This window comes from Acanthopagrus latus, chromosome 9 (genome assembly GCF_904848185.1).
Source record: "Acanthopagrus latus isolate v.2019 chromosome 9, fAcaLat1.1, whole genome shotgun sequence".
In the NCBI taxonomy this organism is placed as follows: domain Eukaryota; kingdom Metazoa; phylum Chordata; class Actinopteri; order Spariformes; family Sparidae; genus Acanthopagrus; species Acanthopagrus latus.
The window spans coordinates 17,438,919-17,726,058 of NC_051047.1; the positions used below are offsets into that span (position 1 = coordinate 17,438,919).

Below are 287,140 nucleotides of genomic sequence, written 5' to 3' on the forward strand. Positions count from 1 at the left end.
GGGTACTGACACTGGAACGATCTGATAACGACGCCTGAGTCATTTAATCGTCTGTTTTTACAGACAGGTTTGCATGTTAGCTAACGTGTGTCTGTAGGAGAGTGTTAGTATGACGCCATTATCGAGCTGTGTAATGTTTACTTGTTAATACTAGCATTGTTACAGCCAATTATCTGAGTGCAGCACAGTTAGCTAACAGACTCCAGGTGCTGTGTTTTATAATGTCTCAGTATGTTAGTATGTCAGCATCTAGAAGGTCATTTTGAGGAGCTAAAGTAGTTCATACACACAATATGCAGCCTCATTGTAGCCTGCACAGAATATATTCTGTGTGTTTGTCTCTTTGCTGGTTTAATGTTTTATTTAAATCACTGCACTGAGTTCTTGGGACTTAATACATTTGGTTTACAACATTTAAAATCACTTGTGCAAAGCTACAATATAAGAGTAGTGTCTATTTTACATTGTTTAAAAATGCATATTGCAGTGGGAATAAAAGAGTTTGTGTAAGTCATCTTTCTGGCCATATATGCTGTCTCTGTACTGTGTTGTGAAGGGCCCTACAGTCCTGAAGGGTCCTCAGTGATGTAAACTGCTTTTCTTTCTACTGCACGACTGTAAAGGAGGAATGGAAGCAAATTCAAAACTCAGTTTCTGTAATCATGACGTTATTGAAATAAATGACTTTGGACCATATTTTAAGCAGATAACTTAGTGAATCTCTTTAGAGTTTTTAAGGCATTTTATCCTTTTTGATCTACCTGCTGACTAATGGCTTGTTCTTAATTCTCACCAATAGATGTCAGCACACCGTCAGCAATCAGCCTCAGCCACAAGCCTTGAACCAGCTGCCTCTGCAACATCATGTCCACTTTTTAGTGAGTTGAAGTTTTGACTTGGAGTGTGGAAAACTACTTTTCAATAACATATACATTTAACAAACACTGTTAAAATAAAATAAATAAAAATCATGTTAGTGGCCTCAGTTAACTTAGTCTAACTGAAGCTCTCTAGTGTAACATTTAGAATATTATTTTTATGATCACGTTATCTGTGGATCACTCTGCTGATGTATAATTTGGTTTATTAAATGTCAAACAATAACCAAAAAAACCCTCCCCTTTAGACAATCCTTGACAACCAAAGCAACATCAGATTAATTGTTTTGATCAAGCAGCTGCCAAATATCCAAAGATATTCAGATTATTATCTCAAAGAAACAAAATCTTGATTCTGGAACTGGACAATATTTTGCACTATGAAGAGGATCATATGACAATATTTAGAGCATCATCAGCTGCCTCTCAGTTTTCAATTCAAGTCAGTTTTATTAATATAGCACTAATTAAAAACAAAAGTTATCTCATGACACTTTTCAATTGGAGGTCAAGGCCACACTAATAAACTAATTTACAAAACTACTACAAAAACTGATAAATATTTCATTTTCTTTTAGCGGATATTTTACAAGGTAAAACCCAATGAAATAAAATTCTAGTGAAACTTAACTCTACTGTAGACGTTGGTTTGATTAAACTTCGTTATCAACAGAGATCACTGAACCTACTTGACACACATAAAGGAGCCAGAGATTCGTTTCCCTTACGGCACAATATTTATTCAACAATATACAGATTAATTTTTCTCTACATCTCAGACTGATCTTCAGTGTTTTTATATCTATCTTGCTTTCACCTTTGTACATTTTTTTTATTTACAAGATTTAAAATAAGTCTTTCTCTCCATTTATACAACATCAACAGTACAGTGTTATCACATGGTCCAGCAGCTTCCCTCGAAGCATCTAGGTGAGATTTATCATTTATAATCTGTATTTCATACACCAACTTTGACGTCTTTGAGCCACAGAGCAGCAAAGGGCTCAAACATGCACCGATAGTCCAGGTGTTGGCTTTCTCTCTGTGAGGGCAGTGGGATGACGAATGGATGGTCCTCTTTATTTTACCCACAATGAGAGAGGTCCTTTCGCCCTGCAGCACCACAACAGGGTGTATGTACAGAAATCACTGAATGGGGGAGACACTGTTGAGGACTTGCACCTTTTTAAAAAAAAAAACAAAAACAGCTTAAATGCATCTGCTCCGTGCCGCCCGACATGGACCAATGAAAGCCGGTACACCAAAAACAAAAAAGGGGAAAAAATGTTGCATAGAATCAATTCTGACTTCAAGAACAGAAATTTTGGTGCTGCCTTTTTTAAAAATGTGGCTTTTTGAATAAACTCCTGAGACCTTCCAGACCCCGTTACTCTTTTTTTTTTTTTTTGGTTTTGAAAAGAAAATATAATAAATAGCTGTACCCTTAGACTTTAACAAAAATAGCATTGTGTTGGATGTGACATCACATAGAAGTACTACTTTAAAGAGACTATAACCCTGCATTGAGTGTATACACATCTGCACATCTATATATATCATTTCAATAACTATCTTGAGGAGCGAGGTGGATGGATTAAAGTGCATCATACTGTATGAAAACAAAAGCCCACAGTTATCACATGCAGGACAGGAAATGAACTTCGTCCACCAGCAACAGTGGCTGACCGAGTACAACCAGACATTTTACTTTTTAAAAAGGTGTCATTTGTAGAATATGGCCAGAATTTAAAGGTTACTCCAAACACGCAGGCAGTGTATAACCAGAGTACCTGACAACCGCTGCTCCTTTCTAGCAATCCTTGGCTGTAACTAGCTACCATTAGGAGTTTGACTGGACTGGACTGTCTGGATCTGGACTTTGGATCAAAGGGGGAGTGACCACGGGTGCCAGGGCTCAGCTGATGTGACACTGAACACAGCTGGACACCAAACTGGGACTTAACACAACCTCCAAGAAAGACGGCGGTACAGAGGCAATTTACAGCAGCTCTAATAAGAAGACATTAGCAGTGTGTAAAAATGGTGTGTAGAGCCAGAAAATGATCACATCTCACTGTATTTATTGAGAATTTATTTTGACCTAAATTTTCATTTATTTTTGTTTATTCTGAATTTGAATGTCTTACAATGAGTTAATGAGGATCTTAAAATCCTTGAAGGAAGAAATTCAGAAGGTATACTGGACTGAAAATAGGTGTAAAAATATTTCCTTTTTTGACATTTCATGAGTTCATTTCAATACTTATTAGACTAAGTAGAAAACTCACCACTTTTACATCTCGCATCTGAAAGTGCAAGGGTAATTTTTAAACAATGTTAAACACTACAATTCTGACCATATCTTACAAATTTGTCCTTTAAATAAGACATTTTTTGAAATGTATGTGGACATTTTTTGAATTCTTAGCTTATCATTTGGCCAACACTGGATGGCAGATACAAATCTGAGCCCCAGTCAAGCTTTATCACCTGCGGGTGTTCATTTCCCACCCTGATCACATGCAAATAACACCAGACACTGAGGGATATTTGTCTATCGGTTACTCTATGTCAACATACAGTACCAACATGGCTGCTGCTGGTAACCTTGGTCAGGGGCACTCATATTAATGACATGAACACGTCACCAGTTTTAAAACGGCAAAGAAGGTGCCACTCAACTCACAGCAAAATACAGCAAATGGGGAGAAACACGGCTCCGGGGAGCCACACAGCAGCACGAGGGGGGTGACAGCAAACAGACCAGGTGAGAGTGTGAACTGTAGCTCACTCCTCTCTTCTTCCACAGTCCAGTCCAGCAGGAGGAAGAGGAGGAGGACATGTTTAAGGCTAAAGTGCACACAGGACTCACTCAGGACCAGGAGCAGCAGCTGTGGAGGTTTGAGCTGTGGAATTTTTCACTGCAGACTGAACTGACTTTTATATACATTTATCATTCATCCTCGTTTCGAAACAAGCACGTGAACAAAGACGTGGAAAATGCAATACAACAGCTGACATCTACAGTACACAGACGCATAAATATACTGCTTTTACACGTGAACAGCAAAGCTTAGTGATGATTGTGAGAGTACAGTGTGTCGCGCACACACACCTGTGACAAGTGAAAAGAGGTCATGGCAGAAAAAAAAAGGTGAAGCTGCATCTAAGGGCACGTTGAGCCATACGTCCAAACATCCCTTTATTTGTCCCTTAGCTTTAAAATAAGTAAGACCAATAAACAGAAAAAAAGAGGCATTTTAAACTTAAGACAAAATAATTTCCTTAAGGAGAGGATGTGTATTGGCACATCTGGCGAAGACAAAGGACGAAGACTTGGGGTTTGGCTCGCTGGCTGTTTCACGCATCTGAAACAGCAGTGCTGCGCAGGGCACTAAAAACATGCAGACAAGCACGCCATGTTCAAATCACTCAGCCTGGGCAGGGAGCACTACAGAAGGCTACAGCTAGCACTGTGCGCAGATGCAGGCATTTAACAGCAGAGAAGATCCAACTCCATGCACGTGAGGATTAAAAAAAAATTGCACTTCAAAAATCATTACATGAAAAAAGAAAGAAAGATAAGCAGGACATTTTCTATGGAATTAAAATAATCAGGTTAATCCCAAATGTGGCTGTTTTTGATATATGATTGAAAACCTGAAGACAGTCGTGTTCTCATTTTGCAGCTAGGTTTTTGAACTGAAATGCTGAGGCCGAGATATTCAGTCACAAACACACACAGGCTTTTTTTTTTTTCTGTGCGTGTTCTCTCTTTGAATCCCCCAAACTGATCATTGAGCACTCCAGTTTGAAACCCAATGGGGTGTTTAGATCTTGGGTCTGATTGGGAGACAGGTGTCTGAGTGGCAGGTGAACACACAATGAGGTAGAACAAAATGTTTCATGAGCGTCCAATCAGAGCACAAAACACAAGACGATCGTCATGGTGACCGCTGATGCGCAGTGACAGGTACAAGCCTCCAGAGGGCAGTAATTCACCGGCTCAGACAGGACACCACAAAAACCAACACCAACAAGAAGTGCTTTCAGATGGAAGGACCCATTAAATGGTTTGAACCATGAGAATAATCCAATATAAAATACAGTTGTTGCCTTTTAGCTTCAGACCTGCGCCGTCTACTATGTGTTCATCGAGTTCTACCACAAGATTCAGATGAATTCATTCCTCTTGTAGCTGCACATTAGCATTTTCTTTAGATTTGTCCAGTTTAAAAGCTCGGGGGGGGCAAGACGAGAACCCTCGCCACATTCCAGTTTGGTTTAACAACAATCAAGTCAGATTTTACACATCAAAACTAAAGAATCACTGATTTTCTGCCAAATCTTTCCCAAACAAGTGAAAAGAAAAAAACAAAAACAAATGCTACCTTCTTTGGACTTTGATTTAAAAACATTTAAAGAAATTTCATTCATAAAACCATTTATGCCCAATTAAAAAACAGCAATCAACAAGGAAGATAATCAGCAAGAACGATTGCACGTGAGCCCGGAACTGACAGGGAAGGAATAAAGAGACCCCTCTGTTCTCCACATGAGCGACGGTGAGTGTTATTGCTGATTTTTTTCTTTTTTTTTTTTTTGACTGATTCAGTCAGGAACTCAAGAAATCTTAACTGTCCCATATCTCCCTACAGCTAGCGTGGCATCCTTACGAGTTTTCTCCCGACGTTTACTCGCTCAGATGGGAGGATGCAGTGACATGCTGGACTCGACCGCAGTGTCGTCATTGTTTTCTACTCTTCTCTTTGTTGCATTTTCAGCGACGCTAAACTCGCAAACGTCGACTGCAGGTAGGTCACGATTGTAAGTTTAATGGATGTTAAAAGGGTGAAGACACAACTCCTAATATCTGAAGATGTTTTCCTGAACAAACGAACACACACAGTCACACACACCAACATAGATAGGTAGACAGAAGTTGTCATAGAAGGGCTGTTGCAGAGAAAACCTGCATGAGGAGGATGTTGTGTCTTATGAACATGTATTCTGTGTGTGCATGTGTGTGTGTCTACCATGCCCTGCACTGCACATTAGACCTGTGATATGATCTGCATGTTGAAGCTGGGGGAGCGGGACTGCTTGGTGAGAGGAGCTCCAGGAGATAGGAGGTCCTGAGCATCCTCTGGCCTGATGAGGTGCTCCTCCTTCAGGCTGATGGTGGACTGTCGGTGGGTGCCGCCTGCCGGGAGCCCCCCTTCTTTGTCTGAGCCTCCCGCCGCCTTCTCTCGCAGGTTGCTGCCGTTCAGGTTGAAACTCATGCAGTCAAAGGACTTGCTGGAGGAGGTGCTGCCAGTCCGCACCAGAGCCGGCCCCGCGGGGAAGCTCAGGTGCTTCTTGATGGGGCTCAGCTGGATGGCATCCAAGTTGATGCTGGCTGGGGGCGACTGCTGCCTCTGGTGGTGCCTCCTCATGGGGACCTGGTGGTCCGCTGACAAATCCGCCTCCTTCTCCCGCTCCTTTTCTTTGTCGCGAGACAGCCGGGCTGTGATGGCCTTCTTGATGCTGCTGCTGCTGCTGTTCAGACTGCCGCCCCTCTGCCCTACGCCGCCGCCTGTCTTGGTGCCGCTGGGCTGGCTGCTGTTGGACGCCCCAGAGGAGAAACCCTCGTCAGGGTCGTTGACGTTGAAGGAATCTTCCCCGCCGCTCATGCCATCAGCGTCTGAAGAGGAACACACACGAACATACAAAGAAAGAGAGCATGATAGACAAAGAGAAAAGTTAGCATGGTCAGACAACAATGGAGGTTCTGTTGAACATGCTGATAGAGCAAAACTTTTAACCCTAACACTGAAAGTCTGGTGGAGAAAATTTGGACATGCAGCAGCTGTAAACAACTTCCAAAATACTACTAAGCTGATGACCATTCATAGTAAAGTACCAAAATTCAAATGTCAGATTTCAATCTAGACAAAATATCACTATAATCAAGACAAAGGGCCTCTTGTTAACAGTGATTTGAGCAAGTCTGCGACAAACTGAGCATCAAGATTTAAAATGTTCAGAGTATTTATAAAAAATGCTGCTTCATTAGCTCAATCATTATGCACCAAGAGGTACAATTCAATAGAGTACTCAGTGACCTTGTGTTGTGACGTAACTCAGATCGACTAAAACCTGACCAGCTGCTTGTTTCGGAAAAGCTTGATAACCGGCCTGATCAGAGAGCAGAGCTTGTTTCCCAATGTATTTCTTATATTACATTTCTATTAAACATCAGCAATCAATCATTGGTGATAATTTGGTATTTGGTATGAAAGGAAGAATCAAAACAATAAAACATGTAATAATCCATCTTAGACCTCTCTGTTTGAAAGCTGAAAAGGAAGAAAGATGATAAATTGAGTCAGAATAAAAAGAAGCATGTTATTGACATATAGTATGAAGGGTAAAGCCCGTTAGAGAGAAGAGACAGAGGATCAGCCGTCTGTCTCCGTCATGCATCGTTGGGACAAGCAAAACCGGACGACAGGGAACCGCAGGCAGCACCAGAAAAAGAAATGGTAGGAACCGAGAAGAAAAAGGGGGTCTGGACTGACATGCACATAACATGAGGAGGAGACACATGCTCTGCTGCCCCATCCCTCGTTTCTCCCGCAGCGCTGGCTCACACAGGCCACGTGGTCGGCCCCGGCCAAAGCGAGCCTGCCAATCTGTGGAGCGCACTGAGGCGAGTCCGTACACCTCACCGGATCAATGGTACTCCAGTTAGAGCTGACAGCCGGCAAGGCTAAATGGGCCGGTCTGCGAGCCATCACAAGCCAAACCAATCCTGAAGGAAGAGCTTAGAGTTCCTCAAAGTGTTACTAACATGGGTGTTCTTGCATGTTTGAGCCGTTTGACTAAAATTGGCTTTTTAATTGGTTAAATACATTTATATGTGTCCTATTGGCTTCAAGTCATTTCAGTGTTTCAGAAATAAAGCCATACAATTGTATTATTTAATAAAAACATTGACAGTTATCAAGTGTATATAGTTTATTATCATTATTATATTATGTTACAATCACTGTTACTGTTATTTTCCCTGTGTGATGTATTTAGTATTAATGTAGCTGGCTCAAGCAAGGTTTGTGTTCTGTTTATTTTCACTGTCAAATAAAATTTATGGAAATCAATGGCTTCCGAAAAGGAAGTGAATAATCACAAATGTGTGATAAACGATGGATAGTGGTTGTGTTGCAGACTGAATGCAACTTGTAGGTAACTGGCTCAAACATGCAAACCCACCAGTGTGGTAATTTACCAATATCGCTGCACTGCAGCTTCAAACTTAAGGGCGTATGTTCAGGTTTCTTTCTGCTACAGAATGTCCACTAATTATTCAAAAGACACTGAGCGCTCTTCTTTACAATATTCACAGTTCTTTCTTAATTAGGTGGTAAATTTCTGTCTGACCAAACAATGACTTGTTTTTTGTTTTTCCGACAGCTGCAACAGTTAAATGAAAGTTCATGGGAAGAAGACGGGATGGTACTCATGTCAGAAGACCTGAGCGATATATCAAAACATGTAGCAACCACACATGGAAATGGACACACATTCAACAAGACAAAATGGGCCTTGCAGTGGAATAGCCTTTGCTGTTGCTTGATTTTTTTTACCTTGACAACATTCAGCCTGCTCACTTGGCCTTGTCATTTGAAATGTTAAGTGCTCCACGTTCTCATGTTTTAGCAGAAGCTTGCCGTAGCGTGTGCATGCAAGATGAAGGGCTCGTTCCCACTCACTGAGCTGAGGAAAAAGAAATGTAACATGGCAGAACGCAAAGTAAAGCTGCTGCTCAAGAAGACAAAATGAAAGGCCGCTTCCTGCAGAATGGCGGCAGCAGATGGGTGCTGCTGGCCCGAGTGACCCTAAACCTGCGGTACTGTCAGACACCGTGAGGGGCAGAGAGGAAACAAGATGTCGGGTACTCTGTGCCAGTTTTCTTAACGCTGATGTATTTTTCCTGTTAAAACTACAGAAAAAATAAATCTAATAAATTATGAGACATCAGAGTAAAAGGTCAAGCTGCAGGCTGGGCACTGAACATGCTCAGTGAGTGACAAGGACAGCAGTCTGAAGTACGTTGGAGGCATGATGAGGAAAAAGAGAGGATATGACATGATGACATGGCCCATGCAAAAAATGGCCACTAGCCGCACTTCCTTCAAACCCAGAATAGGCGACTCGTCCGCTCTCGAATGAGATAGCAGAGGTCTGGTAGCTGGCTGAGGGTTTTATAGACTGGATGAGTTAGTATACTCTGGGGAAGTGAAGAGGCAGCCAAAAATGGGAACGGCAGAGTTAACCCTCTCAGGCTGAGTAGGGGCAGGAGGAGGAGGAGAAGGAAGAAGGTTGGGAGGATGCAGATCGAAGGGGCACCTCCTCCTGAGACCCTCTCTGCTCTGAGCGTCCGCCCCTGTCCCCTACCCTCAAATGTGATGGGGGGAATGATGCTGCTGCTGCTGCTGCTGTGGTGGCTGTGAGGCCGCCTTCCTCTCTCCTCATTGGCTGCGGGGTCCCAAGGAGTGTGGTGGTGGTGGTTCTGGGCGAGGCTAGGAGGATTGACGATGAGGCTCAACTCTGCACCGGTTGAGTAGTCAAAACAATCTGGGAGTCAACAACACAGACGGGGAAATGTGTTTCAACCGAATCGGGCCTCATCGATCATGGGCACAGCAGGCCTGACAGCTGTCTGTTCACTCATTAGTAGATTATAGTATATAGAAAAGAAACGCAATGATTTAAAAAAAAAAAAAAAAAAAGAGCTACCCCCATTTATTGATCATCTGTTAATCAAATGGAGTCTACAGGCACCATTTTGTCAATGGTTTCTCTCAAGACCACAAATTTTAAACTTACTGGTGATAAAGAGCACAGCACACACTTATAGACAAGACAGGCAAAAAAGAAAAGACAAAAAGAGCAGCGAGTGACACAAGCACTGCAACACAGAGACTATATGACCAAACCTACATAGAGTAACTGACATGAATAAAACACCATTTGGACGATGCTAATGGTGTGACTAGTTTATTCAGGAACACGTTTTTCTTCTCGCTGCTAAGGACAAACAGGAAAGTCTCACCAAGTAGCTCCTTCTTGTGGAGTTTCCACACTGATCGAGAAAAAAAGTCACAGCTCGTAAGTTTGCAGCTTAACAGGAACGAAGATAATTAAAAAAGAAGCAAGGTAATGGATCTACTGCACTGCTGACACATCTACTGAGATCTCACTCCTCTGTGCGCTGCAGCTGTTCCTGTTTGCAGGGCTGCCGCAGCTTTCTTACCCTCTCTCTTCCAGCGGTGGCGTCGTATGGAGGCGGTGGTGATGGCCGAGATGGAGATGCGGCTAATGGTGGGTGTCACCTCCACCTGGAGCACCTTGCGCCCCTGCGGCTCGTCGGGCGCGTTGTCTGGCAGCGAGTTCTTCATGGCGTTTCCCAGCTGGAGTTGACACACAGAGGCAACCAGGGATGTTTTACATGAGAATTCAAGCCTCACATGAGACTGATTTGGCCATCACCAAAAGCATGATGGTCTCAATGTTTTTATGTGATTTAATTTGAACTGTATTTATCAGTCTTACCAGCAGAGGCTGAGAGTAAAGCTCCAGCTGGGCTCTGTACAGAATGTCCTCCAGGGCTTCCCGTCCCATCTCCCATTCTCCGTTGTATCTACACAGAACAACACAAAACACACGCACACCGGTGTTTAACAACGTCAAATTGTGAGGTCATTTGAGTAAACAGGAGTGTCTGATGAGATGCCTTGATGTCTGAGTCACATCCTCCTGAACTATTATTAGCTATTTAGTAACGCCTGCAGCTACAGTGAAGGAGGGAGGGAGAGGGTGGACACAGAGTCATGAGTGATTAAACCTCGCTGTCACTCACCGTCAGTTTAACCTGTGTTCTAAAATCAAAAATACATATTTTCCCTCATTACTGTAGCGTTATTCACCCATCTAGATTGTTTTGCCAAGTTGTCTCTTTCCAGATATCAGGATCTGCTTCCTCAAGATAATCCACAGACCTTGCTGTGAACAGTTTGATGTAGGGACTACTATTGTGGCCTCTGCTGAGCTGGAATGTCAGCCATTAGGAAATCTGTCTATTGTGGAAAAAAAATAGCATTCGAAAATTTGTTGGAGAAAACTATGCAAATAGACCTAAAATAAGTCATCACCAAATCAAGACTTATTATCATAAAATACTGAAAAAAAATAATTATCAGTTAGACCATAACTGTATAGCCAGGTGTGACCAGAAATAAGAACTGATAAATGACAGATATGTTCAGAACACAATTATTTCAAGCTCCAGTGTCTTTGGTATTGATAAACAAATTACAACATATTAAAATAGCTTTTAAGAGAACTTTTGAAAGCATTAGCTCTCAACACACTGCATGCTGTGCAGACTGCGCAACCTCTATTGTTGTAGTGATTTAGGGGACGGCTTCCAAAACGCACCTGGAGAGGACGAGAACTGAACACGCCAGCTGAACAGAAACAAAGAATGTAAGTGCTGGTGTAGGTACATTTTTGGGTTTATCACCTGGCTCTTAACTAAAGATGAGGGACGTATTTGCATAAGATGATGCCGGAACCATGTATTCAATAAGGAGAGATTAAAGGAACAGCAGGAATGAATAAAAACATTAAAAACAAAGAAGAGGAAGACTATCTGCAAGGCGAACTCACTTTGATCCGGTCCAGCGACAAATGCGTGGGGTTCCCTTTAGACTCGAGATGAAAAGACTAGAATGAATGGGCAGGTAAAAACAGACTCTCTGATGTTGTGACGGCTGGAAAACCGGTTCAGGAGACATTTCAAATGAAAAATAGGCATGTGTCTATTGGTTCCCTGCATGTATCTCCCTCCCTCTCTCTCTCTCTCTCCTTATGTGGCATTACAGTGCTGTAGCATTAGCGGACATATTAACCTAAATCCCAGAGTGTCCTCGACGGGTGCCAAGGTCCCTCTGCATGTGTGGATTCATGTTTATCTGCCCTACACGTGTGTCTGCTCAGGCCAAGGGTGAATGTGAGAGCTGCCACTGAGGTGACCTATGGCAGGGATTACCAAAAAGGCTATTATTTTTTTATGCACACACGCACGCACGCACACACACACACACACACACACACACACACACACACAGAGTCTGGGTTATTATCCAGAGGCATCGACTGCTCCAGCCTCCTGATTGCTGCTGTGCACCCTCACGGGAGCGATGAGGCAAGATGCATACTCATTCTGTCCTCGCTGCCCCGTCTTTAACGGTGGTGATTTCCAGTCAGTATCAGGGGATCCATCTTGGAGGACAGGCTATCATCGAGGAGACATAATCAGCTTTGTAACGACTGTCCTCATAGGGGATGAAATCACCTGCTCCCACAATGCACTGCCGATGTAATCAGTCTGTACAGTGGGGAGCGTCTGTCCTTCGCAGAGAGCTAGTATATGCTGTTAGGAGATTTTTTGCAGTAGATCACAGCAAACTGGAAGACAGACTTCCCTCATTAGTGGTGTCCCGCAGAGGCACGACAACAACAATGAAAAACATTGTGTTGTGCAGCTTATAAAGGAACTCGGGACATGATGATATCTGTTAAGGTCAGGAGCAAACATGAGATTATCATCCCCCTAATTACCTGAAAACTATTACTCAGTGTCCTCAAAGATCTTCCAATAAAGAGTGAATCAATGCACTTAAAGTGGCTTTAATCATATCTTTTAGTGATAATGTGCAAGGGGTTTCTTATCTTGATTAACCTACAGAGTTATATAATCACCAGAATTTACTGCGCCACTTGGCTTCAAAGAGCTTTATAGAGAGAGTTTCAGCTCATTGTTTAGCAACTTTGCTCTCTGCTGTCTCTCACGGCTAATGATAGCTTTTTTATTTATTTATTTTTTTGGCAGCAGCATGTGGCTGTTTCCAGAGACAACACTCAAAAACCCCACTGCTCAGCACCAAATGTTAGACAATGTTAGAAACTGGCTGATGTACATAAATGGAGTGGCGCTTGTCAGACCACGCCCACTGAAGGGGAGAACAACTGGCAAAATTATATGCAGCCAAGTGACTGTAGTTGGCTAAAACATTAGCTTCCAGTATGTCTCCAGGAGGGGAAAATGCCAGTCTATTGTAGGACTGTCACCTCACCTTAACTTGCTTTTCTTAGAGAAACTGAAGGAGCAGAAGTAAAATAATATAAAAAATAAAAATAAAAATAAAAAACCACAGAGGGCACCATGTCACCAAAGTAACAGACAACTGCTACCCTTTACTAGCCATCATTGACTGTGGCTAGCTACTGTTAGCAAATTAGTTTATGGCTCAGCTGTAGACCGGAATTTTGGATTACAGAGGAAGTCACCAGTAGTGACAGGAACCAGCTAGACTGTATTTGGAAGTGACAAAGGAGCACTTTACACTATGCAAAGTCAATGGAGAGCATCTACAGTGGAGCATTTAGCAGCTGAACGGATAAAAAAGGGAAAAGAAAAAAAAAATAGTGAACATTAAACTTATAGATGCCAAGGGGCCAAAAACTATTTTGCAGATACATACATAGCATGATAGACAGCAGTCAGCATCTGCACCATGAACTCGGGGTCGAGCAGCACGCGGTTGCATGGTTCCCTCCAAAGCTTCTGCTGCTGCCGGGGGAAGCCACAAACACACAACCTGCGGAGTGAACACACACACATGAACAGGCACATAAGTAAGGTAAGGTCATACAACATCAGGCAACAACAAAGAGAGGTGGTTCAGGAGGGAAAACCTAGACAAAAGGTTTTGAGATGTTCTACTGATAAACTGCTGGAGGAAACAACACAGATCAGATGAGAAGAACTAAAGGGAACATCAGTCACTTCCTGAGTCAAACGCTCAAACAGGACGCACATCAGAGTGCAAAGGGAGCAAAATTTTAAACACTGGTGGAGGTCAGGCGAGGCTAGACAGCAGGTCCTCGGGGTCTACACAGCGAGGCCGAACTCAAAGAACGGAAAATTGTTCTCGTGCTCTGAAGTCTTCACAGTCACCGTTTGCCGTCTGTCTAGACCGAGCAGGCTTCGGGCATTGTCTGCTCACTCACAGTAGGGAAGTCTTAATATCCTGATTCATCTGCACGCTGCAGTGGAACAATCACCTGGGCGGCAGCTGCTCCACTACAGGGCCTCACGTTGTGAATTCCACACATTGATCCGGTCTCCTGACTCCAGGGCATGTCCGTGTTTCCAAGACAGGTGCCCAGCAGTGATGCTTTTATTCGGCCAATCACGGAAAACTGAGCCCTAATGAAATCGTATTTATCAAATCCTCCCACGGCAGGGGCAGTCAGTATCGAGGTTAGCGTATGGCTACAGGGTAGAGGAGGCGATGTAATGCCAGATTCAGGAGTAATGGAGAAAGAAGAGGAGAGGGTGGCTGCTAATTGGGTACAGAAAGGACAAAACTGAGGGTCAAGATACAGACACAAATGCTTTACACGTGTGTTTCCCTCACCGTGAGCTCATTCTGCAGACTGACTGATAGGATGACAGGGGCATGTAGACCACAGCAGAGTTGTAGCAGAGCATGAGGAAACACAGCACTTCAAACCTGCAAAGAAAAACAACAGGGTCTAATTAACTCAATTAAAGAAAAATATCATGAAAAACACTATGGATTAAATATCAGTTTTAATCAGATAATACACAACAACTCTATTTCTGTTGAACAGTCTACATAATTGTCTATTGCAGAAATGTCACAGAAAGCTGCTCAGGCAATTCATATTAACTCTCAGCTGTAAAATAGCCTGCCGTGCAAACTGCTTGCCTAAGCATCTTTGTTCATTGTTAGTTACTGTATTGTATGTATATGCACAGCTGAACACACTGCAGCCTTAAAGTCTCAACAAACACCATGTAAGCAGTGGGACAAATGCAGAATGTGTGAGACTTATTTTAGTTTGTACATTTGTGTGACCTTTGGCACTAATTCATCAGAACTATGTAACTGGGGAACACTGCAGGCCTAAAGCTGGAGTTATGCTTCTTCAGACACCAGGGTAACTCAGATATCTTTTGTGCTACCCTGGTGTTGTGTTTTCTCCACTCTTAAAATCAACTGAGTCACTTAAATCCTACAAACTGATATTCAATAAGAAAATTTCAGAACAGAAACAGAAACAACAGAAATCTAATGAAATCTATACAAAGAAACACAATAGTAATCAGGACTGGAAATGACATCAGTATTATTTCTTACATATCGTACCAATTTATGATTTAACTGACAATTGCAAACGTGGGGCTTTTTAAAAATCCCTAACAGGCCATTTCTGTTTCTGTCTACATCTGTTGTGATTTATGAGTTCCAGCCTCTTTTTCACTGGACGCAGCAGTGTAACCGTCAGCGATTTGCACCGAGCTGACAAGAATCTACCTGCTGTAGAAAAACTGGAACAACAAATGTGTTTAAAGTTGTAAAGCCAGAATAATTATTAGATTTGAGTCGAAGTAATTTGTCAGCATCTCTTCGACAGGCTGCGGATACACGGGAGTGAATTGTTTGTGGGGTTTTGCTCAAGGTACAGTTATAGAATCATATATTACACTGGTGACAACACTTTCCACTTGAAATGATCAGATTATATCTGTACAAAACTTTTTTGCATCTCTATTTTCAGCATGTGTTTTGGAGCTTGTGTTTGTGTGTTGACTGACAACTAGGAGGAGGAACTCGGGGTTAAGGGCCATAATTGACTCTGTGCGCAGGAGGAGGTGAACGGTCTGGCTGTATATCATGAGCGGGAATGAGCCGGCACCTCTCAGGAGCTTTGGGCTTTCTTCTCATAAACACCATCTCGGGCCGAGCCACGCAAATGGATTTCCAGATAAGCTATGAGGCCGGGCCCCGCTGAAATCCATTGAGTATATTTACGGCTGCGTTCATCACTGCTGAGGGCAGCGCTGCTGAGAGCAACACGGAGGGCGACCAGTCTCATCTGGGCTGCCCTTACATTATCAGTACCGATAGTTGTGATCGTCACATGTGTCACTGCAAATAAACGCAAGCGCAAAGTGCGACTCTGCAGCATTCAGACCATTTTCTGGCAGGATTCCAGCACGCTTCATTACTATGCTAAGATTATCATTCATCCACAGCAGCAGGGAGAATATAAGAGCCAAAAAAGCTTTTAGGCCTGCTGAGTCTGGCTGGAGGAGGCTGAAGGGGTTATGCTCCTCTGATCATCTTAAAAGGTCTTAACAGGGAAGGATGAGATGTGAAATAAAGGAAAACTATTTTGTCGTGAAAAAATTTAAAACAAGAAAGAATGACATTCATCGGGCCAAAGTTGGCTTCAGTGTGGTGATGCCTACTGTGTTTACTGAAGCCGAACATCCTACAGCCCTGCCATTTCTCTGTACCCAGACAACAATAAGGTTTCATTCCCTCTGCTAGACTCACAGTGTCTCTAAAATGCTGCAGTCTAATCTCTTTTGTGACTTTTGTGCTGTGTCTCATATGAGTCCATCTCTGTTAACAGCTGGTGGAGTCAGACTGGTACCTGTTCTGAGCTGTGAAGGTCTCTCTCTGAGGATGGAGGCCGCTGTACACCACTCTGATCAGGTCATGTTGACAGAGCGCTCCTTCTGTCAGGGCCATGGATCCCAGGCTAGAAGGCTGCACACACACACAGAAGAAACAGTTATTATTAAACATCTTTCCCACCATGTTGGATTAAGATGACTTGAAAATATCTCCAGGCAAGCTCTTGCAGGCAGGTTTGTGAGCTTGGTTTTCACAAGTCATTAAGACAACTTTGCCCTAATAAGCAATCCTTCACCAGTTTCCTTTTTTTAAACTAAGAAACTAAGATTACCACATTACCAGTTGCTGTTCTTGAGCTGTGATGTGAAAAACGGCCAGGGCCCTTAAAGCTGTTTTTGTAAAATGCATCATTATTATGATATAACTTGATTAGGATTAGGTCCACCAAAATGCAATCAGTTCTTCCTTAAGTCCAAGTGGATGTTTGAAGAAATAACCTGTGTTACTGAGTTAACTCGTTCAAAAGAATGAGGCATATGGACAACTTAAGGTCTCAAATGAGGTACTCTTCGATATCGGAATCACTTTCAGGTTAGTGGTACATTACTTTTCAAACATAAATACCACTGCCCTCGTTAAATAAAAGGAAGTGTATTCTTCAGTCACTTCACCTTCCTTATAGTGAAAGTGACAGCTGCACAAATCCTAGCACTTCGTTTCTTTGCTTTAAACCCACCACTTTCCGCCTCTGCTAGTCTTTTCTAATTTGTGATCTTATTATCCTTATTAGCAACAGGTATATAGAGTACATTTTACTGGTCTCTTTTGTCCTGTATTCACCAATCCATAACAAAATGGACATGTTCCTAGCAGACATGGCATTAGCAATTCATTTTAGATCTCCTCCTTCATTGTTTTCTATTTTCAAATGGCACATGTAATGACTGGAGAAGTGAGCCAGTGTAAGATTATTATCTAAATTTACTTCCAACTAAGAATATATCACAAGGCCATTTCATTCTGATGGTGTGCAGAGCAAAAGTCACCCCTAAATTGAATTGATATTCTGACCTAAGTATCTTGGGCCAGTGTGAGCAGTGGCGGAGAAGGGGAGGGCGGATTAATTCAAAAAGAGAGACTGGAGTGTATGCTAATACTGGAGGCCCGGGGATAAGGCCATGTGATGCACAGAGCCATACTACAGCCTACAAAGCTTGGCGTGATTCATTCACTCACTCACACACACACACACACACAAGCCCCCCCACCGCACCTCCATGCTTCTTCACTCTCTCAGCAGGAGGAAAGAGCTTCTCAAGCTTGTAATTACAGAGATAAAATGCCCTCAGCACACGCCACACACTGTAGTCTCATCAACACTGAGACACACACACACGCACACACACACACACACACACACACAAGCACCCACTGAGGCCTGTCATAGTGTATGACGACATACTGTACATGCTTTGCGCTTTAAAAAAAATGCCAACAGCCAACAGCTTCTGTCTGCCCTCAGTAAATGGTCCTACATCAACTGCGAAACACCTTTCTAATGAATTCCAGCTCTCACAATAGTCAATAGTAGTGTTTTAGCAGTCAGGTCAGAAGCTGTGGGGATGTAAAAGCACGACAGAGAGAGTGACTAAAAAAGAGAACACGTGGAATGGAAAGCAAAGAGTCACCTCATTTTAAAGGGGCTCTGTGTAACTGCTGTGCTGTGCTGGAAGCCAGTTGTTTGTTTATGTTACTCACAGTCTGTTTCTAAACCAACCTTAACTACAGCTGCTCTCTGTTAACAGAGTGGAGAGAGGCACTGAGACGAGGCACTCGGGAACATGCATACAATCGCATCCTTCGGACTTAAATTGTCTCACTCCTAGCTGCAACAAATGATTACTTTGTTGATCAATTAATATGCCGATCTTTTCATGATCAACCTTTACATGTATAACACGTATAAAAATGCTCATTAAATTTTCCTGAAGCCCAAAGTGACATCATCAAATTACTTACTTTTTTCAACCAACAGTCCAAAACAGCACACAGACTCTTCATTTACTATCATAAATGATAAAGAAGCATCTTAAGCAAATCCTCACATTAAGGAATCTTGAACCAGCTTTGTCACAGCTCTACTCATCAAAAAGGGAGGCACAATAAATTGGACAATCCTTCCTCCGAGAAGTTCATAGTGTAGCTTATTGCATAGATGGATGAGCTCTGGACGTGCGGTTAATGAAAATGGACACTGAGGAGGTGTCATCTTCCAGAGAGCCACTTAAATAAGTCTCTGTGATGCTCCAGCAGTCAGTGGGAGGGAAGCAAAGACAGAGAGAAGGAAACAGAAGCCGCAAAATGATTAAAAAGAAGGGGTGATGAAATGAGAAAGGCGGGAGGAATGAGAGTAAATGGTAATAGTGTGGCAAAAAACATTGCTTGATAGGACAGACAGGAGCCCCACCTCATGATATATCGATGGTTTGGACAGAGATGGGATAGTGAAGGAGAGGAGCCTGCTGTTGCCGTCTTTGTCCACGATCTCCTGCAAAACCAAACACAGAGAGGAAAAGATAGAAAAGCCGCGTCATTAAATAAATTCAGGTCTTTAGCTGCATAACTTAGCCCAGTTCATCCCCTCAGCATTTAGCAGCATACGGTTAACAAGTGCTGCACAACCCACTGTACCGCACGCTGTTGAGCTGGTGTCGGACCATTCTGCTGGTAGTTGTTACTGACTCTGACAGATTAAATGTCACTGCCAGCAGCACAGTCACCACTCAATTCCAATTTCACACTGCGATATAGAACACAGAGATTAATGCGTCCCTGAATATGATGCTATTTCTAAAAGTAACGCCTGATTATCTGCAGTCACAATTGCAAACAAAAATGATAATAACATTTAATCACAGACACACAGGTATTTTTTAATAACAGAAAACCTGTAAACCAATTATGCGGTATGTTTATTTACTCTGCATACAGTAGCAACCATTAATAACCAGACTTGGGGGACTTGAGTCACATAACTTGACTCGAGTTGGAAACAAGCTGCATATTTGATGACATCAGATTTTCACTGATAAAAGAAGACTCAACTTGAAACTGACTTGGCAGTCATGACTTCAAATTACTTGATTTGTAAAAACTTATCCATTAATTTTCTAGAGAAGGTCACTGGGCAAACGACTATGGCAGACACTTTGATGCTGTTTGGAACTAGCGTGAGGAACAAAGTGTCAATATAACTGACACACCAGTGACAATTTAAAGGCTTTAGAATCCTGAGCCAAGTGGGGGTGATCATCAGAATTTAATCTGACTTGACTTCACCACAATCATTTGGGATTATTTTTTGAAGATTAAGAATGCGTGACTTACTCCTGCCTCTGTTAACTGATTGGGAGACCTAGAGTGTATAATGTTCCTCAGTGTTATCTGATATGAAACCTTTGGTAGATTTGGAGTTTTCATTAAGGAACGTTAGCCATTGTTCCGTTTTCCTCACATGAGCTCAACAAAGAACAAATACCAGTTTATTCATCCACCCGTCCAAGCTCCCATAATCTTCGTTTTGGAATGTGGTACCAAAAAGGCTTTATCTCTTTTATTTCCCGTTCTCCCTCAGTGTACTGTTGGTTCAGGCCTGGTCCTGCCCTTCACTGGCTTGCTGTATATCTCTGAATATCTGATGGGCCTGCTGAGAGCAAAGCTGTTTATCAGAGCTCAGTCGCCAGGGACCGTAGGCGAGAGGTCTATGAGCATGTACAGAGTGTGTGTGTGTAGTGGTATAGACTCGGAGGAATAAATTATGTATGGATATACCCTTAGTTTTGCCAGCTGACATGGAGCTCTTTCTATTGATGTCTCTAGCTCTTAGCCCATTTCCCTAAGGGTGTTTCCTGGTGATGCAATCTATCCTGGGTCTATCCATTACCCAGGGTTTTCCCTGTAGATCCTCTTTAATGTCAACAGACTTAAAGCATCACAAATGTATTAGCTCCTAAACCTCACCAATGGTTTGCTTATTATTGTTTTAGTCATAACAACATTAACACAAACTGTGGACACAAGAGACCTTCATAGCTAACTATACAACTATACTGCCACACCATCCTGGTGGGTCAATTATCACATCACTGTATGTGTTTTTAGAGTTGAGTTCAACTGCAGGGATTCACACACTGTGGTGGTGACAACAATGGTGTGATTCTCTGTCATTTACTCGACAATGTCTTCATGCTGGCTTTGTTTGTTTTTTTGTTGTTGTTATTTTTACACTAAACAAAACAATGGTGGCATAACACCACCCCACTGTGTGGTTTTAGAAAGCATGGCAGCACTCCTCCAGCAAAAGAGGCATCCAGTGTGACGTTTTACATAGGCTTCAGGCAGCGCTTCCTAAACAAAGGCATAACATGGCAATACCAATCATTCACCTTCCCTGTTATATAGAGTTTGATCTCATTATAGTGGCATAATGCCACTCCACTGTGGGATTTTGGATAGCATGCCAACAAACCAAAAGAGCAGTCTTGTGTGACGTTTTACACACACACTTCGGGCAGGGCTTTCTAAATAAAGTCAAAGAAAAATCTCCTGAGGCTATGTTGCACACATAACATGTCATGATAACGTCACACCCAGCCATCGATTTGGCTCCGTTACTACCTTTGCTGTCGGCTCAGAAGCAGAAAAACAATACATGTTTAGATAGACTATGTCCCACTACAAACACAACAGCAGACACCCACCAGGTTATAGATGCCCAGGAGGAGGGCCTCGATGCACCCATTGCTCTGGCGATCCCTGCTGGCTGTGATGCGCAGGTATACCCACACCAGCTCAGGCAGGAACTGCAAGGTGAAACGGCGCAGGCGGTCTTCAGAGCTCCGGTACAGCTCAAACAGTTGGTGGCACACGGGCTCCAGTAGCTGGATTGGAAGAAATGTATAAAAGTAGAAGTTAATAAGAACAGGTCTAAGAACCTTATGGAAATAAAACAATATGACTTTGGTTGATTTATATTGAAAACTTATTTGACCAACAGCTGTCTAGTTGATCATTTCCATCCGAGACACTTTAAAATCGAAATAATTTAAGTAAAACCATAAATTAAAAATATAATGTCTTAAATACATTTCTTAAGAAATTTGACTTATTCCTAAATGCATCAAGTTATTATTAACGTGTGACTGTGGTGACATAAAATCTAAAAATAAGTACAGAAACCACACTCCTCTTTCTCAACAGCCATCAGAGATACATTGAAACAGTGTACCTACTACACGGCTCTTATTTCAAAACATGAATGAATGTCCGCCTCACTGTAGCACTGTGGGATGGACAGATGGAGGGAAAGTTTGTCTGCTGGTCAATAGTGGGAGGTGTGTGAAGGCAGAGGGGATAAATCACTACAATGGATGTCTGGTCAGATGTCGTCTCAGGGGAGCCAGCTGAGCCGATGTGTTTATACTGTCCAGAGGTCAGTGAAGTGAGTGCCCACGCAGCACTACTGCGTAAGTATGCATGTGTGTTGGGATGTGACTGACCATGAAATAAGCAACGATTCATTAATGAACTTGGCAAGGTGTTTGATTCTCCATGTCATCAGCAAAAACACCCAAACAGTAGAGCACAGTTTGCAGCCTCTCTAACACATATACATGCACACAGACACACACATACTCACACTCTCTCTCTCCTGGATCGCTTGTCTGATCATTAATGGGATTGTGCAGCCAAACTGACAACACTAATGGAATTTAGATCCATGGTTGCTTGACACCTAAGTTCCGCCATGAAAGAGTGAAGGGGAAAAGAGAATTGGAGGCACCGACTGTATCATTGGAGTGAAATTAAAGTCCCGTCTCATTGAGTGCCTCCGGCCTTTGCTCGAAAATTGTGTCATTAGGTCTTTTAAAGAGAAAATACTGGTTTTAACCTCACTCTTACAGGAAACACCTGTGCACTAAAGAACAAAGAGGTGCTTCAGTACAGTTAATAATAAACCAAGTCGGTGTGCATAGTGTATCTGTGTTTGCATCTTTGACTGTGCAGTGGGGGCAGCAGATGTTCTAGTCTGTGTGTGTGTGTGTGTGTGTGTGTGTGTGTGTGTGTGTGTATGTCTATATAAAGAACACTGTGTGCCATCTCACAGGTAGTCTGGCAGGCGCTGCCACTGTGACCGTCCATCACACTCTCCCAGAGTACAGTGTGCTCGTGTTTTACTGTGCACGTCGCTTGCAGACACAGCTGTGTGTCGGTTTCTTGCTCACTACCAACTGAGTCTACAGCATGAGTCACAGGCAACACATTTCCCCCAGCTAAAAATTGCCATACTTGGGACTAACAGTGCATGTATGCCCTCTGTGTATCACCTCATTGTTGGGGTCTTGGATGACTCTGTAGAGTGCTGGCACCAGGGACTTCTTCAGATGAAGGCTGCCGGCGTAGCTGGGGATGTGGGTTTCTGGTAAGGACTGGAGCAAGGAGAAAGAAGGGTTAGCTGAGCAACTGCACACAATTTTCAAGACTAGGCATGACACAGTATATTGTTTATAAATCTAAGCCCCTGGTGTTTTCCCTTGCATAGTTTGATGAGTTTAATTCTGCTTGTACAAACTGCGATTGCTTAGATATCTTCATCATTTTGTTGCTTTTGCTGCACCTTGAGATCTGCTTCCATTAAGCTTTTTATTCATACACTGAAGCAGGTCCACTGTTTGATTTATCTTACTGTATTCTAGCTAATTCCTAATCCTCTACTCTGATTTGTTTCACTCAACAGGGAGTAAACACAGATGTTGACACTTTCTAATCATTAATATTTTGCCTCATTACTAACAGCGGCAAGATCACGCCATTTTTTTGAGTCTGTAAAATTCAAGTCAAGTTATCATTAGTCAATAAGACTATAAATTACTCCAGACACCAGAGAGTGATGGTATGCGACAGACTAAGAAAATAACCTGAGGTGAAATTCTTCAAATGGTTGAGACAGTGCGTCTTCTTCAGATGACAGAGGGCAGAGACATCCTCTCAGCACGGCCTCAGTTTGGTCATTTTTTGAGGACAGAACATGATGTGCCTGGTCCGCACCACGCACACAGTGAGTCATACCAATCCATTTCCCTCCCTATTCATCATACTCCCTCTCTTTTCTCTTTCACAATTTGGTGCTCTCTTCCTTCATGCCCTCCGTCTTACTGGTCTACACGCTAATTCCTTATTTTTGGCTTGCCTTCCATTTGCACTCCCTAGATGTCAAACTGATTTTTTTTTTTTAAATACTGAAGCAACACATGTCAGACTCAGCAGGCTCAGCTTCATCAGTAAGCTGTGTGTTGTCATGTAAGCTAGAGTAATTGTCGGTATTTGTAATAAGCCTATTAATAAAAACACCATTATACTTTGAGAGGAAACCACAAGCACATGACATACAATTACTCTTTTAGCAAATATGTTTTTCAGTGTTCTTTATTTTACACAACGTAGGTTTCACATGTCTTCAGACAAAACTGTCTGTCTCACTCATATGAATGTCAGTGGACAGCTAATTCTAATATTAGCAAGCTGCTGGTAATAACAGGTAGATGAAAGTAGAAGTAGTAGTGCAGCTGACCTTCAATCTATATCAGATTTGACTAATGAGTCAACAGCAGGAAAACTATTGTTATCTTTTCACTGTGTTAGAGTTTCAACAATGTGTGAGCGAAGTCGACCACACTGACTATTTTCTTGAACCCTTTCGTCAGCTTTTAGAACTTGAGAGAATATATATGGAATTATTAAGACAGTTGACAGAATGTGCAAACTAAATGCCATTACTGCAGGCTTTTAGATCATAGATTCAATCAAAAGTATCTGTTCTGTGAGTTCAGTTTGAACTGGAAAAAGTTAGCGGACCCTGAATCATAACTATCCTGCTGGCGTTCACTGAATTCAGTAGAACTTAAAAAGGAATGAAATGTTGGAGAACTGACATGCGATAACTTGCACGCTCCACGCTCTCTTTCATCACAAGTGTTACACCCACAGTGTGTGGTTTTTTTCAGGAAGAAATCCTGCCAAGATGACCTCCAGGAGAACATTTCAGAAACATGAGTCATGATGGAGGGGCGGAGAGGAGTGGAATGCCTTTACCTTGAATTCTGAGAGCCATTCTTCGACAACACCGCGCTCTGAACCCAGCATCTTCCTCAGAGACCCCCCCCTCGGCTGCCTGGTGGACAGGGAAACATAGAGGACAGAGGGAAGAGGGGAAATACAGAGAGTGAGAGAAAGGGAGATGGGATAGTGAGAGAGGAGGAGAAACAAACTGTCTGTTATAGGAAGTGAACAACAGCGAGTGCTTGCAGTGACACGATGAAGGGTGACACCACTGTCTTTTTACATTTGAGCCATGCCAAGAACATGTGCTTCATTTCACTGTCAAGCATTTTCCTGAAAAATAAAAAGATAAAGAGATAAAGACATTTTTGGCAATGAAACATGGATGGGATGGATGTATATGAAGAAGTGGATATGAAAGCTGCCCAGGTGTGTTAAACCTTATTTTGGGGCAAAGTCACAGACTATTTTAAGCATTTATTTTCATTATTATAATTGTTTTTTGTTTTTGTTTTTTTGAATCAGATTGGACTGGCAATTCTATACATGCAGTTTTTATGTCCAGTTGACAATTGAAAGTGAAGCTCTGGCTCTCACCCCATTCATTAGGAAAGTGGCCTGGTCTTGTTAGTCTGAAAAATAACTGCCAGGGGGCGTTGCCAGGAGATGGCTGCCCTATGGCAAGACACCACAGCTTTCCTCTGGCAGAGGTGGCTATCTCCCAATTTAGTCTTCCCTCAGTTCAATGGGATAAAGTAATTGAACTGGTGGCTCTGTAAGGCTTTCCAAATATCAGCAAATCAAATGGATCAAATTCTGACTCATTAAGCGTGGGTTTGCAACAACATGAAATCTTCATGGTATGAGGACCATCTAAAAAAATATCAGTTTCACAGTATCAAGATATACAGTATTACGCAAGTATTATCATCACTTACAATAACCTTAAATACTATTTTAAAAAATGCTTTATATAATTTCACAAAATATGATGTCCTAACAGACAGGGAACTTGAACTAATGGCTACCCTGGCCCCCACAACTAACGGAAGTACTGCTCTATTGTTCAATATCTGTAAGAAATACGGAAAACATACAGAAATATGGATGAAATGAGAGTGTAGTATGGTCAGAACAGTCGGTCCATGCGTGTGTGCGTATCTACATGTCATGAGCCTTTTTGGCCAGTGGTATTATAATGAAATGGCTGCCATGTCCAATTGGTTTCAGAGCCAGGTGCGGTTCCTTTGGGCTTGTATCAAATAGGCAGCCATTTTGAAAATAAAGGAATGAACTTAATGCACCAATAAGATGAATGCCAACCACTTAAAATAATGCAATTAAGAAGAAAATAAAGGAAATGTAATGTTCACTGAGATGGATTACCTTGCCAGTTAAAATAAATACAAACCATTAATTTTTTTAAGGTCACTTATTTTGACATTATCTGATAGGGCAGCTGTAGAGCCCAACAGGAAAGCAGGGACAAAGAGAGGACGAGGGAGAAATCAAACCCCGACCACTGCTGAGGACTGAAGACATTCCACCAGGTGAAACACTAGGGTACCCCAACACAATCCATTTCTAATGAACTATGGTTTTAAAATGCCAGCATGGTCCCTGAATGACTCCAAGTGTGGAAGTTATGATGCTGGCCACACTGTTACATAAGCAGCCACCTCAGTGACCTTACCTGTCACCTTGGATAAGGGATGACATGGATTTAAACTACAGTGGGTGGCCATATGGGCTTTCCCTTGACAATTCAAATGTTATGTGGCTGAAGCCCAATTCTGTTTTAGTGCATACTTATGAAACCGGATGAAACGAACATGAAACCTCGCAGGGCAGTTAGATCTGTGTGATCTAACAAGCGATGACACAGGCCTTCAAGCAAAAACCCAATAAAATTCTGACTTGAGATAAAAAAAAAATGACCGCTCAAAGATTTTTACTTACTTTCCAATGACAGAAAGCTAGAGATCTGAAATTCCCGAATGTTACACATTTGATTCATAATACATCAAGTGAGATGAGAGATGAGATAACAAAGGACAGTTAGTCTTGAGTTCCTTCAAACACAATCTGATTGCAGGCTTTAGACACGCTGTTATCTCTGCTCTTGTTCTTTGTATCCAGCAGCTAAAATTAACTTCAGCAAACCCAAAATAAAAAGCCATTTCTCCTTCAGACTTCACACCATGGAAAATATTAATTATCCCATAAAACGGCGTGCCGTGAAGGAGACACAAGTGTGTAAAGTGAGTTGACTGCCTATATATAGCACTTTTCTACCTTAACAGACAAAGCTATATTACGTTTATGATTCTATCTCTCATTCACACACACACACACACACACACACACACTTGCTCAAGGACACTTGGACACATGGACACAGACCGGAGGAGACAGGGATCGACTGCCAAATGTGCGATTAATGGACGACCTGCCAAAGCCGCCAAATGAGAACATTCAGATTCCAGTGATAGTTTGGATGCAGACTGGAGGTGAGAGACACAGAGTGCCAAATAAAATAGCTTTTCCTAAATGCCCAAATTCTTTGACAGCCTATACTTAAGACTGTCATGACTAAACCAGCATTGCTAGTCTTAAAGAGAACCAAGGACACATAATACAACAAACAACAACCTGCTCTCTGGAATTCAATTTTTGTATCTTTTAAATGCGGACGACAGCTTTGAGTAAGATACATAACATACATGTACTTGGCAACATAATATAGATCCAACAGGTAATTTTAAATTTTGACACCAAGACATATATGTTTACTGCAAATGTATATCAGTTACCAGTCTCCTTAATTACTAATAATCATCATCTGTATCAGAACTAAAAAATGTATCTCAGTTGATCCCTGTACCAAATCCTTTCCGAAAAATCCCTCACAATCCCCTCAATAACAAACGTAAATGTGCCGACCGAGTCACACTGGAGCCATCCTGACAATATGAGCTGACAGTAAACAGAATATGCATCCTCAGCATGCTCCTCGTTTTAACTTGTTTGCGTGAGGAAATATTTTACACTGTGTCATTATCAGTGACCTTGTCTTTTCAAGGTTGCGGTAAAAACCCTGTAAAAGTGTGTTTGGTTTCTTGCTTCTGTCACCTGTGTTCAGGTGCAATAGCCCTAAGAAGCAAAGGTGTTTAGAAAAAAGCTGTTGTGGTTTCTAGTTGATGGGATTAGGGATTAGGACTAACTCAATATATTCTCATTTCAAAGTGGGATGATCCCATTTAACATTTCAGGCAACAGCCTCTGCTGACTGACTGTAAGGTGTTCTTCTGCAGCCAACACACTGATTCTGTAATGTAATTTGCATGCTTCAAGACGACAACCTCAGATTTTTATTAATACTGTGGATGTGATGGTGATGTTCAATTTTTGATACAGATCACATACATACCGATACACCAGTATGTCATGCAGGTTAATCATGGTAACACATATTATTCGGGATGTGAATGATTAGTAGACAGGTTAATTAAGCTTTGCTACCCTCACTAGTGACACTTATTATTACCATTTAATGTTTAATATTTTAAAAGGCTAGCTCTACCAACTTTACACCAAAAAACTTTTCTACCAAACAAGTATGTTTACAGGTAGTGGGGAGTGCTACCATATATGTGAAAAAAGAAGGTGTAAAGCCTTTTGTGGCTCCAGAGGAAGCTGTATGTGATCTGATAAACAGTTTTACTTATTATAGACAGTTTAAAAACAAATGATTACAATGATCTATGTCATCAGATTTTACATGCCTTTGTGCTATATTTAAGAAGTGATTACATTTAAGATCTGACCAGTTCACTCCTCTCCCTGCCCTGTGCACAAAACTGTGCTCCCACAGCATGTGACATGTGACAGAGGCGTGTTGTAAATAAAGTCATCGCAGCTGTATCTGGGTCAGTGTCCCTGCTTAACTTTCTGACACGTGCAAGTTAACAGAACAGAATATACTCAGGGATTACACGGACAGTTCAGGCAGCTAAAGAGTTGCAACGTAATAAAAATGTTTAGACTGAAGTGTAAAAAGCTTTGTAGAGAAAACATTTGGAAAATGCCTGCATAGATTTTGCCAGATTTAGCAACCCCTGCTTCTAAGATGCTCACATGTTTTTGCAAGTCCCAAACAGAGTGGAACTGTGCGCAGTCTTAATGCTCACCCCCAAAGTAAGCCATAATGTTGACACACCCCTGTTTAATCCCATTTGGTACACCCAAATCATTACAGGCCAGAAAATTTGCACAAGCTCTAACGCCTCTTTGGATTTACATTTCTCATTCTCTATGTTTTGCATAGTTTTTCTATGGAAGAGAAAGTAAACCCCTACTTTTTCTGGAAAAGAGGCTGGTAATTAATGATGCAAATTACACATAAATGCTGCAATTTAAACTATTCAAGTGTCTTCACATGCACTAAATAGACAAATCTCCTGCAAACACTGTTCATACCTAAACTGCTTTAACAGGAGCATTGATTTAAAGAGGTAAAACTGGCTGTTTTGACTATTGATTTCAAATTTTTAGGAGCCATATTTGAGCATCGATCAAGTTTCAATTCTTAACTGTCAATACAAAATCTATATTTTCACCCTAGTAAACAGGCTTGAAGTTTCAACTTGCAGCTGAAAGCAAGCTTTCTGGAGTCTTACTCCAGTCTCCTAAAATCAAATAATACTGACTGTAAAAGCAACACATTCACTTCATTCAGAGGCACAATTTTACCTTGGACTACCCTATAAAAGGTTAAAGGGACTGTAGTATTTCGCACTCAGGGGTAACCGTCTTAAACAAATCCAACATAAAACGATGGGTGGCTCTCTGAATGCTGCAGATAAGCCTGAAAATGTTACAAAACAGGCTTTAGAGGAGTGAGATATCTGATTTGCTGCCGGGCTGGCGGAGACAGAGATCATGTTCAACACTCGGAGCAGATGACGATCTGAATGAGTCAAATCTCTTTTGTGCGAGCACGCTCCTTAAATCTGACTGTGTGAATTGAAAGGCCCCATTTAGTCAGCTTGTTCAGCTCTTCATGAAAGGCTGACTCATTCATTTACTCCGGCTTGTCAAACTGTCAAAGATTCACTGAAGTGCAGTTCTCCATCGGCAGGGCAGGCTCATCAGTTACCATGGGAACTGTAGTCAAGTGACTATCAGGCAATGGCAAATATTCACAGATGAGAAATGTCCATTTTACTAAAGACGACTCTGATGTTCCGTTGTTCTCATGAGGTTTGCAAAACAGGAGGCTGCTTTAAGTGGCACGTAACCGATGACGTGAGACACTACTACAATAAAAAAAACATGAAAATACAGCTTAATGTGTTGTTCCTGTTATCTTCTATGAGTCAGCAGTACCATGAAGCCAGAAGCAGGAGCTATTTTTTATTTTTCATTGTATTAAGAAGACTCATTAAAGGGAAAACATAAAACCAGAGTAAAAGACATGTGCTTAAAGCTGCACTATGTAGTTTTGGAGACGAAATTCGAACTCAGAATTTGACATTCACAAATATCAATGAGGTAATAATACAAACTCAGAAATATTCATTTTTTTCCATAACTGAACAAGCAGTTCTCAGAGGAAAATAAGGGCCCCAGAACACTGTTTGAAGCTAGGAAGGTGGCAGGGTCTGCCTAATATAAACAAAGTAAAATGATATGAACCTGTGCTGTCATCCAGCTTGTTTTTTCAGTTGTAAAAACAAAAACAACGTAGTATCACTAAACTATCCAGTGTTCTGTTATGTTATTCCAATCTGTACTAATATGGAGAACACTAATTAAGACTATATCTTTCCTGGAGTTCAGTGTGAGTTCAGTGTTGATAAAACACCTCAAAATAAAAAGTTTGTAGCATCAAGACAGAAAATGAATTAAAGAGATTGTAGATTGAGGTGATCATGAGCATCAATACATTTTTAAGATATAAGGTATGAATTTAGCTGAGAGGAATGTTAAGTTTCCTGTTCTTACCTCAGTGTCCCAGAACTCAGATCTCCACTAGGAGAGGCAAATGTTTCTCCACAGTGTCACACATTTGTCAATCACTGAGGGTCACCTGCAACAACAAGGAAAAACAAGAGATCCATCAATCAGATTATCATAGGAACAATTGTTGGTGGGACAAATTAAGGTATTTAATGACATCTCCTTTAGTCCGCAGACAATGTGATTTTTGTTTTCTGATACAAAAAAATCTATAGAAATTAATTAATAAACAGAATAAGCACTAGATGCACAGATTTAGTAAACTGCAAAAAGAAAAACTTAATTAAACTTAATTTAAAAGGCGTTTCTTTTCAGACTGGATTAAAAAGATCAGTGACTTGAAAAAAGGAATCAGAAATACACTTTGAACAGTGCTTTAAAGAATAGTTTTGAATCTTTGAATCTCAATTTGAGAAACGGAACATACACATACATAATAATCAGGCAAGACAATGCACAAAGCATCTCACAACATGGAGACCTGGAACAACAGAGTTTGAACATAAAAGAACATTACAGTAAACATTACAGGCAGAGAAGCCTTACAGTACTGTGTGCATTTTGTTTAAAAACTATGCATTTATTCAAAAAACACTGTGTTTAGAAGGTTATTTTGAGGCAAGGCAAAAGGAGTCAACTTTCAAGTTTCCTATTGTTGCATAGCAACAGTCAGCTGACCAACTTGTTTTCCTCGCTTGCTAAAAATGCATCTTAAATATCCATGCTCATAGTATTTTCTGTATTTTGGCAGGATGAATTAAGGCCTCGGTGACACGCAGGAAGACGCTGGAGAGAGTTTGCTCTGCACTGCTGCATGTCCCTGCGAAACAGACGGTGCCACATCGCTGAGCACTCCGTCTGATGTCAAGCATCTCCAATCCAGCCTTGTGTTTATCTGAAGGACTCTTACATTAGCGATAGCTAAGAGTCAACGAAATTACCAAGTCCAATCTGTCTAGGATGATGTGTAGCCTCTCTATCTATTGAAAGTCGTAAAGTAGGTATTCATTTTCCTCCCAACAGATAAAGTGTACTCATTCTGCATGACTCATCAAAGCTCAGGGTAAGAGTGGCTGTAAGTTATGTGAACACAGCAAAGGGAGGGAGCAAAGAATGATTAATACAACACAAACTGAATCTGAATTATAAATACAGATTTGACAGGACAGTCACAAGTACCCCAAAAATGTGATCAACCTAATCTAACTGATTTATCTCCCTCCTTTTATATGTTATTATTACTTTTGTCAAACAGTAAAAGCTAGCATTGGGCTCATGGTATACCATTTGTATTAGGGATGTCAAGATTTTTATCCTGAATCGAAAATCAATCAAAATGATTTTTAAATTTTGATCATCGAATTAAAGACAGGCAGTATCAGCGATCCTGTGTGCGCAACTTGCCTGCATACGCCAAGCATCCAAAGTAATAAAACTATTCAAAAATGACACGTGCATGAAGCCACAGAACTGACTGGAACCTGAGGCAACAGGTTCAGATATGTTTCAGAGATCCTTCAATGATTGGCCTAGTAAGACGGTTTACCCAGACAAGTTTAAGAAACCTAAACTTGTGAATTTAAAAAGGAGACATGCTCATATCCAGGTTCATAATTCTATCCTGGGTTGCTACATATTTGCTCATAAAAATGCATCTTTATTCTCCCTCCATCTGAAATGCTGTGTTTTAGCCCCCGTCTCTTTTAGGCCCCAATTCCTGAATACTCAGTCTGCTCTAATTGGCCAGCTTGCACATGCCTGAGCCAGCACTGCGAACAACAACAGAGCAGCTGTGCTGAATCAACTCTTACATCCCAAACTAGCTGCAAGGTATATATTATGCAAACATGTGACATGGCAAATTAGTGTGATTTCACAAAATTAAAGGCAGGACTACTGACGACGCGTTTCAGGATCAGTTGTTTGGGTTTTTTTGTACGAGAGAGGAGCTTCTGTTTGTGTGGACTTGTACTATTCACATGAATAGAGAAACAGGAGATACCTACATCCATAAAGTCTCTCTGAGGACATTTCAGAGATACCAGGCAGCTGAAAAACATCATTTGAACTGTCTGAATCATTGGTGCCTCAAATTGTACAGTAACAATTTCAGCCTTAGCCAAGACGTTTTTTTTTTCTTAAAGCTTCAGATACAGGAAGATAAGATATGAGTTTCCTCCTACATACAATTGAAGGCCAAAAGCCACAGTCTCAATACAAAATGCTCAATCTCAGGTTTTGTAAAGCAGAAATGATATCTCGGTCCTCCCTTCTGGTTACATCAAGGCATAATCGTCTGGAACCGTACTTGAGCACTACAGTCTAACACCCCACACTACACCATCTCATCGCAGTGTTTGCACTTCTACTTACAAATGCGACCTCCAGCCAGGCGTCACTGTTAGCTAAATATGTCACAAACCTAATGAGGCCTGGCGAATGACAATAAGCAAACTTTCCTTCAAGGGCCGCTCTTCCTCTATGCGGGACCTGCTCATTGTCCTGTGGTGGGACCCACGAGAGAACAGGAGAGTGCCAACCCATCCTGTTTACGGCACTTCAAACCCCTAATCACAATGACATTGCTAAACACACTGCTTAACAGTGCCCAAGGTTGAAACGAAGCCAACAAGTGTGCTGTGTATCTCATTTCAAGACAGGGGGTTTAACATGCAGTATGATCCGGTGTGAAAAACTGTCACAAAAATTAAAGCTCACAGTAATCCCTTATCATCAAAACAATTAAGTTGTTAGCATCAACACCTCAACATAAACCATCATGAATATAAGATGTACTGCAGGTCTGCCCTATATGACTGCATTGATTTGAGCTAGGTAGACCTAATAAACTGGCAGCTGAGTGTATTTGTAGAATGCAACTCTACAAAAAAACATTTGACTTTACATAAAATATTATAGTATTTTTTGTATTTTTTGTCCCATTTACACCTTTGATTGAGCAAAGGACAGGGAAAGCAGAACAAGTCTAAGAGTCTAAACCACGCAATAAAGTGAAATATCAACTAATGACTGCACCAAATAAAAGGTGCAAGAGCTGTAAACACCAACACTCCCCTGGTGCTCTGAGCTCCAAGCCCAGACTAGATCCATTTAGGGATGGGGCCAATCCAATCCAGTATAGGTATCAGGTGGAAATTTACGATCAAACCTGTGGAGACTTCCAATCCATGAGCCATGTCTGTGCTTTAACGTCATCTGCTGAAATAACTCCACAAATGATTCCTGCCGGCTAGTCTGCTAGCTGGCTGCAAACTGTGGGATGGATTTCCTGAACGGAGGCGTGGCTCAATGAGACACAGAGATATGAGACACATCCCTGTTCAGGAAATCCATTCCACAGTTTGCAGCCAGCTAGCAGGCTAGCATTGAGCAGCACTGTGGCGAGCCAACATGTCCACTGTGTGGAAATATTTCACACCGGAAACACCGCAAAGCAGGACAGGAAAATGCAATGTTTGCAAGCCGTTATTCAGAGAGGCGGAAGCTCCCTCACGACGTACAACGCCACTAATGCAATTAAACATTTAAAAAAGCACCACATGAAGGAGCGCAAGGAATTTTTAGCTGGGGGCAGAAAGACGAAAGGAACCACGTCTGGAGTGAAGAAGTTGCTCAACTTCATCGTACTCGATGACCAACCGTTATTAATGGCGGAAAATACAGGATTTCGCAGCCTGACAGCCTGACAGCCCACGGTATAGTTTACCATCCAGGAGATACTTATTAGAGACAGAGCTGCCTGAACTATACAACCGAGTGTCAACCAAGTTATTTGAGAAGGAGTTCCAGCCCTGAGCTTTACTACCGATATTTAGACTTCAGATGTCTGCCCAATGTCATATTTGCCAGTAGAGAGGAGTAATGATAATAATAATAATACCATTGAAGCAAACAGAGCTCTGGTATTGGAAAAGTATCAGTATCGGCAGATAGAGTAAATTTAGTATTTTAAACTACATAGCATCAAAACAAAACCAAAAAATCCCACATACAAACAAGCACAATAGCTAGTCCATAGAAGTAGCTGTATAATCAAATGTAAACAATATTGATGCTGCAATCATTTTTAGCACGACAGCCAAGACTAATATTGTTGGATGTGGAACAAATACGAAATATTAACCCTTGCCACCACTGCTATGAAACAATTACAGAGGAAACACTGCATACGGGCTAAAGGAGTGGCACATTCACACCGCCCCTGATTAATACATAACTGAGAGAGAGGCCATTGTGCAGCCCAGTCGGGCAGATATTGAGCGCTTCGTCTTGTTCAAACTGCACTTGTGAGGGAGGGGAAGTAACTACTCACCATTCACACTCAGATTATTTACATGTTAGAGCCTGGAACCTCAGCAGTCTCGTGACCTAACAAGTACAGTATTTACTAGCTAAGCTGGCTAATAAAAAAACCTTTCATACTAGTCATATCCAAAACAGTAACATAAGTTTTACATTTGGAACACTGGGGCACGTGTGTGTGTGTGTGTGTGTGTGTGTGTGTGTGTGTGTGTGTGATGATTCTACTCTGAGAGAATTCAGACCTAGTATCAACATCCGTCCTGAATGATTCAATCACAAGTGGACAGCTCTAAGTCCTTCAGTTCACTCCATGTGTCGCAAGTGACCGATTGTGATTGGATCTCACTTCCCCCCTCTACATATACAAACAAACAGACACATATATCACTGGTACAAACAGATACCAAGAAAGAAATCTTGATGTACAACACTTGCCAAATTACAAAGTTGACAAATTTGTTGTACACATCATTTTACCGTGTTTATAAAGATTCTCCTAATTTGACAGCTCACAAAATCAAGCATTAAGCAAAATAAGCAAGAGTCTGAGCAGTTTCTCCTCAGGCAACTGGGAAGTTGCTTTATTGGTTTACTTTGATATGCGTGCCATCAAGAAAATATTGTCTTACATCATTAGTTTAGTGTAAACTGTGAAAAAGCTGAAACAGTTTGTTTGAAAAGCTGCTAAATGTTGGCAGGTAAGACAACCTTTAAATACGGAAGCAGACAGGCTGGTATACTGGTTCAGTGTCAAACTGACACCTTTTACAAGGAAAGATACGTCTTAATGCATTGGATTTAATGCTGGATTTACAAGAAGTGTACAGGCATGAATAATTTAGAATTTGAATTTGCTTTAGCTTCTTCAAAGTTTGTCAAGTTTGAACAACTCTTGAAATCACACAATTTTATAAAGGGAGTCTGGGGATTTTGCAGTGAGTAGTTCAACGCTTAATTGAAACAGTGTGTGGTCACAAACATGTGCATCACCGGGTCTGAACAGGGCTTCTCACTAACATAACATATTAGTCTGTCCTATCCTCTCTTCTGCAAGCTGCCAGGACACACAGGACTAACAACAGCTGCAGCATGCTAATCGACATGCTGCGCACCTCTATAAACAAACACTACATGCATGCTAATCAAGTTAGTTCTAAGACTGACAGCGACCAATGCTCAGCCCATGCTGATGTCTGTGTACTATATGCACTGTATGTTTGCCTTACTGTCAGTGTGAGCAAACCTCTTTAGCTGGGGCTCAACAAGTATTGTGACACATTAGCAATAATAAATAACACCACATACCCAGAATATATGCTTTGCAGCTGGAGTACTAAGGGGAAGGCTCCCTCAAGCACTTAACGAGACAAATCATTCATTGCAGACAGATGAATCATACGGGTATCCATGACTAAGTGACTCATTAAACCAGTGTAAACAAGCACAAGGTTACAGCCCTGCGAAATACAGACAACCACACATAGCTACTGCTGTACCCAGGATGGAAGATACGAAGTGTAGCCTCGCTTGTGTTACCACAGATAAACTAATCATCGCTGAACTTGTAGTAGTCAACGCAATTATATGGGTAAGATGTTACAAGGGGTTTTTCCAATGAGTGTTGCTGGCGCTGCTATGTGATGAAAAGGAAACTCACACTCACTTCATTTCCCAACAAAGTAAACTGCGAGTGCATCAGAAACTTACCGTCTTTCCCCACATGCATCGACTCATTTCCAATCTGCAAGCGAGTCTTCATGACATTCATCAATGCAGGAACATTTGGAAGACAAATAAGTATGATGTGGCACTGCTAAAACAAATGCAAATGCTGCAGTAGCATCATTTGTCAAGGGTGTGATGACAGGGTATAATACTTCTAAAAGATGGTTGTGCAATCCTGCCTAAAGTTTATCTCATTCGTACTACAGCTCAGGCTTTGCATTTATGTTTTGTTTGTTTAGGTTTAAATAAAATTCCACAGAACTTCTAATCATATCTGATATATGCATAAAATTATTTAAATTACTGGACTGATAAAGTTGTATGCTTTCTCACAATAAAAGCTCTTAGAAAACAGCAAGCAAGTTGCTTCCCTTTTCTTACTGGGACTAAGGTTGCCATAGCATCAACATTTTCCCACCAAACTTATAACCTTGTGACAGGACCAGTAATACCTGGTTCTGATGCTCATTATCTGTAGAGCTCTGTATTAAAAAGGGGCAGCATGTAAGAATTTCAGTTGAAAGCATTCAAAACTTAGGTAAAATCATCAACCGGGTGTAAATAAGTGAATATCATTTCAATGTCCGTTCACTGTGCTGCAGAGATATCTACTTAAGTAAGCACGCTAACCAGCTAGCCCCTCCTGGTTCAAAGCTCCTCTGCCAGTGGTGTAAACACTAGTGCTCCCAGCCTTTCTCTAGCTGCACAGTTAACTGAGCTAACTAGCTAATGGCAGCTACAGTTCGCAGCTACAATAAGCAGCAATTAGCTGTTAATCTGGTCATATGTTGCCCCTCATTGAGTAAGAATTATACAGGTAACACATTCTAACATATTGTACCTTTAAGTCACTGCTGATGCAAACTGAACATTTGCTACTCCTTCATCTGTCAAAATCATTTAACTGGCAAACATTAGCTGACTTATTGTAGGAGAAGCTAGTCACAGGAAATGCATTGTGTTCGGTGAGTTAATCTAAAATGCTTCTGCAGAGCTAAACAACATATTGTTGACAGCAAGTCAGTTTGAAATATGTCATTGACGGGTGACAGGTTGTACACTTCCAACTTTTCAGTGAGGTAACCAACTTTACACATTAACGTTACCACTTTCCCTGTTAGCATTGGAATTTAATCATAAATATTGCCAAAAAGGCGCTTTTGCTTTTCTCTTTGACAACAAACCCTCCAACATCATCTTGTCGGACAACTATCCCCACTCAGGTCATTTTACAAGTGAAATGGTCCACCAGCTATTCTGCCCTCCAACTCTGCTAATGATTTATTGAAATTTGTAATTGTAACATATGTCACCTGCATAAGTTCAAAAAAGTCTGAAGTTACTCAGTAAGTTAAAGAAGCACAACAATGTTGGGGGCAGTCAGTGTATGCCTGATCACAGCAAAGCAAAGCAAACCTGTTAAAGATAATAAATATAATCAAATTGAAGTAAAGAGCGCATGTGAAATACAGAGATAAAATCCAAAATGAATGCTCTTTGTGTAAGAAAGGTGGCTCTCTCAACCTGCAACAACAAATAAAAGAAAACAAAAAACACCTTACCAAAGAGAGACTGCAAATATATTGCTTATTTTGGTTTGCATCCGTCTGTCTCAACTCCTCTTCTCTGTTCTAAATGAGCGTGCCAGGTTTCAACAGTCAAACACTGTGGGGATTTTTCAAGGTCAGCCTAGCTCAGTCAGCCATGAATTATTGAACTTGAGCAAGCTCTGTGCCTGTTCTGACGCCGTCCTTCTTCCCTCAAGTTTGCTCACTGTGACACAATGTGTCATGTGACATGACAAACAAAATATCCAACAATGATGGCGTGACCGTTAATTTATCCCTGTTGGGAAATATTCTTTGCCTTTAACCCTTCAACAGGAAGGTCACAGGGTCAAATGAACAACAGGAGGGATTCAGTGCCCTGCTCTCAGATACTTAAGCAGAGTGAATGCATTCCATGCAATTAGACTGTTCTAATAAAATATCAGTTCAGACTGATCACATTCACAAGAATCTGGGGCAGGTTCAGGTTCAAAGCACACATGCATGAAATTTTGTTTCCTCTCTGCCAAAACTACTTATTTAACACATTTGATTCAGCACAATCACAAGGGCATTCTATTCATCCTCTTCAGTGTGTTTCAGTTTGCAGGTTGCCATTCTTTATGAAACATACAACAGACACACACACACACACACACACACACACACACACACACACACACACGCTCTTTGTCCAGACACTTTCCCTAGGTAGAGGGATTAACTCTAATACCTGACCACAGTGAACCAGTCAGCTGTAATCTCAATCCCCGTGCCTCTCTCAATCGTAACGAGAACCAGCTACTTACAGGGGAGTGGGCTGTCTGCACAGGAATAGAACTATGAGTTTATTAATAGCAAATACAGTGCTAGAAAATTACCCAGATTGCCTGGTTTTCTGTAAAAGATGATGGCCATATATAGTAATAAAGATAGGAAGGCAAACAGGTGCACAGCGTCAGCGAGACTCCAAACGACATATACAAGGACTTTTGGCGAGTAAAGGTCACAAACAGGCAGGCAGTGACTACAGTCAATATGTTCCTGTGCGGATCAATGGTGCTGCCCCAGGACACGTGGCCATAGACACAAAAAAGGGTATTAAAAACACATACTACAGGCAATGATAGTGAAAGACAGAAAGTGAGATATGTACACAGAATAGAGGAGAAAAAGACAGAGTGAAAGATCGGCCACTCTTTCTCCCTCATCCTCTCCTCATCTCTCATAGGCCAGGCTAGGGGAACTGAGGCGTACGCACATCCTGGGCTAAAATTAGCTCTGCTGCAGCTGCAGGGCCAGACGTGTTGGGATGGGCCCATGTTGCAACTGAGTACACACACACACTCACACACACACACACACACCCCCACACACCCCCACCCCCACCCACACACACACACACACACGGTTCCACCAATTAGAAAGGGTGAGCCACAACACACAACAGCACAGGTGAACACCAACAGCATCCTGCCTCCTTCCTCTCTGCTCCTGAAACTGTGGCATACAAATGCTTTCGATGCAAATATTCACCACATACACAATAAACACACACACACACACATTGAGGCCCTCCACAGTGCCCTACAATAACCTCACATATTAGCACTAGGATCAATGAGGAACATCTTGACTACAACCAAACCAATGGCATTGAGTTTGTGATCGTATCCAGAATGACTGACTAAGGGTTTTTGTATACCATACCCTATCATTTTCAGAAAAGTAACAAGCACTTGTCAACAACCCCAATGTCAAGAAAGTTGAGACGCTGTAGAGCAGAATGTGATAGTTAGCTATTCCTTTTTGACCTATTCTTAATTGAAAAACATCACAGAGAAAATACATTTAATGATTTATCTCATCAACTTACATACATACTGTTCATATGTGTTCATTCTACATTTGCAACATTTTGCGACAGAAGGAACAAAAGACTGGGAATGCTGTTGAGTGCTCAAAAAACACCTGCAGTAAACACGCTAATTGGTAACAGGTTACAGTCACATGATTGGTAGGTTTGGGCATTTTTATTTCCATCACTGTATAAACAACTGCTCTCAGTGGAAAGTAAGGTCCCCAGTACACTGTTTGAAGCTAGAGAGGGTGGCGGGGTCCGCCACATACAAACATTATGAAATTGTGTTGACAGACGAAAGGTCAGTTCCTTTATTCAGTTTATTCAGTCATGACAAGAATGTTTTTGATTTAAATATCTTCCCCAAACTACATAGTGCACCTTTAAGTGAAATATCAACACAATGAATTTTTTATATCAATAATGAGGCTTTAATGACTCAGTATCTAAGCAAGATGCATTGAGAATTTTGATGAGCAGTGTGTGGAGGAAGCTCGTTGTTCATTATGTAGCCAATCGAACAAGCACTGAATGACAATGCAACAACCAGGTGAACTTTGTACAAAACAACCGCATAAGTTGCCCTACATTAAATAGAAGAAGTTGGATTTAAATGAGGGAGGTAATACCAGTGTTTATCTCTCTCTTCCTTTTTCCCCACAGAGCATCTGTGATGGACAGTAAAAATTTGACATTAGCCATTTGGCTCTACTCGGTTTGACTTGTTACCGGTTGGTCACAGTCATGAGTCATGAGGCGGACTGGCCGCAGCTTGGCCGTACTCCGGAGCAGCGGCTCAACCCTGCCCAATAAAACTGGCAATAGAAAAGCAAATCAGTGCGGCACGGTTTGACTCTGCACGGCCAAAAGCGATGGTAGAAAAACAGCATAACATTGATTATAATGCACCACAAGCTACATCTTCAAAGAATAACACAGACGTTAACTAACACGCACCAATCTTCACAAGCAGGGCTGTTGTTCTATATTGCCTTAGACTGTAACAGTGTAAAACAAGAGCCCTGAGGTGGAGGGGTTGTTTTTTTTATGAAAGCCTGAGCAGTCACAAGTTCACTGCCAGTTCAGACTACAGACACATGACCGCTAATTCCACAGTATTTAGCACGGCTGCCGATATTGTGTGCATGGTGTATGGGGGAGCAGTGTTTAACTTTACTCCAGAGAAATGGAGGAAAGCGCGGCGCTGCCATGTAAGCTCCTAAGCAGTCTTCAAACAATGGGCCACCTTGAGCCTTCGTGACATGCCAAGAGCACTGCATAGCCCACTGGCCTGAGACCACAGCCTGCATGACCAAAGGATAAACAAGGGGGGAAAACTTAGGAGAGCGGGCACATTGCCACGCTTCCATCTCAGATGCTGGGGGGCCTGCAAAACTGCTAAATACTGAGAGAACCAAGCCAGAGAGAGCTTAGCCTCTCAACTTCCTCACACCCCAGAGACCCCTAATAGTTGTTAAATCAAATTGTTTCCTACAGTATGAAAAACAACAAAAATGTTGGCTACATTTTGGCTCCATGTTTCCCACTGCAACAGACTTAACAAACTATCGAGCTGGACAATAACAAATATCTGTTCACAACTCAAGCCAATTTAAAAAGCATTAGACGTCAAGCACTGGCCCTCGCTCGCCAATGAAACAGTCCTTCCATATGTTTTTAGGACACCTCAGAAATGTAATTACGCAATGCAAACCATCCCTTATGGGATTCTGACTGTGTATTTGTCTATATTTGATCTGTTACGTTGGACAATATTTGAAATCCTTCATCCCCGTAGATCCAAAGAATGCTTAGTAACTTGGCCTCACTGAATATGTGGGGACACGTTTGTTAACAGGTGCCTTTCACTCCAGTAAACATCCCTCACAGCTTGCTTCGGTAAAAGCCCCCACTTTCCTTCCAAGTCCTTTCCATCATATCGCAGCAACAAATAACTGGCAATAATTCAAAGGCTCCTGGAATCAACCGGGCTTTGGCGGCGGTTCAACTTCAGACAGGCGCTGAGTCGTGACCAGCAAGCTGAGCAGAGAGCGGATCAACGGGAAGGTAAAGTCCAGCAGAGAACAGTGGCTCTAAGAGGATGACGACCTATTATCTTAGCTCAAACAGACCATCTATACTGCCATACTAATGATACAGTGTCTTCCCTCCAAATACACATACAGTCTGACACCCAGTACAACAATACAAGTTTAGGTGCAGTTCAGTCTCATGTCAACAGCAGGATATACAATGCCTATTTGTGCAACAGTGGACAGTGTGTGGAAATGAGCCTATCTGGTCAAACCACTCACTATAGCAGGAAACTTTCTTGTGAAATAGATGTATTGGTATTAGACCTTTTCAGCATATTTGTATGTGGTTATTTCTAAATTATAATGATTAAAAAAATATACCTGTCTTACATCAAAAGGCTTCCACAGGACCTAAATCTACTTCTTCATCACAGTCCTTCAATAGAGTTTGCTCCCACTGTGCAAACCTGTGTGATATTCAACTAGCATCACCACGTAGACCTCTGGGCTACTACTACAGAGCAGCAGGTTTGGTCATTCATAAGTCAAAAGTGTCAAACATTCACAGGTTACAACTTCTCATTTAAGGATTTGGTGCTTTTCTATAACTGTGTATCGAATACTTCATGCTTTGGTACTGGTGGTCGGAAACAGGGCTGGTTACAAACACATTTATTTGGTTAAGCATAACGTTTGGTTTTTGCACTATGTGCATTATGTCTACTGTGGGAAAATTCAGTTACTACAACACTGACAAAAATGTTACCTTTAGTGAAAAAGAAAAAATATGTCTTGTTGATGACCAATGTGTACAGTTGTGACAGTTCTGTATAACCGTGATGAAATAGTTAATATACTAATAAGATGTGTGTTCATTCTATGTGATGCAATAAAGTATGTGTGTCTTAACAAATTGTGAGTCAAAGTGATTCCGTCCTATAAGTGCCATTTTAAGAGTTTTTTAAACCTAATTTACTTTGGCCATGATGAACAGGACATAAAATCTTTACATCGTCCCATGCCTAATTCTACTTCATTCAGTGTGTCCCTGTAAGGAAGCTAATGTCTTGTGAAGAAACAAAAGCAGCAGGATCGCAGAAATAGCACACAGTGTTTTGCTGTCCTGCTTTTGAAATTTATTATTGGAATATACTGGGACTGTTCTTTTATCATCCTGGCTCTACTGTCTTGCACATTAAGTCCTTAAAGATAATAATGCGTTACTCTTTCTGCACTATGGAGGGAAACAGCTACTACTCTCGATTCCAAATTTGCCCTCAAGTCCTAGAAGGCTAATTTGGAATGGAGAGTTGTAGTATTTTCCCCACATCATGATATGTTCACTTCAGTAGATTGCCATACAATGTGAATTTAAGCATTTTAAAAAAATAGACAAATAGTGGCTGTTAGTATGTATTAATATCCATCTTTTTTCTAAATTCAGTGTGCCCAACATAGAATTGTGCATTAGAGGTTAACTAAAACTAGTTGATAACAGAGGGCTGCAAACATAAGCACTCACTGAAATTATCTGAAGGAGGTGAGCATCTGTACACTGAAATCAATCAGTCATACTGTGCAACAGAGCAATGTCAAAGCCTTCAGCACGTCCATGTGAACCAGTCGCCACGGCTCGGGGATTTTATAGTTAATCTAAACAAAACAAAAGATTCATACATGTCCAGCAAACCAGTGCTCTGACGATGGCGGCTGAGTTCAGCACCATGGACCACTTTACAAACATAATCTGAGATTGTTTGAAAATCTTACACAGCAAACACATGTGATCCTCTGTCGCATGATAACAAAGGCCAAACCACATAAACAAAAGCGAGTTACAGGTCTAACACAGAACGTTCCTCCTAAATCTGCTAAAATTTGGGCTCTAGTTTAATACTAATATTACATGAGTTGTTGTATCTATGTTTTAAATGGCTAAAGCTAAAATTTGTTGCACACTCTCTGTAAAGGTGAATCACAGTGCAGCTACTAAATCCTATTCCCAGTTCAAAAACTTAACTACAACCGCAGTGATTTATCAATTAATACGCTTATCAATGAAACTATTTCATAACAGGTGAATTGTTCCATCCAACACTCAAAATTTTGTGGTTTTGGCTTCTCGAATGTAAGGGGTTGATGCTTTTATTAGTCAGCTGACATAAATTATACATAAACAAATTTTCTGATTCACGTCAGAATGCGGGAAGTGTAACAGCTCCCCCCCACTTTTTTTTTTTTTTTAAATATACTGACAGATAGACTTCTGCATATTACCTGGTTTTGAAAGCACTGTTATCTGAGGCCCTCAACCCAAATGTCTTCTTGAAATCTCCTGACATGCACTGCAATTTCAAGGATTGCCAGTATGATATTAAAGTCATTAGCTTGGGCAATATACCCTGTGATTCTCAACCCATATTGCAATCAGTTTTGAAAGCACTGATTCATTTACAAAACAGGGGAGTACACACATTATGCTGCTCCACCTCTTCAGAGCTCTCAGAGGAACAGTGTGAACTCGTGTTTGGCTGACGGAGAGACAAGGCTCTGAGTGCGGGGGAGGGCAGGGTGGGGGGTTCGTACTGTACATCATGGAGACAGCCAACACACAGACAGACCTCATACCTGGCAGTGCAGTGAGTCAGCAGCACTGCCACAGCTCTCTCTGCATGACAACCACATATCCAGCTGATTCTCAGGGCTGATAATTATGGCTGTGCTGGTGTTGATTTATATACACACCACTAACAAATGGCAACAAACAAAAAGGAAATATAATACACTGAGGAAAGCTGGGTGTCCAAACTGGAAGAAGAGGAAGGGGAAGGGGGCTGGCTGGCTGGCTGTGAGATCACTCTGGCTTTATGTGAGCAAGTACAGTGGAAAATAGTCCCCACTGCTAATCCATGGCAGACTAATTACAGCTTTGATCCCCTAGGCGTGTGCATCACTATAGGTGGGAGGGTGGCAACACACTCTGGGGCTCAATACAGTCATGGTTAGATTTATTTTGGTTAGGAGCCGTCTCAATAAGCTCACATCTGCCGCGAGTGCCCCATAACCGAAGTATACGGTTCGATAAGTGAATTCACCAACTCCACAATAAGATCTGATCCATTTTACGGCCTCCTGCTCATCTACAGCAGGGTCTGGACGAGATGCCATTTGTTACACTGAGCAACAGAAGAAACTCAACTCCGGGAGACACAGATTAAGTGGGTAAATGGAATTTCTGTCTAAAATAGGCCGCAGCTCTTATGATAGCCCAGTCCCAAAACACACAGTGGCAGAGATAGAGCGAGGAAGGAGAGAGGCGAGAGGAGGATGATGATTTGAGGATGAGCAGCAGATGGCATGGAATTATCTGGATCTTCAGCTCTCCATCTTTGCTTATGATGGCATCATTTGAGGGATGGTTTAGTTATCATGGCCAATATCTCTCAAAGCAGCATTCATGTAATTTACAGATATCAGTGTCTAAAATGTCAAAATATCAACTAGGAAGCAACTTGGCAGACATTAACTGGCTTGGCAGAGCACAGAGGAATGAATCAGTGATGCTGCTGGTAACTTTGAGCACTAAACTCCTGGTATAGTGTTCTGTTGAAGCAGTAGGACCTCTATTCGGGCAAACAGTTTAAGTACATGCACTGTGCTTGAAAACAGCAAACAAGATGAAATGTTACTGGATGAAAGGTTAAGGCACCATCAGGTCCAATGCTCTTAAACTGCCTATACACTGTGCACCTTTGTTTACTGAAGCGAATGTGAACTTACACCTCAGTTATTTGCTCATAAGCAACATGACTGAGCCATGTGTGTGTGGTGAGGATGTAAAGGTCCACTGTGTAGGACTTAGCACCAAACACCTTCCCTAGTGTCAGTATTTGTTTTGTTCATTCTCAGCTACTGTAGAAACATGTGGGGCTTTTCCTTACACGTGCCAGCTCGGCAAATCAGCCCAGCGTGGCAGGAATTTACATGTCCCTTACAACACGGCTAACCACTTGAAAGCATGTTTCAAACTAATGCCCTTGTCTTGATTAGTGGCCAATGGAGCGGTTGCTTTTCCTCCCCACGGTATCATCAAAGAATATTGGCGAAACAATTATCTGCTTATTAAGTGTTAAACATGCTTAATTTCCTATGGCTTTGGTTAGTTATTCAAAAGATTTTATTGTGAAACAGCAAAATCAAGAAAGTCGGGGTTTTCACCAGCAGTCTTTTAAGGGGGCAATAAGTAGGATTTTTTGTTCAAAACGTTTGTACAGCCCCAGACTCCAGTCAGCTAATGGAATCGCTAGCTGCACTGCTAACTAAGCTAACTAGCTAACGGCAGCTACATAACTACATGTTGCACCCTGAAAGTGGACATGATACAAAACTAAACTAAACCAGGGAGAGACGGGTCTTATCGGCTGGCTGTGGTTGCGAAAGTCACTGCGGACCACTTGGAGGACGCGGGCGGGGGCACTTGGGCCTACTCTGGAGAGAGTCTATCTCAGGGTGAGTATCAATTCAACTCTGGTTACACTGGTAATAGTTTGACTCGCCACGGACCCAAGTGCCAGTGGTAAAGCCCCAATGGCGGTGCAAAAAGGCAGACCCGTTCCCTCTGTAGCTGTAGATGGCTCATTGTAAGGTAACAAAAACATGACAATTCTTAGTCTCAAGCGATTATAAATTATTATAAAATATTTATGAATCTTTTGTTCAATTTCCACCAATTTTATCTTCCATTACTCCTCCTAAATCTTTACACGGGGGACCTTTAAATCACCACAGTCCTGCTGCAAACTCACAGACGTTTGAGCGAGAAAATTAAACATGCAAGCCACTAAGTGACCACTCAGGGAGCAAAGGTTACTCTGACACTTTAACTGGACCACTCTACATGACAGTGATTCACTCTACAGCAGTACCTTTCAGCAGATCATTAGCTTTACTGAGGAGTCAGAATCAGACCCATCCAATGACTTTATATATATCCAAACATATATATATCCCAACACTCACTAGATGAGGGTTAGTGCATCATCACAAAGTTGCATATCAAGCCCACTTCCGCCAATAATTTTCAAAGTAAAACAATGTCTGACAAAACAAGCTGCAGCGTTTCGGTGGAGTTCAACTCGAAATGCCACAATGAATTACATGAATTATATATTATACAAATGTCAGGAAGACACGCACTAAACGTCAGACCTTCTCACTGGTTCAGCCTCAAACTATGGACTAGCGGCTCGCTGTCGTGTGACCGGTGTGTCTCTATGCAGCTCTGTTAGCCCGCTGAGTTAACTGCTGCTAGCTAACGTCTCTTAGAACGTTGCCACGACAGCTTGAACCTGTGCGTCGACGTTAGCTACCTTTAGCTCGGATGGCATGCTGTTAGCGTGCCTGCCTCCGGGTCGGCAGCTGGTGGACACCCTCGTCCCTTTTATTTCTCACCAGTCGTGACCAGGCCGAACTGCTGGCTGCCGGCCGGAGCGTCTGCTCCTCTGTGGTCCTTACTAAAGGACGGTTAACCACTTGGGCAGCCCGCTAACGCTGAAGCCTCCTCATCCACATCAACAGAGATGATGATCCTCCAAGTCAGCAGCAGTGGCAGCAGCAGCAGCAGCCCGTCACTGCGACTAACTACCTACAACACTCTGACTGTTTCACCAGCTGCCAGGTGATAAAAATACTCACCCCGACTCGAGCAGGTTGTGGCAATGTCACGCGGTGGCCGTGCAGGGGAAGTAGGGGTGGTGTTAGCCCAGAGCGGTCACCCAGGTCGAGTATCTTTCCTCCCGATGCTCCCTCTCTAAGCGAGCAGTACCTCCGTATGATCTCCCCACACTGCAATGGTGCTGCTCAACCACAGCGGGACACGATTGGCCAGACTGAGCGGAACTCAGCGCGCGTTGGCAAGCAGAGAGCCCGAGACGACCGGCAGGGGGCGCAACGGTGCGTTCACAGACTGTCGGAGAACTCAGAACTAGGCTGCGAACGCACCCCTACATTCGCATAAATTCCCCCTAAGTATTAAAGAAACTTGAACCACCGCCGATTCCACTGCGTATAGATAGGGTGTGTGAGTTTACAGAGGTGAAATGCCCTCCAAGCAAAGCAGATTGATTGGGAGATGTAATTTTATTTGCTTTTATTCGACAACAAGCATACAGTTTGTATGCTTTCATGTGTACTTTTGTACGTGTATGTTATGTATTGTTGTACATCTAACAATAGGTGCATTCAACTATGTGGATAATATGGTTGACAGTGTGGTTATTTATTCCAAACATATATAAAAAATAGCAATAATAACAATAGCAATATTTTTTCTTTTCGTTTTGTTTTGTTTCGTTTCGTTTCGTCGGAGCTGTTCTTCTCCAGTGTCTAAAAATATTACTCATGTTCATGCTAACCATCCATGTTTTACTTTACTTAATTCTGTGCCACTTCACAGCACCCTTGAATAAAGGCGTATACATCGTAGCTATCAACTCAGTAATAGGAACAAACATTGGGCTGCCAGGTTGTGAAAAATCCTTTTGGCGGGTGTTCAGTTTTTGTAATCTGGATTAATCAGTCAGTGTCCAATAAACCATCACATTTGTAGTCGTGAATGTTGTCAGTCAAATGTGTGCAGTTCTGCTGTTTGTGTCTTTAAATTGTCCACGTCCTTCTTATCAGAGCTGACGCCCTTTTGCTTTCGCTTTTACGTTGAGGACTGCAGCCTGAAGGTTGTGCAGTTTTATTGAGAAAAAAAACCGAAAACAAGAAGAATTTGGGTACTACGCCACTCCTATCGTCTTCAAGGGGGGTGACCGGTACCTATATTTCGTGTGCGCCACGAAATGGAACTTCCATGAGGGGTGCTTCCTCGGAGTTAAAGTCGTGCGTCATCTTTCCTGGTTGTAGTTCCTCTTTGGCCGTGCCTCTCTTTTGTGACACTTCGACATAAGGTAGGTTCTTTCATTGATCCTGTGGGTTACAGCTGCATTCATTGTTGTGTTTTTAATGATTACGAACATGTCCGATCCTGTTTGCCCTCCAGCTATCACTCCTCCTCGACCAAACTCCATGGCTCTCCGAGACCAGCAACAGCTTCAGGCCATTAATCAGATAGCAGATTCCCTCAGCAGCTGTGAACGCAGAACGCTGTTCTACTTGTGTGACAGCCTGGACCCAGACAACAGTGAAGCTCGTATGAAGGAGATGCTGATAACTAAAGTCATGCGGCACGACGCAGGTCACCTGTTGCTGCGAGAGCTCATGCTGAGACTGGGGCGGTTTGATATCCTGAGGAAGGTCTGTAAAACCAGCAGGGACGAGGTGGAGAGGAATCTGACCTTCAGGCAGGTTCTGCCAAGGTTCAGGTAAGAAGTCAAAATGGTCAGAAATGATTTAACAGATCCAAGTTAACATAATCATGGCTCCTAAGTAATAATGTTTATTTATTTATTTATTTTTTTGCTTACTTTTCTCAATGTAGAGTCTTGATGTCTAATATAAGTGAAGATATGGTGGATGAAGATCTGAACAATGTGAAATTCTTGTTGAGCAGCAGAATACCTCGTGAGAAGATAGACAAAGCAAAGGTGAAACACATGGAAAGATTGTAAAAGTGTTGTCTTCATTTACTGGATGTGTCATCCTTGCATGTGGGAGGGGGAGTTTTGGTGTGATATCACATGTATTTTTGCATGTTAAACTTTCCTTCCCGGGGGCGGGGGGGAGAGACAAATGACCCTAACTTCCTCTCATCTCTTCCCTCGCAGAGTTTCCTGGATGTGATTATTGAACTCGAGAAGCTGGATGAAGTTTCACCCGACAACGTTGACATCGTGGAGGAATGTTTGGTTGGCATTGGCAGGCTCGACCTCGCCAAAAAAGTCACTGCGTACAAAACGCCAGGTGAGACTCTTTTCACCTTCTAGATACTGAATTTGACTAAATTACCATGAAGAATATCTTTACTATTTATGAATGACATATGTTTTAAAGTGCGACCATTAACATTTTCTTTAGACAAAGCCCGGAATTGGGAAGTGAAAATGAAAGAAGGAATTTTTTTTGTGCTGTGCCAAAGAAATACTAAGTGACATGCGAGACCACACGTTATACTTAGCTCCCAAATGAAGGAAAAGAAAGTGAAAAGTTTTTTGTGCAGAGGCAGAACAGAAACTCAGCCCACCTATAGAATACAACCCTTTGTTCTCATTGACCATCCACTGTCCACATACAGTACTGACAATACGGTATATTTCAACACAGTGTTACAACAGACATTGTTTTCTCCATCCCAGATTGTGAGACTAAAACTTAGTTCATTCCCTTTCACGGTCTCATTTAACTCAATAAATTGACAAACCCTATCAGGTTCAGTGATGTCAGAATAACATGCAGCATATGCTAAAAGCTGCATCCTTTTCCAAATCATAATTCCATTTAACTTTCAAGTGGCAACAGGCGATTCTTGTGTGTTATTGTTGTTGGCGCCGCTGTTGCAAAGACAACCAGATCGTTTCTGTTTTCCTCAGAGTCGCAAAGGACAAAAGCACAGGACAAAACCTGAGTTTGTTCAGTCATTCAGTAGATTCAATAGAAATGGATCTCCAGTTAACCTTACTTTTTCCCAGGTGACTGCGTGCTTAGTGCAAACAAACCGGTGTAATGCTAGTGAGGTTTATGGGGAACTACTGTAAACACACATGGTTTCATTGTTCTCTAGCCATTACACTGTGCAAAAAGCATTTATGTCATAATCATACGTTGATGCAGAAATCTTGTCTATTGCCTGTTTAAACAACCACCAAATCAGCACTGGGGAAGCTGTTTTGAAAGAAGCAAACCAACTTACTTACAACTTACTTCACACTGGAAGGAGTTGAATAACAGCCAGGCTGCCCTCAGGGGAAATTTAGTTTGGTTAGCTCAAATTACCTTTAAAAAAAGAAAAGTAAAAAGGTCAGATTATAAACCACATAACCCCCCGCCGCCAAAAAACACCTGTCTGTTCATGGTAAAGTTTAAGCAGTGTCAGTTTTGAATTGCAATAGACACAGTGATAAAATGAGAATAAAGAAATCAATCCTGTACCTTCCTTCATAGCGCAAAATTCTAAGTAGTTTCAGGAGTTAACCGCACAAATAATGGCCAAAAAATAATCAATGCACTTGAATCTTGTACTTGGACTTGCTTGTGCTCAGGACAAAAACTTGTCTCCAATCTCTTGTTCACCACACAAGAACATACAGAGTGTTTAGATTCACTCTCAAGCAAGCATTTAAAAATGTTTAAATGATCTTGTATGACTTATATTTACTTGTATCTTTGCCTGCGTGCACTTTTCACAGTTGTGACATCTGAACAACATCCGCCTCAACAGCAAAGGTTCAGAGCTCCTGTGAGTATGAGTGTAAAAAGTTAACATTTACTGAATCAGTCCACTCTCTCGTATAACTAACACTTTTAAAAAACATCTTCCCCTTAGCTTTCCTTCTCTGCTTCAAATACCTCCCATCATTTCCAGCCAATAAGACGAGAACAGTCCCGTCACAGCGGTAAGACAACAAGTTAACCTCACACGTCTTTGCCAGGGATACATTGAGCAAACATTATTTCATAGAGCATTTGGAAAGTCCCAAACCTTCTCGTTGTCTTTCGCTTTGATTTAATTTTTGTTGTTTTTGCTCTTCATCAGCGACAGGAAACATACCAGCGTGTGTATACAGAGAGCAGAGCTGTCAGGTAACATCTTCACTCACTGCTGGTGCGGTTTTCTTTCTGTATATTTGAGCTGAGTTGATTAATAAAGTGCATCCGTGATAAGTGCTTTGCTTGTCCCTTTGCATTACAGAGTCAACTAGATTGTTACAGATTTAACACCAATCCCAGAGGAGTTTGTGTCATCATAGACTGCGTGGGTAATGACGGAGGTGAGACACAAAACAATTTTGTACCTACAGTCCAGTGGTGGCAAAAATAATCACATCTTTTACCTAAAGGACAAGTACACCCACAAATGAAAATTCAGTCATTAGTTTCCTAGTCGAAAATTTCTGGAGCTTCACAGCAACACAGCGATACAGCATTCTCCTAAACCACTGAAGTAGATGGGGATTTGTTTTATAATGTCTAAATAAAATGGCTCCACACAGCTTGTCTGGCATAATACAAGTCTCTAGAGGTGCAGAGATCCCAAATTGATTTGTAAAGACATTATTTACAACCTTTTTAAAGCTGAAATCTTCACTTTAGCTGCTAAGCTGAAAGCATTAGTGCGCACTCCATCTGAAGTGGGCGCATCAAGTCAACTCGCTGACAAGGGTGTACATTGCGTCTTTCTATGTCAATTTGGGATCTTGGGGCTTCTAGAGACTTGGATTACATGGGACAGGCTGCATGGAGCCATTTTATGTTGTTTTTTTTTACATTATAAAACAAGTACCCAGCTGCTTCAGTTAATGAGAATGCTGCAACACAGTTTTACTGTGAAGCTCCAGAAAAGTTTTGTAGACTACCAAACTACCTGACTCTCCAACAGCATGCGGTTGAGTAGACAAGGCTGAATTTCCATTTTTGGGTGAACTTATCCTTTAAATACCAATGTCAGTTGAACAATACTTCTTATTCAGCATCAGAAATGGCCCTTGATTTGTATATGATGTAATTCATAATGGATTGTTTGTACAGATCCTTCAGTGTATGAGCCACTTTTGACTTTAGCTTGTTTTGACTACTACTAAAAAATAAGGCAGTTTATTAAGGTGGTTTCCAGCCTCGGGGTTCAGTCCCCAATAAACTGTCACAAGATGAAGTCATGACATAATTATTGAGGAAACAAGTCAAATATATCTTTCATTTTTCATACTGTTTTATAATGAAACCATAAGAGGCGTTTTAGGAAAGTCCTGAACTATTCCCTACAATGTGCTTTTATATGTTTTTTTGAAAACTGTCAACCTGAAAATGACTAGTTACTTTAGCCAGTGTTGTAAAAATTACCAAAAGTCATGCTTGTGTAAAAGTACATAAAGCTTGTTGAGATAAAACTTAGGTAAAAGTGAAAGTCACATATACAAACAGCACTTGAGTAAACATCTTACAGTATGTGATATCTTGATAACATAAATGTATCAAAAGAACAAAATACTCCAGTAAAGTAAAGTACCTAAAAGTTTCACCTAAGTACAGTGTTTGTCCGTCACTGACTATAGCTGTATGAACAGTTATTGAGGAATAATCGATAAAATATCGGCAAATAGAAAAAAACAAGTTAAGGATAGGTACCTTGAATACTGGTATTTGCTTTTGGAGTAGAGTACATGTAGCAAATGTAGTTACATGTGTCACTGAAAGGTAATATTTGATTAGAGTCTTGTAGTGTTTTTCATTCGACTTTTAATCATCTTAATTTCAGAGTGAAACTTAAACTCTTGTTCTTTTCTCCTTATTCACTCAGATGTGTTGGAACAGACATTCAGGGCACTCCACTTCAACGTGCTCCTCCACAAGTGGCTGAGTATTGAGGAGACCCTCTCTACTCTCAGAGGGATAATCAGACAGAGGGAGAACTTTGAAGGTGACGGCTTTGTCTGTTGCATCATTAGCCGTGGTACGACGAATCACCTGCTGGGTACCAACTCTGACAGCGCAGGTCTGCCTCTGGACAGTGTCAGACGTCTCTTCACCGCTGATGCGTGCCCCATGTTGGCCGGCAAGCCCAAACTCTTCTTCATCCAGAGGTACAGTGTCCCCGAGCCTCAGCCCTCTGCCAGGGTGGAGCACCGGGATGAGGATCTGGAGACGGACGGATGTGATGTGCTGCCTAGAAGAGACATCATCCCCACAGACGCGGATGTGTTCTGGAGCCACTGCTGGACAAAACAACGCCTACTGGAGCAAGGACACCATCGCTCCGTTTACGTGAAGGCGCTGACAGATGCCTTACAGAAAGGCCAAAGAAGGTACAGATATTTAAAGGGCAACTCCACCATTTTTACACTTTAAAGTGTGTTTACAGGTCTTGATGATTCTACTGCATATGTGGAAAAGTAGTATAAAGCCTTTTGTGGCTCCAGATTGAAGACACATGTAATCTGATAAATTATCTCTGGTGATGTCACTCAGCGGCTAGGTTGGATTGTGGCTTACATAGTCAGCAGGTTTTGAATAGGAAGCCTGCCCTATGTGGAAGTAAAAGTGCACTTCTTTTCAAATCCAAGTGCACTACATTACCCATAAGGCACTCTCATGTGTCAAACTGGTGGAGTTACCAGATTCAGCTTGTGTTTAGCATCAGACACTTTCCATACAGAAGGAGCTATAGACTAAACTTCTGTTTGTGTTCTGACAGGAAAACACACCTTCTTGATGTTCACACTGAAGTGAACAGGGCCATCTTTGAGCACAACGAGAGGAATCCTGGAGAAATATACAACATCGATCTGAAGCATACTCTGCGGAAAGATCTGTACTTAAAATAGAGAGTTTATCATCTGCTCACTAAACTCTCCATACTGTCAGCCACATGTTATCATTGTATATGTTTTGCCATAGAAGAACCTTTTTTTTTTTGCCTTGTATACACTGACACCTGCTGGTTGTGTAAACTCAAAACACTTTTTTGCAGATGAAGAATTTAACTATTATTTACTGTTTGAAATTCTTTTTCAATGTTTGTCACATATTTGGCTCACAAATGTACACACACAAATGTAATCATAACAATATGACCTGCACTTCACAATGCAAACAACAGCAGACAGCCACACACACACACACACACACACACACACACACACACACACACACACACACACACACACACACACACAGTCAGAGCCTTGCAGTCAAAACAATATCAGTTCCTGCAAGACAAAACACATTTAGAGTTATCTAAAGGGCAGCACGGAGTCAAATCATGTTTAGATTATGCTCACCTTACTGTACATATATGTATGTAACTGTACATATATATAACGTTTTTTGTTTTTTTGATGTATAAATGTGAATGGCCTTGTCTTGCCTAGCGCAGTGCAGCTAAAACAGGTATGTAGAGACAGTATTTTTATGTTTTAATTATTTAAATCATTTTATATTGAAGTCAACACTACATTTGATCTATCTGTCTATCTGATCCATCTGTTGGTCTTTACACTTTTAATTTTCCCATGTATCAATCACTTTTTCATTAGCCGCATCTCGAGTGCCTTGTCTCAGTGCCTCTCTCTGCTCTGCTAACAGAGAGTAACAGTAGCTAACATTAGTTTAGAGTTGGAGTCTGCTAACATTAACTGTGGACTGACTTCAGGCACAACACAGAAGATTTAATATTAATGAATATCTGTCAGTTCACTATATATGAAGAGAGAATATGCACTATTAGCTTATATTACATATATATAATATATAAAGGCTACCCAAGTAATTACATGTTTAAGTGTAATTTTAATGTAGCTAAGCTATTTCTCAGTTGCAGCTCAACAATATAGTCAAACAATTTTGTTTTTCAAAATAGAAAGAACACATTCCTGGTAGGAATCCAGCGTATGTCTACTTTTATACCTTTTTATATATGATCTTTCTTACATTTTCACTTGAATTGTATCTTTTGTATTGTGTTTCTTGTGTTTGCTGCATTGCAATAAAGTTAAAGAGCATGATTAAAAACAAATGACCAATATGTTGATGTGGGACACATGGTGTCCAGTGCCAGCATGGTGTGAGTTCAGGAGTCAGGAGGACATGGACTCGTCCCAGCCTCCAGGACAGGAGCTGCTCCAGTTTGTGCTTTACTTTTTGCAGCCCTCCTCCATCCCATCTCCACTTTCTCCTCTCTTTGTGTTGAGTAGTGCAGCAGACCACTTTTAGATGTACTGTCAGCCAAGACCCCAACAAAGTGAATGAATACCTAAAATATCCACAATCTTGCATGACAGTGACCCATCCTCACACACACTTCACCTGACATTGTCCTTCAGTTTATGCACTTGAACTTAATTTATTCAAAAAGATCTGTGCTTACAGTCGAGAGTTTATCACCATCACTTTCACTAAACTCGATGCTGTCAGCCACATACATTAACGCTCACAATTGTGTTTTGCTCTCACTGTAGCATTTTCCACTAAGTGCACCAGTGTTCACTTAGTTTTTATTGAAGTAAATCCATTTCATGGATTGTCCCTGACTGTGTGGACGTGTAGGTTAATACAGGATTATAATATTGCTGCCCCATCAATAGGGCAGGAGTACATCTGACTGTAATTACATCTATGTATTCTGTTAAGTTAATATATTGCTTTGATATACCTGATCTTACGGTGTGTATGACAGTTTAAGCCTTATTCTTTCAGTCGACCTCCTGCAGTGTCAGATGGACTTGGAAGCAAATAAAACATGAATATATTTCACCATACTTCAAAGTGGTAACAACATTAATGATAGTCGCATTATGTCCCTGTAAAGTCAGGGGACGAGGGGAGGAACATAGCCAAATGAAAACTGGGAGCACTGATGAACTGATGGCTCTTACCCCGCTCACCTACCTACCTACATTCATGCAGAAGTCTTCTTTACTTGAAATTTGAGGACCTAATCACTATTTATTTCATGTCAAGCACTTGGACATTAAATAATGTATTAATATGTCTGTTTTTGATTTCCTTTAAAGGTGAAAGTGCATGTAAAGAACTTTTCTAAAAGAATGTCCATAAGCTTGCCTTATAGTGACCCATTCTCTCACACACACTCGATCTGATCTGTAATCAGACAAGTAGATAATTTTTCACTCTGCCCCACACCAAAGTCACCAAAGCCAGTGTCCCCTGCCTGCAGCCCAGCCTGAGCTGCAGGCAGCTCTGTGGCTCTGACGGCAGGAGGCAGGCGAGCTTTATGAGGCTGTCAGCGCGCACGCACGCACACACACGCGAGCAGTCGGCCTCGTGGGCGCGCGCGGCCGGGGCTCGCTGTTGCTATGATGCAATGGCGACTGCGCCGTGGGAAGCGAGCGAGGAGTTGAATGAGTTCCCTCCACAGTTGGAGTGAAGCAGCCGCCGACAGCCAGGACACCGAGACAGCGGCTCGGAGACAGCGGCAGCAGCGCGTCCTTCCTCACTACATGGCCGCACGCAGCCAGGTGTGTCTGCTAGCCTCGCAGCTAGCCGTGTCATGACGGCTGTCGGAGACGTTTCTCACACATCTGTACGACGTCGCAGCGAGACGAGAGGAGGAGAAGAAGCACCAACACCCTGTTCGCCCTCCTTAGCCGACACCAAGTGAGGGGGGCTGCTTTTTGTGTTGCATTTTCACGTCTCCGGTCGTGTTGTCCTCCTCACCTGCGACTCAGTTGGACCTTATTCGCGCTCCGGTGCTGGACCACCATGGCTGAGAGAACCTCCACCGGGTTGCTAACGATGATGTTGGAGCCCACGCCGGCTGTCGCTATGACCCTGCCGGCGGAGGTCCGGGAGAAGCTGGCGGAGCTGGAGCTGGAGCTCTCCGAAGGTAAGTTCACACGTAATAAACGCGCCGTGAGGCCGAAAGCATGCTGTCAATTCCCCGGGCGAAGGGGGATTTAAAGATTGTTACTGACATCTTTCAGAAACCACCGCCCTTTTATCTGCGTGGCTTCATGTTTGAGAAGCATCCCCCCCTCCCCAAAAAAGCCCCCCCAGTCATTCCCCAAACTGAACTTCTGCTGTAGTTTCCTCCTCATGGCTGTAACTGCTGCACCACAGGGGAGCTGCTGAACTGAACCAACTGGTTAACGTAGTGTTTCACTTCTAACGAGCACGACCTTTGATTAACCCCGACGTTGGACATCACAAGTCCAAACTCCTCATAACCATATTTGATCCGATGGCTGTCTGCCTCGGTGGTAACAGCTGAGCAGAGCTGAGATGAGCTGAGCTGACACACCCATGCTGCTGTTATGTGGCTCCTGTTTTTTTTCCAGAGGGTCTGTCCCTTTTAAACAAATACCAATCTCATCTCGTCTGACCAGAAGCCAGCTCCGTAGTGGTCTCTGACTCTGAATCATAAAATCACGAAAGGTCATCAGGAAAGTTGAGACAGTGAAAAACATTCATACATTGCCAGCCACAGGCAACATGGCTTTTTATTTTAAGAGGAAGTATCTTGCATGGATGAAAGTTTTATTTTCCAAGAATGTGACATGATGTCTTTGTAGTATTTTTCAGTAGGTAGTTATAGCTGTTGAGGGACTTGTTTTATTCAGTTTTTGTATTCTGTAGGTCTTGAAAACATCTGAAATATGAAAAATAGTCCAAGTCCGAAAGATCGTTTATAGGGGCATTATGTAGTTTTGGAGAAGGAATTTTAACTATTCATGAATTAATAACACAGTAACTGAATGAAAGAGTTATTCTCATCGGGAAATAAAGTCTCCAGGACACTGTTTGAAACTAGACAGGTGGCAGGGTCCGCCACAAAGTGAAAACAATGTGAAACAACTTTCTTTGTTAAAGGCCAGTTCGTTTCATTAGTTTGTCAAGGCATAAAAAAAATCAGTCAGTGAATGAAGTTATTTATCTTCTAATTAAAATAGATTCCCCAAAACTACATAGAGTTCATTTTAAAAATGGAATTCTTAGGTTTTAATTTGAACACTAAGCATTTAATTTTATGTTTATGTTTATTATATCTACCTGCTGACAGAGATACTAAGGCACATGTACCTGTACAAAGTCCTGTACAAAACGAAAGCAGTGTTCACCGATATGATTTATTAATAGGAAATACTAGATGTAACATTTATGTAGGTGATTGTACTAATTCAGCTCAACAGATTTTAGCCTCTCTGGAGCCCTGTGTAAAAACAAAACAAGAAACTGCACTTTTTTTAACCTGTCAACTGAAACCTGCATGATTTGTCCTTTTCCCTTCATACTTAGTGCTGAAAGGGCTCGATGTCTAACTGTGGTCCCTCAGCAGCACTGTATAGCCAGATTAAATAAAGCTGAGCTCATCCTGCTGTTTGCTTGAAATCCTTAAATGCAGAGTTTTTCAGTGCACTGTAAATAAGAGGCTGCTTGTTTTCTCAAAGCTTTTCTTTTTTTTTTCTTTTTCTATCTCAGTTCAATGACACTCATTGTTTGACTGTGCTCCTTCCCTTCGAGCGGTTCTCACGTGGACAAAATTAGCTGAGCTGTGGTAAAGTCACAGTAATTAATGACCCACATTAAGTCTGATTAGATGTGGGATTTGACCCCAGGGTGTGACCCTGTTTCTTGCTAGCTCTGGAGAAACTCTGCAAGACAATAACTGTAGTCCTAGAACTTGGAGTAACACAAAACCCACTGACCCGTAGTCAGATTGAAAGTCTTTGCTGTCTCCATGTAAGCTGCAGCACAAGCCCCACACCAAAGTTGGGGAATAGACCAAAGGTGTACGCTTTGATAAGCACATTAGCTGCCACTGAGGCCTCTAATGGGATAGACATGTTTTCAGGAGCGGCTACCAAATTAATCTATATCTGTCCAGTTTCCTCTTCCTGCTCTCCACATGTCACATCCTGCCATGTTGGAGCTCTGATAGCAGAATCTCCCTGACCATGTCGCCTTCTGCTTCTCTCCGTGGCTTTTCTTCCACTCACGCGGTCTGTTGTCTCCCTTTTGCCACCTCTCTCCATGACTCCACACCTCCATGTTTCCTCTGTTTTCCCCCGATCAACGACGACAATGTGATTCTGTTGTTTGGTTGAGAGAAATCAGCCTCTATTTACCCTCTCAAATGCTATTCCTGTACGCTGCTGTGAACTCTTCAACTCACGATGATGCCCTTCGGTTGCCTCCCCATTGCATCCTGTCTCAGGATAGAATAGACGACTCTTTTTATTGGAAGGAGATGAGAGGCTGAGAAAAACCTGCAGGTTTTTCTACCCTTCTCAATGAGCTGTTCTCATAGGGATTTAAAATCAGGCACGTCTCACTGAGAGACATGGCGCTGGTTTTTAGCATGCACAAGTATGCCAGTAGGTGTGTGTGAGTGTGCAGGAACACTGTATTATTCATGTACTAGAATAGATGTGTCATGTATGTTTTCTTAAGCAGGTTAGCCGCCACAGCCATTGGAATAACATGAATTTAAGACAATCCAGCAGCTCAGCACAATAATATTCCAGCGTCAGCAGCCAAGGTCTGCTGATGTGTGAAATAAACAATCTGTGCACTCATATTGTGGTCATAACAAATCGGGTGTCCTCCAGAGATGCATTTATTTTCAATTTATCTCGCTCTGTTTTTATTTCTTCAGGAACATCTGTGGTGAAATGTTTTGATTACTTTACTATGTGGTCTGACCGTGCTGTACAGACCCGTGTCACCTTGAATGTGCAGTTGCTCTTTTTGTTTACAACTTGTCACAGTGCTGTTCTGTAATTTAATGTGTCACTTTGCTGTGTAGACCTGGAGCCTGTCTAATGAAGCAGGATTACTAAATAATCTGGATACCTTCACTAAATGTGTAAAGTAAAGAGCTTTTTCAGGTTTTAAGGCTAAGAAAATTTTGCTTTAAATATGTAGCATTTAGTTGAGAAAACCATCTTTAGGAATTATTTATTTAAGGAATCGTGCAACATATATGTGAACTATGCCTTATTTAGTTTGGACTAGGATTAAACAAACACGATCCATTTAACTGGTGCATGTGAGAGAGGCTGGTAGTTGAATTCTGTTCACCCCATGCTGCCAGTCTTTGTTCAAACCTGAGCTATCCAGCTGCTGGTTGCAGCAACATATTGACTGTACTGGACACGAGATTGATATTAATCCTCTCATATCACTCTTGGCAAGAAAGCAAATTATTGTATTTCCCCACATTTCAATAGCAATGGTCTGCTTCATCATGACTTTGTGAGTCTGACAAAACAACCCACCAACTGTTGTCAGAGGTGTGTTCATTCTTCAAACAGCGTCCACCTTTTTGTTGATCTTTCCAGGTTGAATGACATGTTTCCTAGAGTCAATGTGCAATAGTGTGCAGCTGGCCTTGAGGTACGTTTATTCTCCTTCGGTCATCATGTTAGAGGTGTTACCCAATCAGAAGTGGAGTGTAAATAAACCCAACTGTATTAAAAAGGTAGATGAGTGCACTTGTAACACAGCAGGGTGTTCAATGTGCAGAAGTTTAGGTTAAATAAACGTTTTACTATGTTTTGTAGTGGCTGATCATGCCTCAGATCCTGAATGAAATGATGCCAAATGCTGATTGATGCGTGGAAGTCTTCTTATTTAGACTCTCTCTTAGACATATTTAATAAGCAAAACTGTCCTTAATTAAATTGTGTGTTTGTGGTGGACTCTGCCACTCGCTGGAAAAAGCTGATTGAGAAAATGTGTTTTTAGCACCTTTTTTTTTAATCAGTTCAGTCTGGCTACTAGCTTGGTACTTCTGCTTTGAAAGACCATAATGCTACTAGACAGACATTACCGCCCCCCCAACTCTACACATCAGTTATTGTGGAGGGTGCGAGGTATTTCTCAGCTGACCTGGATGCAGATGAGCGGCCAAAAGATGGGCCATAAAGGAGGGCAAGAAGACGGATGATCCCCATTATCTCCTGCAGGGAGGAAAGGGGGAGAGACGTGTCTGCTGAGTAATTCATAGGCTCACTCTATCATTCCCTGGTTTTCTTCCCTCCTCCTTTGTTTGCCCTGTAAACCCTCTGATTACAAAGTCATTTTTAGTCCAGTGCTGGTGTTTGCTGGGAAACTGCCAAACCGCTGGCTGGTCATTCATTGCGCTTGTTTTGCCTGCTCCCATTCAGCAAACATTTACAGAGGAGCTTTGCAGGCTTTTTGGTAGTTTAAATGGTGCTGGACTTATTTCTGGTTATTTGGAAATGGTTATAGATTTTGTAGAAGTTACTAGGTGTTTGAAGGATATCCAGTGGCAAATGTGTATCATTCAAAACATTATTTATCATAGGTCATTTTGTCTGGTCAGACACTGTTTTTACTTGTTCCATCTCTTATCTGTATCCGCATGTCTGCTGCTGCAATGACCCAATTCCCCCATGGAGATCATTACAGCCCCTCCTTATCTAATCGCATAGATAAGGTGAGGCTTTATTCACTGTATACCCGTGGGTAAAGAGGCCATCAGGCAGACTGCTGTCAAGTGGTAACATTAGTAATGACACGGTGATTATTAAACTTACAAATGGCTGTCAACCTCTGGCATTGATGGAGGGCTGATGGATTAAAGTACAGTGGGGTGTATTGTATTGTTGTTAATAGACCACAGTGACTCAGAATCCAAATTTTTCAAGGTTCATATGAGCCTCCAAAGTTATCACGTCAGAAATCTTTGAAAACATCTAAAATGAAGCTATCAAGTGTATGTGGAGATACCAGCAGCATGACCACAAATGGATGCATATCACAGTTTATGCACATCTTATACAGTGCATCACCACACCTGATCACAGATCAGGTAATTTAATTAAAAACCCTATCACTAAGACTTGTGAGAGAAAGCAGTGAGATAATTGTTTTATTCACTGTTGCAGCCATACCATACTTGAAAGCAATAGTTAGAATTTTCTAATACAAGGTAATATCTCTGGGTTTCACATTGATTGTGCTTCAGAGTTGATCCACACTTATGGCCCGAGGCTGCAAGCTTTGATCATTTCTGTAAGTTAGGAAAACTTACACCCACAGTCTCTTTCTTTTTAATTCTTGAATCTGTTACAGTTTAAATCCCTCACTGTTACGTCAGAGTCCTTTATCACTTGTTTTATAACTCAATATACAGATAATATTGGACTGGAATTTTTCCCATTTGTCAGGACATTCAATTGTCCCAGGATATTTTAACTTGCACCAATTTCCAAAATTATATTTTATACTGTCATGACACCCACTTTACAGCCCAATCCACCAAACATATGGGCCTTGAAGAAATAAAAGGTAACATTTCTGCATTCAAATGTTAAGACCATTTGTCTGCACCAGTCAGTCACAAAAGAACTGTGGGTCATGCCATTAATGTAAATACCACGTCACACCTGCCACTGACCAAAACATCATTGCTGAACCAAGTCAAGGACGAGATGATCAATTGTTGGTCGCCTGTCGCTATAACTACTGGGAGAGGGTCAGAGAGTGAGGAAGGAAGTCGGCAAACTATCAAGACAACATGAATAAAGCTTAATTACCTCATTTATGAACAATTCTGTCTGTCGCATAGATATATTTTCATCACAAATGACCCCATGTTGATCTTTTGTTTTGATGGAGAGACCCCGAGCAGCTGAAAATAATCTGTGCATTTAAAACACTTTTTGTAAGGTATGATTTTCATCAGATGAAGCACCCTACAATCATGTGTTATATAGGCCTATTATACAATTAACATCCTAGGCTTGCATACTAGGTGGGGTTAGTGGATACTTTAGTGGCCAGCAGTTTCATAAAACCTCTTTTTGGAAAGTATGAGTGTACAGGAAACCCCAGTGAGTCGGCCCACAGAGTTAGTTAAGGAAAGACCACTTTGTCCTGACTCACCCCTCTCTGTGGTCACTCACTCCCCCCACCAACTCATGAGGGAAGAACGTCCACTGGCTTCACCCAGCGAGTTCAGCCTATTGTTCTGCAAAACCAAACATCTGACGAATGTAGGATCACATTCTCCATTAAGAGCTTTGAGAACATGTAGGATTTAGGGCGATTACTGCAGGACCTTTGTACATGGCTGCTGGTTAGCTCCGTAATAGGATCCACAAGAGAAGAATGTAGAGCCTTGGAGCGAGCTAGCTGGCTGCTGTAGCTGCTGCAAAGTCCAGTTTGGAGATAAAGAGGCAGCTATGCTGTGCCCCTGCCATAGTGGAGGATAGAACGCAGAGGGTCATAAATATTTCAAGGGTGTGCCTCAGAGCAGAGTAGAGCTTCAGATTCTTTCGCTGCTCTCATATGCTTCAGCCTGTATATGCGAGTGTGTGCTGGTTTGGTCCATTTACTCTTTGCCTGTGTCTCTGGGTGGATCGTTAAGGTGCTCCTTTCTATTTATTAAGTATAAACCACAGAGCTGTGTTCCAATTTAGTCCAAAAATGATCCACTATTGTATATTCTGTCTGTTAGTTTTCATTACATTACCCTTCAACATCCTGTCTTTGTCTTTATAGGATCCATGAATATTTAATAGATTGCACCGCAGGAATGTAACGTGTAGAAATATGTCTGTTCCATCCATGTTGGTTCAAGTGTGACTCAAATATTTCCACCGGTATTATCTTTATCAATTGCTCATTTTAAACCATTAACTAATTAATAACGTAGTCTGTAAAATGAATGAAAGCCCAAAGGTATTCACACAACAGTTGTCTGAAATGGAACAATAAATATTTGCAGCTGTGTTTTTATTCAATATGTGACTTTAAATCCACTAACCAGTTTATTAACCTATCATTTTTATCTTGAGTAACATTTTTATAGCGTGAAATGAGCACTAACACTAATGATTATTTCGCAGCTACTTTGTCTGTCTCTGTGGAAATATTGCGAGGAAGGATTTTAAAGTTTGTTCTGAAACGCAAGATACAAAAAAGTTCTTCCCTCCTCTCCCTGCATGAATACTAAAAATACAACGTTTCATTCCCTTTCAACTGATTCAGCCATGAAGTTTCACTGACTCACTGGTGCTATTTCAGCAGTGTTTTATCGCATATAGTGCTTTATTGCTACGGTTCCAAGTGATGGCACAAATCGCTGAACAATTTGATTTTGCTGCCACACTCCTACAGTCCACAGCTTGTGACAGACAGAAGCATTTTCCAACATACTGTTGAAGAAGGAGCGAAAGATGAAAGTGCCAGTGAATGAATATCTTACATCAGTATTGGCTTGATTAACATGTAGCACATTTCATTACTCTGGTCAGACATGGAGTCTTATTAAGTGTCCAAGACAGTTAGCTGTCCACTTCATTTACTGTGGAAAACCATCTGTTACCCTTAATTTGCTCCCATATTATCGTGATATCAGAGAGATGCAATGCTTTTAAGACAGCGACCACATAAAATGTATAGAAGCTACCAACCTTAAAGTAGCCAATCAGTGTATTTGAAAAACAAAGGAAGAAGAATGTAGTATTGACAGTTAAAGAATAGGTGTTATTTAAATTATTTTTAAGCCAAAATCTTAACTGTAGCTGCTAAGATAAAAGTGTTGGTGCACACCCATCTGAAGTGGAATGATGAACTTGACTGTGAGCCGAGGTTGTAGATAACAGCTTTTCAAATCAATTAGTAATATCAGAGCTTCTGGAGTCTTGGATTATGCCAGACGAACTGCATGACGCCATTTCATGTGTTATTTGTGGACTTTTCACAAGTCCTCAGAATGCTGCGATGCTTTTTTGCTGTGAAGCTCCAGAAATGTTTGGAGTAAACTAGGAAACTTCACCTGACTTTCCATTCACATTGGGGTGAGAAGATAATGACTACAATTTTATTTTTGGCTGAACTTATCCTTTAAATCTTCTTAATCTTAACTAGAGGGCTGTGGAGTCTTTTTATATTGAGAGCTTTTGGCAGCTAAACTGGCTCCTGCTGTATAAACTGTACTCTCTGCATGTTCCTGTTGTCTTAAGTCTCCTGCAACTCAGTTCCTTTAACCATTTGGATCTGAGTGACTGCATGGAGGAAGGAAATTAGTTTTTTTTCAAGCCCACCAGAAACTTGGCCCCTCGCTAACACGACGTCAGAAAGATGGTGCCAGCCTCCAGCCGGGCCACCATCCTGTCCATGCTGCCACAGAGACACCACTGAGCTCTGTGGTTGGTCAGTTTGGACACACTGAACGAGGGACCGTTTTTAAAAAGGTGCAAGCTCGATTTATTTGCATAACTTAATAAATCCCCCTCAGGTTCCAGGTGACACTGCATGTGTCCTTGCTGCGAGAGAGATGGCACGTGCAGCTGAGAGTAGGGCAGTGCAGTGGGCACCGGCACCAGAGAGATCTGCTGACCAAACAAGCCACATGCCCCACTTCAAGGACATGCTGCTCTGTGCACCACATTCTTTTGCCCTGCAAGGCTTTTGTTTCTGGTGTAAATTCCTTGCTGTCCATTCACTTACCTGTGTGTGTGTGTGTGTGTGTATATGTGTGTGTGTGTCTTTGATCCCTCGCCTTCTCTGTGCCCATCTGGTGGAGACTGGCCTAGCATGAGAGTTGGATGGCAGCAAAGCACCACCACGCCCTGGCTTACACCACAGCTCAATCTGGCCCCTCTCTCTCTCTGGCCCAATCATACGTACACTGAATTGTCTCCAAAAGATAAGGAATTGGCTATAAGAGCATATTTTCTATTATTCATGTTTCTTGCATAAGTGCAGTTTGTTCACATTTGTACTGCAGTGTTTTTCGAAGTATGAAGTGAGAGGCTTGCAGAGAATAAATGGAGGGTGCAGCGCTGAGGTCACTGAGCTGCGCAGGGAGCCTTGATATTCTTGTTTTTCACTCAAAGCCCAAGGTAAAAAATGTGTTAATGGTCCTTCATTACATCTTTTTTCTCAGTTTTTCCTGTTTTATATTTAATTTTCTGCTGTTCCATTAAATACATTCACTCTGTAGCATATATAGAGAACAGTGCCTTGACACTCACTAGTGACACGCCACCATTCGTACTCAGCCATCATCCTTTTGAACACTGGGATTGTTCCGCACATACATACTTGAGTGTTTATAACACAACCTATTGAATCATTAAACTGCTCTAGATGCTTTTCACTTCCTCTGCTCAAGCGAGCCCTTAACGGTTCAAACCTGTCAGCTTGATTATAAAGGCTGCAAATGTGAAAGCACCACAGAAACATCTGATTGTCTGACAAATCATCTGCTCTGTTTTGCCAAAGAGTGTTGATTATTGTGCTGCTCGGAATCCGAGGTGAATAAGCTGCCAGTGAATGGAGTCAGCTGTGTTTAATTGAAATAAATGATGAAAGGTGGTGTAATGATGTGCTGGTCAGTGCCATGAACACCTATTAGCTTATCTTGACCTTCTCCGGCCGGAAGCTGGCAGAGGTCGGCTTGTACAGCATGACAGGACCGTGCGGAGTGGATGAACTTCAGCTCTAATCAGCAGCTGGCCAACATGCAGCGCCTAATGAAAGTATGGAGGAAGCTAAGGCTGCAGCTAATGATCGTTTTCATTGTAGATTAGTCTGTTGATTATTTGTCCAATTAATCAATCAGTTGTTTTGTCTATAAAATTACGGAAAATGGTTGATTAGTGTTTCCCAAAGCCCAATAAGACATCCATAAATGTTTTGTTTGTCCACAACCAAAAGATATTCAGCTAACAGTCATTGAAGAGTAAAAAAAACTGAAAATATGCTTATTTAAAGGGTAACGCCACCAATTTTACACATTTGAATGTGTTTACAGGTCTGTTTTGACTATAGTTACATATGTAACAACGATTGTATAAAGCCTTTGTCTGGTTCGATAGGAAGTTGCATGTAATCTGATAAATTACCTCCAGTGATGTCACTCAGTGGCTAAATTGCATTATGGGTAATGTAGGTTCCAGGTTTTGGAAAGCAGCGCATGAACTCATTATGGACAGTTTACAAACAACTGATGAAAATCGAGAGATACCACCTTTTTTATTTCACACATTCTTCCTTTTCAAAAGCCCGGCACCTACATTACCCACAGTTTAACTCGGCCAGTGAGTGACATCATGCAAGGCAATCTATGAGATTAGATGCAGCTTCCTATATGTAGGCTTTTGACTACTTTTTCCACAAAAGCAGCAGTTCTCCCCAAGACTTATAAACACATTTTGATGTGTAAACCTTGGGGAGTTACCCTTTAAGAGGCTTGAATAAAACATTTTTGACCATTTCTTATATTACCAACATACTCAAACCTAGAAATTGATGATCAAAATAGTTTGCAATTACAAACAATGGATTAATTGTTGCAGCTGTAAAGGAAGCACCTCACCAACATGGTTCACAGTACTGAAACAACTAACGTAGTGCTGCTGCTTTACTTCTTTTCCTGCCAGGAAATGTACGGTAGTTTCTTTGTTGCTAAGAGCGATGTCCAATTACTTTGCTTGACTATAGTGTAATATCACAAGAAAAACTATGGACCTTTATTTTTATGTTGAAGTTGATGTGAGTTTTTTTTTGTTGTTCACTCAATGTGTAGGCCTACTCAGGTGTGATGTGCAGATCAAAGACAAACAGGGCTCTTTGTAGCAGCAGCAGGCTGCATTGTGAGCCGTCCTGGTGGAAAACAAACAGACAGAAAATGTCTGGAATGTGCCGTGACCTATCAACTTAACCATGAGGAGAGGGTTCTCCAAATCCCCACCACTGCTGGAGGGCACGACTGCACACAACAAACATGCACATAGCGTAGCAGGTTGTCCCTGCCTTTTAGAAGAACAATGCCAAGTTGCCCCCCTGAAGCTTTACCCCTTATTCCCAGTAGAATATGGGAGGGAAGGAATGAAATACTGCTCAGCAAGTTTTTATTTTCATTGTGGGGCTAAAGCCCACTTTTCTTTTAAGAGTGAAACTCATACCAGAAAATGTGTCTTCAGCCTGTGTGCTCTGAGCAAGCAGACAGTTTTAGGTGAGCTCCTCTGCTGTCGCTCTCCAGAGATTTGTTTCCAGTCTTTTCTTAAACATTACCTGTACAGCCAGAAAGAAAAGAGGTGAGGGCAAGTCAGGGCTGTGCTAAAGCTCCTGAGGCATAACCGACAAGCTGCGTGTCAATTCTCTTTCAACATTTAACAATTACTTGCTGAGCAAATGTCTGTGAGACAACAAGTTGTACATCTTCTAAACATGCAGGTTTCTTGTTATGAGGCTGTTTGTTTTCCAAGTCAGTGCCTGGTTCTGCATTTAAGAGCTAGTGTGCATACTTAGGTGAAAGAAGTAATATTGTACTCCTTTCAACCAGGCAGAGTCAGAAGCACACAGTTAGCATATGACAGAAAAACTTAGTGGCAAAAATAGTGGCAGTGAAAAGAGTACATTTTGGTTTATCATACTTTATCATACATTTTTGTATCGCATCACCTTTTGTACTTTGAGTACATTACATAGCCTGTATCTTACTTTTACTTGAGTAAAGAAGTCGAATCAGTACTTCTAATTTTAACACTTTTTTTTACACTATCTGTACTTCTGCTTGAGTAAAGGCTTGAATAAAGTGTGTACTTTCCCACTCCTGTATAATAGTAATTCCAGGTTGTTTAAACTAATTTGAAACAGAAAATATAGGCCAACCTTAAAATTATTACCCAAACTGTCTGCAAAGGCCTTGTTTAACTTTGACCTAACTTGCTTGAGTTGTGCCTGAGCAGTTCTTCTTTGCAATGAGAGGAACTTAAACTTACTTTTTAGCTTGAAATAAAAGAAGGTCTAATATCTGCTTACCTTGTTTACATTCCGTCTCAGCTACTCACATGAGACCTAAGAGATAAAGATGCCTTTCCAGTATAAAACAATGGAAGAAATCCTTCCTACTGCTGTGTTGAACATCTCCTGGTAGACTACACATCTGAGAGGGAGTGCGAGAGATGAAGAGCTGTGTGTGAACTGCCTGTCTGAGTGCATGTACGATAAAGTGTGATTGAACATAACTGAATATCAACTACTGTTGTTGAAAAGGACCTCAGCCATGAAATCACAACAAGATACAAGACTTATATAATTAATAAATATGACATTTTTGACCATTTTGTCTCCTTTCTGACGATTTGCATTCAGGTTATAGAGAGAGATTCTTTATCAAAGCCCAGTTACAGAACTTAATTTTATTCCACCAGCTTGACGTCTTTCCCCCATATCTCTATTCTGCTGCGAAAAGATAACTAAACATGTTTTTATTCTGTAACTCTGATCCTCTTTCAGTGGTCTTTTTATAGGCAGGTAGGACTTACTATCTAAGGCAATCTCCATTCCTGAGTAATGATGTATGAATGTGGTCTCTAACACTGTATATGTTCAAAGTCTAAAGTAATCACTGTGATGTTTTTTCTGGCACTACGACGAACACGCCAGATGTTTTCACTGATAAGGAGTTCAGAGAGGAGAGTGGTGTTTAAGTCTAACTTCTCTGAACTAAGCTTCTTACCTTAAAGTCCCCCTCCAGTCGATTTAGTGTTTTTCTTCTTGTTCCAACAGTTGAATGTTTGAGTTTCACTGCGTAGAGTGATGTATCTGTTACAGTTAAGTGTTTTATGCACATCTTGAAACCAGGCTGGAGTAGTGATGCCAGTTTTAAGCGGTGTCTTTATTTTGGAGGCTGTCTTACAAATCGATTATTGTTTAATCATTGATAATATATCAAATAGTGTGGACTATTTTCCAGTGAGAGGATGGTTTTAACCCCTGACATGATCTATGTTCGATACAAAATCAGAGTAAGATATATTACAGTCACAAGAACAGACAAACACCATGTTACTTGAATGGTGAACCAAATAACACAAAAGTAATTATTTAATTTTAACTGGGAGCTTTCGACTCTTGCTATTCAATAATTGTCCCAACTATTTGAAGAAGGAATTCAGTACTGAGGTGGTTTTCTTGCCAGGTTTCGGAACTTGGCAACCTGGGGCTGAGTCAGCAAAGACTGCTTACCGAGCTGACAGCAGCTAACTATATTTAGCAGCAGGGTAACACTTACTTTATCAACAAAGCTAAACTCCATTAATCACCTTGGTACTCTAACTGACCGTATCGTCATTCTCGGAGGCTGCGTGAGACTGTTCATCGAGACCTGCTGGTTATCAGTGCCTTTGTCAGCAGTTTCAAAGTTGTGTTTTGTACAGTAATCGGTGAGGTCCAGTCCCGAGCAGGCAGCAGCACACTCCCCTGGTTACGTTCTTCTTTTTATGTGTATCCATGGCAGCATCATAAAATAAAGAAAGCATTTATTTGATGCAAAATGAACCTCGAAAGCCCCATGACCAGGATGAGTCTTAAACATTTTTAATGATTTTCAAAGAAGTTACTAACTTTAAAGCACCGTTTAAAAATGTGGAGCAAGACATTTGTGACAAAAACACTACAACAAATAGCGATTTCAACTTCAGTGGGACTTTAAGGACATGGCCAAACAATAAATCTGTGTACTGTATGTATGTTGTTTTGATGAAATGCTTCTTTTTGTTGAATGTTAAGCACAGCCTGTCATCACTCCTTGGAGATTTTGAACCACCTTTTTAACGCAGAGTTACTTGTGGAATCCCAGGCGCTCATGGAGGAACAATGGCACAGATACAACTTTAAGCTGACCTGTAATCTAATATAGCGCACACACACACACACACACACACACACACACACACACACACACACACACACACACACGTCACGTCTTGGTGCTCTTACTCACAACATTCTTGACATAGAGGTCAGAAGCCTCCGCAGCCCGTGGTTAATTCTTATGGCTGCGGTCCCATAACGTGACTGTGACTGGCTTCACGGTGACAGTTGGAGCACAGTTGTTGAATCTCAGAAGTCTGGTTCCCATTCCTCTGATAATTGCAGCAAGTCCAGATATACTGTACATGCTGACTCCACCCTGTCTGCCATTAGGAGAAGCATTCGAGTCTGAAATGCCATCAAGTGGCAGATAGCTGCTGGCAGCTTCTCCTGGTGTGTCATGCCCCCGATCACACACACACACACACACACACACACACACACACACACACACACACACACACACACACACACACACACACACACACACACACACACACACACACAGTGCAAACTTTCATCCAAGCCCTCCAATTCTTAGCATAATTGGCACTTGTGTGTGTGTGTGACTGAGTTAGCCATATGACCTCAAAATCAGAATGCTAACCCATGACAGAGTCGCTGCCTGCCCATCCCCTCCTTGTTATCTGATTTGACGATACAAACTGAATTTGATTTCACTGTTGTCCTGGACAGACCAGGTCTATATTCAGCCATCAGTATATTAAATCAAAGCACTCTGACGATGGCCGAGTGACTTTAGTTAATGCAGAGAGGGATGAGGAGTAAGAGGTGGAGGAGTTCCTGCACAAATGCCATGTTTAATGAAGATCAGTGAGACCAAAACGAGAAGGATAGAGGACACTTCACGGATATTACAACTGAATCCTAAAACTCCTGTCGCTGGTCATTTTTCTCTTTTCTGCCCTGTGTGTACTTTAAAGGAACACTTCACCTCAAAATCCATTCCCCCCATTACCTGTAGTGCTATTTTTATCTGTCCAGGAACAAGATGGCACTCGTCTTGTGGAGCGCAAGGTATCAAAAAAAAAAACCAACAACTCAGCAGTAATCTATTTAGTTGGTATATCATGTATGTGCCTAAAGTGACGACCTAGAATTATTTTGACCAACCATCTCAAAAAGTGTATTCACTATCATAAACACTGAATTGATCCAGCCCTGTTCCAGTGCCCTCGCTGCATGCTGGTGCCCCAGCACATTCAGCTGGTGCTCTTTATATTCTTTTCAAGTCCTGAGTCTGCCACTGATCATAAAGGTCACAAAAAAGCTTTAAATTATCACATTTAAGAAGCTGTAACAGGCAATGTGTGACATTTTTGCTTGAAAAATGACTTAAACAATCGATTTATCAGAATGGTTGCCAACTAGATTTGTAGAAAGAAAATAGTTTGTACATGAAACTGCTCAAGACAGGATTTGTCGATCGTCCTAACTAAACAGCCAATGATTGCTGTGGAGTTTTTTTAAAATATATTTTACAAGCTGAGTGCCTTGTAATTCCATTATATTCAACAGAAGGCAGACGTCTCTACGACCAATATCTCCCAAACTCTGCAACTCACACCATAATGACCTAGAACTAAGTATCCTGACAGATGAGGGGAAATGTGTATTTTTAATTTTGGTTTGACTGTCCTTTTTAAAACAAGTTCTTAACTGTCATTTGCGGGCAGTGTTTGAATGAACACATATTACACTGAAAATAAGTTGAACATGTGCTGAAAAATGGGGAAAAAATGTCTTTGGTTAACAAGTCTGTTTCTATTTAAAGATGACTTGCCTTTCAAGTCTGCTCCATTCTTACAGTTCGGTCTGGTTTTCTGAGGTTAAACTCACTCCTTCCAAATCAAATCTAAAAAGACAGTTGTGTTTACGTGTCTGTGTCCAGAGGGTCAGGATGAGGAGAAAAATAAAGGGAGGAAGAAAGGAAGAGTGGGAGGAATAATGAAGCCTGGATTTACATTTTTCTCTTACACAGAAACAGCTGGAGTATTTCAGACTTTGAGAAATCAACATTTTGGCTGGCAAATTCTTCATATTGCTTGTTTTTTAACAAGATTTATGTGCCACACATACAAACACATGCAGAGAATACTAGAAACATTTACATGAAACTATTTCAAGTCATTTCAAGGATGACTTCCTTCTGATTATAGTCATTCTGGTGCTGTAAATACCATGTTGAAACAAATGCTAACATTGGATCCTTCTTATTGGGTGCACTCGATTAGGTGAAACAGTCGCTGTGTCTGCATTAAAATATGTGTGTGTGTTTGCAGCTTTCTTGAAAAGGAGTTTGCAATCACTGCTTTTTGTAGATAAATATTGATCTAGCTTTGTAAAGTAGTATTAATACATTCTTTCAAGGTTGTTACTGCAACAATGGAGCTGACACCCCGTATTCCCTCACTCAGACCACTGGGAATATTCTGCTGTATCAGAAGAAGCACTCACAATTTACTGGCTTTTGGTGGTGGTTTGTACAGCATTAACAACAAGAGGTGTGTGTTTCTAATTTTTTTTTCACTCCTTAAGAGATTTTAAAAGAGCTCCGCTAACAAAAATCATCAGGAATAAGTCAACATCTGCATACATTTCACGCATTAAGTCGTGAAGATTAACTGTCCGCAGGCCTCCAGCAAAGTCGTCCTCAAGGCCCTGACCTCTAACCCACTGTTACTGATGCCTCTTCAGGGTGAGTGCTGTATCCCCTGCAGGTCACACAAGACAAATGATGGGCTAATGCGGAGCTTCAGCAGGGCTGCCATCAATCTGTACTTTGTCTTTTAGGAATTGGCCTCTGGCAGGAGAACATGTGCTACTGCCTCTGTCTGCCTAGACGCTTAACTGAGACCCCTGACTGTGCACCGCTTTATATTCTTTTGCCGTCGGCAGGCTTTGCACACGTATGTATGTGCACATAAATACACGTACGGATATTCCTTCCCTCCTGTACCAGCCTGTTTGTTGAGTTAGGCTGTGGGTTTGGCCCCTGGCTTACACATGTGTGTGAGGATAAGTGCTAAAGCAGACCCTGTGCTGGCCGCGCCGTCTGTCTCTCTCTGGACCTGACCATTTATTCTTGTTCTCTGTCTTTTTTTTTTTTTCTCTAAGGAGTGGTGCTGGAGTGCTGAATGCCTCGCTCAGTGAAAAATGCTATTACAAGGCTTAGCCAGGACAAGAGTTTGTTTTTGTCTTGGAATCAGCGCCCCTTGTTTTTGAAGTATCAGCTAACGAGTTAAACCCCACCCGACAGCAATCTAACACTGGTTCCATAAATAAGGGATATTTTGTCTGCTGTAATGAACGAGTATTTATTAATTGCATTTTTGTAGATGTTTTGTTTTAAAACAATACGTGACAGAAGTTCATGCATTCCTGCGGTGAGTTTGAGAAACCTCTGGCTAGATTCTCAAGAATGGCCAATAATTCCTGAGGTTTCAATTGAACCTTTTTAGTTCACCACTTGCATGTTGTTTACTGCCAGCGCACATAGTGTCAGGGTGTCAGCCACACACACACCGTTGCTTAAGCAGGAAGTGTTAGTGTTAAAGATTTTCAACTATCTTGGACAATTTTAGGGCAGTATTGTTTGTTTCAAGGTTGCAGTCATACGCTTTCCTGTTTCAAAATGCATGATGAGCCCAGAGCCGCATAATCTCCGTTTACTCCAACAAACATTTATTTTTTTTTATAGAAATTGTCGATCATGGAGTCTCTCAGTTGTTACCAGAATTTAGCTGCAAATACAAGCAGCCTAGTGCTGCCAATCGGTCATTAAAACATGTATTAGCTACGAACTGCCAAATGTCATACTTCTTCTCCATTGTGGTGCAGTGCATTGTGGTTGTATGTATTCCACCCTGTGCCAAAAGAGAATAGTGCAGCCCCTTTTCTCTGTTGCCTTTGGTCAAGCAGCACCAATTTCAAAACTATTTGTGACTTTCTGTTACATAGACAGCCAAGTTTTAATGCAAGGGACATCTTCCCAGCGGTGAAATACTTCTTTAACTAACTTTGAAATAGCCCATTTTCTGGTGCTCATTAAGTTACTTACACACAGTAAGCTTTAACCATCTCTTGCTCCAAGCAGGTTGAAACTAATTGTTTGCAAATATTTGACTCAGGTCTGCTTGTGTGCAACTTCACATAATGAATTCCTAAGAGGCGAGCTTGAAACTCTTTAATTTCCCCAGCGAGGCAGAGGCTTCACCACATTAGCTAACAGAGGCCGATTAGCCTGCAGTGGAGTTGGCAGACGATATCAGCTGGCTAACGTTACCGAGCAAGAAGAGCCCTGTGAACAATATCACCGCAGCTGACTCTGTGCCTTATCTTCCACATGTCCTGGAAGAACAGTGAGCAGGCCCGCCGCTGCCTGGTCCGAAGGCTGCCTGTCTTTGAATTGTGGGCGTATGTGGAATGTTGGGCTGGAAGAAGGCCCGGGATGGCTTTGAGAAATTTAAGAACAACCTTATTATTTGGTTGTTTTCCCCTTGTATGGGGAAGCAGTGAGAGCTGGCAGAATACCTCAGGAAGCCGGTGAAATGGACCTCAGGATGTTTGTTGTCTGTTTTGACGGACGTGGGCAAACAAGCCTCAGGGTTTGTTGCTTTTCTGTTTGTTTGTCTGTTTGCATGATATAACACGTTATCTATCACACACTGTGGGATTGTTCAGCTTCAAATTATAAATGAATTATTTTTTTTTGAAGGTACATCCCAAGGCTTTGCACCATGTTTGTCAATATGAAGGTTTACATACAGCGAAGCTTCAGGAGATGTTGTGTTTCTCCGAGGAATGTTGCATGTAATTGCACAGATGTTCTGGTTTTGATCCCTTTCTGTCTTCAGTTTAAAGAGCACACAGCTAACCTCAGCTCACCTCAGGCTGGAATCTGCTGTATCTTTTCTGGGTTCATTTCTTTCTTTCTTTCTTTCTGTCTGCCTGCCTGTCAGATTCCTCGCCGAGAAGCTCACTCGGGGGTTCGACCACTGAAAAATAATGCTTGAGGTTTTCAGTGGGGAAGATATTGATTGAGGAGCTGGAGTATGGAGAAGCGAAGAAGTGAGAGACCGAATCAGGGAGGAGGTGAAAAAGGGAGTAATGGCAGGCAGGGAGAGCAAACATGAAAGATAGATACGTGGAAGTGAAGGATGGCGGGAGGATAACAAGAGCATCTGAGTGACAGAGAGATGAGGTACACACAGAACAAAGGATGATAGTGTGAAGGTGTGAATAAAATGAGCATATCTATCAAAAAAAAAAAACATGCTCCAGGAGGTTTGGCTGATCTTTATTCCATGAGGCAATATAAATGTGTTTTCCTTCCGAGATTTTGCCACACCATTTATAACGTAGTAGCTCTCCCTGTGATGTTTCTGTCCATTTTTGACCATCGACGGCAATACTGCTTATTAATGACCAGGGTTGGATTGGATTTTTATACAATTGTTGCATCAATGTTTGCCTTGATTTGCCAGGTACAGTATTTCATTTGCAGTAAGACAAAAAAATGCTATCTGTTTTTCCCTCCTGGAAATTTTACATCTCTCATAATTATTGCAATGTCAAGTTCTCTACAGTATATGATAACAGAGGATTTGATCCATTTTGCTCACTAGGCATGGACTATATGAATTTTTATCACAATCAGTGATAAAATCTTATATTGTCCCATCTGTATTTGTCATTAATATGCTGTGGCTGTACTGTAAGTTCAGTGTTTACATTCAAACAAAAGAACTGGTGTGATGCATGATATGTAGGGTCGGAAGGTTATTTTTGCATTTGCATTGCATTTGTTTTTAATTTATTAGTATTTTCTTTATTACGGGAAACTAATAATAACATTACGATGCAAGTGAAAAGTTGAGTCAAAAAGACCTGTGCATTTTATAATATCATAACATTTGGTATATCCCCCTATTGACTTCAGTGACAGCATGCACTGCACCTAGCATGGAGGAAAAATGGAGTGCAGGTGTCTAACACCAGAGAGGGCAAAACAGCCCCAAGCTTGAATATTCCGACCACCGTGTTTCTCTGTGTGTTTGAACCACTGTGGTATCACGTGCAGAATCTCTTGAAGAGGTACACACACACATACACATCACTTATCAAAATACACATATAGATTAGAAAAACTGTATTTAAAAAAGGTAAATCATAAGAAATATACTGCATTCTGTTATTGCAACAACCAGATGAGTGGCCGACTGATTTTCATACTACCCATAAGAAAATGCATGTGTGTACACATTTAAACTCAACATGCAGAACCTCCATAAAAATACAAATACATATATATTAAAAGAACATCATCAGAATGCACAACATAGTAGTAAGAACATACTTAAATAATCACAAGAATATCATCCACAGATTAAAGTTTTTGCCTCCTGCAGGCTGGAATAAATATTATGCTTGCATTCTTCAATATAGCTTTCGAAGTGGTGGCTTTTTATTGACAGTTAAAGGGATCATCATTGAAAGATCTTTTTTGAATGGCTGAGCTACAGTTGCTACTGAAATGCTAAAACGTGTTTTGGCTTCCTGGTTGAGGGCTGTCATTCATATTTTCATACACTGTGACTGCTGTCAGATAAAAACAAAACAAACAGCATCTTATCTTTAAATAGCTAACAGTGTGTTTGCATTGTAGCTAAAGAATTTGACCAGCATTCATTTGTTCAAGACGTCCACAAGCATAGAGATAGTACCACTTTACGTGATGTAAAATCAGGAAAAGGTTTCTACTGGCAGCAGTTACTGTATATCCTACAGAACTGGTTTCTCACACGACTGGGAGACTCATAAATTGCTGTACATTACAGACCGAGCCTTCAGGCTATGTCAGCTATGGGATAGCGTCTCACTTTCAGCTCAGGTACAGTATGTCCTGATGAAAGAAGATGAGAAAGATGGTTTCAAAGCAGTACTGAAAAGCACAAAATCACTGCACTGTAAAATGAGGCGGCTATAAAAAGTCTCTCTGCTGGATGGTCAAATTACCTCAGCCAGCAGGTGTTTGTGATAGTGTTAGGTGTGTCACAGATGAGACAGTCCAAAAGGCAGACATTATTAGAGGAACTGAATTCAGTCAGTTATGAGGTTTCCTGCAGCATTTTCAAGCCGATTTCGTTCTGACATTTTTAGAAAACATATCGTTAAGCTTCAAGGAAAAAGAGAAGTGGTGCTACATCACACAGAAACGGGCCTCATACATAATGAGCGAACAGTTTGTTTAATCATATTCAACCAGAAGATGGTGTGCGCCAGGATCTGGATCTGATTCATCTCAGCGGGGGATTGATTGATCGATCACATCACATGTTCCTCTCATTCTTTTTAATCAGAGCAACAATCGCAATGTCTGGAAGCCTTCTGAGTTTTTACAACAGAGACATACAGTCCAATCAGTTACATCAAGGTGCTGATGTTTGGGATAAAATATCATTGTTGCAGTTCAAACATCTGGCATAAGTCAGTTTAATTATCAGCAGTTAGCACATGTGTTACCCAGAGCTCAACAGTGACAATCACATAGAAGATATACTAATCACGATCAATGATATTTTGAAATAATGGTTTAATCGCACATTGCGGCACTCTGGATTGCACTATAAAAGAAGTTGTGAAACCGTAGGCATGCTTCGTAGAAATATGACTAGAAGCATTTTAAAGACACATTTGGGGGTAAAATAACTCAACTTTTTTCGTCCCGGTGACGATTGAAAATGAAGTTCTGGCTCTCTACCTATTAATTGAGATCAGGGCCAGTCTACTGCCTGGGGGCTTTGACAAGATGGCTTCCAAGGGTCAAAATTTGCCTAGAAGGACTGGTATTATGATCACAATTCACTTGTTGGCTCGCTTGGTTCCAGCCTTAAAACTCTTTATATAAAGGGTTTTCTGAAATGACAGTGGAGTGGATGAACGGGAAATTCAGTTCTGAAACTGACACCGTTCAAGAGCTGGGCGGTCAAGCTCTATAGATTCTGCATTGAGCTGAAGTCAATTAACAATTTGTATTGACCAGCTTGTTTGTAGCACTTACTTACTCGGCTAACCAATTTCCTCTATCTATTCAGGATGTAAACTTTTGGCTTTATGGCTTTCTGCTCAGTACATTCAGTCCCCCACCAATTTGTTTTGGATAAGCTGATACAGATAAGGGTTAGGTGTAAATCACCAGTGTTATCACAATAGGGAATTATACTGATTTGTTGGACAATGATACAATATTTGCAGGTATCACAAAGTCTGCCACAATAAGATTTCAATTTGAATTAATTCAGGGGCCTGTGATTGATGCAAGATGATATCATATGTCCATTGAACCCCACTGGCTACAGAGGAAGCTGCCTCCACTTTCTTTTCTGCCTTGCCTTTGACCATAAATAAGTGTAACTAACCAGCTAACTAGTAAAGTTTACTTTAAACTGACTTCAGTAAAAGACATAAAACATGTCTGAACAATACTTTTGAAAAAAGTATATAAGGTGACCTAGATGTGCTCTGAAATTTAACAGGAATTTTAAAATAAAAGTGTAACCTAAAGATTATGATATTGATCAATGTTTTCCAGATCGATGTATCGTTACATCCTTAGTTGGATAGATGGACTTTGTTGGTGTTGTGTAGTCACACAGGAGTCGACATAAACGCAGCATCTGATAAAAGTGTCACCTTGCACACTCCCCTTAAAGTAAAACCTAACCTAGCATATATAAATGTTTCTCATTGCACAGCACTGTTTGTCCCACAGCACTAGTTAACCTCTTACTGTAATGAGCCTCCAGGTCACAGGGGACCTCTGAATCTCTACTTTCACTCTCATTCTCTGGCCATTCATGCCATTTGTGTGCTTCCTGTCTCTAGATAAGACCTTCACAAGTGGCTTTATGTGCTGGGATGTGTGACTGAGCAGTCAAGCATCCCTAGCTGGGGTGTGCATTTTCTTCTCTGCCTGCTTACTACAACCAAGCTGCTAGCGAGCTATTTGGAATTTGTGTGTGTGTGCGTGTGTGTGTGTTAACATATATATGTGCCTGCTCAGGAGATTTTGAAAGTGGATGATGTGTGTCCTGTGATTGCAGACTGGAATGTGTGTTGCGTTAGCGTCTGCAAGCAAAGCACAGTCACGGGTCAGCAAGCGCCACAGTCAGTCACACACTTCCTCCCTCCCTCCCCTGTGTCTCTCCAGGAACTGGGCAGCTTGCCTTCAGAGGGGAGTGGTGAAGTTAACATCATCCTTCAGAGAATCACTGCACTCCTGTCCTCATTGTCCTTCAGTATGTAGCAAGGTCCTTTTTGAGGAGCTGATGAATCAGTGTGTAGATCTCTTTTATAATGATGGTGTTATGCCATCAGTGTTATTGAAGTGTCAGGCGGAGGTAAAGGCATCAAAGGATTTGTACCCCTGACTCTGACTAAAGAACCTCTCTTGATCGCTCAAGTCTACTTCTGTAGAAGTTAAATGTAAGAAGGCTGGAAGTGCTTTGTGACAAAGCTGAAAAATGTATCATGATAACTGTTTACTTTCAGTTGATCTTGATATTTGTCAATTTTGTGGGAACTCAATCCTATTACTTGGGGAACTAGCTCTTGTGTCTGGGGCCTCTGGGACTGGGTCACCTGTGCAAATATGTATCTGTCGAGATGTGTGTTCAGCTGTCAGGCTAAAGGTAAGGTGTGTTAGCTTACCTCTTGCATCACTACCCTGGCACAGACCAAGTGCCCATCAGTTGGTCAGCTCACTCTCTGTGGTCCAGCACTTTTTGTTTTGTGTTTTCAAAGCAACTTTCTGTCAGTCAGTTGAAGCACATAAGGTCACATACATCAATAAGCCACACCATTAAAATTACCTGCTTTGTGTTGCCACAACAGCTCTGACACATTGAGGCAGAGCCACAAGTTTTCTGGGGGTGTTAAGTGGTGTCTGGCATTGGGACATTGGCAGTGGATCCTCGGGGTCTGTGGGTTTGGGCCCCAATCGGACTTGGCAGATTGGGATTCGATGAATTTAGGGATTAGATCAGTGCCTTTGGCTCTTGGTCATGTTCCTCAGGTCATCCCTGACCAGGTTTTGTGGTGTTGCAGGGAACATTGTCCTACTTGGGGGCCACTGCCATTGAGAAATGCTGTTGCTGGGGTATTGTTTACGTGGTTTACGTCAGTGTTTGGGTGGCTGGTGTGTTTCAGGTGTTATTTACATGATGGCCAGGACGCAACCAACCAGGCCTAAACAAAAACATTCCTTAGTTATATTGCACCTCCTTGAAATATTTGTTGTCTATGTGCATGTAAAGAAAACACCCTATTAAACCCATTGAAATTCAGCGCCACTCTCCTTTGAGTTATTGCACTGAAATGAACCCAGGCTGCACTGCGACTGAATATTTTAGAGAACATGTTCGTTTTTCAGCTGTTCGGGTGGTTGGTAGTGCAGTTAAGTCTTTTTGGATGAGGAGTTCGCTGTGAGGTGACCAGTGTAAACAGTGTTATCAGGCAGACTGCAGGAGGGAAGTGTCCATCATCAGCTGAGTGATCAAACCCTGGCTCTCCGTCACGCTGGTATTTCCGACTGCTGGATGCTGGACCCTTTTCCCTTTGTCGAAGTCGGATATTAAAGAGGTCACGCACTGATGAGCATGTGTATCTACAGACACAAAAATAACAGTGTACTTTTCCTCTTCTATTTCTTTAAAGGGGTTCTGTGGAACTTCTGTGTTGTGGTGGAAGCCAGTTGTTAGTTCATGTTAAGACTCCATTTCCAAACCCACGTTATCTACTGTTGTTCTCTGTTCACAGTCTGAGAGGAGACACACAAAACATGAATAAGGTTGAAGGTCAAAGTCCACACCAACACAAGCTGCTCTCTCCCACAGAAAACACGGAAACGCCTTGTCAGTAGTCCTGCCTATAATTCTGGGTCATTGCGTCATCACACTATGTCACCATATCATGCATTTACATAATTTATGACTAGTGGCTAGTTTGGCATGTAAGAATTGATTTGGCACAGCTGCTCTTTTGTTGTTAATGGTGCTGGCTCAGGTGTGTGTCAGCTGACCAATCAGAGCAGACTGGGTATTCAAGAGGGGGACCTCAAAGAGAAAGGAGCTAAAACTGCGTATAAGACGGATGGGGAATACCATATTGCAGGACTGGACAGAAAAACTAATATGTTTTTTGAGCATTAAAGCATGTAAACCTATTGTAGTGGTAACTCAAAAACAATTGTGAACCTGAAAATGAGCATAATTGTGCTTTTTTAAAATCATGATTCCAAAGCATCAAATCAAAGTTTATTCACTTGATTACTTGCTTGCTTCTATGCACCTGTATGCACTTGCAGCCACTTATCATATGACCTTCTCTAGGTTGGATTCAGATCCTCACTTGAGTTGGCGTGCTCTGTTCACGTGCTCAGGGCAGATGTGACACAGAGCTATGGGCCTTTTGAGCCTCAGCTTCAAAAGATGCTGCAGCCTGAGGTTGACCTTTTTATGCCTCTCCTGCACAATTAGTCCTCTGAGCTAGAAGCTGCGTTAGTCCTCTCATAGCTGCTAAACTAAAGTCCACTGCAGCCACAGATGACCAATTGCAGCTTTGCTGCGCCACCAAATTAAGCAAAGGTCAGTGAGGTCACACCTGGCAGGCAGCCTTATGACATCAGTTGTGTTGTGTGTGGTAGGGCATCAGTGTGTCTGTGCACAAGGGTGAAACAGAGAGAGGGAGAGAAGCTGCTGGGGATTAATGTCATTGAATTCTGGTGGGAGAGATTAATGCAACAGTGGTTTCATTTGGATCAAGAGCATAAAACTCTATTACTGTATCGTCTACTTGGGAGACCGAGAGAGGACTACAGTGATTGTATTATGGTCTCTTACAGTCTTCCCTCCCTTATATCTTTCCCATAGTTGTTTCATGAGTCATATAGCCTAGCCCAAACAAAAGACAGTTTCCATTTTCTCACCCGTGGCTCGAGGATGTTGGGATGGAGGTTGGCCTTCTGAAAGATGAGACAAAAGCTACGAAACTTCCTTCAGGACATGTAGACCCTCATTATTTTAGAGATCATCCGAGAAAGATGTATAGGATAGGCATGAAGACAGATGCAAAGACGAAGAAATGGAAGAAAAGCTGAGAGCAAGAAAGGACACAGAGAGAAAGACCAGAAGTAAAGCCCAGTTTTCCTCCTCTGTTGTGTGAAGTCAGACCTCCAGCCTGCCTTTACCCTGAAGTCATCTGTGACCTCAGCTAGCATCTCGCCTAGCAGCATAGCACCACACGATATGGCAACCAGATGACTGATTTGCAAAACTATCCAATGATGTAGTGTGTTGGTTTTTTTTTTTTTTTGTGAGGAACCTTTCTCACCATACATGGTCACAGTGAATTATTTGTAGCCGACAGATAGTGAAAGAAGGAAGGAACAAAAAGTCTTTGTGAGTGTAGTTTGTATTGGACGTATCTGAGGCCAGAGAAAATGATTCAGTTGTTCTTCCTAAGGGGAATTACTTTCACAAGGTCAGCGTAAAACAGCAGAAACAACAGTTATATACTGACACAGGTTAACAACGGTGCCAGCATGTAGTAAGTGGATGGGCAACTCTCAAGGAGAACACAAAGGTGATTGATAGAGATCTAATGAAATAGTGAAACAAAGGATGGGCTGCAGCCACAAGGTAGAAGTTGTTCACAAGCTTTCACATGAACTTCTGATTGAGTTTATGAACCTGGTATCACCAAATGTACAATGTTGGAAGTTATCTTGCGACTTGTCACGATGAGTTTTTGCGTTTTTGTGGGAGTTAGGGTTAGTTCCACTGACTGAACTGTGCAGAGACAGTGTTAAGGCATTTTGCACACAAATGGAGTAAACAGCGTTAAATGGCATTCAAGAAGCCATCACATTGATTTAATCTGTCTTTTTCTTTTGGCACTTTAACGGCATCATCCATGCCGGTTTAAAATCTAAATAGATAATGAACTCTACAGTTCATTTGTTACCTTGGAAAAGCAATAACAACACTCAATCTTCTATTAAAGATCAGGTGATATTATCAAATGATCAAAACAGACCTTTTTGATGAGATTATTTCCTCAGTTGCTGTTTTCAAGGTCAAGAGTGAACAGCGTGATACTGGAGTTGTCTGTCCCCTCTCAGTTTTATGATCGTGCAGCTGCTTTTACGCTAAAATCCAAATGTCCGTTGGTGAAAACAAACAGGCCTTTGGATTTCAGAGCAGCGTCTGTGTTTTGTTATGTAAACAGGAGTTTTGTCAGTGGCAGTTGCGTTGTTTTGTGTGTGTCTGGTATGCACGTGCAGTCAAGTGTCCACGTATTTAGTCTTTGTGTGTGGGGTAGGGAGTGGCTGTTGAGCTGATAGAGGTAGACCGGCCATGACTTGTGTCCCTTGTTTCCTGTTGGAGGCCTGTATGCACACCCACATACTTACCTCACTCTCCTTTGTTGTGTCTCCTGTCAGTGTGTGTTTAAATAGTGTAGCTCGGCTTTCATTTGTCATCCTTTTTTTCCTCTCACCTTCCAGCATCTGTCTCCCAACCTTTTTATTTTCGTTCTTTTCATAGTTTTGTGTCTACACTCACTTCTCTGTCTCTTTTCCTTCCGCCCTTTTACACCCTCCACTCCTGTCTTCCTGCCTCCTGTCCTCCCTGCGTTCTTACCAGCCCTATTCAACTCAAACTTCCTGTTGTACTCGATGAAAGGCACTACAGTTTCTCTCAACCTACAGCAGACCTACTGTATCGCTGCATCACTAGTCCATTGGTCCTTATAAGGAAATGATTCAGAGAGCTCAGGCGGCCTCAGCGAGATGTTTAACTGATAATTTGTAGTAATACCTCCTCCTCTGTTTCATTTCTGGGGTTTCAATTGGCCAGCACATAGTGCACCTCTGTGACCTGAATCAGCACTTGTGTTTATAGATCGCTGTGGAGTAGTGCTGAAGATCTGGGCCAGATTTACTATCAAATATTTATCACACAGTTGGGATCTTTGTGTGAAATGTATGTGTTTTGAGTACCAAGCTCAGCACATTTAAGGGTACAGATGAAATCACATTGGCACTACCTAGTGACATGTCACGTTAAATCAACTGGTGCCAGACCTGAGAGTACCTAGTACCTAAGAGTGCAACTTTTGAGTTATCGATACTAATATTATACCACTAAGACATGTTATATACTATAGTTATAGAGAGAAAGAAAGAGAACAAGATATCACTTTGGCAGGATTGAACTTCAGCATCTGGCAATCGAGTATTGAAAATTATCTTGTTATTCGATACGAAATTTAAATGCCTAAACAGTTAATCTCATTAGTGAGACAGTAAATGTGCATATGTGTAATGTTTAGTTTTGTTAGAACAGATTTCATAAAATTAGTTATTAAAAAAACTATTGGGTCCAATTCAAAGTATCAGTAGCAGTATTGGAATATTTTTTTAGGATACCCAGTCCTCAGATTCACCTCTGCAACATATCACAATGAGTCAATGCAACACTTGTTGCATTATTTATAAAGCATAACACTAAGCTAACCAGGGCAACACATCTAACCCGAGGAAACACCTGGTCAAGCATGAAATGTAGCTAAAAGCTGAATACTTCACCCTATCTGTTCCCCTGAGTGCCAGCTGAGGTTAGCGTGCCTACAGCCGGCGCTACACTAGTTTAAGTAGAAGTGAACCCATGGCATGAACTGCTTCATCAACATCTTTATTTAATTGCTGTACTTAGATAGTCAGAGAAGTTGTTGTTGGAGTTGTGCTTTTTTCACTGTCATGGTTGATGCCATCTCAGCATTTTTTAATAGTGTTAGCCAAAACTCAGCCACGGGCTGTGTTCGAAATTCCTAACCAGCAAATTCTTTATAATGCTAAAACTGCATGCGAGATCTTTTAATATGTCTGAAGCCTTAATGTGAAATCAGTGGTAGGTGAAGTATTTATGGAGAAATATTACAGTGTGACGGATAACAACATAACAAAAATGCCATGTTTCTTCTTCTTCTTCTACTTCTCTGGATCTGGCTATAATGGTGTATCGCTGCACTCCTCTACATTCTTCTGTGTTATTAATGTCAGTTTTGACAGTTATTTATAAATGTATACTTATAATTTAGACCAATACTGCTGATACTCCATTATATTAGTCCAGGTATCCAGCTTGAGTAAAAACAGATTCTCCAGCTGCATCTAGGTCTATAAACAGCTTCCTCCTTTGAAGCCATGCCGGTCGTATTTGGTGACTTATTTTTCCAACTGAAATTATATTTTTCTGATTACAGATTACAGTAAAATGGAGCCATTAGATACCACTATCAAATTATAGGTACCAGTACTCCTTTCTGTATTGGCTCAAATGTGAATGGTACCAAACTTTAACAATAACAAGCTGTATTAAACAACCTGGACAGTTGCATTTTTGGATAGACAGATGAAATAATCAAGTCTGTCAGTGAAGCTGCCAGACCGTGTCCTGAGTCAGAGAGCGCATGTTTACATTAGTAATCCTTCCAGCACAATGGATCTGTCTTATCCATGTCACTCATTAGACCTGGGCAGTGTGCTGCAGAGGAGATAATACCAGCTGAGTGGCGACAACTCAGGTTTTAATAGGGATCTGAGAGGTAAGCCGCTCGCTATTTAGGTTATGTCTGCATATCATGAGAATCTGGGTGGATTAGTATTTAGGATTAAGATATTGTATGTCGAACTTGTCTTCATAGCGTTGGTATGAGCACTCGTGTCTGTGTTACAGCTTTTGTTGGGCACATGTGGTGTGAGAGCAGAATCTTTGCATGCTTGTGTGTCAGTACATGAATGTTTCCACGTTTCTCCATGTGTTTGTATGGATCTGCGTGCAGGAGAAGTGCATGCTTGCATGTGTGTAGAGGCTTTTTGCCCACCGGCACATGAAATAACGATGCTGGAGTTAAAGTGAGGATTGATTTGACAGCGGTTTGCTGCAAACTCACTTACCTGGTTTCACTCTCTGCTAGGAGTGGAGATATCAGGACTGCAGAACAAACACACAGCTGGGTTCACAAAAACAAACAAGCTACGGTGATATCTGGAGTCAACGGATGGCTTTGAGGTGGGGGTTTGTAAAAACAGCACTCAAGCGGTGTAAAACACAGACACACATACATTTTTTGTGTGCTTTTAGAAAAAGCGGGAAATGGTGTGTGAGTCATAGGTCCACATTAGGATCAGTTCAGGATGTGTTTTGGAAGGGAATCCAAGCATGTAACAAAGGATTAGGGTCTCTTATGTTTGTGTGTGTGTGTGTGTGTGTGTGTGTGTGTGTGTGTGTGTGTGTGTGAGTTAATGCAGTCTGCCATTAGTGTAGAGCTCTGTGCAGATGTGGCCACAGGGTGAACCAGGGATTGTCCTCTTAGTTAAGAGTTGAGGATGTGCATAAGTATCTTTTAGGGGTCAAAGTAAGAGAAAAATAAGGGGTTTACTGCTATTTGCTATAGTTTTGGGAGTTTGTCCTATCTGTGTCCTTTATGTCCTCTTCTGTAAACATCCGTAGTGAATTCAAATGTTGCCTCTGTATCATGACCAGATGTCCCTCCCTTTGGTGAATTTATTTGCATAAAAGCTGTCTTCTACTTTGCAAGATCTTTGTGAATTTGTTTTTTTTTTTACTCCTACACAAACTGAAATGGCATTAGCATCAAATTTTAGTCATTCATTGATAACTGCTAACTAAATACGGCTGATTTTATTCATGAAGATCCACCCATTATTCCCTAAGAAACGAATGAAAATGGTGTAAAACGCCCTGTCTCATAAGCCCTATGGGGTCTTATCTTAACTGAGACACATGTCCAAGTTTACTGGAAATCTGTTTTTTGTAACCCTGTTGACAAACTAACAAACATAAATCTCAGCAATAAACTCGCTCCCCAGAATCGCTTACTCCACATGACTGCTGTGTTTACACACAGCAACTGAAAAAGTCTCACGTAATATGCCTGAAATGAATGCGTCATTACTTGAATGTGTAGTATTACTGCTGTGTGTGTGTGTGTGTGTGTGTGTGTGTGTGTGTGTGTGTGTGTGTGTGTGTGTGTGTGTCTGCGCTCCTGCAGTCCCTAAAGCATTGGTCTCAGTGCTCCTCTGTGGTGTTCATCTCACATTCTGCTGCTTCGCCTGCCTGTTATATTAAGGTGTCGCCCCCATAAATAACGTGTGCAAACAGGCATTCGGGTTTACCTGTGTGTGCTTGTGTATTAACCGGTTTGTTTACGTTTCCCACTGTGTGTTTAGTGTGCAAGCATGCACGTAGTCATCTGGGAAGACATTTCTCTGCAGTGTGTGTGTGTGTCTGACTGAGAGATGTAGCCTGTGGGGCAGGTGTCAGGTGGAGTGACAGGTGGCAGCTGGAAAATAGGAGGATTTCCTCTTTTTAGCAACGGCTGATTAACTCCCACTCCCTGAAATGTCCATTCACAGAGTCTATAGATTTGCAACCAAGGCTGAACAGTGTGTGCTGTGATTTTACATTTAAAGTAAAATGTATCAGCAAGTAGTAGTTGTATAAAGCTTCTATTTTTTATTGACTTGACCTGTTGTAGTCAGTAACATAACCCAGGTATCACAGAAAAACAAATATCAATAACTTTTATTTCATCTTTATAACTTTACAGTTGTATTCCTGTTAGTCATCTTCAAATAATTGAATTCAATTCACTGGTTTCACTTACCCGCAAAGAGTATTGACAAAAATTCCAATGTATACATTTTTTAAATTTTAGGAAATGTTGAAAATATTTCTGATGAAAACCTATTAATCATTTAATAGTTCATCAGAAACTGTTAATATCCTTTTGATTAACTGACGAATTGTTCTACGACTACCCTCCAGTTTGACTCAAAGGACAGACAGCAGCTCAAAACTGGTGTTTAGACATCCTCGCTGTTTGTCAACCTTTAGACACAAGAGAAGGAGGAGGAGGGGGGAGACAATGAAAGACAGAGAAGGAAAAGGGGTAATGGAGGGTTAAAATAGGCTCACAAGGAGAACGAGAGAGGGGAGGGGAGGCAGTTGTTTGTTTTCCATGTCGGTCCTGTCTGTCAGAGGGGATCACCCCCGTGGGAAGAGACTCCCATATCATCAAAGAGCAGACAGATACCTGTACAACTAGCACTCTGTCCTTATCGTGTTGTATCTCACCTCTCTTATCTCCCTCTTCTCTGTAAACTTATTTTGAGAGTTGTCTGTCATTGTGTGTTTGTGTGTGTGCTGCTGCAGGAGTTAGGAAGTAATTTTCTATTTTTAATCTGATTCAGTTGCAGATCAGTGTCATCTCCTGGTGAGCTATTGTTTGTACAAAAAGCTCATCATTATTCCTTTATGTGGGGTGCTTTTCAGGTCACACACACACACACACACACACATGCTCGGTCGTCCTTTCTTCCCGTCTTGCGTTGACCCCGAGTCAATTATGGTCTCTTGACCTCCCATCACCCTCTTGGATTAGTTGCCGTTGTTATCACACTCCATTAAACTTCCATGAAAGGTTGAGATGGCCAGAAGTCGAGGGCCCAGCTGTCGCCTCCGTAGTCTAATCCACAGATCCTCATCCGCCTCCTGTGTGCCTCAGGTCACAATAAAGACACACACTGACTTAAACATATGTACAAGGTCATCTGGCCTCCAGATCGGTGTTTGATCTGGATAGAAACACACACATACACACACACACACACACACACACACACACACACACACACACACACACACACACACAGTAGACACACTCCAGGGCCTACATGTGTGCAGTACTTCACGTGAGGACAAACATCATCATTCAAGTGGACACAATGGGGGATAAGAGTGCGTGAAGTGACTTCAGCAGTGAGCCAAGGCCTGTCAGTGGAGGAGGGGTGGTTTGTCTTGTTTGTTTTGCTCTCTCTAACTACTTGCTTTGAGGGAGGACGTGTGTCACGCCGTCAGGTATGGGGTGAAGAGATGGACACAAGGGCTGATGGGTGGAGGTTAGCTAAAGAGTATGCGCAGCATCACGGTGGCTCAGTTGACTGAACATGTGTCAATTGAAGATGTAATTTAAAACTTTACCATCTAAATGCCTTAAAGAAAATCAGACCTTTGTTGGAAATTTTCTAGTGCTGTGTATTCATATTATCCTGAATGTTAAAATTTAAAACATTACCACGTCCACAAACATTTCTGCCTGAGTCACAGCAACAGTGGTTGTTTTAGTAACATAGTGTGCATATAAACTTTACATTGGTTTTACATTTCAAGCTGGATACTACTAGGTTTGATAAAAAAAAAAAAGAAATACTCCACAGTCACCTCGAAAATGATGTCCAAATGTGAAACAAATGCACATATCCCTGTTTGATAAAATTATGTCAGCAGCAACATAAACACAGCTTGTAGTTGCGGAATATCATGATAGTATTTTTATCTGCCAGCGTTGCAGCACAGCTTTGTCTGCTGGTTGGTTAACTGAGATATCTCAACAACTTTAGGATGGATTTAATGACATTTTCTATGAACCTTCATGTTCCTGAGAGAATGAGTCCTGCTGACTTTGGTCATCGCATTTCCTCCAGTGCTACAATAAGATGAGCATGTACGGTTCAGAGTAAATCTGCTGTTCTCTAATAGCCAAGCAAAGTACCTTGTTGTCATGTTACAGCCTTGTTATATCCTTGATTTGCCAGCGTTTCCCTGTGGTATCTGAAATGGAAACAACTATAGATACTTTTCAAGGTATTGCGCTGAGGTTAAAAAAAATCCAGGATCAAGACAAAACCACCTCAGAGTGAAATATCTCAACAACTGGATGTTTGATAATTGAATGGAAATCAGTGAAACTTCATGCAGACATTAATGTTAGCCCAAACTACTGACATTTCCATCAACCTCAGCAACTCATTAGAAAATAATATCCTGCTAACACGTTAAACTAAGATGGTGAACAGTTGCAGAAATGTGCAGTGTGTTTATTGAAAATCCAATTTATCAGTGTTGTCTGGCATGACCGATGAAACTGTGAGACACCCCCTGGTACAAAAACTTCCACGAAAACTTCCAGCCTCTCCCTCTGCATCCTCCGTTATTCTCATTGCTACTCTGCGACGTGACGCCTCCTCAAACTCACACTGACATATGACAGCACAACACAACACCGCAGGTTCCCTCCTGCTCCCTCATACCTCCTCTTTTCTCTTTTACTCCTTTTTATGTCCTCCCTCTGAGAATTACCATCCTGACAAAACACACACTCTTGCCCCGCTCTGCCAGCCTTGCGAAACAAGGGTCTGATTGGATGATGCCGGGCTGTCGTTGCTCTGCTCTCTTTAAATCAATCTTTCCGACAGCCGGTCTCCCGCCTGCCTCCCTGCTCCGTTTTCCCCTAACTGTCCTCATCTCTGCGTTTCCTGCTCCTCTGGCCCGTCTGTCCAGTGGAACTAGTTTCACGGGTGTTGGTGATGGCAGCATGTTGACCTTTCTCTGTACTTTATTTCATTTTAAAAACTTCATTGCAGGCTTATGTCAGGAAAATGTAATGTAAATTCCAATTGATCTGAAAAAACAGAACTGGTAGAGTTTTAAGTTGCACTCCACACAGTTGAGCAAAGCATCTTAGAATTAAAATGAAAGTAGGTCATTGCAGTGGTGAAGACAAGCATGGGGAAAAGTACAACAAAAGCACAGCTAGATTTAAAAGCACAACAAGCATTTTTCATTACAGATGGGACATATTTGCATTAAGTCCTGATGGTTTAAACAAGTTCTCACTTGGCTGAGAGTTGATAGATTTAAAGATGTGTAAACTGTACATCGTAGTTTGAAATTAGACTGAAATGAATTGCTTTCCATTTAAAACATCCTTAAAGGAAATCCTGTTACTGATACGTGACAGAGCACAGACTCATATCTTTGGCTTATTATGAGCAGCATCCCTGGTAACCTCATTTACCCTTAGTGAAGACAGAAGTAGGTTTCTTCTGATCCGAGTGTTGCAGCGTGTTGCTACTGTGTCCTAAATAACACACTGAAGGATTTGGGGCCATATATGTTGTTTTTAGTCACTTCCATGGAGGTAAAATTCCCTCTTCTCTTGGCTATCAGCCATGTGGGGTAAATTAAATGGAGGATGGATGGGATAAGTCAAGCCAAAAAGAGTGCCACATTTCCAGAGGCCATTGTGTAGGCGCGGATCAATAAAGAGCGGTAAATAGAGTTGGCTGACGTGACATATGTTGCAGCCGAGAGCCTGCCATTGATGATTTATTCCGCTCCCCGATGAGTCATGAAGCTGATCAATTAATCAGTGAGGATCAGGTGTCTAATCAGACGAGCTTTAATGCGTGGCGTGCGGCTGTGTTAAATGTCTGTATATTAAGTATCTGGCGTCGCTGCATCTGTGTCCTCCCACACTCTACTCGTGTGTGTGTGTGTGTGCTCAAGTGCAAAGGTCTCCACGAGTTCCTTCCTGGTTACTTGCAAACAGCAGTGTGTGTTGTCCCTCTCACCCATATCCACACACATTCCCCTCTCTGCACCGTGCACGACACCAACAGGAAGGAGAGAGGAAACAAAGAGCCCACTTCCTGTACGTACAGCCACTGTTCTGCACAATGGAACAGGAAGTGCCTGGCAACTGTAAGGGAGGCCACGGAGTGTGAAGGAAAGATAAAGTGGTCTCTCCATTCCTATAAACTGCTCTTTTCTTTCCTTGTTCCACCTCTAAGGTCTGTCATTTTCCATTACTATATCTGTCAGGGCTCGAACTGGGTCTGTTTATTTTCTCTTTATGCCCTTTGTTGAAAGGATAAAGCACATGATCCTACAGCCAGAGTTCATATTTTATAGCACCAATACAGGTTATTCATAATCAAGGCGACTGGTAACTGATATTCAGAATATCATGGTGTCAAATTTGGGATAACCAGTGATTCTAACAAGGTAAAATTTACAACTACAGTATTTCTGTTTTCTGCTACTTCATTCTTCCTTTCACACATATTTTGGAGGCAAATGTATTTGTACTTTTTATTCTCAGTCAAAGACAGTTGGCTGCATCAGAGCCATAGTAGCTTATTTTGACATTAATTAATTATATCAGCAATTGAATGAAAGAAACCCTCCAAAAAACACTGAGTGGATAAACAGAAAAATGCTGTATATTGAATCCGATAAGCAAAGATTTTCAGCGTTCATGGGTTGTTTTCCTTCCTTTTCAGGGAGAAATTTGTTTGTGTTGGACTTCAGTGATGCACAGTCGAGTAAATTTAGGAGAAACCATGTTTATGTGCTCCAGTTTCGGTTAATTTGGACTTACTCTTTCAGCTTAAAAGTCGAACAATCAATCTCATTCAGTGCATTCACTCCCCGTGTCAGACGACCCTGGAGAGCACTGCTGCTGTCACCATGGTGACCTTTGCTTGGGACGGACAATCTTGGACAGCAGGGCGCTCTGGACTGGTGCTGCAGATGCTGAAAGCTTTAAATCACCACTCTGCTGGCCTGGCTCAGTTAGACAGAGACTCACATGCTGCCAAAAACTCTGGGAAGGAAAAAAACTAAAAAGCAGTCTGGGTGCAGAAAGAAGAAAGTTCTGCTTCAAGTCCTTGTTTTGTGTCATTTAACAGATAAAACATGTAGCACAGAAACAGAAATATGGAGATTGGAAGTGGACCACTCTCCAGCTCGTTGTAATTCATCACCTTTTCCTTTCCTCCAACCGTCCACTCTTTACGATTGCAGGCTCAAACCCTCCCCTGGCGTTCCTCCAGGGAGGCAGGTCTTTGCTCGGCTCATAACTTCAAAGCACATGCCCCCTCCTCTTCTTCCTGTCTACATCTTCAATCCCTCTCTTCCTTTATTTGTATTCTCACTCTTCTCTCCATTGTTCAATCAATATCTTTCCCCTTTACTGCTCTTTCTGTCTTTTTTCGTCCCCTGTCTCTCAGCCCTTCTTACCCATCCCACTCCTCTTTTTCTCACCCTCTGCCTCTCCTCATGTGTATCCCACCAGCCCAGAGACATCAAAAGGCATGCCCCCCCCCCCCCGCCCCCCCTCTTGTACTGTAGCAGTCATTTACAGGGGCGGGCAGGCAGGCGGGCTTCATGCCAAGGCCAGGTACCCTCAGGGGAGGATCCAGAGAGCGTGGAAACACTGCATCTTATCTGGCGCAGTGAGTGTGGAAACAGTAAAGGCCCGTATAAGGAATTATGTCATACTTGGTGGAATGTATGGACGAATGGTGGCGAAATGTAAACTAGGCAGGATGAGGGAACGCTCTTTCTGGGGACCAACAACAAGGCCATAATCTAGAATGACTAAGGTTTCTTTTTTCTTTTTCCATCCACACAACTATTTTGAGAGGAGCTTCCTATTTTCCAGGAAACGCCATGAAGCCAGTTGTCAAAGCGCAAAATATATACAAGGCAGGCAGCGCTGAGAAGCACTGTATGGGATCTATTTTAATAGCTGAACTTTGTACCACATAATATCTCCCTTCACTTTGGGATTGTATAGCAGGCTTAACCACGGGGCTTTACAATGACATGCCTCTATTATCAAATTCCTCTTCTGCTGCTCTCTCAGGCTTTGCACAAATGTAGGAAAGGGAGAGAAAGTTTTGAAGCTAAAATAGGCTGCTTTTCACAAATGTGCTCTTTTGAATTCAGCTCCTTCAAAGTAAAGCTTGAAATGGAGATTCATCGGAAATCTGTGTTCTTTCAAAATAGTTGCATACTGATACATTACAAGTTGAATTGAGTATGAATTAATATTTAAACTGAGTGACTGTGTCTTTTTTTTGTTTGAATTGGAGGTGGTGTGACAGCTCATATTTGCCTTAAGGTATGATTTGCTGACCAGCTCACAAATATAGCCCCCCCTGCTTCCCAGTTTCTTTCTGACGGCTTCCATCAGCTGGCTCCCCCAAGCATCAAATCTGCCCCCCGTCACAAGCGAAGGGAGCAGGCTGAGCAATTGTTACATCCCAGCATCCAGCATAAATACCTGTTCTGGATTAAAAATGCCCTCATCTCACCACCAAATGTCCATAACTGAGCTAAGAAGACATTTGCACAAATAATGACAGCATGATTGATTGAAACCATTTTGACAAAGATACTCGCTTTTAAAATTACATTTGTGTATACATGATAGCTGCCTCACATGTATTGTGTCAGTGATGCTCGCCCTCAGAAACTAATGCGTTCGCAAAATGTAATTAGCGCATGAAGACTAGGAACAGTTCAGCGCCAGTATGGTGATGCGAGAGGGTCAGGGGTCAGTAAGCACATCAGCAGTGGGGACAACAAGCTCACATGTGCCATCGCATAACTAGGCATCTTGGATTCAGTCCAATGTGTCACAATGGCCACTCTTACAGGACACACTGCTTTACTGCCTTCTCTGATGAGGAAGCCTTTTAATTCACAATGTTACGATGGTAGAAGTCTCAACATACCCCTCCTGATTTTCCTCTTCTGGTTTCCTCCTGGGATCACAGTTCTCCTGTATTTCTCCCGATTTCTGACACATCTTCACACTTTTTCCCACTTTGTACCGTGTAGTCTGCTGTACCTAGTCCCCCTTAGTGAGGGTTAATGAAATGGAGTAGTGAAAGAAAGCATATGTAGAACATCCTGAAAAGAAGAATCCTTTTTTCTCGCATAAAGTTTTGAGAAAGGAGGCAAAATCTAAAATATCAATTTTTCTGTTGATCACAGGGTCACACTAATGTCAGTCACCATTTAAAACATTTTTTTGACAGATAGTAACTTTCAGTGCCTTTTTATGCAGTTGTTTTCAGCCGGTTTATCTGTTGATGACTCACCAGTGACGTGATGGGGCTCGTGTCAAGTCAGAGCTGCACCCTCCGCTCTGCTCTACTAAGACAATACAGAGGCCACAGTGCTATATGACCAAAAGATACACACGTGTGCAGTATGTAGCAAACACATAGAAATATGCACAGGTTGACTCACACAGACACACACCCCTACAGTACGCTTGTGTCTCTGTTCAATGTTGACCTTGAAGGTAAACGTCCAGTGTGCTGCACAGATTAGTTCAGCCAGAAGAGAGCTGTGCACTTGCATTAAGATTGCAAATCCCTTTGAGGGTAGGTCACAGGCTGGCATCGCTCTCTCATAGGTATAGTAAAGAGCAGACATCTGTCACTCACCCTTGCATCCCTCCTTCCCTCCCTCTCTCTGTGCTCTGCAGTGGCCCACATCTGCACGCTCAGCACTCGGTTCGTGCATAAAGGGACATGGCTGTTATTTAATCAAGTGCTTAACTGCCTTTGAGATCAGTAGCAGTTCAGAGGTGTATTGTTACTAATGATACAAGCAATGCTGGGCTCATACTGTCACTATCAAAACTATGAATATATACACAGAGTCTTAGTTATCGAACTATGTTGTGCACAATTGCAATAACAATAAGAGAGTATTGTTATATTTCCCATACTGTAAAATTGTTTGTCAAGAGGAGAATGTTAAAGCGAAAACAAAATCTACTTAACAGATGTAATAAAACTTTTTTAATAACAGGCCAGCGTCCAAGGAACAACTGATTAGTTTGTGGTGCACGTCCAGGTTTTCTGATGATTACTCAACAATATATTTTAGAGCAATCTACTACAGTAACTTAAAAAAGAAATAGATCCAGAAACACATCAAAGGGGCACTTTGTAGTTTTGGAGAAGAAATTTAAACTCAGACATTCAGAAATATTTATCTTCTCCATAACTGAATAAACAGCTCTTCTCAGAGTGAAAGAAGGTGGCAGGGTCCGCCAAATATAGACAACAGGGTGAAATTGTGTTGTCCCTTAAGGTCACTTTGTTTATTTGGTTTATGCAGTCACGAAAATGAAGACAGCTTGTTTATTATGTTCAGGCATGAAAACATCCTCCTCCTCCGATTAGAATGAATCCCCAAAACTACGAAATGCACCTTTTAAAACAAAATTTGCATTCTCTAATATCATTGCGTCAAATTGAGAGGCTTGTGCAGCTTTAACATATGTACGTTTTCTTTCTGCAGCAGATTACCAACAGATTAATGGATTATATCCCCTAAAGTAATAGAGATCATCATTTCAGCACTCACAGTGCAGCCCAGCTGTAAACACACGTAAACACAAACCCATATGGAAAAGATGATGGGTGCTCGGTGCAGCATGCCTGAGCGGGTCATGAAGAGCTTCGTACTTTGTGTAAGAGTAGCTCTTTGCTTGCGCCGCTTCAGTAAAGTGATTGCTTTTTTATAGCTTGCCCTTTGTTGAAGAGAGCTGATCACACAGAGCTCAGCCTCATTAAGAGCACACTCATTAGAAAACACACACACACACACACAACCACTGTGATAGATAAGGACAGGCTAAGTGCTGCCACTTCTCGTGCACACAAACAAACTCTGAAGCCAGCTTTTACCGCTGGAGCTCAATCTGTCAATCCATACATGACAGCATTGGGATGTCTGTACAGTACATCTCACGCAGAGCCTGGAGCCACCCCAGGCAAGAGTGGAATTATGCGGTTAATAGTCTGAAATAGTCGTGTAATGGGCTGTTATCCATGAGAGTTTCCGGGCTTACACTCCGGTAATTGAAAAATTATTCTTATTTAAAGTGAGCGGACAGCCTTAAACTTTTGGTAGATCAACTCAGTAGCTAAGGATGTCAGTATAGATATAAATAGTCCCATGTGGCTGTGTGCACAGAGACTGAGGAGGAAGATGGAAGAGGAGAGGAAGAGGAGCTCAAGGCTAGATAAGACGAAGGACATAAAGAGGACATCAGAGGAGTGATGGTTGTTGGAGCACATCGCTCTAGCACCCTCTGTTGGACAGATCAGACAAAAGCCCACCACTACTTCACTGTCAGCGCGCACTCCGATGGGGTTGGACGAGATACTATCGTTAAACACGATAAGCCTGTTTGACAGGAGCGCTATTCCAACTGTTATCCAGCAGTGTGGAGCATCAGTTCATGCGCAAAATGAAAGTGTCATGTTGACTGTAGCTCAGGGGCAGAGGACGCCTTATTTTGTTAATGGTTTAAAAAATATGTGTACGTGTGCCTGTGTGCGTGTGTGCGTGTGTGCGTGTGCGTGTGTGTGTGTGTGTGTGTAGTAGCAGTTGTGGCTGCTGTGCCACTGACTAATGGACTCATTAGAACAGGAGATGTGCACATGTGCTCCAGCTGGACTCTCTCCTCATCCTACTTCTGCTCTCGTTAATGTACTCCTCGCTGCTTTGTGTGTGTGTGTGTGTGTGTGTGGTGTGTGAGTTTAGGTGAAACGGCATTTATTTGTAAGTTTAAACATTTCCTTGCCATTGATGTACGTGTGTGGCATATGTACTTTGTGTGTGTTTGAGTTAAAATGTTTGTGCTGTTTTCGTGGGTTTATCGCTGCAGGGTAACCAGTCTAGTAATGTGTGTGTTTGTGTGTGTCTGTGTGTGTGTGTGTGTGTGTGTGGTGGAGGGGGTGGATCTCAGATGACTGGCTTTAATGAGCTCTCCCTCTCTCACTCCATCTCAGTCTCTCTCTCTCTCTCTCTCTCTCTCTCACACACACACACACACAAGCACACACACACACACACACACACACACACACACACACACACACACACACACACACACACACACACACACACACACTCACACTCTTTCCATCCTATCCCCCAAAATAGTAAGCCACATCTGAAGTCTAGTGAAATTGTTACAAAAACGACCAATTACTACCTGACAGAATCCACTTCTGTCACATTTGGGACTGATCCAGTCTAATATCAAGTGCTGATAAGTTCCCAATCCACTTACTGATCCAAAATCCATATTAATTATTAATTGATTATCAATTTTCCATTGCACTGTTTGAAAATTTCAGGTAACTTTTGAAATTGTGTATAGAACTCTCGAATAACAACAAGAAGTTGGGAATGAGAGTCATGTGAATAAGTACAATTGGCATTTACTCTCACGTCAAATGACTGCAGTTTTCAGTGATGTTTATCAGCCCCAGCTCTGATTGGCTGAATGGAAACAAAACAACAGCCAGGTGGACACGCTATCGTAAGCCCTGCTTGTTAGTGCTTTTCCATCCATCTCTGTGGTCATCGTTCAGTCTGAGCTGAGTTTTAAAGAGAGACTGAAGTTAAAGATATGAAAAAAGTAACCACTGTTAGATTGATGCTGTGGATGTGAATTTGCAACTCTTAAGAGAGATGAGAAAGAAGTGAGATGTTTCACTCAGGTATCACAATCAGAATCAAATCTGAAGAAAAACGGACTGGTGCATCTCCAACATCGACTGTTGTCACTAAACTCAACTCAGCTGGTGTCAGTATGTGTGTGCAGCAAGTTTTGTTCTTCTCCTCCAGTAATAAATATCTTGTCTGAGGGCAACCAGATGTTCCATCCAGCCCTGGACTTGTTAACAAGGGCTGGGGCAGTCCTGAGCCATGGTGTTAAAATTTTAAAGGCTTATGTCCGGCCTTGAGAGCCCTATCACTGCTCCATTTAATTGCTTGGGTGCAGCCAGAGGAGTGCAGTTGAGCCGGTTGTGTGGCGGAGAAAGTGAAAGCGCCACACTACTGAATTCTAGATAAGAAAACACATGCATACATGAGAATGAAGGCATGTAGTGGAAAAGGCTTTTATGGGTATTATGGTTTGAATCTCATGGATGGTGGAGGCTGTTTTAATTGAGATTATCAATTTTACATTATTAGCACTCCAGTCTTGTGTCTTTATTTCTTCTTGGAGACTTTTTTTGGGTTATGATCACCACTGCATTGATGGTGAATGATAATAAAACTTAAAGGACCAGAGGAGGACAGAACAGAGGGAAAGGAAACAGTGGGGGGTGTAAGAGGATAAAGAGTAACCATGGAACTTGGAAGAGAAAGTGATGGTAGATTTACATTTTTACACTGTTGATATGCTCATTTAGATTACGCAATAGCTAAAAGAATGTGTTAAATGCAAAGTTTTCAAAGCCTTTTGGGAAACAGGGAAGCAGGTCGATAACTTACTTTGCATGTACTTAGAAAGACCCCTGGTTACTTAGTCGACCGTGTATTTTCAGGCATTGGAACGGTGGGTTTGTGATGCGGTGATGAAGGGAAATGGAAAGAGAGAAACAGATGGTGTTTGACAGGAGGTGAGGCTTGTGGTCATCCCGTCCAGAGCCTGGTGAGATCAGCCCGTTCACCGTTTGTTGAATTGTTGTGGACCAGTTATTGCATTTTTGTTTGTGAGCAAAAAACAGTAAGAGACCACAAGCCATCTAAATGTAATCCATGTCATGAATACCTCCAACACTGCTCGATTGAATCATTCAAGTCAATAATGTATCATAATGTATTGTGATTAATTGTGAGGACTTGCTGCTTTCCTTTTTCTTTCATGTCTTTGTAAATGTAGTATCATCTGGATTTGTGGTGCTAGTCAAAACAAGCTATTTGAATACATCTACAGAGGTAGTTCAGGGACAAGAGTCATTTCCAGTGTCTGTGTCACAAGGGTGTCGCCCTTGCCCTTCAGGAGACTAGTGTCGTGTCTTCAATCTGTCTATTTAAATGGCAGATGTGAATGTCAGCACAAATTATGACCTTTCTTTCGCCCCATTTTTCACCAAACTTTCTGAAACGAAATTGACATTTTTCAGACACATAAATCAAGTCAAAAGGCATTAACTTTGTCCACGGCCTGTCTGTGTCTCAGCAGCGCACTCACTTGAGGCCTGGAGTGAGTGTATTAAGCTAAGAGATCAAAACAAGCAGCAAACATAAATCTTTTGCTGTATCTGGTGTTTTATTGTTGTTATCTTACAAACTTCTAAGTTTTGTGTTATGTTATCCCAAACACAATGTAACGTTGAACTTGGATGTTCCCACGCTACCTCATGACATCGTCAAACTACATCTTATGTTTTCATTGTTTTGAATAAGTAACCCCGTGCTGAGATTATGTGATAAGGAAAACCATCAGCAGTTGACTAGCTCTTATCTCCAGGTCCTCAGTGTGCTTCAAATGTTATGCAGCTTTATGGATAAAACCTTCTTAGATTCAAGTTTGTAAAGACATAAAAAGGATCAAAGCATGCCAGCCTTTGGAGGAAAGGTGACATGTTTCAGATCCCTGATATCATTGTTGCTCGGTTTGCTTCAGCATTGCGGGTGTAAGCTGCATAGTTGTGTTTGAGCACATTTGTTTTGCATTGTGTTTCCACCTCCTTATTCTGTTGACCTGCTCTGATGCCGTGCTGATCCTCTCACCTCGATAACCCTGCTTCGCTCTCTGCAAAGATCTGTGTATGTATAGAAACATATGGTTTCACATTTGCAGTGATGATAAGAAAAAATGGGCCCATGTATGTCGTGTGTAAGATAAACACTGCAGGCGCTTTCATGTAATCACACACTGACGCTGGGCTCCCCTCCAAAGCCTTGATCATGAATCACTTGTGAAGAACAAAAGACTTTGCCGTATGGCTTGTTAGACTTGCAGCAGAGCTAGTTAGCTCTGGCCCCTGACATATAGATATGCATACACAAACGCTCAGTTGGGGGTGAAAGCCTGCATCTGTAAAGTTTGTTTTTGTGTGAACTCTTTAATTGGATTTTCATGCTGCCTATGTGTATATGTTTCACTGTTTTGTCTGGACACTGGCTTTCTCCAACGTTGCTGTCCCTCTGTGTAGCAAAGGTGTTTATGTGTGTATATATGCAAAGAGCTTAATGGCTAAGCCTGTGTCAGGCCAGTGAACACCCAGTCATTCATATGGTAATAACCAAGCAGAGAAGAAGACAATAAATCTCACAACATCCTCTGAGACCATCCAGAAGTGAGCAGGGAGCTGGGGGCTTCAGATGGGACACCGTCCCAGTCGTATCTCAAACACCAGGGACGTAGGCTTTCTCTCCACATGCTGGAAGTGCTGCCTCTGCCAAGTAGGTGGTAGACATAGTCAGTAGCTTTATTCATTCATTATATTACATTAGTACTAGGACAGCTGGTTAAAGTAATCTTTTAAAATTGTCATCTTTTTTGCTTGTGTCTGTTTCCCTTTCTCTAACTTGGCAAGATAGGGTGTTTTTTTACATTTTCATGAATTTATCAGGAAATAACGCAAAAAATATGGTGTATTGTGAGTCCAATTTGATGCAGATACAAATAGAAATCTTGACCTAGTGGATTTAAATTGCCTTTATTTGATATTGGATAAGGCTTCATTGAAGTTAAGGGGATTGTTGAGCCTTGGCAGAGGTATGCGCTCTACTAAAGCCATTCCAGTTGTCACATAGTCTGTATTGTTTAATAAGGAAGGCAGAAGGGTAGTCAGGATGATTTGGCAGGCTCCTGGACCATATTTGTCTGATTGCACTGCCTTTGAAATAAAAAAAAAGAATGCAAAATTTATCAAACAAGTCCAATTTTCAGCCCTATTTTAATCAGAGCCTTGCTCTGTGAAAACATTAGTTTCCTGCTCGGGTTATTTTACAGGTCCCATGAGGCATGTAAAACAGTCGGACTGCACGCGTTATGTGTGGCTGAGCATGTTGAATAGCATCTGCACAATGGCACAAGATTTCCCATCAGGGCAGGCTATTCTGTGTTTTCGACCCTGTTTGAATTGAGACAAATTAGATTGTTGAGTTTTAGAATAGAGCCGTGATGGCCTGAAATGGAGGACATTAGTGAAACTGAGTTCGACTTTGCCTGACCAGGCTTCTTAGCTCACAATGAGGGGCATAAAGATCGTACAAAAGTCTGAATCACTGAATTGTGGGTGTGTGAAAGCTGCTTTCAGCTCACTTGATTACTCCTGGATATTTCATTAAACTTCTGTGAGTTTTAGAATGAGCACAAGTTGGATGGAGCTTCAGTTTTAGTCTGAGCAGCTAGTTAGGCACTATTCTTGCTATTTGTGCTTATTGGTGGCGCTTTAACACTCTGTAACTCCACCATTAGAGCAGACGCCAAATGACAGTAGCACACATGGTCTTCTGCAGCTCGAGACAGAAGCAGCTCATTTATAGGCACACCATCAAATAACTGAACCCGCAGAGAGTACAGTAAGGTTGCATGTAACATGTAAAATACAGTAGTTAGTGCATCACAGTGTAGCTGGAGGCAGAGTCTGTGGCTGTGAACAGATTCTTGTGTTTCATGGCAGAGTCTTTACTGTGAGGCTCTCACACTCGTCACGCCTGTCACACAGATGTCTTGCTCCACAAATCACACGCACATGCACTGTAGAGACACACACTAACACATAGGCAACATGAAAGGACTTGACAAAAAGAGGGTCTCTCATTGTCACTTCTCACATTTCTTGATTTGTTCACACAGTAAAACAAATATTAACTCTCCCTTAAAAAAAGAGGCTGTATCTCTGAGGAAGGCAACAGTGACAGATCTCTTGTTTTCTGCAGTGTCGCTCTTTGTTGTTATCAGTCACAGAGGTATCAGTCACTGCGTGATTTTCTGCTGCTGTCCTTGTAGGTTAGAGGCATGTTTACACATCATGAAGCTCTGGCTGAGAGCCAGAATAGCAGCACATCACTCAGCTAGCGTGAAGCTCAATCCAGCAGTCTGAGTGTCACGTGTGTCTGAACGGAATGGAGATGAATATGCTTGGACACACACACACACACACACACACACACACACACACACACACACACACACACACACACACACACACACACACACACACACAAACACACACACACAAACCCACACACACACACACTTTTAGATATTTGTGAGGATGCTCATTGACACAGTGTGTTCTCTGGTCCATTATCCTAGTGTTAAAATCAACATGTCTAACTGGAGCTGCAAGTAACCGTTGATCATTTGTCATCTATTATATTGATCAGGGCTCCAGACTAACTTTTTCCAGTAGCACTGATCCTCCTGATTTAAAATTTTACCATCACCAGCAGAAATGGTGCCCATATTTATAAAATTCAGTCACACTATCTCCAAAAACAATTGTCAGTAATTTTTTAAGAAATAAAATGAAGAATTATCTGATTCCAGCTTCTTAAATATGAAAATTTTCTGGTTTCTTTTCTCCCCTCTGACAATAAGCTGAATGTCTTTGGGTTGTGCAAGTTAACAAGACATTTGAGGACATTGTCTGGGGTTTTGGGAAACAGATTTTTTATCATTCTCTGGCCTTTTTATAGATCAAATAATCGACATTGACAATGAGAACAATTGTTTGTTGCACCTTCATGTCTAACCCCAAACCTTAATGTAAATGATGCAGAGAAGACACCAGTGACCACTTCACTCATAATTCCACAATAGAGACATCGGCCTGATCCCGTGTCTTATCCCTCTGCTTTCATATTTGTTCACGAGTTGATCTGCATCTGTCTCTTTGTGAGATCTGGTGCAGGCATTGCACGTGTGTGTGGGTGTGTGTGTGTGTGTGTCTGTGTGTGTGTTCCTTTTGATGTGTGTGCGTACAGTATCAGTGTTTATCTGTGACTGTTAATTACTACCCCCCCCTCCTTGTCTGCTCCCCAAATCAGTCCACAGCTGCAGGGCCCCCTGAGTGAAGCAGTGCTGCATCTAATGTCTTATTATTCACGCTGTCTGTCTGCTCACCAGCCATACAGAGCCTGGGGGATGGATGGGGGATTTTGGGCTCTGTGTATGTGTGTGAGGGTGCACGTGTGTGTGTGTGTGTGTGTGTGTGTGTGTGTGTGTGTGTGTGTGTGTGTGCCTGTGTGTGTGCATATATGATGAGGGGGTTATGTATTAGCAAAGTGGTAATGGAGGGTTCGTTCAGTCTTCTAATTCGTTGGCACTACTTAATTAAAAGCGATGCGACAGAGTGATTGGAGGAGTTGATGGATGGAGACTGAGAGACGCCCAGGCGCTCTAGGATCAGGGATATCTGTGTGTGTGTGTGTGTGTGTGTGTGTGTGTGTGTGTGTGTGTGTGTGTGTGTCTAGTGAACAGAAGAGGAAGTCATTACCTTTTAATCATATCCTCCTTTATTCCTTATCCTTTTTTCCTCCTCTCTCCTTTCTTTCCTCATCACCCCCTTCTGTCTCTAAATTCTCCCTAAAGCCTCCTCCTGTTGCCCCCCCCAACCCCCTCCCCTCCATTTCTCCAGCTGGCTCTCAGTGTCAAGCTTCTTGTCATCTTCAATCAACCCCTCTTTGCTGCAACACTTACCCTTTTTCCTCCTGTTCCTGACTGCCTTTAACCTTCCGGTAGGATGTGTGTCACATAAATGATCCTACACTGTGTATTCATGTCGTTCAGAATGACTTGAGCTGTGCAAAATGATAAATCTGTTGTCTCGTGTTTGTCATAGCCTTGAGCTTGCATCATGACATCCCTTGGCTTTATTTGAAGGGTAGTGTTATGCTGTGTGTGCAGCCGAGAGCTACGTTCAGCGTGTGGCTTAAAATGATTTGGCCACGGCTCAAACTATGACGTGAACTGGTCTAGGAATGCTGTCATGCTGTCTGCTCTTTACATTGATGAGTGTGTCAGTGCATACTGTAGGTGGCCAAAAAAATAGAAACCCTTGTGCAGTGTGATGCAGCTGAACAGTAATCAATAATGCAGTGCAATTACCATCAGATACAACACCAAACAAGGTGACCCGTAGTCCATCTCCAGAATCAGAGTTGGTCTATTGTGTGTGTGGGTGTTCGCTTGGGAGATCATATTGGTCCATTAGTGTGTGTGTGTGTGTGTGTGTGTGTGTGTGTGTGTGTGTGTGTGCGTGTGTGTGCTAGCAAGCAATAATTAAGACTAATCATATGCAGCTATTCATTGAAACTTACTGCCATAGGGTGAATAGCTCCTTCATTTCTAAAATGAAATAGTAGTGCGCACACACACAAACACACACTGGTGATAAGCCTGCTGGGACTGCTGTAGTACTCCAAGCGGTCTAAACACGGGGCAGTCTTTTCCTCCCACATCAAAATAAAAGCCCAATCTTACCCTTCACTCTGTAGCTGGAAATGACAGTAGATTTACAGCCATTAGAGGTTTGAGACAGTTTTCCAGGTTTGATATGGCGGTGCATCCAGTTGTGGTATATTAATCACTTCTTTATTTTCCAGCTGTGGTCTGTGTAATTTTGCAGCACGTATTATCTCTAATGCTGTGGTTGCCTGCATCAGTACGGACGCTTCTCCTTGACAAGGAAACAACATGTTCTATAACTTGACCTGTTTGAACGTGTTGTAGCAGGCTAACGAAGCCTCTTCCATAGCTCTTGTACAGTGCGTGGGTTTGGGAGAGATTGGTATGTGGGAAGGTGGGGGGCAGGGGTCTGCTTTGACACCCTAATCCCGCAGCCTAGTTTGGCTTTGTGTAGAGACCTTCGCTGGGAGGAGAGAGGGATGGAAAGAGTGAGGGAGAGGGAACGGGAAAAGGAGGAGGGGGGATTTAAGAGGGGTGGGGGGGGAGTGGGCAGCGTGGGGTTTGAGAAAGGGAGGGGAGTGATGGCAAGAGGAGAATGAGGGAGATGGGGTCCGTTCATTCTCCTTCTCTAACCAGGAAAGGAAACAAAGGATGCTGATGGGCCTGACTTATGACTTCCTAGAGATAGCCTGTTAGCCTCTTAGCTGGTTATCCTCCGCTGACCTGACTGCCTGTGTTCTGCTGCTGGCCTCTCCTTATCCCTCCACGCCTGTGCATCCTCTCTCTCTCTCTGCTGAAGACGTCTCTCCGCTGCTCTGCTCACTTCTCCCGGATTCAGCATGTGAGTTGTTCTGCTGGCGCATGTGTGCGTGTGTGGTGAAACAGTTTAATAGGGGTCTGCTGTGGTCATTGCACACACTACTTTTTTTTTTCTGCAGCTTGGTGAGTGTTTTTTGTCATGTAGACAGGCTAATAAGCTAGACGTGGTTGAATCTGTGCTGTGGATCTGCTCTCTCTCAGTTTGCCCCTTTAAATATCTCTTATTCAGCAGATACATTTTCTACATCTGTCACACACAAGTGAGGAAAAGCAATGAATAGTGCTGGTTTATGCTCATTTCCTCTCTTAGAATAAGTGGAGTATTGCACAGAGCTGACCATGCACACCTGAGATATGTCTTCTCTGCCCATTGCAAATATGCACTGGTAAAGATTTCACCAAGCTTAATCCAAATGTGCAAAACAAGCATTTGTATGCCAGAGAGCTAATGCTAAATGACATCTGGGTACATCTGCTTTTATTGGATTCAGCCTGGAGAGTAAACGCCGCCCTGCCTAAATATTTAACTGTGGTGTTCTGTGGCTGAAGGGCAGACGGCTTGGTTGCTGGCTTGGCAGCAGTGTTGGCATATTGTGGTCAGCCTGGCAGACGAACTGACATTGAGGGTGGGTGGGGCCACATCTCTGGCTTCCTCACTGAGGAGGAGAGGGTGTATGGCAGTATGGCAAATACCATAGAGGCGTTTTATTTCAGGTTAAAGAAGAATTCTGGACTCTCGATTAGCAGATTGAGAAAATTAATCATATATTAATGTTTATTAATGTCTAATAAATCATTTTAGAGCAGCAACATTTAGTCAGTCAAAGAAAAAATATTGATTGTTTATAATAAGTTTATTTTTTCAGTAAAAAAGGATTTTAATCCAATCCAATTTTACTGGTTCCGTCCACTCAAATGTGAAGATTTGACCATTAGTTGGACATGGCAAGCATATGAATACATCAGTTTGGCTTTTTAGGCGATTATCCTGAATGTTTTTCACAAATTTCTGACATTTATAGACCAACCAATGATTCCATTTATTGAGAAAGAAATTGTTGAATTAGCCAATGATGAAAATATGTAGTTGAGTCTCTGATTCAAATGAAAATTATTTTTGAAAAACTGTTTGTGTGTGCGTGTGTGTGAGTTTGTATGATACTCAGAAATAGTTGAGAGGAACAGTTGACATCCCTGGCTGGGTTTCTGTATCTAAAATAAGATGGAAAATATGTATGTACTAGCTGTAAAACGTAACGGAAGCCAATCTCACCCTCTCCATTCAGAGCTTCATTATCTACCCTTAATGTGTTTGTGTTGGCTTGTACAGGAATGTGCTGTGATTCAGTATTTCCCTCTGTCTCTGCAGATGCAAGGTAATTCTCTAATGGGCCTCATCTGAGGAACAGCTCCACTCAATAGCCATCAGTCAGTTACGCTCAATAGCCATCAGTCAATTAAAGTCAATACAACAGAGCAGAGGACAGCTGGCTCGCTTGCTGTCATTGTTCAGATTGACTGTCTCTCTTTGGAAATTGGATTCAGCACCCGCTGAGAGGAATGTTTACGGTAACAATGTTGTGCCAGATAAAAATGCCTCCAGTCTCTGGGAAATAAAATTGCGTCGCCTCAGATGGATGGCAATGGAGGCGAGTGTTACAAGACTAGCATCAGTTTACCTAAAATAAATCAGGACACTAGACGGCAAAAACAGCTGCAAGTAATTAAAAAGAGAGGTCAAAAGATGACTAGGATGCTAAGAATACTTCGCTGTGTGGGCAGTGAGTCCTTGAGGGTGAGAAGGTTAGAGTCAAGGCAACGAAGGAGTTGCCTTTTTGATTAGGAAAGAAAAACCTTCTTCCAGCTGAGCCCCTGATGATGGTCTCTAACCATCATGACATGAGAAATGTTTCCTCTCTGGTCCACCCCTCCCCTCAATGACACATTTGCTCTCAGTTTTTATATACTCCATCCCCCTCCTCTCCCCCCCAGGTGCTTGTTTTGAGACCTTTTCCTTTTTCTTTACAGCTCAATTACATGGCAAAGCCTGTAGTCAGCTCTGAAGGGTGAGGGGGGGCAAATGAACTCTGTTGTAAATATTCTGTAAGCTGCAGCTTGTCCCTCGAGTCAGTGTAATTTGGTGTAGGTGCTAAGCCTGGTTTCGTCTATCCTTCCATCTCTCATTTTTCCTGCATCCCGCTATACCCTCTCTCCTCTGTTATTCCCCAGGCGGCAGGCCACTTATTGACCTTTTGAATCCTTCCGTTTTCCCCTTTTTCCTTTCACTCAGAGCTCGAACAGAGAGGGGAAATAGTGTGTCTGTCTGTGACTGCATAAAAATGCTAACGTGCACATACAAATGTATGTGCAAACATATGCAAAATAACACACTTGTTTATACAGACACTGACAGGAAATAATGTGATACGTGGTGCCTCACACCTTTTTGTTTTGCTGAGGGTCATTGTTTACCACTGAAAGCTTGAGACCATTCCTCAATATTTAATGACAAAGTTGTTTGTTCTCAGATCAAAAGATTAGCTTCACTCAGACATAACTTGATGGATCAGTGTGGAACGGGGGCTGTTTGGACACCGAGGCCGCAAGCCAGCATTCGGAGCAACTCGGAGAATAGCCTTCTATTGTGTGGTTGTCAGGCTGGTCGGCTGTTGTGGTGCGAACACTCTCAGACACGCTGGCATGCGCGCAGTCTTCTACTGTTGTACACGCACACACAAACAGAGACACTTATCACCAGAAAGAGTCAGTGTCAGGTCAGCCGGCTCGGCCTGTGGACAGCGCTGTATTGTTGCTAGCCTCCAGCTCTCCTGGACATTTAACAGTGCAGGCATTCAGCTGTTAGTGGTGACTCAGGACCAGCGGGCAGCGCGGCAACCAGTGTGACCAACAACACCTGCCCTCACACTGCCACACTGTTGTGTTCAAGAGGAGCAGAGAACTGACAGAGATAAATTGGCAAAACTACAACCTTCATTCCAGTCTGTATATGATTGCATGACAAGATACACCACATGGCTCCAGAATAGCTTTTTGAACTGCTTACACTGGTGTGCCCCAGTTCTTACAGGCTAAACCCAGCTCCAGACTAACTTTTAGACTAGAAGCGCTGATGCTCCTTACAGAACATTTTAGAAGCACCAGCCCAAAATGTAGGAGCATCATTTAAATCATCAAGAAATTCAATATGTTCATGTCTGTATTATCTTCACCATATTACTTATAAAACTTTTGGTAATAGGTAGACAATTTACACAAATAACAATGTTCAATTTTATGTACTTTGCAGAATCTGCAACATGTAAAGTGGGATAAATCCTGGTGTCCCAACACTTTAGAATCTATGTAACCTACGACATGGGGAATGAGTTTTTATACAGTACACTTTCAGTGAATTAATACAGGTTAAAGCAAGCAGGCAAAATAAAGTATTCCCCATGGTGAGATGAAGAAAAGTGATCACATGGGGGTGAGGGTTTTAATCAATTTGTTCTGTTCACACAGCCCTATTGAACTTATTGCTGTTTCACTTGACCTCCACCCTGATGACCCTCACTGAGCACCCGTAGACATTAATGTAAAGGACACAGTGTGATCCCTATTCATGAGGCTCCAGTGACTTTCACAAGTATTTTCTAGCTTCCGGCCAAAACAATGTATGTGTCATGTCAAGTGGCTGTTTGACTTTGACTGGAATATTTTCCGAAAGGCCCCGCATCTTCCGTAGCTGTCTTTACTCAGCCCTTGTTTTCCTTTTACACCCATCTTGTAGACAGTCATGGTTCGAGTGATAGAGGTGCTGTCAGTCAGCCCTCTCTGAGTGAATCAATATGACTTTTGTCCACAAAGAGCAAGCCTCCATCCCATCAGCCTCAGCCCACAGCCGTGTCTGATATGCAGGAACACACTGACATCTTACATCCCCAAATCAACCACAGGCTGCCAAAATACCAGCCAGTGACCTACTTCTCTGCCTTTTGAGCACGTCCCAGGAGGACATGGATGTGTTTCAACATTTTTGGAATTTTGGTGGCACTTTAGTGATGAGTTCAGTTGTTATGAGCTCTTGTGTCACACCGCAGGGATACTGTAATTTGCTGCTTTCTTTCTTCTTGGAAAAAGGCAAAAAAAAAGGCCATTTCATGCTCTGTGTGTTGGTGAAGCGGCTTTGTCTTTCCCAATACAGACTGTGATACCCCAACTCATCCTCTCTGCTGACCCAAAAGCTAGTTGGAATATTTGTTATATTCATGAGGACAAGGTTTTCTTTTGCACTAAAACTGAGTTGGTGCCCCTACATAAGGGATGGGAGTTGATAATATTTAAGCACAATAAATGCCATCATTAATTCTACTGGGAAGTTCTGTTCTTTATCGAGTCCCTTATTGATTCCTGATCAGTTTTAATTGAGCTGGCTTTGGCCTGAGAGCTAGCTGGAGCAACAGTCCGTCTGTCATTATCTAAAACTCTGCTGCTGGGCTCATGTTTGTTTACATCAGTGTCTTTAAACTTGTGAGGTCTATTCTTCACGTCTGGTGTAAATCAGCAGTTTAGCCACAGACATCTACAGAGCTTAGAGTCATACCTTCACCCCCTCTCTCTCTTTCTGACTCCCTCCCCATTATTCTTCTCTTTCTTCATTTATCATATTTAAATTCCAGGCTTGGAAAAGCTTGTACATCCTTTCAAACTGAGCTATTAAAATAACATGCAGCTCGATCTCATTTAACAGACCGCCTTTTAATTATGTGGGGAGACAACTGAGGCAGATTCAGTTCATGCTGACATCAGCAGTATTTTTACTTCTGGTAAAAATGCTTGGAGGGAAAATGTTCCAGGCGCACCAGACAAACGATCTTTTAAATGCCCCTCGCCTTGTCGATGTTATCATTCAAGTATTCAGTAGGAACTTTGCCTCACTGCCACATCAGTCTGCCGACATTTCTCAAAGATTGCAAGGTCATTTTCTGTGTTATGTGAGATAGAGACATCCAGTGGGTGAGGGCTGGTCATCTGCTACCACAACCCTCCTCTGGTGCCCCGTGGTGCCAGTGTAACCAGCCTGGCAGTGTGATCTTGAGGCGCACACACACACACACACACACACACACACACACACACACACACACACACACACACACACACACACACACACACACACACACACACACAGACACCACCGCCAGAGCAAGGCTGAGCTAATGACTCATCTCTCTGCCCCCCCTTCTCTCTCTGTCTGTCTGTTCCTCTGTACTCCTCTGTCTCTGTCTGTGCAGGAGACATCACTCAGAAGGGCTATGAGAAGAAAAGAGGCAAGCTGTTGGCACCGTACATCCCACAGATACAAGGTAAGACTCACAGGCCTGCAGTAAAATTTACTGTCCAGCAACAACAGCTTTTATGTGTGCTCCGGCTTCCTGTCATCATAGCAGTTGGTGTACTGTAGTGTCCTTGCAAGAGTGAAGCGAGTGAGATGAAGTATCTTATGTTGATAATGATGATTGTAGGAGCAGCTTCAGTTGCACAAGGCAAGTTTTACTGTTATTTTCAGACAAAACCAACCTCATTACAGCTTAGAGAAACAAGTTAAAGGGACCGTATTTGGAGAAGAAATTCAAACTCAGAATTTTAATATTTACAATATCAATGACTTGATGATACCAACTGAAATATGTATTTTCACCATAACTGAATAAATAAACTGAACGGTGGCAGGGTCCACCACATATTAACAAAATCAAACAGCATGAAATTGTGTTGTCCTTTAAGGTCAATTTGTTTGTTTTAGTCATAAAAACAAAAACAATTTGTTTATTTAGTTTGTTCAGGCCTAAAAAAAATCAGATCCTTCTCTCCTTAAAATTACATAGTGCACCTTTTTAAAGTTAAAAAGCTGAGAGAAGATGAATCAAAAATAAAACCCTGGAATGTAGACAAAATGTGTAAGAACCAAGCAAAACCAATTCAGAATTTGCTTGCAGAAAATGCACATTTTAAATAAAGTAAATTGAATATGTTTTATCTCAGACTACATGGTCTGGTATGACATGGTCATAAAGTTGTCATGAAGGATATTCTGGAGGCTTTTGGCCATCCACACTTAACTCAGATGGTTCGACATGTGTCCTTGATTCTTTAGCTTCTGTGACCATCAGCTCCATCATAAATGTCTCAGACCTGCGTCCACCATATATCATACTGTACAATATGTAGGGTTCAAATAAAACTAGGTCCTGACCAACTGAGGCAAGGAAGACGGACTGTGGATGGAAATTAGAGGTGTCTCTGCCGGTAGGATAACTGGTCTACTTCTGGATTTGTTACATTGTCTTTAGTGTGTTTTTTGTGCAGCTCTTATAAGTCACATTCTAAGCGCTCGATAGGATGTGATTATGTGTTTTAGATGAGCTACCCTGTCTTACAGAATGCTAATTATTTGGAGTAATGTTTTGTTTTTTGTGCGTATTTGCGCCTACTCTCCTTTGCTAGTTCCGTGGGTGTTTTAGAAGAGAGGTATCAACTTTGAAAAACAGGGAGGCGTAAAGTTTCCCAGCTGTAATGCTACTTATTATCTGTCTGTTGACTGTGTAGGGGTGCTACACACATTTATAGATCTATTCAGGGTAATTTTAGTCGTAGTCGTGCAGCCAGTCGGTCCCAGCAGCCTCGGACAGACTGCAAGGTTGAGGTGGTTTGTGGTGGCTGTATGCTTCATGCTTCTCTGTCCTCTATCCGGGTTCAGTGGCAGTCTTTGGTTTGGCCCTGCTATCTGAGCACCAAGCCTCAATGGAAACCAGAGTCTGGTGTGGACTGCTCCTTCAAGGCTTTCCACTGGGGCTAGCAGGCCTGTTATTTAGCTTTGGCGGATCATCTCTTTCTCTTGCTACATCTCCCTCCTTGTTATCATGGATTCTCTCTTTTATTCATTGTTAAATCCATTCAGGCCTGAGCTCAGCACCTTAAGAAGGGAAATGATAGACAGAGCGCAGAAATAGATGGTCTTGGAGTGGGTGAGATGCTTCATATACACATGAGAATTAATGACACATCCACCCAGCACAATGAATCACTGGGTTATGGTTTAACAACTGCAGGATTGAAATAGAGACCAATAGACTGTTGGCTACTGAGCTCCATACAAAATTTCATAAGCTGTTTTACTGCCTTATATTTCACTGTTGTCATATGACTGTGCATGTGCCAAGTGCAATAAAGTTGGTGTATGAAGCCAGATTGTTGAGATCTATGAGGGTGTAGATTAATTTCCTTTGTTTATATTTTATTGTTGGGGTTTCACTACAAGCTTTGAGAGTAAATAATTGCTTTAGTTGTTGATCTACTGGAAACTTTTTGAGAAAGGTTGGCATGTGAATGTAAGTTTGTCATAATTAAATTGAATGCTGTGGAGGACTTTTTGTACCATGGCATGGAAAATGTATCTTGACTGATTGTTCTTTTTTCTTTTCTTATTATCCGGCTGTGGATGCAGTTTCTGTGTCCCCGCTCTTTCAACCAGAATTCCTCACATCCATTCATTTCATGTCATAGAACTGTGAACTCGACGAAAGTCATTAGCAAAGCATATTTCCTCTCAAGGAAGTTAGACAAGCTGCACGTGTCTACGGCAGCCACCCCAGTTAAGTGTTGGCATCAGACAGGTGCTAAAAATTCATCAGGGTTTCGCTCTGAACCAATAACAACATCTGCTGTGACGGAGCACGCCTCTCATTGGCTCAGTGTGGTGTGTCTCTGAAGTGTGTTCTGCCCAGCAACCGGGTCTGGTGTCCTGGCTTGTTTTATGGACCTGTCTCCTCTGGGAGCCGGGGAGAGGCTGCTGTGTGACTGGACTGTCAGAGCGCTATAAGGGACCCGTGGCATATATTGATGTGTCTATCCATGCTCAGGGGATGCTGTATTCCTGTTCCACAGCATTCCCTGTTCATGTATTAAGTCCTTATGCATCTTTAGGCCTTATTGAGTCTTGTCATATCTAAAACTGGTCTTATTGGATAGATTTAGTTGACGCGTGTGAATGTTGCTGAGTATTTCGATGTGTGTGTGCTGCTGCTGTCTGAGAGTTGCTGACAGTGTGGAGTTCACTGATCCCCACTAAGCTGCCGCTGAAAAGCCGGGCGAGCTGATGCTGGCTCGTTGGCGGGCCGGGTGTCTGTCTGACCAGTCAGCCAGCTCGCTGCTGGATCTGTCTGGCTGAATGTGACGTGCTAGAACCCTGTCCTCAAACGGCTCTTTTCTAATGGGTATGCTCATGGAAACAACCACTCTGTGTGGTTGATTTGGTTGCAGGTTAGTAAAAGTTGCAACATCACAGAAACGTCAAAGCCGCCCACAGTCAGCTCAAAGATGCTTTTTTGACTACACTGTTAATTTTGGCACCCACGTGTGGATTTGTAGACCTTCTATTATCCCAGAATGTGACTACAGTTTATGTCACATTTTGCCTCCACACATGGTTGTTTTCATCTGAACTAAATCAAGTTATCGTTACTTTAGCTAAGTCTCACTCACTCACCAGTGATAGGTCAGCAGCTTTGACTCTGAATTTTCAGCTGACCTGTTTTGAGTCCATCAGCCTTTATTTTTTACTTGCTTTTCTCTTTTTTTGCAATGCAAGACAGTGATCATACACTTGTTTATCATACACTTGTGACAACAATATGTAACTGAGGCAGGATATGCACTGAAAGATAAACATGGGAATTTGCTAATTATTTATTTATATTTATTATCCTAAGCATCTAACCCTGCTATCAGCACATATACACCGAGGCAGATATATGTGTGATTAAACAATATTGTCTGACTGATATATTGACTCTAATTGATAGATTTATTTAAAGAGGTCACGTAGGCTTTTTTTCAAGTCATGGATGTTAACTGGCAGAATTTTCAGAATAACACCTATGTAGCATGACCCTCATCCCACATCATCAGCTCCACAGGGGCTCTTCACATAAACAAATGTATAATGTATGTAGTTATATGTTGTGCTGCTGCTTTGATGCATACCTTCAATGTTTATGGAAAAGAAACTAGACAGTTTTCAATAAATCTTTCAGGTTCAGGTGTAAACAAGCAGGAGGCAACAACAACATGACTATAGTTGATATTGTGTATCTAAACGGAGCAACAGAACCACAGAAGCATGTTTTTCAATACTTTATTCTCATCTGTGTCCCACTCTCAGGAATACATACCCTATAACACTTTTGGATGTACTGCTAAGTTGTAGTAGAGATGCTGTTACTTTGACAGCTTACTGTTCTATTTTGTGTGAAGTCGTCCTCCAACAGAAAACTGGGAGATGCATTTCTTTGGTTAATCTGTTTATCCTTCCCAAATATTTCATAATAAAGCAGAAGTTAAAAGATTGAAGACCACTTCCAGAGCTTGAACCATGACCTTCCTTCAGGCAGTATCCTTGGGTTTCCCCTCTGATTCTAGACACAAGTAACTTAATGAAGCTCAAAAGAGAATTGCATAAGCCAGAGGATGAATCACTGCATGCGTCACGCGGAGCACAGAGAGGTTGACGAGTTTGAGAGTTTGATAATTTTAGCACGCTCTAGTTAAAAGATGTTGTCTTTTTGACATTCATGGTGCTTAATCACCTCCTTTCTTCAACGTCTGTGTAATTTGCATTTGCTTCCCCTTGGAAAGCTGGGAGGCAGGCTGGAAAGCTGCGAGAGAGGCTGGATTAATTAAAGCGAATACTTTCTCAACTCCGAGCTACTGTATTAAAAGAAAGCAGCCTAAGTAGGAGATTACTATTAAGCTTTTGGATACTTGATCTGGTTGAGCAATATTCAGCCATGTTTCTCTATGTCCAAGCACATATTTCTCATATTTCTGAGGCTGGTATTTCTGCATTTGAGCTCTCCTTTTTTTTTTATTTTAATAAACTCTCCTGTTTCTGCTTTGGTCTTGTCTCTCTGCAGGTGTAGACCCTTCACTACAAATTGACAACAGGATCCAGGCCTCCTCCCAAGCTGTTCACCCAGGTTCCAAACACAACAAGTCCCGGGCGCCCAACACCCGGGATGAACGCTTCAGATCTGGTAATCATGTGTCCACACTGCCAGTTTTAAATGCCTTGTGCTCTCCTTCTTTGCTTTTTGCTAATCTGTGGCGATGTGTTCTCTTAGATTTGCACACAGAAGCCGTCCAAGCAGCTTTGGCAAAGTACAAAGAGAGGAAGATGCCAATGCCCTCCAAGAGACGATCTGTGTTAGTTCAGTCTTCAGTCGAGGCATGCACTCCGCCAGGTGAGAACTCCAAATCAACTGTTCCTGTGCACACACAGCCCAGGTTTATGCTCAACCTGGGTTGTTTACGTGTGTTCCCATGAGTGCTGGAGTGTAGGATGCTTGGTGACCCTCTGTCGTGTCCAGTGATCCAATATGATGTTGCCACATATTTGCCACTGGAAAGAAATGTGCAGTTTGATGAATGTGTCCATTCTCTGTGACTATAAAAGCCTCAGTTCTCACCGTTGTGTTCCCAGGCAGACCTTCCCACATGAGTTGCATAATGGGTGTATAATCAGATTTATAACATGGTCTCAAAATGTCGACCTTTCGCCTGCTTTTATAACAGTTTGTATTGTGTGGGCCAGCTCATATGAATATTTGTCATTTTCCTGCATTCTGCAGCTTCTTTTATGATGAGATTTTCATGGCCTGAAAAGCCCTTTTTGTGTTTTTAGTTCTTCCCAAACAATCCCCAAAGAAAGCTTTCATTTTTAATCAGTCAGTAAGATATCTGTGTGAGATTGCAAGAGAGAAAAACTTGCCTGTATCTCAGACACTGCAGTGCCGTTATCATTGAGGAAAGAGTTAATTGGTGGGGGGCCTAAAAAATCTCATGTCTTTGGTAAAGAGAGAGGACATAGCGGTGGGGCGAGTAACCAGATTAAGAGCTCAGACACTGGAGTTTGAGCAGGAGAAGCAGGGGGGCTCTTCATGGTTGTTTCTAGTCATTCTGAGTGATCCGTTGTCATCTGCTGGGATATGGTTCATAGTTATGACTGACAGACCCACAAAGATGCATACTGTACATATAAGATAATGTGAGGCTCTGATGCACACTACAAGTGTGGCTGTGCGCACAGTGGCATGGTTGTATTAGTTATTGCAATATTGTGCTTGAGATGTGACGTGAAATAACAAACTGAGCTCACATTAGAAAAGGTTCATCAGGGGCCAGAGAGGTGCTGCAGATAGAGGAGTTTTTGGCGACTGATACCACTGGAGTGCAACGGTATGTGTATTTAACACACATGCACATTGAAAACCTTTCTCCTTTTCCTGTCCTATCTTGTTAATCTATAATGGCTGGTTTGGATATGGCCACACTATGTGTCTGATCACTCCATTTCTGTTTGTGAAGAACCAGTAGTTTGTGATCATTGTTATTGTGACAGAATGATCATCTAATTGAGTTTGGCATGACTGGATGTAAAAGCCTCAGGTCGGACATATATTTTAATTTAGCATTCTTGTGCGCATGATGTCTACCTTACACCTCCTGCACCGTTCGGAGTCTTTGTGGTGCAAATCCTCAGATATGAATGCTACATGTAATACTGTTCTTATGGTACTGGAACCTCTGTACAAAACCTTGAAAAATATCACGGCAAGCTGCTCTGCTGAACTGACAGCCGCTGTGTGTGTGTGTGTGTGTGTGTGTGTGTGTGTGTGTGTGTGTGTGTGTGTGTGTGTGTGTGTGTGTGTGTGTGTGTGTGTGTGTGTGTGTGTGTGTGTGTGTGTGTGTGTGGGACATTTGAAAATATAGTGGTGTTTATACAAATCTCACACTGACAAATGAAACATACTCACCATTGTCACAATGTACTTGATTTAAGAAACATATGCAGAAAAAAATGTCACTCATTTCACAATATAACAACATAGTGATCAAGTGGACCCATATTTTTTGTGCACTCATCACACAAATACAGAAGTTATATAAGGTCCGAGTTCTCTGGTGTGCCCTTTAGTCACATATAAAGTACACTGGTACTCTATGTGAACAATTGTGTTCACAATGCTGTGAACACATAAAAAACCAAGTATACAGGCACGTTGTATATACAAAATATTTGAACACATACAAGTTTTTAAAGAAGTTACCTGCACATTACCTCCATATTGATTTATTAATTGAGGTTGATGTTTTAGTTGCAAACACCTTTCTCAAGATATAAAACTCACAGAGTGTTTTAAAGCAGCCCACAATTACATGACAACCCACAGCTGTGCTGGAGATGTGCCCACAATCACATGCAACAGCTCATCAAATCAAGATCGCCATGACCTGGCAAAGTACATACTCTGTAATCCCTAACACCAAGAAAAACACTTCTCACTTTTAGTCGTATCTACATAAGTAAAATATGTTAAGCCTAGAGGATAAAGATGCCCCGTGGTTTCATCTGTGTACAGGTAGATTTATACCAAGACACATTTTCAAAAGGATCACTACAGAAAACCAAAGAACAAAGAAGAATGTACCGATAATCATGGTCCCCAGAGGATGACACCTGTTGACTTGACTGATCCTCTATCTTCTCTTCTACTGTAGCTCCACTAAGAGCTTCTCATTTATGGCAAACATGTTATATGTCACAGGACCGTAGTCTTCTTTTTTAGTACCAGAAGGCAGCTACATTTGTAATCTTTTTTTTTCACATAGATAAAAGATAAATTGAATGTGAAGGCCCCAGTATGTATAATGCTATTTGTAGTACTGCAACAGTGTTGTAAATGTCACTTTCAAGCACCAACCATTATGATGTTGCTTCAGCCAATAGGATTGAATCCATTTTCTATAAAACCAGTTCCAACTTTTAACTGCTAGGCCAAAGCCTTATGCATATAACTTGTTTTGTTTGTTTGAATACAATAATAGAATAACTGAGATCAGAGCATATATGCAACTATCTCTGCTTCAGTTTCCTCTCTTTAATATTCATCTCTGCTCTGACTCACTCCTCACTATCTATTCTTGTTTTTGTCTGTTGATCTGTGACTAATCCATCTTTTTCTCTCTTTCAGTTTCTTTCACACTCTTGCCACCTCTCTATTTCTACTTTGCATTTGTTGTCTGACCCCCTCTATACCTCTCCCTCAGTGTAACTGTGTCAAGGTTACCGAGATATGGAGAGAGATTGGAGAGAGGCACAGGAATAACAAACAGAATCATAAATGCAAGATAACCCCCGTGAGTCTGCTGGTTGTAGAGACATTATATTTTTGCTTGTTATGATCAAACCTCCTCCAGCTTTCCTCTGACAGCCTCTGCAAGGCCACGGGAAAGCTTAAGGAAGGGAACAGTGATTGTAATAGTTTCTAAATCGATGGACTTTCCTGACTTCATACTGTGGGTGATTAGGAGGCAGATTAATTACACAAAGGCTCATTAGCTTAGAGAACATCATCAGGCACGTGCTGATCACAAATATGCAGGCTAAATCCTTATTTTCTAAATGTCTCTCTCTCACCGTCTTAGTGGACTTGGGATTGGTCTTCTATGTTATTAAAGCTTAAGATTTTGCAGACTTCAGTGTAATATTTTCATATGTGTGAATGAGTTTTGTACCTTTCTATGGAAGCTGCAGAGCTGATGAACAATTGGGGAAAGAGTGACCTGTCTTGGTAATTTTGCAAGCAGTTGTTTGTAACTTTCTCAAGTAGTTGGTGCCTACGCCTTTCATTGCACTGCAGAATACAGATCCTAGACCAGCCTGCTCTTGTGCAACTTCAGTGATCCTGTTTAAAAGAACAGACGTTTGTGGGAGCTTGGCAGATGAAGTGGAATGTGTTCATTTTGAACGATCCTAAACTCACTTTGAAGTTGCTCCTGTTTGGGCTATTTTTCACTGAGACCAACTGCTCACAGTAGCCTCAAGGGAGAGGCTGTAAAATCATTGGTGACTGAGTTTGAGTCAAAGCCATAATAACCTAAATACATACTACAGTCAGCAAAGTGTCTTTTTCTACATACTGATATCAGATAGAAATCAGATTAGGGTATTTCAGTTTGTGTTTGCACTTTTTTGAAGCAACACCTTCACGTAAGCTTATCAGTATGTGTTGTTTCATGTAAATACACTGGGGAATGCACAGTATGTTTTTTTTTTTCTTTTTCCAGCCGATACTGATGACTGATAATTACCTGCTTCTCATAGGCGATATCAATAAGATTTTGTCTTTTAAAAAGAAGTTCAGACCCTGTTGTTTATGCACACCTAAGAGTAAGAAAGGCTCAGCTGAAGTGAGTAAAGATGGTTGTCTACAAATATGAAAGGCTCTGATCTCACTTTATCATTTAAATATAGTACACATATAGCTGGACTGAGTTGTCTTTATAGCTGTTAGTTTTTATATGCAGTCAAATACATATTAAAAACAAGCATCCCTCATTCGCATTTCCATTGAAATCATCCCACGAGCTTATATGTACGCTCTCCAGTATGTATAAGTAGAATAATGTGTTATCAGCATATCATCTAAATACCACATCTGCGAGTTTCACCATCTTGGTTTTTGTCCACTGTTGTGACGCTGCCCTGTCTTGACCCTGTCAAACACAGACACCTCCTCAGCGTCGGAAGACGAGGGCTCGCTGCGCCGGCAGGGACGTCTGGCCACCTCCACGCCCTACCAGGGCCACGGCCACCCAGCCGTTGAGCACTGGTTTAACCGTGTCATCCAGGGCTCGTCCACCTCATCCTCCGCGTCATCCACCTCATCCCACCCGGGAGGGAGATCCGTTACCACCACCAACACCACTGCCCACGCTGCCCTCAACGCCAACGCCGCAGCTACCGCACTGGCAGATCTCATGGCACACACCCAGCTAGGTCAGTGACACACATGCACGGTATCACATCACATTTCGGGTTGGCAGATCTGTATGTTCTTGTCTCCTTTTTAATTGATCCAGTCGGAGAATTATAAAAATGTGTAGTGTGACTGTGAGTTGAAGCAGGAAGATATCGAAGAACTAGAACAAATTCATGCCTTGTGAAGAAGCAGTTTTTCGATGTTTAAAAGTATTTCCTGCATGTAGTTTTCTCACAGTTCAAGTGTGCTGGTGGAGGAAACCTGATTAAAGTTTCATGGGCGTAAAAGTACATTTACATACAGTCTTATGACAAGCCTGCAGAACCCCCTGCTGAGCTGTATGTGTTTGAAATCCTCGATGAATCATCTGAGGAAAGATTCTTTACAAGAAGTTTGGTGCCCTCTGTTACTGCCAGCCAATCAAAATGATTGGCTTACTGCGGGCATTTCTTAACCTGTACATGTTGCTCAGACTGTTTTTCTACAACTGTAGCACAGTCGCAGACAGACAGACGGGGGTGTCTTACACATCTGCTACATCCGAGGCCACATCTCCTTCCAGATACACAAAAGCACTCAATGAGGCAAGACAAAGGCAACCAGCGACAGAGCTCTTATTCACGTCTCTAATTAGTCGTCTCCGTCTGCCATCTCACTATCATTCAATCATGTGAAAAGGGTTCGTGGCCACTTCCCCGTCAAAGCTCCTCATTCCACATTACCATGCCATGAGTGTCACAAGCTAGTTAATGAGATTCGGGGGATTTATCTCCAGTGAAGTGAGATGGTGCCTTCAGTCTCTCCTGTGTGTGTGTGGGTGTGTGTGTGTGTGTTCACATGTTTCTGTACGTGTAGCTAGCAGAGCAATAGCCTATTAGGATGGAGCTGTCTGATTTCTGTCTAGCCTGTCTCTCCTCAAGGTTGCTGTCATAAAGTAGCAGCAGTGACTGGTGCTGAATGGAGCTGTAAATAAATCTCCCATATTATCCTTTTCCTCCGGCCCCTCAAACTCTGTCTGTCATTCACTTCAGCAATAGACAATGACATGTAGGCGATCACACATGAACCGCATTTTTAGGGTGATATGGATGATCTCAACAAACATGACCTTTGGTTGCAGAATCGCACATGTTAACCACTTAACTGATGATTTACAGCAACTGTTTTGGTTCCAACAGTTGCGCCCTGAAAGTTCAACTTATTTTTGATATGAAAAATCATACTATTTAAGTACAGCATGCAGACCATCCATTCAGAAGAAGCCCTGGGTACAAGACCTGTACATTTGCACCATTTTGCTACCTTCAGATTAAGTTGTACTGAGTGTGTAAATCATTATTTACCTTTATGTGAATACATTTAAAACATAACATTTAAAGTCTTGGCCTCAAGTTACTTGTTGATCTGTGAAACTTCACTGTGAGTCATCCTTTTTAGAGTTTTTTTTTTAGAGCTATGTCCTCAGACCTGCCTAAAATCATAGTACACAAACATCTTGTTCTGTGTGGACACATTACTCGCTCAAGGGAATGTTTCTGCTGAAAATATTCAGTCATTATCATGGCAGGTAGTTAAACAGAGGTAACATGTGAAATCCTTGTGGAAATAAACTCTTCTGCAGTTTAAGACTCTCCACTTGCGGATGACAAAAAGGCTTTTAGCCTCTCAATCACATTCCTGAGGTGTCCATCAGATTGCTTACCCAACACATGAAGTAGACTTTTATTTAGTGACGATAGCACGAAGTAGGTCTGACCTTTTAACCACCGACACCCCCACCCATCACAGATAACCACTCAGCCGCGCCCCCCGATGTGACGGGGCTGTTGGAGCGCTCCTCACGTCACACGGAGCGGCCCCAGGTGGCCTCGGTGCGAGGCGTTTCTCGGGGCTACAACCACCACACCACCGTCATGGAGACTGCAGATGGTGAGTTTCCTGCTCTCACACACAAACACAAACACAAACACACACACACACACACACACACACACACACACACACACACACACACACACACACACACACCACTCGCCTCCCTTTCTTTCTCCCCTGCTGTGTGTCCCTCTGTCCTCTCCTTAGTCAGTCTGCCTGTCAGACTGCCACAAGCTGCTGACTGACCCTCTTGTGTTGCCATGGTAACACTGCACCTCCCTTTAATGTTTAACGTGTCACAGACACTAATAAAAGCACACGATTGATAAGGATTTATAAAGGAACATTGTTTCACTTGTTTCCTAAAAAGGCAGTGGAACATCACGTCACATTATAACACGGCCACGTCTCACGCCAGCATGCAATAGACCTGCTGATCCTCGAAACTCTGTGTTAGCATCCCGTTTTTTACAAACGTGAACAGAATGAAGGTGCAGGACCATGAAAGAGCGTCAATGTCTGTGTATGGAGGATGTCAGGGAAAGGGTTGGGTGGGTCTACAGCTCCACTATACTACTCAGACTTAAGTCCACAAGAGAAAACTCTCATCAATAGTGAGTTGGTGCAGGTTACGGCACTGTTCATTAGTGTAACATGCTGTTTTTGTTTCCTGGAGTGTGAATCCTTGTATTGATCTGCTGCTCCCATTTACCATGTTCAAGTAACTGCATTTTGCTGTTAATACAAACTCAGAACTTCCTGGATCCATTTCAACCTGAAAGCCCTCCAGAGTTTCAGTGGATAAAACCCTTCATTTCCTAACAAGATTTTTACTGTGAAACATACCTCAACTCATCAGTTTGATTATCATCAGTTTAACTTCAGAAGATGACAAATGTTATGTCTGAGAAATGAAAACACAATGTGTTGCAGTTGCCCTGATTTACTTTAGTGCTGCTACACTCATTCATGGGCTGTCCACATGTTTGTCTTATTGGCAGCTGAGTCATATACACAATCTAGTGGTGAAATTTAGTATTACTCATATCAAAGGTACTCATTTCAACCCAAACCATGATATTTCCCAAACCTAATGAGTTTTGTTGTCTAAATTTAACCATACTGCAGCCATCAGCTGAAATGTTATTTGCGCTAATTTGAACGTGGAATAAGAACATTGCTTTTGTATATACTTGTGTACAGAGGACTGGTGGGTCTATTAAATGCCCTGGTGTGAAACAGCTTTGAGGAAAACAGATGTGTTAAGATACATGTTTCTACAGTAGCTGCATCATGGTTTTTGTCTCGACTGATCCATACGTGTTCCTGTCACCCTTCCATTTTCTTTCATTCAACATCCTGACCTGAAATGCTGCTTTGAATTAATGTCCAATGTTTTAATAATCTAGCAGCCAGAAAACTGGAACTCAGCCTCAGCAGAGCTATTACCATCCTGCCATCCATCCTCTGTCATCGTGAGCGTTGTCTCGGTTTTCACTGCTAATAAATTCTAGAACAGCCAAACCTGGGTTGACATATAAAGGGGGAAGGGATTTGTTGTTTTAAATCTTTGGGGTTTTTATCTGTTTCTGTTTAGTGCTGAAGATGTTTCATACCCACACATCCAAAGCAAGTTTTCCTACATGAGTCATTCAAAAAAATGACAAAAATTTGGATTTCTCTATCACACATTAACACATTAACACACACGAAGTTAACAGGACTGTTTCATTGACATCCTGATGTGTCTCTCCTCCAGGCTGTGAGTGGAGAGGTGAAGGATCCCTCAGTTTAATGGATGGTATTTATAACTGTTCCTCCAACTATATGGCAGTCGGCTGTATGTGTGCTCTGCTGCGTGTGCATTTGTGTTTTGTGTGTTTGTCGCCTCCACTGTCAGGTCTAGCACTTGGCCAAGCTGTGTTTGTTGTCTTCCAAAAATATATGCAAAGCTTCAGTGGATTCAGTCGTTAGGTTCCTATAAGTGTGTACGTGTGGTGTGTATTTATATAACCGAGTGTGTTGCAAAGGCTTTAGCGTTCGTACCATCTAACCGAAACGCTGAAGCAGATTGTGTGAAAGGGCCATTTCTGTGACAGGTGTAACTACTCACTCAGGGGTTGTGAATAATTTGCATGTTGACATACTGGTGTCTGCGCTCACACTGAGACACTCTGAATTGTCAGTTTATGTTTCTCAGCACATTCTGTAACACAAGCCTGCAGCCACACAGTGGGTTCAGACACCTAGCAGTGCTGCCATTTCAATAACAACACATAGTTGGGTGTAGAAAACATGCCACACAGCAACTTCAGTGCCATCTGCACTAGGAAACTTATGCTGTACGTGTTGGTTTCTTTGTGGAGCATGCACACTGTTGCACATTTCTGTCAGAAAATCCTGGAAAGAGACCAAAACCAACAATATATTAATATGACATTTGTTCTTTATTGCTATAGAGCTTGATTGTTGACCCAAAACTATTAAAAGAACAGCAATGAGCTGGTGACAATTCGTACCCTGATGGCAGAGGCTGCTATGCAAGGTGCCAACCTGCTCATTTGGGGTTTGGTCTCTTGCTCAAGGACACTTCATTGTGCAGCCAGGGAATCACTGAACCAGCAACCTTGCGATTACTGGACGACCTGTTTTACTTCCTGAGCCACAGCCGTCTCAATGTTCCCAACGTTCCTTTATAATGATATACATGGGCACTGTACTAGATTTGGGTTAATCCTACATAGACTGACCTGATGCCATATCTGCTCAGAAGTGCACAGAATGTATCTTAATTCTCAGCTGAAAATTATCCTGAAGAAATGCATTGCATCATCCATTGAATCACGTTGAATCACATTTGTCCTCAATATGAACAAATTAATCACAATTATTTTGGTCAATATTGAGATCACAAATATTTAACACGATTATTAATTGACTTTGGAAACATCTTGTCCTTTTCGGCCACTCCAAGAACCGGTACCATAACAGCAAAGGCATTTACCTGAAGGTAAACTAGAACCAGTGTTTGCTTCAGTGATTTAATGTTACGCCTATACAAATTATGAAATCATGAATACATTAATTATAGTCTTAATCACAGGCGGCTGCTGGTTGGCTCTGATATTAATGATCAAGTGGGTGGGATTCAGGGCCCTCAGATGTTGTCCTGTGTGTCTGGGGCTTTCTAATTGGCCCATCAGGTGCAGCGCTGACCCCCCGCACGTCTGCTTCCCCCCGTACATCTGTCCCTACACGTGGAGGCAGAGTCTGTCTGAGCCAGGCTTATTATAGTAAGATAGATCTGGAGAGCTGTGTGCAGCTGTGGCCTCCATCTCCTGTGGCTGTCTGGAATGTCTGACAGAGACCGCCCCCTCCGAAACTAAGTATGAATTCATATGGAGGAAATGATGTCTTGGGATGATTATAGTCCGCACCATCCAAAATGTGAGGGAAATCTAACTGGACACCTCCCCTCTTAGTCTCTTTGTTGTTTTTCTCTCTTGTTTCTCCATCATTCATGTACCTCTATCTTTACCAAGATCTTTGTCCGGTGCATTTATGTTGTGTTTCAGCAATTTCAACATATTAGTCAAAAGACTTTGATGGCATGGTTGATTTTAACCTCCCACGAGCGTATGTGAAACAGACACCTTTTGAGACACCTCCTGAATCACTTATCTCAGTGAGGACATCTTTGTTGCTAGGCAGCAGGCAGGGAGGCTCCTCATTTCCCTGATTTATTTAGCCTGGGAGATTTGCCAGTGGTTCTCATGTGACTGAACAAATGTAACCTTTGACCTCCAGGTGACTGTAGAGGACCTCCAGGTCCACTGTTTGTTGTCGTGCTGCAATGTGAGTGACAGCTGGTTGTCCTCTATGTCTCATTAGAGCACCACGCTGACCTTTTCTCTTCTCTTATCTGTCCTCCTCTCATCCGTCCCCTTTCTCCTCATTTCGTCAATCTCTCAATCAATCTGTCTACATATATCTTCCTCTACTGCGTCCACAACCCGGTATTCTTCCTTTCCATGTCTGTATTTCTCTCTGTATCCTTGCCTTGTCATGTTTATTTTCCTCCTACTTTTTCCTCCTCATCCTCTCCGATTTCAATGTGTAGGTGTTCCAGTCAACAGTCGCGTCTCCTCCAAAATCCAGCAGCTGCTCAACACTCTGAAGAGACCAAAGCGGCCGCCGTTGCGAGAGTTCTTTGTCGACGACTTTGAGGAGCTTTTGGATGGTAAGCTAACGGCCTGAAAGTAATTACGCTGCTTCTATTAAATCAATAAATCATGGGAAAAGAAGCATCCGTCTCTCTGTGGTGTGATCAGCATACTGATCAGAGAGTGAAGCAATTAAAGGTTGCATTTGATATAAACAGCCCTGCTCTTTTCATTGTGACATTCTTTTAGCTTTGAGATTGTGTCTAATTACCTTCGCCAAGGATTTTGTGTTTTCACCTGCCTTTATTTGTTTGTTGGTAGTTTTTTTTTCAGCAGAATTAATGTACACAAAACTAGTGAACAAATTTCAGCAAAACTTAGATGGACTATGAGCCTCAGCCAAGAATAAACCATATCAACTTGTGTTAATTAACTTGTTAACTTTTGTGGGTCCGATTGAAGGGACAGATCCGTTATATTGCAGGGGAAATGCATGGACAAAATTATTTAATTTAGGTGGCTAGTAACTCTTGATGATGAGTGAGCACGATTTGTTGCAGATCATGAAAGTTTTTTCATAACACTTGGAAATTATGGTTCCATTTGCATTGTGTTGTTGTCCTATTGGTTGGCTGTTACAGACCTGATGAGTTTAGATTATGGTTAAGCCGTTATGGGTGGTTTTGAAATGTAAAGTCGCACAGGACAAGTTCAGTATTGGATTAGATTTGATAAAATTACAGGGGACTGGGACACTGCCTTGATGATTGGGTTTGGTACCAACCTTCGTACTTTTAATGGTACTGAGAGAATTACGTCAGTATTACGTAGTAAAGTATCGATAAAGGCTAAATCAGTTGGTGCCAAGAGTGTGAATCTTTCTAACATAGAGAGAAAGAGAAAGAGAAAGACATCACTCCTGAAACAAGTTGCAGTGAGTCAGAGTTTTTGCAGCTTCAGTTTTGGTTATTTGTCAAACTCTTGTAGCAGCTGTGATAAAAGTGTCACACTGACCTCACCGCACCTCCCAAATAAACAGTCAGTGTTCACTTTTAGATCAGTGGCTGTTATTTTATCTCTGAGACCACCAGGTGTGCTTAGGGAGTGGTCAGGGGATACTGTGTACAGAAACACACACAGACAGTGGTCCAGCCCTGTCTAACCATTTCCTCCATTCCAACCTGCCCATCATGGGTTTTGGGTGGTACTCTGCCAGGCTGAATAAACACAGGGAAAATGAACAAGCAGCAGGAATAGTAATACATCAGCAGGTAATTGTAAAGCCTCCATGACTTTGGCACCGAAACGATAGCATGCCAAACCTCAGTGGTTTGCTTGGCGTGAGCAGAGAAAACACGCAGAGCTGAAATGGCAGCAGGCTGGACGCTATCTGCTCCTGATAGAGGTGTTTTATTTGGCGGGCACATTTCGCCAGCTCAGTTAAACATTTCTGAATTCCACTTATCAGAGAGTTCGGTAGAGTGCAAGGGGAGAATAGTGATAGAGAGATGGAAGTCGGATCAAAGAGTGAGCTGGGCGCTTGAAGGATGAAGTGAGAAACCTGCTCCTTTGAATAAGCCAAAGTTTCTCATGAATTCGTATCCGAGCCAACTGAGATACTGAACAGAGAACGAGATATGGACAAGACACAGCTCACCTTTAATCCTGCGAATTTATCCATCTCATTATCATCCAATCCCCACACTACCTTTGTTACCCTGCCTTTTTTTAAGAGGAGACACTACAGGTGAAAACGTGTTTCTTTCATGCACGAGTCAATTTTAAGATTTTGGGGTTATTTGATGTCTACATGTCTTATCTCAGGCCAGTGGGAGGGAATACTCATGTGGGTGTATGTTAGTTCAGATTTCCATTTCAGTAGTAGAGAAAATAGTCTTAAGAAACAAAAACACGAAAAATGATTGCTGATATAAATCAAATTCACCAAGTATAGGGAGGTCTGTAACTGTAAGTGAAAAAATACACTTCATGACCAAAAGGCAGCCATATTAATTGAAAAACCAAAGAGACACTGAACCAAATGTCTCTGAACATCGTGCTGGATTACACAATATTATCATATGTGTATCATGAACACTATATCAATATGTTTATTATGTATACCATGGTGGTTGTGATATCATGACATCCCTACTGAAAATAAAGCACAAAAATGCAGCCTTCTAAAACTGGATTTGAAATAAGATGATTACATTTTTAACCTGGCTTTCTCTATGGTCACATTTCTTTTCTGGAAATGCAAGCAAATTAGTGTCTATTTTTAATTGAATAATGCCTCATTTTAATACAAAACTTTACAAAAAATTATCTTAATGTAAGTAATCTACAGAAGAAGTTTTATTGTGATAGCTAATAAATTTGTGTTTTGCCTTAAGAGAGTTCAGGGCTGGGATTGCGCCAGCATCCCAGGAGCAAGTTCTGCTTTTTGCTCAAAATACCCATTGAGCCCCTCTCACGCTGATGCTGATGCCCCTTTTCTCTTTCCCCTGTATTTAGTCCAGGAGCCAGATCCCAACCAGCCAAAGCCAGAAGGCCAACAGATGAGTCCTCTGGAGGGAGAGCATCTCGGGGTGGTCAACAAGTGGCCTCCCTCCTTGCCAGCAGCCTTACAGCGGTGGGGCACCACTCAGCCCAAGAGCCCCTGTCTGACGGCACTCGACAATGCTGGCAAGCCCGTCTACACGCTCACCTATGGTGGGTACCGACCTGCGGATGACAGCTAATAGAAAATGCAAAACAATGTCACCTTGTTTTGTGATCTGTTGTTATCCTTAGTCGTTTTGTGTTTGTAGATTGATATAAAAGTCTGTGGTTGTTAAATCAAAAGACATATTTGACTCTGTCCATCCACCTCTTTAGGTAAACTCTGGACCCGCAGTCAGAAACTGGCCTACACTCTTCTTAACAAGCTGAGCACCAGAAATGAGCCTTTGCTCATGCCTGGAGACAGAGTAAGTCTCGAGTTCAAACTGTGTCCAATGGTGGTCAGTTGTATGTTACACTCCTTTGTTGTACTTTAGGAATTGGGTTAAGATTTCTTAAATGATATTCAGCATGTGCACGTTAGAATAAACTCAATTTCCTCAACAACCAGTGTTAGCAAGAGTTCAAGATGCAAAGGAAGGTCAAGAAGTAATGCTAAAAATTTGAATAGGGGAAGAAAGAGCAAAGATGAGAAGTTAACGGCTTGTCCATGTACTTAAACAAAGAAAACACTGTTTAGAGCTGCAACTATCAGAAGGACATTAATAACAGATGATTTTGATAATTGTTGAATTAATGATTTCAAAATCATTTCAAAGCAAAAATCTCAAATATCTTCTGGTTCCATCTTCTTAAAAGAAAGTTTTTGCTGCTTCTCTTTGCCATATAGGACAGTAAATGAAGAGTGGATGAGTTTTGGACTCTTGGTTGGACAAAAGAAGCAATTTGAAGGTGTCACTCAGGACATCTTATAGAATAAAGCATTAATCGTTTTCAGAATAATGAATTAAAACTCAAGTCTAGCCCTAATATTGTCATCAAACGCTGTTTATGAAAATAAATATTATTACACATTATGTTCTCAGATCTTGACCAGGTTACTCGCTGCGACTTGCCATCCATACTTTTACTGAAAGAAGGACTTGTATATCACACCTGACATATCATGTCTGTGATTCACCTGCAGGTTGCACTTGTGTTCCCCAACAACGACCCGGTGATGTTCATGGTGGCCTTCTACGGCTGCCTCTTGGCAGAGTTGGTACCTGTGCCCATCGAAGTGCCGCTGACCAGAAAGGTAAAACACAGTCTCCCAGGAATATGTGGGGCATTTTTAACATCCATAGAACCAACGAAGAGCAGCAGTGACCCCTGCTGGACGTTTGACCCCTTAACCTTCCAAGACCTAGAACTGGTTTCAGTTCTTGTCTGTGTGTATTTACTTTTCCAACTATATTTTCTTAGTCAGCATCCAGTGCCACACATCATTTGATTCGGGATAACCCAAAGTTTCAGTCTGGCTCATTATATTCACAATTTTTCATTTGCTTTATCTGAGAATGGATGAATTAACCAGAAGTTATTAAAGTTGTTGTAGCTTTAGTTTTTACTGTGAACTCAGGTTGTTTTTGTATTTAAAAAGTGTACTTCACTGTATTTTTTTTAGCTTTCCTAAACAAGCTACAGCCATTTATTATAATAGCATCTAAGGTGTTTTTCAGTGACAGGTGTAATCCTACATCTTCCTTACCGACCATGTAGATGTGTCTATCAGAAACTAAACAGAAAGGTTGTTGAATTAGAACAAGGGACACTCAAGCAATAGTGACTTGTTTTGTAGGAACTGCCTGTTGGCACTATGTGAGTTTCCTTGACGAATCAATTCTGAGATACTACGATCAGCAGTAATAGTAATTTTTTGCCGCTGGCACCTGTCTAGGTCTTTGAGAGTTAACGATTGAAGCAGAGTAGATGCAGATATTTCCATTTTTTTGTATCCCGGAATAGTTTGTTGGTACCAACAAACCTCTGACTTTGTAGTTATGTGTAGCATGATTACACCTGTGGCAGCATTATCTGTTAAACGTTCCAATTACGGAGTGTTAGAATGAATTGCAGTCTCCTGCACATCCATCAGCTTGAATTGAAGCAAATTCAGCCACATTAGTTACATGGGCTGAATATTAATGCCTGTTCCTGATTGCCTTTTATACGCATGCTGTTTGCAGACGCTGTGCTGTAATTAATGAGATTTGAGTGAGGTGAAATGATGTGTGATTCCAGTCAAAATATTAGATCACAGGCCAACTGTTCTCTGGAGTCAGAGGCTCATTCGCTCACGCTGCCAACTCAGACCCTCCCTCCTGCTCTCTGTCTGCGCCGTCTTCCTTCCTCTGTCTTCTTCCTCCCACCTTTTTTTCTGCACAGTTTGGTCTGCACAGCACGAGTCGAGCTGTAAGCTAATTTGCACAGCCAATCAAATATGAGTGAGCTTGTGTCAGATCTCACCTCCATCCCAGCTACGATGGGGCTTTGATGCTCTGCAGCAGCGTTTTTAATAGTGATTGGCCGTCACTCTGTTTTCTTACCTGCTGCTGCTCTGATGTACAATGCGCTGAGGTTTTTTCTGTCATTCTGTCTCACCCTGTTAAAATTCCCACCTTCCCTCAGAGCATCTTTTCTTCAAGCTTTTATCCTCTGAGTTATATTCTTCCTAACAGTCGTTTGTTGTGGCAACGTTTTTGACAGTGTGGACTAAATTTTTTTTAATCTTCTTTGGTCCTCCAGGATGCAGGAAGTCAACAGATCGGCTTTCTGCTGGGCAGCTGTGGCGTCACATTGGCACTGACCACTGACGCTTGTCAAAAAGGCTTGCCTAAAGCACAGACGGGGGAGGTGGCCACTTTTAAAGGTACAGCCTGTTTTATTTTTTTATTGTGACTGTCTGTCTGTGTAGTTCCATTTGGTATGAGGTGACATCACGTCTCTGTCCCCCTTCAGGCTGGCCGCGGTTGCTGTGGTTTGTGACAGATGGGAAACATGTTGTGAAGCCTCCAAAAGACTGGCATCCTCCGATACGGGAAGCCAGTAATGACATAGCCTATATAGAGGTTGGTTGTTTCACTGATGTGACCAGTAAAACAGAGATTTATTAGATTTTCATTAATATTTGATGAACTTTTGATGAACTAGTAATAATGAGGTAGTTTTCTTCCAGTCATCCAGGTCTCATTTCCATAATGATCTGTCTAAATGTTTTTTTACATCCAGTATAAAACCAGCAAGGAAGGAAGCACCATGGGGATCACAGTGTCCCACTCAGCCATGCTGGCTCACTGTCACGCCCTCACACAGGCCTGCTGCTACACTGAAGGTGAGAAGGACACTGTACTTCTTTTGTTTTCTCCATCATGTGTTCATTTGATGACATAGAGAAACTTTTCCAGTTGGTGGTGGAGAGACAGAGAGAGGAAGAAACAGATGACAGGACCAGCTTTAATAATGATGTTGGAATATGCAAAAGAACTGTGTACGTTTACACTTTTTGGGATTGTTGGCGTTTTTTTTCCCGTACGTCTACGGTCTAAAAGCAGAGAGGCAGAGGTGACAGACAGCCTTTGCTAGCCTAACCAAGCAAATTAAGACAAAAGAGATCTCCGACTGACTTTAAGAAGTTCCTAAAGTGCAGAAAGAAAGAAACTAAGAAAGGAATCTGGTGAATCTGTTGTCTGTTTGAAATACCCTCGTGTTCGATCTTAGAGTGGCTCTCGGAAATTAAAGATCTCTCTTTTTAATTTGGGGTAACTCTGCTGCATCGCTGCTAATGTTTTATATTATTCTGACCAAACTCTTTACCATTTGTTTTTTCCTGTTTTGTGAAACACTTTTGGCTGCACCATACATGAATGGTGCTATACAAATAAAGTTATTATTATCATTATGTTTACTCCAGGTTAAATAAAGCAAAGCACGAATCTTGAAATGAACCAAATTTTTACAAGAGCTAGTATAATGTAGAGTAGAGTAGAGTAGTGTAATTACAGTCTAGTGTGATAGATTCAGCTGCACAGCCAGCCAGGTTTCTTTCTGTCAGACCCGGGTCAGGTCTGCTTAAAAAGACATCAAATGTGAGACACCTCCTCTCTACCAGTGTCCCAGTTTTGCTCTAAATAACTCGTGATAGCACCGGCAGCCCCTAGAGACTCTCCAGGTCTTTTTCTGAGACTTGCTTTGGTGCTTCACATCTACAATCAGGATTACAGAACTTGTTTTGTATGAGAAGAGTAGGTCTGATCTGTGATTGCTCGTGTAAATTAAAGGAATGTCTGAAAACCTTTTCAACCTTCTAACTTGTGAAAAAATCTCTTTGGTTTGCAGCTGAGACCATAACCAATGTCCTGGACTTCAAGAGAGAAGCAGGATTATGGCACGGTGTTCTTACTGTGAGTGAACTTACAGCCTCTGGTACATCTAATAGATGTGTTATATAATCAGACATAGAAGAGATCCATGCTCAGTCTGCTGATAATTTATCTGACTGTCATCTTCCCACCAAGGGCTTCATCAGTATGTAAATACATTTAAACTAATGAAGTGCTGACAGGCAGAAGCATCTCGAACTCATAACCCCAGACGTTCAAACCTGCAAAATATTCTGTTTCTTCTTTAGCCAACCTTTCATTAGCTGGTTTCCAACTGCTAATATATGACCTGCTTTTGTAGGTTTAAATTCCAAAAGTTCACAGAAGTAGCTCCGAACAGTAATTGATCAAAATCTTGTCATGACTCGCAGCCTGTTTGCAGTAACATTATGCTAAAGTGCTGACATATTTCAGTGCTGATGTGATGCTTGATGTCTGTTCTCACTTCAGAGTGTCATGAATCGGATGCACGTGATCAGCATTCCTTACTCTCTGATGAAAGTCAACCCGCTGTCGTGGATACAGAAGGTTCACACATACAAAGGTGAGAATGAATCCACCGACATCTGTCACCTTTTACTGTTATACTGCTGCATTTCATCCTTCACAAAAAGGGATTTAGCTCAACTAGATTTTATCTAAATCATAGGATAAACCTCATTCCTATTTTGTATGTTAAATTCTATTATTTATTCAAGAGTATTGTATCATACTTACAAAGGAGCACACACACAGGACAGTGTAGGATTTTCTTTACAAGGAGGAACCTGAAAAAAGTACTTAAATAGGCTGTTTGACAGTAACTGGAACTCAACATTGGACATTTTGTATAATAATGAATAAATATAATTAATCATCTCTCTGGTCTGAGCTTAGCTGAGTCTCCTGTTGGCAGCTGAGTCAGACTTAGTTGCTATTTGCTGTCAGATTTTGTGATCTGTGATTGGCCGTCGAGCTGGATGACAGAGGAGTTGGTTGTGTGACTCTATTGTGAACATGTCTCTTTGTGTCTCCTGCACAGCGCGGGTTGCAGTGGTGAAGTCGAGGGACATGCACTGGTCTCTGCTGGCCCAGAGAGACCAGAGAGACATCAGCCTGAGCTCCCTCCGCATGCTCATAGTAGCCGATGGAGCAAACCCATGTGAGTCCATCAATACATTTTCATTAAATAAAATAACCTGATAAACACCCTGAAGCCATAAGAGATTATAATTGATTTGTTTGGTCGGTTTGACTGACTCTGTATCTATATGTGTGTGTGTGTGTGTGTGTGTGTGTGTGTGTGTGTGTGTGTGTTACCACAGGGTCGATATCCTCCTGCGACGCTTTCCTCAATGTGTTCCAGGCACGTGGGCTGCGACCTGAGGTGATCTGCCCATGTGCCAGTTCTTCAGAAGCCATGACTGTCGCCATCCGCAGGTGAGCTGCCACTACTGCACCTCAGTAGAACAAAAGCAACCTGCCACACAGCTTTGCACGACTTTGATCCTGCGGGGAGAGGAGGGCTTCTTTAACACAGACAGGAGCGTTAGGATTTTACAGCTTTCTGCTGATCAGTCGTGGAGGAGGATTAGGATGACAGATGGAGTAAAAACATATGCTTCAAGCTGGCAAACTGGCTCTATTTTTAATCTGAGAAATGCCTTATTTGAGTCTTGAATTGTAATCGATCCAGAGTCTGTATCTCACAGCTTCCCAAAGGATCAATGTACTCCAAAACCATATCCGTGTCCTTTTAATGTGTCAGTCCAGCTATGATAAAAACAAGTAAGAAGCTCGGTTTGTTATTTAAGAAAACAGCTGCACATAAGATAATTTTGGCCTGTGATGCCACTTCTATTTGCTGTATGTTTTGAGGAAATTAATATGAATAAGTGACAGTGTTGGTTTCTGACAACTGTAGATATCTTTGCAATAACCAGAGTAATTGCAATGATTTCCACGTCCTTCAGGCCTCCAGAAATGGGTGTTCCTCCTCCAGGGAAAGCAGTGCTGTCGATGGGCGGGCTGAGCCACAGCGTGATCCGTGTGGACACGGAGGAGAAACTCTCTGTCCTCACAGTGCAGGATGTGGGGCAGGTCATGCCTGGAGGTACAGTATGATGCGCTGCTTATCAACATGTTGCTGCCCTGTATGAGTCATCAGTTTCATTTTGACACCACGTGAATCCCCAGAAAATACAGGTGATCAGAACAGATTTTGTCAAACTCTACCATATGTTGATATTTATTTGGCATCGTTAGCATCTGTTGTTGTCTGTCTGTTAATGTTGATGTATATCAGTGCGACAGAATTAGGCAGCTTCAAAGGTAGAAACTAGGGCAATTTTTCTTAGGAAAACAACAATGTCTAAGGGCTGCAGAATTAATTAAATTGTAATCAGATTATTAATATGGCCAAGTGCAATATGTACATTTCTTGATAAAGGTAAAATGCATCATAACATACCAGAATCAGTGAAGCATTGTGCTGTTACAGAGGTGACCAGGATTACAGAATCATATTCCTCTGATTTTAGGATCGAAGAATATGTTCTTTTGATGCAGACACCAGCAGAAATCACCATGTATTTATGTAAAATCATCATCATTTAAAGAATTTTGCATAAAAATTTAATTAAAAAAAGACCATACCACTCATGACTCATGTCACAATATCTGCTAAAGTATTTGACCTCCGTGTTCTGAAATAGGAAATAATAAATAAGTAATCCAAACAGGAATCTATGAAAACATCTGCTGTAAATGATATTCAGTTGATCATAATGTCTCATTTCACCACTGTGTGTCTCCAGCTGTGGTTTGTGTGGTGCGGGTGGAGGGGACACCTCATCTCTGTCAGACGGACGAGGTTGGAGAGATCTGCGTGAGCTCAGGCAGCACGGGCGTAGCTTACTACGGCCTCCCGGGCATGACCAAGAACGTCTTTGAGGTTAGTGTCTTTACTTTCTTTTTGCAACTCTTCGGGTATTACCAAGTATGCTGTTCATTTATTTAAGTACCCTGTTCATCAATGTAACTGATGCTGGATGAAGCCTTGTTGTCAAAACACAAAACCATCAGGAAAAGGAAAATAATGTTTAGCTAGGTGATTTTGTGAATAAAGACTTCTGTCCAAAGTTTACAGAATATGCACATCAAATTTAAACCTTTTTTGTACTATATCCATGAATGTGGGTTGTGTTGTGTCTTGATGCAGACAGTCCCAGTAATGTCATCTGGGGTTCCCATCAGTGACAGACCCTTCACCAGGACCTCACTGCTGGGCTTTGTTGGACCGGTAAGTTCCACCTCATTAACGTCTTTTAACCTTACTACTTATGCTGTTCAACATCTGCTTTAACCTCAATAGTTTTAATTGGTTATAAATCATCAATATGTGAGATTCAACGCCATATTTTCTTTATGTAATTTAAATTGTGTCCCAGCTGAAGCTTCCGTTCTCACAGATCACAAAAACCTAGTAGTGTCAAGCCATGCAGATAGTTTGATCTGTACGTGCTCAGGGTTTGAGATTTATGCCTCTGAGGCTTCTGCCGGGACTGCAGTGAAACGGCAACAGAGCCGAAAAAATTACATTTGAAAATATTCACCCCAGCTATTCAGGATATTTCATAGACCTCTCTGTGGAAAGCTTTCATGGAGAGCAGTATGACCTGCAGTTCCAAAAGAGACAAAGGTTGATTTATCCAAAAACTACCTTTCATTGTTTGCTTGGACAAGTTATTGTCACATTTTGCACTTTAAATGCAGTGAAGAATATTTTAGATAGCCAACCTCAGAGGAGGGCCGGACAGTTTATAGAAACATCTGATGTGTCTTCACTTTCTCCCACTGCACATTCACCTGACTCAATCAAGAAGACCAGGTCTTAACTGTCAATCATTGTCATCAGTCTCACCTGGTTTTTATTGCATCAAGTAACAACAAGACTTATTAGAAAAATGAACACTTGAATATGCATTGACATGATATGAACTACATAAAATGACAGATATCATTTTTGGGAAACACTTCTTTGACATGTACTTAGAGTTTTTTTTGTGGCTCATATCCCACATGGTTGGTCCTTTTAGGCAAGTCTTGCCAATTAGCAGCCATCTTGGCAATGACCCCATGCAGTTATTTTGGGCTAACAAGACCAGGCCCCTTTCTAAATGAAAGAGGAGAGAGCCAGAACTTCACTTTCACTGGTCACTTCGACAAAAAAAATAAAACCTGCATGTATAGAATCATCAGTGCTATCAGTGAAGAAACGCTTACTTTCCCTCCAAATAACTTTTAAAACACTTCTTTTCCATTAGTTATAAATCTATTGCCAAGGTCTCTGTTTCTCCATTTGTCGACTGATGATCAGCCTGGCAAGTCATTAATCCAGAGGACACCCTCAGTAAACTTTAGATTTTCATGAATGCACACTGTAATTTAGATCAGTTAAATGTCAAGATTTACGCCTATATAACGGTGTGTGCTTTGTGTTTCCCTCCAGGACAACCTCGTGTTTGTCGTGGGGAAGATGGATGGCCTGATGGTGGTCAGTGGGCGGAGACACAATGCTGATGACGTGGTTGCCACGGCGCTGGCGGTGGAGCCAATGAAGTTTGTGTACAGGGGGAGGTAAATTTAAACTCTACACCTCCTAACATATTTGTTATCTCTCATATCAAGTTGTATGTGCACTGTTTTCTACTGAATAACAATGTTTTTTTTTAATGTTGTTCCAGGATAGCAGTGTTTTCTGTGTCTGTGCTGCATGACGAGAGAATCGTTGTCGTGGCAGAGCAGAGACCAGACTCTTCTGAAGAGGACAGCTTCCAGTGGATGAGCCGCGTCCTTCAGGTGTTTCTCACAATCCATCACTTACATATCAAATTCAGAACCGTCAGACTTCCTTTGTAATTTATAACCGTGAATACCTCAAATCTGGAATACTGTGACATCCTTGATGTTTTAAGAAATGTATTGACTGATTACTAGATGCTTGATTGCTCCAGGATACAAAATCTGTCTAGACTTATTGCAGATCTTATAGACCCATTCAAAGCTGAAAAATGTCAATCATTTTCTCTTCATTTGGTTTATTTATTCATCTAAACATGAATGCAAATGTTTTAAATATTTAAGAGAGAAATATTTAGAAGTATAAGCATTCCCTTGGATGCCTTTTAAAACTAAAACTGGACAGCAACAAAAGAAATTAGAGTGAAATGAAAATGACTTCCTTGGATTTATTTGACAAACTAAACATATTTTTTTTTGTTGGATGTATTTCATGTTTTCTGTTTCCAGGCCATCGACAGCATCCACCAGGTCGGTGTGTACTGCCTGGCTCTGGTGCCTGCCAACACGCTACCTAAGGCTCCCTTGGGCGGCATCCACATATCTGAGACCAAACAGCGCTTCCTGGAGGGCGCCTTGCACCCCTGCAACGTCCTCATGTGCCCTCACACGTGTGTCACCAACCTGCCCAAGCCGAGACAAAAACAGCCAGGTACGTCGGGCTTACAGACACATTTTATTTCCTCATTTGTTCATTGCTGTGTATGTTTTAATGTCAATATGAATGTTGGCCCTGACTTCACTGGCATGTATGATGATGGATGTGGTTGTGCTGGACAGAGGTCGGTCCCGCTTCTATGATAGTGGGCAACCTGGTGGCAGGAAAGAGGATAGCACAGGCCTGCGGGAGAGACGTGGCCCAGCTAGAGGACAATGACCAGGCACGTAAGGTAGATAGTCACCCTCATTTCACCCACTCATCCCCTCCACACACACACACACTGCAGACACAGGTAAGGATTCACGGTGGACGGAGTAGAATCTGACTTCCTGTGTGACTCAGATTCCGCTTGTGTTACACTTATTACTTTTCTTAGCGTCACATCTGTCATTCCTGCATTTCAAACACCCACCTTGTGCCACCGTGCTCCATTTATTCCCCATTTGCTGTGTGTTTATTCTAAATCCTCTGTAGTTAAACTTCTGTGTCTCTCTCCTCTGTAGTTCCTGTACATTCAAGACGTTCTGCAGTGGAGAGCTCAGGCCACTCCAGACCATCCTCTGTTCCTCGTTCTCAACGCCAAGGTAGTGATTCTTTGACACAGATATAAATAGATTTTTTTGTTTTATGATAACGTATTATATTGTGATAGAGTTAGTTCACTTCAGAAACAGTTTTTTTAGGCCTGGAAGTAATGATTTGGCAGTTCTCATCATTAATCATTTATTCTACAAAATGTCAGAAAATTGTGAAAAATGCTCATCACATTTTTCTAGGGCCTTCATTTACATTTACTGTCATGAATGATAAAGCAACAAATTCCTACTGGAACCAGCAAATGTTTGAGATTTTTTTGCCTGAAAAATGACTGAAACGATTAATCGGTTATCTAATAGTTGGCGTTTGATTTTCTTTTGATCGACTAATGAGTCAAATGATTATGTCTGTCTATATTTGTTATATAAAATGAAATTTAGTTTCCAGTCAACAGAAAGCGAGCAGATAACATTTTTAATATGTTCAGTGTGGCAGATACTTTTTACTAAAGTTAGCATGCTGACTATCTAGCTCCAGCCCTGTCCTGTCTCGTGACACTACGCTGAGCTCCCAGTCTGGACCGCTAGCTGCAGGACTAACTGAGCTAATTAGCTCAGCAGTTAGCAGTTACTGTAGTTAGACTGTATGGTGCCACTTATTAAAGTGAAAAACTTGATCATATGGATGAACTTGTACCGTTCACATCCGTTATATAATCCATGTTTTGTTGATGAATGTGTGTCTGTTTTGCTCCTCAGGGCACGGTGGCTAGCACAGCTTCCTGTCTGCAGCTGCACAAGCGGGCAGAGCGAGTGGCTGCAGCGCTGATGGGACGCCTCAACACTGGAGACCACGTAGCACTCGTCTACCCGCCAGGTAAGAGGCACTGCTGTGCTTCTTGTCACAGCTGTGTCTTCAGTTTTAAATTCTGTCTTAATTAAGACTGAGACTCTTTATATTGATGTTGACATTATTCTACTGTTATTGAACGTTCATGTGCAGGAATCGACCTGATTGCCACCTTCTACGGCTGCCTTTATGCCGGCTGTGTGCCCGTCACTGTCAGACCACCGCACCCCCAGAACCTGGCAACCACACTGCCCACCGTCAAGATGATTGTTGAGGTAACAGAGAGCACCGTTATTACATAGATTAAAATAAACTGCTCCATGAGGGAGTTTCTCATGACAGCAAATTGTAATATAACATATACTGTATGTGGTAACACTGTGGTGTCTCTGTGTTAAAGGTCAGTAAGTCGGTGTGCATCCTCACCACTCAAGCAATAATGAAGCTGCTGAAATCCAAAGAGGCTGCTGCTGCTGTGGACATTAAGAGCTGGCCCATGGTGCTGGACACAGGTGAGTTATACACGCATACTCAACAGTATTCACAAGTAAGAAAGGAGATGGTCTGGGATTTCCATGGCTGCATTAATAACTCCGCCTCTGTTCTTCCTCCAGATGACCTCCCCAGGAAGAAGAGCCCTCAGATGTACAAACCCCCGACTCCAGAGATGTTAGCTTACCTGGATTTCAGTGTGTCCACGACGGGCATCTTAGCAGGGGTCAAAGTATGTTGAATGTTGAATTACACAGAGACACGAGTCATCTGGGTACATGTAACGATGCCAGCAGTCTCTCCTTGTGCCTGTTTATGAATCTTTAAGTCTCTCTCCGGTCCAAATGTGTATTTCTTCTAGTTTCTATGGTTGAGCTTCACTGTGTAGAATGGTGTATGTGCAGAGTTTGACACTAGAAGGCTGTTTTCACATTCACTGACAAAAGTTTTGATTTCCCCAGAGGTCATTGAAAATCTGGTTTTAAGGGGTGGGCCTTAAGGCATGTTTTGTGACTCAAACAGTTTGGAGCCAATCAGTAAGTGTACACTTAGAATTGACTTAACAGTGAAGGAGGATCCATCTTGTATACAGAAGTTTAACTTGTCTGAGATGTTTTAAGGATTTTAAAGTGGTAATGATACCCCTTTTTCCTGCAAAAAAACAACTAAGACACATCTGAGAATATTTTTATGTAGGCCTTAATACATGTGTGTAGGGATCTAGGAAGGAAACTCAAAACAAAATGTTTAGTTGAGTAAACCTGAGTACATTTAAGTCCACGGTCTGGCTGAAATTTATCCAAACATGGGTTTATTTTACTGGGCCACACTCACATTTCTAGTTTTCAGCTTCATGTTAACATCCACACACTGCTAATGAGAAAAACTGAAGAGGTTGTTCTTGAGTTGAACTTGACTCCAGGATCCAGTTTTGATGCATCGGCATGTCTCCTTGTGTCATCTCACCTACTTCAGATGTCTCACGCTGCCACCAGTGCCTTGTGTCGCTCCATCAAACTGCAGTGTGAGCTCTACCCCTCCCGGCAGATCGCCATCTGTCTGGATCCCTACTGCGGCCTCGGCTTCGCTCTCTGGTGCCTGTGCAGGTAAACCTGACCAAGATGACTAGCAGGAAAAATTGGGAAACAAACTTTCTCCTATTTTCTCCTAGAGTCTTCTTTTTCCTTCATGTCTTCCTTTTTGTTTGTACATTTCTGGTTTCAGTGTGTACTCGGGTCACCAGTCGATCCTGGTTCCTCCTCTGGAGCTGGAGAGCAACGCATCCCTGTGGCTCGCAGCAGTCAGCCAGTACAAAGTGCGCGTCACCTTCTGCTCGTATTCAGTCATGGAGATGTGCACCAAGGGCCTGGGGTCACAGACAGAAGCACTGCGGGTCAGTTTGCCTCTTCAGCTGCAGCATTTTCTTCCACAAAATTTAAGTTTTCTTCAATTACTCCTTTTCCCTACGGTGCCGTTGCCACAGAGAAGTGATTATCGAGACAGAGTCAGGGTACTCAAGGGTGAAACACTTCAGTTGTCTGTGTCTGTGTGCTGATTAGTCTGCAGCACTTGAGATTAGGATCTCATACAAATCACGTCTGTGGTTAAGTAAGTAGAATATCTTAATAAAGAAGTATGAAAATGTAACCACTATAGTCCTCTAACATGAAGCTGTGTTTGTGCTTTCACAAAATGTGCCCTCTCTGATCCGACACTTCTATCTTCCACCTCCAGCTGCGAAACGTGAACCTGTCTTGCGTGCGAACATGCATGGTGGTGGCAGAGGAGAGGCCCCGCATAGCACTCACTCAGTCCTTCTCAAAGATCTTCAAGGACTTGGGTCTTTCACCTCGAGCTGTCAGCACCACCTTCGGCTGCAGGGTGAATGTGGCGATCTGTTTGCAGGTAAGCAGCTGGCGAAGGACGAAATGAAGCAGTGGACGAGGAGGGTTGGAGAGGTCTGGAAACTCTTGTGGTCAATATTCAAAGCGAGAGGCTGGATATGAATCTATGCAACATCTCAGATCCTTGAAAAACATGCGAGCTGCGAGTGAGTGTAGTGTTTCACTGTTAAGACAAAGTGCACAATAATTGAGAAAGGAACATTGGATGTGATGCATCTTTATCTTAGATAAATGAAAAGACTGGTTGATGTATGGAGCCAAAAAAATGCAGTAAAAGACTATCAGAGAGTCAAACTTATGTTGTAGAGATGCATTATATAGTTTTGGGGAAACATTTGAAGAGAAAGATATACGTTGACTGATTTTTTTTTTTTTGATCCCTAAAATACTCTCAACACAACACAGTTTCATTTGTTTTACTTTGTTTTTATGTGGTGGACCCTGCCGTGTTCTGGGGACCTTATTTTCCTCTGAGAACAGCTTGTTTACTCAATTATGGAAAAAAATATATATATTTCTGAGTTTGTATTATTACCTCATTAATATTCTGAATATTTGGATTCTGAATTTGAATTACATAACGCCTCTTTAATCCATCATTAATTATGTGGTTGGTTAAGTTTTTTTCCCGCTGACCTCCAGTTAGTTTGTAACGTTTTACTTTACCTCTAATCAGGTGATCAACTAAATGAATACCTTGTGTATTTTACTTTAATATGTTTCTTTTTCTTGATTGTTAAATCAGGAACAGGGCAGAGCAGGGTCAAAACGACAGTTACTCATAATCTTCAGCCCCTGAGTTTTCTGCTGCTGTACATCCTGTATCAGAAGCATTGTAGCTGACATAAATGAAACCAGTAAAAGTCTTACATTTAATTGATAAACTAAATGGAGCTGAAGGGAAATAAAAACAAACGTTGTAGTTCTTTAATCAACTAATCTGAGGTTAAAGGAACATGTTGTAAAGCTTCATATCTCAGTGGTGTAAGGATTTTTGAACAACACCATTCTCTGAGTTGCTTCTCAGTTTGACTGTTCATCATTTTTCTGTCCTCTCGTGGCCGTTGGTCGTTCTATCCCTGGTGAATATGTTTGTGTGAGTGTGTGCGTGCATGTGTGTCCACGTATATAAACATATATATCTTTATTTATCTGTCCTGCCCTGTCCTGTCAGCCCAACAGGTTAGGGAAACTGGCTGAGCAGGTAACTGTAGGCTAAGAGTCGCTGTTTGCTCATTGGGCTGCTGCTGGGTCTAAATGCGTGTGTGTGTGTATATGTGTGTGTCTGCGTGTTCATGTGTTTGTGTGTATCTTGCATGAATTTTGAACTTGCTTAACCTCAATTCACCATTTTTTCCCTCTTGGTTTTATTTTTCTCTGACAAGCTTCGGCTTTACATTAGCGCTATTTATTTCAGCTGTAGAGTCTCACCTGTGTGGAGCGGCTCATTATTGCTTTATGATACATTTGTGTTACATGTGGTGTGCTACTACATTTTACCATGAGCTAGCAGCATGACCTCTGCCGTGATTAGGTCAAATCAGAGGGAATCTCACCTCAATACACATTACAAGCAAAAACAATAGTCATGTTATCCACAAAGATAACCACAGAAAGCCAAGGCCCAAAAAGCATGAAACATGAATCAGCAAAAACACAAAATAATGTGACAAAAACACGAAAGAACACCAATGATACAAACATGTTTTTTTTTGTTTTTTTTTTTAAATCACCACAATAATCACCTCAAAATTTCTTGAAAATGACCCCAGTTTCATGGAAATGTATTGAAGAAATGTATTGGAAAACAGCAAGGGGACATATTCTGTTCATTTTCATGTTCATATTTTTATTTTGGGTTACTACTAGAATAAGTTTACATGCATCAATGCTCAAAAACAGTTTTCTCGTATTGTCCAGTGTTGCAGCTCTGTATTCCCCCTCTGTCTGAAACACTCCGGTCTCTTTAAACCCCGCCTCCTTTATCCCCTTTATTTTACCCTTTATTTGTTTTCCTCCTAGAAATCTTTTTTTTTTTCATTTATTTTGTAATAAGGCCCCACATTTTTAAACACTACACTACAATCTTGACTCCTCAGCTGTATATTGTGATCCAACATGATATATAAACAATGTTTGACCTGAGCAGTGATTAAGAGACATTTTTAAATCAGGCCACTGACTTTAGTTTTATTCCTTTGTTTATATATATATATATATATATATATATGTATATATATGTATATATATATATATGTATATATATGTATATATATATATATATATATATGTATATATATATGTGTATATATATGTGTATATATATATATATATATATATATATATATATATATATATATATATATATATATATATATATATATATATATATATATATATATATATATATAATTGAACCATTATTCTACCTCTCCATTAAAACATCTTATAACAAATAGCTAAAAATAAAAAACACAAAACGGTGCTCAGTAACATGATGTGGTCAAACAGTTTTTAAATAGTTCTGCTGCCATGCTCATAAAATAATCTAGATTTGGGTCACACTGTAGCTTTAAAACTATAAAAGCACGTTCACCAGACCTGAGAAAAATGCACAGAATTATGGCAGAGATTAATCTCTGGATTGAGTCTGAAATGCTCTGAAATACTCCTCTCCTGAAACCTCTGCGTCGCTCTTTAAACTCAGTCAGATCTTTCCCTGTGTTGTCCTCACAGATGATCATACAGCAGCTCCTTGCTAGCTCGTGCTCTGGCTGTAAACTGGCAAATGAGTGATGGGAAACATAACCTGTTGTGACTCGTTTTACAGCATTAATGATGACAAATCCCAGAGCAGAAGGAATCGATATCTGACAACCAGAATCAGGACCTGAGAAATGGTTCAATTAGACCAGCAGAGCTATAGACGTCTAATCCAAACAAATGATGCTCCTCTGGAATTTTTCTGACACTTTTTCTGTTGCAGAAGATAAATATTTGAAGGAAAGAAACTGCAGCTCATTTGTAATTCCTTCTTGCAACTGGCACTGTAGCTTTTGTCCGGCCTTCTTACACTTGAGCATCAGAGCGGGTGAACTTAACTCTGCAGGTTGTTAACAGTGTCTGTGACCACACGGTTGAGTTTGGCCAAAGTCCTAACTATTGTAGCCTGGCTGGTTGGCTTCTGGCTGCTCCCCGCCGCCCCCCTGCTTTGTCAACAGTCCTTTCATAAGCAGCTTCCACCTCCCCTCCACTCAGGCTGCATTAATGTCTGTACTGTAAGAGTTCACATTACTCACTCATGTCTCTGCTGGTGTTTCTCCAGGGCACAGCTGGACCTGACCCCACCACTGTTTATGTAGACATGAGAGCTCTACGACACGACAGGTGAAGTGTTTTGATAACTTCACTTGTTTTGTTTTGGTTTTGTTTTTTGTTTTTAAATGTATGTTGGAAAATTGAATGAAAAAAAATAATTTGGTCATTTTGTCTTTTTTACTTGCATTTTCTTCAGGGTCCGCCTGGTGGAGAGAGGGTCGCCACACAGCTTGCCACTGATGGAGTCTGGGAAGGTACGGCATCATGTTAACATGCACGAGAAACACTACAAACAACTGTGATGTTCGGCTGCAAAAGGGTTGCTCTTTTCTAAATCTATCGTGTTTTTTTGACAAATGGCTGTCTGCTGTTGCAGATCCTCCCAGGTGTGAAGGTGATCATTGCCAACACAGAGACTAAAGGACCCCTGGGAGACTCCCATCTAGGAGAGGTAACGTTATCAGAGTTCTTCAGAGGAGACTTGTTTCATTTGAAATGGTTTGATCAAGAACTGAGATTTTCTCAAAGTTACTATTCAGACACTTAATCTGCGTCTGATTGGCCTAAACTATTCAATCTCACTCCTCATATCTAACCTAATGAATGCAACAAGTAATAGCCCATCAGAGGCAGAGTAGGTCTGGTCAAAACCTGGCCAACCATGGGGGAAATAAAAAATCACCAGAGGTGCGACAGATGTGTTTGATCACCTGTGTAACAGTTACCACCTGTCACAACTGTGTGTGTGAAAGGTCTGGGTGAGCAGTCCTCACAACGCCACAGGCTACTACACAGTGTACGGTGAGGAGGCGCTGCATGCCGACCACTTCAACACAAAACTCAGCTTCGGCGACACCCAGACCATGTGGGCGAGGACGGGCTACCTGGGCTTCCTGCGCCGCACAGAGCTCACTGACGCCAGTGGAGGTGAGAATGCACTAAAGATATTTTTACCTCATCACTCTTTATTTCTTAATCTTATCAGATATAACTGTGACGCTGTGTGTGTGTGTTAGAGCGCCATGACGCACTCTATGTGGTCGGCTCTCTTGACGAGACTCTGGAGCTGAGGGGAATGAGGTATCACCCAATCGACATCGAGACCTCTGTTATCCGTTCGCACAAGAGCATAGCTGAATGGTGAGAGATGAACATTAATTATAGGTCACTTCTCTTAACACTGTTCCGTTTGAATTATTCATTATGTTGTCAGATGTTTGTCCATTTTAATTTCACAGTTGAGCAACATGATACCTGACTCCTAACTTGACTCTTCTAACTTTTTATATTTTTCCTCCCTTCTGTTCATCCTCCTCCCTCCAGTGCCGTGTTCACATGGACAAACCTCCTGGTGGTGGTTGTGGAGCTGGAGGGATCGGAGCAGGAGGCCCTGGACCTGGTGGCACTGGTCACCAACGTTGTCCTGGAGGAGCACTACCTCATCGTAGGGGTGGTGGTGGTGGTCGACCCCGGCGTCATCCCCATCAACTCCCGAGGGGAGAAGCAACGCATGCACCTCAGAGACGGATTCCTGGCCGACCAGCTGGACCCCATATATGTGGCTTACAACATGTGAGGGCCCTGCTGCGGGAGGGTTCACCCCTCCATGTGGCCCATCACACAACAGGAGACAGCTGGACAGTAAATGTGGGGCTCATATTTGACACAGGCCCGAAAGCGAGCTCTTCTTTCAGCTCAACGGAGTGGAAATGCGAAAGAAACGTGGATGCAAAACTTCACCGCAAAATGGAGAGAAATTCCAAGAGAATTAAGATAAACACAAACCTCATGTCTGTTCCTCCCTGTGATTTCTCACCTCAACAAATGATGTTTTAAAGGGCATTCTGGTTTTGTTGAAGAGAGTTTTGTATGTATGATAACCCAGGACACCCGATAGCAGTCCAGCAGGTGGTTAAGGTATAATCCTACACTGTGCCATTTACACAATTTACTTTGACAGTCTTCGAAATTATGAATGTTAGTTTCTGTACATGTATGCCATAGAACAGGACAGACGCCAGTACTCCAACTCTGGTTCCACGTTTGTGGAGCTTCCTGTGCCGTCGAAGGTCGTACGATTTTCATAGAAAAAGTCGTACATTGTCCGTACACCTGTGGGAGCAGCTCTTCAGATGTTGTCTGTCGATCCTGGTTTTTATGTTTCAGATCATGTTCAAAGAAGCACACAGCAGCGTTTGAGGAGGGTCGGTTAGCGTTATCTGTTGTTTATTCCAGCAGTAGTGCTTTAGTTTGTAGTTTCAGTAACAAGAAAACCTTAGAAATAATGTTGTGTTTTGACTCAATCTTGTTCTTTTCTAAATCTAAAATGTGTGATATAGTTATCATTTTACCTGAAATGCAATATGAGTGAAGCGAAAGACTTGAATGAGAGCAGACAGTAAGTGCCGATCATTTAAGGGTCGTGAGTTGGCGAGGAATATTACCGTTGCTTCCTGTCAGCAACGTGCCAAATGTTATGAATTAAGCCTTAAGTGTATTTTCAGATGCCTCTTCCTATCCCAGCTCCTGTTGGACTTAATTTTGTGAAGTTTCTCAGCTGTGGGACGGAGAGGTAATATGCAGAGGGAGGTTAGGTTTGGTAAATCCTGCTCTTGTTGCACCCAGTCTTGATCTAAGATGAATATACTTGATCCTAACATCAGCCATTACGAAATCACACTTGTTCCATAAATATTTTTAATGATGTCTGTCTCTAGTGTCTCTTGTGTTGAATGTGTGTTTTAGCAAAAGACTGGAAGAAGTAATCAATATGGGTTCAATGCAGAATGTTAAAGCCTCATCTCGAGTGCCAAAAGATTGAATGAGAGCTGAAAGATGATGGTTGCATGTAACGTTTGAAGCAAGCGTCTAATATGCTTGTTGCACCATAACCTCCCACATTTTAAAGAATCACTTCACTGTATGTTGCTTCTTTTTTCTATGTGCACATCCCTTCACAAACAGGCTCCAGCCTGCTGTAAGTATGTACAGGTTTTGTGTAAATTATTAATAGACGGAGGCGACAGGAAGCGTAACACAAAGACTGAATCTGGTATATATGTGAACTTCTCCCTCCCAGACAAAAAATAGTTTGAAATGTATTCTCATGTGTGGACATTGGGAAGAGACGTGAAAAGCCTTGTAAACATTTTTTTAGTATGAAAGGACGGTGGGAACTGGCCACTTCCAGGGTGAGATGAAGCACACTCCGAGCACAAGGAGAAGACAGTTCTGCTCTGGTGACTGCTCAGATCCTCCTGAGCAAACTTTTGTTGTTAACATATGGAAAGATACATTTGTCTGATATATGGTTAGTTGTCATTATTTTCATAACATGATTTCTTAATGAATAAAAAAAGCGCTTTTAACTTGAAATGGTTGTCATCACTGGAAACTGAACACCCACGTGGCCTTTCTCTTAACATTTAATTTTTTTAAGGTTTATATATTTGTAATGCTAGTGTACGAGGCCACAGTGAACACATTTCAGTTTAGTCTGAGGTAACTGTAAAAACCATGGATGCCCACACAGTTGTGTTCAATATTCTGGCTGATAATACTGCCGCTCAGGTTGAAGGTATTAAATCCTTTTGGCAGTTGTAACTACACTGAGAACTAAACATGCAGGCTTAGAAGTTAGCTTACCATGAGTGCTTTAGAATTCAATTTGACAACATCTCCCCTACTTCATACTGAGTTTTTGTGATTTATGATTCAAGGGTGAGAAATGTTAAACAGATGCCATACAACTCAAACTTTCTGGGCTACAAATTTTAGATCTTTATGACAGGAAATGGCAGTGCTCATATGGTTTTTGTCCACAGGGATCACCAGCTAACCTTCCTTTTCATGTTGCCCTGTGCTGGGTGTCAGACAAAACTGAACTGTAATAGCAAATTTTATAGGGAACCCATGTAAATGCTGATGGTTTCATTCATTTCATAATGAAACGCTGAAGAAGAAAAACTATTGCTAGTTTAAAACTGTGGAAATACCATTTTATTTTCAGTCCAGAAGAGCCCAAATACAAGTTAGAAACCTGTGTAAAACATAACAATAATTGAAAAAAGTAAAAAGACAATATATTTAATTTTTTACCTGTCTTGATATATAATTATATACAATATATATTGTTTTAATGATTTAGACAACGTCCCAACATTTGGGAATCATGGTTGTATGTATGTAACATTGTACACATTGTAACATGTCATTTGAAGATATGAACCAGGAACTGCAGTTTCATCATTCATTTTCATTGTTTTATGTATTTTTTTCAGAAGGTAGAGGTTAATACAACAACAACAAAAATTACTAAATCCTTCTAAATGTTTTATATTTGCGTTACCATTACAAAGTCATACCATGATTATATTCGTCCTCAGTGAATAGTAAAAAATGTTGCAATGCTGTGAAAATAAAAACCAAAAAAAACAAGATATTTCATTTCATACATCATATATATATAGATTGGTCCTCAGTAAGTATCATAAATGTTTACAATATGGCAAAAGAATTACATTTGCATTTGGATAGTAAAGTATTTAATACGTGATTGCAGTGAGTAGTCATCCATGTTTACAAGACTGCAAATATATAATATATATGTTTAATTTCATAACAAATCTGTACACTGATTATACTGGTCCTCAGTGAGTATTCATAAATGTATACAACATAACAAAGAAAAAACAAACAAACAAACAAATGATTTCCTAAAAAAAAAACTTTACCATGATGATATTGGTCCTCATTTGGTAGTTATAAACGTTTATAAAATTGAAGAAGAAAATATTTCATAAGTGCATTTTCATAGAGTGATTGTATTTGCCATCAGTGAGTACTTGAAAATGTTTATCACAATAGAACAAAAAAAATTGCATTTTCACTCACAGTGATTATACTGGGCATCATGAGTAGTTAAGATAAAAAAAACAACACCTATTTTACTGGTCCTCATTGATTGGTCATAAATGTTCACAAAATTAAAACTGCTCTAGAGTCAAGATAAAACCTTTTCATTTTAGAATATTTCATTACAATGCTCAAACTGTTAAAGAAATTACACTGTTCTGTTAACAGTATTGTCCAAGATCACAATATGGTAACTGCCTTTTTAACATGTCAAATGACATATGGGTTTTGAATTCCTAGTTCACATATGCCTGTACTTTATTGAGAAGCTCAGATGCCATGCTCAGTGCCAACATTTCATTCTCTGATTTGAACTGTCCGTTTGGAATATGGGGGAATGGATGGCAGTTGGGATACTGAGTCTTTTTGCCGTCTACTCCCAGTGCCTTCAGATTTTCCACAATTTGAGGTAGAACTTTCAGTTGGGCGTTATAAAGGGAAACTCGTACAGCTAGGGCTGATATGGAAGTGCTGTTGGGATGTTGGCCATGTCTTTTATACTCAGCAGCTATGAGAGCCTTTTCCACTACTTGATGGACTTTGAACAGACACCACTCTGTGCTGCCACCACCTATGTCTTTGTAAGCTGCATTGAGATCACAGCGAGCCTGTCTACACCAGCGCTGAGCCTCTTCTCTGTTCGGCCTCGGGACATTTTCATTATGGCTCCAAAAGTTGTAGGACTGGTGGGCTCTGTAGAATCTCTCTCGACCGTTTCTGTGTCGCCTGGCTTCCTGATTCCATTGATAATAGAAGTCTCTGAAATTTGAGTTTCCCCTTGAGGAGGACGAACCTGCAGTACTGCCATTGCCATTGTTGAGCTCATTAATTCGATTCTGTAAGTATTGGCATGCCTCAGTTGCAAGTGATTTGCAGTCAAGGTTTTTGTCAGGATGCCATCTTAAGTACATTCGTCGGATGGCTTTATCCCTGTCCGCTTGAGGAAGAGTCCAGATCTCTGCCAAACGCTTGTCAATTTCCCTTTTAGCTTCTTCAATTGAGGTGGGTAAGGATCCCATGGATGAGGAACTTGTAGTTGATGACTGGGCACGATGTGGCCCAGCTCCTGCTAGTGGCTCCAGGTCCATGCAAGATGCTTCAGCAGATGTGCAAGTCCTCCCTTTTGTTTTCTTTTGTCGTTTAATCTGATACAGGTCAAGACAACTGACTTCAATTGGCTCATCTTCGCCAATATCTATTTTGTACCGCTGTGAATATGGTCCCGAATGCTCAGGCAGTACTTCAACAATTACTGCATAAATGTATTTGTTGTTAGTGCTGTAGCCAACATATTCCCCCTCTTCAAAGTTGTTGAGCAAGTTCATGTCTAAGAAATCATGCCATTCCTCTGGAATATCTCTTCCAGGTGCTGGTTGTCGATTGATGCTTTCTGTTTCAGCACTGTCATGTATCTCATACTTAGCCAGAGTTTTCTTAACATCTTGTAGGTTATCACACATGAGAAGTTGTCCAAGGACAAGTAGGTATATTGATTCAAATCTGTTACCTAAAAGAGCATTAATCTCCTTTGTCAATGTCATGTTGATGTCATTTAACACTTTAGGAGCCATGTCATTGCTGTGTTTTAGATAAAAGATGCAACTTTGTTGCTCTCGGTTGACGAAAACATCGGTTTCATTGGCAGTTTTGTGTATTGGCTCTTTTCCCAACCAAAGCTTTGTTTCCAGATGATTGCAGCAAACAATCTGAATACTGCCAAATGTCTTCCTGCACATCTCAGAAGCTTCTTCTTGTGTTGTTTCTCCCCGTGACTGCGCTCTGATAAGACAGATTAATCCATGTTTAAATGCTCCTGAGGACAGATGTTTGTCAAACCATCCACGAAACTCACAGTCAGTTTCAAGCTCACATAGCTGCATGTGTAATTCCACTACTTTCTCCTCAGTGGTTTGAGACAACAACATGGGCTGAAATTTCTGAGGCAGCATCTTCACCAACCGATGGTGCTCATAGATGTCAAGGCCCAAATGACATTCACTCAGTTTCTCAAGCAACAGGAACCTATTCTCTAGTGCGTCTTCCAACCTTTTGGTCTCAAACGTTGTGTCGTTGTAGTAGAGCGTGCATGATGGGTATAATTTTCCATCTCTTGCAGGAAGATACAAAATCTTAACATCATCAACATGGGAACGCTTTCCCTGGGATTTGATTAATGTAAAAAACTGATGAACAGCACGTTTTACAGTTGTCATTTGGTTTGGGTTTAGTTGTGGTTCATCCCCTGAATCAGCATAAACTGCTGCCAGAACTTTACAATACTGCACTGCAGTAGGGTTGTCCTTTACACCAATTTTCTTGAAGAAATCTGTGAACATCACATCCTGGGGAGAAACGTTGTACAAATATGGCCTGAACTCACGATAATAGGGGACTGAAAGACACACATCATCAGGCTTCACAAGCTCTTTGTCTTTTTCAACCAACACAACAGGAAGATCAGCCAGCGCTCGGCCTTCAAACCTGTTTGCCTGCAGGTAGGCATACGAACTTCGAAACACATTAGCACGGGTGTTGAGCTGGTCAGTTTCACAAGGTGACTGACAGATGTTGCTCATGTTACTGGTTACACAGCTTAAAGGTGGTTGTTCATGAGCTCCTGCACTTTTCATCATAGTCATGAACCTCTGTGACTTATAAACTGGCAGTTTTATGATTGGCATTGAAGACCAGATCAGATCTTGATGCTTGGGATCACTTTCAATCAAAGATCCTTTGATTTTAACAGTAGTATTCTGTGCAGCAAATGGATGGTGGTAGTTGCACAGTTCTTTTCTAATTTTCTCGGGGAAAATGAACTTGATGTCAGCTATGCTCTCCAGCAACGTTTCCTCTTTGTTATCAGGGTTGTTTGCTATATTCAAAGCTGTTCTAAAAATCAATGATGATTTCTCTCTCAATACTTCATACTGACAGTTTCCTCTAGCCTCTGATTCTAACTGGTGTGCAAAATCTATTAGGTCATCTTTTGACACAACATGCTTCATTCCAAGTTCTTGAAGTAATCGTTTTGGTTGGTCTGTTGTTTGTAGAGTTTCTCCACACAACTCAATCCAAAACCTCTTTGGCACAAATCGCTCTCGGGGTATCATTTTCTTGTACAGCTCAACACTTTCGTCAAAGTAGTACGATGCTGTCTCCAATCTGCCTTGAGAACTGCGAATCAGTTTGATTGTCTTCAATGAGGAGATGATTTTGTCCTTATACTGACAATAGTTTGAACTGTATTGTAATGACAGTAAAAGCTTGAGGCATTGAAGCAGCTGGCTCTCTGTGAGTCTGTGTACACTGGGAAGGATGAACTTCATGAAAAACTCTAAATCACTTAGAATTTTTATTTTCAGTATTTCTGACAGTCTGTCGTTCTCCGGACTTTTTTTGAGAGGAATGCTGCTGCTGTCGACCAGGCTGAACAAATCTGAAAACCTCAAATAAGTAGTGCTGCTGAGGATAAATACCTCCTTATGTCCATCAATGCTCACGCAGTTACCATGTATTGTTTCAAATAATGGTAAGGATTTGAGCTTTCTGTGACAGTCTTGTTTGTCTTTGGATTTGGATACTCCATCCTGCAGGAAGCGCTGAAGCTCTTTCCTCTCTTCGGGTGAAAGCCAGGAAAACTCTGAGTGTTGAATGTTGTAGACCTGGTCCAAAACAGAGCTTCTGTCATTCACATTCATGAGTTCAGGGTATATAAGTGAATGTCGGTCGATAGGTATTTTAGAGAAGAATACAAAGTCAAGCCTCATAAAACCAAGTTTAAAGAGGATTCCAGATATGTCCATATCTATGGTAGAGTGAATCACATTTGGCATGTCTTTCATTGTTTTCAGAAAGTGCTTGTTGTTCAACCTTGGACACACAACAGGTAAAAAGCAGCAGTCATTAAAAAGCTGCCTCACATCACTTAATGTTAGACATTTTTCATCATCACTAGATGTTGCAGGCTTAATCTGACTGGCAAAGAACTTCCAAAGAGATTGCAGCCACACTAATGTTGTTTCATCTGGCACATGATGATCAGTGTGTGGATCAACTTCACAGCCCTGTAGAAGACGCTGAATTGTGGGTTTCAGATATTTCTCTGCACAGTGAACTGTCAAACTTGTGACAAGATTGAAAGCTTGTAAAACTCTCAAGTGGTCTTTATTTGTCTTGTGATCGGCAAATTGGTCCTTGTTGTCAAAGAACAGACTCTCATATTGTGATATCAGCTTGGGAGTTTTGGAGTTAAACTCTCTCAGAACTTTGTCTCCTGTTAGAAGAAGTGGAAGCCCATCAAGTGAACTGGAATTGTCTTCTGTGATCTGTTTCAAGTCTTTAATCTTCTTCAACTCCTCTAAGCAGAAACTCAACAGCCTTGAACATCTTTTTTCATCTCTGATCAGAGTGTCAGTTACAGGCAGGGGTAAATACTCATCTGTTTTTGTTGGGTCATTGAGGGGCTTTTCTCTCAAGAAGGTCTGTACAGATGAAGGAGTCACATCTTTCACTTCAACACCAGCAGATTTGAAACTTTCCCAAACTCTGTGCATCTCCTTGGAGAAATGAACCAATGTCATTCCGAGATCTTCCAAAATGGGATTAATCTTGTCATTTTCTGGGTGTGTCAGGTAAGGGGCCTTAGTTGATTCAGTTTCTCTGACATTACACCAGTCAAAAGAGTACTCCTTAAACTCTATCTTTGCAGAGGCACGTCTTGAACTCCTCAACACTGGAATCATATTGAGGCCTCTTTCTCTGATTGATCTGTATACCTCATGTATCATTTGATGCCAATCCTTACCAATATTTTTGGACACAGTTGGCCAAAAACATAAGTAGGAGCTACATAAGTATGAATCAATCTGTGCTGAAGTGACTTTTTTATCTGCAACTTTAAGGCTGATGTGATGGAGGAGATCTGCATACAGTGGAGCAATGACGTTCTGTTTCAAAGATTCATTCCAGTTAGATTTTTGACTTTGCTCATCTTCTTTCCAAAGGCCTTTCCTGGCAGAATCTACCTCAAAGTTTGCATTGATGTGCACTGGCAGTCCAGTTTTCCCTGGCAAAGGTAGTGTACAAAAGGCTTCTCCACTGAAATCTCTGTGGCTATATGGTGCTGGACCCTTTGAGCTCACAGGCGCTGCTATTGCTGCTTGAGGAAGATTGTCTGACAGTGTTAATTCTCCTTCATCACTGTTTTGGAATGAACCAAACTGTTCTGCAATGATCCAATTACTTTGTCTTTTATCTGACATTGAAATCGTGATTTCATAGATGACATTGTGTGGTGTTACTGGTTTGTCAGACTGCAGCGCATTTTGTTGAAGGTTTGCAAAAGCCTCCATTTCTTCTCTGCTCATTTCTGGTATACTTTTTTCAACCAGGAATATGGTTTCAAGTGTCTCTGAATGTTCATTGATTTCATGGACTTCTATTTTGCGGATGTTTTTCAAAAACATAATTAGTCCTTCAGGATCTTTAGAAAGTGCAGAGCAGAGACTTTTCATGTCATGGTCAGAGACTTCCTGCTTTGATATTTTAGAGCTCTCTGCCATGGCATCCGTCCTCAGTGGTAATCTGAACATGGTGCCGTCATTAAGAGGAAATTTGTCAGGAAGAAAGGATTTGTAGACATCCATGTACATGTTCTTGAAAGTGTCAGGTAGTTTAAAGCCAATGCCAGATCGTGATTGGTCTGGACAACCTTCAATGTATTCTTCATTGGGATCGGAAATGCAGAGTATTTTGTCTCCAGTGAGGATTGACGGGCAGTCAGTGAGATGGTAAACAGAGTTAAATCCCACTCCGTATTTTCCTATTTTTCCTGGAGAGTTGTGCTTTCCTCCTTCTCCCAGCTGTTGAATGCCAGTAAGGTCCGTATCAGAAAACACTTTGTTGTTGAAGACGCACAGTGCTGGACCCTGCAGATGGTTCCACTTCTCCCCAAAAGTTTTTTCTTTGCCATGCTGTCGTTTGTCCCAAACAAAGTGAATTTCAGTTGCCTCTGCATCATCAGCATTTTGGATAAGCTCTTTAAGGATATCCTTCTTTGATGGATAGGCTGAAATGATATTTTTAATTCGAACAGTTAGTTGTTCCTGCTGTTGAAACTCAAAAGCAAATGGTGAAAACTTCTCAACTACATTCTCTTGCAGAGTATAGTGTCTGGTGGTTTTGATTCCAAAATGGCAAGCCATAACACGAGGGATCTTCTCATGGCATAATGTGATACCTGAAGCAACTGGCATCCATGGGCTGTCATTGTAGAACATCTCACTTGCAGGTTGTAAAACACCATGTTCATTGGGTATGAGACAGTCACCTGTTGTTTTTTCTTTGGCCTCATAAATCCCTGTGTTTAAAATTGTGAGGCAAATTGATAAATCACTCTCTGGCAGGGGCTTGTTGCCATGTTCAGAGTGCAATTCCTGGAGCACAGCTTGAAACTGACTTGCTGAAAAATGTTTTTCAACACCTACACATTGCCACAGCCTTTTGAAACTAGCGAAGTTAGATGGAAGCACATAGAGGTAAGGTTTTGCTTCAAATTGCTCATTTTCTGCGACACGGTCCACATTCACAAATGTGCCACCAACAAGAACAAATGGGAATGCTTTTGCCCTCTGCAAAATAAAACTGGAATTGTCAGGATCAATAAGCCACTGATCCAGAAAACTGTAACATTGATATGCTATATTGTGAAGCATGGATCCGTCAATGGATTGAGACTGCCTGCATGCTTCTTCAAGCTGCTTAAGTACCAACTCAGGCTTTGGACTGTCATGAACTCCCAAAATCTGTAGAACTGGATCAGTATTGTGTATTTTCAGATTGGTATGATCAAGTACTGGTTGTGTCATGTTAACGAGTAGGGAGTATTTGTCGCTAAACATATCAGTGGGCCTTCCGAGTGTTACATTTCTTTCCATTTTTGTATCTCCACGGGGAAATGCTGGGAGAAATTCAGTCTTCCTGAGTGTTTGCCAGTGGAGAGAGTCTTTGTCATTAAGGTGATCCTTCATAAGTTCGAGAAGGCACTTCAGATGCACATATGCTTTCTCTTTGTCAGTGCTCCAGGTTTTGGAAATTGTGCCTGCCTTCTCTGTGATGTCTGCCAATGGGAGATGATTATTTGCCATTCCTAGATCCAACAAGCGCTGAATCCTTTTTGGCGAGCAAAAGTCATTTTTGGTACCATCAAGCAAGCGCCCCTCTTCCGGTTCAAAAAGACAAGCCACTTTACCTGATGGATTCACAAGTTTCTTGATGTACTGGAGCTGTCCACCTTTTGCGGGGATGCATGGATAACAGACTAGAAGTTTATCAATTTCTTTGATGTTGAGATCAATAGCATGCAGCACAAGAGTATCTCTACTCTCAGCATCCATGGTACCAAGGTTGTTAAACACTGCTTCTTGGTAAAACCTCTCCCAGTTCCATGTTCTGTTCTGTAAAACCTTTTCAAGGCCAGCCTGTTTGAAGCTATTTCTCAACCAAAGTGGAAGAGGGACAAAATGGTTGGGTGCTTTTGCATATTTCTTGCATACCTGCACTGCTAGTGAACTGATAGCTTTATCCTCTTCAATGCTCTCGTGTAGAAATATGGCTCTGTCCATTGAGCACCAGTGTTCTCCATCACACAAGATCTCTGGACCAATGGAGTCCTGGGCAATGACGGCATAAAATGCATCCACCAAAGGCTTGAATGTTTCACTCACTTTCTCTCTATTTGGCCAAAAGGTGTGATAATTGTAAGATTCCAGTTGCTTGTTTTCAGACATTTCCTTTAGTGCCAAAAGTGCAGTAACATATGCTGTCACTACAGGATCCTGAAGAAGGGCTTTGTTCCATTCATGTTTCACTCCACTCTCCCAAAGACCTTTTCGGTTGCTCGTCACAGCAAATGTTCCATTCACATTGACTGGAAGACCTGTGTGAATTGAAAGAGGAAGGAAAGAAAATGCCTGTCCAACAAGATTTGTTTGTAATGAGGCCTGTTTACCAGTTTTTGGATCATTCTGCAAAGGTACAGCAATCCCCCCGATGGGCAAAGAGAAACTGGCTTTCTTGTTTTCTTGAAGGGCCATTTCTAAAGATTGATCTGTCCCAAAACAGTTGTACAGGAGCCAGGACTGGGCTTCAGTAACACCAGATTGCTGATTGGTTATTTGTACAATGTTGACTGTGCAGCAGTCAATGATGTCTTTGCATTTTCCATCAAGTTTCATCAATGATTTCTCAGCTCGAAGCTGCTTTGACACATTGTTTTCATCATGAATCCTCATAGTGCTCAGAGTGGTTTTGGAACCTGTGAAGACTGTTTCTATTTCGTCTTCTCGTGGTGGAGTTGATGCATCCTTTGAAATACTTTGTAGAGATAATGTATCAATGTTCTTTAGAAACAGCAGGTACGTTTGTGAATTCTCAGTAAAGTGCTGTTGAAAAGTGACGATATTGTGTTCTCGATACACCTTTGTGCTTATTTCTGACTTGAGGGCCTCTTTTTCAGTTCGGAAAGGTAGTTTGATGAGAGTGCCTGGATAAGGTTTGGGGGGACTTTGGTTGGTGAAGTTACAATCAAAAATGCTTTCATATGGTCCAAACTGACCAGGAAAACAATGGAAAAGTCGCTGTTGAGCGATATTCAGCTTGATTCCAGGATTTGTTTTATGTTTGATGTGCGTCTTGAGGTGAGTAACATTTGGATCAAGGATGAGCAGACTGTTGCCACTGAGGACAGAAGGCACATCTGTCACATGATACACAGTATTGAATCCGAGTCCGAACTTTCCAATTTTCTCCACCTTGTTTTCTTTCGAGGCAGCACCAACTCTGACAATATTTGTCCAATCTTCAGCAGTGAACTGTTCATTATTAAATGCCCAAAGACAAGGTCCCTGACAAAGGTTCATGTCAGGGTCAATGAGACTTTCAGGGGCATAGCTGTGCACTCTGAAATCCACCAAGAACTTACAGGTTTCTGCCCCAGCATCCTCTGCATTTTGTATAAGCTCTTTGAAGATGTCACTTTCTTCATCATACTCTTTCAAAATGTTTTTAATCCTCGTTGTTATCGGTTCAGATTGACCCCACTGTTCAATTCCCACTAACTCTGGGTCGAGGATGTAGGTACTGAGAAATCGGATGCTCAACCATTCAGCTGCTGCTTTAGGGATTTCCTCATGAACAACATGAACTTCCTCTTGGCTGTACATCAGCTCATTCAACCCATTTTTGCTTACATCACAGAAGACTGCTGTTGACAATGGTTTAAGGGTATAGTGGTCACCCTCCATGAGGACTGGCACCGGGATGTCACCCTGAACTGTCTTCTTCTCTTTCCACAGCCAATTAAGAATTTCGATAGACACTTTTGTCTCAGAGGAACTTGCAAATGGCTGCTGCCTTTCTTCAATGGTTTGCTGAATAGAATGCAGAATGCCAACAATTTCATCATCTGAAAGTGATGTTTTCAGGCCGAACTCCTGGAGCATCCTCTTGTATGGCAGAAATTCAGCTGGCACCTTCCCAATGTAGGCACTCAGATCGAGATTAGGGGGATAATCTAGAACTAGATCGTGTGGTGATACAAACTGATTGTGACTCCACAACCAGCGTGTGTCCTTGTTCATCACTTTTGCAAATGTGGAGATGTTGTTCTGGATGTGTTCATAAATGCTGCGCAACTTCCTTTTAAAATCCACATTTGTGTCAGGATCGGCCATGGTCTCTGCTTCTGATTTCAAGACTGACAAATTCTCTATCACTTTTTCAGGTGGAGGTAGGCGTTTGAGACCAAGTTTGCTGGTAACTCTGTCACTGAAATTTCCCACCAGAGGCATGACACGCCCAACAATGTCCTCATACATAGAATGCCTTATTTCATCTGGACAGAAAAAACCTATTTCTTGAGAATCTTCATTGGAGCGTTTTTTGTCATCAAAGGACTTAGCACATGGAATCCATTTTAGCATTTTCAGGCAATGAAGCTGCTTGTCAGAACATTTTGACAGTAGATCATTAGTATCCAACATTTTCAAGAGCACCTGAGCCCTTTTGAGAGCCTCAGATTGAGAGTCAGCATCCAGTCGGTCAATCAGTGTGGCGGCATGCAATAAGTGCTCAGGTGACAAATCCACTTCTTTATTTAACAATCCAAGATCTGTTAGACTTTTAAGCATCTCTGATGTTTCAGTGTATACAGGTGGGGGGAAGAAATCTGACTCAAAAAGGACTTTGAAAGTTTGAATTGTTGGATCAAAAAAACTTGAGGTCTTTTTCAGCTCTCCATTGACTTCAATGAAGCTTAAGTCCTTACATTTGCATTTCAGCTTCTGGTTTTGAGAGAAAAGGACAGCACCGTGCTGTAAAATCCAAGCCATGATTTTCTCAGTGTTTTCTTTTTTGCAAACTCCCCTCTCAATACAGTCAATGAGGAGAGTGGCTGCTTCAGCTGTGTCCAAGAGTTTAACTTTGAGCAGTTGTAACAGTCTGCGATCAGCCTCAGTTGCACACTGCACGACTGAATCAGGCATAGGGAACTCTCTTGGTACTGTGAGACTAGAAATGAGGAGCACAGCTTGCTTTGATTGAGCTGAGACACATAAGCCTTTCATGGTTTGAAACAGAGGCAACTTTGAGAGAAAATCTTTCTCAATGACTGAAAGAGAATCCAGACGCGAGAGATAATCTTTCAGTTCTTCTCTTGCACTGTGAGAGGCAGTCTTGAGTTCTCTGATGAGATCCTGAGAATCTAAATTCACAAAGACTTTCATGACACTACTTGGAGATGGGCAAAGCACATAAGAGTCTAAGTCTTCGTGCTTAAGCCACTCGTTGCCTCTCACCACTGTGCCACCTACTTTGTTAACCAACTGAGCTATTTGTTCTGGCAAGTCATTCTGTTTGCTTTTCTGAAATATAAGAGTTGTGTTCTGCTGTAGCCTTGCTAGTGATACAGGCTGACTGCCAGATAGGGCACTGACTGGTATCAATGGCATTCCAGTAAATTTACTTAACTCTTTGAAGTGAGTATTGAGAAATTTCCAGAATTCTTGGAGCCAGTCCAAAGGTGGAAGTTGACTGTTGCCGACGTCCCAGGTAACAAGCCCTGTCCCCATCTGCTTCCAGTCCTGTGGCAAATACTTGCTTGCATATTCGGCCACCTGGTCTGCATCAATGTTGATGACCTTGAATAGACCTGAATAAGATTTATGAAAAATATATGAATAAATAGATGTATATGTAGCGTGAAAACATGCTAATTTAAATTCCTGTATTCTAAGAAGTGACTTACTTTGCCTGGCCAGTTCTTTCAGGTGGGTGCTGCAGGCTAGACTGAGATCATCTGGGATGAAGAGGTGTTCACAGCATGGTAACAAGACTCTGCACAAACGATAAACTTGATAATTAGGCATGCAACATAAACACTTTCATATAACTTTAGTCTACATTAAGTGACCAAAAATAGATGGTCTTTTTAAAATCTAAATTCAATCAAAAAGGACTAAAATAACAGAAATTGTCAGATAATATATTAAAGCAAATAAGTGTGACTTGATCTATACTAATGATCCTAAGAATGGGTTTGGACAAGAACTACCAATATGTTATCTTAAAAAATCTAAATGTTATCTAAAAAAAATGACTTAAAAAAAGACTTAATTCAAAGTTCAACATTCTTGGAGACTGTGAAAAAATATCTGAGCCACATCTGATTCTGCCCAGACAGACGAACTTGACAACAACAAGTTGATAAACATAGTAGAGCATTGAGCGGCTTAATTAAGACCGAGATATTTCCGTAAAAGGGGTAGGGGAGCCCAAAACTTAACTAGAGGTAAGGTGACTATAAATTTTGACACCATTGACATATATAAGGATGGAAGACATGACAGCTCCTCAAGAGTCAAACCAAAACGTCTTTGTTGCTACATGGTGCCACCCTCCATATAAGCAGATTCAGATGGGCCAGACTAAAAACTCAAAGCACACGTCAAACCAATATCTCTGAAAGATGGTTCCTGGAATTTTAGGTTGTTCATTTTGTTTTTGGTCCTAAGTTTGGTTTTAATAAGTTATTTGATGCGATAAATGGGGATGAAATATCATATTTGAACCACTGTCCTGACTCTAGCACCAAATGACACCACTCGAATAATATGGCAAAGTTAATATCTGACTTTATTTTTTAACAGTGGGAAGAAGTGAATATGCATCATCCATTTTTATATGTCAATGTGCGACACTATGTAGATATTGTATTTGGAGCCTGTTTCACTGCCCCAAGTGGCAAAAAATCCATTAATTCAGGTTGATGTTGGAAGCTGATATTGAACAATATCAATAATTTACTTCATAAGCTACATAATACACGTTAGCAATCGCAGTTACATCATAAACACCAATACAAAATATCCTCCTCAAATCAATGGCTTCTTGCACAGGGATTGTAGATTATTTAGAGGGAGAGTTAAAGAAGTTGTTGTTCATTTTACTCAATAATCAGTAGTGATTATATAGTAGGAATACGCATGGTAAAATCTGTAAAACAAAATCTTATTTGGCTTGTGTCCTACAAAGTTTTAAATAACAAAAAACAGACCAAAGGATATTTTTTTTCTACTAAAGATATACTATAAGCCCAAAATGCCCAAACCAGATACCCTTTATTTCCAATAGTACCTCGACCTTTATTTTTTAACTGGAGAAAAGGGCCAAAACTGAAAACCCTACCTTGGAAATTCCTGGCTGTCGATTAGAGCAGTGTCCTTGTCTCTGTAAGTGAAAGATCTGAAAGAGCCATTGTTTAGTGGAAGCAGCTGAAGACCCTCAAGATCTCTGTATTTTCCATCACTCAAAATGTACTCCAAAAGACTGAGCTTGTCGTCTTTAGAGATGTTGTGTGTGCCAATCCTCCGGAGAATGTCTCTTACAAAAGTTGGTGTCACATGTTTTAGGATGTTGAGGTGTGGATAGGCCTCATTTATAGCACTTGCAACACTACCTGGTAAAGTGACAAGGTTTTCTCCACAGGAAACCAAAGTCCTTTTGATGGCAGCCAATGTATCTGGGCTTGTTGGACCATTACAGGGGAACACAGCTTCTGACGGAGTGACAAACATTCTTTCATCCTTGGCAAGAGAAAGGACAGCCAGATTCTGTCTGAATATATGTCTGAGAACATCCAGAGCAACAGCATGCCATTTGTCTTTGTGTTTTATCTGGCTGAGATCTGGCCACAGATTGTACACAGAAGGGGCAGGCAGAATAGAGTCTTGGGCAAGTCTAATGGCATCTTGAATGATGATGAGGTATGCCTGTGGGAGCACCTCCTTTATTAGCAATTCGTTCCAGACTGCGTGTTCATCATGTTTCTGGTCTTCCTCTTGCCACTTGATGTGTCTTCTGTTGTCTGTGAGGCCAAAGCATGCATTGACATAAACTGGAAGTCCTGTCTTGTTGGATTCATTGTTTGGGAGTGGGAGAAAGCAGCTCAGTCTACTTTCCTGGCAGTCTTTCTTCTCACCACAAGGGAATGCCAAGTCAACTTGAGGGAAAAACTTCAAATTTTCTGCCAGTGAATCAAGTTTTTCTACATTGCCTTCTTTCATAGTGCACGTTGTCACAAGCCACTTTGTTTCTTTGTGGTCTTCTGAGGTGAGGGTTATTGATTTGAACCTTGTTGAAGCCTCAACGGCTGACTCATCTTTCGACTCCAACACGACATCTGTGTGGACTGAGGATTTCACTTCAAGTCTGGTGTTAACGGTGCCATCTACGCTGACATGTATCAAGGACACAGAAGTCACATTTTTTAGGAAAAGGAGGCTCAAGTCTGCATCAGCAATGAAGCTTTCAAAAAGATCAACCACCCTATTAGAGTCATAGAGATTGTTTGAAATATCTGATGGCTTGTTGCGCAAGGGGAATCTGAAAATTGTCCCATCAAACTGCTGATCCTCTTTGATGACTTTTGCCCATTCTTTTCTGCTCACAAGTGAAAATATATCCCGAAAGGGTTGGAACTGATCATGCATTGTCATCAGAGCATCTTGGTGTTCGGGATCATCCAAAAACCACCGAAAGCCTCCCTCTCTTTTTCCAAATATTTTTTCTTGGGGGTCCATGAGACCAAGGGACCCTGAACTGAATATGCATGGCACATCTGTGAATACATTGAGACAGATAATATCCAATTAATTTACTACACAGATTTACTACAGGCCACTTAAATTGAGAGTGTGGTTAATGTACATAGTTTCACCTGTTATGTGGTAAACGGAGTTGAAGCCAATTCCAAACCTCCCAACTTTGTTAGGGTCATCACGCTTGACACTCCTCCCTGCACTCTGAATTCCCTCCCAGTCGTCATCAGTGAATGCTGCATTGTTGTAGGCGTACAGAGCAGGACCTTTGCAAAAACAAACAAACAAACAAAAGATTACCAAAGAATCTGTGAATTATATTCTAGAGACTAGAGTTAGCTAGCATAATAAAAAGGTACCTTGTGTTATCAGGCTGCATCACATTCACTCATACTACCTATTTTATGAGCTATTTGTATTGAAAAACACAGATAAATTCTAATCTATGAATTCCTACATACCTTGGTATTCTCCCAGTTCACTGGTCCACAGGCTCTCAGTCCCATAGTGTCTCTCATCATGGATGAAAACCACTTCTGTGGCTTGAGCATCATCTGCATTTTGAATCAGCTCCTGTTGACAAGCACAAACAACAGCCATTAATAGAACGTAACAGACCAAAGCTAAAATTCAATGATTTCTATTCTGCACTGCAATCACTGTGCCAACCTTCAAATGTAAAGTTAAAGCTCCAAATACCCTTAATCCAACGCCACTTTAATTATCAATTATGTTGCCTAACCTTCAGAATTTGTCCACCATCTGGATATCGACGTAGAATATCTTTCAGGTAGTCAATGAAGGGCGGTGCTGTTGCCCCAAAAGATGTTCTGAAAAAGAAAATAAGAAATAGTAGAAATGAGGGTTAAAACTTTAAATCAACAGAAGGTGACTAATCAAGACACAAATAAAGGAGGAAGAGCTGGGATCAGAGTCAGGTTCACGTATTTGACTTATATATTTAGTCATGAGGTTGTCAAGTGCTTTACTTGAAAGTAGGTGATAAATGTTATTTTCTTGCTGGCCCATAAAAGGATTCAGTGCTATAATGTTCACAAGTATATTGTATAAGACTTTGCTCTCTTATAAGGAATATTACACCTGTAAAAGCCGAATTTCTTGAACATAACTTTGGACTATTACAGTGTCAGGTGATAACTAGTTAAAAACAGTTATAGTTAAATCCTTAAAAGTTGCAATATCTAAGAATTAAAGTTTAAAATATTTTAAATGATACATAGTAAACTAATTAACAAAAGTGATCAACAGAATGTGATGAAATAAGAATCTATACAACATATTAAAGACATCTATGTGTTGTGTGGCAGATATCTACTGAATTTAGCAGCTAACCAGCTAGCCCGCCCCTATTCTTTCACAATACAACTGAGTTCCCAGTTCTGAATGCTAGCTGCTTGGCTAACTGAGCTAACTAAATAAGAGTCCCTGCAGTTCGCAGGTACTCTGGTGATATGCTAGGATGAATTTGAGAGGTGGCCAATTTTTACATATTGCACCTTTAAATGAATGAATGAATAGAATTCATACAGATCAGTGCACCAAGACTTAGAAAAACATTCTGTATACAGGCTTGTAGGGCTTCAAGTGGTTTAGAAATTGTCATGTATTGTTTTTTTTTTTTATAATCAGTCATGCAAATGGCTGTAATGATAAACTTTTAAATATCTCTAAGCCAACATATGGATCTTGCGCTTACTTACATGAGCAGTATAATTATCAGCTGTCTTATTAGCTTTATCAATTATCTAAATTAAGTATTAATCATTCAGCATGTATTTGCATATTACGCAACAGGTGTATTTTATGTTCATTCATCAAACTTCATCTGTAAAAGCAACTTTTCAAGTAAATATAAGGTGTTCTTGATTTGTTGTGTTCACTAGATATGCTTGAGAATGGATACTGATGCATGTGTCACTGCACACACGTATTTCTCTCACAAAGCCAGCTTCACTGTAAGTGCTGATGACTTGATGATGATATGGTGTTAGGCAAGTTTCTGCTTGTTAATACTACAATTCAACAGCTTTTACAGAAAGAGTTGCTAGGTTCACTGGTTAATGTGGCATACACTCACTTAGCACATTAAAGCAAAAATAGACTGAAATGAAACTCACCGAGTCTTTTTCTTCGTACTCATCCTGCCTGGGTTGGATGCTGTAAGAGAGTGAAGGGTGTTTTCACAAAGTCACTGCCGAACTTCTACTTTCATTCACATCAAACTCAAATTAAATCAGTGTAGTCGCTGGCAATAATTGTGAGGTGACACAGAGCTGTGAGGCCTGAGCACATCAAAGTTGATAAAATACCTAAATACATTATTATTGCATAGTGTATGTGCTGTACTATGCTGACTGCTACATCTTGATTTAAGTGGTGCAAGAATCAAACTTTTAACTCTAAGTTCCAAATTGATTCATGAATAAATTCTAAATCTTTCCTTAACATGAGCAAAAACTCTAACCCTGTGTAAGCAATGCAATTACTTCTCTTTTGCACATTCTTCTTACTTCTCTCTTTTACTTATATGCAGATTTACATGTATATATTACCAAACCATAGATTACATCTTGTCTCTCTGCAATAAAAGACTACAAAACAGTTTACACCTGTACAATTGAGTAAGAGAACATCGAGCCTGATTTAACCAGGCAACTTTGCTGAGCCACACCTTTGTACTGTTGAGGAAATGAGAAACTGCTGCTTGCTAAACTTCCGGACTCTTCTGAAACCTGCTCTACTGCATCCCCAGTTTTTCAGGTTTATGAATTGCCTGGCTCATCCAAGTAGTACATACTTTTCTCCAGAATACACGAGAAGGTGCAGGACAGTCAGAACAATCAGTTAACTAATCTCTTTATCAACTTATGCTTGACTAATATGTTTAACATTCTGCCATGAATCTGATTTTGCCACCTTGTCTGGGCCTTTTATACTGATAGCCTATCCAACTTCTCTTATACTGTAATAGTATAAGAGCAGTGTAATTGTTGGTTAAAGTTCCTGAACCCCAACCTGGCAGGAACTGAGGCTGGCAACACACCTGCATTTATGGTTTAGAGCAGAGCACACAAAAGCCAAGCAGGAAATGCTCAAACTGAGAACTTTGTTCATCTGCTCTCAAAATAAATGCATGCCTGTAAACTGTGGCAAGATATTATGCAAGATTTATCTTGGATAGTATTATGTGTAACTTTGAACTTCTTTGGTAAATTTCCACACAATATATGAAGGAGTATATTTATTTGTATCATTTCTATAACAAAATACAATACCTGAAATGGATGAGTTAATCTAATTTTAATTGCATAATGTAAGCAATCTGACAAAAAGAAACCCAGAGAAGTAAGATTAAATTCATTTAGTAATTTCTAAGACATTGAAAAAATAAATGTTTCCTTATATTATTGTCCATCCTGTACATGCCCATCTAACATGCTGCATGTTAGTTGTCTCAGGGTTGCTGATTAAGACAATAATTAATATCAATACATTCAAAATAAATAATAATAAACAACATTTACACAGTAGTAGAGACTCATTACCTCACTCATGTTTGTGGAGGAGTCGCATCAGTCCCAGACAAACTGAAGGGCGTTACACCAGGTCTGGTGTTTATAAAGGCCTGCTGATGGTCCAATCCTAACACCACACGTCGTTTTTAGTAACATCCCTGCCGGTTAGTCTCGTTTTCTTTAGAATTCAAGTGCCAGTTTGTACAAAACGAAACTTAACGAGGCAGCGGCATTAAAGCGAATCAAGCGTCGTTTCTTCTTCCTCCCCCAGTGAAACGAAACTTACTTTACTGGAGTCATTGCCGTGAATCTGGCCTCGGATGGCCCAGCATTATTATCATTCTGTGCACACATCGGTAAAATAAAGGCATTCTAATCAGAGTTGACTGATCCATTCGTTAGTATGAATGATGCCTCTTTTACGTTATCACACACACATATTAAGACAGTTACTCCGCCACTCGCTAGATGATGCTGCAGCCCAGTTTCATCCGAGAAACCGAGCAGCTTCTTGCAGGGAAATGCAGGAGACGAAATCCGATCCATCCAACAATCACTCCGTTGTCCTCTGCCTGTGTTAATGTGACGTTTATTTGCGCTTGCAAGATATTTACTCTCAGTACATACACACTCTCTTAGGGACAAACTTAATACGGTATGTAAAATCTTTGTTTGTGTGTCATTAGCCGCATCATCGGGTAACCTCCTCATTGTGAAGGGCGAAGGCCTGCGGAACAATACAGCTGATTTGTGGCTAGGCTACTGTATTTCTGGTTTCAGATTTGCATGTTGCATTATGAGCCGTCTGTTTTGGCCAGTTCATCCAGATGAGCTTTGGCGCTATCGCTCTCTGACCTGCAGGTACGTAGGCCCAAATTACAGTACGACCAGTCAATGAAAATATAGCTGATTGTATTTAAGCAATATTACACGGGGGGATGTGTCCTAGTGTCATCTGTGGCACTCCACGGATGCTTACGGACCACTGTAATATTGCGATCATAAAAACTATTACCAACGAATGAAATACCTAAAAACGTTCTAATGTTGTAGGGCTATTGGCTCTTAAAATGTACATTTTCGCTAGTTTTACCTCCGTTTCCATGGAAACACGTGGGGTATGACTAATAACTGGAAAAGAACCGGTCACGTCATTAGACTCGAATATGTAATGAAACCTACTTCACTACTCCAGCAAGTAAGCCAACCCTTAGTAACGGCCTAGCAACAGAATCCCTAGCTTAGCCTTGAGCTAATGTTAGTGCTTTGTATTGCTCCTGGGATTTTCCAAACTGGATAAGTAGGGCATAGACATGAAGTTGCTTAGCTACTTCTGTCTTGGTATAACTGAGATATCTGCAGAAAAGAAAATCATTCTTCTAAGGAAAAAAATAGCTAATACATTTGCGAACTTCACATTTATTAAGCTAACGTTAGGCTACACACCGGCCAAGCTTCAACTCTAAGACGTTGTTTACAATGTTTAGGCTGCCCATTTAGGTGACCTTTCGGGACAATATCAATAACCTAAACGCTGGATGTGCAGACTTAGTTTTATGACAAAATGTCTTTTAAATGGACGAATATAATTTTCATGGCACAATTCAATTGGGATAAAAAAATGAATAATGATATTAGAATAGTATTTTTCGTGATGAGTTAAGGTGTGCTGTCATGCTGATTTGACTATGTTCTTAATGTCAGCCCATCAGATTGCTTGACATGTATAATCTCAGCTACACCACTGTGAACCTTAACAAACATGCATTCATCACTTTCAGATGTCTCAAAGAATGAACCCCCCTCCCCTACCGCACTGCTTGTAGATAGCACCATGCTGGATAAAACCAGTGACAACGGCGAACAGACTGGGCACTGCTCAGACTGTGGATGCAGCTTCAGCCTACCACAAGTTGACTCTGACCCTGATTCAGCCAACACTTCTGCCTCTCCTGTACAGCAGCATGTGCACAAAGCAGACAGTCCTTCCAAATGTCCTTCCTGCCAGGCCGGCAGCAGCCTCCCTAATGGTCGACGTCCACACCGCCGCATCCGCCTGGATCCCCACAGTTGCAGTCTGTGCACCAAGACTTTCATCTCCTCTGCTCACCTGGCCCTCCACCTCGCCTCCCACAACAAGGAGAGGAAATACAGATGTAATACCTGTGGCAAGTACTTCCATCAGTCGTCCCACCTGATGGCACACAAGATAATCCACAGTGGGGACAGGCCATATAAATGCCCAGATTGCGGCAAGTCCTTTGTCCGTGCCTCACATCTGGCGACCCACCGTCGGCTTCACACAGGCGAGAAGCCCTTCAAGTGCACATTCTGCGACAAGTCGTTCACACAGAAGGCCGGGCTCCTGGCGCATGTCCGTCTACACACAGGGGAGCGGCCATACAAGTGTGAGCATTGTGGCGAGGGTTTTCGCTCTTTGCCCCTCCTGCTCTCTCACAAGGCTGCTGAGGCGTCTGGCCATTCAAAATCAGCTTCAACACCAATGCCCACCCAGCCCCAGAAGACACAAAGTAGCTCTGAGGATCTAAAATGTGGCGTCTGCTGCCGCACCTTTGTACGTTCATCATACATCAGGCTGCACATACGACTCGACAAGGGACATCGGCCTTATCACTGTAAAGTTTGCAACAAGACCTTTGTAAAGCTGGATACGTTTGTGAACCACTGTGATAAACACTTGAGGCAGAAAAGGGATAAAAGCAAGGAGGTTAAAGAGAAAGTTGTTAAACCGCCCCTGTTTGTCCCAACCTCCAGGCCTTCGTCTCCTGAGTCCACTCAGCGTTTAACTTCAGAGGTCAACACACGCTCCAGAGCAAAAGCAAAGAGTAAAACGGAGCCATGACCACAAGTACACCCACTGCCACAAAAACCAAGAAATGTGTCATAACAGTCCTGCCACAGCACTTAACAAATGCAGGGCAGTAGTGGTGTGTTTAATGTCATTTTTTTTTTGCTACCAACAGAACAAATGAAAGGTTTAATGTTTACAAATGATCAGACAAAGAGCAAATTTGAAGTTGAATAAATCCAACAAATACTGCTACGTGATTTTTATAAATGAGTTTACTAATTGCACAATTATTTAATTTTATTGTGAATTATTATCACCGAAGGTTCTCCAAAATTGTTTTTAAGGCATATTTCTAGCTAGCAAGGCTTATTTATAACTACCATTTCAGTGGAGTACATTGTTTACTCTAATGTTTGAACTTAGAAAAAAGGAATATCTGTAACCACTATAAATTCATGGTTAATCTGTTATTTTCTTGAATCCATACAAGCCTAGTGCCATGTGTAGCACTCGTACTAAGTACAACAATGTACATAAATGAGATGTCTAATGTTAAACAATATGCACAGTAAAAATAAACATAAAAGCAGAATGTGGAGGACTGAATCATGTCTTTTGTTGCACCTTAAGGACACATATCTGTAAAAAAAATGTTCAAGCTATCAACACTATTCTATAAAGCATCTTTTCCCACCTAGACCAGTGAGCATTCATGTAGAAATTTCAATATGGCAGCACAGTTCATTCGCAACATGCAAGTTCACATGCAACTTCCTCTCAAACATCCTGGTGTGTTGCATCACCTGAGCCTGCAGTTATCACTATTGGATTGCAAGTCCTGGCAGATGAGCCTCCTCCTCTGTCATTTCATTATAAAATAACAGATCACTTTAGGTCAGCAGCAATTCCTCCCTGACCCTAAACTCAAGAGGAAGTGCGCTCAACTGTTTTTCTGTGGATCACCACTGCTGAAGGACAGTCTGTCACCTCCACATGGGGAAACTCTTTGTCCCAACCTATAGACAGAGAGAAAATACAAGTGAGCAACAATAAGAACACCATTTGCAAGTTAAAGGATAAGTTAAGTTAAAGTCATTATTTACACCATCATCACATGGCAAAGCTCATATACCCATTTGAGCTGCTGTGCATGCTTTTGGCTCAGTAGTTACGTAAAAATTTAGATCGTACAAGGGTTTACATAACGTCTTTTCAAATCATTTTAGGGCTTTCAGAAACTTGCATTACACTGAATCGGGTGTATGAAGCCAACTGCTATTTATTTCCATCTGTTTATTTACGTTTCAAAACGAGTCCCCATCTACTTCAGTTGTTTAGTAGAATGCTGCAACTCTGTTTTACTTTGAAGCCCCAGGAACATTCTGTGGACCACATCTTAATCTGTTTCTTCATCAACATGGGGGGTTGGATAAGGTGGAATTTTTATATATGGGTCAGCTCTTCCTTTAAAAGACAGGTCAAAGTCAGGACTCTTGGGAGGCTAATGTATGTCACATTGTATGAGCGTCAGAAATGTAACCTTAACGGTATAAAAGACAATAAACATTCTATCACCACTTTAATAAAAACAAGTGAAAGGTGAAGTTTGCCTGGCAGTTGTCTGTGTCCTCTGTGCTGCCGTTAATGCTCCAGTGCAAGGTAACAGTCATGTGGCGTCTCCACACAGGGTTCCTGCAGAGGACAATGGTTCCGGTGATGGAGTCTCCAGCACACACGCTAACTGGCCTGTCTAGCATGAACAGAGTCTGCTTCCAGTGTGTCGGGCTGAAAATAAAACAATCTTATTTATATTGTCAAGCACTGCAGTTTTTACCATTTTGACTAAGAGTATTATAATGTTATTTGCAGGTTATAACACACAGAGAGATGGCCTCAGACATTGATTCTTGTCTTGACCACTCACAATTTTTTTATTGGCTGTTAGAAATTGCCCTAAGGGCTCAGGAGCACTGTGTTAATGAATAAACTGTCTTAACTGCACAACTGAGTAATGTTTTATGTGTTTTACTCTGAGTTAGGTCCGGTGTTTAGCTCCACTGTTGCGCCTCCTGCCTCCAGGCTCTTGAAATGAACAGTGAACCAGGCGGTGAATCCATGGAAAACACCAGACTTCTCCACACAAAAATGAAACTGACCCTTTATTTCCTGGGGAATGAAACAGCAGTTCTGTTAGCTGTCAAGGTCTTTCATGGCATGGTACAAACCCACACATCCATAAACAAATCCACACACTCTACCTCCAGGTCTTTTACTTGCAGAGTGTACATGTCCAGGAGTATTACATCACAGGGGACAGTGAGGCAGTCATTGGGCTCAATGAGGTGACTGAACTTGGGCTTGGCGAAGAACTCCTGCTGTGCCAGGGGCCTGCAGAAATGAAATGTAAATCAAATTAAATTACCACCACAGATAATATCTTGTATGACTAGAGGGAAAGTACAAATCAAATTTATGCCCACATTAGATGACTATGATAAAGAATCAGAGGTAAAATTAAAAAGTATGGGTTTCTGCAAGTGTACACCTTAATTATCTTAATATCCTTTAGTTGTTGAATGACCTCTGTTCCTCTTCATGTTTGCAGTTTTCTGTGTTTGACATGTATACCTCAAGAAAGGTCAACTTTAGTAGTTTCAGGGCAACATAAGGCAACTTACAGATAAACAAACATGCCAGTTAGTTGCTGCCTGAGGTGGTTGATCAGTCACACTGGATCTAGTTTGAAAACACAGTTACTATGTGCATAGTGAAGAATGCATGTACAAAATAAAGAAGGATGGGTTTTTATAGCAATATACTGTACCCAGGATCGCCATGTTGATGACATACAGTACAGTATCGTGGCTTCAGGAGTCATCACATACAGTTTAAAAAGTACTTTTGTGACCAATAAATTTCTTGCTGAAAGTCAACATTACATCTGACCAATTTGACTTTAATTACACTTTAAGTTAAAGGTCTAATGAGGTTGCCATAAATGTGGCTTCTACTCGTGATCATGATCCCACCAAAGTTAATAACACACAAAGTATCACTACTTGGAATCACAGATTAATATACTGACTGTTTAAACTTACCATCTGAGTTCAAGATCTTTCAAAATTTCTCCTAAAAATTCTTTAGTAATACTCCAACCCTGAAAATATAGAGAGAAGCTGACTAATGGTTCTTACTGAAGAGGAGTGAAGTCCAGACCATAGGGCCGCTCCCAGAATGCCATTTTCTCTGCATAATAGCTGTTGGCCTGACACGGCACCAGGGTGAGGGCTGCAGATGAGGGCCACATAACGCCGCCGTCCTTAAGCCAGCGGTCCCTGGCCAGCAGAACTGACTCCACCATGAACTCAAACTAGACCAGAGGAAGGAATACTGACACATGATGGGATCCAATAAAACTGTAATACTACTGAGATAAGTCAATTTAAAAATGAAAAACTTCAAGTAATTGACAGTGTCATTATTACCAGCAGGCAGTTACCCATCCACTCAGACACCAGGACGTCCACCTGCTCAGGCAGCTCGATCTCCTCAGCTCGTCCCTGGAGCACCGTGACCACCTCCTCACAGCTGTTCTGCTTCACCAGCTGTCTGGTGTACTCTGCCATAGAGCTTGCCTCCACAGCATACACCTACAACACCACAATAACTTCAGTTCACGCCATGCTGTTTATCATATGTAAAAACACTCCTTGTCCAGCAGATGGGAGTGTAAGTTCACTAATAATCGATCTATTGTCCAGCTATAAGTAAAATAAGTACTTTGGTATAAATACAGAGAATCTGCTCTTCTCACTGACTATTCTCTGGATTTCCTGACTATTTTTGTCAGAAATTCATTATCATTTGAGATTTACTCAGAGCTTTGAACAGTATCAGAAATGCCTGGGTAAAATCTCAGGTATGAATATTTTCATGATATCTGAGTGTTTCTTTTTTACACTTCAAAGTAGGTCTTCAGGAGTACTGCTACATGTGTGGAAAAAAAGCTGTATAAAGTCTCTTGTGGCTCCAGAGGGAGCAGTGCAAAGTTTTCAAAGTGTTTGTTAAGTCAGAAAACTACGACTTTGAAAATGTGAAGAGATCCGGGGGCAATGTGTGAGGAAGAATTGAGGCTATCAGACCTCTGTCACTCCAGGCTACATTACCCACAACTAGGATAACACATTTACTATTTACTACTACTATTTTGATAATCAATTAATTGTTCTGGCCATTTTTCAAACAGAAGTGTTTTTTCTGGTTGCAACATCTTAACTGTCAGAATTCACTGATGTTCTTCAGCATTTGTGATTGTAAATGAAGAGTGTTTGGGTTTTGGACTGTTCAATTACTAGTGGAAATAATTATAACCAAATAATGAAGGTAACCATACATATCCAAGTGTAACACTTTTATTTCATAGGTATAGTGCTTGCACACGCTACATGCAGGAAATAGAAAGCTCCAAATAATTTAAAAATCAATGGATAAACTTGCCAACAGATGACCCCCTCAAATATTATTGGATCAGAGCCATGTTCCTATAAGGTCTCAGTCCCTCAACTGTCTCCAGGGTGCAAAACCAGCAACCTGTTTGTTTGTGTTAAATCGCCTCAATGTTTGTGTAACTTCCCCACCAGCCATAAAATTGACATTACCCCTGAGGGTTGAGCCAGCTGAGCGCAGAACAGGCTGATAATGCCAGTCCCACAGCCGAGATCCATCACCACCTTATTCCTCAGAGAGGCACTGTTGCTGAGGACAACCTGCCGGTACGCTTCAGTGCGGCTCTTATCTGACAGCATCTCCAAGTGAAGCCTCTATATGATGAAAAAAAAAAGTTAAGACACTTCCTGTCATCACGATGACATAGATAGTTTTGCAGATATACTTTCATGATATGTTTTCCTTACCTTCCAGCCAGCCATAACAGTCACTATGCATACACTGAAAACCTGTTTGAGAGGTAGTCACGGCCCAATCACAGTTAATTTTTTGCCCCAATAACAGTAAACATTACTATAGTCGTACCTAATGGGGATCCAAACAACCAGTAAACAAATACCTTCGTGCAGGCATTGTGCAGGCTCTCTGAACTACCCAAAGTTGTCCTCAGACACGGCACCACATGTATTGTGCAGCATCTGTATTACATTATAAGAGGAATGTAACTTGGGCAAAATAAATATGTTTGTTGTGATGGAGTCAGGCCTCTGCATGTTCATGTTTATAGCTGCCAACCTAAAATATATGGCTGTGTACCTGGAGGGCTGCAGGTGCTTTAAATTGTCAGCATGTGCAACTTGCAGGTAGTTCAGCTGTGAAATGCAGAATATAATGATCCTTTAAAGTTTCTAACCAGTGTGCCATAACTGCCGAAGTATTCTTCATCTTGCCATGGGTCCTCCAGGGAGGTGTCCTCCTCCTCAGCAGCATCCTGTCGCAGGTAGCCTGCAGGGACATAACCTATGACTCCCTGCAGCTCTGCCCACCACCACTCTGGTGAAGGCTTGGCATGGACGAGCAGCGCGTCCCCGCTGCTGAAACTGAGCTGCGGGACGAAAACGGCACAGTTAGAGACATATCTGATGAAAGTGTGCCGTTACTTGTCTACCTGAGGTCTGTGTGGGTCTCTAACCTGGTCGCTGCCACTTCCAGTGAAATTAGACACAGCAACATATTCTTCCGGAAATGTATCATCCTCATCCTCCTCTTTCTCTGCCTGCATGTCCGCCGGCGGTGGTTTCGACTCGACTGCTATGTGATTTTATTGTGAAAAACAACTTAAACCTTTTTTTTATTAGATAGCAGAACAGTAAAGTAATAGTAGTGATCGTAAATAAAAAACTGTGTGCTACAGTGAAAATGAGCGGTAAAAACCACAACACATCAAGTGGCGTGAATATCACGAGTACTTCCGGTTTTGACGTCAGATTAAGTTACCAGCGTCTTCACGTGCTGTCGGAAATATGCCGATTCTACATCTATCGTAGAGATAACGCCCCAACATTACTCTCGAGTCTCTGTATGCGATCGTGTAAACGTGTCAAGAGGAAGCAGACTTGTTGCAAAGACTTGTATGATACTAATTTACAACTGCATTTTTATTTTTTGACAATAGTTTCCCCCGCACTCCCCCAATATGTCAGACACATTCTCTTAATCATCGTGTCACCACAGACAGTTTTGTTTCCAAGGTTTCCTCTCTTGTCACATCTTTACAAACAGCGTATTTCACCGCCTTTAAAGGTACAATTGTTACAAGTTGGCTCAAGAATTTAGAGAAGGCGGGACTCTCGCAGGAACACCTAAAGGCACCACCGCGCTGGAATGGAATGCAACTGGAAGACACTTCAATTTAACATTTCTGGTAGTCACCTCCTCTTCAAACTCATATTTATCTCATGTAAAAGACATCTCACCCCAAAAAAGAGAATTAACATTATTCCTGAATCCCATTTGACAGCAAATCTACTGCTCTTTGTCTTTATAACCAACTTGTTGTACCATTAGCCTTTTAATACTAATGTTTGAGTTACAGTAGATCAGCAGTCCAATACTGTAAAATATTTAACTCTTCAGTGTCTGCTCAGGATATAGTATTATCCTCTCTCACTCATCAAAACAGGCATTTCAATGTTGAAGCTTCACACAGCCTTCTTCAATAATATATTCTGTATTCTATTTACTGTGTTTTAGCTTCTTGGTGAGAACAAAGTAACAAAGAAAGAAACAAGGAGCATTGTACAGTATAAAAGTATTACAAAATATTTATTTTCATAGAAAATGAATCCGACAATGAACAAATGATATCACAACATTACTGAATACAACACAGAATCAGTGAGCAGCTCACACAGTTGAAGAGTTCACTTGCTGATTTTGAGAGCAGTTAAGCAAGAGTGTTTTAAGGATTTTATTAAATCCTCTGAGGTGTATTTATGCGTTAGCACACTGTTTCACGTGATGATCAACTTCATGGATGACTTTTCACACACCCTTGGTAAGACGTTTCAGCTGTCTTTTGTCTTCGACTTGAGGAAGGGCTTATGCAGCACATCATAGAGTCTCTTTGCCTGCAAACACAAAATGTCATCATAGTCATTACAGAAATGTTCCCTCTACCTTCTGTGCATTCATATAGTGATGTGTATTTTGACTCACTTTTTGTGGCCCAAGACCTGGACAGAGAACCAAGTCCTCCTTGGAGGCACTGATGATTCCGTCTACAGACTATAAAATAAGCACAAAATTCATCATCATTGTGGATATGTCTGTGCATATAAGATGTTTATATTATAGGATCAATCTGAAGGTGAATGTTCCCTGTAGCTGTACTCACTGAAAAAGTGGACAGCAGGGTAATGGCATCGGTCTTGTTTATGGATTTCACAGTGGTCAGGGAATCTGTAACCTTAAAACACACCAATCTAATCAGAACTGCATTGTTTAAAGACTGAAAAAACATTTTGGAGCATACTCTAATAGCAGATAAATGTCCTTTACATTCAAAGTGGCTGGATCTTTGCAGTCAATCACATTACAATGTTGTGCGTAGCTTGAGAATGGCAAAATTATGTAATTTGAAATAGCAGGGGAACTTACAACCTTTCAATAGAAAAGGATGAATCCACTCACCTTTGACAGATAGTCTTTTTCAACTTGCTCCTTCAGAAGGTCTGCTGGTTTGTTTTCATATGACTTATATGTTTCCAGGTAACGCCCTGCCTCCTCTGGACTGTCAAATCAACATGAAGAAACTATTAGATATGTTCATTTACATTTTGGTTTATTATCAGGCACAATGTTCCTGACAAACAGGACCAGAATAAAACACATAAAATCATATTTAACGGACTTTATCTTCTGATAATACACTTTGAGGTTGCAAAGCAGCAGGATCTTGTTCGCATGGAGAAGTAAAGATTTAAAACTGATTCTTTCATGCCTGTGTCCCGTCACAGTCAGTCAGTCTTGGCAATCAGTTGCAGGTTTTACCTCCAAGCCAAGATGAGAGTGCAGTCAGCCATGATGCAGATGCGAGCCAGCTCCTTCAATGCATGATGAGGATCTTTCTGTGAGGAAACACTAGATTAAATCTTAATTCATAAATGGAATTTTGATACCATTATTATATATATATATATATATATATATATATATATATATATATATATATATATATATATATATATATATATATATATATATATATATATATATAAATAAATATATGCACATAGAGATGTCCTTCTTATTAATGTTTCTTATTTTAATCACATCTAATCATTTTTCATCCAGAATCTAATATCATTAAACTCTGGCATTAACATTTTCCTATAAAACTGACTCCAGCTTAAGACTTAAATTACATGACTATTAGTGAAACTAGCTCAACTGAAGAAGGATTTACTTTACAAATTAAACATTCTGAATGGATGGCTTCAATTCTATCTTTTTTTGAGCAGTTTAGTGTTTTGTATGGGCTGTTCATTTAGTCAAACATAGCGTGGCAACACTCAATAATCATTGTCCATATTTTGTGATAGAAATTGAGATGTAATGTATGAATCTATTATTTTTTTATTTAATTTAAAAATTGCATTAAATCACTGAATATGCTGTTTTATTTCATAATAATTAAAATCAGACTTAGAAAATGGATCAACAGCTTTTGCCCTAGGGGCTTCCATACATACCATTTTACAATACACTAGGTGCTTGCTTTTGCCCTTAATACACCATTAAGTTTCAGTATAAAAGGTCATATTTTTACTTACCACATCTACCTGTACCAGTATCACTCGCAGGGTGAAAGTCTGTCCAAGCAACTTGAGACGGTCGTGGATGTAGTTTGGATTGAGATTGTGGTACCTCAGACTTTAAGTGAGGCCCCAAGCCAACAACACACCAAAACAAGACAGGAGAAAAAAAATACATGAGAGAAGTGCATAGCTGCTCTTCAACATCAAACATTATCTAAAAGATCAACACACGCTCTTAGACAACAGGAAGAAATGTAAAAAACAAAGCATGCATCATTTGCCTCTAAAATGTATACACAATAAAGGGCTCAATAATTTTGAGGCACAGAATCCCACCTGAGGAAGAGAGCACAAGTTGTCTGGCCCAAGACATAGTCTGGTACAACATCTCCGAACTCCCATGGGACACTCCTCACAAACTTCAGAATGGGATTTCCCCTCTGAATAATGTATAAAAAAAAATCTGTGATGTGGTAACTGATAACTAAGCTAATAAGGACACACATTGACAGCGTTATGACTCCATGGGGAATAGCATCAGCAAACTAATCTACCTTGTACTGTGAGTGGGGATACATGTGTAGAGAAGGGATGTGTGGATATAGTGCATTAGTGGTGTATTATTTTAATGCATACCTGCCGAGGACTGACAATAATGCTGCTCCCAGACCCCACTGGTTTTGGACCGAAGTTGAGGCTCAAATCTGACCTCTGACAGTTTCCGTCTTTCTGATCTGTGCCAGCCACCTGAGTCTCCTCACTCTTCTCAACACCTTCAGATCCATCTTCAGTACATTTGGCAGAGTCCTGAAGTGTTTCACAACCTCCCGGGGCAGACGACACTGAAAGTGGCTCACTTTTCGAGGGAGCCTCTCTGTCAAGGAGTGAACCCACATTGCTTTTACTCTGAACGATGAATTCTGCGTAGGACAGGGGCGCAGAAGCAGTCTTTGCCGAAGATGAAGCTGAGGTGTTTTCTCCTCCCCTGGATGAAGACTGAAAGTGCGACTTTGGCTGGAATACAATCACATTAAAATCGTACATCAGAGCCGAGAATCATGAAGTGAATTACATCAACAATCACGTTAAAGTAAACTATTTTGTCCAAAACGTTGTGTTGTGAAGCTGAAATGTACCAGCTGGAATGCTAGCTAGCATTAGCTAGCCAATTCCTAGCCGCTACAGATATATTGGCGTTAATTCTGGAAAATACCGACCGGTGTTCTTTCTTTGGTGAAAGCGGAGTCGTCCAGGTTGATGTTAAACCTCTTCTTCATGTTTTTTTAACAGCTGAAGATTTCTCAAACAAACACATGCCACTAACTACATGGACTTTCTTTTATCAGCTCCCTCTCTCGCACACTGACAGGTTTAGCTACAGCAACAACATTACGACTTCCGATCCGAATCCTTCAAAATAAAAGCACAGTTATCACAACTATTAACTGAGTAGGAAAGTTAAATGATTAAATCATACTTTTCTCTGATGTTTAACTTCATTCTCACGCTACCATTTAGCCATATGAGATTAAAAAAAGAGCCTGAAATTCAGACTAAACTAAACATTTTGCTGATGATGTATGAGCAGTTTCTGTCCAGTGGAAGGCTGGTTCCCTGGAAGCTCATTTGAGCCTGTTAAAGACAGAAAAAAGAAGAAGTTAAGAAATTAAGCTTTGAGGGGGAGCTCATAATTAAGAGATATAAAGTCAAAATTTATGACCTTAAAGTAATAATTTTGAGATAAATAGTTATATTATGAAATGGATGAGGTTGAAACTATGTGATAAAAGTCATAATTATGGGAGAAAGCAAAGTCAACATTTATTAGATTTTTTTATTTCATAATTGTGAAATTGTGTATTGATCTGGAAAAGATGTTGTACTCTGTATTTACAAATCAAAATATTCAAATGTATTCAGTTCAGTTAAGGGAACTTGGGACTCAGCTACTATAGAAGCCTTGAAGGCTGGTTAACAAAAGAAATGCAATTTAAAAAAAAACTTGAATTATCCTGTCAATAAATGTTTTCACCTGTTATTAAGTATATACACAGTAAGGGAATAAAATTAAGAACAGACATATATAATGGATCAACAGCATTGTCTCTTATGATGAGTGACTTTGGGCATGTTTTTTGTAAAGTCGCTTATAAATATTGGTAGTTGCAGGTTGCTGGTTTTTTGGGCTTGTTAAAGTGTTCCTCTTCCTATTGTATTGTATATCATATTGTTTTGAAGTCTTGGAACAAAAACAAAAAAGGATCATAACATGTAAAAACCGTAATACAGTGATACGATGCAATACATTTCTGGATTCAGGGTGATATTTGTGTGTGTGTGTGTGTGTGTGTGTGTGCAAAGTGTAATAATCTCTCTTTTATTTTAATTTTTTTTTTTTACCATGACCAGAGAGGTCACTTGTTTTGGGCTTGTCTTCATATGCTCTCTTGCTTATTTCTCTTGCTATATCTGGCAACACTGGCCTTGAGAAACGTGTACTTTTTAAGGCAATTGTGGTCTAATATGCAGATTACTCAAGTGCAATGTGTAAACTCAAAACCTAGAATGGACACCATGGAATCAAATTATACTTCATAAAACTTTTGAAATTAATGATACATGGTTTGCTCAGTAAGGGAGAAGGAGCAGATGAAAGGATGTTAAAACGTGTTAGGTAAAGGTAACTATGACAACTGAGTGCCAAAATGATAGGTGCTGTCAAACACATCTCTTCAAGCTAAAACAAGAATAACACATTTTGTCCTGATGTTTCTGAGTAAAAGCACTAAATACTGCTTTTATATGGCACATTCTTCCCTTTCCACACCAAAGTCAATAATCACTAAATTTTAAATGTTTGCAACTTCAAACCAAACTCGTGGTCTTCCTAAATTTGGGAAATTTTTTCTCTAGTAATAATCAAATCAGATTATTGTTCCTGCTAAAAAAAAATATAAACCTGTGTATTTGATGCATGATGTTACAGCAACATCACGCAGGGTCAAGCAACGGTTTTTTTTCTTCCTGTTAGTTAGTTAGTTAGTTAGCTGGTTAGCTAGTTAGTATTCATCCTGAGGTTTTTGATACGTTTGCTACCATGGAGCATTGAGTTGCCTAGGAAACAGTGACGCCGCCATTCAAACCGCGAAGCATGGCATGTTGGGATACATTTTCTCATCATGGCGGATCAGTCAGTTGGCTAATGTGAACGACTAGCATATTCAGCGATTATTTGGTTTCTCAAATTGCAGGACTACAGCCAGCTGGCTTTTTCTACACGGGGACTGCAGCCGTCGAACAGAAACTGGGTAAATATATGCTACATAATCTACAGCTGCGACCAGCGAATGAATTTACTTTGTTGGAACAAGTGGCAGCTAGCTTAAATGTCCTAGCGAACTAGCTAACAGCGTGCTAAGATAGCTAGCGGCAATGTCCGAGCTGAGGAACGAGTTGGCAGGAGATCGGCGCCTAGGCCGCGGTGTGCAGGCAGCGTGTTTGTCTCTTCCAGCGTATACTTTGTCCAAATGGTAAGCATGCACAAGAATTTAAGTTTGGTGGATTACTAGTTTTTTTTAAAAGCTCAGTCATTGTTGAACTTCAGCTATTGTTAGCTAACCTAGCTTCAGTGATGTGTGAATGAATGTTACCGCTGGTTACGGCAGTGCAGGCCCTACAGTTATTAGCGTTACCTAACGTGTTGATGTACTGTCTGTTGCTGCTTTAAACTTTGTTCTCTTTGCGGTTCAAGTATCCGTGCAGCTTTGACCTATGTGTGAATAATTGCGTTGTTGTGCAACATAACACGACGACACCATGTATTGGGAATAGACGGGCTAACGTAATGTCGCTATTTGAAATCTAAAATAACATGTTGGCAACGGCATCTCCTATGGCTAGCTTTAGCATCTACTGAAGCGGCAATGTACAATAACTCTGCAGAGGTTTGGCTACAAAACCTCGAATTTTGGCACCGTAGGATTTTAGTATCTTTGGTTTTGTATGTATTAATGTTGTTTTTTGGTGTAAATTTCTTTTGCAAATAAGTATGGGCGTTTTTGCGTAGACTGAGATTGTGGTTTCAGCTGCCAATGTTTGTGAGTGGCGGTGCTTCCCACATATTATATACAAAATGTCACGACTAATGTTGGCTCTATTAAAGCTCTGTGATCGTAGGAAAAGTCCTCTCTTCAGTCTGTTTCAAAAGTTTGGTCTACATTCTAATTTTTTAACCTGTTATAAAAAATATAGATGTATGCACAGGACAGGCTTAAGGATTAAGATTTTCTCAATAAGGTGCCTTTGAGAGACTGTTGGTCAATTCTGAATGAGGTTTTAAATCTGGTATGGTTATTACCTTCCACATGTAGATATTTACATACTGTGTTTGGTTAGTATTCCAGCTTCACTGTAGTCTTAGATGCTGCTTTTGTTGACTGAGGAGTCTGGTTGTTTGCGTGCCAGTGAACCAAGTGAAAAGTGTGTTTTAAAGACTGTGAAATCAAAAGCAAAGTTACTCAGTTATCTGGCCAGTGAGCTTGTCAGATTTTGATCTTTGTGTTGAGACATACTGTAGGGTTGAAACTTTTGTATTCAGATATGAGCTTTCTTTGTCTGCCAGCCAAACCATCTGTTTGACCAGAAAATTTAAGTTCCCATGATTCGACTATAGTACATATCAGAAAAACAAAATATCACTTATGCCAGAGGGTATTCTGCTCATATCAGTATTTATCACAGTGCATGTGAAGGACAGAGTGGGAACTAGACCAGGTTTGCTAGGGGCAGAATGGGGAGGGAGTACCTGGTTGTAATAAGTTTTATTCTGTTTTTATTTTATTTTATTTTATTTTTAGTATATATTTTGTGCTGAACATCATGTCTGTACAAATCAAAAATGGATCAGTTCCAATCTTGTTCTTTTCTAGCCTTCAATGTTGTATTTGATAACAGGAGGGGCATAGACAGCACTCAAAGACAGCAGACTTGCAATAAATCCTACTTTCATGAAATTTGTAATGCTCAGATTTTTTCAAATTGTTCTAGAAAGGTATTGATTCAGCTTCATGTTCATTCTGGAGATCTTAGTTTGTGTTACTCTTGCTTATCCTGAGAGGTGCCTCTAATATGTTGTCCACCACATTTATAAATACTAGTTGGCAGAATGTCTATCCAGCTATTTTGCTCCTGACCTGGGGAACCAGTTTTAGAAAGTTCTTCTGTACCCATCCAAACATCATTTGGGATAATGTTAAAAGTCCAGTATTCCTCCGGTTAGGGCACAGCTCCGCTTTGTTTTCAATTATAGTATGTTGGCACGAAAAGAAAACACCTGTGACCCTGTGTATGTTTTGTGAGGTTTCTTACTAAGCAATGCATTTCTCCTTATTGTTACTTTTAAAAGACAGTGTTGAGCATGCTCAAAGTGCATGCTGTTCAATCAGTTTTGTTGTATTGATACATTGATGTTGTGATGCTGTAACTCAACTGAATCTATCAAGGAGAAATTTAAAAGAGAGCTGTAAATGTCCCATTCTCTCATTGGTTGTACTTGACAACACATTCTTGAGCCTGACCGGTGAATGTGATGATACAGCACTTGAGCCAATCCACTGGCTATTTGAGGCAGTGCTACAGAGCTGGACCCTGGCATTGGTTGTTTGGCAGTACTATCCCATGCTCTAAAGCAGGGGACACTAACACGGTGCCTGCGTGCACCAGGTAGCCCCCTAAGACCACATGAGTGGCCTGTTCTAAAAAGGCCTGTTCTAAAAATGAAAATTGAATATTGATATTATCTCTTGGTAATTATTGCGAGAAATCATAACCATGATCAGTGTCTTCACATAGATGAGTATCATTAATCATTAATAATCATATATAACTAAAGGCAAACTGAACAAATTTGTTATTTTAGAAAAGTGTATCAAACTGGTAGCCCTTTGTATGACTCAGTACCCATGAAGTAGCTCTCAGTTTCAAAAAGGTTGGTGACCCCTGCTCTAAAGCTGTAGTGGAAATGCATTTAACTGCGGCTTGGCATGGCAACTGTTGGGGCTGTATTCTTTGTTGTTTAAGTTACAATACCTTTTTTTCCCTGTTGTCAGTGTTGAGTGAGAGAGCAGCACACCAGTGAAGTTAAGAGGGCCTTTACAAAACCAGCAGTACCGGCACAATGGAATGTGCAGTGGATATCCCCTCAGGTGAGTGATGAATCGGAAACGAAGAGGTCTCTCATTACGTTTCCAACCATTTATTTTTGTTTTATTAAACTGATGTTTTACTGATGGTTGAAGTTTTAGCCTCTATATTAGAAAAGTACATAGTTGTCCTGAAAATATTTAAAACATAGAAGTTACATCTAGCCATGTTCATAACTTGTATGGTATCAAATGCTGCATTGTCAACTTGAAAGGCTAACCAATACATGTCAAATTTCACTTAGCCATACGTCACTCTTTGTGTACATTGAACAGTTTAGATGTTTTCGGGAACAGTGTACAGTAAATTGAAATTTTGAGTCTCTCCAGCCCCCCATGACTTATCAGTCAACTCTAGAAATTACTTGCTCCAGGTTTTGTACATGTAATGGATTTGTCATATACTTATCTTATCTGAAATATTGACTGCTGGGTACAGGTGAGGATGAGGCACCAGAGAAAGATGACATGAATGCCAAGGAAGAGAATGAGCCACCCCACAAGAAAAACAAGAAGCACAGAAAACACAAGAGCAAGAAGAAGAAGAGGAAGAGGAAGGGGGAAAAGGAGAGCAGTTCAGAATCAGGTGCTGAGTCGGATGTAGAGCCACCACCTCCACCGAGACCTGTTCGAACCACCAGGGCCAGGTAACAAGCACTTTAAATTGAAATAAGCTGTATAAACTAAATGTATTGTTGTCTGAGACCTGATAAATGTATACTATCACTGCATAAATGTCTACACCTTATAACACTCAAGTTAACATACAAAATGAAGTCAATAATGGATAGCACATCTTTGTTTTAATAATTTACTACCATTTTTTTTGTCAACATTTCATATCTCTTGCAAGTTATATTCAGGCTGTTGCCACATATTGGAAGACAAACAAAAAGCAGAGAATGAGTCTCTGTAATGTTGGTGGGTTTTATGTCAATTGATCTACATACGGAAAAGTAAATGTAGTGTAGAATATGCGGTGTGTGAAAGACCTGGACATCAAAACAAATGTAGAAGTCCATGTTGTGGTCTAGAACATGGTGTGAAATCCAAATATGTAGAGAGATTTGTCTGAGAAAAGCCAACATTTCCAGTTTCCATGTTCATACCTAAATAAAATTGTCTGCCGCACCCAAAATTGAAAAGTGACCTACTTGAGTTTTGATTGTGGAAAGGGACCTAAGTTTTCATATATTTACAAGAAAAAATGATAATTTATGTGAAAACTTTTGTTTGTACTTAAATTGCCTTTGCAGTGCAAGACTGGCAGCAGCTGCAGGAGCTGGAGACCATGATGTGTTACAGGAAGATAGCAAAAGGGATGTAATTACAGGTAGGAGATCCTCAGACAAAAACCCAATTCATCTTTCATTTGAAAGCAATGATTTAATTCCCCTGGTGATTTTTGATAAATCATCTCTTCACCTCTCAGATCGTGGGGACACAGAAGCTGATGCAAAGTCCAAAAAACACAAAAGACATGCTGCCAAGAAGAAGAAGAAGAAAAAGAAGAAAGATGAAAAGCAGGAGAAGAAATCCCCATCTCGCTCCCCATCAGAAAGCAGCTCAGCTTCAGGTTCTGAATCTGAAGGTGAAGGAGGTAAAGGGGCTGGTGATGCCAAATACTCTGTAGCTGCAGCATCTGATCTGCAAGAGCCAGTGTCCAAACTAGTTCCAAAAAGCAAACGAGGGGAAGAGAAAGGGGTTCCTAACCTTATACAGAAACCAGAATTGCTTGGAGTGAAGAAAGAGGAGATATCCGATATGGATGTGTCCCCATCTGGAGGGAAGGGCGGTAACACCAATGGATCAGAAAAAGATATAAGTATGCCCTCTGCAGGCCAGGATATAATAACACAGACGGCAACAGTTTTGGTTAAAACAGAAGGTGGTCATGCTGATGGTGCATTCAGCCTTGCCCAGGAACTCCCTGACATCATCCCTAAACAGGATGGCGCTACCCCAAGAGATGACCCAGGCCTGAAAGACCAGGCCAATTCAGTTCAGATGGCAAAGGTCAAGGAACAAGATTCTTCCAGGTCTAGGTCTCCTTCCCCCTCCAGGGACGCAGTAATTAAGAGGTCTGGATCAAGTCATAGCCTTTCACCAACAGCAAGTCCTGGTAGACAGCAGTCTGATGTTCAAACAGCCGCACCAGCTATGAAAGAGGGATCAAGAGCCCTTTCTAGGTCAGCATCAAAGGGAAAAGGTTCTACAACTCCTCTAAAAAGTCGGCAGCTGTCCCGCTCCCTTTCCCGCTCTCAGTCCCCTAAATCTCGGAGGAAGTCACTCTCCACATCCCCAAAGTCTCCAATGAGAGCTAGCTGCCAGTCCCGGTCTACCTCTCGCTCGCTCACCCCCAAGAAAAAGGTGTCAAAGCCTCCAAAGAAATCCAAGTCTCCTAAACGTCGGAGGAGTTCATCGTCTGTTTCCCCAAAACGGCAAAGAAGCTCCCACTCTCCCAAAAGAAAGGTGTCACGTTCCCCTAAACGCAGTGGCCGCAGGTCCCCGTCTCTATCTCGGTCTCCCAGGAGAAGTAGAAGGTCAGAGTCACGTCCCCGTGGAGGCACAAGGCGCTCCAGGACCCGCTCACCTAGACGAGGTGGCAGGCATTCACGGTCACGTTCAATCACTCGAAACCGTCGTTCCCACTCTAGATCTCGACGCCCTGTTCGTCGCTCCAGAACGCGGTCACCCGCTAGGCGTACAGGAGGCAGACGCTCCAGGAGTCGATCCATGTCTCGACGTAGGAGGTCACCCCCTCCCAGATCCCGCCGGTCACGCTCCAGGTCGATCCGCAGGAGCAGGCGAACTCGATCACGTTCCATTGTAGTCCTTAAGCGTAATCGTCGCTCCAGATCCAAGAGTCCCCGCAAACGGACCAAATCCAGGACCCCTCCGCCAAGACGGCGGTCTACATCAAGGTCACCAGTCAGAAGGCGATCTCGGTCCCCTGCTAGGAGAAATCGTTCTCCACCAAAGTCGGGAAAACGCTCCAAATCCCGTTCTTTGTCTCGCAGGCGTCGGTCAAAGACACATTCACCACTTCCTGGCAAGAGGAGGTCCAAATCTCCTAGGAGGAAAGGAAGGAGGTCAAAGTCTAAATCTGTCTCTGCGGGCTTGAATAGATCCAAGTCCAGGTCTGAGTCCAGTGATGCGCGGTCTGAGAGCTCCTCTCCAGCCAGATCCACATCTTCCTCTCCTGTCAAAGAGAAGAAGCCTTCCCCTCTTAAGGCAGAGCAAACAGCTGGTGGGAAGGCAGCTGGAGAAAGTGGCGGAATGCCAACTACAGCAGGTCAGACATTTTTTCATTTATTGCAAACTACTGTTTCATAAATTGTTTTCATTCCCAAAGTAGCTGTATCTGGTCAGATATCAAGAAATTAGCAAAACTCAACTTTGTATTCTCTCTTCTCTAACTGGTCATTGTGAATTGTGTCACTGTGGCCCTGAAATTACCTATCTTTATGCCTTGTCATTTAATATGTACCATGCAGGTGGATGGAAACCCGTGCCCTCAGCAGCTGCCCCCAGCCCTCCTGCCGGAAGCTCCTCAGAGAAGTTGCAGGCCCAGACACTTGCTCCCAAAAATGATAAGGAACAGAGGGAGCGTGCCAGTTCATCCAATGAACGAGAGGTTTCCAGGTCCCGGTCCGGCTCCAGAGAACCTGGCACTAGCCCAGAAAGGTCAGATTGTTCAGAAGGCTCCGATGAAGAAGAGGATTCTTCCTCTCCGGTTAAAACCATCCCCACTCTCCTCAGCTCCACAGTGGAGAAGTCGAAGTCACGCTCACCTCCAGATCGCAGGAAGCTTTCGCGCTCAACTTCATCACCTCGACGATCTACATCCAAGTCTGCATCTAGAAAGAAGCAGTCAAGGTGTGTTGGGTGTCTGAATTGCTTACTTAAAAGATATTATAGACCTGATGAAACGGGGACTTCAAAATCATCAAATGGCTGGACCCAGTGATCAAATTGTGCTGCTCTAGAGGTGTAATGAAAAAGTCAGTATTGTGAATTATTTTGCATATATTTTAATTATTCATGAAATATTTCATTTACCTTTCCTTAGGTCCAAGTCTCCAGTGAGGAAAAGAGAGTCTGTCTCTCCATCAGAAAGAAAGAAGCGACGGTCTAAATCCCGGAGTCCTGCCCGACGGCGGAGGTCACGCTCCCCCGCAAGGCGTAAGCCATCCAAGTCACGAACTAGAACCCGTCGGTCCAAGTCCCGCTCTCCAACCCGCAAGAGGCGATCCCGTTCACCTAATGCCCGTGTGAGGAGGAGATCCAAGTCCACAGACAGAAGCAAGCGATCCAAGAGCCGCTCCACAGGCCGGAGAAAAAGGTCCAGGTCGGGAGATAGAAGCAGGCGATCAAGGTCTCGTTCTTCTGATCGCAGGCGCAGGTCTAGATCAAGGGGTCGAGGAAGGCGGCCTGCGTTTCGCAGCCGTTCGTTTGATAGACGTGACCGGTGGAAAAGGGAACCTAGCCACTCTCCAGTTCTCATTCTTCGCAAACAGCGCCGCTCAGGTTCCCGGACACGACGCAGCAACAGCAAGACTCCACCACGACTCACTGAACTGGGTAAAACATTTTGACTGTAACTACTGACAATCATACATAGAAGACAACTTTCATTCACATTTGTGATGTTTTTCTCAATGTTATACTTTGTCCCCTCTCTTCTCCTTGATGACGCATTAACTCTTCCTATGCCTCTGTCGTTTCTTTTCTCAGATAAGGATCAGTTACTGGAGATAGCCAAAGCTAATGCTGCTGCCATGTGTGCTAAGGCAGGGGTGCCCATTCCTGAGAGTCTTCGACCGAAAGCCATCCTCCAGCTCCCTCTGCCTACTCCATCTCCTGCGCCCCTTTCCTTACCTCTACCTTTACCTCTCCCAATGGGTATGGGGATGCCCAACATGCCGAATATGCCCAACATGGGTCCAATGGGGTTACCCAATATTCCGGGAATGCCCAGCATGTCGAACATCACCATGAGTGCCGCTATGGCCAGTATGACAGCAGCTACTATGACAGCTGCTTTGACCAACATGGGTGCCCTGGCTGCCATGCCTCCCCTTGCCCCACTTCCTACCATCACTAACAAGCCTCCCCCGTGCCTCGCCCCTCCAACGCCAACCCTTAACCTGGACCACATCGAGGAAGCAAAGCGGAAGGTCACTCAGCAAGCAAACATTCACACCATCAAGGAGCTTACCGAGGTGAACCAGGGGGTTTGAGGAGTGATAATACAATTAATATACCTGTTTGCACGATGAATGTTTCAGTGCGAGTAATGTAAACTCAAAGTAACTGATATTTTTTCTGTGTTTTTGTAGAAGTGTAAGATGATCGCAAATAGCAAGGAGGAGATGGCCATTGCTAAACCCCATGTCTCAGATGATGAAAGCTAAAACCAACAAGCCCCAATGGTAAGATTTTCTTACTTATGTGACGTATCAGTCCCTCTTAATTGTCTTTATTACCCTTTCTCTTTGACATAGTATTCTCACTGTTGCCTCTTTTTTTTCAGTCACACATTTCTCCTTCCTACATGGTACATTAATATTTAAGATTAAGTAATTTATCTGTGACACATTAAAATAAAATCATCCCATTCATTGTTTTAGAAGGGGTTTTCTTTTACCAGTTAAATTTTCACATTTATTTTCACCCTTCCAAAGACCCTCAGCAATGCTTTGCCTGAGGGTCATTTAATCTAATACTTGAAATAATTATGGTTACAGTAGACCTGTTACTGTAGAGTTCAGTATTACTATGGCTGTGAATTGTCATTGTTATTTTTATGATAGTTACAGCCACTTTCTGAACTTATCATGATAACTGTGTTCTAAGGATTTTGGATGCGTGGGGTGAACTATTTCTTAGCTGAAGCCAACAATGGGACAAAATAAATGTAAAGAGAGACATAATGGAGCTGTATATTTTCCTGCTTTTTTGTCCTTTGCCAATCACTCCTAGGATCAAGATGTGTCTGTGGTTTGATTTAGAGGCACCGATTTTTGGTCTTGGAAATTAAATGAAAGGTTATGGAGAAGTCATGGAAAACTATTACTAAAAAAGTGTACGGACACTGAGACAATTATTAATGTGCTGACACTGAATTGTTCCTCTGCACAATAAATAGACCTATTTACACTGAAACCTAACTTTCTTTTCTGTAGGCACTGATGGATGATTTTGTCTCTAATTACTACAAACAAATTAGAGAAATTCTCCAAACAAACTGACCTTTTCTCTTTCCATCTCCGACCACAGCCGCTCCCCTCAGTGGGTGGAAGAAAAAATGTAAAAAAAAAAAAGAAGACAAAAAAGAAAAAAATCTACAGGGAGACCTACCTTTCCCACAATTCCTCTTGGTACCCAGATCACCTGACTGAGCCTCTTAAACCACCAAGAAGAAGACCACCCTAGTTGTCATAGCTACAACATAGGAGCGCTGGCACCTGCCACTGCCCCACTCAGCTCCCCTGTTAGTTTCTGTTTGTGTGAAAGATAGAAAGACTGGCAAACTGTCGCCTGTGATACCACTGAGAAAACTGGACACGCTGACATGTGTGCACAGTTGTATGACTGTATAATGTGTGTGTGTGTGTGTGTGTGTGTGTGTGTGTGTGTGTGTGTGTGTGTGTGCGTCTCTGTGTGAATTGTGCGTGTTTTTGTATATAGTGACTTTCACCACCAACTCCTCAGTGTTGCTGCCAATTTAAGCAGCCACTGTTGTAAAGACTGAAGAGGAAACAAACCAAACTAACTAGTGGCGCAAGTGTTTTTGTAAAAGATTAGTTTCTCTAAATTTGTTTTACTTCTATGCTTTCTTAAAGGATTGTGTTAAGTGGAAACTTCTTCCTTGTTCTGCTGTATTTCCCTCGGTTATCTCCAGTCCCAGGTTTTATAAACTGATAACGCAGATGAAGTTTTGGTAGTAGTTTTCTCACATGTGATTTGTTTTCAGAGTGACCACATGTTGGAACAAGGTGGCAGATTTAAGTTTTTTGAAGGAAGGGAATAAGTTAATATATGGCTGCAAAAAGACGGTTTTGAATTTTGACTGTGACACGGACACGTAACTAAATTCAGTTAGTACTGCCCTGGGTATGACTTTTTTTCCATCTATTTTAAATGGCACCAAGCTCATGTTTGACCGGATTTTTCATTTGGGCTTTGTTGGGCTTTTTTTTTTTCTCTGACTTGGAAACATGTTTGCTGTAGATTTACTTGGTTATTTCATGTGCCACAGTTTTAACACCCATATACTTACATGCAGTGTTGTGTGTTTATATATGATAGAATTTAAGATGCACACAAACCATATACAAGTACATGCTGGTAATTTTAATTGGGTTGATGGTTATCTTGGAGAACCCAGATCTTCAGACCTGGGAACAGAACAAATCATGTTCCTGATATGAAACGAGGGATGAAAAATGCAATTTCTCTGAAACTTCACACTGTAAACGGCAGTATTACTATTGGTTTAGAAGAACATTTCTGTTTAACTGAGTGACTCAATACATGACAAACATTTGGCAATTCTAAAAAAAATTAGCTTCTGCTTTTGCCTTTCTGTTGCTGTTTACATTATTTAAACACAATTTATCTTGCTGGCTTTTTTAGAAAACACATTACACGTTGTGCTGGGGATGACAGATGACTTGTAGTGGTTTTAGAGTTGAATGAGAGAAGTTTAGTAAGCCCTGAACTGTGACATCGTCAAAGTTTTTGTGTATTAGACAATCAGGTCCTTTGTCTCAAGAAGGCTTTTTTGAAGAAAGAACTAAAACCACAATTAATTTACACTTCTTACAGCATTCTATTCAGATGGCAAATAGGAGAGATTTGTTATTGAAAGAATATGTAGTAATATGTAGTAATTGAACATAAACACCAACCCAACAAGCCCTTTTCATTTAATCCACTAATACATTTAGTACCTGCTTTATTTGTAAATGTTATTTTGTGAGCTGTGTTGGGGTAAACAAGATCAGTGATTCGCTAAATGCTTTCGTCCCGTTGGATAACTGAAGAACAAAGACGAAAATGGTGCTTTTGGGAAAACTGTCAGGGATGAGGTTTTTAAGGACTCTTGCACTCATAGCTCGTTTATTTTCATTAGAGAGGGAAATAGTCCTGGATCCATCCCACTGTGTCAACCTCTCCATGCCCAGGGCTGTTTAACTGTAGAATATAATCTGTAATGGTTTTGTCTGACTGTAACTATACTGACTCAATACCAAAAGTGTTGAACTGTTCAGTTGATTCCCTCAGATAGCCTTTAGCTATTTTAATGACAGGAAAAAGAAGAAAATGCATTTTAGGATTCCTTTTTTGTTTTTTGGTCACTTGAGTATGACATCGCTTGCTTTGTACATAAATGTGTTGATGATTATTAAAAACCTCAATGATCTGTATACTTGTGTCCTTCCTTTCTTTGCATTGCTGCACATTTCTGACTTGAAGATGTACTTAATATCTGCTTGAAATGCGGCAAGTATAGCTTAGGTGGGACTCAGAATTTTTATTGTGTGAAATTGTTTATTTTCGTAATATGCATATTATATATACAAACAAAAGTTCACATATTTTTATGTAAAGCACTATAATATATAATACTCTGTTGATTAGCATGCAGTTGATCAAACTGATATACTGTCCATAAAGGTGCAGTATGTAAGAATTTTGATTAAATAACAAACTTTTCAACAATGTGAAGAAATACAGTTTTTACTATGACATATATATTATGCTTAGGAGATACCCATAGACGTTAGCATGCTAACAAGCTAGCCCCATCTCGTCCTATTCCTAAGCTCCTGTTCAGGCAGTGTATCACCAACGCTCCAGTGCCCCAAGCTCATCACACGGACCGTGAAATGACCACTGAAAGATCTACTCATAATTCATAGTGGTTGTTTTCAAAAATGCCAGTGGAGACAAGTAAACATTATCTTAAAAACAGTCAGTTCCATCACAACTTAATGACACAAGTTGGTATATCTTTTTAAAATCATATATTAGAATATCAAATATAGTTATTTACAAAGCCAAAAAAACACAATCACATTACTTCAGTGGGCTTTACATTCTGTACAGTGAACGACACACCCAAGCTGTGTCTAAAAATCATAATGTGTATAAAAAAACACAACATGCCATCCCATGTTTTGGGAGAAGATCGGTCCAACCCAGGAAAGAACATCAATAGAATTTTAGTAAAAGGGCAGATTATGATGGACCCAGTTATTGACTTTTTCCCCCGCTTTGATGCTTTCACATTTGCAGAATAGAATATGTCAGAATTCTTATCTGAGACACAGATTTTTTTTTTCCTCCAAATTATAGTCGACATTGGTCGCACTAAGCTGACAAGTCTCCAGTTTCCTGCTCCAAACTCTCACCATGAGTCACACCCCTTTTCTAATTAAAGGGGAAATTACTTCAATTTGCAAGGAATCCACATGGAGTTGTAAAGGAGCTTTTGTACTGAGTGAGATAGTGCACGAGTTTCCTTTGTTTGAAATTAGACTGCAGTGCCTGGTGTGAATGGGGTCAGAGAATAAATGCTAAGTGAAATGACACCGGCCCAGTTGTGCATCGCTCAGCAGCGAGGAACCAGCTTTCAGATCTATAATGAAAGCCTTCTGCCCCAGCTGACTGTACAATTTATTGATCTGCAGGGCTGTGTGCTTGTGTGTGTGCAAGTTTGTCTGTTTGCCTGTGCAGAAGGAAGTTAAAGATGGGTAAAGATAAATGAGTGTTTTTATACGAGTATTAGAACAGAAGTGGGCTGATGCTAAAATGTCATTTTCCTTGGACAGTGGATAATTAGAATGTCCTTTCAGAAAATGTTTTAGGCTAAAAGACACCTGTAGTTATGAAACCTTCCTACAAGTGGTGCACTTTCCCTGTGTTTCCAGCGTGCTTCTATTGTGGAGATCAGACACTTAAATCAAGCAATTTTGGACTCGCTATCAACAAAGAGGGCCTTAGAACGCTGTAATGTACAAATCCAACAGACCGTCAAGGGAAAGTGGTAGAGAGAGTAAAGTGTAGACTTTGACACATTAAGCAAATTATTTTCAGTTAACAAGTTTTCTGATTTCCTCAGATGTCAAGCGAAGACGAGTGACCCAGGGCAGTCTTCATGAAGAAAGCTTAGAATGCTTTAATCTGTGGATTTACTCACTGAATTGGATAAAAAGGTTAAAAACTCCACAGTGAGAGTCTCCGCTTTAAAATACAAATCACTGTGGCGTACACTCAGATGAAAAATACAATCATTACCATAGTCATGGATTAAAGGCTTTGGACTGAACAGTGCAATGGATCCAATTCCCCGTTCAAATGAAATAAACACTTTAAGAGGAGGAAAAAATGCCGTAGTCCTTCTTGGTGTCTTAAAAAGGTGTCATGAGTAAAGTGACTCTTTCATTTGTTGGCTTTTTTTTAGTGGTGATTGAGAAACGTAAATTCTGCTGTCGAAACCTGGATAAGATGCAATTTAGTGCCTGTCACAAAATTTCAGCTTTTTTTTTTTTTTTTTTTTTTACAGATTTCAGATGTTATGTTCTATTTGGATTGAAGACAAGCAGTGAATTCAATTCTGGCCGTGCAACATATCTCTTCTTGCTCAAAATTATGTAAGATTACTGTTTGGTTTCATGCATGATTTGTGTCCGTAGCACTAGTACAGATGAAATGTTGTAGTAGTTTTATGCAGTATGTAAAAAAGTAGGAACTGTACAAAACGCACTGAGATGGGGAGGAATGCTGCCTTCCACAGCATCAATATTTTTATTGGACCGTTGCCGTAAAAATACCCATTATAATACCCCTGCATACATCTCTCCCTCCCTCCTACTGGCGAAGATACAGCCACTTAAATTTTGAACAAAGGGCCACTAAAGACGGATTTTCCAGAACAAAACAATGTATAGACTCATACGAAAGTACTCCCTTTAAATCATCATTTATGACCCACAAGAAGAATGTGAGGGTGTCTGTCTCTGCAGAGACCCTGCCCTTTGCCTGTATCACCTTATTTTCTTAGTATTTTGGTGAGTTTGAGAAGTGGTGTATAGCCCCAAGCCAAAAGCAATAAGAAGTTGGGACTATGTGAAAATGTAACAACCAGGTTACTTTGCTGTCTCCGTCTCTCACCTCTGCTCTCACTGTGTCATAAGGAGCTGCTGTGTGTCTGTTTGACTGAGGGCAGGGCGAGCTACGTGCACACGCGCAAACACACACACAGGCAGAGCAGAGAGGCAAATGGAGGGCGGGATACAGTGTGCACTTCGGCTGCATTCACACCATCAACACAAGTTGTGTGCAGGTGGCCATGTTTATTTGTGCATTAGAACATTACCACTGCCCCCCTTGCTTCAGTTTCTCTTCAGCTTGCTTGACCATTGCTGCTTCCCCTTTTTCTTTCTCGCCCATTGAGCTGGGGGGGAGGGGCCAATTTGAATGGTCTGTACACCTACAGCAACCAAAAGAAATCCTCTTAATTATGCCTTTTGAGGCGCCAAATGAGTGAGCTGTTTACAGACTGCTCATTGTGATTGGCAAAATAAATCCCCGTTAGCCTGCGTGACGCCAAAGAGCACCTTTATGAGCCGCAGTGCATACAAAAGCCACCTTATGTAAGTATTTGATTTTTTTTTTCATACAAGGGCTGAAATAAAAGATGTATTCGATTCTGCTCTGAGTCTCCAATATTGCCTTCTTAATGAATATGTGTCGGTCAGGGTTAGTTATCTCTAAAACTCTGCTGATATACTCTGGACCAAATATAGTCATTTCATTTGTGGACCGCAATGACATTAATCAGTAATTACGGTTACAGCCCTGCCCGCCAGTGTCCGCATGTGCGCTTGTTGACACGCAGCAGTCACGTTTGCATATATTCATTTGTGGGCTGCATACCGAGCAGCTAGTGAGTCATTGGATTTTGCAGATCAATGGCCGTCGGTCGATGGATGGCTGAGTGCTTTGCAACGACCACCCAATCCGAACACTCTACCCACTCTGTCAGGCAGCCAGGAAAGGAGGTCACGTACACAAATTTCCTCTCCTCTCCCTCTCGCTCTGAAATCTCACAACACACTTTCCTCTCACAACTTTGCTTCACTCTCCACTCATACACACATGCACAGGCACACACTCACACACACATGCTGGATAAGCCGATGAATTCAGCCCGTGGTGGAGTTCTGGATCAGAGTGGAACTTGTTTCACTTCAGTGTGAGACAGACTAACGAAGACAACAGAGACGGCGAAGAGAAAAGGAGAAAAGAGGATTTGAGGGAAATGAGAGGCTCGACGAGATAAAAGCTGACGAGAGTGAAGACAAAAGAGAGGGAGAGCTGAGAACAAAAGAGAAAATAAGACGCCTAATTTTACTGAGGAGGATTTGGAGCACTGCCTGCAGAGCCAAGTGAGCTATGTCTGTAACTGCGAGGGTCCATGTACTGGTCAGAGGAGTACAATAAAGGTTGTGACTTTGACTGTACTTGTCGGTTCATTGTACTGTCAAAACTGTGTGCGTGTGTGTGTATCCTTTTGAGTTCAAATGTGTGTGTGTCGACGTCCTTGACGAGACAGAATCCAAAAGAGGAACCAAAACTGTATAAAAGCAGGAGAGTCTGCTGCAACAATATGGGAACATACTTCTACAGACACACATGTTGCATTCATGTATGAATATTTCATGAGGGCACTGAGAAGGAGCAACTATAGAGCTTCATTTATGGATGACTGAAGTTAACCCATTTAAAATATTAACACTACCTGGAAACAAAAAAAAAAGAAGCATTTCTCTCAAAATCTTCTTTTCATTTGCCCTTGCAGATTGAAAATTTAAATATGTATAAGTTTGCACATTTGCTAAAAATAACAAAATCTTTGGAAATAATTCTTCAGAGACATCTCCCAGATTTACGCTCAGATGCTTTGCAGTTGCATTAGCCATGCACACAACATCTGAAAACTTCCCAAGTCTGGAAGCCTTCCTATGTCTGGACTGGACTAACTGCACGTCTCCAAATAACTGCAATCTATCTGTTCATATTCATGGATAGACTTAAGTCATTTAGGACGGCCACTGTCATCTTAGTCTAAGATGCCAGACAGACGTGATTTTCTTCAGGAAAAGGTTGTCGATCTGATCTTTATTTTAAACGAGCCTTCTCAGAGAATTGGCAGAAAACCCAAATATGTACAGTATGTTAGTTTATTTACATGTTAGTGAATAAAGTCCATAATCCCAAATTCCAAAATACGATGTGAACACAAGCAACACAAAGGCAACGGAAGCAAACAAAGAGAAAAACTAAATCAGAAAACCAAGAGGAACAAATCAAGAACACAGGGAATACACAAGGACAACACAGCCTTAAATAAAAACTAAACTAGTGAATGTGGTGCAGGTGGAGAGACACTGGATACAGGTTAGTGCTCGTGAGGCTGATGTGAGACAGGTGTGGAGGGGAAAAATTGGACTGGGGAGGAGCACAGAAGCATAGGAAGAACACAGAACATTGGGAACACAGGATGGAAACGGAACACTGGAAACAGGAAGGAAACAGAACACTGGGAACACAGGAGGGAAACAGTACATTGGGAACACAGGAAGGAAACAGAACACTGGGAACACAGGAGGGAAACAGAACACTGGGAACACAGGAGGGAAACAGAACACTGGGAACACAGGAGGGAAACAGAACACTGGGAACACTGGAGGGAAACAGAACACTGGGAACACTGGAGGGAAACAGAACACTGGGAACACAGGAAGGAAACAGAACACTGGGAACATGAGAGGGAAACAGAACACTGGGAACACTGGAGGGAAACAGAACACTGGGAACACAGGTGAGCTGGATATAGAAAATGACAACAAGGGACAAGAGGCTATAACTACAAAATGAAACTGGAAATAGTAACCAATAACCAAAACCATTACACTTACCTACTGAAAATACTCCATTTTGTTTAGGTGATTGGTAGTCTCCAGGCAGATGAGTGAAGGAGGAGAATTCATCCTCAATGATGACTTTTCTTTTACATTGATCTCAGTCAGGAATGCAGAAAAGAGTGTGAAGCAGCCATGCTCTGTGTGACATCATTAATACGCCTACTCGCTCACTGGGAATTTGCCGAACAATGACCTGCTCTAATCACACATGAGCTAAAATGGACATTACACAGACTTTATGTTAGGGAGCTGGCAAGATAAAGTTATTTTAATGGCCGTGCCAACTGATGGATATTTCCATTCACAGACTAGAGAAGGTGATAGGGCACAGGGTCAAGAGGGCAGGTGGATTGTGTGGGGGGCAGGTAACCTGGGTTTAGTACCTGACTGGGAGGGAGGGGTTAATGTAGGGAAATGAGGATTGTATGTCACATACAAAGCAGTTAACAAGGTCACCCGCTGGCAAGGCAGACGTCTTGCAGATGACAAAATAGTCAAGTATCAGGTCATGAGGCTGTCCTGCTGTGTAGTAGAGACAATGTATTCCCTTTAAATGTCCTTAAATCCTGAAAGAATGTCCTCTTGTGTGTATCTAATTTAATCTCTAAACCACAAACAGATTATTTGAAATATGGCCTCTGGTCATCTCAGCTGGATGTGGGTCATCGAATTCCGTCCACTAGGGCGGAGGAGATGCTGGCCGCTGTCGCACAGTTGACCTATGAAGTCAGTCCCGGAGACAGATGCCTCCTGACTGTAGCACGTGCCGGTGTGAATGATGAGAACATCGAGGTAGTACAGTGCAGTTTGTGTGTGTGTGTGTGTGTGTGTGTGTGTGTATCTGCCTAACTGCAGAGATTCCAAGTGATTCATTTCTATAGGGAGAGAGTGTGTGTGTTTGTGCGAGTCCTACATCAAAGCGTGGGCTTGCACATTCGTGTCCTCTTTGTGTCTCCCATCTATGCTTGTGTGTGTGTGTGTGTGTGTGTGTGTGTGTGTGTGTGTGTGTGTGTGTGTGTGTGTGTGACAGCCGCAGGAATGTGTATGTTAGTTCCAGTCCATTGCTCGAGAATGAGAGCAGAGGTAGTATGTGCATGTGTGTGTGTTGTTTGTGACAGGATTTGAGGGAGAACCCATGATGACGTCCACAAAGATCAAGGTAGATCAAGGTTAATATGTGTGTGTGTGTGTGTGTGTGTGTGTGTGTGTGTGTGTGTGTGTGTGTGCGTGTCTGGTAGCTGCAGGGGAGGAAAGTTCCCCTTGTGTCTACATTGATTAACGTAGCATGTGTACAAACATCAAAGGTGAGACTCAGTGTTGAAGCCTCAGCTGCAACACGTATTTAACTGATGGCGGGCAGCATAGTGTCGTTTTCGCCATTGTCTAAACTCTGTTATAATCTTAATTGATTAAATTACAATTTAATTGACAGATAAGTGCATTAAACTAGTCCAGATGTCAGTTAAACTGTCATCTTATAGCTGCAGACAAACTGCTCAGACAGTTTAAAGTGTGTGTGTGTGTGTGTGTGTGTCATGTATGACAGGTTTCAGCCCAGTGCTCACACCTTAGCCCCTAACCCGACTGTTCAGATGTGTGTATTATAGAGTCATGGACGTTCCAGTTCATCGCCCATGTTAGGGCTCGCGGTGAGAATATCGAGAGCGTGTTGCTGTCACAAAACGATGTAAGGTCAAGACACGATGAGGTGGAGCGGCTGTGCTGCACGGCGTGTGCGCTTGTGCAAGATCTAGCTCATAGGTCGCGCTGACTTATACAACAAAAGCATCAAGGTAGAGTGGTGCTGGCGTCTGTGTGCTTCAGGAGGAACAACCTGCACAGCAGCGACTACACAAAACATACAAGCAGCTGTCGTTTCATTTCAGTGCTTTGAAAGTAATCTCTGTGTGTTCCATTCATTCTCTATTTCGATTGATAAAATGCTCATAGGAGCCTGTTATGAAGGACTCTATTAATTAGTTTGTTGGATATTTAGATAAATGACACACTGGGACAAAAAATATCACAGGTTCACATCCTACCCACCTGCAACAGAGTAATCAAATATTGAAATCTGCAACTGGCTGATCAAATATTCATACTTGCCAAAGGGCTGTAAAGTACTCACGTTGGTTAGTTGAGTGGTCTCCCTGGTCCTGCTGAGAGATCACAGGTTCTATTCCTGGATAGGCTAGAGTGATCTTTAATTATAAACGCAATCCTCTTGGCCGACTCATTCATTAGTGACCCCTCACAGTGACGGTAAAATGTAATATTGACTGTATTGTTTTTGTCCCGTCATTTCATCAAAAGATCCATTTATAAGCTCTCAGTTGGACTGAAAAGGAACGATCATCAGTGTATTGATAGCCTTCATTGGCTCAATTGTCTTTAAAATGGCTTTAATGATATTGTGGAACGTGACAGGAAACATGGGACGAGGGAGAGGTAAGGGTTATTTCTTTGTACCTTGGCTTTGTTAAGGATTATGCATCAGGGAGAAATAAGACAGATGAGAAAGACAGAGGGGGTGAAGCGACTGAGGTAATGAGCCCGACCTGAGCCCACCTAATGAATCCATCGTCCCTGCTTCTCATGCTGACTACATGATTAGAACTTGTATTTGCACTACAGATTTTATAAAGCACAGAGTGTTTGATCATTCTATCAAGGCTTCTCCATGAAACACTGAAAGAGGAATCCTTATTTGTTTTCTGTCAGTGTTTTTAAGTCACTTTTGGAAATGTGGGATTCTAGTCTCATTTTGCATAAAAAAAATACGATTCAATATGTTTTCACACATTACTTATTAACTTGATTTAAAATTAGTCATAATCTGCTTACCACCATAGTGTTGGAAAGTCGGGGGAAACTTAATTGGTCGATGGATTAGAAATTAAAATAGTGAACCAAACATTTCTGGAGCTTCACAGCAAATCATTGCTCCAACGTTCTCCTGAACAATTTAAGTACATGGGAACAAGACAACTGAAAAAAATACAGAAAATGGCTCCATGCAGCTCGTCTGGTCTATTCTAAGTCTGCAGTTTACCCTGAGATAAAGAAATTATTGGACGTTATTTAAAGTGCTCGAGCTTGTGCATCCACTGCAGATGGGTCACTGGCTAACACTTTTCGCTTAGCATCTTCTCAAATCAATCTGGGATGTCAAGCTGTGTCAGTCCATGTTGTCGTTTGATTTTTCTCACATCCTTAGATTTTTCCCATTTGCATGAAAGTGAGTAGACAATGACTACATTTAAATTTTTGGGTAATCCTTCCCATTAAGTTTCAGTGTTTTGGCACCCCTGTCTCTTTCTGTTCTATCTCATCTCCTCCTGTCCTGCCTGGTCCTATCCCCTCTTAACCCACCCAACCAAATCCACTCCCATCCTGTCCCAGTCCATCATAACATCATCTCTCCTAACACAGCATGTCTTATTCATTCCACCTATTTAAATGTGAATTGGATGACTCTTGGGACTGCTCTATGTAGTTGAGAAAAGTCGCAGCTTAATCTTTTATAGATACACGCTGAGAGGCGACCATAACTGTCTTGGATGTCTTGTTTGTTGCAGGCTGTCTCAAAGGTTTTTGAGATACAACCGTGACTGCATACATTTTATTCCTCTAAAGTATCTTCCACATATTCACTTGGTAGCAAAGGTGCAGAAAGGTTTTCTGAGAACAGCTAAAACAACAATTGTCTCTCAACGATCCCAGTGTTTTCTCTCAACGGGCTGCACTTTGCACATTTTATTCACGCAAGGTGTTAAACGCTGACTCACTTTCAGCAACAGCAACAAACATTTTCACTCTGCTGGCGTCACAAGGCTTTTACCTTCCACTGTACTTGTACACATTCTTATACATGACAGATCCTTTAAAGCTGACTCGTTGTACCCTGACGTAGCAAGACAGCCAAGGAATGTATGTTTTTTGCCCACTGCCGTATGCATTAATTATGGCCTCCATGCAAAATAGATTAGATCTGCAACTTAATTGAGTGGCTGAGGCAGTGGAGTTCAAGGCTCACATGACTTGCTACTCCAGTCCACCTTTTACAAACCTATAAGAAAAAAAAATCAGGCAATCTGTGACATTATGCCCCTCATTTTATTTGCTTTGGTTGGTGGATATTACATCTCTTATCAGACGGTGCTGAGATGCTGGAATGTCAATTAATATGAACCAAATGTGGGGAAATGTGCAGCTTTAGTAATTTTTGCTCTTAGACAATGCATTGTGCGTATCTTTTAAAATACATGCAGTATTGACTATCAAGTAGCAAGAAAAAACAACAGGATATGCAGGATAAGCATTATTGTTTGTTCACCAAGAACAGCTACTATGTCAATTTTGACACCCCTTAAATCCTTTTTCAGCCCTTTTTCTAACAACATTGTTTCTGTACTCCGGAGAGGGCAGACAGTCTGACGTGTCATTGTTTTGATTATTCTTCTATTTTACTGCAGGACATGTTTGACTTTGACAGTACAAGAGACTGTCTGTTAGCTTGTCTCCTGTTGTTACCCGCTTTTGAATGCTTGTCGTGCGACAACACTGACCCGTATTTGTTTTCCTAGATGCAAGCTCACAGCGAGTCTTATCTCTGTGTTTCCTTTACGGTTGTTTGTCAGAAAGGATGCATAAGTATGCATCATGAATGAAGTATAGAGGGGAGACACAGGTTTGAACTGTAACGTGATTTGATGGATTTGAAGCTGTCACTCTCGCTGGGGGCGAACTCGGACTGGGGACACAGAATTATCACTAGGTCTCATTGCTGCTGGAAATTCATGGGGAGTCTGTTCACATTTTATCATGTCCATGTATTATACAGTGGAATGGACCAAAGTCTCCTCTGTAGCCAAAGTGTGCCCAAAGCCCGCCTCAGTGAGAATTGGGTGGCATGTATAAATATGTGTGTCAGGGATAACATTTTAGTCAGTGGGTGGTTTTCACGAGCAAGGATACTTAGTCGCAGGCATTTAATTTGAGAGCTCTTATCTGTATCTGTGGAACAAGGGCTTTGCTTTAGAGGCTGTTATCGACCTTCTTCGGCCCTGAAGTGTTCTGCTTATTAGCTGACTGACAAACAATCTATGGCGAATGGAGGCATCAGTGTGGTGCAGCACATACAATGCCAGCAGAAACTCTTTGCTATTTTTCTGTTTATCACATCAACATCTTTCTTTCATAATGAGATCAATGCCACGATGCATACATGCATGCTCCATTTCCAGTGCCCTGTTGGCATGAATGTGGATGACACTCTACTGCCAAATGAATGGATTTTCAAATGAATAACAGATAAATAAGAGCAAGAAGGGAAATATTTTGACAGTCTCTCTCTTTCTTCATGTTCTGACCCTGACTATGTTCCACTTCATGGGTTGCTTAGCTACCACAAGCATGTGCTACGTCAGTGGCTTTTCGTTGTTAAGTCTTGCACTAATGGTGAATGGACTTGAAGTTATGTAGTGCCTTCCTGGTTGATGGACCACTCAAAGAGCTCAACAATACTCACCACATTCACCCATTCACACACACATTTAGCACTGATGACGGCTACACTATGAGGTGCTAACATCTTCATCAGGAGCGATACAGCGCTTTCTACTCAAAGTGGTCCATGATATTTCTACACCCAGCCGTTTACTCTTCCTCTCACACACTGATGAAACAGTGGCAGTGGGAGTAATTTGAGGGTCAGTATTTGTCCTAGGACAAGGTGCCTGCACTGATGTGTTGCATCAGCTGGTGGATGATAAGTGTTTCTGAATTTTATAACCTGTTTTGTGTACTTTTTTCCCTGTTTGTAATTTTCTGCATTCAGTGTGGCATTTTACAGTTTAACTTGACTTATTCTGTTGTACTTAGAAAAAACAAAACAAAACGATGTCCAACACAGAAAAAGCGCAATGAAACAAGTCATCCAAGTTGGATTTCCAAGTCGGAAATACACCAACATAAATACACATGACATCATGGCAGTATGGCTGCACACAGTGACTTTTTTCTTCATCACTTTTACTTATACAATGTTTGTGGAACATGCAGTAAATACAAATTCAAGACAAGACAAGAAACAGAGATGAACCAACGAAGAGTCAGGCGAAATACACAGGAAAGATTAACTAATGGAACACTGGTGTACACAATAAAAAGGGCAGGAAAAAGACAAAGACAGGAAGTGGAAAGTAAAACGTGACACACAAGGACATAGTATACAAAATAAAACAGGAAACAACTAACCCAAAACCCAAATCATAACAAAGGTCTGGATAATAGTTACAGGCAAACAAAACGATGAGAGAAAGGATATTAAAAATTGGTTAATCGAGCCATTATTTGTATGATCGGTACTGCAGGTTTTCTGGTGAGGACAGTCTTTCGAAACAGCCACATTCAGCCCAAAATGTTCAAAAATTCCAAATAATTATGTGACCCAGTACAGGTGTAATCATCTATAGGCCTATATCAATTTAGTCTTATTTGGGCTCGATGTTAATTTAGTTTTGTTATTACTACTCTGTTTTACCCATTTGTATGTGAATTCAGGGCTAGCTGTTAAAGAGATTAATGCCCCGTCAATTTCCCTGAATAAACAATGGTTTATGATAAAACTATTTTTTCTTCTAGCGTCTTGACCTTTTCAGGCGACACATTTGCACATGTTCACCACAGTTTCTGACCAAGATGATCTCCACCAATAGATTGAGACTTCCAGCAGCCCCTCCTCAGTTTGGCAGAATGTGTAATAAAACCTGCTATTAACGGTTTATTCATCTTTAAATTACATTTCATCTGCTGCTAACTGTTCTTTTTCTAAGAATCCAATTTCCATTATACTAATCCATGTGTGGAAGGAGGACGTCATCTTTCCAGTTAGGCTTATCAGCCTGTTAGGGGAATGTATCTGGAAAATTGCCATCAAGCGCTGCTGCCTCACAGGTCATAGTTCACTTGGGTCTGTGGCTTAATTTATGAGTGAAATAAGCGAATGACCGGAGTAGCAGCTCAATTAAACAACCATATTGGTGGAAATCCATTTTGCTCTACTTGATGCATTTGATGGATAACTTGCAGAAAATCTAAAAATTGCATTTTGCAGTAAATTCCGGCGAACATTTCACACTCCACATAAAACTCATGTGTGCAGTGTTTTGCCTTCATGTTTCATTATATTTTTTGGGCGGCTGCATGCGGTGATTAATGTATCTGCCAACTAAAACCTTTCTTTCTCTCTGGGCACAGGGTGAAATGATGAAGTAAATGGTATAACAAGTGGTGGAATAGTTCTAATATGTTGATATTTTCAAGCAAATATACACTATTACTAAATGCAATGTTTGTCAATGTAGATTTGGCAAATTGTAGCATCTTTCAAACTGACACCATACATTTTTAGCATTGTTTGTCTTGTCTCTACATCTTAAGACTGTAAAACTATCTCTGCATGTTTTTCCAGGCATGAGATACTTTTCCTCTGCATGTCTGCAGAAGAACAGAGCATGCAACATGCAAAAGGCCTTCCAGTACACTGCATTCACATCCATATTGAATATTTTAAATCAAGGTTCTCTGTAATCACATGTTCACTCATGTCTGTGTGTGTGCTTGTGTGTTGGTGTTCTTTGTGTTTGTGTACTACTACATGGGGACCAAAAGACTGGAGCCGGTAACATAAATTCTCACACATTTAGGGTGTTAAGGAGTTGTGAGGTTAGGATTATGATGGTTAGGCTTAGGGTAAAGGGTTGTCCACACCCATAACGGTCACTAAAAATTGTGTTAAGTCACAGTAAGATAACTGTATTATCCTCATAGGAAAACTCTATCACACAAAACAGGTTAAAAGGACATGACAAAATCACAAAATCATGAATTAACAGCATCAGAATTGCACAGATGCCTCAAACAATAGGATGAAAAACATGAACCTTCAGCAGTCACAATTACCACGAGTTATATCACAGTATCACAATATTGCAAGAAAGGTTATAGGCTAAAACCAACCAGGTAATGAAGCTTAAAATTAAATAATAATGTCTCACGGATCCAATCCACAACTATTTAAGGATTTAATCAAGAACTGAATCGCTATTTGAAAAGGGCTGGATACCAAAAACTATGGCCAGAAGGGGACAGTAAAAAAGTAGATACCTGGGATCTGACTGGATTTTATCTGCTTTAGATAAAAGCTAGATGATGTGTAAATGTCTTCTAGGCTGGTCAAATAAGTCTTGCAGTTTGCTGGCAGTAGTTACAATTTTCCCTATGAGTTCTTTTGTGCTTCTGTTGCATTACTAAAGCAGCAGGTGATGCAAATGTTAAAAGACTCTGAACAAGACCAGTGTAAAACACATTTTGTAAACACTGCCGCCGAGCATGCACTGTGCTCTCAAGCTGTGTCGGGAATCTGGTTTTGTGAAATTCCTCAGAGAAAAGAGGAGTTTGGAGAACCCAACACTCAGACAGACAAGACAGACTTTATTCAAACTTTTGTATGAGTCCTCATAATTTATTCTGGTGTTCATCAAAGTGGACTTCAATAATGACAAAACAAACTTCACACACAGTAATTCTCAGGTATAATCACATTTAAATGTTCCATTTTCATCCAGACATTATGTTAAATACATATTTAATATGTTATCTAAATAACCAAGACTGAGTTATTAGACTAGATCATCTAAGTTTTTCCTAAATGCCATCAATTAGCAAAAGAGGTCGGCTGCTGTTAGAAACCAATACTACGTGCACTGCTGCAACATTATTTTGTCAAAAAATGTCCCCACATTCAATCTAACTGGTGGCCCTGGGGATTAGTGTCATTCTATGTAATGTCCCCAGAAGTGATAAAAACAAGCAGTGTGTGTGTGTGTGTGTTTAAAGGTAAGCTAGACCTGAGTGCAGGTTGCCGTAGAAACATCAGATTGAGGCAGAGCTCATGGCCACCATGGAGATGATCAACTGTTGGATAAAAAGGGCCCAACGGCCTCATTTATTGCAGCCCTCAGACTGTGCTCGCAGCACCAAGGTTGGTCTGCACACAATCACATACATACATGACTACATTAAAGCGAGGTCAATTATCAGCCTGTGAATTTTCTGAGCTGGTGTTCAATAAAACCTTGATTTTGTCTGTGGTGTCTGAATTCAGTGCTTGCGTGCTCGTTATTCTATCGAAAGTGCTTAACTTGCCTTGCGAAAAAATGCTTGAAATAATGACAGGTATCAGTTACTGGTGAGATCTGAGGTTTGTGATTTTTTTTTATTAATATGGTGCTTTTTTGGGACATCCGCAAGACCTTAATCACCTGGTTGAGAAACATTAAACAGTCAGCTAATGAAAAGCCTTTCTCTGAACAACAATAATGACAGTAATTTTGTTTGAACACTGCTCAAGTAAACCCAGCAGGAGGTGTGTGCCGTCTGCATAAATTCATACTGATTTGACAAATTGGAGTTGGTGCACTGTTTTCCAAACAGGGAATCGACACAGAGGCTCGAGCGCAGTCGTGGCACAAAGCTGACAGAGAGATGACTGAGATGAGCTCTAGAGAATGGAGGGATCTTTAAGTTAAGCAACAGGATTTCAGTGGCACTCCAACAGGCTTTGTCGCCTCGCAGTGCCCATAGGTCTTCTGATTGAACATCTGCCCTATCAATTCAGCAGTCAGAGCAGTGGCTATTTGTAGCTCAGAGGCACCTTTGGCAATAAATCTCCCGACGCGGATAAAGAGGGAGACACATGTACGCGAATCACACCGTAATCGCCGCCTCGGTCCAGCGTTCGCGTTGGCTGGACTGCAGCTTTACCTCACACACATCTGTGGACACACACACACATATTTTTTGAAATAGAGAAACTCAGATCCCAGAGCGACGAGAGCTTTTTTAAAAAAATGTTTGATGTGAGATGACAGCCAGAAGCCCCTTCAGGGTTGCGATACATGGACATCAATTTCAGGCACTGTGGATTTTCATAGGTAGTATTTCCTGCAACATGATGACACGAAAAGCGAAATTACTATCATTATTACAAGGTGCAACTATAACATGAAAAAATTATATTGGTTGCAGAATTATTCACAGGGCTTTACGGTGGCATTTAGATGTATGTTTTGGACACCAACACTCATGCTTATACACAATGTGGAGTTTCCAGCTCAGGATACAATTAAGGCACTGTGCATATTGATAAACCAAAGATACATTATATCTGATTGTTTCATACGTATCATTTCTACATTTCTACAATAAGTCTCATATTATATTCTCACTACATGTATGCGAGGCGGAGGGGATGTGACCACTTTGAGAGACCCCTGTTCCCTTCCTGTTTCATCTGACAGTCCAAGGTGATTAAACAGACAGTCTGGACATTTTGCCGTGTTTGAGGCGACATAACTGCATATTTTCAACAGAATGTTAAACCTACCTGACTTCCAATTTCAGACCACACTAGAAGACACCAAGCAATCAGTCCAGCCCACTCAGTCAGTCAGTCTATTGATCAAACACTAAATCAATCAGTAAACTTATTATGTCATTAATCACCCTCACATCTCTCACTTTGTTCAACCATTCAATGAATGATGTACAAAAAACCAAAATGGAGATAAGATCTGATCATTTTTAGTTGCTGGTTTTCTGATTAATTACAATCAGTCTCTGCTCATCTTGTGTTTGAATTATAAAAGTAAAAAAAAAAAAAAGGGGGGGGGGGGGGGGGGTATTATTGTCTCTCTGGATGCCATGAACATCGATTACTACATAGTCCTCTGGTGCTTTTTATTTGCTCTAACCTCCGCCCCAAACCAGCCCACAGAGGACAACCAATTACAGGGCTTTTATTTTCACACCACACAAGTATGACCCAGACATGTCGATTTCCTCACAGCCCCTGGATATACGTAGATGCTGCCGCTGTGAGACGATCAATACTCATCCTCACCTGTGTAATATCCATATCCCTTCAGTGTGATCTCAGTACAATCATGTAACTGTTACCTTAAAGGATTGATAAAACACCCGTCTCCGTAGCACCTTATTGTTTTCAGTCTCTGCATCGCTCTCACCTCTCCTAATTGCTTTTCACATTTTTAACACACCCTCAACTCCATCTATTAGCTCTCCTTCTCTCCCTCTCTCTCTCCTCTCCTCTCTCTCCCATTCTTCTTTGTCTCAAACCTGCACCAATTTTCGCTTTTCTCTCCCTGCTTCTTCTCCTTTCCTTTTTTTCCCATATATTCTCCCTCCAAATACGCCCCCCCACCACATCTTCTCCTGACATTCGTCTTTTACTTCCCAATCTCTGACCTCCCCTCCCCTTCCTCCCCACTGTTCTGACATTATGAGAAATACCAATAAGGACTGGTGCAGTGTGCAGGAGGAGTGTGTGCTCCCAAAACTCCATAAGTGTGTCAGCCAGTGCTACTTCATACGCTCCAGCAGCACCACTGAGCCTGGCTGCACTGCACAGAGAATCAGTGACTTCATCGCCGACCCCGGCCTACTCATGCAGTACACAACTGTGGGTATGTGTAGGCGACATTTTGAAAAAAAATGGAAATCCAGAATAAATCAAATTTTGGCATTGAAATGTCTGACAGCGGGAGCCAAAGACAAAGGCTTTTGTTAGTGGGAACAATAGTTTGCACTTGGATGGTGAGTAACATGGGTGATGTAGACATTTAGTGTTGGTAACACTTTGTATAAAGGTCTTTGCGTAAGCACTAGTAAATAGGTAATAAGGTTCAAAGGGATTTACTATATTCCATTTATCATTCTACAACAGTGATGCATGACGAAATTAAAGTTCACAGTTATTTACATATACATATAAACATAAAAACAGAGCATTTTTAAAATTAGCTTCTGGGTCAGCGTAGATAGCAACAATAAAATGGTGATAATAATATGGTTGCCGTCTTCACGTTAAAGTTGGACATCAGGTAAACACTGTCCATCTACTTTGACTGTGTGGGAGCATCAGCGATGTCAACACATCTCCACCTCTCCTCATCCTGCTGCGCTCTGTCGGGTCAGAACGCGGTCCAGCCATCCAGTGCTACAGCTTGATTTGAGATGTTGTGGTGGGGACAGGTGTCCGTAAAGATGTGGGCACAACAGTCTCTAACTATGAATCTCCCATTTGTCCATTTAATTTCCCTGCGCCGGACATTAACCAGGAGCAGCCTTTAATCCAAAGTGGCGGTCCAGCTGGTCAGGTTGGACGGTCGAATGATGCAGTGGGCCATGATCACCTCAGAGCCCGCTGCTATGAATTCCAAAACCTGAGCTATCTGCTGCAATGATGATGAATGCATTAATGTCATAATGAATACGTTTTCAGCACTGAATCAATAAAGAGTTTTAGACAATAGCGACATTTTAACATTTGCACGCACCAAAATTGCCATAAATGCTTTTATTAAAGCTTTTATTAATGATTCAATTTTATTGTACCTGAGAACAGACTTACCATTAACAACTGCTAGATATTTCACAAACCATCACATAACATTAGTCACTTTGTGGAGATGAATACCCAACTGCTCTTTCAGGGTTTTATATTAGGTAATTTCTCAGCACTGACTACACTGCTTACATGCACTGTATGTGAGTGTCTGTTGATAAGAGTTTGGGAGAGGGAGAGAATTCATCTGTGTGCTAAAATTACATTCTGTTCTTTTTCTCTTTCCTGTTTATACATTGAAGATGTTCTATAATCCAGTGCTGCGCAGTAATTTCCACTCACAATATGCAGGTCTCCTTTATGTCAGTCCACCCATTCCATCATTGCAGACAAAGTGTCAAGACTGCCCCTGACTAGACGCCCATTAAGTTATAAAAGCTTCTGTCACGATGAGCAGCCATTATTCTCCGGCCGCTTTCTTATGGTCTGGCATGTCTCCTGAAGACTGTTTGCATTTACACATGAGTCGTCATACACAACGCTGAGAGCAGAAGCACTTACGCACAGACAAACACTGGACCTCCTCAGTTGTGTCTTTTAATGGCCTTTGTTGTAGTATCTTTTTGTGTGTCCTTTGTTTTCTTTCAAGCAAAGTTCCTCATGACAAAGCTCTTTGTGACAAGTGCCCTGCAAATAAATCTGACTAGATTTGACCGCCCAGACATATAATATGATGGGGAGGGATAAAAATACTTGTTACAGCATGGCCACACCAGTGGTCAGGGAGATAGACAAGAGGAGAGAGGCTCTGAGACAGCATTATGCAGGTTGACTGAAATTTAATTGGAACACTCATGACTTAAATGAGATCTCGTGTCAAGAGGGTACACAGGAAATGTGGTGGCGGAGCACTTTTTATTTTAACTATCTGAGTAAAAGGGAAATGACTCTAATGAAGATGGCTTCATGTGTGAATGGTGTTCCTTTGAGTGTGTGCGCGCATTTTTGTCCACAGTAGACAGCAATGAGAAAAGGTTTTCTCTCTGACCGTGAGATTTGATAACTTTGATTGCCACATGCCTGGCAAACAGCCCTAAAATGTGCCTCAAGAGGAACAAGTTTTTGAGATAAGCAACAGGTTTAAGTAATCGAATGAGAGGAGGAAACTCTGTTTTTTTAAACTGTGAATTCTTTAGCTCGGCCAGTGCTTATTTAACACATTTTCAGATGCAGTATACACCAATTCCAGCATTTTCTGCCCCTCTCTGTTGCACAGTTTTGATGAGCTTCTACTGGGATAACGGCACTACAAACATGCACTTGTATTTGGATGATTTTGATTTACAGATCCAAAAAATAACTCAAATCAAAAACCGGTCAAACTGCCATTATCAGTGGAAACCAATCAGTCAGAAAAATCACATAATATTGACCTCCAGTTAGGTATGTGACATTAAATTGTAAAGCATCAAACTAAGAAACATTTTATGAAGATAACATGATAAAGAATTATGTGTATATATGTCAATTAAAGCAAAATAAATTGTCTTGGCTCATGTGTCGAAAGCATATGTGGTGCCATACAGAGTGTGTGGGCTGCACAGAGCAACGAAAGAGTTAAGAAAAGGTAGTGAGTGTCAAAGAGACAGAGAAGTGTTTAAGACATCAATGAATATTTTAAGAGCGAGCGGGAGCTGTGGGAGGGATGGGTGAACTGAAAGGGAGTTGGGCTGCCGAGAGACGGAGAGATAATTTAATAGACGAGCAGAGCAAATGTGTTGGAGGAGAGACAGAAAAGCTGGAGGGATGGGAGATGAATGAATGGTGGACTAATCTGGACTAAGGGATGAAGAGAGGAACCGACGTTAATTTAATAAGATGGATGAATGGACAAATAGATGCATTGTGTAATACTCAGAAAAATCCCCAAACCTGGACAAGCTTGTGACAAGCATTAAGTGTGTGTGTGTGTGTGTGTGTAGTTCCACAGATGAAACGCAATGGTTTAGAAAAAAGCACTATAAAGCAGGACACTTGTAGAAAAACATTTTTTTACACGGATGAGTTCTGGATAGGTAAACCATGAAAGAAGATAAGAGGATGGAAAACAAATAAGCTCATTAAATACTGCATGCACAAACAAGTTCAGCCTCCAGTCACTTATTTGTGATGCAACGGTGAAAATAAACCCCTCCACTTTGTAGATAAAGGGTTAATTTCTGCCCTGATGTCACCTAAGAGCAACGCCTGAGCTGAGAAAGAGTGGAATTTGGACGAAGCAGAGGGGCACTCATGGTCACAGAGGACCAGAGAGGCCCTAATGGGGTGACTGGAGGTCACCTGCAGGGCAACTGGGCTGACCCAATAAGCATTTAGGAACACCTGAGATCCCAAGGGGCACTTGGTTCAGTTAGATTCCTCTCTAGTGTGGAATTAGAAAACAAAGTGAAATGGAAAGAAGCAGTTAGTGAGATATTAAATCAGCTCATTTAAACATAAATTCAAGGCAAGACCTTCAAAAGGCATTAAGAACCCCCAAAATGGTGGAGGTTTTGGCTGCTCTGGTGGCAACTACTGTCTTCCTCAGGTAGTATCAATGCGGAGCGGCCAAACAACATGAAGCACAAAGGTGTCTAAATGAAGCACAAATGTAGTGAAAACGACTCTGCACATGCCACTGGCTAAGACAACACTGTGGACTGATACTGATGGCATCTCTGGAATAATTTTCCTGTTGCATAGCAATTTTCTCCTTTCAGCTACATTTACTTCATAAGCTGAAGGAGGTTTTTGTAATGTATGGCCAGCCAGATTTTTTGTTGTCATGTGAAGGATGTTTATGTACTTTGTAATCAAACTGACCTCACTCAGTCTTGGGGGCTGTTTTCAGTCCCAGTTCTTTGTCCGGCCATGTTCACTCAGGCCACCAAATCTGTCACCTGTGGTGACCGTTTCTGTTATCTGAGGTCCAAGTCCAGATGCACTCTAGGGCCACTGGCTCCATGGCAAACTGAACCATGAGCTAATTAGCTAATGGTAGCTAGCTAAAGCCAAGGATAGCTGGCAAAGATCAGCAGTTGTCAGTTACTCAGGTGATGTGCTGCCCTTTACAGTTTTGGAGCTACCTTAAAATTCTGGCTGAATTCTACAAATTGAACCTTTAAGATATATTTTTCATACCCTCAGGATTTAATTTAAGGTACACCATTTGGCTTTCTTCCTCTGCCAGAACAGCGCTCAGGTTCACTGCTATGCCGATGACGATCTGCTGTATCTGTTAAATGTAAATCATGCTTTATTAGGGGAATTAAAGACAGACAGATGCCGGCATTGATTTAAAACTAGACTTGAGGCTTATCAGAGTCCCACTTGTCTCCATCCATATTACTTCCAGCTACAGCTCAGCTTCAGTCTCTGGTTGTAATGACATAATGACAAACATAGGAAATATCTCTTTCATAAACCATAAAATAATAGTTTGGAAGAAGTGTTGCTGTAGCCTGGCTCCTTGAATCATAGTCAACAGGTACTTTCACTCAGGGGTGTATAGCATTTAGATCTGAGCCCTGCAAAGTAATTGTTTTTATGTGTTTCTTTTTGGTAATATTGTAAAAACACATGTCTAAATTGCAGATAATACACACTTACCTTCCAGCTTCTTGAGGGCCTGTGATTATTATTAATAGCCTCACACTAGGACACAGCTTTTACCTGCCTAAGTATTCAGCACCAGCAGAATTGTCCAACACAGTGGCTGGAATCTTGGTGAAGGGGCCATGTCATGGAAAGTACAGTTCATTTTTATAAAGCAATGCAAATCACATTTTGAATCCTGTTTGCGTAATCTACTCAATGCCATCAAGCATTGAAAAAAATATGAATTAAATATAACTAATGCAGGTGCTTCCATACAGATGGACTGAATGATATGATTAAGCAATTAGCCTTTTGTTGTGCTCTCTGACATGTATAAGAATGTGAAGCAGGCTCAGTTGACAAAAGGAAAATCTCTGAATGACTTTGAAGAGAGTTCATTATGGGAAATGCATGGCAGAAGCTTCAGTCGCTAAGAAAAGAATGTAGAAAATATATCAGTAAATAGGTTTGGAAACTTTGGTTGAAAGCACAAATTCAATGACCCTGACGCTTGTGCATTAGTGCGGTATGTAAGGAAAAGGAGAAGATAAACTCTCATGTGACTATGAATGCCAATGAAGGACGTGATCAATTTGTGTCAGCAACAACAGACTGACAACCACATAGGGCGACTGTTACGGTGGGGTTGCAGTGCATAAATCTCTCATTAAATTACAAATCCTCCAAATTGCATTTAGATTTAGATTTATTGTCCCAGTGCGAGATTTATCTTCACTGCTAGCAGAACACAGAAACATACAAATGTAGAGAATATACAAAATCTTGTGCTGACAACAGGCAGTTTGATCAGAAGTGTTACGACAGAGAGAACAAAACTCCTGCTGAAGTGCACTCTTCTCCATTTGAAGGTCCTCTGACCAGATGTTAGTAACAACAAAAGAAGTTGCTTGTCCATGCACTGCAGAATGACAGAATATGTTCTGTTCTGCCCCTGAGAGCAGGATGACATTTGTCTGTGCCTTCCAAAAACTTGGTCTTTTTGATGATGTGACACCACTATGGATAGGTTCAGGGGAAGATTGTAATTTGTGTTAAAATAAGTACTGTGTTAAAGTTGGAGAGACACAGATACTGGTTTGCATGAAAATGATTTGTCAAGATTTGGCAACTGTTGTCAACTGTCAATTTGGCAACTGTCATGTTGTCATCACGGTCACAAGATTTGGAGACCTTTGTCATCATGGTCCAAAGATTTGGGAAGGTTTGTCATCATGATCCCAAGATTTGGGCGACCTTCTTTATCATGGTTGCTAAATTTGGGGTCCTTCTTTATCATGATCGCAAGATTTGGGGACCTTCTTTATCATGGTCGCAAAATTTGGGGACCTTTTTTATCATGGTCCCAAAATTTGGGGACCTTCTTTATCATGGTTACAAGAATTGGGACCTTTTGTTGTCACGGTCGCAAAAAGAAACAGATAATTGTGGTTAGGAGATTGACTGTGGTCATGCTTAAAAAAAACAAACAATGCAGATTGTCTTCGCACACAGCAGTCTCCAGTGCAAAGTCTGATGTTTTGTTTACCCATCTATCCACCCTGATTGTCTTTCCTGATAATATCATCACATTACTTTCCATTTCCATCATAATATGGCCACTAGAAGGATTTCTCACTTGACCATAAGCATAGGTCATTTTAGGCATTTTTCCCCCCACCCAATTATCTCTAAAACCAGTTTGTTCAAGACTCTTTGGACTTCTTTGGCCCTTCAAATCAACCTTAGAGGTCTACTTTGCTCCTTAAAATACAATTTCAATATAATACTTCATCTAAGCTTGACCTGTGGGCAACTCCTCTCATCATGTGAACTTCAGCTGGGTAATACCTCCAACAAACTGACAGGATGTGATACATCTCCAGATGTGTGTAAATTGCTACAGCCCACACACATTCACAGCTAGGCAGTTTTCGGATTTCATTGATAACTTCTTTTGGTTGCACGGGCCTAACCTCTAGCTACGACTCTAACCTTTTAATCCGATCTGAGCCCGAAGACAGCCTCAGATACTCACGCGGGGTGAATTTTTGGCAGTCTCGCTTAAAAAGTACGAGTGGCAGGGCTTTTGCTGTGATAGGAGCCCCGTGGCTTTGTAAAGCTTAGACTATAAGTCAATGTCATCCTTCCAAATCACCCCTCAAACCCCATCAGCACAGACAAAGCCTTTCCACAAATTGACTTGCACGTTTTATTTTTGCCTTATTAAAAAAAAGATACAAAAGGGGAAAAGAAAGGGAGAGAGAGAGAGAGAGAGAGAGAGAGAGGGAGAGAGGGAGAGAGGAGAGGGCAGACACAGGAGACGTGAGTAGAGGGCATCACGGAGGAATAAGCAAATGAGTGCACGGGCAGACGTGGAGGCAGACAGGCAGGGAGACAAAGAGATGGATGGCTGGATGGAAGATTGTTGAGGAGAGGAATAGAAAGTTCTGAATGCTGCTGCGGCAGGCTGTGCTGACGTGAGGAGTGTTCCCAAACACAGTTTAGTAGCGACTGCAGACCCACTGCATTACCATACTGGCACGAACACGCACACACACACGCACACAAAAGCTGTGCCTGAGGGAGAAAGCTGCTCGCAGGCAGAGCTGAATAGAATGGCAACAGAATCTCCTGTTCTGGTCCTGAAGAGGTCACTGTGTACTCCAGCACCGCTCGTCAATGTGTTAAGGTGTATGTGTGTGTGTGAGTGAGTGTGTTTGCTACAGGTTTGTGTGAGCATGCATTGTGTGTTTTCCTGTGTGCATATGTGTTTTGTTTTTTTACCCTCTACAGGTGTGTGTGTGTGTGTGTGTGTGTGTGTGTGTGCACTAGTGTGCTTTGTGTAATGGTGTGTTTGTGTGTGTGTGTGTGTTTCCCTTGCACAGGTTGGTCCTCTCCTCTCCTCTCCTCTCCTCTCTTCCCTTCTCCTCTCCACCATTCTCCCTGTTCTCTCCAGCCTCACGGAGCTAGGTGCGTATCATTGGATCAGTAGCGGCTGCCTGCCACACTGTCCAATCGCATCTAGGGAGAGAAAGAGAGACTCGGGCAGAGTGAGAGAGAGGGAGAGAGAGAGAGAGAGAGAGAGAGAGCGAGAAAGAGAGAGAGAGCGATGGGGGAGGGAGGAGAAAGAAAGGAAGAGAGGGAGAGAGGGAGATTGATCATTTGAGCATCCTGGGCCTCGCGTTCCTTGGAGAACATTTTTTTTCCCACTACTATCCAAAAACGTCTTTTTCTTTTTCTCATTCCCATCTTTTTCTCGGACTGAAGGCTGATTTTTTTTTTAACATATTTTTTTTCTCTCGCTCTCTCTTTTCTTTTTTTTTTTTTTTGTGGGGGGGTTATTCTCACCCAGGAGACGTGCCATCGCCACCACCACCAACACCACCTCCACCAGCAGCAGCAGCGGCGGCGGCGGCAGCAGCAGCAGAGGAATATCTCCCCATATCCCATCCCGGGCACGTCGGATAAGCTGCAGCAGCGAAAACACGAGGCGAATATTGCGGTGGACGGGAACGGGAACATGCTCCGTGGGATTTCACACCTCTCGTCCCGGCAGGGTACGATACATCCTTACATTTTGTCAATAGATGATTCCTTTTTCTTTTCTTTTCTTTCTTTCTTTTCTTTCTTCTTCTTCTTCTTTTTTTTTTTTTTTACTGCAGCGAGGATGCAGGTTGAGGCTTTTTGCATATGTGTGTGTGTGTGTGTGATTTGCCGTAGTCAGCTCTAGTGCCGATAGAGATTTAAACACCCCCCCTCCGACACACACACACACACACACACTTTCTTCTCCTCCTTGCCGTTTATTTGAATTAAAAATTCAATTAGCGCTTTTTCTTCTGATTCTTCTTGTTCTTCTTCTTTCTCTCTTCTTTCCTCTTCTTCTCTCTGTATAAAAACACACACAAGGGGAGGGTGGCAGGCGGGTTTGCCTTGATAAATGGAGCGTTATTCATCAGCGTGTGTGATCACCACTGGAATGTTAACTAGCACCTTGGACAGCCGACACCAATACAATCTAACATGGGAGGAGCGATAGTACTGATGGCTCCTGCACTCTAATATCTTTGTCGCTTTGGACGTGCGCCCTAGGATGTGCGGAAATTGATGTTGCTCCAGTATCGGTGCGCGCGCGTGCCTGCCTGCTTGCCCGCGCGTGCGTGTATGTATGTGTTAATATTCTGCCCTAAAGGCCGTCAGAGAGAGAGAGAGAGAGAGAGAGAGAGAGAGAGAGAGAGCAGTGTCGGCTGGGGAGCAGCTGTGTGTGTGTGTGTGTGTGTGTGTGTGAGCAACAAGAAAGTGTGTATGCATTTTTACTGTTTTGTTTTGTTTGGAAAACGTAAGAGAAGGTGTGCACGCAACAAAGTGTATGTACGTGCGCGTGTCACAGGCTTCCTACCTTATGCTATAGGCAGGTCAGGAGCCCCACAGTGCAATCAGGGTTTAATTAAGCATGTGACGTGACTCTCTACGCCCCCCCCCCTTATCCTCCTCAACCAGGTCCTGTGATCTGTGAAGCAGTGTGTAGTGAGAATGTGACATATGTCTGCGGCTCATACCGGATACACACTCACTCTCTCTCTCATACATACTCGCACGCGCACACACACACACACACACACATAGACACACTAAGAGATGCACACAACCCATTCCTGTGTGACACAGCAGCCCTGACACCGAGTTAAGCTGAGCGGACAACATCTCGTTTGCCCTATCTATCCCTTGCATATCTATTTTTAACGTGAACAGCAACGAGGTGGCACAGCCTATTCTTTCTGATGTGATGTGTAAGCATGCTGTGTGTGTGTGTGTGTGTGCGCGCGTGCACGTGTGTGACATTTTATTTATTTTACACTGATCATTCTAATGAAGACTAATTAAATCCCTCTGCGCCTCTCTTTCCATGTCCCTGCCTCTCTTTTCTCTTTTCCAGGAGGCACTTTGGGCTTGTTATGGGGGTGACCGGAAGGAGAGAGTGACAGAGGAACAGTGATGCTACTGTTTACATAACGAGAGACTCTCACACACACACACACACACACACACACACACACACACACACACACACACTCAAACACACACACACAGATACACATACACAAACACACACATGCTCCAATTGCCAGTCCAGGCCATACACACTGGCTTAAACACTTCCACACATACATACACACACAGACACGTATTCAAGGGACTCTCGGACTGAGTCACCACACACTCAGAGGCACAGAATCACTGACTCACACGCAGGACTGAACACACACAAGAGGAAAAGGTTGTTCGGACTGTGTGCTATGGGCCAGGCTGAGCAGCAGCTGTGTGCAAGTGTTGGATACCTCTGAAGGGTCAGCGCAACTGCAACCCATCGCCCTCCCCCGATCCTTTCCTCGTCCCCTCTCATCCCTCATCTCCCAGCTACCCCTAAACACGCCGTCATGTCCGAGCAAAGGACCAGGAGAACTCCCTCTCCTCTTCTCCCATCCTTTTCTGCCATTCTCTCCCTCTGCCTCTCCCTCTCTCTTTACCCGGCCTCGTCATCGGGGCAGCAGACTGTGCCTGTCATCTCCACTGCGCAGGGCCGTATCCGGGGTATCCTGACGCCGCTGCCCTCCGACCTCCTGGGGCCTGTCATCCAGTACCTGGGAGTACCATATGCGAGGCCTCCCACGGGGGACCGGCGCTTCCAGCCGCCCGAGCCTCCCTTACCCTGGCCGGGAATACGTAATGTGACACAGTTTGCTCCCGTGTGCCCGCAGTCGCTGGATGAGAGGAGCATGCTGGGAGATATGATGCCGTCTTGGCTCACAGCCAACCTGGATATAGCCGCGACGTACCTCACGCACCAGAGCGAGGATTGTCTCTACCTCAATATCTACGTCCCCACTGAGGAGGGTGAGTGAACCCTGCCACCTTTCTAGCTTCGAGCAGTGTTCGGGGGACCTTATTTTCCCAGTCTGCTGTGATTGGTCAGCTCACACATGCCTGAGCCAGCACCGCTAACAACAACAAAGCAGCTGTGCTAAATCAATTCTTATGTGCCAGACTAGCTGATTGGCATCAATTATGCAAATATGTGACATGGTGACGTAGCGTGATGTCACAACGTCACAGAATTAAAGCCTGGGCGACTGACGAGGCGTTTCAGGGGCAGTGTTTTGTGTGGGTGAAAGGAGCTTAAGGGGGTGTGGACTTTTTAAGATACTTTATATCCACATGAACTTATGAAACACTGAAGTAAAATAATAATAGGTCTCCTTTAAGGTTCATTTGGGCAGCAAAAAAATGGCGCTTGCTAACCAGAGACGACCGCAAGAACATTTTGAGAACACTTTGTCTCCGGCTAATGATTAAAACATGCCTGTCCTGTCAGGGCACAGACATGCCCTTGTCAACTAAAACAAACAAAGTGGTTTTTTTTTAAGTTGACCCCCCTCCAATCAGCTCCATCCATCCCCTCCTTGTTCGCGCCGCTGGTCGAACCGACACTTAAAATGCAGACACCTGCGTCAGTGGCCGAGGGGTTGACGCCTTGACTTGTGGAGGAAAGTGGGAAGGACACAGGCTCACTCATGCATACATATTGGTTCATACACATGCATGTCACCCTGCACGCACACGAGCACACACACAGGCACACAAACACTATTGCAAGCATGAACACAGCCTCATTTTATATCCACCCGCTAGGGAGATACGAAGCATAGAGAAGCAAGGCCGCCGCAGACCTTCTCTGCTTTTGTATGTATTGAGCCAGCAAGTGATTAAAGGGTGAGATACATACAAATAGACAGGTGGACACACACACACACACACACATGCACGCACGCACTTGCTCACACACAATGGAGGCAGAAGGATGGTGGGTGGATCTGTGCACACGCATGCACAAAAATGATTATTTGTAGCACTGGCATCTATCTATCCAACCATCTATTCTATATCCATCGTTTTCTTCTCTTTCCCAGACATCCATGAGGAGGGGGGTCAGCGGCCGGTGATGGTCTACGTCCACGGGGGCTCGTACACAGAAGGCACCGGGAACATGATGGATGGCAGTGTGCTGGCAAGCTATGGCAACGTCATAGTCATAACCCTCAACTACCGCCTCGGAGTACTGGGTAAAATAATCTGTCTTCTATATCTGCGTAATTTGCTCAACACGTTGGTGCTTCGCGGTTTTATGAGTATATATAGCGTCCTCAAACCTCTGAATTGTATGCTTTGATCATTTTTCATCCTTTTCTGCAATGCAGATACATTCAGTGTATCTTGACAACCATATAATATACTGATAGATGCTGGACTTGGATGGCTGTTAGGTAGACTTTATTAGAAAACCCCCCCCCAAAAATGTGTGCACGTAGGAGGCATTCTGTGAAACAATCCACATTTTAAAATGGCTCTTTTTTAGTGCTACACCACCACCACGCTCCACCCTTTGAGCAAGAACAATAGCAGTGCAATTACTGCCAAGGTGCTCTGGGTATTCTGATAATATCACTGCAGTATCACACACCTACTGTTTGGTAATTTGCCGTACGTTGGGGGGGGCTAAGCTAAAGGGTGACAAATGGATAGTAATTGGAAACATACACATCTGTATAAGTTGGGAATGTGGCAGGAATGTGAAAATAGAATAGTCTGACGGAAGCTGCTGCAGCAGAGATAAGGTGGCATGGGATAATGTTTTCCTCAGCGTTGCTATTCTGATTCAGTTTTATTTTACTTTTGCCCTGGCATTGTCAGATCGTCACTGGGTATCGTGTATTTATAAGCAAAGAGCTATGAATTGTTAGAGAAATTGATGCAATCTACTCTACTTTTCCTCACGTTCACCATCTGGATTGTTTAATCCTTCACCGAGCTATAAAATGTGTAAACCATGAGCGAGCTGATTTTACCCAGAGTGCTTCTCCTTTTTTTTGTTGTTGTTTTTTTTTCTTTCTTTTCGGAGTGGAAACATGTTCAGTATGGGTGTCCCTAGTGGAAATAAACCCCCTGAAGCCAATTTTTCTCCACACTAGCATTGACTCAAATCTGATCCTTTTTTTTTTTTTTTTTTTTTACCTCCATGACTCTCTGACTCACTGTGCTCTGAACGGGGAAAATCTGATTCCCTGTGGATTTTCTAATTTTAGACAGCCATGCAAAGCTCACAGGCTGAATAAATAGAATATCTTAGAATCCTGGCGTTTTGTAGCTGTAATTATAAATATTACAAGGCCTGTGTGGGGCAATGGGAGGGTTAAAACACACTTTAAAGGTGGCATTTATTGTGCTACACTGAGGGCATGAGGACTGAGAGGGGTCTGCTCGAGCACAGTATGGCTTCATATCAAATTAAGTCAGATGCAGGGGCTGCGTATCATTCCATTGGCTGGGTTAAATCATGCCCTTGCTCTCATTAGGAGTTGCCCGCAATTTAATAATTCATACGAAGGAATTAATTAAAATCTGCCAGCAGGTTAATAAAACATACACTATGCTTCTTTGTAATTAGTTGTGTGATTTGGTCTATTCAGCAAAATGAATTAACCCACATACCATTTTCACTTTAATCTTCTTAATTATGTGGATTTATGTTACATAAAGTGACTGATGTCTGTGAGTAAGGCTTTTGATAAAATGTTGATAAATGTACTCACTACGAGGGGAGACATTTTAAAGGAATAATTCTGGGTTACTCTCTCTTTAAATTATTCAACACAGCAATTTTGTTTGCCATCTTTTTGTGCCGTTTTAGCACATTTTGTAGTTCGTGTGTGCACACAAAGCATGTGAATAGTGTATGAGATATGTTCCTGCTGCAGAGGGAAGGTTTCTTCTGGTGTCTGCTTTGATTAGAGAGCAGATTGAATGCAACTCCTCTCCGTTTTAAAAAGACCGTTTTTGAAAATCGAATAAAAAGGTTAAAATGTTCAACCGGAAAAAAAAAAAAATTCAATCTGAGTTTGAGATTTGTGTGTGTGTGTTTTTTTTCCTGTCCTTTTTTTTTTTTTTTTTTTAAAGGGCTTTGGAGTCTTTCATTAGATATTGATTTTAAAAGGAGGCATAAATCTGCATTTGCTTAGTGGGCAAAACAACTGTTTAATTCTGACCTTGGGGACAAGATGCTATGGCTGTAATCACCATATCGAGCTAAACAGAGCCAATCCTGCTTGCCTCTGTTTTGTCCTCATCTCCATCTTCTGTGTTTGCACCACCTCCAATACGATCACCACCACCACCACCACCATCATCCATCATCCATCATCTCGAGTCGCAGTGTCGTCTTCCTCCTCTTCCTCCTCCTCATCATTGCCATCATAAGCTGGATGCATGAGGTGAGCCAATATGTGCAAAGTGTCCAATCATGCACGGCATTATTCTTTATAAATCTTACCGAAGCATCTGGAACCGGGGTGTGTTCTTGACGAACTTGTATGAATTCGGACATTTACCAAAACCTTGCTGTGAAAGCAGATTATGAAGTCATTCTGAAGCTAATATAATTTCCTTTCCATCTCCATTTAACATGGGAGAAATTTCAGAGAAAGTGCAAAAAAAGAAAAAAAATGAATAATGAAATGTATTATGTCTTAATGTCACCCTTCCTGCTAATTATACTCTTATATGTTGAGGTTCACAGAAATGAGCTTCTGCAGTAATGAGATATATGGTAGTGGAGTGAGTCCATTAGGATCCTTTGTGTTTACTTAACAGCGTCAGCAGTAAAGGGACTGGGGGATGCGTTTGTAACTGCATGCGTGTGTAGGTTTATGTCCTATGAATATGGATGGACCTTGCTGATTTGATCACATTTTCGAGGAATTACGGGGGAGGAGGGGGGGGCATCGGTTCTCATTAGTTTTCTCTTTAAATCATCCAACAAGAACGTACATCCAATCACCTTCCTGTGTGTTTGAAGACTGTGAGCATTGCGAGATGAAGAAAAAACTCTTTTGATCGACTCATTTTTACAGCTCAATTCTCCACAGAGCGTTTTATTAAGTTGTCTACCATTCGCAACAACATCTCTCTTTCTGTCCGCCCGCAGGATTCCTCAGCACAGGTGACCAGGCGGCGAAAGGGAACTACGGCCTGTTGGATCAGATCCAGGCGCTGCGCTGGGTGAAGGAGAACATCGCAGCATTCGGAGGAGACCCGGGCAGGGTCACCGTGTTTGGATCCGGGGCCGGAGCCTCCTGTGTCAGCCTGCTCACCTTGTCTCACTACTCCGAGGGTGAGGATGAACAGAGAGGCTGCTTTTTGTTTCACGTGGGAAGGCTTTAAAAGATAGAGAGCAGGCAGATCTGTAGTTTGGCACCCATAGTGGTTGGTAAGTAGGTGGGTGCTGTGAAAGCCGTGACATTTAAGGTTATGAAACTTTTCAAAGTCTCCAGTGGACCGGTAAAGCTTTCATTTACCGGTATAAACGCCTGAATAAGCCTTGTGAATAATACAGCCCGTGACTCATATAGCTAAGAGCTGTATTATTTAAATTTTTTAACTCTTACCTACGTGAACCTGCTGCTCTAAACATGACCTGTCTTCCTAGTGAATAATGTATGTCTGCAAGATCAGTTGGAAATTCACGTTTCAATGTTTTGCATCTGTTTATGTGTGCAAATGGATTGTGTAAGAGTCTAGCCATATGGATGTGCGCTCATGCGTGCGTGTGTGGGTGCATATTGTGCATCCATAAATGTACATGTGTGCGCCTCAGTACGCACGCTTTATTCACACATACTTATATTCACGTGTGTGTCAGACCTGTTCCACAGAGCCATCATCCAGAGCGGCAGCGCCTTAGCCAGTTGGGCCGTCAACTACCAGCCCAGCAAGTACGCCCGGCAGCTCGGTGAGAGGGTGGGCTGCGGCATCGACGACAGCACCCAACTGGTCGCCTGCCTCCAGGGCCGGAGTTACCGCGAACTTGTGGAGCAGAACATAACGCCGGCCAAGTATCACACGGCTTTTGCCCCGGTGATTGATGGTGATGTTATACCAGATGACCCCCAGATTCTGATGGAGCAGGGAGAGTTTCTGAACTACGACGTGATGCTCGGGGTTAACCAGGGTGAGGGCGTGAAGTTTGTGGAGGGCATTGTGGACTCAGAGGACGGTGTCACGGCTGAGGACTTTGACTTTGCTGTGTCAGACTTTGTGGATAGCTTGTACGGATACCCAGAAGGCCGAGATACGCTGAGAGAGAGCATAAGGTGAGCAAGTCTGTAAATATCTTAATTTCTCTAAGGTGTGCAACATTTTGGGGGAAATGTACTTATTCACTTTTTTGCCAAGCGTAAGATGAGAACATTGAAACCACTCGTACTCTTACCTACAGTCAGCAAAAAGTTATCTTATCTTAGCCTAAAGCCTGGAAATGGGGAAACAGCTAGAATGTCCAAAGGTAACAAAAATCAAAAGTTCAATGATTAACATGTTATATCTGGTTTCACTTATTAATATGACAACTAACTGGAAAACCATTTGTGCTAGAGGGTATTTGCCTGACTATTTTTTGACTGGGAGTCATGACATCCTTGAATCAAAGACAACAGGCAGAGGCTTGTCAAAACCACAAACTTACATTTTTATTTCTTCTTGTTTTTTCTCGGAAGGTTTGTTATTTTTATTAATCAATTAGTGAGCTAAAATGTCGGTTGTGAATGGATTTTCTAACTTTGGCAATTTTCTCCCCCATGTTTTCTGTATTTACACTAAAATTAAACAAACCCTCTGCTTTTGGTGGTTTCGGTCACAAGCACATAATCTGATAAACATTAGAGTTTTTTTCCTAGGATGGCAAAGGAATGACCCACCCTACTCTGCCTCTGATTGGCCAATGCTCCTTGCCTTTGTTGGTTGAGTTAGAGGTGAGGAGAGACTTAAGGGTTAGGGTTCATACCTTTGCCATTCTATGAAAAGAAATGATACATGCAAAAAGAATCGTTTAACTATCATCAAGAAGGAGATTGCAAGTATTTCCTTATATTTCCCTTAAATGAATGTTTAAATATACACATGAATAATTTTGACTGTGAGATGTGTTTGCAAATACCCTGTAAAATCTGACAGAGTGACTTTACTAAAAATAAATGAGGAATCAGATTACCTCAAAATTGTTCTGAGTTGTTGAAAGAGTAATGCCTTTAACAAAAAGAAATATTCTTAAATATTTGCTAACAGATAACTGACAATCCTTACTGATTAACTGATAGAGTAAAGGGCTAATTTTAAACGTCTACGCTTAAGGTTCATGTACACGGACTGGGCCGACCGCGACAATGCAGAAACCCGGCGGAAGACTCTGGTCGCCCTGTTCACGGACCACCAATGGGTGGCGCCGGCGATCGCCACAGCCGACCTTCACGCCCAGTACGGATCCCCAACCTACTTCTACTCCTTCTACCACCACTGCCAGAGTGACGCCACGCCGCCCTGGGCTGACTCTGCACACGGTGACGAGGTAAGATGACGGACCGGTTTGGGTTCTTAACTTGACAACAGATCGGGGAAAACGTTGGTGATTCTAGGAATATTAACACAATATATCAGGAGCTCCTCAAAGTGCTGCTCCATATTAACTTAATAAGTCAGATCAAGCAGCTCTCCACAGCATGAGCTATTTGAAATGTGAGTGGAATTTATTTTTAGGCAGATTTTGTTTTACAGCTGTTGTGTCTACCTGTATATTTGCTGCTGTGATTACTCTACTTTATCACAGTATCCATTTTTTGGTATTTGCTCGTAAACCTTCAATATTGGTTTAATTTTGAATAGCTACACAAGTTTATGTCATTGCACTGCATAATTGTGTGTGTTTGCGTGTGTGTTCATGTATTTGTACATGTGGCTGTGGATTTCAGTCCAGACGATTGGCGATGACGTGTCGACCTGAAGATGAATTTACTGACCTGAGTTTAGGTTCACCGCTGTTACGCATGAATCAGTTTCTGTCTTCACCGGGAGTGATTCAGTTATGGTTCCGGTTACTGTCAAGAAAATGAATGTAATCTGTTGGCAGAACAGTAAGCTTTCATAAAGTGTGTGTGTGTGTGTGTGTGTGTGTGTGTGTGTGTGTGTGTGTGTGTGTGTGTAGGTGCCCTACGTGTTTGGAGTGCCCATGGTGGGACCCACTGATCTGTTCAACTGTAACTTCTCCAAGAACGACGTGATGCTGAGTGCTGTAGTCATGACTTACTGGACCAACTTTGCCAAGACCGGGTAAGCTATTAAACTGAACACTGATGTGAGACGCTGATTTCAGCTGGAAAATCCCACCGAGAACGTTTTTTCTTCTTTTTTCTTCTCTTTGCCTGACTATACTCTATAAAGAAAACAAACAAAGCAGTGCTTCAGCATGATTCACTTTCTCTTTATTTCTGCTTCCTTAGATGCAGATATTGTGTTTCTAATGCCTGCTAATCCTCACCCACACTTAGAGAATGTGTCACGATAGTGAATGAAAGCAAGTCACGTAATCATGTTTTAATATGTAAGGAAAATGCACAGCGGTAGTCATTCTTCATCCTTTTGTGTTTGAGTCTCTGCAGAGACGTGGTTTTTGGCAACACAGCGTGCTTTTGCTCTAGCTGTGGGCAGCTCGCTCACGATTTTACAGGAACAAACCTCCTCCGAGCTCCGAATAAGACAGCCAAGACTCGAGTCTTTGGTGCCGTTCAGATAAACAGCGAGTGCTTGATGAGTTTTCTTTATGTTTAATTTGTTGGACTGATTGATAGTAAACATGGGCGTGCGTGGACTGTAATTATCTGGCACGGTTCACACGGAGAGAGGAGGACAATCAAACAAACAGAATAACAGGGAGAAGATCATTATTATTAAATAGCATTAAAGTGGAAGAAGGCAGCTTTTCAACCCCAACCACCGGCTGCACTACAGTTGTTGAAAAGACAGCGTTCGCAACATGGCCTCCGCTGGCAGCCTGGCCACTGTGTGAAGCAAAATAAACCCCTGAAGAATCATGATTTGACATAGAAACCCTGATCTCAGTGCTGTGAAAATGCAAGAGTTAAATACCTGGTTGTGTTAGTAAGTAGGCAGGTTTTCTTTCTTACTCATCCAGTAGTAGAACCGTCTTATGTAAGAGGAAACACATATCAGTGTGTGAGCGGACTTTGACACAACACAAGAGCGATGGAGAGATCGAGTAAATGCTCACCCACTCCCTCTCGTTTCATCTTGGTACCTTCGTCTTCTTTGTCTCCTCCATCATCAAGGTTCTTTTTCCTTTGCATAGTTGAGTTTCCACTGTTGTTATTCCAGTTGTTCCACCGTTACCTGGGGGTAGTGACCGGGCAAAAACAATGCCTCGTCTTGTTTTTGTTGTGCTACACAGGCTGCCTTTGTGCTGTAATTTGACCCCAATTTCTCTGGGAAAAATCCAGCATTTTGGCAGACCATAGTGAGAGTGAGGCTTCTAGGGAACCAAACTAGATGCAGTTGCTGGACAGGATCTAAGCTTCGGTTGTGTCTGAAATTGACCCCCTTGTTCACTGGTTGCTACTCACTGCCTAGAGAGTCTTCTATTGTGAACTATATACATAGGCATTTCTGTCCCACAAGGTACAATCTACACTAATGTACCCCCAGGGCTAAATATTAGACCTATAAGTAACTATATGTACCTTTTGATTGCCAAAAAGGTGCATTTACTGTATGTTCTCAAGCAATAAAAGGTTCACATATGTACCCTTTTTAAAAGGTTGGGTTGTCCCTTTAAATTAGGGGACAAAATTGCGACCAGAGGTACAAGACTTGGTGTTTTGGTACAGATAAGTACCCAATGTCAAGGATCCAACACCTTTACCTATAAGATGGCTGCCCCAGTGACCAGCCGATGTACACTAGATCTAGAAATATAAAACTCCTTTTCTGTCACATTTTTCTATCCAGCACGATGCATCATGGGATGTAATGATTGGTGTATGTGACTATCAGGGTCTTGCAAACAACCCGTAATGAAAATGAAGGAAATGTTCTAAAAATGAAATATTTTGTTCTTTTGAATGAATGATAATATCCTGTAAATAATCCAGTGTCTCTTAAACTATGTCTGTTAACTTTACTGTCTCGCTCTCTTGTAAAAGCAGGCAGTAGTGCATCGTAATGCTGGTTAATAGCACACCGTGTAGCCGCACCCAGAAAGAGCTAACTCGACAGAGTGGGAGTTAAACTATGTAAGCTTTCCACATTTAAGATCTGCATCAAATTGTCCTCAGACACCAGCCACATAACTACGCCTGTTTTTCTTCCCCTTCCCCTTTAATTCCCTGAGAAATTATCGAAGATGGCAAAAAACACCCAATCTCAAAATGTAAAAGAAAATGCAAAAAAATTCCTGGGTCTGTCTTCTTAATGGGGTCCACTCCAGGTGGAGAGACCAGAGTTTTTTGGGTGCTCACAAACAGACAAATGGACACAGGCGAAATCATAACCTCCTTGGTGGAAAACCTTTTTTTTTTTTTTTTTTTTTGCTGAGGAAGTTGAAACTGAGTGAGGCTGAGATTTTATGACGCATCGGAGGAAAAACACTGGAGTGTTGGAGCAACAAAAATAATGAGCTCACAGACGAAGGATCTGGTATTATAATGTCTTTTCTCCTCAAAAGGTCTCTGATGTCTGTCGAGAAGACTGTACTTTAGATACAATCATAAAAGCAGCACTGCAGACTAATTTAGGCGGAGGGTGCACACGGGTTCTCCGTCATGTCAAGATCTTGACAGGGCCTTTCTTCTTCTTTGGACCTTGGCTGAGAAAGTTAAAGAACCTCCTGCTCTTGGAAAAGTCCTTGAGGGCAGCCAAGGTAATGTCCTGAAAGAGGAATGAGAGATCAGCGACTGTTTGATAAATCTTCTCTCCTGCTGCATCCTCATTCCGTCACGTCTGGTGCCATGACATAAAAAGCTTATTCAATATGTTAAATCGGAATTAAAACGATCTGCCGGGAGCTTCAAACGCTTCCACAGATGCAATTTATTAAATTGAATGTGAAATGAAAACTACAGTGGCTGTAGTCACACATTAAAACTTGAAAAACCTGACAATCCACACTGATAAGAGTACCTTTTATCTGCCCACTCTGACATGATATACAAGATAAAAGTAATTGTTGAGGATGGACCCTCTTTCGCCTGTGCTCGAAGTGAGTAATTACCAGTAATTAATCCAATCGAGGCTCACTCCACTGAGACCTCCTCAGATTTACAGAGACATCTGCAGTCTAGACCTTGATCTAAATCACCGCAGAGCCTCGCTATCTCACAACATGCAGAATTAGGGCGCCGTTCTCACGTAATGTGACTGTAGGAAACCTGTCCGGAACGCATCGAGTTAGCCGTTTCAAGCTGCGGAGCAAAATACCCAGAGAGGGCTTGAGAAGATTTCAGCGTGCACTTCAATTATCAGCGGGGAAGTTTCTCTGAAGGAACGTTTCACTCGATTGAGAGTGTCTCCGATGGTGATGGAACTCTGCGACAGCTCAATTTAACAGGGAGGGTATGATGCTCCCTGATGTATATTTTGTAAGCCTCTGCGTGGGCGCATAAATCTTCAGCACGTCTGTGTGTTTGTGCGCCTGTAGGTCTTTTTTTAAAAAAAAAAATTTATGCTGGCTGCCTTTGTGTGCTGTTCATAAGGTGTAGATTGACAAGTGAGCACATAGCGTGTCACCGGCACGTCTGTGAAGATGTGCTGCTGTTTGATTCGCGTCACGTTGGCTGCCGACACAAATAAGACGGTAAATCAACAAATCAACGCCTGTCTGTCTGCATGTGTCAGAGGGGTGATTTTCACTATGCCACACGCACATATTCATCTCTTATGAGGAAAAAAAAGCGTTTTTGTGGCTTGTGAAAGGCCTGCGAAGATGGGAAAAAAAAAATCAATGATTTACAACTAAACCACCTTTGAGCTTTTGCACACAGGAAAATAAGCTTGTTTTTATTTGTACAGATATTTTTCCGCCACTGGTTTGCCTTGTGTTGCTGTTATATTGATTAGAAAGACGTGTGCCAGCGCTGGTGAAACTGTTGGCCAGCACTCACGCTACAGGAGGACGGTAGCCAGCTGAGAAAAAGTCTTCACAGCAGCTCTGTTAGGAAGCTCTGACATTTGAAAAACTGGGAAGCATGAAATACTGGTATTAATACTTAGAGCAACATTATGTAACTTTTTTTCACCCTAAAATAAAAGCTTCAGAATCATGTAGCTGGTTCAGTGTCTTGTAACCGGGTGAATGGTGTTTCTGCCTCAGCCACTCTGCCCCCTGTAAGTGTTTCTGCTCTATGTAACTTCACTGAGAGGGTCGGATCACGCCGCTACATGCAAGTTTACTTCGACATACACTTTTTCAACACATACCACATGTTGTTATGATGTGATGAGGTCAGCAAATTGTTACACACCTGAGATTTGTGTTGATGGCAGTTTTGATGCTGTCTGTGTGAAAATTAAGTTTGTTTTCATTGTGGTTTATTTAATCCTATTTTTAATCAAATACCTGGTATTCACATGCTCGTTGGATGGTCCCCTTTCCCGTGTTGGGAAGTTTTTCTTCCATGAGCTTTAAAGTTGTGAGGATGTGTTGTATTTTATCTTATTTTTTGAAGTTTGAAGCTTTTCACTAACTGCTGTGCACTACATTCTATGTAACTACCAAAATAATGCTTTATGACACTTGCTGCCAGGGTAAATTCTATGAATTACTTCTATATTTTTCAGCAATTTGATATTGATTTTTAAAGAGACTTATAATATATTTTTGATTTAGAGCAGTTGCTCTGTTGTTGTCAGTAGTGCTGGGTCAGGCGTGTGTGAGCTCACCAATCAGAGTAGAATGGGTAATGGGGGGGGGGGGGGTGCTTAAAGAGACAGGAGCATCTCAGAATATGTATTCAGGGGTATACAGCGCTGTAGTTCTTAGACAGTAAAAGACAACCAATGTGTTTCCTAAGAATTAAAGCCCATAAACCTCCCATAAACCTATTCTGGTATTAACCAAACACAAAATTATAAGCCTGAAAATGAACAGATGTCTCCTTTAACTTGTCAAGATTGTTATATTTTATATATAGTTCTCCTTTCTTACATGTATCTTTTGGCATATGATATTTGTTGAACAAAGTGCTCAGAGGAGATGAAGACAAATGCCCTGCCTAACACAAATGATTGATGCCTCCCTTTTGTTATCAATGAATTATAAAACAGGTCAAAAAAAACTTATGTAACAACCACACACAACCCATCTAGATGCAAATAAATAACTCATTGCGTTTTACTCTCTCCAGTGACCCGAACCAGCCGGTCCCTCAAGACACCAAGTTCATCCACACTAAACCGAACCGCTTTGAAGAAGTGGCCTGGTCCAAGTACACCCCGAAAGAGCAGCTGTACCTCCACATTGGCCTGAAGCCTCGAGTCAGAGACCACTACCGTGCCACCAAAATCTCCTTCTGGCTCCAACTGGTCCCTCACTTGCATCATGTCAACGAACTCCTCCAGTCGGTGTCCTCCTTCACTCACAGTCCCTCTCCACAGGATGACACTCCGTATTCATACACTAAGCGTCTGGCCAAAGGTTGGCCGCCCAGCAGCACGCGTCATCCAGGTTCGCAAGGAGGAACTCCACAGCCGCCAGAGTCTGCTCTGGGCCAAGGTGGAGAGGAAAACGGGGTTCGTGTCCCTAATGAGGACTACTCCACTGAGCTCTCAGTGACGATCGCAGTGGGAGCGTCACTGTTGTTCTTAAACATCCTGGCATTCGCTGCTCTACTGTACAAGAAAGATAAGAGGCGTCTGGAGCATCGCCGGCCACGTCCGCTTCCTCCCCCGAGACGGGACATCACACCTGCGGATGTCGCTGCCCACCTGCAAGGGGAGGGACTGATGTCATTACAGGTGAGCCGTGTAGACTGTGTGCGGCGTTTGCGTGCTTCTATACCCATACAATGAACATGATTATGCATATTGTTAATTATGCCAGTTGAGGTTGTGTGTGTGCGACTGTATGAAAGAGTGCTTTCTCTTGCCAGTGGAGAAGCTGCCAGCAGAGCACTTCTGCAGAACACAGTCTGTCATCGGCAGACATTATCAGTGGGAGAGTGTGTGCACTTGTGCGCGTGTGTGTGTGTACTTGCGCGTGTGTGTTTTTTTGATGCATGTGCATGTGTGAGCTGTGTCCAATTGCCTGAATTGCCTCCAATTCATCCTCTGACTGTTTGGCCTATCCCGCGCTCCGTCAGTTGCGCTGAAATCTCTCACACTGAGTGCTAAATGTCAGGTCTTTTTTTTTTTTATTTTCTACAGCTGACAAATCCTGTTAATTGGCAATTGAACCACAGCACTGCGGCTGCACATAACATCTGCTTTTGTTAATTGTGTTTTATTCATCTGAAATGTAATTTATTTTCATGTGGTGTATCCCAGTGGTAGATCTGATGTGACAGGCGAAAATCATGCACAGTGTTTTTTGTATCAGTGTAATGATTGTCACAGACTGTATCCTTGTGTTATGCAGAATTATCACCATGAAAAACACATAATAGCCAAGCAGTGGATGACATTAAAATCAGTCTAATCCAGATGGAAGTTTCTGATGATGAGTAATAGTCGTGATGTAGCTTGAACTTGAGCTGAACTCTGTATTTCGTTTGTGCTATAGCTGTTGTCAGGCTGGCTCTGAAACAAATTTGATCAGAGTGAACACTCAATTTACTCCCAAAATTAAGACTCTAAGATGTTTTCACAAACTTTAATGTGTCATGATTTTAAAATGGTTGTTCATCAAGCTAACACACAAATAGGGTGGTCATCCATTATGTGTATTTATTAAGTTATTATCACCCCCCTGCCACCCAGTCTGCTCTGATTGGTCAGCTCACACACGCCTGAGTCAGCACCGCTGACAACAACAGAGCAGCTGTGCCAAATCAATTCTTACGTGCCAAACTAGATGCTAGGCATAAACTTTTGCCAGTTTGTGACGTGGTGACATAGTGTCATGTCCCAAAGTCACAGAATTAAAGAGCGGGACTAATAACGATGCATTTCAGGAGCAGTGCTTTCTGTGGGAGAGAAGAGCTTCTGTTGATGCTTTCAAGATCTGATGACTGATTTTCAGGCACAGTGTGAATCGAAATAGTTGCCACCACATGTTGGACTGGATGTTAATTATTTAGTCTCATTATGTAACGATTTTCAGTGGATTTCATATTGTGAATAAATGATAATCTCTAAATTATTTAGAATTGATAATTCTAGAGAATTTGATTAAATGCATAACACTAACTCAGTTTATATTATTGAACCACAGTTATTCAATTTTTATACATGATTATAATCATAATTTCCATGATATGTATTGATATGAAACAATCTCAACAAACAGTATTATAATTGATTTTGTCCATATGGCCCAGGCATTTTAACTTTGATGATTAGTTGATAAAGAAAAATAATCAGCTATTATTTTGATAATTGATTCATTGTTTAGGCAATTTATTAAGCCTTAATGGGAAAACAATCTCTGGTTCACAGAAATCATGCAACTAGAACATTTCACCTTAGCCTTTAGGAAGGTGTGATTGCACATTTTCTCCTATTTTACAACATTTTATGTAACAAAATATTGAAGATTTATGAGAATACAGTTAGAGAGACCAATATGGGTTAAAATTTCAGAATAGTAGTCTGGAAAATTAGGACTGCAAACATTACAAACTTATTTAAATCCAGAAGTTTGACTGGGACATCACAATTTTTCCATTTTTTGAAAGCATGGAAAATTGATAATGAGCCACATCTGGCAGGTACACCTAACTTCTGCTGGATACAGCTTGTGTTTCAGCAGCATAATGCTATGATGTGAAATGCCCCAGCCCACAAGCTGACGGGAGTCGTCCCGTAAGTTTGTGATGTGTAAAATCCCACTTGTCTGAAGCCACGCTGTCATTAGTGTGACGCAGTTCCAAAGTAGAAACTCTTAGCCATGGCGTTAAATGCTTATTCTGCTCAAGATATGTCTTATATTATATAAATATACAGTATGAATAGGTTAACAAGATTAAAAACTTGATTTTCATTGGAGGGGATCTTTAATAAAGAATAAAGTCAGTACATTAATGAATAATGAAAATACTCCCTATGGGGCAGCTTTAGATCTGATGATTTGGTGATGAGCCTGAGATTCAGTTTCTTTCCTTTTCTGTCTTTTTGTCCCCGTTGCTTTGTGTCTTCCTTTCCCCTTATCCACTCATCCAACCTTCTTAGGTGAAGCAGCTGGAGTGTGACGCCGCATCAGCAGACGAGAGGAACAACGCCCACCACCATCACACTCTGGACACGCTGGACGCCCTGGACGGCTTGGACACGCAGGACATCTACAGCACGCTGGACACTGTGCGCCTCACCTGCCCGCCTGACTACACACTCACCTTGCGCCGCTCGCCTGATGACGTCCCCCTCATGACCTCTCTGACCCCGGGGTCGCTGCCTGTGACCCCCGGGTCGCACCCTGTTACCCCGGCGACGCCGATGACCCCCATGACGCCCGGATCGGTGGTGGGGATGAGGATGGGGCATCCACACCAGGGATACACACACCACAGCCCATATAGCAATACACACTTGCCACACACACACATCTCCACGCACACACACTCCACCACGCGTGTATAACCGCTGCAAGATACTTGCACATACTGGGACATAATTACAACACACACTCACACATAGACACACACATATCTACAGACACATAAAACAAAAGACTTAAATACCTCTACTAATTGCCCTGCAGGATTGTTACAGACGGAGTGACAGACAGACAGTTTCAGTAACAGGAAGAAGAGGCAGACAGCTGTGTGTTGCATGTCGGGGACCTGAAGACAAACCGGATCCCAGGAGATGCAGTTCTATGCATCAGTTGCTCGTAAACCTGGATCAAGACGAGCCGAGACATCCATCAAAACGTCTCAAAAACCTGCTTTGGATATTAAATATTCTGCTTTTTCTACACCTGAGGAGGAAGAAGAGGAGGAGTGCCGTGGCGAAAAAAGGGTCAGTTATGGATCATCATTTACATCTCCTACTGTACCTGTGCTTCATGGGGAACTGAGCAGAGCAGATGTAGATGCAGAACTGAGCTAAGGAGTACCACACACAGACAGACTGCTGATGTCAACTTGAACAACCTGTGAAATGTGAATGTAGCATTTTTTTTTCCATTAAAAGATCAAAGGCCCTATCTGCCAAGGATCAACCTAAGCTGAGGAGAAAATAACAAAAATTTCGGCGAGAGACGGATGTAAAAAAACAGACAGAGAGGAAAGGAGGGATTAAACAAAAAAAAAAACATGAGCTGAAAGAAAAGTTTGTCAGATGGCGGGATAGAGATTAAGATTTTATTGAGAGGGATTTAACAGCTGTGAGTGCGAGAGAGACAAAGTGAGATGGAGTGATACGGAAGACAAAGTGTGCCAAGAGACAGAAATTAGCTTCGGAGGAAGAGAGGGGCCTCCGAAGTGTTGTCAGACCGACTGAAGAATCACTCTAACCAGCTATGTGTTCAACTCTTGTAAATAGAATGGAAAGATACAGATGATATATTATGATTTATAGCATTTACCTGCTCTTGCATTAAAACATGACTTATTTAACCACATTATTGCTTTCATTTCAGATATTACTATATTATTGTATAGATGTCCTGAAGCAAAGGCTGGTTGTCTTTCTATCTCACCCACTGTAGTATGTACACAGTACCTTTATTTAAAAAGGCTATATTTGCTATGCACAGTCATTAAAATTACTCTTAGCTATGTAAACATCTAGATACTTGTTTAGTAGATGAGGTATAGGTCATTCTTCACTTCATCCTGTCTATTTGTTTGACCATCTGATGATGAGTTAGTACTGTGTAGATAATGCAATATCGGTTTGATGATTGAGCACCAGCCAAAAACCATGACCCCTTGAGCCCTAATCCTTTCCCCCGTTCTCCTTCCCTCCTTGTTCCCTAAATTTCTCCTTAAAGGCCTTGGCCCTTCATCTCCTAATAAACTTAATTAACATCTCTGCAGACAGGCAGGTGGTGATGATTCAGGGGGGTCACAGTGTGTCCCAGAGAGTCAAGAATGCTTTTTTGTGTTCGTTTGACCTTTATGTTTAACGCCTTACCAGGGGCGCCAGTATTTAAGAGCCCCTGCTTGAACTACCTAACGCTGACTGAGACCTTGTCCCCCTTAAAGGCACCGATCAAAAGAATTTGTGCCATTGCATTTGATAAATAATGTAACTCCTCTTTCCCAGAAAATAAGATCTTTTGAAGCTTAAAATTATTCTAAACTCTTGATGAAAACATGGATCTGTCACATACGTTTTCAAGCCTGGAGATTAGTTTATCACCTGCCACCGCAACCCAGAGTAAAAGTTGGTGATGTACGTTTCTCCAAACCATGGATATGTTGAAACTTATGTGTTTCTTTAGGCTAAGTTTTCAAATGTATCGCTTGACAGTGCTTATGATTAATTTAGGTTAACGCACAAAATATGTTGTGCTGTTTTCGGTCGCTCCAAACATTGCTGGAGATGAGACGACTTCCTGTCAAAAAGTATTGAATTTTTGTTGCTACAAACAAGTTTGAAAATTGTACTGAGGTCTCCTTAAGAATATCCAGTGGAGTCATGCTAACCAGTGTTGACAAATAACCCCAACAACCTGTGGTTTCATACTTACAGATGTTGAAACACGCTCCTGAACTGCGGTCACTGGCTTGCTAGCCTTACCAGCCCACTAATACTGTCTCCTCCACCTTCTGATATGAAGGTCAAGCCATAAACATGCAATGTGAACATGCTACGACATGTTTTGTAGTTATGTCAATACTGCATGTAGCCTATTACAGGTGCAAATGTGAATAAATGCCAACATCTTATCCTGGTGACTGGGCTGGCCACCATGTCTGGAGTTGTTTGGAGTTAAATTTGGTTAATAAGGCGTTGCTAATGAGGGATGATCCCATCTTTTGTGAGCTCTTCTGGCTTGGCATCAATGGCAAGCGCACCTCCAAACATACCACCTTTTAAGCCTTAATATTCTCTGAATGGAGCATTCTTCTTCCCAGTAATGCTTTAGAAGATACGAAATCAATGATTGAAAACCTCAACCAATAGTTGTGGAAATGCTGATTGTATTCAATTCAGAGAGAAGTTGGAGGTTTTTTTCTGCTGACTCCACAGTAAGCGCTCGAGGGCGGTGGTGGCTGCTGCCATGTGTCATCATAATAAGATTCGCAGCATTCATAAAATCAATTTCGACCAATTCGTACTGACAATTCATGTGGCAGAGATGTGGTACTGTCATGGCAGCCAGTAAAAAAAATGACAAATGGTCGACCGCATCTCGCCATAAAGATAACCCTTGATATAAGCCAACGAGACAACCAACCTCAAACTCCCATAACTTGATCCTAACCAGTAACTCATCCTTGATATTGTAACTTTCCTCTTTTATCCTCTCTCCTCCACCCCCGTCCTGTCTCCCTCCCCGCCTCCCTCCCTCCCAGCCTCGTCTGTGCGACTACATGCAGCTTTGTCACAGTGAGGCCTATTTAACCTCCTCTCATCCTAAGTAACTTCTTCATGAGAGATTTTTTAGTTAATTGTCAACAGAATACATGAAAAATGAAAGCTGGAGACATTTGTGGATGGCAAGCAAAGAAACTTTTACAAAAATGATATAAAAAAAAAACATTTAACAGATGTGTTTGATTGACTGAATATTTTCTTTTTCATCTGGGTTTATTGACTCAGCGGATGGCTGGATTGTGTCAAGCATAAAACATTTCTGCTGCATTTTTGAAAAATAAAAATATCAGTATTTTACAATTTATGAGCATTTTAAATGTCTTGTATGTCTTAATTCAGAATATTTACGGTGATGTTTGCAGAAACCTAGAGGGTTTCGAACTCACCAGTGATTCCTTTACCCAATGACACACAGTACACATGTTCTTTGATTTGTTTTTTTCTTGGTCATTGGGCTTTTTTTTTTTTTCAACCAAGTCATATAATTTATACTAATGGATGGTTTGACATTTTGAGACACACATTTATTTTCTTCTTTTCTGAGAGGCAGAAGAGAAGAAACCTCTCTGACATCTCTATGCTGATTTTGAAGCTATAGCCAGGAGATTGTGTGCTTACTTTGTAATAAAACGCTGGAAAAGGCTAAAGTATGAAGACAACGACAGCAGACAGAAGTTGCTGAGGACTGAAGGGATAGTCCAGCATTTTGGCAAATACTCTTAAAGATGTTCTTGCCCAGAATTAGACAAAGAGATTGACACCACCCTCATGTCTGCACAGTAAATATGACATTGGAGACATCAGCTAGCTGGTTAGCTGCCCCCACTTAGCTTCCAAGGTAAGCTAATCAGCAGCTGGCTCCGTCTTTGTATTTAGCTTATAGACATGAGAGGGGTACCGATCTACTCTAATCTAATTTCTTTCAATTTCACAAAAGCGATGCACCGATACATCTATAAACTATGGATTATCTTCAGCTTTGCTCTATAGCGCATATGTTGTCCGATTACCGAAGCCACTACTGCAGCAAAAATAGGGAGATATCTCTATAAATCATCACGGAGCCGGCAGCCCCTGCCAGCTGGCCAAGGAGACCCTGTGAGATGTGAAAGAAGCAAATTCGTGGCTGACTTCCAGACCAGATTGATGTCTCCTACACTGTGTCCCCGCTCTAATCCCATTAACTCGATATAAGTGCAGTTAATTTGATTTATGGCAGGCAACACATTAGAAGGCAGGAGTTCAAGTCATGACCAGGTGTTTTTTGTGTTTGCCGTCAACATGTGCAGGCAACGACGTGAGTAGCCAGTTGCTCAGAACTGAAACATCACTGCAACATTGCCATTTCAATTTAAGAACTTTATATAATCAAAAGTCACTGGCTTGGCTTTTCTTTTTTTTTTTTGGAACGATGGCAAGTTGACTGAGGTTATCTCAGAGGGATATTTTTTGACTTTTAAACATCAGAGGTGGAGAAATCTTTCTGCTAAGCGCAGCCCAGAAATGATGTGTACCAAGATGTGTCCAGATGGTGCAGACTGGAACATTTTCACAGATACCTGACTAATATTTAAAAACCTAAATGTGAAGCATCTGGAGACTATTTCAAGGTATTTGGCTGCGTTTGATAGCTGCTAAATCTCGCTAATTTAATTCCTGTCAGGTTTAAATTCCACACGGGGAAGTGTTTTAATACAGTTTTGATCCAAATACACATCTTCAGCGGAGAGTTGGAGTGTCCTACCTGTGATATCCTGCAAACAGGCAGTGAGTGTGTGCTAATTTTTTGGTACAAAGAGCGTAGTGACAACTTGTTTGTCTTGTACTGTCGGCTACATGTCGCTAAGTGGAGGTAAAATTAGCTTCAAGGACAAACACAGCGGGAAGTCATGACACATTCTGAGAGGGATGTGTTACTCACTTGCTTTAGCAAAACTGAAACTATATTACTTATTGCTGAATCACTATTTTGCACAGTCTACATGATTAAGCTGTATTATGCTAAAAAAAAAACCTAAATTAATTGGAATAAACTATTTAAAGTAAGTCTGCTGCTTAGAATAAAGCTGTAGGTTTGAACTGAGTTTCACATCATATTTAGTGTTCAAGAGAGCAGTTGGGCTAACAAGTCTAATAAGCCATGCTAGCAGCTCTGTATGGCTGGATTTAAGCACAGTGAGATAATTGCTAACATCCCTCACAGATCAACATGTTGACATGTGCTAGCGTGCTAATGTTTTAAAGGTACAGGGTTTACCATGTTCTCGGCTTAGTTTAGCACGTTAGCATACTAACACCTAATGAAACACAAAGTAAAGTAAGCTAGAAAATCATATTTTGCTTGCCTTCTATTAGTTCATGTTATTTGTTTGAAAAAAGAACGTGTAAAACCTGTACGAATATACAGATTTTAAAATAATTAAACTATGTTACATTGTGTAGTAATATCACATGTAGTAATCACGTTTTCATTGGCCTCATGTAAGCGGATTGCAACGTGATTTGAAAAATAGGACCCTCCCCCTCCTTATACAAGCTGGTGGACGATTTTTTGTTAAGTTTGTCACTGCTGCTGGTCTGTGGATTTCTTTGTAAAGAACGCTGATTTTCCGAACTTTATGCAGGTTCTTGCGTGCCTGTCCTCAGTTTCTCTCTCTGCTCTGCTAATAGAGAGTAACAGTTGCTAACTTTGGCTCAGAAATGCGGTCTGCTGACGGACACTAATGATCGCCTACCGGCACAACAGTACTTCCGCAGGGCCCCTTTAAATTGATTCATGTTATATTTTACACATGCATAACATTACTCACAGTAGGCTACAGGCAGTGCATGCATATCCATGTTCACATACCCTGACTTAACTTGGCGTGTAGGCACTGTGAAAAGAAACCAACACCTGCACATATGAGCACTTGAATCATGTGCACACACACACACACACACACACACACGTTGTGGGAGCCCACACATGCACAGTCAAACTCCACTTTTTCTGGCGAGAGAGTCAACAGCTAGAAGAGCTCAAATTTTGACACAATGTTGGTACTGGGTAAGAATAATAAGGGCGCTCGAGAGTTATTACCTTTCATCACGCGCAGACCATGAATGTCTGTGCAAAATTTCAATCCAGATGCCTCCACTGTGAAGAAACCGACAGACCAGCGCATTGCCACGCTGCCAGCGTCGCTAAAATTAACATTAACAAGATACTTCTTGCTTCTGATTTGAGCGAATTATCCCTGCTTAGTGTTGCATCTCCCAGTCTGAAAGACCGTGACAACAATGTCAACTGCTTTTCTTCTTTCCAGGGGGGAATCGAGGGAACGAGTGGGGCGGGTGGACGGGAGGAAGATAAAGCTAAAGAGAAAAAAAATGAAAGAGTAGTTGAGCGAGGAAATATTGAAAGAGGAGTGGAAGTGCAGGATGCCTGATGAATGATAATGGGACATGGAGAGGAGGAGTGAGTGAGATAATGTAAAGGAGAACACATAAAGGAGGCATGGAAGGAGGAGAGGATAGGATGGGGACAGATAAGGGGGGAGCTCATTAGGGAATGGGACACAGCCTGCCTGGTTGTTTACTGGCTGGCAGGTTTGTTGTATTTAATCACTCCTTCCAAGACACACGTACACACACGCACAACGTTGCGTCTTTGCATGTCTGCTGATACTGACACACACTGCGCACATGTTCATGCATGCTCGCTTCTCTCGATACTTGTATCTGCACACACACACACACACACACACACACACACACACACACACACACACACACACTACTGCATGCCTCTCAGCAACTTGAGTCACTGAATCATTTTCTCCGTGGCCTTCATCACTCTCCTTCCCTCTCACCATTACACTATCCTCCTCTTATCTCTTCACGCTTCCTTTCGCCTCCCTCTCATCCTCCTCTCCTTTTGCTGTGTTTTTTTGGTGCTTTATTTATCTTTCTCTCTCTTCTGACTATCACAATTTTTCGCCCCATTCCTTTGTCACCCTCCATCCCTCCCTCCATCCCTCCCTCCATCCCTCCCTCTCCTCTTGTCTGCATAGGTTCCCTCTTATCTAGCAACCTTGAGATGATCTTCACAGCGTCATTGCAGCCGAAGCATGTGAGGTCACAGCGTCTCCGGTCTCCCCTCTCCTCGTTTCTCATCCGCCTGCCTGTGCCTCGCTTGTTCCCCGTCCTCTCCACTGCACTTTACTACTCTTTATTTTTTTTTGGCTCCCCTCCTTCCTTTTTCTCGAATCTGCCCTCTTCCTCCTCCTTGACTCTCTCTCGCTCCCTCTCTTTCATCTCACACTCCATTTCTCTGCTCCTCTCCTCACATCTATCTCTTCCCTCCTCTCCTCTCCTCCTCCTCTCAACCCAACTCATTTACTCCCTCCCTTGCTTCCTCTCCGTCCCTGTTTTCTTCACTCCCTCCTCGTCTAAAAAGCCGTGAAAAGAGGTGATACGATGTTCCCTTGTCGAGTGTGTGTGTGTGTGTGTGTGTGTGTGTGTGCGTGTGTGCACAGCCGTCCTCGCACGTGTCTGGGTATCTCAGTGTGGGTGTGCTGTTGTGGGGATGTTGCACGCCTAACTGTCTTCCAGGCAGCCGAGAGCCCCGCAGTGTTTTTGCTCTCTAATTAATTAAGCGTGGGATGCTTTAGTCTGTTTATTGCCTGTCTGTCTCACTTGCTCTCTTCGTCTGTTGACCATCTGTCTCCCTCTCTCCCCCTCACCTACTACCTGTTTATCCGTCTGCTGCTGCATCTATCTGTTTCCCTCTATCTCGCCCATCTAACCCCATTTTATCGTTATGTCTGCCTGTCTGCCTGTCTGTCTCTTTCTCTCGCTCTCTCTCTGATTGTATGCCCCGTCAGGCTCAGCTCTGTGGGAGAATTTCTACATAATTCAGCCTCCTTGGATGCCCGCTGCTTTTTTCCATAAAGGAGCGTAAACAACAGCAGTAGCGCAGTCGGTCCAGCTGAGGTCAGCATTGTTCCTGATTATAAGAGCAGGAAAAAAAAGCATGCCTCGAGGAGAGAGTTTAGGGGCAAAGTTCCACTTTTTAAAAAACTCTAATCTGCCGTTTTTTTGTTTATTTTTGCGCATGATGATTATGGGATTACAGAGGCGCTGCTGCACGGAGGTTAGGGGAGTTATTTTTCCATCTACGTTGGCTGTTTCTTTGCATATCAGCTTGTTCACCCTTACAGGAGAATCATACAACACATTTTTAGTGAGCCTTGACATCCTCTGCTTTGTGTGTAATACGCCTCCAGGGGTGCACAAAGGATCAGATCCATTTTTGGAATTGCAAAAGTACATGATTTGTGAAGCATCTGCTAGGAGAAATAATAGAGAGAGAATTATCGGAACAATTACCATTACTACTGCTAATCTTTTTTTTCTTTTTCTAAGAGATGAAGAGAATAAAGATGCGGATAAACACAGTGGTGATTAAGAGTCTGTTGGGGACCCTGCGCAAACATTTCCAAGAGGGCCCCTCCGACCAGCATTCATCAGCATTCTATTAAAGATGCGATATTTAAGAATTTTTGTTAAAAACATTCAAGACTTAACTAAGATCATCAGCACAATGTGAAGGAATAACTGATGTCTGTGTATTGCGTTGTAATGTTTAGCATGCTAGCCAGCTAGCCCGTTCGGGAGCCAGAACTCCTGTGCTGTTCAAAGCTAACTAAGCTAACCAGCTAACGGCAGCTACTGTTGGCAGCAGTTAGCAGTTACTCGGCAACGCCCTGTTTGTTGTTTGAATTCAAGAAGTGGCCAATTCTTACATATTGCACCTTTAATCTCACACAACACAAAATGTACACATCCAAGCATTTTTAATTTCAAATGTTCAGATTTTGAATTAAAACAAACAAACAAAAAAATAACATTAAAAACTAGAACAATACAAACTGAGGCCAAAACCTAAGTAGGATACAATGCAGGTTCAGTGGGACTGACATGGTGGGGGCCCCCTTGGGGAGGCTTCCGACTGAGATGGCATTGCAAATTGTTTATTGATTTTTCAGGGGGGAAAGGTTTTCGATCACTACAGGTGCCACATTTTGAGACATCTCTCCAAGGTAAAGTTGCCTTTTCCCCCCTGATTCTCCCATTCTTCTAGAAGGGGGTTTTGAGATAGACACAGATCACTGTTTAAGTGCCTTTATGGGACGTTTAAGGGGATTTATTAACGCAAAATGTGCCAATATTAATGGTCATTGAGGGACCCTTATCCCCAATTTTTTTTTTTTTTGCCTGTTTTGCCTGTATGAATAAGTTTATCTGAAGCATAACATGCTTACTGCAAATTAGTGTTGCTATAAAATATTACCATACTCTCCTCTGAGATATGAAATATTTCTACTGTCCCTCACTGTTCTGTCCTTTCTTGGAGGGATGGAGGAGAGTGTGTGCACCATTCCCAGGCTTTCCTGCTGAGTGTACCATTCACATGGACCGTCCGTCTGCTGTGTGTGTGTGTGTGTGTGTGTGTGTGTGTGCACTGCCCTCAAGTAGAGAGAGAGTGCTATAGACCAGTGAAAACAGAGAGAGAGAGAGAGAGAGAAAGAGAGTGTGTGTTTTCGTTGGCCTGGGATATCGCTCAGACAGGAAGGAAGTTTGGCTTTTTAGCATCGTCTTTCCTCGCTGCAGAAACTCTCTTACCGAACACACGCACACACACTCAGTGTGTTTTGAGGGTGTGAACTGTCTGTGATTCTGTGAAGATAAATCAGATCACCTCACACCCCGCGGCCTCGCTGGTTCTGCTTTTGCAAGCAGAAAACCAAACTTATTTCTTGTTTACTCCCAGTCAGTTGAATTCCTCACAAGACGTTGCCCCTAAATAGCCCAGAAACCAGCCCTAATTGGTGACCTCCTGTGTCACATTGAAGCCCACTGCGCTGCGAGCTTGTCTGGCTGCTTGTGTTTGTTTAAGATCGCTGTGCATCCCCACCGGGCCTCATTTATTAATTTTTCAGCATGTTTGCTACATTAAAAAGAGCTGAGTTACTGGGTGTAGTGAATTAATGCAGAAAAACACCTCATTGTTATCGTTCATTTTATAGCTTATTTCATTTTTTGTCGCTGGCAGGTTTTGCTGCCTCAGCTATGGGATGTGGGAGTATCTCTGTACGAGTGTGTGTTCTTCCTCGTCCTCCCAGCCACACTGGTGGTGTCTGGCCAAGTTGTCCTGTTGCCTTTGCAACATTTCTAACAAAGACATATTTTGTGTCTTGTTTGCTCTGCATTTTAAGGTACCAAGGCAGTTAAATCTGGGCTTGACTCTACTTGACTCTACTCACCTTGGCATTTTGTAAATCGTAGCCAGCTGTTACCAGATCACCTCCTGCATTAACACATTCAGAGCTCAGAATCAACTCGCTCTGTCGGTTCTCTGTTATTTGAATTTTACAGCCAGTTGTTTACCAGCATTTTCCATGTGATCGTTTATCAGAAATGGTCTTAAACCATCGAAACAATGACTGCTGGTGGATAATTGTTGTTTTCTTTACTAGCACAGTTATATCACTTACACCAAAATGAGTGCAGAGATGCAGGCAAATCCACTTGAAATAGACGATTAACTTCTTTCCCGTCGCCAGGAAACAAGTTCGCCCTCCCGTCCTTATATTCTGTTGTGTCATGTTTGGGCATGTGTCTCAAGCCATTTGGTCCAAGTCTCAAGTTCTTTTTTTCATGGGCAAAAGTCACAGGTCGTGTCAAGTCAAATTAAGTCAAGTACTTAGTTAAGGCAAGTCAAGTCTCAAGGCCACATTTTCCCAAACTTGAGCCAGTTCTGCTTTATCCAGTTCGCTCTTGGCTGACATGTGGCCATGATATGGCCTGCTTGTGGCTCAGATCGGGCAAACAGGAGTGGACCGCCAAAGTGCCGTCATTTGCTATCTGGGTACCCAAGAAACGCCATGCTTACCTGCAGTGTTCAGTCTTTCTAAAAAAAAAGGAAAGACAGGATAATAATAGCTGATGATATTATTGACCAATTTACATATCGAATCCATTGAAAAAGTATACAAATTAATTGAATTTGTTCATTCAGATTTGATTAAATGAATATAATAAAACAAAAAACGTAATAAAAGCTTTCTTAATGTCTTTTCCATAGAAAAATATTCCCTCCGTATCACTTTTACAGAGTGAATTATTGACAGCCAGATGACAAAAAAAAAAACTAAACGGAAAAAACAAAACAAAACAATGAGCGTTCAAGTCATCATCTGTCAAGTCAAGTCTCAAGTCATTCATTTATTGTCAAGTCAGGTTGCAATCATTAAAACTGTTACTTGAGTCAAGGTCATGTCTGTGTCACAATGATTTGAATCCACATCTCTGATCTCGTTCAACATCACAAACGTGGTGCAAAACAGGGAACATTAGAAAGCAGCATGAAGGCAAGAGAGTGAAAACGTTCTAGTGGTTACTTTTTACATCTTTTACTTCAGCTTGTCTTTCAAACTCAACACCGACTGCTTGAACCGAGACATATGGAAAAGCATTTGCATGCATCACAGAATAATGTCATAAAGAGGCAAAAATGATCGCGTCCAGCCAGGGTATTTCCTGCACTGCTGATCGGAGCGGTTTCTGTCCAGTGTCACATGGGTATTTTTGACTCGATGGCTTGCTCCTGTCTGACTGGCTGGTCGCAGTCAGTCCCAACCACAGATACTGCAAATAAGATGTTTAAAAAGCTGACTTGATGCATTGCTTTGTAACATTCTAATTTTAGTTTGTTGCCTTCAAACATGTCCTGCAAAAAAAAAAAAAAAAAAAAATTCGACTACCTGCCTCTAAACTACTTTCTCACTCTTGCGTTGCTGTTACTCATCTCTTGCTCACCGGAGCTGTTTTTGTCACCTACTCAGCAGCAGCAGCATTCACTCATTATCCGATCGGGGATGTGGAGCTGCTCTGGCCTCAGAGCTTTCACTGACACCACTCTTTTAGACAAATGGCTCTGCTTATTCAGTCTGGTCATGTAGAGACAGATGAGACAAACAGAATCACTTAGCCAGCCAGCCAGGTACTTTACTGTGTGTGTGCTGATTCACTCGACAGATGCACAGCCACAGTCCGTCGAGACTCATGTATTCCTAATTTTATCCGTCCTGCTCCAGACCTGCGCACAGGCGTCTACACTGTCGCGCACGTCGCTGTGTGCACGTAACCCTTCAGCTTTTTTTCCCCCCCTTTTTTTAGTGAATGTGTGTTTCCCTGTTCGTGTGTGTGTGTGTGTGTTAGTGTTATGTAAAGTACACCCAGGTGTCTCTTCGAGCTGTGATGTAACTGGAAGGTTAAAGGCTCACAGCTGGGAGGGGGAGATAGCTACCTGGATGTGTATGTGTGCGAGACAGAGTGTGTGCAAATTGTCTCAGCATTCTCTACATTCTAGATGGGTTCCTAGATAAGCTGATAATAACTGACCACGATTCTCCTTTGACCTTGACAGGGTGCAAAGTTTTTCTCAGTAAAACAAAAAAAAACCAACCCTAAACTGCTTGAACTGGAGGTCTTAAGTATTCCTGACAGTGTTCACACCACACCGTCTGATTACGGGCACATCATCTGCAAAAGAGACCCAAAAGCCAAAAGAGGGTTTGGACTCCCTGCGTTAAGTACAGACGTTTATCTAAATGGAGCTTTTCAAGAGCAGACTATTGCAAATGTGCTTTACAAGTGGATTGGAAGTTTCTATGTTGCAGTCACGATAAGAACTGATTAAATTCTCCTCTAATTAACCTCTTTAATCCGCTCCCGCCGGTCGGTACAAACACATGCTGCAAAGCCAAAAGTCTTTCAGACCCCCGTAACTTTATTTCATTTTGATTTTAAACATTTATGAATTTCCAGAATATAATGTCAGCAGTAAACATCTCTGTAAACAACAGATAGATTTGCACTAGACGTGGCATATCACACTCACATTATATGCCAAGTAGCAGCGCCTGGGCACATTTCCAGCTGTTTTTGCATTTTTTCCATGAGAAGACGGACCATATTCAACCGTGAACGACTGACCAAACCAGGTATTTTAAGTCAAACTATGGTGTTTTCCAAACCTAGTGTTCTATTTGCGCCTAAACCTAAACAGAGTATGGGCACTCAGTTGTGAAAGCGAGAAATAGAAAATGCCTGTGATTCATTTCTCGGTTTAGAATTTCCACACGTGGCAATTTTCAATTTTTACATGCAACGTAACATTTTTGACTAGTTTCAAACTAAAAGTTACATTTTCACAAGTGAATTACGTGCGTTCATGCTTGATTGCCTTTTTTTCCACATGCAGATTAGAATTAGCACTCAATGTGAATTGTGTGTGAATTCCATATTCTCATGTGTGAGTGGCAACTCTTGCCTGAGAAATAACATTTTTAACATGTGAAAAAGAAAATATCCAGTTTTCGAGATTGTCAAATGTATTCAAGCCAAATGATCGTCTTTCATCACATCGGAATGACATTAACATTTTCATATGTGAATTACATATACTTGTGTGGGTGGTGCAGCCTTAAAAACATGGAGTATACTATTTGAACATGTGCAAACATCCTACAAATCCAACGACCAACAGGAAGAAGCTTATAAACATGAAAGGAAACTGGATATTATGGGCTTAAATGTGTGCCATTGCTTCCTTTCTCATCTTCTTTAGCTGATGTTTTGCTAAACCTCGTGATGGTTTCAATTAAGGTCAACGGTGGGTGGAAAATGAAAAGAGCACATAATTTGTTTCGGCTAATGAAATAAAGCCAGTGTTTCCTGATGCAATTTAGCCTTTTTGGCAGCTCCAAAAAGCAGCAAAAACTCTGATTCTGGTGAACTTCATTATCCAGAAATTGAAACACCATGTAAGTAAACTTTAATATCTTCTTTTTGGTGACTGCAGGAAATGAGAAAAATGTCCTTCCAACAGCTCCAGCCGCTGCCGGTGAGTGCAGCTTTGTTGACGCTCTTAGGAGCAATTTTGCATTCTGCTCTTCAGTTGTGATGGTTATGCTGATATGACTTCCTACCGGTGCGCGTAGTCGGCGCCAGAATACTAATAATGTGAGCAAACAGGGTGAAGCTGCAGTTTCTCAATTAGAGAGAAGGTGACACTCGTCTCTAGTGCGGCTACACGTTGTGATTTTCGGCAAATGAGACAAGTGCATTACTCTGTAGTGGAGTCACTCTAAACCTCTGCAATATCTAAATCTCATTCATTACGCACCCACTCATGCTCATCCGTGACTTTGTGTTTGTGTGTTTCAGAGTGAAGAAGACAAAGCCGACTGGCTTTTATTTCATTTACTGTATAAGCTGAGTGGATATATGTTTCTGGATCAGACGGAGGTACTAAGCAAACCACGCAGAACGGAAAGAAAATGGCAGACGACGACTTTTTCTGTTTTGAGTGTGTGTGTGTGTGTGTTTACTAAATGTTTGGCGGTAACTGTATCTTTACAGATGTCAGGGGTCGAACCCTGTTGTCCTCTCCTGCAGAGGTCAAACTCATATTCCCCTCCGTCTTTGATGTTACCCTCCTGCACCTCCCCCACCTCCTCCTGTTACCTCTGCCACAGCGCTCCAGGAGAATAGCAATTTTTCATCTCCCATCCTGCTGCCTTCCTTGCTCCCTGGGACTGTCCTTTCTTCTCCATTCTTTCGCTCTGGCTCGCCTGCTTTTATTGCCTGGTTGCTCCCTGCTCCCCTCTGCTTCACTCTTCCTCCCCCCTTTAAACAGAGGGTTTCACAGAAACAGTATTTTCTGCTTTGATTGGGCATCTGTCCCCCGTCCAGGTTTGCTCTGCAGGAATGTCAGTTTGTCCCTCATGTCTCCCTTCCTTTCTGCCTGCCTCTCGGTATTGAAACAAGGTAATAATTGCCTTTGTCGAACTTGCTGAAAGCTCAGATCTGTGTTGTATAAACAGTCTGCTGGCGTTCGATATCTGCTGTCAGCCCAACAACAAATCCACTTGTCCATTTTTCCTCAGAAGAAGAAGATTCTTTCACCATTTCAGAGCAGAGGTCACCGCCCCACAGATGATTGTGTTATAAATTCACAAACTCAAAAAATTCACTTCAAACAACTTCTCTCTTTGAAAGTTTCTGCTCTCTCTCTCTCTCTGCCAAACCTGATGGATTCCCACTCCAAGTTCCGGGCGAGGTGTGTCGAGGCCAGCACAGACACGGCCGTGGGCGTCAAACAGGTGTGTATTCGCAAGAAAGTGTGTTACTAAGAGTGCAGCTCTGTGCTATGTGTGTGTCACAGGCGGTCAGGGGGCGTTGTTTTTTTTTATAACCAGCGGCTGTATTTTCAGTTTTACCTCTGACATTAGGGGCTCTCAAAGTGCCCCTCAAAGTCCAAACTACTACCTCTGTTCCCAATAAATCCTTCTCTTTGCTTCTGTATGTGCAGCATGTGTGCAGCCTGCATGCATGAGGCTTCGGGCAACAGCACATGTGTGTGTGTTTGTATGAAAGTCTGCTAGTTTCAGTTGAAATTTTTCCCAGTGACTAGATTTAATGTAATGAAAAAATATGTTTTACCTGATCTTTTTGTTTGTCAGTTAAAGCAGCTACACAGAACTTTCACTTTTGTTGATTCTGGTGACCCCTGTGGACAAAAGCGGTAAAGCGCTATATTTAAAAATGTGTCGCTTTCGTATTTTCACCAAGTTTTAAAACATATGACGATGATGAAACAAAGCAACACCAATATCTGTTTTGCTACTGTTTCGATCACTTCTTTGCCACCAAATATTGTTACTTGACAGTAGCAGGTGGTTTGACAATGCCTTCGGAACAGTACTACTTCTTTACCCTCTCATGTTGGACTCGACGCTTCAGCGACTCTCTATCTCCTCTTGAGCTTCAAAGCTGTATTATGAGGCAGGATTGGTAGGGGCTAGGTGTTTAGCATGCTAACTTAAGTGGACATCTCTGCAACACAATACATAGATATCTTTGACATAACATCCAAACTGTTATTTCTTCATATTATATTGATAATTTTTTTGTTCATATTTAATGTTTTAGACAAAACATTTTTACACGTAGCTCCTTGAAATATCCTAGATCAGCTTCTTTCCTCAGGCTTTGAGGCCCCTCAAGTCAACTTATTCGACCCGGATAAGTCAGAATCTGACCTGGTGACGGGCATTAAGAACAAACCTGCCAGCACTCCCAATTTTTCTCAAGGTCTCCATATTTACAGCCTCATTTCCCAATTGGTAATTTCTCCTGTCAATCTCCTTATTTCAGAGTGGAACAAATGAAATGGGTTTTGCTCATTCTGTGTGGGATATTTGTAGTGGTACCCACAACCCAGAGGCAGAGGTGAGCGTGCTGCGTTCAAATACACAACCCTGCCTGATGTACTTCTCGTCACAGCACTCGCTCAAGCCATTTGCTCTGCTCAGTTTGCTGCTGAAAATGAATGAAACCGGTCCCGAGGAAAAAACAAAAAAGTCTTGGGGAGCATCGAATTGGAACTCGAATTTCACTCAATTTTAGTGCAAGATTTTTCCCTTCATTTGCCTGCTGCCTCTCCTGCTCGTCCTCTGCAGACTGTAATTCTGCATCATTCTGACCTTCCTCTCTCTGATTTGATTTCACATTCTTGTATTTATTTAATTTTTTATCATAGTTGTTATCATCCGTGGTGTAGGGTTATATGGGAGTGGGGGTTGAGGGTAGGCCATTTGCTGATACCCCAGAATATTTCATTTCATCTCATTTCACTGCCTGATATGTAAGAATATCTACAATAACTATTTAATAACGGTCTTGTTTTTCCATTTAGGTCATATTTAGGCATGTCATCACTTTTTCATGACCAATTAAGAGTTCCCTTGTAGTATGTTTAAGTGTGTGCGTGTGTGCAATAACTGCAGCGATGGAATAGCCATGAGTCTGGGAATGCAGCCCTTCATTCAGCCAAAGAGCATCGTGAAACTCTGGTATTTTACTTCTCAGACATAGAAACAGTTGTCTCTTTTTGTACGTAACTGTGCTTTGAGACTCACGGGTGGTTTGATATCCGCTTGCTGGAGAAACACTTAGACAAACAACACTCTCTGCGGGGGGAAGGTTTGTCTCTTACAGGAATCAATGGCCTGCTTAGAATAACCATCTATCAGCTGAGTTTCATCTTCAGCGTTGCAGAATTTAAACCCAAAGTTTCAATCTGCTCCGTCAGGAAAAATGTAAATGCAATATTTTAGCTCAGGAGACAAAAAAAATGGCTTCTGGAGACAAACACACACGTACACACACGTTGAAATAGATCACGATGATAACCGTCAGTATCACGCTTTGCATTTCAGCAGATAAGCATTTTCCTCCCGCTGTAAACTGCTCTAGGTGCCACAGGAATAAATTATCTCAGGGATCAATAACTTATAGTTGTATCAGAAATTAAGCAGTGTAGAATTATGCTTGTAACCTTTATTGGCATCAGTTTGAAGTAATTACAATTACATAAGATGCCTCATCGTAACCCAGACTCTCATGTTTCACTGCTTCTGTGGCACCACAGGACCAGTTTATATTTTCATTCTTATGGCATCTCTTTGACAAATGATTTATGGAATCACTCTGACTGTGACCTTGGCCTGGTTTACAGTACATCAACGTTTCTCCAGATGGTTTCCTCCAACATCCACTCTCTCAGGAACAGAGAAAACCTGTACAGAGAGAAGAGATGCTCCGTTGTTTAATACACGATTTATGAATAACAACAGTAGTGTGCTAGTAGTAAAGGTCAAAGACCAACAAGGGGGTAGCTGATCTATCAGTAGTATGTTTACTGTCAGCTGACAAGTATGGACTGTTACTGTTTATTTAATAGACTACACTGACTGTAGGTCTGAAGCCATCTAGTCAGGAGGTGGACGGGGTTGTTAGATGGGTTATTAGTAAGACTTGTAAGACTGGAGTTTGCACCCCGTTTGTGATGAAGAGTCGAGTGAAATGTACGCAAATGATGTGAGTTACAACTCCCGTTCCAAAGACTGATCTTTTGCGATCCAAGTTTTTTTTCTTTTTACCTAATCTTATCTTAATCTTCACACTCCAAGCATTCATGGTTTGAGTTTTGGGTTTTTTTTATTTCCTGTTTTATTTTGAAGTTCTATCCTCAGGTGTCACGTTTTACTTTTCATTTCCTCCCTATGTCTGTTTTCCCGCCTTTTTCACTCCTCAGCTGTGCTCCATTAATTAATCACCCCTTGTGTATTCAAGTCCCTGTCTTCCCCTCTCTTGTCAGTACGTCTGTTTGGATTTGCCCTTGTGTTCCTGTGTCTCCCAGGCTCATCTTCCTGTTGTGTCTTTAAATAATCTTTAACAAGCAATTTATAAAAAAAACTCAAAGAATCTCCAGTCTAAAACTTAATTTCACTGTGTCAATCATTCATTCATTTTAAAAATACACAGCATTAGCTATACTTTACCTATAAGTTCAAGTTCAGACAAATGATTAATGTTCCTGACTAGTGGCATTAAAGTGATTTTATTTGTTTACCAAAATCAAAATGTGCATAGAGAGGGCCCCTGAAAAAATACAGTCGGCCTAAAGTAAAAAACTGTCCATTTAATCCAGCCCTGATGATATTATCTACTTTTTTCAAACGCATTAAACAAAGTTAGCTTTTACAATATTTAGGAGGTGCACTGAATAAAAAGAATAAAAACATCCATTATAAAGAAAACATTAAGAATGTTATGTTTGTTTACCAATAATATTTAGCTGTTAACAATTCATAAGTCACTCACAGCACCTCCTGGAGCTCTAACTTGCTGTCCACTGTGCTGGTGAAATATGAACAATCTTTGACGTTGTCATTTCCTGAGGTGTAATGGACCTCCTACATGCTGGTTCAGGTCAAAGTTGAGGTGTCAGGAGTGAAAGGCTGACAGTGGAAGTGAACTCTTCCTGTGCGTCTGTCTGACTCTCCGACCTTCTGTCGATCAATCCGACTACAGTCCCCCTGATTCAACCTCGGCCTACCTCTGCTTGTGATTCAATTTTCCGTTAACAGGGTGGTATCATAATTCACTCATATTTGCTGAGAGCGTTACTTCTCTTTCAAAATAAATTGGCCAGTTTGATCTGGCCCAGGAATCAGTGTGCATCGGATCAGGTTTTGGCTTTGGACAGTCGTCCCTCATGAGATGTTTTTTTAATTCAATTATTTTCCACACAAATTAAACTGAGTGAAACCTTTAACCTCTTTTATAAATTAAAGAAGCAACCGTCAGAGAGCAACAAGAGAAAAATTAATTAAATTCCAATTTGGCATTGGTCCGTGGGCGCACTTGTGCATGTATGTGTGTTGGAGGGTGAACACGATACTGGGCTCTGACTCTCCCTGCAGCTCAGGCGTCCAACATACACACAAGATTTTCTTCACCAACACATGGCACAGGGAGTGTCCAATGAAATTTTAATCTATTTTTCTGTATTTTTTATTCTTTTTGGTAAAATAAATATCCAAGAGGAAACTGTAATTTAGAATATGCCCAATCTGCTCGTAACATTTAATTAATAGCTAAAGCAAACGGCTGCCAATGATGGCAGCGCTAACAGGAATTTAGTTCGTAGGCATCCACCACTATGAATAATTAATCATTATTCATGGTGCTTAATTCGAGAAATCATATTGTCTCTGGACTGCGTCTGCTTGTTGTTTGTAGACAAAAAAACACAACCGAACCAAAACAAACCAGATCAGGCCACACTGGGGAAAGAAAACAGACTGCTGTAAGCAGTATGGTTATTTGTGTCTGTGTCTGTGTGTGTCTGTGTGTGTGTGTGCATATTTTTTATGCAGAAAATACAGAAAGATTAACATGTGTGATGAAAGACTGTGCACAAAAGTGGTTGCATATGAGCATTTGTATGTATTTACCCTGTTTGTATATGTGTCCGTGTCTCTCTGTGTGTGTGTGTGTAGTACCTGGCTCTGTTTCAAAGTGTTTCCGTGTGTCAGTAATTATTATTCTGTAGGTGGTCACAGAGGCCAGAGGGGATGTTTATAGTAATACCTGAACCTCTCTCCGCCTCTCTTTTGCAGTGTGTGTGTGTGTGTGTGTGTGTGTGTGTGTGTGTGTGTGTGTGTGTGTTGGTTCAGCGATGGGGGTCAGTTGGTCAAGATTTTGTGTGTATGTGTGTATTTCTTGATTAGAATTTTGTTTATCTTGTTTTTCTGGGTGTGTTCTTCAATATCAGCTACGTCTATTTGAGCCTATTAAATGTTTTTGTGTGTGTATATGTGTGTGTGCGTGTGCATGTGTGTGTTTCCAGCCAGGGCAATGCTCTATTGGTACCTGGGGATCAGTGATCAGCGTTATTGCTACCAGCAGCTCTGGACAAACAGCCGAACACTGCACTCATTCATTCTGAACAACAGCTGTGTGCGTCAGTGAGGTGTGAGTTCACATACTAACACTCAGGATTCAGTTTCCTGCTTATACTGATGGAGACGCAAGTTCAATAAAGAACGTTATTTAAAGGAGCTACATGTAAGAATCTTTGTTTGAATTTATCAACAGAATGTGTGGACATAACCGTTTTGATGTTTTGTCAAAGGTAGAGATCTACTGAAGTTGTCGCACTAACCAGCGATGTCCTTCCTTAAAATACCAATTTCTGCCTCAAGAGGTGACAGTGAGTCACTGTAGGTTTTTGTCTGCTCTTGTTGTTCGTGTCCATAGGATCTGTTGTTTTCTATGCTTCCCATTCATTGTCTATCTGAGCCGTCCAATGCATTCTGGTAGCATAGCATCGCCTTTTGGAAAGACTGGGTGCGTTGGCATTAAGTCGAGGCCACTTTATGCAAATCAAGGGCATGACTCACAGCATGACTTTATTATTGTTGTACAGCTTAAATGAAGTTAGATTTAACAACTGCATGTTTATTATTAACAGATTTTTGTATTATAAGACAAAGTTTCCAAGCAGGCAGCCACTTGGGTCTGATTTGAAACCCTGGAGCAGACCACGGTTGCCATTCGTTCGCTCAAGTGCAACCAGGAAGTGTTTGCATGTTGGTCAGTAGACATAGCCTTTGTTGGTCAAGTGTGCGAAGCTGACATGTGGTGCAAGCCCTCATGTCTAAAAAAAACCTTGGAGACATGAGAGGATGAAGAAGAAGCGTTGCCCTTACGATGATATTTTACGATAGCTTACAATAGCTGCCTCAACTTTCCTGTGATATGTTGATGTTTGAGTAATGAATTTGACATAGGTGTAAATATCATAACATTTTAACAGATTCTGGATTAGGGTGTTTTTGGGACACTGTGTTGTAATAAGGGTTAACATTTTCCTTTTTTATTCTGTCCTTTGTTTCCTATTTTTGCTTTTTCTTCCACTCCGACTCTATTCCCCACAGAGCCACATCAACAGACCTCATGTCCGTTGTGGGACATCGGCTGCACAGATCTGATCTGTCTGCAGCCGCCTAAACAGGCACAAAGTGGTGTCTTTCAGTTTAAGAAGCCGAAAAGATTACCAGATCTGCGTCTCATCTTTACTCTGTCGGAGGGCAGATTTTAACAGTTGATCCCTTCACGGTGGCAAATGAATACTGGTTGGACTCTCCACAAGTTGAGCGACTGCTGCTGGTTACATAACCACAGAGTCGAGTGTTTTACACATCCTCTCCTTGGCGGTTGCCATAGCAACGCGGATTTAGATAGACAGGCGCCCTTACATTTTCAATGATTTTACCATCCTGGGACCTCGGTGTGAGTGTGTGTGTGTGTGTGTGTGTGTGTGAGCGTGTGTCAGTTGGATTGATGATCCCCTGGTTTTCTTACAGACAACAGAGGGAAAGCAGCTCGAACTCACTCTGCAGCTGGAAATTTCCGCCGCTCAATGTTTCATGTGTGTTTAATGTTTATTTAATCCGTGAGAAGCTGTTAATATTTATTTATGTTTACAGTTTTTTTCCTCTCCTTTTCCCATTTCACTCCTTGTCTCTGCTCAGTCTCCAAAAATCTACGTCCATCACATTTAATGCGGGTGTTCATTGTTCCTCTGAGGTCTCTGATTCTTGTGAAGCCAACTGTTTGCTGGCTGACGACCAAAGAAATGCAGGATTTCAGGAATGCATTAGAAACTCCAATTAAAAAAAAAAAAATTAAATGTAAGTGCAAATTATTTTTAAGGAGCCCTACCAAAGTCTGCGCCACCAAAGTAATCAAGAGGTTTTTGATGGCCGGCCCGCGAATCTGCTGCTTGTTTGTCAGAGTGGACGTTCATATCAGAGGCATTAGGAAGATCTAAACATGCTCTCGCTGCAGGGAGTTTTCCGTTGCCTTCTCAAAGGTCAGTCTTTGAGAACAGATTGGAGGGAAGTGTGCTCTTTATCAGAGGGGCAGGACGCTGTGAGTCAGTGGACGCAGCACTTTGATGAGCTCATAAAACCAAGAGCAAAATCTGTTGAACATTACTCACATGTATTTGGTTTAATTACTCTCTTTGGGTCGCGTCTTAGATTTGGCACAAACACACTGCTCAGGCAAAGGGTCCAAAATCCACCGGCCACCCATAGTGTCTCATCAGAGATTAGAAGAAAACATGTTTTTGTATCTTACTTACATCTAGTCATTTTTGCTGAGCAGGTGCAGGCTTTGGACGGCCTTTTTGAAGGTTTCAAAAGTCTGCTGTCCTATCCGAACATTTAAGCCTCAGAATAATACAAATATGGAGTGATGGATCCTCTTTCCTGTAACCTCTTAGCAACATGCTCTCTCAGTATCCATATCCTACTCTTCTTATCTGTGAACAGAGCATAGATGTTTCTTTATATTGCCATCAGCTCGCATACTGAGAGTTGTATGAGAGGACTGATAATACCACAGTCAGCGAACTTAACTTAGCACCAAGACTAGAAGCAGGAGTAAACAGCTAAGCAAACTGGCTGCTGTTTCCAGCCTTATGTTTGCTGTACAAACAGGAATGTGTCACCAATCTTCTCATCAAATTCTTGGCAAGAAAGCCAATAATTGTATTTCCAAAGTGTCGATCTTCATCAAGTCTTCTCTGCTGTAATTCTCTTGATGGTTTATCACAATGCTTGCCTCCCAAGCTCTTGTTATCGAGGGAATTAGCTTATGTAAAAGTGACAAAATCTGCATTTCTAATAGTGCCAATGAACAGGTACAGCACACGTACTGGACCTTTTAGTAAGGTCACAGTTTGGTCAGGTTGAGACGAGAAAACTACTTGGTTAGGTTTTGGAAATCATTGTGCTTTGAGTTGATGTCACTACGCTAGCTCTTTAACTTCCAATGTGAACATACCTACGTTATCTAAGTGACTTAAGTTATGTTATATAAGCGACGTAACTTCACTTCCTTAGTATGCTGAAATAAGTCACTCTTGACTTCTGGTTTCACATGGGAGACAAACTAAAGTCCTGTGCATATATAACCCAACAGTCCATTCCTGACCTCCTCCCTATACAGACGTTCCACCTTTCATATTACATCTGCTCACTTCCTCCTTTGCAGCTGTGATAATTATTATGGACACTAGATGTCGCCATCTAACAACAAATGTACAAATATTGAATATAGTTTTTTTCTGAAGAGGACTGTCCCCTTTTCCACAAAATGAATGAATGAATGAATCAATTTACTGTTCATTTTAGTATTTCTGTTGCTATTAGGTTTAGGCAACAAAAAACCTACGTTTACGAAAACATGGTTTGGTCTAAAATAAGCCCTTTCCCAACGTTAAACACTTGAATGAAAGGATAACTGTAATCTGCATATTATTACACAATAGTTTCAGTGAACAACACCAACATGCATCCTTCATAGCATGAAGGATTGAGAGTCAAGCTTTTGTCTTGTCGCTGGAGACTAAGGTAGAAAAGAAAAAACAAGGAGGGGTTTACAGTTTTCTCCACCATGGAGGGATTATATTTGCATATGGGAGAACAAACTAGACTTTGTTGTCAATATTTTTGTCAGTAAAACTTTATTTATTGCATCTTGACAGAGCTCTTGTAACCATGAATATGAGCCATTTCAGAGCCTTACCAATTTTGAGTGGCTCCATAAATATTATTTTCACATCTGATATATATACATATATGGCTCTGAAGCGGGGTTGCTTAAACATTTTATGAGGAAACGTGTTCATAGTGACAAATTAAATATGGCTCTTTTATTAGTGACAAGTTCCCATTTTTATAGCAGCATTATGGTTCAACAAGTGATTTATGATACTTTGTTTAAAAAAAAAAAAATCAGCAGCACAAGTCTGATCAAGATCCTGTGTTCCCCCAACAAAACAGCTTCCTTCTGTCTATTTACATGTTTGCGGCAGCCTGAGCTACCAGTTACCCACCACATGAAGAGAGCCGAGATCTGTGGGAAACCCTGGAGAATTTCCTGTTTGTGGCGTTTCCTCTGCACTTCCAACACATCAGCAGTGCAGGCGTCTGTCTTACGAAGGCCTCCATATATGTTCAGTGGGTGCTAGATGCAGTATGTCTGTGTGTTAAATGCACACACTGCCATTATTATCATACATGTGTATGTGTATTTGCATGCTTGTGGATGCTATGAGTGCTCGCGTGTGTGTGTGTATTTTATGGAGGTTTCTGGGTTTACTCTGCCTTTCATTTAGTGTTTGGCTGTTTCTCTCCCATTGTAAAACATACACAGTAACTGGATACACATGTTATCGCAACTTTCTATAGGGAAGGAGGGAGAGAGCAGGAGAGAGAGTGGCACGTGACGTAGAGTTGTACACAGCCTGGAACAAAACAAGTACACCAACCGTTGGACATCTAGTATGAAAAACTTCAGTGCTATTTAAACACTTTTTGGCAAATGGCAGATATTTGGGCACTATTAACAGTTTGGGCATCGATTGGTGGACAACAACAAACCTGGCAACGCAGAGAAAACAGACTGCGACAGTTCTGCCAACAGCAAGATGCAGAGACAGAGCAAAACTAATAAGAATCCTTTAAAACACCATACAAAAGTTATTTGTCAAAATAATACTCTAAACAAGACATTCAAAACACTCAAATATCGATATCATGTTATTATATATTTTGTCATTATGATATCTATAGGCCTCTGTACTTTGAGAAAAATAGAAATAAAATATCAGAGCATGTCGCAGTCTTAGACAAAACCACCAGAACAACCAACCTGGCCCCATTTATCTGAGTCCAGGTGATGCACCAATCCTTCCCATTAACACCTGTGTAGTCAGGTGACCTCTATCATCATGGTAACAAGATAAATACATGGTTCATATTTTGAAATGGTTGTAGACTTGTTAAATGTAGGCAACAAACTACTTGGTTAGGTTTAGGAAAATAAGTCTGATAAGCTGTCTCACATATGTGATGTAATGCATTTGGACCGGCCCGTTCTCATTCCCAACCTATCAGTACTACAAGCACTGGTGAGTGGCCTTATTCATCTCAGTTTGATGCTGTTACCCCTCGAGTATCACTTCTTGCAGCACCTCTCTAGTGCAGCATGAAGAGTTGAGCAGTGGTTGGATAGATCAGATACCGGACAGGAGTTTATGTCTCATTTGTGACCAAAAGTCATGAGTGATTTGTTATGATACGAAAATGATGTAACTTAACATCACATGTTGTAGGTTATGTCACCGATTAAAACCGATGCTCAAGGTTTAGGTAGAGCATCACAGTTTGAAACTTAATGCCACTGACAAAGCTGCCGCATTGGACGAGTTGGAAGAATGGGTATATTATGGACACATTGGTTTTTGTTTTTTTTTTCAGTCAGAGACACTTTCATCAAGAAACTCACAACACATGGTTATACAGATCATCATCAACAAGGACACTGCTGGGAGAACCCCAACAAGCAAGAAAATACAAGTGAAATCAATAATACCAAATGACTCCGCATATGGAAAAGGTCTGGGTGGCAGAGGAAGCTGTGGAGCGGAAAAAGGCATGACCGTATGAGCGGAGTTATATGGTGTCAGGTTCATACCTGCATGCATATGATTGAATGCTACAAGCCACATCTGCTGTGTGAGTCAGTGACGGTGAAGCATGAATGAAACAGCTGATGCTAATGCAAGCAGAGCTCTGGCTGAACTAATGACATAGTCCTAGTAGTTTCTGTCTTTTTAAATATGTTTGTCACAATTGACAGTGTCCAGCATCAAGTTGTATCGTGTGGTAAGGTGCAAGCCAATTTTTATGAAGTTGTACAATTCTTTTTGGACAAAGACGGATAGATGAAATGAACTCGAGGAAAAAATGAGAGACAAGTTATAACCTGGAAGTGACATTTTTTCCTCGCTAAATCTCCTCTCCCTGCATTCTTAATCTCTTCATCTCTGTTACCCTTTATCCCTTCATTTTTTCAACGTTTCCTCCTCCCCCGTCAGTCTGACTAGACCTGACCAGCATTACATTGTCCTTTAGTGTTGTAAAAAAAGAGAGAGAAGATGTTCCATTCCTTTAGGATTAGACTGCTTTATCTCAACGGCAGACACATGTGCGCTGCCCTGCACACACACACACACACACACACACACACACACACACACACACACACACACACACACACGTATGTCGCCAGAAGTCATGAACAGAGCATCAGATGTGATGTGATTATTACCGGATAAGGATAATCCTGCGTGTGTGTGCGTGCATGCTCATCGGTCTGCATGCATTTAAGTGTGTGTGTCCCTGTGTGTTAGTATGTGTGTGTGTGGTGAACCATGTGTAAATGTCCAAAACCCCGTGGAAGATAGCACTAATCCGTCTAAAGAATGACATCGACCTCACTTCTTCAAGCACCTCATCCTTTCCGCTCTCCATCATGCTCGCTTTCTCCACTAAGCCCGTCTCCGTGTCCTTCTTCCAGTTCCTGGTTTGTTCTCCTGCACGTCGTCCAAATCCACTTCCCTCTCGACGGCTTGATCGCTGTGGGCTCCAGCCGCAAAAACCCCTGTCACATTTGATGATTTCAAACAGCATATCACCCTATCCAGAATAACACAGAGCAACGGAAGCCCTTCACAAGTGGTTTGAAACACTCATCTGAACTCTGATTACGGACAAATCTGTTTCAACCAGTGTTGTAGAAAGTACCCAAAGGTCGCGCTTGAGTAAAAGTAAAGAAATTCTGTTAAAATATGAAATATATGGTTATCGACAGGTGGCTAATTCTTACATATTACACCTTTTTTAAGTATTAAATGTGATCATCTGGCAATACATGTACAATATTTTGAACATTTAATTTATTTATGTAATGTATTTATGTATTTGCATGCATAAACTGTATACTTGGTGTTGACCTGGCGTTGTTATCTGCATTGGTATTATTAATCCGGCCATTTAGCTCATCTAATATTCAGCTTCATATTATCAGAATCAGTGTTTATTTGTTTTTTTTTGTTTTATTTTCGCATACAGTCTCCAAAATAACTTGTAACTATAGCTATTAAATACATGTAGTGAAGTTACAAGTACAGTACTTCAGTAAATGTACTTCATCAGCGGACCTCTGCTGTGTGTTTCATCCATCTCTCTCCTTCTGTCTCTGCTTGGTTGTCTGATCGTTGTCTGGAGCACCCTGCCTGGATGCTGGTTATTATCTTTCGCCCAAAGGAGTATAATAATGTTGAACCGAACTCAAATTGAATTTAAGTGTGCTCTCTACATCAGCGGTTCACTGTTCGCCTGCCAGATGTGCATGCTCAGTCGTCCCTTGTGAATTTTGGTAAAATAAATATCCATCGAACGGTTTGCGCTCGCTCGAACAGGACTAAATGGCAACATTTTCAGTGTTTTTCTCCCAGTGTCAAAGGCTTCAGGCCAAGTACACTGAATTTGCTGGGTCTTGTTCAAGAGAACATTTATTTGTGCCTTCAGCTGTGGAATTTCCTTGTTTTGCCCAAATGTGCCGCAGCACCAAAAATACTGCGGACATCAGTTTGGATGGTTTTGTATCACCACTTCTACACCTCATCAACCTCTATATTTACTTTGTGGGTCGTCTTGTTTTTGGCTCTCAGGTCATACAGAGACCGTGCAGCGCGACCGATCACTTCACACCACAGCGCTACAACACTCCTCTCTTCGCTCCAGCTGGTCAAAGATTACAGAGCGTGCCCTCCACTAAAACACACACACACACACACACCCACTGTGCCCGCTGACATTTGACGCACACACACTTCACACTCTGCCTTCGAATGCAGCTCGCGGCGTGGAGTCGTTATGATTTAGCTTGCAGGGAAGCTGAGGACAGAGAGGTGCAGACAATCAGCGGTGATCAAAGTGTCCTGGAAGCTGCAGGCGGGATGTTTTAAAACCGAGCCAATGAAAAATTAAATTTGCAAGGTTGAACTACAAAGCGCTGATTCTCCGCCCTGACTTCTTTAGATATGCTCTTTGTTATATTACTGCTGTGAGATGTCTGACAAAAACACTGTCACGTAGAAAAATGAGGTCATAGGCGAGGCTGTGGGGCAGGACTCCGAATAAAACCAGGCCCACAGAAACATGGACAAAGTGCTGTTTATGTGTTGGAAAGATTCATATAATTTTTCTCCAAATCTTTCTGTAAATGTTTGCCAACCATACTGATATGCAGTAATTACAGACACTTCAAGGGGCTGCAATTTCCTAAGAAAACAGATTAAAGGGCCTGCGGACATAAGGCCATACTTGAAGGTGGAGCACTGGGACGAGACACGATAATCGCTTGATTATGGGAATGATGGCATACCTTTATAGACAGGTATCCAGGTTCAGTGAAAGAACTAGCTGAATAAAGAATATAAAAGAGGGCCTGGGAGAAGCACAAACCCTGCTTATGTTCCCACCTCTGCATAGCTTGCCAATTGTGGCATGAAGTGGGTGTGAATTTTGGATTGTTGGTTTCAGAAAAGTTAAATGTAGCCTACTTCTGTTGAAGCATATCGGTCCAGGTTTCCACCAAGCAGTTCATTAAACATTAGAATGTTTTCTTTTAAAAGTTGTGGGTGGTACTAAAAGAGCTAGAAAAGCAAAAAAGCCAAGGTGATATCTAAATTACAAAGGCAGGCAACACGAAGAGGCTGAGGAGAAGGTTAGAATTGGTTTTGGTGACCAGATCCCAACAAACCAGTTTGTGGGACAAAGATTGCATTTGGGTGACATGTCCAGAGCCACCTTTTGATTCAGTAGCATGCTGCTTTTGTACAACCACATGATATTTTTCTTGACCGGCAGTAGCTTATACCACAGTCCGCTGACCTGTGTAATTGGGAGTGCTGCACAGTGCAGTAAATACCACTTATTTCAGCTGCTGTTGCCTGATAGTTAGTTGGTGTTACTGGCCTTCAATGTGGCTGCCTTTCCTTTTTTTTGTGGTCATTTCCATTATATTCTCCCTAAATCCTGTTGGGCTAGCGTAGGTAGCAAAAACTTGCACTTAACCCACGTGTGCACAGTTTGATTGACATCAAACCCCAGGAGGACTTGCTAATGTCACCGGCTAATGGAGATCCTAACAGATTATTAAATGCGTCCCCGGAAAGCATCAGTCTTGCAATCTATGTCTGACTGTGGGACATTATCTCAATATGTTGGACATGGAGCAAGGGATAGATACGCTGTGCAGTCCAACATAAAGTGGGACACCTCGTCAGTCTGTTTGCAGGTATTGGGTGAACAGTGGACAAATGCAAGAGGAAACATTAGAAGGATCATCAAAGTCAATATGTTTTATCCTCTGGGGACCATGAGTGTTCGTACAAAATGTCGTGGCTATCTTCCAGCAGAGATATTTTAGTCTGGACATATGTAGCAAAAATAAAACATCTGCATCGGGCAGCTGTTCAAAACAGTAGAAAAAACAGTTAAAAACTTCACATTGTATTTCTTCATTTCTGGCAACTGCTCCAAAGTAGTACATCTTTGTAGTAGAGACTAATTGCTCTCCAGTGGGTCCAAGTGTGCTAAATAACTGTAAGCCAAACCAGCAGCGTTCTCCTCTTCCTAATTTATAAAGTTTCATCACCGGGCCTCTGGAGCTGTTATTTATACGTGCGTGATTGCTTTTCTATGTCTGTTGCGTTGTCATGTTTTGCTTGGAGGCTTGCTCTCATTTCACCAAGGTGCCTGTTGTCCTGTAACTGCGCCGTGAGTATATTTAAGTGTGTTAATGAGGCAGCCTTCCTGTGTTGTTGGCCTGTTGATAAGCTAAGCTATAGGTTAACAGCTTTTTACTGGGGTTTTACCGCCGCGTTTAGGTGTGTACGTGCATTTGTGCGTGCGTCTGGAGCCAAGGAAAAGTTCCCCGAGGCGTCAGACTCCTCATTAACCTTCTCTTCATCTTTTGCGCTCCTCTCTTTCCTCTCTCTGCCCAATTCGACATACCTCAGTCCCTCCTCCTCTCCGTACACCAACATTCACATCAAAGAATATCCCGTCTGGTAATTTGCTCATTCATTAAATCTCTCTCTCGCTCTGTTCTGTAGTTTTTTTTTTTTGTTTTTTTTCCAATTTGCCATTCTTCATCTGTGCTCAAGGACATTTCTCCCATTTAAAAATACTCATATGCATAAATACAGGATCCTCAGCTTCCCTACCTGTAGATGCACGAGTGTCAGATAGATGGATAGGTAGATAGACTTTCTGTACAAATATCATTATCTTTGGGGGGAAAAAAAGGCATCTCTAATCCTGGATTGCTGAGCAAAATTGATTGCTACATGACCCTGATCCCATCTTATCTTGTCACTCAGCAAAAATTACATACTGAGAGATCATATAAGGTCAAGAGTCCGACTTTATGTCTCTAAATCCGGCTTAAGGATTTCATTTTTGATGGCCTGCCATATTTATGGTTAGAAGCTAAATACCACATTCTTACTGTGTGAGAAAAATCTTAATCTGTGGAATAGTTTTACTTTGCATCCAGATTTACCAATTCTTTGTTCAATGAAATGACTGTGTTTTTTTAGGGAGACAGTAATTGCAAATTTTGCCGCTTGTGAGATTTTCTCTCTCAGAACTATCACTGACAGCACACACAAACATTTCCATTCATAAAGTAAATGACCATTATTAGGACCTTTTTTCAGTTTTACTTCAGTTTACACTGTTTGAAGCTAGAAAAGCAGCAGTGTCCACCACACATAAACAAAGTAAGACAGTATGAAATTGTGCTGTCCTTTAAGGTCAGTCACCGCGAAAGGTAAAATCTGACCGGCACGGAAGTGGATATATCTGACACAGATCAGCTGGTCATGCCCAAAACAGCCCAATTCTTACTGAACTTCTCTAAAAATCGACTTCTTTATAAAATGTGTGGTGGAAAGCAACAACATCATCTTGAAACAAAAGCAAAAAACACACATTTAACTTTTTCAATAAACACGCTGTGACTTCATTAAACTGACCTTGAGTGAAATATTTTTGAGTGACTATAAAATACAAACGTAAATTGTGCCTCTGAGCGCGGCGGCGTTAACTCTCAAAAGCACTGTCGCAAGTGTAAGGAACACATTTCTGATGTGTTTTCACTCCATCAGTTTCCCTGTACAGAACGTCCCCTCAAGCAGAGTTGAGTGTTAGCAATATTGCCACTGTTGGGACGAGAGGAGCCTCTTAACTGTCTTTTATCGCTCTCTCTCTCTCTCTTTCCCTCTCTTCTCTGTCCTTCTGTTCTTCACATGCTCCATTTATCTTCTCTCTCTCTCTCTCTCTCCCTCTTTTCACTGCTTCTCTCTCTCGCAATCTCTCCCTTCCTGTCGCTGTCAGAGGGGAATGACGACCATCTGCAGCCCTCCTGCCCCCTGACATCTGGAGACGGGCTGAGACACAACAACAAAAGTGTGCACACACACACAGACACACACTCAGACACGCACTGGCTTTACTGTAGCGAAAGCTTTGCAGAGGAAAGGAGAAGAGACAAGGAATGAAGTATAGGGTGGAGCAGAAGGAAAGAAAAGAGGGCACGGGGATTTAAGCGAAATCTAATGGCAGTAACACATCATGCTACTGTTGGACTGTCATACATTTTATTCTCCTCAGGACAGAGGAGAACCTGAGTTATTAACGCCGGGAGCTGTTCTAATGAGGAGTCCACCTTGGATCGTTACCTCAGGATCTGACTTGCAGAACTACCTGTACATCTGTCAGAGAGGCTGAGCTATTATTTATTCATCTGTTTTCAATAATTACGTCTTGTATCTTCAATATTCTCTGCTTATTTATTTATATATCGGCTTATTAAACGGGACGCAGGAGAGCCGCGTAATTAACGTTGCTGCAAATTTGGCAAAGGGCTATTTTTCATCTGTTGTCCCTGGACAGATGTTAGACAGTCGCCCTAACAGAGAATCAAAAATTAAAATGGTTATTGTACTGAGATATGAGCAATCCAGAGCAATGATGTAAAGGAGGTTTGACTCTTTTGGAAATCTATTTAGAAATTCCCAGATGAATACTTTGCTCTGAAGCTTAAATTGTATCCCATACTCCCAGATGATTCCCCTTATCTGCCGCCGCGTTAATTAATTTTACCGCCGGGATCATCACTTATCAATTTTTAAAACCTTATTATCATCAGCTTTAAAGGTGCACACGATGCTTTCCAACACTGTACTTGGCTCGAAAAAAGCATCAACCCTCTGCTGAGGTCTTTTCTTTAATCTCAAAAGTCCCTTGGGATGATGTCATATTAAAAACCTTTAAAAACACACATTCAAAGGCTTTTCACTAAATCCTTTCAGGATATACTCCTGCAGTGCATTTCTGGTTATCGGGAGATGCTCTGTTGCCAAACTCTGCAGGTTAATTGTGTGGCTGCAAGTGGTTGTTTGGCTTCATGGTGTGTGTGCAATATCTGTTCTTGTGGACACCTATGGACTAAATGTTTGTTAAGGGCTACCAGTGTCTGACATATAACAACTCAAATTGTCTATTTTGTATTTGAGGAATGTGCAGATCATTTTATTTAATTGGGAACATTAAAACTACCAAGCTGAACTCATTTCCTCTGATACTGATTGTATTACCATGTTTGTCAAGCTGTGTGATGATTAAGCTCTTGCTTTGGCAAACAGACACTCCAGAAAGCATTTTCTACCTTACATGCAGTAAACCACCACCAGGTGAAGAACCTCTTGTTGGGCTTTATCTGTAAAACTTATACCTGCATTAACTGAATGTTTGTCCACTTGGAGGCAGCGTACACAAGCTGTGAACACAACACTGACATATAATCACCTTTTAACAGTTTAACAGAATGTTGAACATTTTCACTTTACTTTTAGCTCCTTTTTTGGTCTCCACCAACTGAGGATTGAGGAATATTTGGCTTTAAACTGCGACATGCTCCACAGTCTTAATCAGCGTCCCTACTTGCAGCACATAACATACAGTGGATATTTCACAGCATGGTCAGACTGAACCAAAAAGTAAAGATCTATACTGTCAAACCAAAACAATGTGCTGAAAAATTCTAAAATGCTCTGTTGAGCTGTGGAGAGCGGAAGTTAGCGGTGAGTTCAGAAGAAAGAGAGCAAAAACAAAGAAGGAGCTGGAGTTTTGTTAACCTTGTCAGTGGTGTCTGTCCTTCTGATCAATTGTAGCTCAAAGCTTGGTCTCTGGGCAAGGTTCACACCAAGGTGTGAAAACCTGGAGGATTGTGGATTGTGGAGTTCACTTCAGAGTTCAGTTTGAATCCCACAGTGAATGAATTTTCCTGAGGATCCCAACACATTGTTAGTATGAAAACACTGATTATTGAAGCTGTAATTTCCCACAGTTGGATCTACGTGAAATAGCAAAATCGCAAGAGGTCACTAATATTATGTGTGAACAAACCAAATTTTTGTGTAGAAACAGTAATGTGTGACACGTCTCACAAGCTTAAATTATGCTAACAAAGTTAGTAACTTCCTCTCAGGGTGAATCACTTTCTGCCTTGAACTTAGCCCAAGTGCAGCGCCCGCCACGATGATAGATGACCAACTTAGCGTCTGAACTAATTAGGAATACAAGCTCTTGAAGTGTATGAAGGATAGTATTTCCACCAGAGTGAGTTTAATCAGCTTCCTTCATCTCAGTCACACTTAGAGCTAATTCAAGGGACAAGCTCTTGTAGGAGATGAAGGATCATATTTCTACCAGAACAGAATTAAGTTGGCTCCCTAATGGCAGAAACGTCTGAGCAGCGATTCAAACAAATGAATTGTTTACTAACCCTCAACATGCGCTAGAGGAACAAAGTCGAACCACCTTGATGTGTCTCCTGCAAAGTTCATTAAATTTGTTAAATCAGTTTATAAAAAACATGATGCTTTTCGGCCTAGGGATGGCAATACTGGCTTGGTCGTGTCACTACTAGTTTGACATTTATAGTTTTTAGTGAAATGTCTTAACTATACTGCTTTGCTCTTATCCCTCTAGCAATAGCCTTAGGTGGTGAAGCCTACATGAAACAGAATGATTGTCATGTATCGTAACTCTTGATTCTGCCCTCTTAGTAATGGGCCTCCTTGATGTCTGGTATACACAAGGTGAGACCAAGGTGAGGCCCACGCAGCAGGTGGGCATAGATTAAAGCCTCTCCGTTCGATGCATGCACACACGGGACAGCTTTGGTGATCCCTTTTCATCAAGCAATATCATCAGGTCAAAACATCAATTTGTCCAAGGTTTATGGTAACCTGATGCGCCAGATGTTTCGTCAAATTGCCCGTGGAAAAAGTTTAGAAAAGGGCAGCCGCTTTCAAAACACAGTCCGCAGGTGATAGGATGAACCATCTGTCTGTCACCATCATGGACTTACTTCAACCGGTCAGAGCAACAGTAGGGGAAAATGAAACACACTCTCCTGTTCGGCTAGATGCAATAAGACCATCTATGCTAACCTCTTGAGAAGCCATCATTTTCAAACAGCTGCTTCTCTTGCTGGTCGTCACAACTGAACGGCATCCATAGCTGCCAACAGTTCCTCACAGGAAACTTGAAATACTCCTAATCAGCCAATGTTAGCATGCTAACACAATAAACTGAGATGGTGAACATCGTAAACATTCCACCTTCAAATATCATTATGTTAGCATCATGAGCATGCTGCCAGGCAGTAGTGCAAGAAGTGAGATAGGGGCAAATGCCAACAAAGGGTAAAGTCCTGCACCAAGTTGGGTGAAATTTGGAAGCACATTTTTTCTTCTTGGCACCTGTTACATCTATTTTCAACAGCAAACTGAGTGAAGTGGAGGGTTTGGCAGGACAGCAGGACATTAATGGGAGAAATTACCAATTGGGAGCACAGTGGAAGAAAACAGGGAGATTCCTGCACATGTTCTCTACTGCAATGCCAGTGACAACCAGGTAAGAGCCAGCTGAGCCCATCTGGATTCCTACAGCAAGGCAAGAGCAGAGTTGTTTACTGCTCCACTACAGCAGTGGAGACAGGATTGCTTCGAATGCAAACACAGGACCGCAGAAAGTGATCAGAACAGTGTTTCCCGCTCTGGTGTCACTGCTGTATTAACACAGTTTCAACAACATGTTTCGTGAAACAAAAAGACAGCAAACAAAGCTCTCCTCTTCTCGGGGAACAAACTGTGCGAAAGGAAAAGACCGACTTCATTCTAAATTGCATGCTCAGCACAAAACACCCACAGAGTTACAGCATCTTGAGAGGCCAGGGGTGACCTGCTGCTTCGTATTTGTATGTGCGAATGCAGCGATAGTCTTGTTGCCACAAAGAAGTCTGTGCATCGACCTGTTCCCAATTTTGTGCTTCTAATCCTGCTTAAATCGTGGTTATTCTGGCTACAAGTGCATGTAGGGATTACACAAGTTATTATCTAAATCCAGCAGGTCCCATTAATATGTGACATACATGACTATTACAACAACATAATTAGCTGGATATTTGAAAGTATATGAGCACAACACGGTGCAGATTCGTTGGTTGGATCATATTGCAATGATGAGGCTTAATGAGGACCAAACCATGGAGCAGAATACATGTTGTTACTCAGCGTGGCATCTCATTTGCCTCTTTACAAGTGCAGGATAAATACTACAGCGCAGTGACGGCGATGCCAGCCTTGTATTTTGCAATAAAGCTCGTCAAGAGACTAATAGGTGCAGCTACATCTGTGTGACACTCAGAAAATGAGTTTAATTAGCGTTTTCAACGCGTTTCCTGAGCGAGACTAACCATTACATAAGAAGGCCTAGATTCTCGTGTGAAGGTTCAATGCAAAAGTCAGAGTAGTCCAGTGAGATAATTACAGATTCTGTCTGTCTGACCCGCCGGGCAGAAAATGTGTCTGCTCGGCTGCCTTTCCGTGCATGTCCGCAAGTGCTGATGTGGATCGTCAATGTGTGAGAAAGAAGAAGAGAAAACAACAAAAGCCCAACAGGAAAAGCCTTTCAGTGTGTGCCAGTGCTCCGGTAGTTCTCGCTGTTGGTTGTGTGTACTTGTGAGGAAATGTGAAACAGTGGTAAGACCAGTTATTTCTGTAAAGCCTCTAGTGAGACAGACACTCCTTCTTTATATAGTCTTGGTCCAAAGTAGTCTGGACAGTATCGTGTCCCTCATGTGTTTGATTTATTTTCAATTGTTGAGTAATTTATGTTGTTTTCTTTGTATCCCAGCTGTCTGTATCTGTCACAAAACACAATGGACCAGCTCTGAAACACTGTGCTCATATATAACCAAGCTGAGCCTATCCAAATCCAAATCCAGTCTCTGGGCCAGTCAGCTGGCTGCCACTTTTAGCACTCTTGGGTAAACCAGCTGAATTACTGTGGCAAGCTGTGAAATGCCATTTCTTTCCTATTTAAGATAGGTGTTTACCTCACAGACTTGAATTGGCGTTTGTGTTTCAAGGCAGAATCTATTTATTGGACAGGCAGATGACATTTGACCTAACTCAAAATGGCCAGTCATTGTTTTGTGAAAGTTTTGACTGATTTTGGGACAGTGACATGGCTGGTCACAGTAGTTAGCTTGACTTATTGTCTAATATGCTGTGAAATTATACTTACTGTTTGTTGACCTATGATATTTACTTTAAATCTTGCCAGCATAACATTAGCACACTGGCTAACAGCTGAGACGAAGGGTTCCATGAGCTGTGTGGACTAGTTTATCTCTGGCTGCAAGGTCGAAATCTGACGTCCATCCTATTTACTGGAGCAGTGACCAACTTTTCCATTTCAGAAGAACCTGATGGGATTGTAATGACTTTTTCAGCTATCAGTCAGAGTCTCAGGTGTTGCCAGGGAAACAGAGTTACTGCTGGTGAAAAACTTTTGAAAACACATAAAAATATATGTTAATGGTCTTAATTTTTTCTTCTTTGGCAAGTGACCATCACGTGAGTGGGATAATGGAGGCCAGAACCGTCAGATGCACATTATCCTGGACTTAATTTTGTCCTTTTGGATGATACTGAAATGGAACTTCAGGCATTAGTTTAGTTGGTTCAACATTTCTCACAGATTCTCACAAACATATGTCTAGAATTTAGAGTCAGGGTAGAGTACTGTTCAGAAAAAAAAAAAATCCCCTAAAACCAGATGATCTGAGTTTATGCCCCATGTCTGCAAACACCCCTCTCAAATTCAGAGTTGAAAACTGAAAACTGGCTGCAAAAAGCAAGATTTTCTTTGGAACATCAATAAAGCTCCACATTTCTAATTTTTTTTTTTACCAATTAACAATGAGATATTTTACTTTTATGGAGCAAAAGTCATTCCATGTTGGACAAACAATGCAAATCTGCACAACTGTGAGTAATTTTAACCAGATTAGACATTCAATTATGTCATGCCAGTGCCAATTATAGTCAGAGTGACATTTCTGTGTAATATATTATTTATCTCATGTGTTTTTTTCTTCAGTCTTGAATGTCAGCTTTCCAGCTAAATTAGTTCAAGGCATCTTGCATTTTGAGTGTAGCCCCGGGCAATGTGAGCTCTATGGGAAACGAGACCCCAGGGACTCGAGGGGGCCGACAAAAACTCTTAAAAGCCTCAAGTGTTTGAACTAGTTAGCACGACAGCTTACTCACACCTCCATGTGAATGGACTTTATGGACCTGAACACTGAAGTGCACCAATTGGAGTAATTGCTGAGATGGAGTCACTACAAAATAAAAGATCATTAAAAAGAGTCACTTTAGTCTGTGTTTGTTTAGACCAGGGGATCCTCAACTGTTGGAGGGAAAATTGGGTAAATTTGTTATCTCACCCCAGGATCCAGACTGAATAAAGAAGTCACAGCAGGAAAAGGAGAGACAGGCCCCTGAGGAATTGTTGGTCTCACATGAAGAGACACAGTGGTATGAGTTTTATATTGTAGGGTTCAGCTGAGACAGGAGACAAGATTTCCTGAAAAACCTATATTTGTCAGGATGAAACGGGCCTCTGAAGACGCTTTCCTGCCACCTCAGCCAAAGAGCATTGAGGGAATATTTTAACATTTTGGGAAATACATGTATTAACTGTCTTGAGTTGTATGATCGGATCGATACAAACCTCACATCTTTCCATTCAATATGAAGCTATTGCACAGAGCCAGTTAGCTTAGCTTAGCATGAAGACTGCAAACAAGCCCACCATCACAGCTCACTAATTAAAGGTGCCGTATGTATGAATTTTAGGTGAAAACATTAAAACCCAGATCATTTACACAATGTGAATAACAGGTCTAATGTTATGACGCACATGTATTGTGTTGCAAAGATAGTAAGCGTGCTAACCAGCTACACCAGACCCACCCTACTCCTACATATTGCACCTTGATTTACTTTAAAAATATGTTTTCCTTTGAAAAGAGCCAGACGCTTTTTTTCACATCTTTATACTACTTTATGCAAAGCTAAGCTAAATAGCTGCTGGCTATGGCTTCAGATTTACCATAACAAAAAATGAGAGGGGTATCTTCTGATTTGACCCTCAGAAAGAAAGCAAATTATCTTATTTCCCAATTAACTCCTGCTGACCCTGACAGATACCATGAGACACTGTAAGTTCATAAAAACATGATTATACATCTACTAGACTGCTGAGAAAGTTGAGAAATCCTCATCATACAACAGACAAGAAAAACACAGCCTGGAATTAAATCATCGTTCACGAAGTGGCCCTGAGTAATTCATGGGTCTAATTAGAGCGAGTTAACACGGTATTAAGTTATTTATGTTGTTTGTGTCTGTCAGAGTCTAATGAAATCATGTGTAACCCCGCTAATGAGCTGTCGTCGCGGAAACGGCCACGGAGAAAGAAGAGGAGGGCAACAGAATCCAGAGGAAAAGGGCAGAGAGAGAGAGAGAGAGAGTCAGAGAAAGAGAGAGAGAGAGAGAGCTGTGATGGAGAAAAGCAAAGGAATGTCCCACCTGAGCTTTTGTTATTGATATCTTGTGTGTGTGTGTGCGTGTGTGTGTGGTGGTCTTTCATGCTGATTTAAAGCCCCTGTTATTGGGCGCATATGTAAAGGACCGCAGGCCACCAGACGTCATGCCTCCAGGATCATTACACAGCAGCCCCCGACTCTCTTGACCACACTCTTTACTTATTGACTTCCTCAACCCCCTCTGACCTCCCTCGGTCTCTGCTCTTCATCAGCTCGCCCCCTCCCTCCACTCCTACAGGGCCTCGTCCTCACGAATGCATCTTTATCTCTCATTTTTAACTCCATCTTATGCCCATATTTCTAGTCCACACTTCTCTCTTCACTTCCTCCTGACTCCTGAACATGAATAGGAGGACTAAAAGTGGCAAAATTAAGCAAATTAAAAAACCCAACCAAATGGCTCTCAAAAATAAATTGATATGCCACTGAAACATTTTAATTTTCATATTTATTTAAGTCCCCATTCAAGTCTCCATATTATTTAAAGGTGCAATGTGTAGGAGTTTTGGCTTAAAACACTCAATAATGAACTAACAATATCAACAGGATGAGGAACAGCAGCATTTATGTCAAAGATATCTGTGCACATTCAAGCTCCCAGTCCAGGCAGAGTTAGCTATTGGTAACTGCTGGCTGAGATAACTGGCTAATGCAAAGTACAGTTACCAACAGTTAGCGGTTCCTCAGGTGATATGCTGCCCCCTTATTTGTATGAAGTGTGAACTTGACAGGAGGCCAATTCTCACACACTGCGCCTTGAATAATTCAGTATTTTTCTTGTAATGTATTTATTCATGTATTTACTTGTGAATCTGTTTATGCATAACTTTGCCCCTATTAATTTTTTGTATGCATTATCATGCATAAATAATTAAATAAAATGGAAAGTGTGATGCGAAAGTAAATAAATAGGTGAATACATGCAAAAGCAAACTGAAACATTTAATATGAATTTGTCACATTTTTAGAAATTCATGCCCATATTTATTATTTTCTTATCAATTATGAATTTATTGGAACATTTACTTAATGCTCTCTTTGTGTTGGCGGCCTCAGCCCTCCATACTGTACTCCTTTAAATCAGCTCCAAGGACATAAAGAAACAACTGAAGACTGTTATGAGTCCGCGGTCTAATTTATAACATTTGAAGGACATTTCTTTGCCATCCGCCATAACAGCGCTGCAACTGTGTTTTTCAGTATGGGTGGTCCCTGAGGGAATCCAAGTCGTAACCCTTTTTATTTATAATTGCTCAAATGTTCCAACTCAATGGGACAATTGTTACAGAAGCCTGAAAACAAGAGCTGTCCTTTATGTTTTCTGTTGTTTTTGCAAAATTCAAATCTTTTGAATACTTTCTTCCTGGGAGCGGTACTGTGGCAGCAATTTACTGTTGCCTTCTGGTGATAATATAATGGCTCCATCTGCAGATAATAGACCTCCAGCTCACTGATGGACCCCTTTTAACCTTCCCCTCTTCCATTTTCTTAAACCCGCTCAGTCTTCTCCCTCGTCTCTCTCCTCTGGCCTGAGGGTCAAAAGCTCAGGGGCTCCAAAATATGACTATTTCTCAGCTGTCTGTGTGAGATTTACTCAAAAAAAAAAAAAAAGCTCTATATATTTTCAAGGCAAAGCACAAGTGGCACTTGTTACTTATCGTTGTGGATCTCATGAGTGAACTCTCTCTCCTTCAGGCTTTCAGAACCAAATTTAAACTGTTGCAACTTCCTTAATCTTTAAGTGACGACCTAAATAACTGCCACACACCATTACTGATGTCTTGTTATGAGTCAGCCACTAAATCCCTGGTGGAGATCCAGAATCATGCTAAATGGAGCTTCTCTGCTATGTATTTTTGCACTCTTTAATCTTCTGGTTGTAACTGCTAAGCCACCCTGCATGCTTGCATGTAGACTTACAGCAGAGCATGGCTCATTGCATTAGTTCCTGTGTTATGGGTAATAACACTGCACCACCTCTTACTGGGCTGTTTAATGTGCTCTTTTTGAGGGCGTAATGTATTAAAATTGACATGTAGCTGATGTCTGTTTCTACCCACTTCACTCCCATCTGCTCCTGGGGTCAGCACTGCAAGCAAATATGTTAATTGTAAGTTGTGGGATATTGAATTCTGTTGAATTCCACACAGTGCCATCCGATTCAGTGAGCTCATTTGCATCGGACACATTAAAGTCAAAATGGATAATCTTAAAGGATAAGTTCAAAGAAATGGAAATCCAGTAATTACTCATCCTCGTGCGGATGGAAAGTTGGGCGAAGTTTCATAGTCCACAACACATTTCTGGAGCGTCACAGCAAAACAGTGTTGCAGCATTCTCCAAAACAACTGAGGAAGCTGGGACTTCTTTTAAGATGTTACAAAACAACCAATTACACATAAAATGGCTCCATTCAGCTTGTCCAGCGTAATCCGAGTCTCAGACGCCCCCATATTCATTGGTAAACTCGGTGAGGTTGTTTAAGAGCCCTCTTGGACGCCCCTATGGAAGATAAAAGATGATAAAATACCCCGCTAAGGTGCTTTTCCAGTTCACTATAAATGTATCACGACACATTCAGCTGGTGTCCCTTTTTGTTCAACACTTTTAGTTTAGCAGCTCCAGTGCATGTCTCGCTTATCTCTAATATTTCATGGCTTATTTCAGGGCAAGCTGTACAGAGCCATTTTATGTTTTTGTTCCAGTTCTCGTTCCTTTTTTTTTTTTTTTTTTTTTCTTTTTTTTAAAAAACATGTCCCCATCTGCTTCAGTTGTTTAGGAGAATGCTGCACTACTGTTTTGCTGCGAAGCTCCAGTGATGAGTGGATATTGCCTGAATTGTCAGTTCTAGGTGAACTTATCCTTTAATATTATCATCAACAATGTTTTGTATTCAGTGAAAGCACATCCTCTCTAGAACAACATATATTACACAGTATGAAGGTTTAACTGTCTCTATACTGCATGACTAAACAGTACAGTGGGAATGAATCCTATGACTGTTGGCAGATTACAGAATGACTTAGACCATCAGATACAGGACCAGCAGCCTGTATGCAGCACAATATAACACAGCAGGACGCCACACAGAACACATTATTTATCAACATCTTATTTTTACTACTGAATTGTTCTTGACAGACTGTCTGTCCATCTTACGACAGAGTCCACGGTGAGCTCCGGACCATGACCACTGGCCACAGATCCAACTCCTTGTAAGGCTGCAGCAGTATGAGGACTGCACTCTGTCAGTGACAGTGTCTAGACACAACTGACTTCTGATCACTCAAATGAAAACTGTGTTCTGCGTGTTGGAAACTCTGATCTACTGGTACTTTTTATGCACATATGCGTACTGTCTGTATTTCTTTCTGGACTTTAACCACATTCAGTCTCTCTACAGTCCTCAAAAGTCATTTTAGAAAGTACTTGATATCACAGAGTGGGGCAGAAGTAACACAGGTTCTGTTTGCTCAGCATAATTGCTACAATAAGGCCATGAACACTTCCCCAGCTTGCCATCTCAAATAAAGCTAGCACGTCGTAAACAAGTCCTTGTGATCATCTGACCATCAGCCCTGTGGATCCCTGCCATGGCCGCCTCCTCGAGCTCGGGGCTCTCAGCTGACCAGACGAGCCTTGACCCCATGGAGGGCTGGAGCCTTGGATCAATAATAGACCTCAAGGTCCTGGTCCTGGTGCTCCAGTGTGCCCCCTCAGACCTTTCAGAGGACACCTTTAGAGTTGATATATGCAATTCGATTAAAATGTCAAAAAAACATTAATTGGGTGCAAGTGTGATTATTAGCTGGTGATATACAAAGTTTAGAGATGGATTAAGGGGTTCAGGTTAAATTTGATTTAGCAAACCTGATGTGTTGCTCTTCACTGTTGACTTTTTCAGTGTGAACACTGTGATCATTCCTGAACTTCTTTGAGTGTTAAAACATAACTTTACACATGCTTTAGTTGCCAAGATGGGATATTAACCGATTGCAACTTTGCAGGAATGTTCTCTGAAAATGTTTCCTCATTTATTGATAAAATGTATTGATAAAGGTGTGGTGATGTTTCTCAATGTGTTTGCTACATGTATTTAAATGTAATGAGCTACTTGATTAAATATTCATTACTCTGATTGCATTCACTCTGTCGGGAAACTGACCATTCAAGAATGCCGATTTCAATGAGAGTGCCTGGTCAGTGCTGGACAACCTGTTCTTGCCTTTAACCAGCACTTTATGAGGTCGTGCAGAACATAATTGAAGGTCTTGGTTTTTCTAAGGATAGCTCTTGGCTTCCTGCCCTGTCTGATCCCTCTATTCCTGTTTTCACTTTTTGGAGTGACCTTGACAGAGAGGGGACCTGACATGAGGACATTTGCAACGATTATCTTTCTTCTTGTCTTCGTTCTTTTCAATTTTGCAAGGTGCACCGTGTGAACTTTGCACCCAGAGATCATGTACTTTTGAACACACTCTTTCGTACAATCCCTCGACTATTTTGTATCGCTCTCAGCTTTACCATCACAGTGATAAATAGACAAAATGTACAGAGAGTCTAAACTCTACAGAAAGAAACACATTGCAGTCAAATTCAATACAGCAAAGACCGCGGCTGGTAGACAAACCGAAGTTAAAGGAATGCAATGATTTTTTCAGCCGAGACTTGCAAAGAGTTTACTCGCACATCAAAGCCAGATCAAAAAGAATACATAATGCACATGATTAGAAATTATGTATCAGCAAGCTGGTCTCATCTCTGCCCTAAGTTGTTTACTTCCTGAATCCATGATTCAGCGCTCCATTAGTTGACCTACATAGCACCATACCCCGGGGACAAAAAGATAGAGAGCATTGATGAACAGTATGCTTTTTAAAACCCCAGGGGGAACGCCTGGAGGAAGCTCTGCTTGTGTAAATGTAAGTGAGACTGTAAATGTGGTGGTGGTAAGTTAGGAGAGTAAGCTATTCACTCTTTTATGCATTGATCGATCATTCAGTTAATAATTTAGCTGGCCTGTCCGTAAGGTCATTCATCTATTCACAGTTTTGTAATGCAACTTGTACAAGTACATCTACTCCACTGCCTTTGTCTGACAGCTTATGAGTTACTTTTAAGTTGGCTGTTTTTCTTACTGTTTCTGTCTATTGCCAAATTTTGTGGTTTAAATGTTTTAGTTAACCTGAGGATTGAAGTGCTCCTTCAAGGGTTGAGAAAATTCTCCAGCTTTAAAAGCGAAATAAGTTATTTAAAAAACCCTCTCGGTCTTTCTGGATAATACATCATCACAAGCATTAAAAAAAAAAAAAAAAATTCAGCTGAGTTTTCAGAGATGCATCCTTCCAACAGAACAGTCACTATACAAAGATATTGATCTTTAAGAAATTGTAACCCAACCCAACTTTCCTTTTTTAATCTATTTCACTAATTTTCTATTTTCTATTGAGCCAGTGCTGTACTTATGGTCTGGTTAGGTTTAGGCTCATAAACTACTTGGTACTACTTGGAGAACATTGGCTTAAAATATAACAAAAACGGACAGAGATGTCACAACTTCACAATCAAAAACAACATTTTGCTGTAGATTAATTTCCATAAGAGTATATAAAGTAAATAAAAGCTCAAGCTTAAACATCTTCAGCGCTGCATGCAACATAAACAATGCTGCAGCGGGAATATTTATCTGAAAACATCAGCTATAATAGTAAGACACTGACACTGACAGGGAACATTTCAGTGCATAATAAGAACATTACATCTTTTGAATAAATGTAGTTCATAATACTCACAAACTTTTACTTAAAGGAGACGTAATATGTTAATTTTCAAGTTATAATTTTATTTGGGGCTACTACTAAAATAAATTTACATTCTTCAATGCTCAGAAAACACATCAGTTTTCTCATACTGTCCAGTGCTTCTTTCTGAAACACTCTGTTTTATTTCCTGCCTCTTTAAGACCACCCTCCCAAATACCCAGTCTGCTCTGATTGGTCAGCTTACACATGCCTGAGCCAGAAACAACAACAGAGCAGCTGTGCTAAATCAATTCTTACGTGTAAAACTAGCCATGTGATGCAGATTATGTGCGAGACAATGTGTGACATGGTGAGGTAGACGGGACAGGACTACCGACGAGGTGTTTCAGGAGCAGTACTTTCTGTGGGAGAGAAGAGCTTCTGTTGGTGCAAACGTCGACCTTTTAAACTTTAAGATCTTTTACATGCACAATAACCTAAATAACACACTGATGGAAAGAAAAAAAACAGAAGGTCTCCTGTAAGTACTCTCTTGAATGCAGGACTCTTACTTGAAGTGAAGTATTTTCACAATGTCGCATTAGTACTTTTGCTCGAGAAAAAACGATTTCGATCCTTCTTCAATCTCTGTTCATTTAGCCGGTCATCCACCTCCCACAGAAAGCCATTGATATTACATTATGTCTTCATTGGGTCCTTCCTCCTAGTCAGACAGACAATGATTCATTCATCATGCGCCAATACATTCCAATACAGTGATGACTATTGTGATGAAGTGAGCTGGGACCGGGCCTAATGCTTTTCACAGCCATATCACAGCTATAGGGACCGAGTTCAGCGCGAGAACCATTCAACCCTCACAGACCGACGTCGCCTGAAGAAACAAGGGGACACTGGGTCATGTTTCGAAAAATCATCAGAGCGACATTTTCTGGTGATTGCGAAGCATCAAAGGACATCTTCAAAGATATTTACAGATGTTCACTTGTCAGCTGTCAAGCTGCGGGGATAAACAGTCATTCAAGATTAATTTTACGATCCATTATTCAGGGAGCTGATGTGAGAAATTGGAGCGGCGGTGACCCTGTTCTCACATCTGCTGTTCTCGAGCACTTGCTGCCTCCTGCGGCGAGAAGAAAAACACACTTTGTACTTCACTGGGACAATCAGCTCGCGTTGAGCAGACTTAAACGGGGACCTTATGGGAACGTTAAAGACTTCAATGCAAACACACAGAGGCAGGCCCTTCAAGGATGGTGCGTGGGGGGTTACTGTGCTTACAGGAGACAACAGCTGAGGAGCATCTGTCTATTTATGTTCTCCTTTCATTTTAGTCTCTCAGAAGGAGGTGCGATCACTGCTGGGTGCCTGAGAGTTCGCAAGAGATAGATAGATAGAGAGAGAGAGAGGACAGTCCCGTGTTTAGTTGCCAAAACCCATATTTCAGTGTGGAAATATACACCGGATGAATCTACGCAAACACAAAGTGCTACGGAACCATACAGTGCGGTGACTCAGAGGTCATGTCCTCTGTGCTGTTTCAGGAATTTGGGGCATTTAACGACCTGGGGTGGCTGATATGAGGCTAAATTTAGCACTTTGTGTGGTTTTTTTATGCTGAATATATTTAACTTTTTCTCCTTTTCATGGTAGATTAGTGTAAATTAGTCAATTACATCATACATATGAGACAAAACAATGCTGACAATAACAAACAATCAACTTAGTGTGGAAACAAAGCTCACAAATGAGAAAAAGAAGAGTATTTAGGCTGTTGTCTACTTTCACAACTAACAATCATGGTACATAAAACAGCTAAACTGGTACACAGTGGTGTGTACACAGTGTGGCACATGATCAATGGAAGGATATTGGCTGTATGTCCTTTAAGTGCAACTCAGTGAATGATTTTTATCAATAAATATTGTGTCTGTAGTTTTGGAGGAGACATTTCAGGGGAAAGATAGAAGGGTGACAAAAAGTCCAGTTTCACGAATAAACAAAACTCCATACTGCCCCTTTAAATCCAAGAATTGGATTTCGGATTTTAGTATTCCTCTAACAGAATTGTTCCTGGTGTGGGAAAGACACTGAAACAGCTTTTGAATGTTGAAGGGTCACTTTTTTGGTTTTTGGAGAAGAAATTCCAACTGAGACTTATGATCAGATATTTATGATATTAACGAGGTGATAATACAGATGCATGGTTGTTTCACGTAAGTGAATAAAAAAAGCTGTTCTCAGAAAAAAAATGAGGTCCCCAGAACACTGTCTGAAGCTAGAGAGGTGGCAGGGTCCGCCAAAAATATAAACCTATAAAGTAAAACAATATGAAA

At 41.6% G+C, this 287,140-nt stretch overlaps 9 protein-coding genes across 18 annotated transcripts; 5 read left to right on the plus strand and 4 right to left on the minus strand.

Moving 5' to 3' along the window:
* Positions 1–1,596: 1,596 nt before the first annotated feature.
* LOC119025517 (protein FAM126B-like) lies at positions 1,597–47,995 on the minus strand. 4 transcript variants are annotated; one of them, XM_037109137.1, is made up of 13 exons: positions 47,764–47,995; positions 30,563–30,647; positions 24,590–24,668; positions 22,825–22,926; positions 21,199–21,378; positions 18,906–18,986; positions 16,455–16,570; positions 14,405–14,500; positions 13,466–13,582; positions 10,473–10,560; positions 10,174–10,330; positions 9,315–9,494; positions 1,597–6,561 (listed from the first exon to the last, which is right to left on the minus strand). In XM_037109137.1, exons 3-13 carry the CDS (start codon positions 24,638–24,640, stop codon positions 5,933–5,935), a joined length of 1,797 nt encoding a protein of 598 aa, XP_036965032.1. In that variant the 5' UTR covers positions 24,641–24,668; positions 30,563–30,647; positions 47,764–47,995; the 3' UTR covers positions 1,597–5,932. The 4 variants fall into 4 exon arrangements, with proteins under 4 accessions (XP_036965032.1, XP_036965028.1, XP_036965030.1 ...); XM_037109133.1 differs by lacking the exon at positions 9,315–9,494 and having other exon boundaries at positions 47,764–47,986; XM_037109135.1 differs by lacking the exons at positions 9,315–9,494; positions 47,764–47,995 and adding an exon at positions 47,439–47,742.
* Positions 47,996–48,770: 775 nt separating this feature from the next.
* On the plus strand, positions 48,771–55,734 carry LOC119025518 (CASP8 and FADD-like apoptosis regulator). Its single transcript, XM_037109138.1, has 10 exons — positions 48,771–49,022; positions 49,115–49,436; positions 49,553–49,658; positions 49,839–49,974; positions 51,417–51,466; positions 51,554–51,623; positions 51,764–51,810; positions 51,920–51,998; positions 53,525–54,029; positions 54,419–55,734. Exons 2-10 carry the CDS (start codon positions 49,141–49,143, stop codon positions 54,546–54,548), a joined length of 1,419 nt encoding a protein of 472 aa, XP_036965033.1. The 5' UTR covers positions 48,771–49,022; positions 49,115–49,140; the 3' UTR covers positions 54,549–55,734.
* Positions 55,735–56,930: 1,196 nt separating this feature from the next.
* On the plus strand, positions 56,931–150,586 carry dip2a (disco-interacting protein 2 homolog A). 3 transcript variants are annotated; one of them, XM_037109130.1, is made up of 39 exons: positions 56,931–57,568; positions 112,428–112,499; positions 117,108–117,227; positions 117,315–117,434; positions 121,763–122,032; positions 123,804–123,944; positions 125,650–125,691; positions 128,011–128,130; positions 130,571–130,768; positions 130,934–131,025; positions 131,745–131,855; positions 133,346–133,469; positions 133,559–133,668; positions 133,829–133,931; positions 134,936–135,000; positions 135,430–135,523; positions 136,001–136,120; positions 136,284–136,398; positions 136,932–137,071; positions 137,775–137,911; positions 138,179–138,259; positions 139,469–139,596; positions 139,704–139,818; positions 140,269–140,470; positions 140,599–140,708; positions 140,983–141,063; positions 141,775–141,892; positions 142,019–142,140; positions 142,266–142,377; positions 142,480–142,589; positions 143,333–143,463; positions 143,582–143,750; positions 144,092–144,262; positions 147,587–147,648; positions 147,776–147,833; positions 147,956–148,030; positions 148,332–148,506; positions 148,596–148,719; positions 148,903–150,586. In XM_037109130.1, the coding sequence occupies exons 1-39, from the start codon at positions 57,445–57,447 to the stop codon at positions 149,153–149,155; spliced, it is 4,815 nt and encodes a 1,604-aa protein (XP_036965025.1). In that variant the 5' UTR covers positions 56,931–57,444; the 3' UTR covers positions 149,156–150,586. The 3 variants fall into 3 exon arrangements, with proteins under 3 accessions (XP_036965025.1, XP_036965026.1, XP_036965027.1); XM_037109131.1 differs by having other exon boundaries at positions 140,599–140,699; XM_037109132.1 differs by lacking the exon at positions 125,650–125,691 and having other exon boundaries at positions 56,933–57,568.
* A 969-nt stretch (positions 150,587–151,555) lies between these two features.
* Positions 151,556–170,348, minus strand: si:dkeyp-118h9.7 (sacsin). Its single transcript, XM_037109129.1, has 8 exons — positions 170,213–170,348; positions 168,785–168,824; positions 167,389–167,476; positions 167,108–167,219; positions 166,766–166,912; positions 165,235–166,666; positions 163,796–163,884; positions 151,556–163,699 (listed from the first exon to the last, which is right to left on the minus strand). The coding sequence occupies exons 2-8, from the start codon at positions 168,805–168,807 to the stop codon at positions 152,730–152,732; spliced, it is 12,861 nt and encodes a 4,286-aa protein (XP_036965024.1). The 5' UTR covers positions 168,808–168,824; positions 170,213–170,348; the 3' UTR covers positions 151,556–152,729.
* A 315-nt stretch (positions 170,349–170,663) lies between these two features.
* On the plus strand, positions 170,664–173,590 carry LOC119025520 (zinc finger protein 525). 2 transcript variants are annotated; one of them, XM_037109142.1, is made up of 3 exons: positions 170,664–170,837; positions 170,963–171,043; positions 171,964–173,590. In XM_037109142.1, the coding sequence occupies exon 3, from the start codon at positions 172,017–172,019 to the stop codon at positions 173,043–173,045; it is 1,029 nt and encodes a 342-aa protein (XP_036965037.1). In that variant the 5' UTR covers positions 170,664–170,837; positions 170,963–171,043; positions 171,964–172,016; the 3' UTR covers positions 173,046–173,590. The 2 variants fall into 2 exon arrangements, with proteins under 2 accessions (XP_036965037.1, XP_036965036.1); XM_037109141.1 differs by lacking the exon at positions 170,963–171,043 and having other exon boundaries at positions 170,666–170,837.
* prmt2 (protein arginine methyltransferase 2) lies at positions 173,249–178,924 on the minus strand. Of its 2 annotated transcripts, none has more exons than XM_037109140.1 (9): positions 178,633–178,924; positions 178,354–178,545; positions 177,653–177,814; positions 176,480–176,644; positions 176,189–176,364; positions 175,253–175,382; positions 175,024–175,160; positions 174,605–174,686; positions 173,249–174,010 (listed from the first exon to the last, which is right to left on the minus strand). In XM_037109140.1, exons 1-9 carry the CDS (start codon positions 178,720–178,722, stop codon positions 173,978–173,980), a joined length of 1,167 nt encoding a protein of 388 aa, XP_036965035.1. In that variant the 5' UTR covers positions 178,723–178,924; the 3' UTR covers positions 173,249–173,977. The 2 variants fall into 2 exon arrangements, with proteins under 2 accessions (XP_036965035.1, XP_036965034.1); XM_037109139.1 differs by having other exon boundaries at positions 174,605–174,779; positions 178,633–178,921.
* An 820-nt stretch (positions 178,925–179,744) lies between these two features.
* Positions 179,745–183,164, minus strand: ercc1 (excision repair cross-complementation group 1). The gene is made up of 9 exons (XM_037109147.1): positions 182,977–183,164; positions 182,396–182,773; positions 182,096–182,199; positions 181,775–181,874; positions 180,993–181,069; positions 180,633–180,732; positions 180,337–180,408; positions 180,159–180,227; positions 179,745–180,070 (listed from the first exon to the last, which is right to left on the minus strand). The coding sequence occupies exons 1-9, from the start codon at positions 183,034–183,036 to the stop codon at positions 180,008–180,010; spliced, it is 1,023 nt and encodes a 340-aa protein (XP_036965042.1). The 5' UTR covers positions 183,037–183,164; the 3' UTR covers positions 179,745–180,007.
* A 1,718-nt stretch (positions 183,165–184,882) lies between these two features.
* On the plus strand, positions 184,883–196,394 carry si:dkey-67c22.2 (uncharacterized protein LOC792544 homolog). Of its 2 annotated transcripts, none has more exons than XM_037109146.1 (10): positions 184,883–185,067; positions 187,867–187,962; positions 188,399–188,606; positions 189,216–189,292; positions 189,392–191,254; positions 191,457–191,838; positions 192,032–192,543; positions 192,697–193,184; positions 193,302–193,394; positions 194,148–196,394. In XM_037109146.1, exons 2-9 carry the CDS (start codon positions 187,935–187,937, stop codon positions 193,374–193,376), a joined length of 3,633 nt encoding a protein of 1,210 aa, XP_036965041.1. In that variant the 5' UTR covers positions 184,883–185,067; positions 187,867–187,934; the 3' UTR covers positions 193,377–193,394; positions 194,148–196,394. The 2 variants fall into 2 exon arrangements, with proteins under 2 accessions (XP_036965041.1, XP_036965038.1); XM_037109143.1 differs by having other exon boundaries at positions 184,884–185,067; positions 194,242–196,394.
* A 24,681-nt stretch (positions 196,395–221,075) lies between these two features.
* LOC119026415 (neuroligin-4, X-linked-like) lies at positions 221,076–240,694 on the plus strand. Of its 2 annotated transcripts, XM_037110787.1 has the most exons (9): positions 221,076–221,582; positions 222,962–223,920; positions 224,994–225,146; positions 228,065–228,250; positions 228,779–229,229; positions 230,266–230,479; positions 231,113–231,237; positions 236,322–236,931; positions 239,302–239,709. In XM_037110787.1, the coding sequence occupies exons 2-9, from the start codon at positions 223,464–223,466 to the stop codon at positions 239,707–239,709; spliced, it is 2,604 nt and encodes an 867-aa protein (XP_036966682.1). In that variant the 5' UTR covers positions 221,076–221,582; positions 222,962–223,463. The 2 variants fall into 2 exon arrangements, with proteins under 2 accessions (XP_036966682.1, XP_036966683.1); XM_037110788.1 differs by lacking the exon at positions 221,076–221,582 and having other exon boundaries at positions 223,464–223,920; positions 239,302–240,694.
* The last annotated feature ends 46,446 nt before the right edge of the window (positions 240,695–287,140 follow it).

Coding starts and splice junctions, on each gene's coding strand:
- LOC119025517 (XM_037109137.1), bottom strand. CDS start 24,640: ATGCTGGGTTCAGAGCGCGGTGTTGTCGAAGAATGGCTCTCAGAATTC. Junction 21,379..22,824: donor TCCAAGACCCCAACAATGAG/GTGATACACAGA, acceptor CTTCCAATCCAG/CTACTGGAGCCCGTGTGCCA. Junction 14,501..16,454: donor ACCTTCACAGCTCAGAACAG/GTACCAGTCTGA, acceptor TTTTCTTTGCAG/GTTTGAAGTGCTGTGTTTCC.
- LOC119025518 (XM_037109138.1), top strand. CDS start 49,141: ATGGCTCTCCGAGACCAGCAACAGCTTCAGGCCATTAATCAGATAGCA. Junction 51,624..51,763: donor AGAACAGTCCCGTCACAGCG/GTAAGACAACAA, acceptor GCTCTTCATCAG/CGACAGGAAACATACCAGCG. Junction 51,999..53,524: donor CTGCGTGGGTAATGACGGAG/GTGAGACACAAA, acceptor TTATTCACTCAG/ATGTGTTGGAACAGACATTC.
- dip2a (XM_037109130.1), top strand. CDS start 57,445: ATGGCTGAGAGAACCTCCACCGGGTTGCTAACGATGATGTTGGAGCCC. Junction 123,945..125,649: donor CGTCATGGAGACTGCAGATG/GTGAGTTTCCTG, acceptor TCTCTCCTCCAG/GCTGTGAGTGGAGAGGTGAA. Junction 148,507..148,595: donor GCTCACTGACGCCAGTGGAG/GTGAGAATGCAC, acceptor TGTGTGTGTTAG/AGCGCCATGACGCACTCTAT.
- si:dkeyp-118h9.7 (XM_037109129.1), bottom strand. CDS start 168,807: ATGAGTACGAAGAAAAAGACTCG. Junction 167,477..168,784: donor AGTACGAAGAAAAAGACTCG/GTGAGTTTCATT, acceptor TTTCTTTTTCAG/AACATCTTTTGGGGCAACAG. Junction 163,885..165,234: donor GACAGCCAGGAATTTCCAAG/GTAGGGTTTTCA, acceptor TCGTTTGTGCAG/AGTCTTGTTACCATGCTGTG.
- LOC119025520 (XM_037109142.1), top strand. CDS start 172,017: ATGCTGGATAAAACCAGTGACAACGGCGAACAGACTGGGCACTGCTCA.
- prmt2 (XM_037109139.1), bottom strand. CDS start 178,722: ATGCAGGCAGAGAAAGAGGAGGATGAGGATGATACATTTCCGGAAGAA. Junction 176,645..177,652: donor AGCTGGCTCAACCCTCAGGG/GTAATGTCAATT, acceptor GTGGTGTTGTAG/GTGTATGCTGTGGAGGCAAG. Junction 176,365..176,479: donor GGATGGGTAACTGCCTGCTG/GTAATAATGACA, acceptor CCTCTGGTCTAG/TTTGAGTTCATGGTGGAGTC.
- ercc1 (XM_037109147.1), bottom strand. CDS start 183,036: ATGAAGAAGAGGTTTAACATCAACCTGGACGACTCCGCTTTCACCAAA. Junction 182,774..182,976: donor TCACCAAAGAAAGAACACCG/GTCGGTATTTTC, acceptor ATTGTATTCCAG/CCAAAGTCGCACTTTCAGTC. Junction 181,875..182,095: donor ACTTGTGCTCTCTTCCTCAG/GTGGGATTCTGT, acceptor CCTCACTTAAAG/TCTGAGGTACCACAATCTCA.
- si:dkey-67c22.2 (XM_037109146.1), top strand. CDS start 187,935: ATGGAATGTGCAGTGGATATCCCCTCAG. Junction 189,293..189,391: donor CAAAAGGGATGTAATTACAG/GTAGGAGATCCT, acceptor TTCACCTCTCAG/ATCGTGGGGACACAGAAGCT. Junction 193,185..193,301: donor CCATCAAGGAGCTTACCGAG/GTGAACCAGGGG, acceptor GTGTTTTTGTAG/AAGTGTAAGATGATCGCAAA.
- LOC119026415 (XM_037110787.1), top strand. CDS start 223,464: ATGTCCGAGCAAAGGACCAGGAGAACTCCCTCTCCTCTTCTCCCATCC. Junction 223,921..224,993: donor CTACGTCCCCACTGAGGAGG/GTGAGTGAACCC, acceptor TCTCTTTCCCAG/ACATCCATGAGGAGGGGGGT. Junction 228,251..228,778: donor CTTGTCTCACTACTCCGAGG/GTGAGGATGAAC, acceptor CGTGTGTGTCAG/ACCTGTTCCACAGAGCCATC.